Raw genomic sequence first — 258,846 nt, 5'->3', positions numbered from 1 at the left:
GACTATATACGTCGGCAGAATGGCACGGGCAGGCAAAAGGACTTACAGGTACGTCCTTGCCTGCCCGCGGGTGGGGGGTCCGATCGGACCCCCCCCCGGTGCCAGCGGCGGTCGGATCGAGGTCAGGGTCGATCGGAGGTGAGGGGGAGGCCACTCATTCGTGGCTCCCCCCTCGCGATCGCTCCTGGCCAATGATGTGCTTCCTCGGCTTCTGTGAATGTAAACAGAAGCCGAGGAAGTGATGTCATCTCTCCTCTAGTCGGTCTTTTCGTCCGGCGCCGAGGAGAGAAGACATCCAAGTAAGTGCACCAACACTACACATTCAGTAGAACACGCAGGCACACTTGTCACCCCCCTGTCACCCCCCGATCACCCCCCTGTACCCCCACACATACTGACACCAATAGCAGGTTTTTTTTTTTTTCTGATTATTGCATTGGTGTCAGTTTGTGTCAGTTATAAGTGTTAGGGCAGTTAGGTTAGCCCCCTTTAGGTCTAGGGTACCCCCCTTAGGTCCAGGGTACCCCCCTAACCCCCCCTAATAAAGTTTTAACCCCGTGATCACCCCCCGTCGCCAGTGTCACTAAGCGATCGTTTTTCTGATCGCTGTATTAGTGACACAGGTGACGCTAGTTAGGGAGGTAAGTATATAGGTTCGCTGTCAGTGTTTTATAGCGACAGGGACCCCCATATACTACCTTCTAAAGGTTTTAACCCCTTGATTGCCCCCTAGTTAACCCTTTCACCAGTGATCACCATATAATTGTTACGGGTGACGCTGGTTAGTTGGTTTGTTTTTTGTAGTTTATTATAGTTTATTACAGTTTATTATAGTTTTAGGGCACCCGCCGTTTATTACCTTATAAAGGTTTAACCCCCTAATTGCCCGGCGGTGATATAACTTAAGTTTTTAGGGTCAGCTTAGGTCTGCGTCGCCCCAGGCAGCGTCAGGTTAGCGCCAGTACCGCTAACACCCACGCACGCAGCATACACCTCCCTTAGTGCTATAGTATCTGAGCGGATCGATATCTGATCCGATCAGATCTATACTCCCCAGCAGTTTAGGGTCCCCCAAAAAAACGCAGTGTTAGCGGGATCAGCCCAGATACCTGCTAGCACCTGCGTTTTGCTCCTCGGCCCAGCCCAGCCCACCCCACCCAAGTGCAGTATCAATCGATAACTGTCACAAAACACTAAGCACACATAACTGCAGCGGTCGCAGAGTCAGGTCTGATCCCTGCGATCGCTAACAGTTTTTTGGTAGCTTTTTGAATCAGTCGCTGACGGTCAGGAGCTTTTTTGCCTGTGAGTCTCACTAGTGTACCCCTAAATTTAGAGGCCAAAATGGCAAATCGAAGGTACACTAGTGAAGAGGCCTACACGTTTCTGAGTATGACAGATAGTGAAGAGGAAGTCACTCATCTGTCAAGTTCAGGCTCAGAATACGAACCTGTAGAGGACAGCGGCTCCATGACAGATAGCTCTGACGACGGAGTTGTGGTCCCTGCTAGGGTCAGGCGTACCAGACCCCGAACTTCTTCTTCTGTCCTTGAAGTGCAAGAACCGCAGGTCCCTCGTATGGAGCAGAGCAGTACTAGTGCCGCTACTCCTTCTGGTGAACTGGCAAGCACCAGCGGCCTAGTACACCCTGGTCGTACATCCAGCACTGCAGTATCACGTGGTGACGTGGCGAGTCCCATAAGTGCAGTTCAAGCTGGTGAGGTGGCAAGCACAAGTAATGTCCCGCTGCCACCAAGAAGACAAAGACAGGCCCGTCGTGCCCATAGTGCCCTTCCTGCTGCATTGGCCAATCCGAATTGGGTACCCACCACTTCTGCAGCACCCGTATTGCCCCCATTCACTGGCCAACCCGGAATTCAGGTGGAAACAGTTGATTTTACGCCACTGGATTTTTATTCACTGTTTTTCACCGAAGATCTCTATAGATCTATTGTGGACCAAAGCAATTTGTACGCTGGTCAACACATCGCCACTATTCCCCAGTCCTCCCTTGCCAGAGATTGGAGACCAATTACGGTCTCCGAATTTAAGGTCTTTCTGGGCCTTTCCCTCAACATGGGCATAACCAAAAAGAGTGAGTTGCGGTCATATTGGTCCACTGACCCAATTCACCATATGCCCGTGTTCTCTGCCTCCATGGCCAGGGCACGATACGAGCAGATTTTGCGGTTCATGCACTTCAACGACAATGAACTCTGTCGTCCTCGTGGAGACCCTGGATACGATCGGCTCTACAAAATTCGGCCCCTCGTAAACCACTTCAACCAACGTTTTGCAGACTTGTTTACCCCCCATCAAGTTGTCTGCGTTGATGAGTCCCTGATTAAATTTTCTGGCCGCTTGTCATTCAAACAGTACCTTCCCAGCAAGCGTGCCAGATACGGGGTCAAGATGTATAAGCTCTGTGACAGGGCCACAGGCTATACATGTAGATTTATGGTTTACGAGGGCAAAGATAGTCACGTAGAGCCGATCAACTGCCCTGACTACATAGGAAGCGCTGGCAAGATAGTGTGGGACTTGGTGTCACCCTTATTCGGAAAGGGGTACCACTTGTACGTGGACAATTATTACACGAGCGTGCCACTTTTTAGTCACCTTTTTGATCATCAAATTGGAGCATGTGGCACCGTGCGACCTAATCGCCGGGGCTTTCCTCAGCGGCTTGTAGATTCCCGTCTTAGGCTGGGGGAGAGAGCCTGCTTGCAGTGTAATAATTTGCTCGCTATGAAGTGGAGGGACAATAAGAATGTTTTCGTTCTTACCTCCCTTCATGCAGACACGACGACCCAAATTACTACGGCGACTGGTGTTGTGGAGAAACCCCTCTGTGTCCACGAATATAACCAAAATATGGGAGGGGTGGACCTCAACGACCAGTTGTTGGCGCCGTACCTAATTGCCCGTAAGGCCAGACGCTGGTACAAAAAAGTGTCTGTATACTTATTTCAATTGGCTTTGCTGAACGCTCATGTGCTATACAGAGCTTCAGGACGGACTGGATCCTTCCTTAAATTCCAGGAAGAGATCGTCAGAGCCCTTCTGTTTCCAGACGGTGCTCCACCTCACCTTCCCCAACCAAATGCAGTAGGCCGGCTGCATGAGAGGCATTTTCCTTATGTCCTCGAGAGTACCCCTACCCAACGAGCCCCCCAAAGAAAATGTCGTGTCTGCAGCAAGCGCGGATTTAGGCGTGACACCCGGTATTATTGTCCCTCCTGTCCTGGCAATCCTGGTCTTTGCATTGGTGAATGTTTTGAACGCTACCATACACTAGTTGAGTTTTAGCGTAGGGTACAGCACTGCACAGACTAGGACACACTTTCACAGGGTCTCCCAAGATGCCATCGCATTTTGAGAGACCCAAACCTGGAACCGTTACAGTTTTAAAAGTTACAGTTATAAAAAAAAAAAATGTAAAAAAAAAAAAAAAAAAGTAAAAAAAAAAAAATACACAAAAAAAATATAAAATAAAAAAACCAAAAATAGTTGTCGTTTTTATTGTTCTCTCTCTCTCTATTTTCTCTCTATTGTTCTTCTCTTTTTTACTGTATTCTATTCTGCAATGTTTTATTGTTATGTTTTATCATGTTTGCTTTCCAGGTATGTAATTTTTTTATAGTTTAATGTGTTTTAACCATTTTTTTGTTTTCAGGTACGCCATTCAGCTGCAGCGCGGATTTATTTATCTTGACAGCAACAGCGTTTGCTCCCACGATACATAAAGCCGTGACTCCAGCGCTGTCGGAGGTGATTTCACCACCACAGTTACATACTTCAGCATATATGCCGAAGCGTGGGGGCAGCAGTGGGTGGAGGAGCGATTTGCTCCTGCCTTTTGTGGGAGGATGCCCCCATGCTTCGGCATATATATATTTTAGGTAGGCACAGGTTGCGTTAAATGTTTTATTTTTTACTATGTTTTTTTTTTTTTTTGTATTTGCTTTGCAGGTATGGTAAGTATTACTGTTATACTGTAATGTTACTTTGTTTTTTGTTAACCATCATTTGCTTAGCAGGTACGCCATTCAGTTGCAGCGCGGATTTATTTATCTTGACAGCAACAGCGTTTGCTCCCACGATACATAAAGCCGTGACTCCAGCGCTGTCGGAGGTGATTTCACCACCACAGTTACATACTTCAGCATATATGCCGAAGCGTGGGGGCAGCAGTGGGTGGAGGAGCGATTTGCTCCTGCCTTTTGTGGGAGGATGCCCCCATGCTTCGGCATATATATATTTTAGGTAGGCACAGGTTGCGTTAAATGTTTTATTTTTTACTATGTTTTTTTTTTTTTGTATTTGCTTTGCAGGTATGGTAAGTATTACTGTTATACTGTAATGTTACTTTGTTTTTTGTTAACCATCATTTGCTTAGCAGGTACGCCATTCAGTTGCAGCGCGGATTTATTTATCTTGACAGCAACAGCGTTTGCTCCCACGATACATAAAGCCGTGACTCCAGCGCTGTCGGAGGTGATTTCACCACCACAGTTACATACTTCAGCATATATGCCGAAGCGTGGGGGCAGTGGGTGGAGGAGCAATTTGCTCCTGCCTTTTGCGGGAGGATGCCCCCATGCTTCGGCATATATAAATGGTGCATGTATGCCCATCATTAGAAGTGGGTGGATGAAGGGAGGTATTCTAATGGTGGGCATACCCACCGATCAATATCTTTTTTTCGTTCAGCCCACAGGCTGCATGAAAAAAAAGTTTACAATATATGCCCAACAAGGACCAGCAACGTACTGGTATGTTGCTGGACTTTGAGTGGTTATACCAGAATGATGCCTGCAGGTTTAGGTATCATCTTGGTATCATTCTTTTCAGCCAGCGGTCGGCTTTCATGTAAAAGCAATCCTAGCGGCTAATTAGCCTCTAGACTGCTTTTACAAGCAGTGGGAGGGAATGCCCCCCCCCCCCCCACCGTCTTCCATGTTTTTCTCTGGCTCTCCTGTACCAACAGGGAACCTGAGAATGCAGCCGGTGATTCAGCCAGCTGACCATAGAGCTGATCAGAGACCAGAATGGCTCCAAACATCTCTATGGCCTAAGAATCCGGAAGCTACGAGCATTTCATGACTTAGATTTCGCCGGATGTAAACAGCGCCATTGGGAAATTGGGAAAGCATTTTATCACACCGATCTTGGTGTGGTCAGATGCTTTGAGGGCAGAGGAGAGATCTAGGGTCTAATAGACCCCAATTTTTTCAAAAAAGAGTACCCGTCACTACCTATTGCTATCATAGGGGATATTTACATTCCCTGAGATAACAATAAAAATGATTAAAAAAAAAAAAAAAAAATGAAAGGAACAGTTTAAAAATAAGATAAAAAAGCAAAAAAATAATAAGGAAAAAAAAAAAAAAAAAAAAAAAAAGCACCCCTGTCCCCCCCTGCTCTCGCACAAAGGCGAACGCAAGCGTCGGTCTGGCGTCAAATGTAAACAGCAATTGCACCATGCATGTGAGGTATCACCGCGAAGGTCAGATCGAGGGCAGTAATTTTAGCAGTAGACCTCCTCTGTAAATCTAAAGTGGTAACCTGTAAAGGCTTTTAAAGACTTTTAAAAATGTATTTAGTTTGTCGCCACTGCACGTTTGTGCGCAATTTTAAAGCATGTCATGTTTGGTATCCATGTACTCGGCCTAAGATCATCTTTTTTATTTCATCAAACATTTGGGCAATATAGTGTGTTTTAGTGCATTAAAATGTTAAAAAGTGTGTTTTTTCCCCAAAAAATGCGTTTGAAAAATCGCTGCGCAAATACTGTGTGAAAAAAAAAAATGAAACACCCACCATTTTAATCTGTAGGGCATTTGCTTTAAAAAAATATATAATGTTTGGGGGTTCAAAGTAATTTTCTTGCAAAAAAAATAATTTTTTCATGTAAACAAAAAGTGTCAGAAAGGGCTTTGTCTTCAAGTGGTTAGAAGAGTGGGTGATGTGTGACATAAGCTTCTAAATGTTGTGCATAAAATGCCAGGACAGTTCAAAACCCCCCCAAATGACCCCATTTTGGAAAGTAGACACCCCAAGCTATTTGGTGAGAGGCATGTCGAGTCCATGGAATATTTTATATTGTGACACAAGTTGCGGGAAAAAGACAAATTTTTTTTTTTTTTTTTTGCACAAAGTTGTCACTAAATGATATATTGCTCAAACATGCCATGGGAATATGTGAAATTACACCCCAAAATACATTCTGTTGCTTCTCCTGAATACGGGGATACCCCATGTGTGAGACTTTTTGGGAGCCTAGCCGCGTACGGGACCCCGAAAACCAAGCACCGCCTTCAGGCTTTCTAAGGGCGTAAATTTTTGATTTCACTCTTCACTGCCTATCACAGTTTCGGAGGCCATGGAATGCCCAGATGGCATAACCCCCCCCAAATGACTCCATTTTGGAAAATAGACACCCCAAGCTATTTGCTGAGAGGTATAGTGAGTATTTTGCAGACCTCACTTTTTGTCACAAACTTTTGAAAATTGAAAAAAGAAAAAAAAAATACGTTTTTCTTGTCTTTCTTCATTTTCAAAAACAAACGAGAGCTGCAAAATACTCGCCATGCCTCTCAGCAAATAGCTTGGGGTGTCTACTTTCCAAAATGGGGTCATTTTGGGGGGTTTTGTGCTATCTTGGCATTTTATGGCCTTCGAAACTGTGATGGGTAGTGAGGAGTGAAATCAAAAATTAACGCCCTTAGAAATCCTGAAGGCGGTGATTGGATTTCGGGGCCCCGTATGAAGCTAGGCTCCCAAAAAGTGCCACTCATGTGGTATCCCCATACTCAGGAGAAGCAGCAGAATGTATTTTGGGGTGTAATTCCACATATGCCCATGGCCTGTGTGAGCAATATATCATTTAGTGACAACTTTGTGCAAAAAAAAAAAAAAAAAAAAAAAAAATTGTCACTTTCCCGCAACTTGTGTCAAAATATAAAATATTCCATGGACTCAACATGCCTCTCAGCAAATAGCTTGGGGTGTCTACTTTCCAAAATGGGGTCATTTGGGGGGGTTTGTGCCATCTTGGCATTTTATGGCCTTCAAAACTGTGATAGGTAGTGAGGAGTGAAATCAAAAATTTATGCCCTTAGAAATCCTGAAGGCGGTGCTTGGTTTTCGGGGCACCGTACGCGGCTAGGCTCCCAAAAAGTCCCACACATGTGGTATCCCCGTACTCAGGAGAAGCAGCAGAATGTATTTTGGGGTGTAATTCCACATATGCCCATGGCATGTTTGAGCAATATATCATTTAGTGACAACTTTGTGCAAAAAAAAAAAAAAAAAATTGTCACTTTCCCGCAACTTGTGTCAAAATATAAAATATTCCATGGACTCACCATGCCTCTCAGCAAATAGCTTGGGGTGTCTACTTTCCAAAATGGGGTCATTTGGGGGGGTTTTGTGCCATCTTGGCATTTTATGGCCTTCAAAACTGTGATAGGTAGTGAGGAGTGAAATCAAAAATGTATGCCCTTAGAAATCCTGAAGGCGGTGCTTGGTTTTCGGGGCCCCGTACGCGGCTAGGCTCCCAAAAAGTCCCACACATGTGGTATCCCCGTACTCAGGAGAAGCAGCAGAATGTATTTTGTGGTGTAATTCCACATATGCCCATGGCATGTTTGAGCAATATATCATTTAGTGACAACTCTGTGCAAAAAAAAAAAAAATTGTCACTTTCCCGCAACTTGTGTCAAAAAATAAAATATTCCATGGACTCAACATGCCTCTCAGCAAATAGCTTGGGGTGTCTACTTTCCAAAATGGGGTCATTTGGGGGGGTTTTGTGCCATCTTGGCATTTTATGGCCTTCAAAACTGTGATAGGTAGTGAGGAGTGAAATCAAAAATTTATGCCCTTTGAAATCCTGAAGGCGGTGCTTGGTTTTCGGGGCCCCGTACGCGGCTAGGCTCCCAAAAAGTCCCACACATGTGGTATCCCCATACTCAGGAGAAGCAGCTGAATGTATTTTGGGGTGCAATTCCACATATGCCCATGGCTTGTGTGAGCAATATATCATTTAGTGACAACTTTTTGTAATTTTTTTTTTATTTTATTTATTTTTTATTTTTTTGTCATTATTCAATCACTTGGGACAAAAAAAATAAATATTCAATGAGTTCAACATGCCTCTCAGCAATTTCCTTGGGGTGTCTACTTTCCAAAATGGGGTCATTTGGGGGGGTTTTGTACTGCCCTGCCATTTTAGCACCTCATGAAATGACATAAACTAAAAGCTGTGTAAATTCCAGAAAATGTACCCTAGTTTGTAGACGGTATAACTTTTGCGCAAATCAATAAATATACGCTTATTGACATTTTTTTTACCAAAGACATGTGGCCGAATACATTTTGGCCTAAATGTATGACTAAAATTGAGTTTATTGGATTTTTTTTATAACAAAAAGTAGAAAATATCATTTTTTTTCAAAATTTTCGGTCTTTTTCCGTTTATAGCGCAAAAAATAAAAACAGCAGAGGTGATCAAATACCATCAAAAGAAAGCTCTATTTGTGGGAAGAAAAGGACGCAAATTTCGTTTGGTTACAGCATTGCATGACCGCGCAATTAGCAGTTAAAGCGACGCAGTGCCAAATTGTAAAAAGTGCTCTGGTCAGGAAGGGGGTAAATCCTTCCGGGGCTGAAGTGGTTAATGTTTGGATTTTTTCCAAGGCTGATCTTTGTTCAATGTTATTTTTATTTTTACTCCAGAATATTTTTGTGTGTGTTTTGTGTGTCAAGTTACCCCAACACCATTGATATCTTTTATTATTTAATCTCAAGGAGATTGTTTGTTGTTGGTGACCCTTGTTCATTTCACATTGTATATTTGAAATGTACCTGAATCCTCACAAACCAACTGTCCTTTTTGAAGTAAAACACATAGGAGAGTATAATTCAAAACAAAAATCCTTTATTAAGGGATCAGAACCAAACAAAGAGGAAGGCAACACTGGATCAACAGCAGAAATTAGTGAAGCCTGGGACCCCCACGGCAGACATCAATTCTTAAACATCAAAATTGGTGGCCTGAGGAGTCCATATGTAAGGGAGGGCAGTCTGGTCCGGGATTCACAGAGACTCGGATAGCAGCAGATGACATCTGTGTCCCCAGGCTGTGGTACCACAAGAGGCTGCATCTTTTGGCCGACCAGACTGGATCCAGGGCAATCACTCTCTGGTCTTCCTTTCACACTTCCTTCCGGGCTGTGGCTGTGCAGTTGGAGATGTGGCAGGAGAAGGAGTAGGACCTGGAGGAGGAGGAGGACCTGCAGGAGGAGGAGGAGGACCATCCCAAAGCTGTGTGTGAGGTGTAATTTGGCCCCTCACACCTTTTGCCAGAGCCTCAGATATGAGGGCCTCACACATGGCTTTTTGGCCCTCCTCCATCCTCTGCATTTTATATGCTATGAATGCAGCAATGTTCTCCTGCCTGGTGTGTGGTGCTCCCAGGACCTCTGTAGCCCTACAAAAGAATCTGATAGCCGCCTCCTCTAGGCCACTCCTCCTACTGCCACTTTCTCTTTCCAGGGGGGGTGGAGGGACCTGCAGATCAGCCAGCCGGCTCGGCCCGGCCACCTCCTGGCTGAGACTTCCCTGTGTATGAAAAAGGGACATAGCTGTAATGTTTTGCATCATCAATCACAATCCTTAATTAGTACTCCCAACTAACATATAGTTCACATCATTGATTGGACAAGCAGAAATATTTAGAGGAATGCTATACCTGGCTCAATCTGGGCTCCTCTACATGTGGCCTGGAAGGCCCAGGTTGGGCGTCAGAAGCCTCAGCCAGGGGGGAAGGAAGCGTGGAAGGAAGACTGGAGAGGGATGGCCTGGGTTCAGTCTGGCCTGCCAGAAAGTGCAGCCTGTCGTAGTACAACATCCTGGGGACATAGATGTCACCTGCTGCTCCGGATCTCTGTGAATCCAGGACTTTATTGCGCTCCCTCAGATATGTGCTCCTCAGGCCAATGAAAATCTTTAAAAAAGTGATGTCTGCCGTGGGGATCACCTGCTTCACAATTTCACACAATTGCTCCAGTGCTGCCTTCCTCTTTGTTTGGTTCTTGTAATGGGGGTGTTTAATCTCCCACAGACAGGGCAGCTCCCTTAGCATCTCTATAAAGACTGAAATGAAGTCCTTATCTTTCAGGACCATATCCATGTTCACTGCAAGACACAACACAAGACAAAGCCTAATGTCACACCAAACTCTCCTAATCTTGTTACAATATAGGCCTCAATCTATAGAAGCAGTATAGGCCCAAGTTTGTCTCTTACCTTCGTTCTTATGATCGCCGCGTCCAATGCTTCTTCCTCCGCTCACAGATCAAACGTAATACGCACGCGTGTTACGCTTTATATACACTGCGCATGCGTGTAACTCCGCCCGCCCCTGACGTTCTTTCTAGTGTATTCCCCGCCCCTTTTCGTTCGGCGCAGTGGGGGAAGAGCATGATGGCGGACATACAGCAGGTGCGGGCTAATTGTAGCAACGAGGAGGAGGAGGAGGAAAGGGCGGATCCAGGCATGTCCCGATCCAGAAGGAGACGTTTTAAGGCCACAAATATGTCGTTTGGGGAGATGTTGGAGATGGTCGACATCATGAGGAAGTCCGACTATGACGGAAAATATGGGCCTTACCCCAACCCGAACATCCGAAAGGCAAGGATCATGGGGAAAGTGGTCAGGAGTCTTGAGCGGAATTTCGGGGTACGAAGGTCTAAAGATCAGCTCAGGAAGCGGTGGTCGGACCTGAAGTTGAGAGAGCCAGAGCAGTACCGAAAGATCCGGAGAGTGCTGCAAAAAAGTAAGTAGTTGTGCTGTGTTCCTATTCTTTCTGTCTTTATTACGTTCATTCTGCTCCATATGCTTTTATTAGTTGTAACGTTTCAAAAGGTCAACTTTAATGTTCATGGGCACATTATTCGTTCGTATCAAACATTTTTCTTTCGGCCTCTAGAACACCATTGTTTAGGCCATATGCATTTTCACACATTTTTGGGGGCCTACTTGGATGCCAAATATTTGTTTGTGTAGATGGGTTTGTTACTAGAATGAAATGCAAACTAGATTGTGTGTAAGGAGAGGACACTGAGCAGCTGTTTTCACATCTGGACACTGGAGCACTAGTGTGGGACACAAGAACAGCATTTTTATTAGGGGGGGCCACACAGGTGCTCCAGTGTATACTATAGGGGGGGCTACATCTGTGAAGCTTGTACCAAACAGGTAAAGTATTGCAGCTTGACAAAGGGCAATAAAAAATATATATCTTGGAACTCTGCTAAAATAGACAATTGTACCCCACTTCCAAGCAATGTTTCCTATTTCTATAGTTCTGCCATCAAATATCTGTGTGCTAAGTATACCATTTTTGTTTTACATAGGGGATAAAAGACTCGGAGGACACCCCTCATCCCAGGAGACCAGAGACCCCCCCCTCTGGAAGAAGGGGAAATACCCCCAACCCAAGAAGCTGAGCAGGAGGAAGAAGAAGACGTGGTGGAGATTGGCACCACAACAGGTGAGTGTCTGCGACCACAGGCTCAGGTAAAAGAGATGGATGGTGGCAGATTTTTGAGACCTTTTTTTTTGTTCTTTATCTCTTTTTAGGTGATCGTGATCCAGAACGCTTTACATCTGAAAGTGCCCAGATACTGATCGGGGAGATCATGGGGTGTAATCTCCAATTGCAAAACATCCAGCAACAAATCAGTGATGTTATTAAAAAAAATAATAACATCATTGATGTTTTGGGGCGAATTTAAACCCCACAAAATCACCTGTTTTATCGTACCAAACTTTTTAAAATGTTTAGAAAAGCCAAATTTGGAGGATGCACACAGTGTGCCAACATGTGCTATCTGCCATCACGGTAGATCAATGGACGCGTTTTGGGGGTGCAACCCCTTCCTCAATTATAAAGTAGCGTTGAGGAAGGGCTTGCTCCCCCCAAACACGTCCCTTGATCCCCCCTGATGGCAGATAGCACATGTTGACATTCGTAAATTGGTGTGCATCTTCCAAATTTGGCTTTTCCAGGGGTGATTTCCCCCCATCTGAACGCTATATCAAACCCAGTTCCTAAATACTGATGTCTGATATAGCCTTTAGGTTTTACCTAATGTGAACTTTGTAAGTTCAAGTTTTTTGGCTTTCTTGTTGGTTTTACACAGGCCTGTTTTATCTGAAATGGATATTTTGATTTTTCATAATGCTACTGCAAACATTGTTATACAACAAACATGTTGGTTTGTTTTAAAAACCTTTGGGAAATGCACATGTGATTGTGCAGGTATAAAAAAGTGCCTTACTCAAGAATGTGTGGATTATTGTCTCAACACTACAACACTTTTGGGGTGATGTAATTGTTGTTTTATGCAAAAATGGGGGTTATTTCCTAAGGGCAAATCCTCTTTGCACTACAAGTGCAGTTGCAAGTGCACTTGTAGTGAAATGTGTTTTTGCATTTAGGAAGTACCAGCCAACACTGTTTTTTATAAGGTTACCCAATCACGACATTTTCTGCACTCAACACATTTCTGTCAGGGTCAGCTAAAACAAACACAAGCAGTAAATGTCCACCAAGAATTTCTTTTGGTTGTTTTTTATTTGAAAAAGGTGTCACAGATTGTCTGGCATATTGATAGCCCCCCTACCCGCAAAGAACTCCAGGTAGCGTAACCGGACATCACGGGCATTCAGGGAGGGCAAGCCAGGACGGCCACTTTCAAGCGCCGTCAGTGTTGATGGATTAGGGATTCCAGCCTCAGGCCCAACTGAGCCAGCATAGTTGGCTGAATGTTTTCTTAAAAAATTATGGAGAACACAGCAGGCAAGTATTATATGGTTCAGTTTATACTCCGCCATATGGATGGGTGTCATAAATAATCGGAACCGGCTGGCCAGGATTCCAAATGTGTTCTCCACCACTCTTCGGGCTCTGGCCAGCCGGTAATTAAAAACCCTCTGTTCCGGGGTGAGGGTCCTCATCGGGAATGGCCGCATCAGGTGGTCCCCCAGCGCAAATGCTTCATCAGCAACGAACACAAATGGGAGACCTTCAACATTGTCCTCTGGAGGTGGCAAGTCCAAGCTGCCATTCTGGAGACGCCTGTAGAACTCCGTCTGGGCGATCACTCCACCATCGGACATCCGGCCATTCTTCCCCACGTCCACATACAAGAACTCGTAATTAGCCGACACCACCGCCAACATCACTATATTATTAAACCCCTTGTAATTATAATAGTACGACCCCGAGTTGGGTGGTGGGACGATGTGGACGTGTTTCCCATCAATTGCCCCTCCGCAGTTAGGAAAGTCCCACCGCTGGGCAAAGTGGGAGGCCACAGTCTGCCATTCCTGTGGCGTTGAAGGAAACTGTTGAGGAAAAAAAAATAAACCTTACTATTTTTTCACAGAAACATGGCAAGCAGATTAGACACAAACATTATGGGGCAACCTCCAGATAGCATTTACTAAGGGGAATTTAACAAGGCCAAAGTATAAGGTACACCTATCATATTCCCCCTCCCCCCCTCTCATGGGCCATTTCTAACATTATAGGGGGGGGTAACTCTTGGACAGGTAACCCTCTTCACTTCATTGAGAGATGAATGCCTAAATACAGGGTATTACTTGGAACAGCCCCTCCTTAGTTACACTATTGGCAGACCACTGGACAGGTAAGAAGTGTCATAATACAAAGATATAAATACACATTGTACACATTTGAACATTCTGCTATTACCTATCAAGATAATAATAGTGAAAGAAATGTATAAATATCTAATACTATAGATATTATCAATTCTTATTCTCAGGGGCGTTTCTGGATGTATAGCAATGTCTTTGTGTTATATGTTATATAAATATCAGTGTCCTCTCTCCTAGAGGGTAGGGTGTATAGGAGATATGTTTCTGTACTTTGTCCAAGGCCGCATTTCCAACTTACTTTTAGGAATTAGTTTCTTAGTAGAAATTGAAGAATCCTTCGTTCATACGATGCTTCCAGAAAGGTTGTTTATTTGTTCAGAAAGATAAGCAAAGACCAGACTTACATCGATAACATGTGGCATGGTGATGGTCTCAGAAGGAGGAGGAGGAGGAGACATCTTGATGTTACATTCTCCAAAGTGTTGGGTTACTTTTCTCTTGTTAACCCTACTCCATTCCTATTCTACCATGAATCTGATCCATTCTTATACTGTTTCAAAATGTTATGTCAGCATATCCTAGTAACACCCATATTTGCATATATACTTTAAATGGCTATAGTCTAAAGATAAGCAACATTACTCCACCCATTGTCCTGACATAGCAACTCAAAATAGAAATATCTACCCAGCTAAACCACTCCTCTGTCCTCTGTCCTCCATCCTGTTAACCTTCAGAAACCATCACAAATTACATATAACATTTATGTGTTTCATATATTTTTTCAGAAACTTTTATCACTTAAAATAATAATGAACTTAAAATCTTCTAACAAATAGGATACAAAAACTTTAAACAGTACCATTGGAAAGTATACAGGCAGGCCCTTGCACTACATGCTTTGGGGAATTCATCCATAAATCTGACCAGTAAAGAGATGGGTATAGTGTGGTTGGGTTTGGCAAAGTCAGCAGATGATTGAGGATAGAGAATTGTGATCAGCTGACTTAGCAGTTGGGGGAGGGAGGGTTACCAAAAATTTGGGGACACCACAAAAAAAGCCTCTGGCACTTTGCCTGAATTTAAATCAAAAATAACATTTCCAAACATTTTAGGGGGTGTTTGGGGTAAAGCACTACTATGGAGCTGATAAAATACATTGTTAAGTGACTACATGAGGTGAATATAGGGCAGGAGACACCATGCTGGGGAGGTTATTGAAGGGCAAATATGTATGAAGGACCTAAAATAATAATTACATAAAAATCCAGCATGCATGAGGACAAAGGGGACATTCACAGCATATTACAATCATGGTAATTAGGGAATGAGGAAAGAAATACAAGATATTATCAAACATTCAATACAATAAAATGTGATATTAAAGGATAAAAATCTTACCTTCATATACTCCTTCTGCAGGACCTGGATGATGGCAGAACAGGTCTCTGGGATGATGATACCCAGAGCCTGGGGGGAGATGCCTGTCGAGAACTTCAAGTCCTGCAGACTTCTCCCTGTGGCCAAATACCGCAAGGTAGCGACCAACCTCTGCTCCGGAGTGATGGCTTGCCTCATGCAGGTATCCTGCCTGCTGATATAGGGGGTCAGCGAAGCCAACAAACGGTGAAATACGGGGTCCGTCATCCTGAGAAAGTTCCTGAAATCATCAGGATTATTCTCACGGATCTCACGGAGCAAAGGCATATGACAGAACTGGTCACGCTGAAGCAACCAATTCTTGGTCCATGAACTCCTCCCCACCCTGTTCATGGACTGGACTTGTATCAAGGTCAGGACCCCAACACCAAGCCCCCGCACAGCACGAACTCTACGAGGAGTATGCATACGAAACATGGCTAGAAAACGGTCGGCTGCTCAGAACGAAGTAACAGAATGCACTGAAGAACAGCAAGGCCTGTGAAGAGCGACCTGAAAAACAGCAACGAGCAGGCAAGATCACACAGAAAACTCCGATACGAACTGACTGCACGCACTGAAGAGCAGATACAAACCCACAAGCACAAACTGAACGTCAGAAAACGATCTGAAAGCCACGAGTCTGAAAAAGCACGAATCGTCTCTCACCAAACTTTTACTAACATGAGATTAGCAAAAGGAGCCCAAAGGGTGCCGCGCTTGGTTCTGAACCGGCCTTTTCTAGTCTCGTCATACGTGGTGTACGTCACCGCGTTGTTGGCGATCGGAAATTCCGACAACTTTGTGCGACAGTGTGTAGGCAAAACAAGTTTGAGCCAACATCCGTCGGAAAAAATCCTAGGATTTTGTTGTCGGAATGTCCGAACAAAGTCCGACCGTGTCTTCAGCCTTGAATTAGACACCGTCTTAGAAAGAACGGCAGATAAAAAGAAAACTTTCCCCACTAAAAAGAAAAACTTTCAAAGGAGATCTTTTCGTCCTTCAAAAGAACCCTCAAAAACAGAGAAGTTCAAACCCAAAAAGCACTGGACAGGGCAAAAAGGGAAAGGAAAGGGGGGTATACTATTTAACCGCCCAATTCAGAACCCCAAACCCCAGTGACATCAGGGTCCCTGTGGGGGGAAGACTAAAAAATTCGGAATACATTGTATATGTTTTACGGTGCCCATGTAATTTGTTGTACATGGGCTGTACCATACATACACTGTGTAAACACGTGGGGGAACACCGGAGGTTTATCCAGAAAGGATGTGATGAACATAGCATGCCCCGACATTTTCTTTTGTACCACAATAAAGGCATAAGGTGTTTGGAGGTTCTTGCTATTGAATGTATCTCGGACACAACTCTGATAATGAGAGATACTCACTACTGTGTAAAAGAGAATCCTTTTGGATCTTCAAGCTCAATACATTATTTCCCAATGGTTTGATTGAGGAATTGGAGACCCATTGTCTAATATAAATATTCATTGCCCATCATACTGTGATGTGCCAGTGATGTGACTGCCATGCACCAATCATGTAAAGTCTATGAGCCAATCATATGTCTACCAGGAACCAGCCATAGAACTGCCACACGCTATCCATATGACTGCCAGGCACCAATCATATGAATCCAATGAGCCTGCTGTTAGAAATCACTGGGCCCCGTACAGCCTACCTGACATCTGCCCCCAAATCACAATTTTTTAAAATTATTTTTCCAAATTTTTAAAATATTTTTCTTAAATTTAAAAAAAAATTTTTTTACAATTTGTTTTTAAAAATTTTTAAATGATTTTTTTAAATGTTATTATTTTTTTTTTTTTCACAACGCTGTTGAGTGGGGGGGGGGGGCTTGAATGGAACATCGGGGGTCCAAACAGACCCCTGACATCTCACCTTTGGGACAGAGAAAGGAATTGAGGACACAGATTCTTCAGTTCCTTTCTCTGTAGCCTCAGCTGCACAGAAGATGAATGAACAGGAAGCAGAGGCTTCTGTTCATTAATAAACTTATTAGTAATAAACTGTGTTTACTATGCTCAGCTATCAATGGATACAGAAGCGATCGGTCCAGGGGTGTGGTCTGAAAATGGCAGAGTGAAGACACAGTTACCAGAGCTCCAATCATCCCTCCAGCAAATTAGCCTCTAATGCAGCCTCTCTCCCTGGCATGAGCACTGCAAAGAAGAGGAAGGAGAAGCATACTCATAGAGTCTCCCCTCGGTCAGAGATGCAGCATTTGATCCCAGGCACGCGGTCCTTTACATCATGGACTCGCACAACAGAAACACAAAGTGTGTCTTACCAAGAGCCTTCAATGGTGGCCCCTCCAGCCTCTCCTGTCTCTTTGGCGGCTTTAGATGTCCCCTCAAAATAACTCAACACACAGCCATTAATGTCTAAACCGCTGGCAACAAAAGTGAGTACACCCCTACATGAAAATGCCCAAATAGCCATTTTCCCTCCCGAGTGTCATGTGGCTCTTTAGTGGTACAAGGTCTCAGGTGTAAATGGGGAGCAGGTGTGTTAAATTTGTTGGTATCACTCTCACTCTCTCATACTGGTCACTGGAAGTTCAACATGGCACCTCATGGCAAAGAAATCTCTGAGGATCTGAAAAAAAGAATTGTGGCTCTACATGAAGTTGGCCTAGGCTATAAGAAGATTGCCAAGACCCTGAAACTGTGCTGCAGCACGGTGGCCAAGACCATACAGCGGTTTTATAGGACAGGTTCCACTCAGAACAGGCCTCGCCATGGTCGACCAAAGAAGTTGAGTGCACGTGCTCAGCATCATAGCCAGAGGTTGTCTTTGGGAAATAGGCGTATGAGTGCTGCCAGCATTGCTGCAGAGGTTGAAGGGGTGGGGGGTCAGCCTGTCAGTGCTTAGACCATGCGCTGCACACTGCATCAAATTAGTCTGCATGGCTGTCGTCCCAGAAGGAAGCCTCTTTTAAAGATGATGCACAAGAAGGCCAGCAAACAGTTTGCTGAAGAAAAGCAGACTAAGGACATGGATTACTGGAACCATGTCCTTTGGTCTGATGAGACCAAGATAAACGTATTTGGTTCAGATGGTGTCAAGTGTGTGTGGCAGCAACCAGGTGAGGAGTACAAAGACAAGTGTGTCTTGCCTACAGTCGGCACTGGGGAGCTACAGTTCATTGAGGGAACCGTGAATGCCAATATGTACTGTGACATATTAAAGCAGAACATGATCCCCTCCCTTCGGAGACTGGGCTAAAGAAGCTGAGGGTGTCTCCAGACATAAACCCTATTGAGCATCTGTGGGGCATCCTTAAATGAAAGGTGGAGGAGCGCAAGGTCTCTAACAGAGGACTCCAGAGGCAAACTGTGAAGCTCTGGTGAACTCCATGCCTAAAAGGTTTAAGGCAATATTTTGTGTGTTGTCACACAAAACATTGACATTTTGGGCCCAATTTGGACATTTTCACTTAGGGGTGTACTCACTTTTGTTGCCAGCAGTTTAGACATTAATGGCTGTGTGTTGAGTTATTTTGAGGGGACAGCAAATATACACTGTTATACAAGCTGTGCACTCATGACTTTACATTGTAGCAAAGTGTAATTTCTTCAGTGTTGTCACATGAAAAGATATAATGAAATATTTACAAAAATGTGAGGGGTGTACTCACTTTTGTGATATACTGTATGTATACTATGAAAAGGACGGGCTGCTGTGCGGAAACATAGGTTCCTGGGGGGTCCTTTTACATGGAGCCAGGACAGTAAGCCTCGGTCCAAATGATTAGTCCTCCCTTTATAGGGTACTGTTGTTGTCCTGCTTCCTCCCTCATCCCCATTGCCGTTCATTTATGTCTGCACATTTGATGCAGATTTGATTTATTTCAGTGGTGGTGGGGGAGGAATGAGAGGATGATGGTAGTAGCTGGGAGTTCTGGGATGGAGATCCCCCTGGTAGGAGATTTAATTTTGGAAGGTTTTGTAACCCATTTTTTCCTCTCTCTCTTTACCCATGGAATGACATCCTAGTCCCAGAACCCCCTTTAGTATTTTCGTTTTAAGGCTGGTCCTTGGTTCATGGTTTATATGGACCTTATATGCACTATTCACTATTACAAGAACTAGACATGTGCTACAGATATTATATGCTAGACATGTGCATTCGTTTTCGTCCGAATGCATTTTCGTCCGAATTTCAGGTATTTTCGTTATCGGTTTAACAACCGATAACGAAAGTGCAGAATCCGAAAACGAAAGATCCAACATAAATAAATGCTTTATTTTCATTTTTGTTGCTACAACAGTTCGATATAGATAGGAGATTCGACATGATGATGACAATAACAATCTGTGTCCATCAAACCTGTGGTCGAATGTGCCTAATCTTAACTCTATTAGTCCAAGATTATTCTACATAGAGAGAATAGATTTGACATAGAGAGAAAAGATTCGACATAGGGGAGAAACGATTCGACGTAGGGGAGAAAAGATAAATAAAAATAATGATGATGATGAATGTTATTGGCTGATTGTAACCAAAGAGGAGGAGCAGTAAAATAGCTAGAACTAAGTACACACGTACTTTGGCTTATGGTGTCTGTTGAAAGTTCTAAGAAGATTCGACGGAGCAGGTAAACTATACGGCGTCGTACAGTTTAGCTGCTCCGTTGAATCTTCTTTGAACATTTGACAGACACCATAAGCCTTCAATGACAGATTCGACCTTAATTTGGATTTTTGGGCGAATGCAATTTTTAACGAAAAACGAAATAAATAAAAACGAATTTCGGGAGTAACTAAATTTATTTCTTAGACGAAAATGAAACAAAATATTTAAATGTGCACATGTCTATTATATGCACTTATGGATTATAGATATGTCTTATATGCACTTCTCACATACAAGATGTTTTACACTTTTGATTTTTGGGTTAGGACTTGGGTTTAAGGCTTTAATGTTTAAATGCCTAATGAGGGAGGGTTTTTTTTTGGCACCATATACACATATGTAATTGTTTATGTGCACTGAGGGGGTGGTGGGTCCTCGTTTGGAAATGTGGGTTCCTGGGAGGTCTTTTCTAGGGAGCCCGGGCAGTAAGTCCTAGGTCCTTGTGACTGGTCCCCCTCAAGGGGAAAGGGGGAAGGGAAAGGAAGAAAAAAAGGGAAAGCGAAGAGGGTTTTTTTTAAGCCTCCATATATGGTTGTTATTGCTGCATTATAAAAAAAAAAAAATTCTCTTTATGATATTACAAATGCTGGAGGGATAGGGTTTGGAGCTTTGCTATCTGGCTGTTTCCAACCACTTCCCCATATAGGCCTGCACTCACATGAGCCAGAGGGTTCAGTAGTGAGTGCTTTCCTTAGGGTAAATTATTTATTTTTCTTTCCTTTTTTTTTTTTGTTAGGCTTTTGGATACTCTCTCCTTTCTATATATATTTTTTTGTTTTCTCTATTTTCTTGAGGAAAAAGAAAGGGAAAGAGAAACACTTTTTCCCTTTTTTTTTTCCTTCCCCAGAGGAGATGGATACTGTGTGTGTCACTTCTCTAAACGCCAAGGGGCTTAATGTCCCTAAGAAGCGAAGGCTGCTTCTTAATGATTTGAAATTAACTCGGACTGATGTGGCGTTTGTGCAAGAAACTCATTTTAAGGTGGGTGGACTTCCTTTTCTTCAAAAAGTAATTTTTTCCCTGGTGTATGCCATGCCTCCAATCAGGAGGCAAAATCTAAAGATGTTTCTGTTCTGATCTCTAGTGGTGTACCCTGGTCTCTCATTGATAGATGACGTTAGCCACTATATATGCACCAAATGTTCATCAAGACTCTTCTTTCTAAAGTTCTCTTGAAACTGATGGAGTTCGCGAAGGGTAAATTGATCCTTGGGGGGGATTTTAATATTCCCCTAGATCCCATGGTAGACACTTCCTCTGTTCCTCTTGGCCCCAAGAAACGTGTTCTGCAAACGTTACATGATCTGCAGCTGGTTAATGCCTGGCATACGTTGCATGCCGGGGAAAGAGATTATATTTTTTTTTCTATCCCTTACCAACTATACTCACATATTGATCTTTTTTTTGGTCCCCCATAATTTACTCCCCTCAGTTCTAGATAACTCTATAGGATATATAACCTGGTCTGATTGTGCCCCTGTCATGCTGCGACTTTCAATGTCTGGCTCGTCTTACTCCCCAGATTGGCGTTGGTGCCTGAATGAAAGCCTACAGATTCATGAGGTCTTAACTGATGTGATTGAAGAACTTACAGCGTACTTTAGGACGAACGACATCCCGGGAAGTGACCCAGGTATAATGTGGGAAGTCCATAAAGCGGTTATCTGGGGGGTCTTGATTAAACATGGATCCCGAGTTAAGAAGGCCTGAGAGGCACAACTAACAAAACTGCTTGCTGACATTCAGGCCATTGAATCGCAACACAAATGGACACCTGTCCCTTCTTTGTGGAATGATCTTGCTCATCTTCGGAGACAGGTGTCATATCTTCTCTGTTTCAAAGCTAAAGCAGCATTGCAATCCTATAGGACGATATCATATGAATCAGGTGATAAATGTGGTTAATCACTGGTCAGGACCCTCAAGGATCAACGTACGGCCTCGTATATACCTCATATAAAGGGGAGCAATGGACAGATACTTTCTCAGCCAAAAGATATTGCTCGAGCATTTGGGGAATTTTATTCCTCTTTATACAACCTTTCACCATCTTTTACATCTTCTTCTTCTCTTGAGGAGTATCTTTCCTCCGCACAGCTTTCTTGTTTACCCTCCCAGGTCTGTCGTGAGTTAGAAATTCCAATTCGATTGAAGAACTACATAAAGCAGTGAAGACTGTTAAATATGGGAAGGCACCCGGTCCTGATGGATTTACCATACAGTACTATAAGACTCTCCTGCCCCTGCTAGGCCCACATATGATTAAAGTGTTTAATACATTGGGATAGTCTACTAAGTATCCCCTGGCCGCACTTTTGGCACATGCAGTATATCAGTCATCCCAAAAGAGGGGAAAAACCTGTCTGACTGTGGTAACTATCGGCCGATCTCCTTACTCAATGTGGATCTGAAGCTTTTCACCAAACTACTTGCCTCTCGTCTTCAATCTCGGCTTTCCCAGTTGGTACATTTGGACCAAGTGTGCTTTATTCCTTCTTGTGAAATGAGAGACAATAGTATTAAAGTTCTTAATCTAGTACGCTATGCCAATCGTACTGGCATCCCTTGTGTTTTTCTGAGTACCAATGCAGAGAAAGCCTTTGATAGGGTGAATTGGACCTTTATGTTCGCAGTCTTGAAACACATGAGTTTTGGGGATCAGATGCTTCAATGGATTACTAGTGTGTACTTAGCTCCACAGGCCTTGGTTAAGGTCAACGAGGTGTTCTCAGATCCTTTTTTTATATCAAATGGTACCCGACAGGGCTGCCTTTTTTCACCCTTGTTGTTTGTCTTTTTCGAATAAAACTTGGTTGAACCCTGATATTTCGGGAGTTACAAATAGGAGATTTTAACTACAGGGTTTCAGCTTATGCAGATGATTTACTCTTTTCAGTGTCTAACTTTTTTTTCAATACTAAATCTGAGGGTATGGGAATTGCTCTACCTCCCCCTCTGGGTCGTACCTTAATTTAACTTAAAGTGGGGTTCCACCCAAAAAAACAAAAATACTTGAAAAATCCTAAAAAAAAAACCCCAAAAAATTTGGATATATTTTTTTTTTTAACTTACCTCTAAATGCCTGTTGCTAGGGGGTCCCTCGTAGTCTGCCCCTTCCAGTGCCTGGGCTGGTGACATCACTTCCCCCTCGGCACAGGAAGGGCTCCGCTCTGCTCCCTCGCCGCTGTCAATCATCTGGGACCCATTACAGGTCCCAGGTGACTGAGCTGCCAATCACGGCGCGCGCCGCTCGCGCATGCGCAGTGGGTGCCAGGCTGTGAAGCCGCAGCCTGGCGCCCACAGTTGCAATGCCGGCGCCGCTGAACGGAGGGGGAGACGAGCGGGGCTTCGAACCCCCGCATCACTGGACCCAGGGACAGGTAAGTGTCCAATTAAAAGTCAGCAGCTGCAGTATTTGTAGCTGCTGACTTTTAATTTTTTTTTTTTACCCGACCCCCTGGGTGGAACTCCTCTTTAACTTAATTTAAACTTTAAATGGGTGTCCTCTGCGTTGAAGTATCTGGGTACATACATTCCTTCAAACTTAGTCAACATTTTTGCACTGAAAACTTTTTAACTTTGTCTAGTTCAGTTCGCTCTCTTTTAGATAAATGGCACCGAGGTCTGCATTCTTGGTTTGGCCAATGTAACATTATCAAAATGAGTATCTTACCAAAATTTTTGTATCTTTTTCAGACATTACCCATTTCTATTTCTGAAGTTTTTTTTCGCCAAATCAGTGCCCTTTTTACTAAGTTCATATGGGCTTATAACAACCCAGGCACTGCAGACGCCTTTTGACGCTGCCCAAATGTCAAGGCGGAATAGCTGTCCCGGATGCATTTAAATACTATCAAGCTGCCCATCATGGCAGAGTGATTGACAGGTGCAGACATAGAGAGCTTAACCTTTGGAAGGCCATTGAGCAACAGTTTAGCTCTGCATAGGGCACTGCTGTGTTATGCAGATTTACCAGCTTCTCTTAAGAGGCACCCCATTATAGGTCCTACACTTCAAGTAGGATCTATGGCGTGTCGGACTCCTAGACTTTCTTCCATACAATCACCGCTGTTCCCTATATTGGAAAATCCTGGCTTTACCCCAGGTATAGCTACTGGCCCATTTCGTAATCTATCAGAAAGGGATGCTTTCAAGCCTCTCATTTTTTGATTTCCGATATCTGGCCCACGGTCTCTACATTGATGTAATTAGGGGGCCGATACGTATTAAAGTTCTGGCAGGCACTGCAGCTATGCCATTATTTTCGATCATTAGGACCCCCAGCGAATTTCCGATAGCGGACACCGTTTGAATTGTATTGTGAGGATCCTCTCCCTAATACTCTTTCTAAGATGTATACCTTGCTAATAGCCCCTCCAGATGAATTTTTGATGCCGGGCCTTAGCAAATGGGAAAGAGATTTGAAGAACATTTACATCTGCCCAGCGTCAGAACATTATTTATCTTTCTCTGAAATCATCTATTTGTACACGTATTCAGGAAACCAATTATAAATTACTAAGGCAATGGTATCGTACTCTGTCCGCTCTTCGTAGGTTTTTTCCAGAGGCCTCAGACCGTTGCTGGCGATGCCATGAGGAACAGGGTTTTATTTGCAGCTGAGGTATGCCATATTTGGTGTGGTAACCTTTTTACCTTATATAGCTACTTTTTGATTGCTACTTACTTGAGGTAACTCTTTATCTTATATTGCCATTTCTCTTGCACTTTATTACATGAGGAATTTTTGTTCTAATTTTTCTATTAACACTTATTAGAATCATTTTTTGTTTTTTGGTATCCCTCCCCCCCCTTCCCTGTCTATGGCTAGGGTGTTATTAACCTATTAGTCTTTTTGTTTTTACACCTGTTGTGATTTTTTCTTTTGTATTCTAAGTGTATCACTTATCTCTTAACCTGTATATTTTTGGCAGTATTTAATTCCGCCACTAGATGGCATAGGTTGGATCGCAATCCATTTATGTATATTGCTCGGTTATCTCCTTAATAGGTTAAAGAGTAATTCTTTGTAAGCCAACAGAATGGGAGCCCCACCTTCAGGCTCTATTAACCAATCACTATGTGTTTGCGCTATAAACTAATTAAGCGTTAGTTACGTTTTTAGTTAGCTAATGGTGGCGCTTCACAGCGCATCGTTTGGGCTTATAAGGCGCATGCGCGTGCGTGGTTGCGTACCCCTGATGACGTCAGTTGTGTAGAAACGGCCGTAGGGTCACAACACTAGCACGCATCGCGCATGTGCAATTCTATTTTAAAACAGCAGAGGAGTCTATGTGCTGTCCCTGCTGGGTTTTTATGCTATACATATATATTTTTTTATTTATTTGTATTTTATACAATAAACGCAGTTGTGGTTTATCTGCTCTACTGGAGTCCCCCCTCTTTTTCGGATATGTGGCTCATCTCTGCCTGGTCTCTCTGGGAATAAACATCGATCGCCATACAAGAAGCGTCCTTGGGACTACATCTTCTGGATTGGCGCCCTGTTGTTGCTGTGGAGCTGCCCAGGAAGGAAGCTGATGAGATTCCCTACAGAGTCTCCTATGGAACATCCTTTGAAGTCCATCTCACATCTCTCTCTACTAAGCCTGTTTTGACCCCCCTGAATAAGGGCGGTCGCAGGCTCTCTAGTAAGCCTTTACTACTTTATCACCAGGTGGTGGGCAGCATTGGCGGTGGATTATGGATCCAGATCTCCATATGGAATAATCTCTGGATTTCACCTACACCGTATTTAGAACTTTTTGCTTTTATTGCATTTGTTTCTCATCACCTATGGACTTTGATTGGATGCCTATTTTTTAGTCACGATTATTTATTGTCATTTATTATTGTTTTTTATTTTATATTTAATTTTTTGAACCAATTTTTTCACAATTCTTTTTCACTTGCCATACTTATCCAGCGCTGCACTGTTTTTTCTTTACATCCATGAGGAACAGGGTACCTTATTTCATATCTTCTAGCTTTGCCTGAAGATCAAACAGTATTGGTCAGAGGTACAGAAGATCTCACAAAAATTTAGATTTCTTTATACCGGAGGAACCTGCCTTCTTCTTGCCCCACTGTTCACAAATGCCACTTCAGACATATAGGAAATTGGTGCTTTGCCCAGTGGTGTATTTTGGTTTTGTGCTGCCCTAGGCAAGACTAAAATCGCCCCCCCCCCCCCATGTACATTTGCCCCACCGCTTTCTGTTTAATGAATGTGACTCCTTCCAAAATTGAAGGACTACAAGTTCCAGTATGAACCGCTGAACCCCTCACGGGTTCATGCTCAGACCTGTAGTCCTTCACTAATTTTGGGGGGTGTCAAATCCTCAGCTCTGAGGGGTTCATGCTGGGACCTGCAGTCCTTCACTTTTGGGGGTCGCATCCCTAGATCTCACAGGTTCATGCTGGAACCTGTAGTCCTTCACTGGTTGGGGGGGGGTGTCGCATCCTCAGCTCTGGGGGGCTCATGCTGGGGGGGTCACATCCCCCAAAAGTGAAGAACTACAAGTTCCAACATGAGCTCCTTAGATCTAAGGATGTGTCTCCCTCTTGAAGGACTACAAGTCCTGGCATGAACCCCTAAGATCTAGGGATGTAACCCTTTAGCTCTCACGAGTTCATGCTGGGACCTGTAATCCTTCGTTAGAAGGATGGAATCAGATGTGGTGGTGGTGCTTGGGGGAGGGGTGGGAGAGAGAGAGAGAGAGAGGAGGGGGCAGAGAGAGAGAGAGAGGGTGTGTGTGTGGGGGGGGTGTGAGAGAGAGAGAGGGGGGGGTGTGAGAGAGAGGAAGAGTGGGTGTGTGGGGGTGGGAGAGAGAGAGGGGCGTGTGGGGATGGGAGAGAGAGAGAGAGGACGGTGGGAGAGAGAGAGGGGTGGGTGTTGGAGAGCGAGGGGGGTGGATGTATGGGGGTGGGAGAGAGAGGGGAGTGGGTGGGGGGTGTGGGAGAGAGAGGAGGGTGGGTGTTTGGGGGTGGGAGAGAGGGGGTGGGTGTGTGGGGGTGGGAGAGAGAGAGAGGGGGTGGGGGTGTGGGAAAGAGAGACGGGGTGGGAGAGAGAGGGGGTGGGTGGGTGTGTGGGGGTGGGAAAGAGAGAGGGGGTGGGTGTGTGGGGGTGAGAGAGAGAGGGGGTGGGTGTGTGAGGGTGGGAGAGAGAGGGGGTGTGTGTGTGGGGTGGGAGAGAGAGAGAGTGGCGGTGGGAGAGAGAGAGGGGGGAGTGGGAGAGAGGGGGGGTGGGTGTGGGAGAGAGAGGGGGTTGGGAGAAAGAGAGAGGGATGGGTGTTAGAGAGTGAGGGGGGTGGATGTATGGGGGTGGGAGAGAGAGGGGAGTGGGTGGGGGGGTGTGGGAGAGAGAGGAGGGTGGGTGTTTGGGGGTGGGAGAGAGGGGGTGGGTGTGTGGGGGTGGGAGAGAGAGAGAGGGGGTGGGGGTGTGGGAAAGAGAGACGGGGTGGGAAAGAGAGAGGGGGTGGGTGTGTGGGGGTGGGAGAGAGAGGGGGTGGGTGTGTGGGGGTGGGAGAGAGAGGGGGTGGGTGTGTGAGGGTGGGAGAGAGAGGGGGTGGGTGTGTGGGGTGGGAGAGAGAGAGTGGCGGTGGGAGAGAGAGAGGGGGGAGTGGGAGAGAGGGGGGGTGGGTGTGGGAGAGAGAGGGGGTTGGGAGAAAGAGAGAGGGGTGGGTGTAAGAGGGTGTGTGGGAGAGAGAGACCCCCTATCCCTGCCTGCAATCCCTACTATCCCCCCCGTGACTGTCCCAGGCAGCCCCTGACTGTGTTGGTAGGCGTGTGTGATGCACTTACTTCAGGTCCGTCCTCGGTCAGCCTGTCTTCCTGTTCCAGGACAGTCACAGCTGGGAGAGGAGCTGGAAAAGGAGTGCAGGCTCTGCCACTCTGGGAGGCGCCGGGTATGCTGCTCAAGTCAGGGTGGCGGTGAGGCATAGTCTTCTCTCACTCCCTCCCGGACTCTTGGTTATGACAAGCTGTCAGCCTCTTCCTAGCTGCCGGGGCCTCCCTCTTGCTATTTGAAAATGCTGCTGCCCTGCACCCCACCACCACTGGACCAACGGTGGACTCCCCACGACCATGACAAAGGGGCGGGGCTCAGCTCAAGGGGTCGGGCAGCTGCTTTGAGCCCCTCCGCGCTGGAGGAGGAAGTTAAGTCCTCCTCTGCTTTGATTGCTGGGCAGGGAGGGAGTCGCGGCTGTGACATCACTGGTTGCTAGACACCAGGTGGCTCTAGCAACCAGTGGCCAGGAGTCAGGTGGAGGCGGAGCTGAGCCAGCACTCCCGTGGCTCAGTCCGCCCCTGTCCCCTGCATTCCGGACTGCTCCCAGTGTCACTTTTATTCCGTGTGGGAGCCGGCACGTGGGAGGATGGATCAGGGAGGGGGCCTTTTTTGCGTGAGCCATGGCTTTTTTTGCGCTCCCTGCAAAGTGGCGCCCTAGGCCTGGGCCTTGTTGGCTTAGGCCAAGAGACAGCACTGGCTTTGCCACTTGATTAACGCAGCCAAAGCATGTAGTACTCTGCACTGGAAGGAAACCAATCCTCCTTCCATTGCTATGTGGCTTAATAAGGTCAGGAGTATTAATGCAATGGAAGACAGAAAGGAACAAGACAGAAAGGAACAATACACCAAAACATTGTCACACTGGGCAGTGGCGGAACTACCGCCATAGCGTCCCACGTGGGCAATATGGGGCCTGCAGCCGAGTGGAGCCTGGTGAGTGGCGTTGCTAGGCGGGTGCAGGCCGTACCGGGTGACACCAGCCAGAGGGGTGACACTCCTGGGTAGTGGCACCACTAACACCGCTCACTGCCCTGATTAGCTGTGCCTTGCGCCGCTGTGTCCCTCAGCGGAGCGGACCGAAGCCGCCTCCCCTCCTCTCTGTTTACATCCACAGAGGAGGAGGAGCCTGCGCTTGAGGGACACACACTTCTGTGTGTATCTGGAGACTGTCAGCGTTGTTCTGAGGTATGTAAGGGGGGGCATCTATGCTGCTGGGGGGGTCTGTACTACTGAGGGGGGGTCTGCACTGAGGGGGTCTGTACTACTGAGGGGGGTCTGCCCTGAATGGGGTCTGTACTACTGAGGGGGGTCTGTACTACTGAGGGGGATCTGCACTGAGGGGGGGTCTGCACTGGGGGGGTCTGTACTACTGAGGGGGTTCTGCACTGAGGGGGGTCTGTACTACTGAAGGGGGTCTGCACTGAGGGGGGGTGTCTGCATTGGGGGATCTATAATGCTGGGGGGTCTGCACTGGGGGGTGTCTGTACTGAGGGGGGTGGTCTGCACTGAGGGGGGTGGTCTGCACTGAGGGGGGGTCTGTAATGCTGGGGGGTGTCTGTACTGGGGGGCGTCTGCACTGGGGGGGGTGTCTGTACTGCTGGGGGGTCCTGCATTGAGGGGGGTCTGTAATGCTGGGGGGTTTGCACTAGAGGGGTGTCTGCACTGCTGGACTGCTGGGGGGGTGTCTGCACTGCTGGGGGGTGTCTGTACTGAGGTAGGGGGTGTCTGTACTGATGGGGGGGTCTGCACTTGGGTGGGGGGTCTGTACTGATGGGGGGTGTGTGTACTGCTGGGGGGGTCTGCACTGAGGTGGGGGGTGTCTGTACTGATGGGGGGTCTGCAATGCTGGGGGGTCTGCACTAGGAGGGGTATCTGTACTAAGGGGGGTATCTGCACTTCTGGGGGGTGTCTGTACTGAGGTAGGGGGTGTCTGTACTGATGGGGGTCTGCACTGAGGTGGGGGGTGTCTGTACTGATGGGGGGTCAGCACTTGAGTGGGGGGTCTGTACTGATGGGGGGTGTCTGTACTGAGGGGGGTCTGCACTGAGGGGGGTGTCTGTATTGCTGTGGGGGTCTGCACTGAGGTGGGGGGTGTCTGTACTGATGGGGGGTCTGCACTGAGGTGGGTGGTGTCTGTACTGATGGAGGGGAGTCTGCACTGAGGTGGGGGGTCTGCACTGAGGGGGTTCTGTACTGCTGGGGGTCTGCACTGAGGGGGGTCCTGCACTGGGGGATCTGTAATGCTGGGGGGGTCTGCACTGGGGGGGTCTGTAATGCTGAGGGGGTCTGTAATGCTGGGGGGTGTCTGTACTGAGGGGGGTGTCTGCACTGGGAGGTGTCTGTACGGCTGGGGGGGTCCTGCATTGAGAGGGTGTCTACACTGAGGGGGGGTCTGTAATGCTGGGGGGGTCTGCACTGATGGGGTCTGCAATGCTGGGGGGTCTGCACTAGGAGGGGTGTCTGTACTAAGGGGGTATCTGCACTTCTGGGGGGTGTCTATACTGATGGGGGTCTGCACTGAGGTGGGGGGTGTCTGTACTGATGGGGGTCAGCACTTGAGTGGGGGGTCTGTACTGATGGGGGGTGTCTGTACTGAGGGGGGTCTGCACTGAGGGGGGGTGTCTGTACTGATGGGGGTCTGCACTGAGGTGGGGTGTGTCTGTACTGATGAGGGGGTCTGCACTGAGGTGGGGGTGTCTGTACTGATGGGGGGTCTGCACTGAGGTGGGGGGTGTCTGTATTGATGGGGGGGTCTGCACTGAGGTGGGGGGTGTCTGTACTGATGGAGGGGGGGTCTGCACTGAGGTGGGGGGTGTCTGTACTGATGGGGAGGTCTGCACTGAGGGGGAGGTCTATACTGAGGGAGGGGGGTCTATATTGATGGAGGGGGTCTGTACTTAGTAGGGGGGGTCTCTATTGAGGGATGGGGATCTATACTGCGGGAGGGGGGTCTGTAGTTAGTGGAGGAGGGTCTGTACTGAGGGGGGACTATAGTTGGTGGGGGGGTGACACCATTTTTTTTTTTCACACCGGGTGACACCAACCCTAGTGACGCCACTGCCGGTGAGAATGAGGAATGTAAGTTTACTTTTAATCCTCCCGGGCCCCGCGAGTCCGGCCATGTCCCGACACACGCAGCTGCATACAGCAGGAGGCAGTAGCAGAGAGCAGAGTGGGCGGCAGCAGAGTGGGCGGGGCAGAACGCTCGAGAGCGCCTGTGAAGTGACATCATTTTCGGCACATGAGGAGGCTCTGGAGTCTGGACAGGTGGTAGGAAGGGAGTGGGAGACTGTCATCTGTTTTGCACTGTTTTGCTATTTTTGTGAAAAAAAAGGTTTGCCATATTTTTACATTAGGATAATTTCAGCACAAAGAGAGGGGGAGTAATGCCAGGTTCAAGAGTGCAGATGTTCCTAAGACCTTAAGAATAAACTTGATCAAACTACCATTAGGGCCACTGTTCATCATTGCTATCTTATTTCTCCAATATTTGTCTTGTATTTACACATAAGTTTAATCAGAACAGAAATCGGTTAGAAGGCATGGAGGTCAGCAATGTGTGTCCTTCAGGGGCTGCATACAGTATACTGCATATTTTGTTGTTCAAAATTAATATAAGCTGTTGCCTGGGTACTGTGAACATGGGTGTGGTAATCTGTTGTTCAATGGCATCGCATTAGTCCATTTTTTTGTGTGTGTGTGGGGGGGCTGTTTGCAGGGGGGGGGGGGGGGGAATACAACATTTTGCTATGGGACCCTGTGATTTCTAGTTACGCCCCTGACACTGGAATAAGTTTGTATATTCAGATGAGGGGAAGTTACTCCTGGAAAGTTGTTCTGGAGATTGAGATCTCCCTCTCTTTACTGCTAATACATACACACAGTCCATAACCCTGTTTTTTTGTTTTGGGTTTTTCTTACTTTAAAAAGAAGAGGGAACTGAGGTATCCATCTGAGTAAACCTTGGCGCACTATTTTTTCATCTCCTTAGTTCTCGAAAGGAGAAAATTGTGTAGGCCTTAACGATATTTAGTATTTTGGTTACTTGCTCTATAATACCGTGTTGCTTTGAAACTTTTTGTATTAGGGTTGGTTCACACTGGGGCAACACGACTTACAGCGCGACTTAGCAAGGCGACTTGGAGGCAACTTCAGCGCAACTTCAACGCGACTTTGAGCGACTTACAACGTGAGTTCAAGTCGCCCCCAGGACAGGCGACTTTGCCTGTGGCCAATCAGAGCTAATCAGCTCTTGTGACATACAGTACCTGCCCGCCCGCAGACCCCGACAACCAACCGCCAGGTTGTCGGGAAGAGGCCCTTGTCCTCATCAACATGGGGACAAGGTGCTTTGGGGTGGGGGGGCCGCAGGGCGCCCCCCTTCCTCAAAGCACCTACCCCCCCCATGTTGAGGGCATGTAGCCTGGTACGGTTCGGGGGGGGGGGGCGCTCGCTCGTCCCCAACCCCTTTCCTGACCGGCCGGGCTGCATGCTCAGATTTTGGGGGGACCCAGACGCCCTTTTCTCGGCATAGGGGGTTCCCCTTAAAATCCATACCAAACCTAAGGGCCTGGTATGCTCTTGAAGGGGAACCCATGCCGTTTTTTTATTTAAAATTTGGCGTGGAGTTCCCCCTCATGATTTTTTTCTTTTTCCTGTAAAGTCGCTTCACTATAGATGAGGATCCGACTTGGAGTCGACTTCCATTGAATTCTATGGGTACAGGTCGCCTAGAAGTCGCCTTAAAGTAGTACAGGAACCTTTTCTGAAGTTGGAGCGACTTCAGTAGTGTACATTAAGACGGCTCTCATTGACTATAATGTAATTCCCAATGTCAAACGACTTGGGGCGACTTGAGGGCTGACAAGTCTGATCCCAAGTCACGGCAGTGTGAACCGACACTTAGGTGAATGTGAAACTTATTTTGCGGTATATTGTATTTGATGGATACTTGGTTATTTTTCAATAAATAAAGAATTTGAAAAAAAAAAGAAGCGATTGGTCCCTCCGCACCCATCCCACTGTTTCAGCTAGTACCGTGCTTCTGTGAAATGTGCAGCTCTCATACAGGGAAACTATGTTGTCATTTATCCGCCTTCCTCTTCCCTTGTCCAATCACAGAACGCCTTGTATTTTGTGAATGGCTCATGGAATTCACAGCGGTCTGAGAATTGCCAAGGGGACAGGAAGTAAGATAAAAAACAGGATTGCTTATCCATATGTGTACTGCACTTTTCATGTCCACAAGGCAGAAATACAGCACTAGCTGTAGTGTACGGCATATACTAATACAATGACTGGTACAGTAACCACCTCCAGACCAGCGACCTACCAGTTTGTCGCTGGACTTCGGTTGTTTATACCGGGATGATGCCTGCAGCTGCAGGCATCACCCTGGTACTGTTTTTTAGAGCTGGTGGTTGGCTCTCATGTATAAGCAGTCCTAGCAGCTTACTAGCTTCTGGATTGCTTTTACAAGCAGTGGGGAGGGACATCCCCTGTCGCCTTCTGTGGTTTGCTCGGCCTCTCCCATCAAAATGGGAGACCCGAGCGACCAGCCAGTGGTTGAACTGGCTGGTTGTAAGGCGAACAAAGCTTTGATCTTCTCTCCGCTATGGAAACCTGGAAGTGATGACCAGGCAGCACTTCTGGATTACCTGGATGTCAACGGTGGCATTAAAAAAAACACCAAAAGCATTCTTAAACACTGAACTTTGTGTTTTGAATGCTTTTAAGGGCAGAGGAGAGATTTGGGGTCTTATAGACCCCAGATCTCTCCATAAAGACTACCTGTCACCTGCCTATTGCTGTCACAAGGCTGTTTACATTGTGATTAAAAAAAGAAATTAAAGCAACAGCGTTAAATTAAAATTTATAAAAACATTTTTTTTTAAGTGTCCCCTTCCCCTTTTGCAAACAGCAATAGTCTCACACGTGAGGTATTACCTTGAATGTCCGATCATGGGTAGTAAATCTAGCACTAGACCTCCTCTGTAAATCTAAAGCGGTAACCAGTAAAGGCTCTTAAATCGTCCCCTTCACATCGCTTGTCACCATTGCAGGGGCGTGCACAGTTTTAAAGCGTGACATGTTTGGTATCTTTTATATTTTCACAAAAAAATTGGATTATGTATTTTTTTTTTTTTGCATTAAAATACAAATGTCTTCCAAAAAAATTGTGTTTGAAAAACCGCTGTGCAAATACTGTGTGACATAAAAAAAACTTGCAAAACCCACCAATTTATTCTCTAGGGCCTCTGTGTATATAATGTTTGGGGGTTCTAAGTAATTTTCTAGCATGAAACATATAGATCCCTTTTACACTGAGGCAGTTTTCAGGCATGTTAGCACTAAAAATAGCTGTAAACTGCCTCTCATGCCTCCCTGGTGTGAAATCCTGAGTACTTTTACATTGGAGCGGTGCTCTTCGGGGATTGGAAAAAAGTCCTGCAAGCAGCATCTTTGGGGCGGTGCGGGATCGGTGTACACAGCGCTCCTACACCGCCCCTGCCCATTGAAATGAATGGGCGGCGATTCAGAAGCGCCTGAAAAGATGCAACACGGGTGCTTTTAACCCCTTCTTTGTCCGCTAGCGGGGGTTAAAAGCACCCCCATGAGGCCAAAAAGCGCTGCTTAAACAGCGGTAAAGTGCCGCTAAAACTAACGGCGCTTTACCACTAACGGACCCGTAATGTGAAAGCAGGCTTAGTTACATGTAAATAAGAAGTGCCAGAAAAGGCCTGGAAGTGGGTAAACATACCAGTACTGAGGTAACATTCTTTTGAAGGTAAGAAATAATGAAAACGTCGGTGCCTGGAGCTCCGCTTTAAGACGAAAACGTCCAAAAAAACTGCCTTACCACTATGTAGGACACAGTCCCCTCCCCTCCATAAATAGCCCAGGATCCTCTCCAACCCAGAAAAGGTGAGTCAACCGGTCAACCATAAACACGGGTGACGTCATCCCCTTGGCAACAGGGGCGCGCCCAGAGGAACGTCACTTCCGTCTTGACCGAACGGGACGAGTGTGAACCTGCTTTAACGTTGAGATGGTCAATAATCGCCTTATAGAGTGTGAGGGAGCACTGGAGATCGACAGCCCTCGGTGAGCTGGCGGCGGGGCTGTGACAGGAGAGCATACTGGGAGAGGGAAGAGGAGACGGCTGGAGGGGAGGGGGTGGGCGTTCCTAAATGTCCTTTCTGTACTCCTAAATGTCTCTTCTGTGCTATGTGTCACTGACTGGCCTCCCAGATAAGGGCTGTGTGTTTGTCATTACTGCACAGAGGACTGCTAGTCTGTGGACCATAGTGTAGCTTTATCTCACTATAATGCGGTGTCTGCTCGGGTTTTTCTCTTTCTGACGTTATACACACCAGAATTTTTCTAAGTGCATATCAGCTGAGTAATATGCCAGCTGGCTGGGTTTGTCCTTCCAAAGAGAAATAATGCCACTGTGCTTCTAAAGTTATAGATATATATATCTATCTCTGCCATCTGTGTAATGATATTTACCTTAACTTCCTGTCCAAGAGGCAAAACAGGAAGTGAGGAAATCACACCAATTAGAACACTACTCAAATCTCCCCCCCCCCCCCATAACAAAGTCAGTGTTGATAGGGGAATCCCTCCTCCTGCGCTTATGTTTTCTGCTGGCGTGGAGCCTGGCAGAACATAATGATTCCCACTGGCTGCTATAGCCGTCTGCAGTGATCACATGCAAAAATCCGACAGGCTGGTTGTACTGAGGTCGATCGATTGACAACTAGCCTACCCATAGACGAATCAAATCTTGGCTGGTCCCTGCTGAACTGGGCAAGGTTCAATTTATCTATGGCCAGCCTAAAGTGGAACTTCACCCAAAAGGGGAAGTTTTGCTTCTTGCGTTGCAGCCTTACACCCGCAGTCTTCTGTGGCGTGTCCCAGAATGCTGTAGGGGAAGCAGGGGGGGTCGTAACCTCTGCTCAATCAACGCAGAAAGGAAGTGGGAACCTGTCAAAACCCACTCCCCCCCCCCCCCGCCTCCCAAAAAAGTGGCAATAATTAAAAGGGGGGGGCCTTTTAATTGCCACTGGGAGATGGGGAGAGTAGGTTTTGACAGGTTCCCACTTCCTTTCTGCAGTGATTGAGCAGAGGTTATGACCTCCCCTCCTTCCCCTACAGCGTTGTGGGACCATTCACAAAGTGCAGTGGGAAACAGGCTGTGAACTTGCAAGGCTTCGCTGCCGGTTCCACCTAAAAGTGGAACCTCCTGCTTAACTGATTCCTCTCCCCCCTCCGGTGCCACATTTGGCACCTTTCGGGGGGGGGGGGGGGAGGCGACGCGACAGGTCCCCACTTCCAGGAGACGGTGCCGTCCATCGGAAGTTTGGCCCCCCCTCCTTCCTCCACTGCATGGCCAATTAGAAAGCGCTTTGTGCATGCGCAGTAGGGAATTGGCTGTGAAGCCAAAAGGCTTCTCTTACTATGAATGGCGATGGCAGCACCCGAGAGCCGATCCGAAAATCAGTCGTGTTGCCAACATTGTGGGAACCCTGGACTGTTAAGTACCCTAATATTAAAAGTCAGCAGCTGCAGTATTTGTAGCTGCTGACCTTTTAATTTGTCTGGGGGAGACAGGAATGCTTTAAGCTTCCCTCTCTTCTTGGTCTCACAGGAGAAACTGGACAGCGGAGCAATAGGCTCCTTCTGCGGACAGTCAAACCCCTGTGAGGAGGGAGTGGGGGCTTGGCTTATTGGCACTGTGTGTGTGTCTAGAGATGCAAAATTACAGCCAATATTACTTTTATATGTTAAGGTGGCGACGCGTATTGCCCTACTTGCAACGCAGCAGTGGCATTGTCACCCTCGCATTAGCACTACAGCATCAAGATTAAAGGAGAAGTATGGGTTTGTTTTTTTTTCCCTTATTATACTTGCCTAGGTGGATGCAGCATCGGAACAATGCTGCATCTGTCCCCCGGTGTCTCTGCACTGAGAACCGAGCCATTGAACACCGCCGATGGCTTAGCTCTCCTCTTTGCTCCTCCACGCTCATTGGAGTGCTGAGCTGTGGAGGGGCAGGGAGTGGCCGTCTCAGCGGCTCGCTGGGAGGCTGAGACAGTCATCAGTCCAGGCACCTGGCAGATCCAAACTTCCAGAGTCATGATGACGTGGTGCCTGGACTGATTTCTGTGATGTCAGCAGAGAGCGTACTTCAGCCCGCTCTCTGCTGGAAACGGGTCACAGGAGTGCGAAACAAATTGCACTCCCGTGACCCATAGGAGAAGCCCAGCCAAATGAGCTCAGGCTGGTCTTCTCCTTTAAAGGTTTCTGCTAGCCTGCATGTGTGAGGTAGTCACTGTGTCAGCAGGGGGCAGTACAAATTTTTTTATTTTATTTTTTTCTACTTGATTCGACATGTAATGACACTTCATGTTCTTGCGAAGCAGCGCTGTGTGGTTCCGTGCACGGGTTTTGCATTGTACCGCAGCTCACTGCAAATCACACTAGTGTTGTGATGTGAATGGGGCACATGGGCAACAATTTTTTTTTTTTTTTTTTATGAGCACAAGCAGTGACCTGCGTTTTATCCAATATCCAAAAAAACGCAGGTCACCGCTGGTAGTGTAAGTGAGGCTTATAATCCTTCTCAGCATTGTTCTCTAGCTGGAAGTAATGCTGTTCTTGAATTGGGGCTGTGTTAACCACTTGCTGACTGCCCTATAGCACTTTTACTGCTACGGGGCGGCAGCTATGCGCAGGATCGTGTGTGTGTACACATGCATACATACAGGTGCATTGCCTAAAATTAGAATATCATCAAAAAGTTAATTTATTTCAGTAATTCAATTCAAAAAGTGAAACTCCTATATTTTATATAGATGCAGTACACACAGAGTGATATATTTCAAGGATTTCTTTCTTTCCATGTCATCTACTGGTGTTGGTCCACTGTGTTTTACCAAGCCCAAAGACAGTGCAGCCCTCTACCAGGAAATTCTAGAGCACTTCATGCTTCCCTCTGCTGACCAGCTTTATGGAAATGCTGATTTCATTTTCCAGCAGGATTTGGCACCTGCCCACACTGACAAATGTATCAATACCTGGTTTAATGATCATGGTATCCCTGTGCTTGATTGGCCTAACTGGCCTTACCTAAACCCCATAGAGAATCTGTGGGGTATTGTTAAGAGAAAGATGTGACACTAGACCCAACAATGCAGATGAGCCGAAGGCTACTATCAAAGCAACCTGGGCTTCCATAACACCTCTGCATTGGCACAGGCTGATCGCCTCCATGCCACGCTGCATTGATGCAGCAATTTGTTCAAAAGGAGCCCCAATCAAGTATTGAGTGCATTAGGGATCGACTGATTATTGGTAAGGCTGATTATTGCGGGCCGATATCAGCATTTTCAAAACATTGGTATCGGTCACAAACTAGACCGATAGTGGTCTCTGCGGGCTGCGGCCATCTTTTTGGGGCCCAGAAGCCTATAGACCCAGTGCGCAGCACACGCACACAACGTCATTACACCTCCGTGCACTGGGCCTAACGTTCTGAGTCTGACAGATTTCCCTCTTCTTCGCCTCGGCACTCGGGCGGACACGCCAGCCAGCCAGCCAGCAGCCACCTACCCACGGCAGGGTGCTAGCCAGCACACCCACAGAAGGGTCTCTGCCATTTTTAACATCAACCAAAAAAAATCTCTCCTGCGCTGTGCAGAAACCTAGGTAAAAATGTTGTACTTCTGTTAGATGCTTAATCAATGCATTCTGCACACCCCGCTGCCTTAGCCAACTAGTGAGAGTTCAAAGAACTAAAGCAAGGAAAAAAAAGGCACGTGACCTAGTGCATTATCTTTGGTAAAAATTTTAATTACAAAGCAGAAGTAAGTGGAGTACACACATTTTGGTATCTGGAATAACATCACACCTCTAAGAGGTCATAAAACAATACCCATATCTCTTGGAATAGTAAGATGGAGTAATCGTCTGATGTGTTTCGAGAATTTTTCCTCTTCCTCAGAGCCTTATGGAACCTGAGTCTGGTCTGCAAATTTATATGTAGTGGACTGGATGGATGGTATAGCCTTTGGGGAATAGTCCTCCCTGTCAGATCACCTGAGGCCAGGTGACAGATGCACACTGTTGGGGTCAGGAGTGCACTACTAAGGTAGTGGATCCTATGGCTGACTGCTGCAGATGGAACTCTGGGTGGTTCAGAAAAGCAGGTCCACTGGAGCACCAACACGGATCCCACTGGGAGCTAGAGCATAAGATTCCCCAGGGTGCGGAGTCTAAGAGCCAGCAGGTGTTCACCAGAGCTTCTAGAGGTGAGGATGTACTGTGCTGCAACTAACTCCAGGTCGTGGCCCCCAGGGTCTCCCAGCTCACGCTCACGGTAGGCTACAGGAGGATAGAGAGGGAGCAGCAGCCCAGGACAACAAGGGATAGTCAGGAGATAAGCCAAAGGTCGGGGCACCTAGCAGACAAGAATAAACGGAGATCACGCCAAAGGTCAGGGTAACAAGCAGGCAGGGATAGTCAAAGAACAAGCCAGGATCGGTAACAGAAACAGACATAGAGCACACGGCAAGCAGGAGACAGGAAACAAAACGCACAATATTGCTCGGGTAAGGCAGGCTTGGACAGCACAGTGTTAAATGTATCCTGTAGAGGCTAGGGTGGAGCCATGCTGAGGGAAGATTACTTAACTATGCAGGTATGAGAGTGCAGGCCCAAGGCTGACACACAGACCAGGTAAGCAGACAGACAGGGCATGAAGGTATTACTGGTGATTCATGACACTCCTTTGCTGATGGAATAGTCTTTACTCGTCACAGCGCACCAATAAATGGTGATAGTATGGCCCTTCTACCAGATCCTGGCCCGTGCAGTGCCTTGGGGTCCCCTGGGCGGGTGTTGCACGGTATGCACAGAGATGTTCAAGTGGTAAGGTTTCCTGAGGTCCCAGTCCCGCAGACAATGTACATAAAGACTGCACACAGTGCCAGGGCGCCGTGTGTGACAGTCTGGTGGAGAGAGCACACACGGCGCCCTAGCACTGTGTGCAGCCTTTATGTACGTTGTCTGCGTGACCCGAACCTCTGGGAACCTTACCACTTGAACATCTCTGTGCATACCGTGCAACACCTGCCCAGGGGACCCCAAGGCACGTTCAGTTCAGCCCACATCTGGATGCCTATCCCCCCCCCCCATACCATCCATCGAGTCCATCTACATATAATGTGCAAACCAGACTCTGTTCCATAAGGCTCTGAGGAAGAGGAAAAATCCTCGAAACGCGCCAGACGATTACTCCATCTTACTATCCCATGGGATATGGGTATTGTTTTTTGACCTCTTAGAAGAATGATGAGATGTTATTCCAGATACCAAATGTGAGTACTCCACTCACTTCTGCTTTGTAATAAAACTTTATACCAAGGATAATGCACTAGGCCACGTGCCTTTTTTTTTTTTTTTTTTTTTTTTTCTTTCCCTGCCTGCCATTTTTTTTTTTTTAAATAATTTATTGAATTTTTCACAATAACAAAGTTATTAATAACAGGGATACAGAGTCACAGTTTAAAGGAAATGAGTTTAAACAGAAAAGTAATGTTATGAATTACTCATATACTATAAGAACGTGACCTCATAACTTTTGTACTTAAACACAATGAGCATAGTTAATTGCGTCCAGATAATAAACTGTAATTGTGTGGGGGATGTAATGTAGGCGGGTGAGAGCCCAGTTAATCACTGCTGCTATGCTGTCAGGAATAACTGGTATACTATTGATTAGTGGGTTAAAAACAAGTTTTGTAGCGACAAGCCAGAATAGGCCACTCCATTACCCGTTAACCCCAAATGGGAGCTATCAGTGAACGGGTGGTTGCCCATGGATTACAAATACCATTGGTTCAAACAAGGCTTGTTTGTAGACAGGAAGTGGCCCCTATGTGTTGTGGTTACCTTCCAAGACAGGGTAGGTGTTGGCCTGGGGGGGGGGGGGGGGGTTATAGGGATAGTAATGATGGATTGTCTGTGTGATCCAGCTTGGGGCTAACTATCCTTCCAAGAAGAAGGTTTCAGATATTTATATGGGGGGTGTTAGAGCCTGTGGGAGGTCGATACTGTATCCAGCATGCCCATGTGTTTTGGAATTTGGTCGGGTTTTCTTTGGCTTGGTGGATGAGTCTCTCCAGTTCGGCTATTTTGTCTACCTGGTTTATCCATTTGGAGACCGTGGGTGGGTCAGGTCTTCTCCAATGTACTGGTATACATTGGGTGGCGGCGTTGATAAGAAGTAAGGTGAGGGATTTTCTGTATGACGACAGCGGTAGGGTCGTATGGTGGAGTAAATATTGTGCCGGGGTGAAGTCAGGGGTGTAAGTTGTGATTTTAATGATCAGTTCGTGGATTTCCTTCCAGAAAGGTTGTATTAGTGGGCATTCCCACCAGATATGGAGTAATGAGCCGTGGGCGGCATTGCATCTCCAGCAGAGTGGAGGTATGCTAGGGAAGTGTTTGTATTTTATCGGGTGTCCTATACCATCTGGAGTAGAGTTTGTATCTGTTTTCTAGGGTTGTCCCTATACCACTTTTTTAGGACCAAGTACAAGTACCGATACTTTTTTTTTCAAATACTCGCCGATACCGATTACCGATACTTTTTAATGTCACTTGACAGTTTTGTTTTTTTTTTTTTTTACAATTTTTATTTTTTACAATAATAATTTTTTTATTCTTTATTGCAATATGTGTGGTGGTTTTTTTTTTTTGTTTTTTTTTTATCAGCCCTGTTGGGGGGCTTTGGTGAGTTATCAGGGGTCTTGACAGACGTCTGATATCTCCCCCTTGAGACAGAGGAAGAGACCGAGGCTAGAGATTCCCAAGTCCCTTTGCAGCCTCAGCTGCACTGAGAATGAATGGAGAGAAGACAGCGGCTCCTCTCCATTCATAAACTGACACATTGTAATCACAGGAGATTACAATGTTTAAGTTATGTGAATGAACAGAGTCAGCTGACTCTGTCCATTCACAAAGAAAGGAGGAGGGGGACAGCGGAGGGGGACAGAAGGAGAGGGGAACAGAGGGGGACAGAAAAGGAGGGGGACAGAAGGAGAGGGGGATAGCAGAGCAGAGGGGACAGCGGAGGGGACAGAGAAGGAGAGAGGGACAGCGGAGGGGGACAGAGGAACGGAGGGGGCATGGAGGAGGATGCAGTGACAGTCAGCGGTGACCGATCACCGCTGTATGTCACTAAAGCCACTGGGGAGAATCTTGTAACTCCCCCACGCGCCGATCACAGCTGACTTCCAGGTATCGGCGGAAGCATCGGGAGCATTTGCACGAGTACAAGTACTTGGGCAAATGCTCGGTATCGGTGCCGATACCGATACTAGTATCTGTATCGGGACAACCCTACTGTTTTCCTGTGCCGAGATGTTAATGGTCCCTTTATGTGTGTGTTCATATATGCGTTCCCAGTCTTCTGTGGAGAGGTTGCCTGCCATTTTTTTTAACCTTTTTAATTCCAATGCAGATGGATGCAGAGAGAAAAAGTTAAAGTGTGGTCTGGGACTATTTCTCGTCTCTGCCATCTCCAGGAAAAGCAGCAGTGTGCAACACATGCAAAAAACAACGTGAGCATGGGATCAACATCTGCAAAAACCAAAAATATGTCAAATCTTTGGGCCCATCTAAGAGTTCATCATGTTGAATTATATAATGAAGCACAGGGAAAACAAACTGAATCACAAAGTGAATTACCACAATCCCACCAAACAGCGATAAAAGATATGTTTCAGAAAAAAGCTAATGCCGTGTACACACGGGCGGACTTTTCGGCCGGACTGGTCGGGCGGACTTTCCTACACACGAAAAGGGGGGGATGATTAATGCGCTACCCAAAAGGACAGTAATAAACAAGTTGCTACAAACCATGTGACAAAAATGTGAACCAGAATTAAATAAATTGTAGCGCTAAAAAACACATATGCAAATTATCTCTGTGCACATAAACGTAGTGTCCCAATAATGACGTGTTGTCAAAGCAAAAAACAGTCCACAGTGAATGTATGTGATCCGTGTGGCAGTTCTTTCAGCTTCTCAACGGTCAGCTCAGGTGTCATCAAGATAAACGGATAGATGGAATACGCTTACCAGTTGGATTCTACTGCCGTGAGCATAGAATCGATAAGGCTTTGTGCTACTAAGGGCAAAATTGTGGAATGATGGAGGCAAGGGTAGAGCCTCTGCCAGGCCTGGATGTCCCTCTCGGTCCACTGGAACAGGATCGGAGTGGTTCCCAAAAAACAGGTAGTTTCTCAATTCACCAGAACATGTGGGAAAAAAGAGGGCTGCTTCCACATAGTGTAACTCAGGGTGTTTTATTACTAAAAAACCGCAATACATAAAACATAAAACGTGATCACGGGTAAAAAAAAGCAGTGTATGGGGTATGTAAAAACGCCCTGTTTTTTGCTTTGACAACACGTCATTATTGGGACACTACGTTTATGTGCACAGAGATAATTTGCATATGTGTTTTCCTACACACGATCACACCAAAGTCTGACTGATTTGTACGTGATGACGTACACCGGACTAAAATAAGGAAGTTGATAGCCAGTAGCCGATAGCTGCCCTAGTGTCAGTTTTTGTCCGTCGGACTAGCATACAGACGAGCGGATTTCTGGGTCCGGTGGAGTTACGACGTAAAGATTTGAAGCATGTTCCAAATCTAAAGTCTGTCAGATTTTCGACTGGAAAAGTACGCTGAAGGTCCGATGAAGCCCACACACAATCGGATTGTCCGCCGGACTCGGTCCGTCAGACCAGTCCGGTCAAAGTCCACCCGTGTGTACGCTGCATTAGTGGCTAAATTCGGATGGAAGATCGCCACAGCTGAACAAAGTAATCACAGAGATGATGATTACGGATAACCAGCCATTTACAATGGTGTCTGACTCTGGATTTCAGCAGTTGATGTCCATAGCTGAGCCAAGGTACCCACTGAAGAGTAAAGAGTATAATCGAACCGAAATGCTAGAAAACATTTACCAAAAGGTAGTTGAGAATGTAAAGGCTATGCTGCAACCAGAGCATGCTGGCAACTCACTCTCATTCACGACTGACTGCTGGTCTGGACCAACAGAGTCACTAATGAGTCTTGCATGCCACTTTATTGACAGCGGATGGACAAAAAGGCAATTAGTGTTGAATACAAAGGTGATACAAGGATCCCACTCTGGGGAGTACATTAGAGAAATGTTTCTAGGCATGCTTCAAGACTGGGGAATAAACAAAGACCGAGTGATGCTTGTACTTTATGACCACGGTGGAAACATGGTGAAAGGAATGAGGCATGCTGAAGTGTCTGACCTCAGTTGCATGGCACACACCCTGCAACTTTTGGTAAATGATGGTCTGTCAAGCCAGAGAGTATATATGTGTGTGTATGTGTATATATATATTTGGCATGCTGGAGAGGTGGGCAGGCCATTTCTGCCAGTCAGTCTTTGCCAAGCAGCTACTGAGGTGCATTCAGGCAGGTCCTGGCCTACCCAAAAACAGGCTAATTCAGGCTGTTCCAACACGTAGGAATTCAACACTTCACATGCTGCAAAGAATGCTGGAAAAGAAGCAAGCTCTAAGCATCTATTCAGGCGAACATGGAGGATATGATTTTCCTACTGCTGATCAGTGGGACATTGTAGGCAATGTCATTGAGACCTTCCTCCCCATAGAGGAAGTGACACTAGAGGTGAGTCATTACGACTCATCTATCATCCCATGTGTGAGAGTACTGAAGATGCTTCAAGAGAATGATTGACCCAAAACACTAACAGGCAGGTCATGAGGGACAGCCTCGCCAAACACTTTGAGAAGCATGAAGAGACTAAAAGTGTTGTTGTACTGGCATGTCGTTTGGCTCCTCTATACAAGAATCATGCTTTCTCTTCTGATGCTGTATTGGTCAAGGCAAAACAATGGCTGACAGAAGATCAATACGAGCTGCTGGAGGTTCCTGCAGAAAGGTCAAGTTTGGAAGAGCATGTTACTAATCTGGAAGGGCAGGATGCTACAAAAACAGACAAACGTCAGACAACGAGCAGAAGAGCATCTTCATCGTGATTGAATTGATGCCATGTTCAGCGTGTTATTGGGGCCTCATGCGGAGCATTCTTCTGAATAAATTCTTCTGAACATCAATAATCACCCTGGATGATGAACTTCATCTCTGTTTTTGAAGGAACCAGTAATTGACAGAAGAAGTGGTGGAAAGAAAATGAGTCGCGCTACAAAAGACTTGCCTCTCATGCTAGAAAATACCTCTCTGCTCCTCCTTCATCTGTACCAAATGAGCATGTTTTCAGTGAAGTGGCAGCAATTTATGGGAAAAAAAACCCAAAACCCATTTAACCGCTTGCTGCCAGCCCACTGTCAAATGATGCCTGGGATGTGCAGCTCTCGTTCTGGGACACCGTCATGACGGCGTCCCAGAACGGCCACTCTCTCGCGCCCACGGGGGCGTGGTGATCGCGGCCGCACCGCGTTGCTTTGACACGGCGGGGCCCCGATCTGTGTAAAGAGCCGCGTCTGCGGCTCTTTAACCATGTGATCGGCTGTGTCCAATCACAGCCGGTCACATGTAAACAAGAAGATGCCGGTAATTGGCTCTCCCTGCCTCACACTGACAGTGTGAGGCGAGGAGAGCCGATCAGCGGCATCTCCTCACAGGGGGACACCTAGGGATGTAATCAGGGCACTGATTACAATAAATAAATACAGTTTCACAAACAATGCCCACCAGTGGCAGCAATCAGTGCCCATTAGCAATGCCAGTCAGTGCTGGCAATCAGTGCTGCCCATCAATGCTCATCACTGCTGTCGATCAGTGTCTATCTGTGCCGCCTATCCGTGCTGCCTATTAGTGCCCATCAGTGCCACCCAACAGTGCCTATCAGTGCCCATAAGTGTGGCAGATCAGTGCCACCTCATCAAGGCGAAAAACTACTTGGTTACAAAATTTACTGACAGAAAAAAAGTAAACTTTTTTTTTTTTTTTTTTATGGCAGGAAGGGGGTGTAAGTGCACGGTAGGCAAGTGGTTAACAGGTGAACTTGCTGAAATGTTATGCTTTATGCACTATAATATCGTTCTTCTTAACTGGGAGTATTGAAGAAAGTGTCAGTGTGTCCTGTCCACTGTCTAGCTTTTTGCACTACAGTTCTGATTTAAATTTTTTTAATCAATTTTCTATGTTTTGGGAAGCCATTTAGGCTGGGTTCACACCGTTGTGAATTGGATGTGGGATATCCGCATCCAATTCGCAATAGCAGGAGATGGTTCACATATCTCCGGTGCGTTTTGCAGAAAACTCTGTGCGTCTTTTGGTCCGTTTCAGGTGCGAATTCAGGCTAAAATCTGACCTGAAACGGCGAACCAGTATGCACTGGACCCCTGCTGTGAGACGGATCCATCTTGGGTGTGAACCAAGCCTTAAGAAATTATTGTTTTTCAAGCACTTTTTTTTTTTTTTTCTCCAGTTTACTTTTATACTTCGTTCATCATACCATGGTGCACTGCAGACAGAGATGTCAGTTTTGAAATTTGTGTGTGGGTTTTTTTTTTTTTTTCTCTCCCATCAGGTTTCATGTGAAGAAGGATTCCTTAATGATTAATTTTAATAAACATTAACATGTTCAGTTTATACCAGATTTGTGCATAAAATTGGTGTTATTTTTGAAAAGTTTAAATGTACAAAATATTGGCAAATAATATCGTCCGGAGTGGTGGCCGAAATTTCAGTATCGTATCGGCACTGAAAAAAACAATATTGGTCGATTCCCTAGAGTGCATACTATACTATATTGTACATGGACATACTTTTCAGTAACCCAACATTTCTGTATTACAAATCTTTCCTTCTTTTTTTTTTTTTTTTTTTTTTGGTCTTATGTTATAATCTAATTTTCTGAGATACTGAATTTTGGGTTTTCACTAGCTGTAAGCCATAATCATCAAAATTTAAAAGAAAGCAATGCTTTAAATATATCACTCTGTGTACAACGCATCTATATAAAATGAGTTTCACCTTTTTGAATTATTGAAATTAACTTTTTTGATGATATTCTAATTTTATGAGATGCACCTGTATATTTGATTCTGCATTGCTGCCGGTGGGCCGCTTCTGCTGTGATAATTCATAGCAAAAGCCGATCTGCGTGTGCAAGGCATATCTCAGTTCTGACAGGGGGGAAGGGATGTATTCTGTGTCTCTGCAAAGCAGGGACTAGAATTGATCTCTTCTCCTAGTGAAAGCAGCACACTGTGTACACAAAAAACACTGGCTAGGCACACAGTTAACCCTTTGATCGCCCTAGATGTTTAACTTCCCAGCCAGTGTCGTTAGTACCGTGACAGTGCATATTTTTAGCAGTCATAACTGTATTAGTGTCACTGGTTCCCGCAAAGTGTCAGTTGGTGTCTGATTGGCTGCCACAATATCGCAGTCCCGCTATAATTCACTGATCTCTGCCTTTTCTAGTATGGGAAAAAAATTCCATAAATATAGCTCATAACTTGTAGATGCTAAAAAGTTTGTGTAAACCAGGGACCCCCAAACTACGGCCCCCCCAGCTGTTGCGGAACTACACATCCCATGAGGCATTGTAAAACTGACATTCACAGACATGACTAGGCATGATGGGAATTGTAGTTCCTGAACAACTTAAGGGCCATAGTTTTGAGACCTCTGGCGTAAACCAATCAATGTACACTTATTGTAGCAGAATGCATATTGGCCTAAATTTTATGAAGAAATTTTCATTCTTTTAAATGTTCTCATTGGATGGTTGGTGGGGTGTTTTTTTTTTTTTTTTTTAATGAAATACCACCAAAAGAGAGCTCTGTGTGTGTGTGTGTGTGTGTGTGTGTGTGTGTGTGTGTGGGGGGGGGGGGGGGGGGGGTGCGATGCGTCAAACGCTTTAAATTCGCATGTCATCCCTAAAGTCATTGTTTTCAATGACGGTCGTTCACATACATGCGTTGCGATTCCTCTACGAATGCGATGCAGTTAAAAAAAGGGTCTTGCGCGAGTTTACTGCGTTGCAAATTTAGTCTCCATAGACATCAATGTAAATCGTTCTTGAATCGCATTGATGGTTCACATATGTGCGAATTCCACCACACTACTCTCCACAAAAACCAGGAAGTACACAGGAAGTTAAGACTTTTTTTTTTTACATTATGATTCCATTGGCTAGACTATCAATCGCAGCTATATACAACTCCTGCAATTCGCGGTAAATTCGCACCTCAAAAAAAGCCAAAAAACGGAACAAAATCACAACGCATCAGTGTGAACTGGGCCTAAAACAGAATTGGAGAAGACGGTGTACAGATCTGTCACAGCATAATACTGTTGATTCCGCCTAAAACAAGAAGACCATTGCACATGCATTAAAACCATGGAAAACCTGGCTTTCCTCTTGCATAACCACTGGCCCTGGTTGCTGCATTTTCCCTCCTCCATGTGGCTTTGTACAACAGCCCTATCTGTTGTTCTATTTTTTAATCTCAGGAAGATCTATGATTAAGCCCATGGGGTGAAAACTAGTCAGGAGGAGAAACAAGTCAAGGAGTATTTACTTCTCATTTCTGTCCTAATCTGGCATCAATAAAGCCTTTTGTAGTTCAGTAAAGCCTGCCACGTTGTACAGATTTACTTTTGTGAATTCTGTGAGCGTATTCACTATGCTCTGTGAATAGGCACTGCTGTGTCACACATTTCAGAGCCTGCCTTCTGAACTACAGGTGTTGAGAGGAGTATCTGGAGGAGGGAGTCCTTATAGGAATCATTGTTTGCAGTCAGTAGGGTGGAAAAAGATGGCTAGCAGACAGGCTGTGTTTAAGAGCTCGCTCCTGTGAAGGTGAACAGTAAAAGCTAGGAGTCTCTTAATGTCCTAACAAGGCAGGAGGGAATGTTGCAACCTCTTGGAGGGCTTCAGGTGGTACGTAAATGGCCTACACCTAAAGCAAGAGCATTCAACTTTAGTGAAAGCTGCACAGTTTGTTTTTTCTCTACAGGCTCCTCTTGCATGCTTGTTAATGGTGAACTATGCCCTTTTTTTTTTTTTGAGCTTTTTATTCTAATCTGAATTGAACATGCAAAAGCATCCCTCTGCACATATTAGAAGTGTCCATGAAAGTACATAAACCACCGCATTGGAAATTTTGGTTGTAAGCCACGACTATTAGTGGTCATCAGTTGTTAGAAAAGATTAGAAAACCTCTGTTTGTTGTACTCTATGCCAGTGCTGCTCGTCTTTTTCCGCCTACACTTTCTATAGCTACAAATGTCATGCTATGACAAACTGCGCTATTTATGTTTGAGCTTAGTAGTTGTTGCATAGCCATGCTCATTAAAACTACACTCAAATACAGTCACCTTTTGATTACCACTATTAAAGTGGAAGGCCATTCTAAAATCCCTGCATCTATAGCCACCAACATTCTAACCCTAACCTATCTAGCCCTGTAAAGAAAAAATCAAAATACATTTTCTGCAGGAGATCCAACCCGATCTCCAGCGGCGGAAGCTCTGCTGAGTACACATCTGACAACGGCTGTGAAATTATTGGGAAATGACGTCACCCATAGACTTATTATGGGGCTTCTGTTGTCGGACGTGTCCTCTGCACCCTCCCACACAGTGAAGCCACGGCTGACAGCTCAGCGTGGGATCAGAGCTTCCGCTGCTGGAGATCGGGTCGGATCGCCTGCAGAAAAGGCATTGTATACTGAATTTTTTTTTTTCTCTTTACAGGGCTAGATAGAATACTATTCTATCTATTGGTGTCTATAGATGCAGGGATTTTAGTTTCAGCATGGACTTCCACTTTAAGTGCCAAATGCTTGGTGCAAGTAAACAAAAAATGTGGCATTTAGAGATTTTTTGTTGTTGTGTTTGACCATTATTTAGTTTGTAAACTCAGTTGTGAAAACTAAGTACTTCATTCAAATGACATTGTGTGACACATTTCTAGAGCCTATATTTTATTGCCTTGTATGTTTCTAACTGTGTAGAAACCTTTAAGCCTGTGTCTCTATAGTGATTTAATTAGGTATATTGGTATCTGCAGTTCCTGTTGATAGGAGTACATTTTATGTTGGTGTGGGTGGGCGTCAGTATCAGATCTGCAGAATACCTGGTGGTCGAAATCTGAAAATCTAATTTCCCAGGGAGGGAGATACAGATGTAGGCAATTCATTGTGTTATACAGGCAGGTGACAGTTCTCAGTTTTCTTGTTGAATATGTGTACCTATAAATGTTTGGGGGGGGGGGGGCATATAGAAGAAAGTGTTCCTCCCTGCTGCTTATTAATAATATTAGGGCTGCAACTAAAGATTATTTTCATAATTGATTCGTTGGCCGATTTCATTGTTTCGATTAATCAGATAATAACCTTTAAAAGTTTGGTATTTAATATATAAAGTTTACAAAAAAAGGAAATTCATTCTTAAATATGCAGTGGTAAATATAAATAACCAACTATATGGTTAGGGAGCAAAATCTCTAATCCACTCTGAGAATAACAGACAGATATATACTGTATATACTATTAGAAGTTGAATCTGGTAAATATCATCAGACTCAGAGATCACTTTTTTTTTAATTTAGACCCCCCTTTCACACTGGGGCGCATGTAATGTGCCCTGTCTCCTTGTAATGTGCCCTGCCCCCACGTAATGTGGCTTGCCTCCATGTAAAAGTTTACTGTAATTGTAATGCCTTCTATTACCTCCAGTCTATCAGCCTCCACCTTCTCTGGGTTCACATGCTGATCTTCCCTGCAGAGTCTTTTAAAGTAATTCTTTATAAAAATTTTTTTTTTTTTTTTTACTTACCTGCTCTATGTAATGGTTTTGCACAGAGCAGCCCCAATTCTTCTCTTCTGGGGTCCCCCACTGACTCTTCTGGCTCCTCCTGCCTTCAGAGTGCCCCACTAGCAAGCTGAAAATTTATAGTATAGCGTGCCCCTATAGCAAGGTAAAAAAACTTCTGCCTTTAGACCCACTCACTTCCTGCCCAGGACTAAATGTCCCATGAGGCAATGCTCCTCACTCATTCACATTCACAAGCACTTACTGACATGTATGGACAGTGTACTGAGCTGTATGTGTGCTGCACTGTATTTCCTCATATGTAAACAAATAATGCCTTCTGTATGCAGGCCAACTAATCGGCTGGCCGATTAATCGATTATGAAAATAGTTGACAACTATTTTCATAATCGATTAGTAGTTTCAGCCCTAGGGCAGATAGATTCAAGAAAGTAAATGCTACATAGGTTTGCTCTTGCTTAAGATGACCATGGCCAAAAATGCTGGGGGGGGTTGCTGTTTTTAAAAGCGATTTCTCAGCAAGTTTAAAACATGGATGGGGGAGTTTGTTTTTGAATATTAAAATTGAATAGCATTCATTTTTCGAGGTGCTCAGATGCAGTGTAGTTCAGCTTTAGGCCCCTTTCACGTGATTTTGAGGCCACGATTTCAGGGAATGCCTTTGTAAATTTGAGATCTATGGAAGTCAACTCGCATCAAAGTAGTACAGGGACTACTTTGAAGTTGGTGCGACTTGAAGGTCGCACAGATATGAATGGTTATCATTGGGAATCATGGGGTACGACTTGTCATGCGACTTTGATGTCCAAAGTCGCAGGTAAAGTCGCACAAGTGTGAAGGGGACCTTAACCACTTCAGTCCCGGAAGGTTTTACCTACTTCCTGAGCAGGCCATTTTTTGCGATACAGCACTGCGCCGCTTTAACTGAGCAGTCGTGCGACGCTGTACCCAAATAAAATTGATATCAATTTTTTTTTTTTTTTTTTTCTTTTTTCCACAAATCAAGCTTTCTTTTGGTGGGGAAAAAAATAAATTCTCCATCAATTTAGGCCAATATATATTCTGCTACATATTTTTGGTAAAAAAAAAAATCCCAATAAGCGTATATTGATTGGTTTTGCGCAAAACCAATCGTGTCTACAAACTACGGGATAGATTCATGGAATTTTTATTTATTTACTAGTAATGGTGGTGATCTGCGATTTTTAGCGGGACTGCCACAATGCAGCGCACAAATCTGACCCTAAGTGACACTTTTTGGTGACCAGTGACACCAATACAGTGATCGATCGGTGCTATGAAAATGCACTGATCAATGTATAAATGGCACCGGCAGGGAAGGGGTTAACACTAGGGGGTGTTCAAGGGGGTACACTGGAGGAATAGAGATCGAAACGTGATCTCTCACTTTTCCTCCCTGAAAGATCAGCGGTGTGCTTTGTTTACCTCGGCACACCACTGATGCCTCTCTCCTGTGAACGATCGGTGGATCGTGCTGATTGGCTCCCGATGTGTCTATTCACAGGGTGATCTTGAGCACCCGGGCCACCCAGTAAATGTACGTGGGGTCGTTCGGAAGTGGTTAAGCTGTAAGGTGGACTGAAGAAAAGTACTTTATTATTAAAAAAAAAAAAAAAAAATTGTATGGAGAGATTAACCTTGATTTGAATACTTTGTTTAGTCATTTTATGAATTTGTAAAAGTAGTGAGGTTTGATTAGGTCTCCCGGGAATGCTTTTCACCTAGAATGATTTTTGTAATCATGGAAGCAGGAAAGCCTGCTTCCATAATGGCAACTAACGCCTCTAAGGGAGATTTTCCTGACAATCTATGTTGAATTCTGGCCAGTTACTACTGCTTAATACTCTGCTCACTCGTTTTTAGATTTGAATTGTTGATCCTTGGTAATCATATTGCATGTGATTACCTGAAAGAATTAGTAGGTACTTGGTTTTAGAAGTGGGTAATTGTATGGTAGTTATCCCCCTTGCTGTGGGGTGTTTGGTTTTTTTTTTTTTTTTTTTTTTTTTTTTTTTTTTTTTTTTTTACCTGCTTTGTGCAGATGGTTTTGCACAGAGCAGCCCGGATCCTCCTCTTCTCGTGTTCCTCTTCGCTGCTCCTGGCAGTTTTTTCTATGGGGGCACCCAAGCTGAGTCACTGCTCCCTGTGTCTATTCAGACACGGAGCCCCGACCCAGCCCTGCCCCCTCTCTCCCCTGATTGGCTAACTGACTTTGACAGCCACAGGAGCTATTGGTGCCACTGATATGTTTCAGTCAATCAGCAGGAGAGTCCCTGAGCGGCTAAGACACTCGTGGACATCGCTGGGGAGAGATGGTCAACAGGTAAGTAATTTGGGGGGGCTGCTGCACACAGGTTTTTTTTTTTTATCTTAATGCATGGAATGCATTAAGATAAAAACCTTCTGCCTTTACTAGTAAATAAATCTATCCCATAGTTTGTTTCTATAATGTTTGCGCAAACCACTCAATAGGTGTTTATTGGGATTTTTTTTTTTTTTTTTGCCAAAAATATGTAGCAGGAGACATATTGGCCTAAACTGAAATTAACTAATATTTAAAATTTTTTTTTTTTTTTTTTTATCGCACCAATAGCCCTATTTGTGGGAAAAAAAAGGACATGCATTTTCTTTTGGTACAGTGTCACACGACTGCGCATTTGTCAGTTAAAGTAACACTGTGCAATATCGCAAAAAATGGCCTGGTCAGGAAGATGGGTAAATTTTCCGGAGGTCTAGTGGTAAGGCAGCGTTATCTGTGTGCATCTTAAGATCTAATTCTCAGATTGGACTGAAAATGTCTTTTTAATAGAGCTTTTGAGTTTGCAAATGTATTGGCTAATAAAATTGAATGTCTGATAAAGCATGAGAATAGTCAAATGCATTGCCAGTGTCATTGTCTGGGAAAAATTAAAACCCACGTTCAGGACATCTCTCCAGTACATACACATTTTACCATGCTTTACATTAAGTACAGAAATACCTATTGATCCTGTCAAAAACCTAGTTGGATCATAACTTTTTGTACTGTGCTGACAAAGTTGCCTCTGCTGCATTTGAATCTCAAGCAGTTTTGTCAGATCTGAGTTTTCCTCCGCTTTTTTTTATATTTTTGGTTTCCTATAAAATATTTGCTGTATGAATGTGACAAATATCCACACAGAACAAAAATTTGCCCTATGTTTTTGTAATAGGTGTTCCTAAGTTTCTATTGCCCACACCATCTACTGCCTATAATTTTCATTCTGACAGTGCAGATGTTTGTCACATTAGTACAGCAAACGTTTTATTCATAGACCCCCTACTGTGGTAAGAAATCAGTTTCTACACAGCAGTCTTGAGGTTGACATAAAGGAGCAGAACATTAATAGATGAGCCTGATCCACATGCTAGCCATTGTTTATCCTGCTCATTTACTGCTGTATTGTTTTTTGTTCTCCCTTTTTTTTCTCTGTTTTGTATTTTATGTGCCCTCTAATTTGGGCATCTGTCTTAAATACAGTATGCCATTCATATTTGTAACAGCTCTATGGGAAAACCGTTGCATGAATTTTAGTTTGCCTGCACTCATTGTAGGAAAATTTAGGTGGGAACTCACAACTTTGCTTGCAACATTAGATAAGCAGTTACTGGGAAAATGAGCTTGCGTTGGCTTGAAACATCATAATTGTTCTTAAAGCTATTTAAACCACAGAGAGCTTGACAGAAAACATAAAATAAGGATACTCATTGCTGAGTCAGTTGCCCACACAAGTGGTCACCATGGTACTCCTTGAGAAACGGTCAGTAGTTATTAGTCATTAAAGCGTAGGTTTGCCTTTGTAGTGCGAAAAAAGGACCTACAATGTGCAGAACTTTTGAGCGGATATATTCTGAAATGCCGATTTTATATTTTGTCCCCCCTTTTACTAAAAGATGGCTTTTGTTCAATTACCATGTGGTTGGCAAATAGAAGAAAGCTTCCCTGTGTGCACTGTTTCCCTTCTGGTGTTTTTTTTTGTTTTTTTGTTGTGTTTTTTTTTATAGCTTGCGCTATAGTATGTACTAAGAGGTAGGTATATGCCTCCAGGATGGTTATATTTATATAGAGTAGAGGGGTATCATCAGCCTATTAGTAACAGTATTGATGTAGCTAGGGGTTATCCCCATTAAAACCTTTAGCATGTGGAAAATGGACTCTCTCGGTGCCCAGAGAATCACACAGATTAATATATAAACTTTTTTTTTTTTTTTTTTACATATTAATTTGTGTGATTCTCTGGGTACTGAGAGTCCATTTTCCACATGCTGAGGGCTTTAGTGGGGATAGCCCCTAGCTACATCAATAGTATGTACTAGAGCTGCACGATTAATCGCTAAGAATCGAGATCGCAATTTTTTTCCCCCTGGCGATCTTGACAAAGCATTTTCCCAATTCTATGCAGCGTTCTCTGCTGAAGCCGATGGCCGCTGAGCTAACTATAAACCTTAGAGGTCGACCGATATGGGGTTTTTCTCTGGCTGCTGCCGATATTTTAGAAATCGCGGAGGCCGATGGCCGATATATGATTATGATGCCGATTTTATTTATTTTATTTTTTGGGGGGGCCAATATGTTTATTTTTAATTTTTATTTTTTTCCCTTCATCTCATAAAATCTAACAGTTAGACCCCTTTTTACAATGGGGCGTTTTTCAGGAGCTTTTGAGCTAAAAATAGCGCCTGTAAAGTGCCTGCAAAACAACTCCCCTGCAGTCTGTGTGAGCCCAAGTGCTTTCACACTGAGGCGATGCACTGGCAGGATGTTAAAGTCCTGCAATCAGCATCTTTGGAGTGGCGTATACCGCTCCTCCACCACTCCTGCCCATTGAAATGAATGCGTGCCACTGCCGAAGCGCCTGCAAAGCGATTAGGCAGCGGGGCTTCACTGCGCATTTAACCCCTTCCTCGGACGCTAGCTGGGTTATAAGCGCGCCGCTAGCAGCCGAATAGCGCTGCTAAAATGACGGTAAAGCGCCACTAAATCTAGCAGCGTTTTACCATCAACGCCTGCCTACTCCAGTGTGAAAGCAACCTTAAGTGATACAGAAAATTTCTTCCATTTAAACATTTATTAAACAAAACAAACCTCCAATCAGTTCACTTGTATGTATAATTTAGATGTAAAAAAAAAAAAAAAAAAACTATATCTTTAATATTAAATACACAAAAATAGGTAATCAAAACTTTTGGACGCAAAAAAAATGGGCTAACTTTACTGCTTAGGTGTTTTTTTTTTTTTTATTCATTTAGTGTATTTTTTAACAAAAAAATGCGTTTGAAAGACCGCTGTGCAAATACCGTGTGACATAAAATATTGCAGCAACCACTATTATTCCCTAGGGTCTCTGTTAAAAAAAAAAATAAGTGTGTGTGTGTGTGTGTGTGTGTGTGTGTGTGTGTGTGTGTGTGTGTGTGTGTGTGTGTGTGTGTGTGTGTGTGTGTGTGTGTGTGTGTGTGTGTGTGTGTGTGTGTGTGTGTGTGTGTATATATATATATATATATATATATATATATATATATATATATATATATTTTTTGGGGGGTTCTAAGTGATTTTCTAGCAGAAAATACAGGATTTTTACTTGTAAGCAACAAATGTCAGAAAATATTTTGTCTTTAAATGGTTAAACTGAGATCTCCTACACACGGAGTTCATTGATAAGTAGAAACCTTGTATCTTTTTAGCTTCTTTTATCAGACTTGGCAGGCTGCCCAGAGAGGAGAGACGTAGCTCCACCGAAGACTTCAGGCAACTTGCATTGACTTCTATTAGAGCCCTCTCTCACGTGGGTGGCGTCGGCGGCAAAACGCCGCCATTAGCGGCGTTTTACCGTCGGTATGCACCCGCTAGCGGGGCAGTTTTACCCCCCGCTAGCGGCCGAGAAAGGGTTAAATACCACCGCAAAGCGCCTCTGCAGAGGCGCTTTGCCGGCGGTATAGCCGCGCCATCCCATTGATTTCAATGGGCAGGAGCGGTGAAGGAGCAGTATACACTCCGCTCCTTCACCGCTCCGAAGTTGCTGCTGGCAGGACTTTTTTTTTTTACCGTCTTGCCAGCGCATCGCTCCAGTGTGAAAGCCCTCGGGGCTTTTACACTGGAATGAAAGCAGCGGCACTTTTGGGTCGGTTTGCAGGCGCTATTATTAGCGCAATAGCGCCTGCAAACCGCCCCAGTGTGAAAGGGCTCTTACAGAAGTCATTTGCAAGTCGTGCTGAAGTTTTATAATCTGCTTTTTTTTTTTATCAGCACAATCGGCCGATGCCGATTAAACGCCAAATATCGGCCGGCCGATATATCGGTCGACCTCTAATAAACATTGTAATATTTTGTTCTTTAGATGAAAGGAATGAACTTCAGTCTGTAAAGGAGGCAAGTTTAACCACTTAAAGACTAAACCTTTTTCGACACTTATTGGTTTCAAGTTAAAATCAATATTTCTTTATCGTACATCATGGGACACAGAGGCTAAGTAATAACTTAATGAGTATATAGGCACCTTCAGGTGATGGACACTGGTATACCCAATACAGGAAGTTCACTCCCCTATATAACCTCTCCTCCTTCCAGGAGTACCTCAGTTTTTTTCGCCAGTGTCTAAGGTGTTGGTCACGAGTGAAGATGTGCTCTGAAGAGCTCCAGGAGGGATCCTTTGTTGGTTTTAAACAGCCTCCATAAGACCAGATCCATCCAAAGTGCCACTGAGGCCAAGGTGTGTATGGTACCCTGGCCTCGTATATGAAGCACAAGGTTTTTGCCTGTAACGCCTCTTTTACAGGGCTGGACCCCGGAACCCAGAACTTTTTGGTCATGCTACATTACCTAAAGTTTTTCTGGTGGGTGCTAATACAGGTCCAAGGGAGTGGAACCCCTATATTAGGGACCCGGTCCTTGAAGGTTTAACACAGCCCGCCGTGATGGGTGAAGTTTGGATCTGTCTGTTACAGCAGTATCCTGCAGCAAGGATAAGGTAAGGGAAAACCTAGGAACTGTAAAAAGTCCACCTATGGTTTTTTTCTTCTTTGAGTATAATGCATGCCTGAAAGTCTCCACTAGAGGGAGTAAATGAACATTCCTTGCTACGTTGCTGTGGTTAAAACATTGGTCAGCCGAAGCACCTTGCAAAAGGCTTCTGACTAGTTAACCTTTTCACGGGGATCGACTATTTGGGGATGATTTAGACAAATACATCCAAATGATTTCTAGTGGGAACAGTACTCCTTCTTCCTTTTTTTTTTTTTTTTTTTGCCAGTGAAAGGAAAGTATAAACGTCCTTCATTTAAGCGGACTCTTTCCCCTGTGCCAGGGGCATCCGCCTCTAGGCAGTGACGACGGCCTCCACCGTCAGACTCTAGAGGAAAACCTCAGGGTCGGGCCCAGGCACAAAAGAAGACCCGGGGCCGGAAATCTGCAAAGCAGAATTCAAAAGCCTCATTATGAAGAGGTGCCCCCCTCGCCAGAGTGGGGGGAAGACTTCTGCAATACTCAGTCTCTAGGATACAAACTAGAATTTCGGGAATTTCCACCATTTCGTTTTCTGAGATCAAACGTTCCCAAAGATCCAGAGAAGAGGCAATCTCTGTTTCAGGCATTAGACCGATTATTGGCTCAAGGGGTGATCCTACAGATCCCAACAGAAGAACAAGGTTTGGGGTTTTATTCAAACCTCTTTATGGTACCAAATCCAAATGGAGATGTCAGACCCATTCTAAATCAGTTCCTGAAGATCCGCTCTTTTTGCATGGAGTCTATCAGGTCAGTAGTTTCCATCCTACAAGGAGGAGAACTTCTGGCATCTATCGACCATCAGGGATGCATGTCCCTATATTTCCTGCTCACCAAAAGTTTCTGCGGTTCGAAAGAGAACAGCAGCACTTTCAGTTTGTAGCCTTGCCCTTAGGGCTAGCTACAGCACCCTGGGTGTTCACAAAGGTGCTGGCCCCACCTCTAGCCAGGTTAAGGGCACAAGGCATAACAGTCTTGGCGTACCTAGACGATCTGTTGCTAATAGACCAGTCGGTGGCTCATTTAGAGCAAAAGGTACGCATTACAACCAGTTACATGGAAAGTCTGGGTTGGATTCTCAACCTAGAGAAATCTTCCTTAAATCCGCTAAAAAGGCTGTAATATTTGGGTCTTATCAGACACAGCCCAGAAAAAGGTATTCTTGCCTCAGGCAAAAATTAACTCCATAAGAGAGCTAGTGCAGATGGTCAGGTCGAAAGGAGATCCCTCCATTCGCCTTTGCATGAGATTGTTAGGAAAGATGGTGGCTTCATTCGAAGCGATTCCCTATGCCCAGTTCCATTCAAGAATGTTGCAAAACAGTATCCTGTCTGCTTGGAACAAAACAATTCAAGCGTTAGATTTGCCAATGCGACTGTCCCCAAGGATGTCCCAAAGTCTCAGTTGATGGTTACTAACCCAGAATCTGCTAAAGGGAAAATCCTTCAGACCAGTTATCTGGAAACTGGTAACGACAGATGCCAGCCTTTCAGGCTGGGGAGCAGTACTAGAGAAGATAACTGTCCAAGGACAGTGGTCAAGAACTGAAAGACCCTTGCCCATCAACATCCTAGAGATTCGGCATTGTGCCTGGCTCTAAAGACCTTGACTTTCAGGTTACGGGATTCTCCTGTCAGGATCCAATCTGATATAGGTCACAGCTGTGGCATTGTCGATCACCAAGGGGGCACCAAGAGTCTTGCAGCGCAGACAGAGGTGAACCATATTCTAACTTGGGCAGAAAGGAATGTTCCGTGCCTATTGGCAGTCTTCATTCCGGGAATAGAGTATTGGCAGGCAGACTACTTGAGTCGCCGGAAGTTATTCCCAGGGGAATGGTCTCTTCACCCTGAAATTTCGAGCGGTTTGTCAAAGATGAGGTACTCCGTACGTAGATCTTCTAACGTCCAGATTCAACACGAAGTTAGTCAACTTTGTGTCCAGAACAAGGGATCCATTCAAATGCGAAACAGATGATTTGGTGACCCCGTGGGATCAGTTCTCACTGGTTTTATGCATTCCCCCTATTCAGTTGCTGCCACAACTTCTTTGCAGGATTAAGCTGGAAAGAATGCCGGTAATTCTGGTAGCCCCAGCGTGGCCCAGAAGGTCCTGGTATGCAGAAATCGTAAAGATGGCAGTGGGGGATCCATGGTCCCTTCCACTATGGCCAGACCTACTCTCACAGGGGCCGATATTCCATCCTACCTTATGAACGCTAAATTTAACGGCTTGGCTATTGAAGGCCACATTCTGAAGAAACGTGGGCTTTCTGGGTCAGTTATCTCGACTATGATTAATGCAAGGAAGCCAGCTTCCAGAACTATATATTATAGAGTCTGGAGGCCTTACGTTTCCTGGTGTGAATCCAAGGGTTGGCACCCTCGGAGATATATCATAGGCAGAATTCTTGCCTTTCTACAATTAGGGATAGAGATGAGGTTGGCCTTGAGTACTATTAAGGGCCAAGTCTCAGCTTTATCGGTCTTATTTCAAAGACCGCTTGCTACATATTTAGTTCGGGGTTTTATGCAAGGGATGATGCGGATTAATCCTCCAGTTAAATCACCTTTGAGCCCTTGGACTTGAACTTAGTTTTGTCAGTGTAAAGGCCCATACACACGATCTGACTTTTTGACAACAAACATGCAAATTACCTGTTTTAATGCAACATCTGACCATGTGTATGCTCCATCGGACAAACTTTTTCGGTTTTCATCGGACAAATGTTGGCTGTGCGAAAAGACAAACCTACCTGCAACAAAAGTCCTACGTTGGCTAGTCTGATCGTGTGTACACAAATCCATCGGACTTTACTCCAAAGTACAAACACGCATGCTCAGAACCAATGCAAAAGATCAGACAACAATACAGAAGTTGTCCTAAGGGTGGTGGTAATGAGCTGAAAAACCACGTGATTTGGTGAAAGGTGGCTGAAAAAGTCCTGCCTTGTGTATGCATACCAAGTTCACGGCCAACTCCCTTTTGGACAGAAATCCACGGAAAAGTTTGTTTGAAGTCCGATCGTGTGTACAAGGCTTTACAAAAACGGCCATTTGAACCGATACAGCATATTCCCTTAGTCCTTCTGACAAGGAAGCTGGTGGTGTTGGTTGCTATATCCTCTGGAAGGAGGGTTTTGGAATTGGCTGCTCTTTCTTGTAAAGAGCCATACTTGATTATTCATGAGGACAGAGTGGTGTTACTCCCTCGTCCAGATTTTTTGCCAAAAGTGGTCTCAGGTTTTCACCTGAACCAAGATGTTGTCCTTCCATCGTTTTTTTCCAAAACCATGTTCCAGGGAAGAAAAGTCACTACATTGTCTTGATGTGGTGAGAGCGGTCAAAGTCTATTTTAAAGACGACTGCTCAGATCCAGAAGACTGATGTCTTATTTATTCTGCCAGAGGGTCCTAAGAAAGGACAGGCAGTGTCAAAATACACTGTCACTAAGTGGATTCTGCAAGCTATAATTCAGACTTATGATTTAAGGGGTAAAATCCCCCTCTTTTCAAGTCAAAGCGCACTCTACCAGGTCGGCTAGTGCTTCTTGGGCAGTGCATCACCAGGCCTCCATGACTCAGATCTGCAAGGCAGCAACTTGGTTTTCTGTACATACATTCACCAAATTTTATCAGGTTGATGTAAGGAGGTATGAGGATATCGCCTTCGGGCGCAGTGTGCTGCAGGCAGCAGCATAAGTCCTCAAGTCTGGGGGTACCCTTCAGGTTGTCTCTCCCTCCCCTCAAATAGCATTGCTATGGGACGTCCCATTAAGTTATTGCTTAGGCTCTGTGTCCCATCATGTATGATATAAAAATCCTATTTTCTTTAACAGCTTACCTGTAAAATCCTTTTCTTGGAGTACATCATGGGACACCAGAGGTCCCGCCCCTCTTTTTGGGGTTTAGATATATTGCTTTGCTACAAAAACTGAGGAACGGTTTCATGAATTAAAAAACAAAACGGTAAAGTTAGCCCAATTTTTATTTATTTATTTTTTTGGTATAAAGTGAATGTTACACCGAGTAAATGGATACCCAACATGTCATGCTTTAAAATTGCGCACTCTCGTGTAATGGCGCCAAACTTCGGTACTTAAAAATCCTCCATAGGCCGCGCTTTATTTTTTTTTACAGGTTACCAGTTTGGAGTTAGAGGAGGTCTAGTGCTAGAATTGTGCTAGAATTGTTGCTCTCGCTCTAATGCACGTGGCGATACTTCACATGTGTGGTTTGAACCGTGTTTACATATGTGGGCGGGACTTGCGTGTGCGTTCGCTTCTCTACGCGAGCACACGGGCGCTTTTACGTTTTTTGTTTTTGCTGTGTGGTTTTTTTTATTTTACTTGCCAAAAAAATGAACGATCCCATGCTTTCCAGCCACGATCACGGCTTTGTTTACAGTCGCGGCCCGGACATGACGTCATAACATCGCGCCTGGTCAAAGAGATGACTGGTGACCATCTGGTCAACGGAAATCTTCTATGTTCATGCGGTGGCGGAATCTTTCTCCGGGTCCCCGATGGCCACGGGACAGCCTGGAGAAGCACCAGAGGGCGTGGGGGGGCGAGATGTTCCCTCCCATCGCCTGTAAGAACGATCAAGTGGTGGAACTGCCACTGTGCTCGTTCTTACGGTGCACAGAATTGCTGGCACTAAAAGATGATATCTGGATGATGCCTGTAGCTGCAGGAGGCATTCAGATATCCCCACGAAAAGTCATGGACGTCATATGATGTCCTTGGGCTGGAATTGGTTAACCAGGGGCGGAACTGCCACCAAAGCATACCACGCTGCTACTGTGGGGCTCGGGCAGGACGGGAGTCTGGATGGGGCCCCAGGCATCCAGGCAGATTGGGCAAAGCAGCAGATGCAGCCAGCTTTCCAGTAGTTTGCTGGGTCTTGCTGTCCATCCAGCCTCTACTGTCCAACATGCTGATTCCTATAACCCCATTCCAGGTGCTGGAAAACTAGTTCCAGACCAGTGTGGCTATAGCACAGGAGAGTATAAGGATCTAAATCCACTTCCTGTTTCTGGTCATGTGCAAAAGCATCACATGTCAGTCGCAACAAAACCCTGTGATAGACTTGGTGTGCTCTGTAGTTCCCTGGGCAGAGGTTTTGAAGAAATTGTAGAGGAGGTAGGGAGAAATGGAGTCTAATCTAAGGTCGCAAGGGGTTAAGTGGAAAAGGGTTGGGGACTGGTCTGAACACGTTAAGAGAAGGGGGTGACCTTCTCGGTCTGAGGTCTGAAGTGCTTAAAAAGGAGGTCTGCCCACCCCTGCAAAAATTAAAAGCCAGCAGCTACAATTACTGCAGCTGCTGACCTTTTAATAATAGGACACTTGCCTGTCCTGGAGTCCAGCGATTTCAGCCCCGCAGCTGATGTTTTGTTCAGCTGTCAGGTGCTGCCGCCGCCATTGCCGGTAAGGGAACCCAGCAGTGCACCATTACGGCTTCACGCTGGGTCCCTACAGCGCATGTGCAAGGCACAGCTGCGCTCTCCTACTGGCCCGGCGGAGGGAGGAGGAGGGAGCTGAGCTGTTGATGTAATTTGCCGTGGGCCAGACTCCCAGGAGTGGGGGCAGGTATCTGCTCTCCCCCCCAAATGTGGCATCGGAGGGGGGGGGGGAAAAGGAGACAAATGAGTGGAAGTTACACTTTTATGTGGAACTCTGCTTTTAAGGAGCAACTATTCCAGTGCAGTTTTTACCGCACGGACAAGGCAAAATATCTGGTCTCCTATGTGCCTGGTTCACACCAGTATGCTGGTGTACTGTCGTGGTGCGCTGAGAAAAAAGTACTGCGTACTGTAATTTTTTTTCACAGCACAGAGCGAGGCCTTCCACTGCCTCGCACCACGCAGCCAGCAATTGAGCTTTATGAGATGTCAGTGTGACATCTCCATAAAGTTTGAAACCGTGCGATGGTGCATGATCACTGAGCCTATCCCTGGCTGGATCGCACCGCACACCAGCTGCTGCTTTGCAATGACCAGCTTCTGTGGAACAGGGAGATCTACATACAGATGGGAATTGATTCATGCTGAACCACAATAATTTCAATTCATGTATGGCCAGCTCAGACTATACATTGTAGCAAGTCACAATATAAGTGTAGGCAACAGATGGCTGTCAGACATTGGTAAACACTGCCAAGAACTGCAGAGGCACCAGGATTTACATGATTTTGCCATCCCTGCCTGCATCTCAGTCCTGGAAATGCTTAAAAAAAAAAAAAAAAATTCGTGCCTGTAATGCCCTGTACACATGGTCGGACTTTGTTTGGACATTCTGACAAAATCCTAGGATTTTTTCCGACGGATGTTGGCTCAAACTTGTCTTGCATACACACAGTCACACAAAGTTGTCGGAAAATCCGATCGTTCTAAACGCGGTGACGTAAAACATGTACGTCGGGACTATAAACGGGGCAGTGGCCAATAGCTTTCATCTCTTTATTTATTCTGAGCACGCGTGGCACTTTGTCCGTCGGATTTGTGTACACACGATCGGAATTTCCGACAACGGATTTTGTTGTCGGAAAATTTTATATCCTGCTCTCAAACTTTGTGTGTCGGAAAATCCGACCGTGTGTACGGGGCATAAGTGTTGCGCTTGATAAATCTATTAGTATATATGCACCTGACATAAAAAAAAATGTAATTTAAAGATCCACTTTAATATGGTATATTGTCTGTGTTATTTACAGCCAGCCCTGATTTCCAAGATAGGATTCATGGTAATTAGGTCTGCACCATGATAATATATTTAGAAAACAAAAACTCTCAATGTGTAATGCAGCTGAACACAAATATCAGGCCAGAAGCTGTGCAATTAGTGAGTAAATTACTCAAAGCAAGTAATGCTTTGGCATTCATCTTTAGGACATTTAAATTACAATTTTATATATAAAATGGCACAATTTTCAAGCTCATTATTAGGCCAGCTATATACTGAAATAAAGAAAAAGGGTACCCTAATAAATAGGACTGTTCATTTCCCAAGGTTAATGCTTCATGACATTTTGAAAGCCTACACTAGAGCCCTTTCACACTGGGGCGGTTTGTAGGCACTTTTTGCGCTAATAATAGTGCCTGCAAACCGACCCGAAAGTGCCACTGCTTTGTATCCAGTGTGAAAGCCCCGAGGGAGCGGTGCGCTGGCAGGACGGTAAAAAAAAGTCCTGCCAGCAGCATCTTCGGAGCGGTGAAGGAGCGGAGTGTATACCGCTCCTGCCCATTGAAATCAATGGGACGGCGCGGCTATACCGTCGGCAAAGCGCCTCTGCAGAGGCGTTTGCGGTGGTTTTTAACCCTTTCTCGGCTGCTAGCGGGGGTAAAACCGCCCCACTAACGGCCGAATAACAACGGTAAGACGCCGCTAATAATAGCGGCGTTTTACCGCCGCCCCCACCCCAGTGTGAAAGGGCCCTTAAGGCTATAGCTATGAAAATGTTTCACATGGGGTATATTATTTTAGGCTTGCAGTCTAGAATCTCTAACACTTATAACTGCTTTAGATTTTGGGAAACTAAGGCAAATTTATGTTGTCTTGAATGTGCTAAAATCTTTACTCTGTGAAAATTGTATGCACACAGACCACATCCCAAATACAATTTACTTAGTGTACGCAATTAGTGTTATGATATTGAAATACTTGGGCTTATAGGGATACACCAATAAAATGTTTTTATATTTTTAGGTGACAGCCACAAGAAAAAAAATACTTAATGGTTCTGGACAAACCATACCTCCCTTTTTTAAAAAAAAACAAAAAAAAAAAAACCTGGACTCTAATACAAAATTTTTTATGAATAACTGTTGTTCAATGACTGTTGACTTGGAGTTGTCATTTATGATTGATAGTTGAGACAAGAATTGAATACGAAGAAAAAAAATAATTGTTTTGTTAAGGTGTATATACCACTATCTTGTTTTGGGGGAGAGAGAAAAATATGAGGGAGGACAGGGAAATGGGATTAAATACAGATGCACTTTTAAATAAATTCCTTTTGCCTCAATTTACAAAGCATTAAAGTGGAACTATAGGCAAAATTGACATCCTGGTATACATTGCAGTCCGTGACTACTATTTAACACAAGTTTTTTTGCATTTGACTTCCCCCTGTGAAGTAGGTTTGTTAACCTGTTTGCCACCCCCATCAAATCGTTCTTTCAGCTATTACCTTTTGTACCACCACCCCCTCCCTTTAGAATGTAAGCTCTACAAGCAGGGCCCTCCTGTACCTTTTGTATTGAACTATACTGTAATTGTGTTGTCCCCCCTATACATTGTAAAGCGCTGTGTAAACTGTTGGCGCTATATAAATCGTGTATTATTATAATAATAATAATAATAACCTGTTTCTCCTACCAGTAGATCTGTTGATTTTGTGCTTCCTTTACAAAGTTGGCAACACTGTTCATTCTTTCATTAAGCCCTGGTTCACACAGGGGCGGCACGACTTGCAGGTCGCCTCAGCGAGCCGACCTGCAAACGACTTCCGCGGCGACTTGCAAAACGACTTCTGTATAGAAGTCTATGCAAGTCGCCCCAAGTCGCCTCCGAAGTAGTACAGGAACCTTTTTCTAAATCGGAGCGACTTGCGTGGCTCCTATTAGAACGATTCCATTGTACAGGACGGGAGGCGACTTGTCAGGCGGCTAGGTTGCCTGACAAGTCGCCCCTGTGTGAACCGGCTCTTACACTGCACAGTAGTTTTATCACCCCGTGGACAAATGAAGTCTTAAAGTATAACTAAAGGCAAAAGGGTTTTTTATTTTTTTTTTTTTTTTTTTTTTTTTTCCGTTTTGGATAGATTGGAGTTTGTGCCCCTGTTAAAGAAATTCGCCCTCTCTATTTGTCCTGTTTACCATTATCAAGTAAAAGAAAATCTCACATTTTGGGTTGTCCCCAGAAAAGTAATAGAGGGGAAATCTTCCAATGGAGACACTAGTGCTGGTGACCTGGGGGTCCCCAAGGAATTCCCAGGGATTTCTTCCTGTTTTGGCTATGGGAGAGGAAGTGAGGGAGATCTCTGCAATGGGACACAGATGGCTAAAAAAAAAAAAAAAATCTGATGGGTTATAATACTCCCTTGCTCTATCCAAAACGGGGTGGTGGTGGGGGGGGGGGGGGGGGGCAGTTTTGCCTATAGTTCTACTTCAGTGCAGCCATGAATAGATTAAAATCGTCCAAATCAGCAGGGACTGGCTGAATTTTGGTCAATCTGTGACCACTGCAGTTGAACAAAAGTTGATCGACTTCTGTTCAACCTCCATGTCTGATAAAAGCCACTCAATTGGCAGCTGAAGCTCTGATCAATGTATTCTGACAGTGGGGGAGTCTCCCTGCTGTCAGAAAACAAAAGGACATTAGGGAGGATTCCCCCATCCACCTTGACTGTTTGGATGGAGGGAAATTGGTTCAGGTTTTTTCATTCAGCCCACTGGCTGAATGAAAAAAAACTGAACCTTGTATGACCAGCTTTAGATAGACATGTGGTTTTAAATAATAGACAAGCAGATTAAAGCTTATAGAATCGTACCCGCAGATGAAGAGAGGAACAAATGAGCTCTAGCTTTAAAAAATGTATCTAGCGATTAAAGACAGGATCTTTTTAGTTTAGTCTTGCGACTGTAATGTTTGAAAATATCTGTCACTTTTCTTCAATTTCAATAGTGAGTTTTTATTAAAAAAAAAAAAAAAAAAGACACAATATTAGATAGGGAGAACATCAATGTACATTTGAAATGGATGCTATGGGTCAGTGCTTGTTCGTTCTTGTTCGTTCTTTCTTCTTCTTTCTTCCTCATCTACATGCCGGAGTTTGTGTTGTAATAAAACTTGGCAGGCTGCCCAGATTTTTTTTTTTTTTTTTTTTTTTTTTTTTTTTTTCTCCAACAGTGAGAACTTTCTGCACTAGTTAGAAAGATCGTGACATGCTGTTTTGAAGATCGCAATTTCAATTCTTAACGATTAATCGTGCAGCTCTACTCCCCAGCATGTTATTTTATGGGGTTTATTTACTAAATGCAAATAGACTGTGCACTTTGCAAAGTGCAGTTTTACTCCGCAAGAGCAGTTGCTCCACAGCTTAATAAATGAGGGGAAGCTCTGCTGACTTCCAACATCCAATCATGTGCAAACAAAAATGCTTTTTTTTTTTTTTTTTCCTTGCATGTGATTGGGTATTCCTTGCAAAGTGAGGCTTTACCTCATTTACTAAGCTCTAGAGCAACTGCACTTGCAGAGTACAACTGCACTTTGCCAAGTGTACAGTCTATTTGCCCTTTGTAAATCAACACTATGGGGTTGATTTACTAAAGGCAAATCCACTGTGCACTTGGAAGTGCAGTCGCTGTAGATCTGAGAGGCACATGCAAGAAAAATAAACAGCATTTTTGCTTGTACATGATTGGATGAAACAAATCAGCAGAGCTTCCTCTCGTTTCGATCTTCCCACTCTCCTCCCTCCTCCCTCCTCGTTTCGATCTTCCCTCTTCCCTCTTCCCTCCTCGTTTCGATCTTCCTTCTTCCCTCCTCGTTTCCCTCTGCCCTTCTTCCCTCCTCGTTTCCCTCTGCCCTTCTTCCTTCTCCTCGTTTCCCTCTGCCCTTCTTCCTTCTCCTCGTTTCCCTCTGCCCTTCTTCCTTCTCCTCGTTTCCCTCTGCCCTTCTTCCTTCTCCTCGTTTCCCTCTGCCCTTCTTCCTTCTCCTCGTTTCCCTCTGCCCTTCTTCCTTCTCCTCGTTTCCCTCTGCCCTTCTTCCTTCTCCTCGTTTCCCTCTGCCCTTCTTCCTTCTCCTCGTTTCCCTCTGCCCTTCTTCCTTCTCCTCGTTTCCCTCTGCCCTTCTTCCTTCTCCTCGTTTCCCTCTGCCCTTCTTCCTTCTCCTCGTTTCCCTCTGCCCTTCTTCCTTCTCCTTACACTTGCCTGTCCCAGATGACTGCGGGGGGTAGGAGAGGGGCCGAACTTCCGGCTCAGATCACGGGGTGCCTCTGACTGGAAGCCTGCTCTATCTGTTGTTGAGGGAGAGAGTAGTCTCCTCCCAACAGCAGACGCCGCAGAATGAGAAGGGTAGAGGACCCAGGGCTTTGCGGCCACATGGTTGCACGTACAAAACGCTGATAAAAGATGCTGTATTTAAACAGCAATTTGTGACCAAGGGCATTAAAGGACCATGAGAAGATAATAATAGTCTGTTTAGTAGTTAGTTTTTCCTTCTACTTTAACATTGGCTTTATATCCATCGTTTTTTTGTATTTTACATTTAGGACATGTGATCCTAGATCCCAGCTAATTCTCTGTATTTTATTTTCCACAGGTTAATAGAGGACTGCCTCCCACCACTGCCAAATTCTCCTACTAAGAAAGTCTGTGCTGCTAAACGGAAGCAGTACTATATAAATCGTGCCATCCGCAACTCTGACCTTACTCCAAAGGCTAAAGGGAGGAAGAATCTACGCCGCCTAGAAAACAGTGAGACAAATTAAGGGGAGAGGACACTCATAGATATGGAATCTGAGGCACCTCTTCTCTTCAAAATTGCTTGCAGCATGTGGCACTTTAACAGTGTTCTGCTGCATATTCCATAATATTGCCATTGTTGAATATTTTTTTCTAGCAGTATGCTTATACCATGCAGTAGCACTGTCAAATTTTGACAGTTCTAGCAAATAGATATGTAACACAGTGGTTCCAGCTGGTTACTATATACTCGTGATTTACTTTGACTAAAGATCTTGCTAATACTGTGATAGTATGGGGTCTATGAGGGTAAATGCACATAAGAGTAAGCCATCTTGAATAAACAGTAGCTCAGAATGCCAACATACTATGTTCTGTGTCAGGTGCTCACCCACAAGCATGTACTCTTTGTGCAGGTGTAGATCAGATGACCAACGGGCTTAAAGTGGTTGTAACCCAAAAAAAAAAAAAAAAAAAGCCCCTATCCCTTTAAGGCATGAGATATAGCACAGTGCTTTTGCCATGTCATTTCTCCCTCTCTATGTTGTACAATACCTAGTTGATCCTTCCTGTGTTCCCTTATGTGTGTACTGACCACGCTTATCATGGCTGCTGATCCCTAATAGCATGGTCAGATTATGTGCGTCCATCATCCTGCTCTTTCCTCAGGATCTCTGCATCTCCCTCTCTCTGTCATTTCTGAAGATGATCTGCTCTCCACCCCTGCCCTCTCCTCTCCTCCTGCCTTTGAGTATTCTGCTGCAGCTACTGCTTTCCTTTGGTAAAGTGGTTGTAAAGTAACCTCTTTTATCCTCTGTTTCAGAAACCTATTAAGGAGGAGGTCCAGCCCCCCCCCCCCCCCCACCACCACCAAAAATGAAGTCAGCAGCTACAAATGCTGACTTTTAACCACTTCCAGCCCAAGGACGTCATATGACGTCCTTGACTTTCAGTGGGAATAGCTGAATGAGGCCTGCAGTTACAGGTATCATCCAGATATCATCTTCTAGAGCCGGCGATTCTGTGCACCTGTAAGAACGATCATGGCGGCAGGCTGCTTTATCGTTCTTACAGGCGATGGAAGGAGACAAACCCCCCCCCTCCAGTCCCCTCCAGTGCTTCTCCGGGCTCTCTAGTGCCATCGGGGACCCGAAGAAAGAATCCACCACCGCCTGATGACTAGCATAGAGATTTCCGGTGACCAGATGGTCACCAGTTATCTCTGACCGTTGGAGGCCCGGGCCACGGTTCTAAACAAAGCCGCCATCGCGTCCGGAAAGCATGGGATTTTTTTTTTTTCTCATGCTTTCCATCCTGGAGGAGAGATGCGGGGTCTTATAGACCCCACGTCTCTGCATAAAGAGGACCTGTCGCGCACCATTCCTATTGCAAGGGATGTTTACATTCCTTTGAAATAGGAATAAAATTGATTAAAAAAAAAAATTCAAGAGAAAGTGTAAAAATAAACAAAATAAAGTAAAATAAACACATTTTTTTTTTTTTGAAAAGCGTCCCTGTCCCCATGTGCCCGCGAACAGAAGCGAACACGCACGCAAGTCCCGACCACATATGTAAACGCCGTTGAAACCACACGTGAGGTATCGCTGCGTGCATTAGAGCGAGAGCAACAATTCTAGCACTAGACCTCCTCTGTAACTCTAAACATGTAACCTGTAAAAAATGTTAAAGCGTCGCCTTTGGAGATTTTTAAGTGCCGAAGTTTGGGGCCATTCCATGAGTGTGCGCAATTTTAAAGCTTGACATGTTGGGTATCTACTCGGCATAACATCATTTTCTCTTAGTCATCTTCCAGGACGGCACAGCTGAGAGATGAGAGGCTCCTCCCTACAGGAAACAGAATCAATCGACAGCTGTTTTAAGTCCCCACCCTTCCCCTTGATCCTCAGTTTTTGATTGTGTTTCTCCCTACACAGCGAAACCGTTTGTTTTTTTCCAAATGACCTGAAGCCTGGGGCTGGTGGTCCCCCCTGGGAGCCGGACCAAATGCCTGGGAAGGCCTACGGCCACATCACCCTGAAAGTGAAAGAGGGCGCCGCCTGCCCGATCTCGGAGGCTAAGCAGGGTCGGGCCTGGTTAGTACCTGATGAGCCTCTGGGTCTGGCCGGATAAATGTATCCTTCCTGGGGGGTTCCCTATCCTTTCCTCAGGGGGGGGCAGCAGAAACTGGAAGAGCCCCCCCCCTGAGAGCTGAAGGCCCCTGGCTACAGTGGTGTCCCCAGAACTTCAGGGGCCTTTTTCCTGTCTCCCCCCCCCTTACCTGTCCGGGCGTCCATTCAGACAGGGGTGCTGGCTGTCAGTTCTTTCCAGGGCCCCCGACTCCTGGGCCCCTGGTAGCTCGCGTGGGCTGCTGGGGAGGGTGCCACCTGAACGACCCGTGTTCTTACCCAGGAGGGAAGGCTGAGAGTCAGCAGGAGCAGGCGCCCACATCCTCCTTTCGAGGAGGCACCAGTTCACTACGGTGGATGTCTGCCTAAACCACCTCAGAATGGAATGAGGAACGTACGGCATTGCCCCCCCATGTGTATATACTGACTGGCAGGACACAGCCTAACCTTGCAGCTCCCTACAGGGACAGCAGTTGGGGGGGCACTTTGGCGGCTATTCTCCTTGCGTGTGGACCATAAGGATGGAAAAGCAAGCCCGGTGGCTGTGGCAAAAGGGGAAGACGACAACGGTGAGTACTTTACCTTGGGAATTTAGCTGCAAAATCCCCAATCCCAGCCAGATGGTTTCTGGGCATTTGAGATAATCTCCCCTGGGGTCTGGATTCAAATAGCCCAAAAGCTTCTGCTAAAAACACCAGCTACAGCTCCCTCTTACATCAGATGCTGTATGGTGGAAAAGTGGTGCAGAGGAGCGAGTGTGCCTAAACCACCTCAGATGGGAAAGAGGTAGGTAAGGCATTTCTTCCCCTTCCCCTTGTATTTACTGAGTGGTACCGTGCAGGACCTGGGGTCTGCATAACAAAATAGCCCAGAAGCTACTGCTAAAACCACCAGCCACAGCTCCCTCTTACAGCAGAGACACTGTGGTTATCACAACAGTAGGTTGCCAGCCTCTCCCTACATGTCCAGTTGTGGGACATTAGCAGGGATGAATAGAGCGAAGGGGGGGGGGGGGGGACCTGGTAGATACAAAGAGTTCCTTACAGGCCAGGTATACCACTGAACAATTTATGGATTGTGCAATGGTTGAAGGATTCAGGAGTAAGCTCTCCTGGTCAGCAGGTGCACTAGGTTATATGGCCCTATTAGCCCAGCTGCTAGGAATCTGAAGTTATAAGTTCCAACCTCCCACTCCACCTTTACATTGTGGTTATATTATAGTGCAGGAGGTAAGAAAAACCTTTTTGTTGGTTTGGGCTACAGTCAACTCAGTGACAGATCTAAAGGCGATTTACCATAAATCGCTTCCTATATCTTTTAATTAAGGATTTTCTGTGCAAACATATGCAAGAGCTAGATAGATACATGATTGCTTGATTAAGGCCTGCAGGTGGCTATTATCCTCCAGGCTAAATTGGTGACCACCTTTTCTAGAGGCTGTCCTAAATTAGTCTCTAGGGCTGGGCTCATTGAGACTTTAGTTTCTGATCAGCCCCACCTGTGTGTGAGCTGCCCAGCGTTTGCTCAGTCTATGGAGGTAAGGTAGGACAACAGCTACTATAGTAAGGTGTCTAACCATTTTAGGATTTGTTCCTTCACTGGGGGTGAAGTGTTAGTATCTACAGCCCAGGCTATGCCTAGGGATCAAATTGCTTTGTTTGGTTATTTCATAAAGGGATACACCATGACTCCTCCTTGGTTGCACACCAGTAGACCTCAGTAGTGAAGGTTTGTCCTTGCTGGGATGTTTTGTGGCACAGCAGAAATACACATTGAGATATGTGACATTTCTGCTCATAAGGGGTATATTGCTGTACATCAGAAATGCACTGCACTGAAGCTTGGTTGTTGTCTTATATCCTAAAGGTACTGCCTTATTTGGCTACAGATCAGAAAAATACAACAGGGAAGGTGGTCTGTACTTTCTGGTCTTGTGACGCATGGCGGAAATGCACATCATTGAGTCTTGTGACACCTCTGCTCATATTTGTTATATTGCTGCACATCAGACATACTCAAAATTGAGTTCTGTCTGGGGTTTTTTGTGTCCTGTATTACTGCCTTATTGGTTGCTTTTTAGAAAGGCAGTAGTGAAGATTGATGGTCCTGAATTGTTGGGAAATACAAATTGAACCTGTGCCAGGGGTAGTACTGGTACTGCCTTTGGTAATCGGTGCAGCCCCGCAAAGTGGCATCGGGCTGACTGTGCTATTAACGGCAAAGGCTGACGATTTTAGGCATGCGATTTGACATGTTGAGTCGCATGCCAAATCCCTTCAATATGGATGTGCTATCTCTATTCAGATTGTTATATTGTTGCACATCAGATATATACAAGATTGAAGGTTGTCTGTCCTTTTTATGTCTTACATTTACTGCCTTATTGGCTGCATATCAGAAGGGACACAGCAGTGAGGTTGCTTGTCCTTTTCTGATTTGTTTTTGCTGCCTCAGCAGGGAGACACATTGAGGGTGGTGGCGTCTCTGCTCAGTATTGGTATATTACTACACATCAGACATACACAAAGATTGAAGATTGTTTGTTTGTGTCCTGTATGTCCTAAATTTACTGCCTTATCGGCTGCATATCAGAAAGGCACAGCAGTGAGGGGTGTCTTTTCTGTTTCTCATTGTTCTATCTTGCTGCTTCTTAAGGATATACAGCAGGGGGTTGTTGGCTGCACGCCTCCAGGGAGATACAACATTGGGGACCCCTCGCTTGTTCAACCTGAAAATTGCAAGTTACCTGCGACCTGTGTAATCTTGAGGTCTGTGGATCCAGAAAGCAGGGTCTCCTTGGTGGCGCTGCGACCTGGAGTTGCACAGACACGAATGGTTCCCATTGGAAGCCATAGTGTATGACTTTTCTCTTGCGTTTTTGCGGTTGCAGGTTGGGTCGCACAGGTGTGGGAGCCCTAAGTTTTATCTGTCCCTTCTGGTTGAGGTTTTGCTACACAACAAGAATAGACATCATGGAGTTATTGCCTTACTTTGCAATACACCAGAAAGATCGCAGCTAAGAAGGCTGTCTGTTTTTATGTGTCTGCACAGCAGAAATACTCAACATCGAAGCTTGTTGGTGCTTTCTGTTTCAGATTCCCTTACCTTACTGCACTTCAGAAAAACACAATGCTGCAGGTTGCTTGGGTCCTTTCTGTGTTGGTTCTATGTGACTGCACTACAGAACTGCATAACAGAAAAGATATTGTCTTGTGTGCCATATTGATCTTATAACTGTATTTGGTGGTTCGTCAGAAATACGCAACATAGAAGTTTGGGTCTTTCTGTCTTATATTTATGGCTGTTTTGCTGTACATCAGTAAAACTTCACCGTAAAACAGGACTCCCGTCCTTTATGTATATATATATCAGTTATGACCTAGCTAGCTGCGCTTCATAAACACGAAGCAATTAGGGTCGGTTCACACTGAGGCAGCACGACTTACAGCGCGACTGCCTCAGGCGACCCAGGACATGACTCAGCAGCGACTTGCGAAACTACTTCTGTATAGAAGTCAATGCAAGTCGCCCCCAAAGTCGTACAGGAACCTTTTTCTAAGTCGGAGCGACTTGCATCGCAACGATTAGACTGGTTCCATTGCACAGAACAGGACGCTACTTGTCAGGTGACTAGGTCGCCTGACAAGTCGTCCCAGTGTGAACCAAGGCTGAGGGTTTGCGTGTGTCTTAATGTTTTTACATATTGGCTGCACGTCAGAAAACCAGACTGTGAGGACTGTTTGTCTACATTGAAGTTCAGATTTGGGTCTCTCCCATATTTGATATGTTGGTTTAGCTAGCCACACTCGGATACACATTATTGTCTATGCTTGTGTCCTTTCTGTCTAAATCTATTGTGCTGGGCCACAATCTATGATCTTTTTTAATTTGTGATATTAATGCATGTATCACCTTTTGTATTTCAGCCCTCTTTTCCGTGGAGGGGCCTGGAGTTCTGGCTGCAGACGTCACATGTCAGAAAGCCTCAGCCCCTTACATTCAGGAATGCTGGAACCATTTCCTAGGGTTGAAGCCCAGTAGGGTTATAGGACACTGGAGGAAGGCGATAAAGAATCACCCTGCTTAGTAAGAACTTGGGAAGTTCTGTTCAGAGGAGTATTATGACCTGAAGATGAAGTATAAAGATGTATAACCGACTGAATAGGTTACGGCTCGGTGCATGGCCTTCATCTCACCCTTCTAGCAGAACTAGATGTAGCAGTATAAGTGTTATACTCCTGCTATGAACTTTATTCTCCTGAAGTAGGCACTCAGGCGTAAATAAAGCCACAGAGTGGGCATGCCTTAAACCCAGGGATCAAGCCTCGGTTAATCTATTACCCTTAAGTAGGCTTCCCTTTAGTCTTTGCTGATGTAAAGATAAAAATGAACAAAAAAGGTTGTCTGTTAGGGGCCCACCTTTTTTTGCAGTTTTAATTCCCTGAACAGGGTAGTGTTAAGACAGGCCCTCTTAGTGATCAATGAGTGTCCTTGTCTTACAACACAGGTCTCTGATTAATCTTTAGGGGTTCTAAGTAGCACCTACAGGCACAATAGGCCATGGTTGTTAGATGTGTGAGACAGGCAACATTGCTAACCTACAAGTTTAACATGGTTTCTGATTCCATCTTTAAGAGTCCACTCCACCTAGGTCCTGCATCCGAAGCGGAGAAGGCAGGGACATCGGTGGAGTAGACCTGCAGACCAGCCGCATGATCCAGCTATAATACCTTCATCAAGCATATGGAGTGGAGGTAAAACTCACTGCAGAACCAAGGTCCGCCAAGAGGGTCTTGCAGTGGTCCCAGCCTAATGTAGGCCTGAGGTACTTGATTATCCTCTCAGGTGTGCCGTCCTGGAAGATGACTAAGAGAAAATTGACAGTTACTTACCGGTAACTGTTTTTCTAGGATATCTTCCAGGACGGCAGGCCTACTTCCCGCCCGTTGGAGGAGGGAAAATGATAGAACACTAGAAGGTGAGTACCTATAAGGAATGATTTCCCTTGTGAACCAGGTTCAGGAGTTACTTCTCTACAAACTGAGGATCAAGGGGAAGGGTGGGAACTTAAAACAGCTGTCGATTGATTGTGTTTCCTGTAGGGAGGAGCCTCTCATCTCTCAGGTGTGCCGTCCTGGAAGATATCCTAGAAAAACAGTTACCGATAAGTAACTGTCAATTTTTCACTTTGTACAAAAAAATTGGGCTAACTCTACTGTTTTGTTATTTTTTTAATTCATGAAACTGTTTTGTTTCCCAAAAAAAGGCGTTTGAAAAACTGTTGCGCAAATACCATGCGGTATAAAAAGTTGCAATGACAGCCATTTTATTCCCTAGGTTGTCTGCTAAAAAACATATATAATGTTTGAGGGTTCTGAGTAATCTTCTAGCAAAAAAGTGATGATTTTTACATGTAGGAGAGGAGTGCCAAAAAAGGCCCCGTATGGAAGTGGTTAATATATGGACACTTACCTGTCCAGGAAGCCCGCGATGTCGGCACCCCAGCCGATCTTCGGATTGGCTGTCGGGTGCAGCCACCGCCATTTCTGGCTGCGCTGTGCCTTCTAAATGGTCTGGCAGCAGAGGAAGGCGGAGGGGGCTGAACTTCCGGGAGATGAGGCGCCCCCCCAAAGGTGCCAAATGTAGCACCGGTGGGGGACAGGAGACAGATTAAGCGTAAGTTCCACTTTTGAGTGGAACTCCGCTTTAAGCACTGTATGTGGTGTGTGTTTTGTTTTTTTTGTTTTTTATTATGCTAAATACCTTCTTTGCCCAGCTCTGCTATGTGGTCACATGTTCTCCCTCTGCTAGCTTGCATACGTCAGAGGGGAATCTCAGCCCCTCCCCTTGTACTCCTTAGATTGAGAAGGAGAGCAGAGGGAGGACATGTGACCAAACAGCAGAGCTGGGAAAAGAAGGTATTTAGCTTTATAGTTTAAAAAAACCACACACTGTAATGTGTTCCTAAAACAGAGGATAAAAGAATATAATAGATATGACTTTACAACCATTTTAATCGTAAGCCCATAAGGGTGAAATGCATCAGTGCAGGGTAGTCTTAAGGCATGACTTTTACAACATGTTTGTGTGACTGCAATAAAGTTGATATAACACCAGTGATGTCATCACTGTGCAGCCCATTCTTTAGGTTTTGTTTTGTACTTTCTTTATATTCTGAGCTAAAAGTAACTTTTTTAAACCTTTTTAGTTGAGTAAGTATCTTCTCTAATGGATTCAATGCTTCCCAAGTCACTAACCTGGAACAAGTATTAAAACAAAAATTTCTAAAGTCAATCTGACTTTGAGGTAACATTCATGTTACAAGTAAGTGACTTCTTTAAAGAGGAAATTGCAGTCTGCTCACATAATTTGTAATAAAAACATCTTTGCCATTCTGAAGCTTCCCTCCAACCACTTTGCATATTATTTTATATATACTGTGATTCTGTACGTGCCAAATATGCTGCATAAATATCCCTCCGCTGAGTCTGGCTGCAACCATTTAAACTGAGGGCAGTTGAAGCTGCTGCTTGTTAAGTTCCTGGATACACACAGTCACACCTCTGCAGCTTTCATTGGCCCTCTTATGTCTCACCTGCCCCCTCCCTTCCTGGCAAACTCTCACGAGAGTGAGAGAGGGCTGTGCATGATGTCATAAGCATAGGCTTCTTACCAGACAAGAAACAGGAAGTAAATAGGAGTAAAGGCTAATTCGCCAAAAAAGAGGGGAGGAGGGGGTTTCGCCCCCGGGACTTTTAAGGTGCTATTTAAATAAACAATATAATCAAAAATCAACCAATCTGTACAATCAATATTAAATCTGGGCTCTGCTACCGGCGCTTCTCTATAGAGGGGGCATGGAGTATTCTCAAGCCCACTTGCTGAATTGATGTCCTACAAATAGTTTTGCTGGAAAGGGATCGCTCCCTCTGCACAATCAACCATAGTGTTTACCAGTGATTAGCTCACTACACTATCGAAGTATCCTGGTCTTTATGGTCTGCATGTGCTGTGAAACTTTTATGTTTTAAGCCAGTATCCAATTGGTTCTATTTGAGGACTAAATAATTAATGATATTTGAAGCGCTTCACAATGTGCATGAAAATGAATATATAAATATAAATAGTCAAATAAATCCAGCGGTGAGTAAAAATTCCTAAAAAATCCAGCAATCAAAATAGTGTAAAATTATAAAAAATTAGTGACACCAAATGTGTAAAAAAAATTCACATAAAAAATCCACATAAAAATAAATATATAGGGATGTATTCAGAAGGTTCAATTATACAGGTGTAGAATCCTGATTGGTATAGAGCTTTTGATCACTAGCAAAGCTGTTTAAAAACACTTGCTTAATCAAGGTGCTCATTGACCTTCATAGTAACAATGTGCTTTTTGCTTCTATTCACAACCAATGTGAGAATCATAAACAGGCAGATAAGAGAAAAAACCAATCATTGTGCAATAGTTAGGATACCAAGGTACACAGGCAAACTTCAATCCACTCACGTGTGCCTTATAATGATAAGGCATATGCAGGTTTTACTATAGCAGTCAGCCGCCTTAGACAGGAGCAGATTTAGTGCAGTACACTGTGTGATACTGCTGATCTGCACAGAGCGTCCTTGGCTCTGTGGAGGAGCCAAGGACGCTCTGTGCAGATCAGCAGTATCACACAGTGTACTGCACTGAATCTGCTCCTGTCTAAGGCGGCTGACTGCTATAGTAAAACCTGCATATGCCTTATTATAAGGCACACGTGAGTGGATTGAAGTTTGCCTGTGTACCTTGGTATCCTAACTATTGCACAATGATTGTTTTTTTCTCTTATCTGCCTGTTTATGATTCTCACATTGGTTGTGAATAGAAGCAAAAAGCACATTGTTACTATGAAGGTCAATGAGCACCTTGATTAAGCAAGTGTTTTTAAACAGCTTTGCTAGTGATCAAAAGCTCTATACCAATCAGGATTCTACACCTGTATAATTGAACCTTCTGAATACATCCCTATATATTTATTTTTATGTGAATTTTTTTACACATTTGGTGTCACTAATTTTTTATAATTTTACACTATTTTGATTGCTGGATTTTTTAGGAATTTTTACTCACCGCTGGATTTATTTGACTATTTATATTTATTCTTATATATTCATTTTCATGCACATTGTGAAGCGCTTCAAATATCATTATTTATTCTTTTTAAGTGACTCTGAAAACACTCTCTTTTGATAGCAGCCTCACTTGGTTTTATGTGTAATTATCAGCTATTTAGCATCACAGCGCTTTGTTTTATATATATTTTTTTCTATTTGAGGACTACTTTAAGACTTTATATTCCGCTGTGGTCACATCAAGACAAGGAAACCTTTTACGTATGAGAGCCCCTAAGTTGAAAATTGGTAGCAGGTGATCAGTTAATTCAATCGCTTATGCAGCGTTGGTGTATTACAGCCTTTAAACTCCTGAAGAAGCTCGTATTAGAGCGAAACATGTCGAGCGGCAGATTGTCATGGAATCATTTAAGTAGTTTCTTCCTGTTGCATCTTGTAATGTGATTTTTAGGCTGACATATATTCATGTTCAAGCTTTTTTATGATGATGTCTCATCCTTTTGGGGCATAGATATTTTAATCTATGATTTCAATAAAAATTTAGATTTTATATAATATTGATTGTACAGATTGGTTGATTTTTGATTCTTTTGTTTATTTAAATAGCACCTTAAAAGTCCCGGGGGCGAAACCCCCTCCTCCCCTCTTTTTTGGCGAATTAGCCTTTACTCCTATTTACATTCAATCGTGGGATGTGGTGCTTTCTGATGACTATCTCCGCCCTTTTCAGTTCAAGAAACAGGAAGTGGGCTGTATAAGGTATTTACTGGCAGAAAAAAAAATGTTTTACTATCCAAAGTTAAAACAACAAGCAGAATATTTAATAGATGGAAAGTTGAAAAAATGACTGCCCCTTCCCGCTCACAATCTGCATGCTATCCATCCTCATAATACCTCGCATTAAGAATATACCCCTCCCACTGCCTGTAAAAGCAATCTAGCTAATTAGACGCTAGGATTGCTTTTACATGAAAGCCAACCATCAGCTGAAAAAAAAAAACTATAACAAGAGGATGCCTGCACTAGCAGGCATCATCCTTGTATAACCGCTCAGTCCAGTGACTTACCAGTACATTGCTGGTCCTTGTTGGGCATATATAGTGAGGGGGGAAAAGTATTTGATCCCCTGCTGATTTTGTATGTTTCCCCATTGACAAACGATCAGTCTATAATTTGAATGGTAGGTTTATTTTAACAGTGAGAGACAGAATAATAACAAAAATCCAGAAAAATGCATTTCAAAAAAGTTATAAATTGATTTGCATTGTAATGAGTGAAATAAGCATTTGATCCCCTATCAATCAGCAAGATTTCTGGATCCCAGGTGTCTTCTATACAGGTAATGAGCTGAGATTTAGGAGCACTCTCTCAAAGAGAGTGCTCCTAATCTCAGCTTGTTAGCTGTATAAAAGACACCTGTCCACAGAAGCAAACAATCCGATTCTAATCTCTTCACCATGGCCAAGACCAAAGAGCTGTTCAAGGATGTTGTAGACCTACACAAGGCTGGAATTCGCTACAAGACTATCACCAAGCAGCTTGGTGGGAGGGTGACAACAGTTGGTGCGATTTTTCGCAAATGGAAGAAACACAAAATAACTGTCAATCTCCCTTGGTCTGGGGCTCTATGCAAGATCTCACCTCGTGTAGTTTCAGTGATCATTTTCAAGATTCTCCCGTGCAGCTCTGGACTGATTCTCATGATCTCAAGGCAGCTGGGACCATAGTCACCAAGAAAACAGTTGGTAACAAACTACGCCGTGAAGGACTGAAATCCTGCAGCGCCCACAAGGTCCCCCTGCTCAAGAAAGCACATGTACAGGCCCGTCTGAAGTTTGCTAATGAACATCTGAATGATTCAGAGGAGAACTAGATGAAAGTGTTGTAGTCAGATGTGACCACAATCAAGCTCTTTGGCATCAACTCAACTCACCATGTTTGGAGGAGGAGGAATGCTGTCTATGACCCCCAAGAACACCTTCCCCATCGTCAAACATGGAGGTGGAAACATCATGCTTTGGGGGTGTTTTTCTGCTAAGGGGACAGGATAACTTCACGTCAAAGGGACAATGGACGGGGCCACGTACCTCCAAATCTTGGGTGAGAAACTCCTTCCCTCAGCCAGGGCATTGAAAATGGGTCATGGATGGGTATTCCAGCATGACAATGACCCAAAACACAAGGCCAAGGCAACAAAGGAGTGGCGAAGCACATTTAAGATCCTGGAGTGGCCTAGCCAGTCTCCAGACCTTAATCCCATAGAAAATATGTGGAGGGAGCTTAAGGTTCAAATTTCTAAATGTCAGCCTTGAAACCTTAATGACTTGGACAGGATCTGCAAATGTCTAAACCGCTGGCAACAAAAGTGAGTACACCCCAAAGTGAAAATGTCCAAATTGGGCCCAATTAGCCATTTTCCCTCCCTGGTGTCATGTGACTCGTTAGTGTTACAAGGTCTCAAGTGTGAATGGGGAGCAGGTGTGTTGAATTTGGTGTTATCGCTCTCACTGGTCACTGGAAGTTCAACATTGCACCTCATGGCAAAGAACGCTCTGAGGATCTGAAAAAAAGAATTGTTGCTCTAAATAAAGATGGCCTAGGCAGTAAGAAGATTAAGACCCTGAAAATGATCTGCAGCACAGTGGCCAAGACCATACAGCAGTTCCACTGAGAACAGGCCTCGCCATGGTTGACCAAAGAAGTTGAGTGCATGTGCTCAGCGTCATATTCAGAGGTTGTCTTTGGGAAATAGATGTAATGGTGCTGCCAGCATTGCTGCAGTGGTTGAAAGGGTGGGGGGGTCAGCCTGTCAGTGCTCAGACCATACGCCGCACACTGCATCAAATAGGTCGTCCCAGAAGAAAGCCTCTTCTAAAGATGATGCACAAGAAAGCCCGTACACAGTTTGTTGAAGACAAGCAGACTAAGGACATGGATTACTGGCACTATGTCCTGTGGTCTGATGAAACCAAGCTAAATTTATTTGGTTCAGGTGATGTCAAGTGTGTGTGGCGGCAACCAGGTAAGGAGTACAAAGACAAATGTGTCTTGCCTACAGTCAAGCATGGTGGTGGGAGTGTCATGGTCTGGGGGCCTACAGTTCATTGAAGGAACCATGAATGCCAACATGTACTGTGACATACTGAAGCAGAGCATGATCCCCCCCCCCCCCCCCCCTTCGAGGACTGGGCCGCAGGGCAGTAGTCCAACATAACGACCCCAAACATACCTCCAAGACGACCACTGCCTTGCCAAATAAGCTGTGGGTAAAGATGGTCTGGCCAAGCATGTCTCTAGACCTAAACCCTGCTGAACATCTGTGGGGCATCCTCAAATGGAAAGTGGAGGAGCGCAAGGTTTCTAACATCCACCAGCTCTGCGATGTCGTCATGGAGGAGTGGAAGAGGATCCCAGTGGCAACCTGTGAAGCTCTGGTGAACTCCATGCCCAAGAGGGTTAAGGCAGTACTAGAAAATAATGGTGGCCACACAAAATATTGACACTTTGGGCCCAATTTGGATATTTTCACTTAGGGGTGAACTCACTTTTGTTGTCAGCGGTTTAAACATTAATGGCTGTGTGAGTTATTTTGAGGGGACAGCAAATTTACGCTGTAAAGCTAGCCATACACCATACAGTTTTCTTATTCAATTTTATTTAGATTTACCTTCAATTATCTAGTACAAGGGCCTACCTGATTGCATACAAATTGAAAGTGTTTTGGTTTGCCCTACTATTCTTATATGGTTTTGGTAAATCTAAAGGAAAGTTGTACAAGAAAATTGTATAGTGTATGGCCAGCCTTAAACAAGCTGTACACTTACTACTTTACATTGTAGCAAAGTGTCCACTTCTTCAGTGTTGTCACATGAAAGATATAATAAAATATTTTTAAAAATGTGGGTGGTGTACTCTTTTGAGAGTTACTGTATATATGAAAAGTTCAAAGCATTGCTGCCCAAAGCCTTTATTCAAATCAAAAGAGTAAAAAACAGAGATCCATTAAAGGTATTCCATCATTAGTTTGGGCCTATATATAGCGCCCTTCCTCAGACAGGAAGACCTCAACATTTGAAAAACATATAACCATATTTATATATACATATCGTGTGCACCTGGAATCAATTAGGTTAAATAAATGACCATCCACAGTTGTATCTGCATAAATGTCTTCAATCAAAAGCAGTGAAATGACTGAAAGCTGGATACAATCCCCAACATTACTTTCCAAGAATCTTACAACCTAATATAGAAAATAATAATGACCACATAATCCATTTCCACCAATGTATCTATGCAGGGTGGATTTGATTTAAATCGCTAATAAAAAGGCTTGATTTAAATCGAATCGATTTTTAAATCGTATTTATTAAAGAGCCTCTTTCATCTCTGTCCTGCAGTGGCTCCTCCTCTGACACGCTGTTGACAGCCAATAGTCCCATTCACTTTAATGGGACGGCTGGTGATGCAGCAGCGACACAACAAAGTGAGGGATGTGGCGGCAGCAGGTGAGTGGATGCCCACTAACGGGCACCGCCATGATGAATCTGAAATGACAGGCGCTCGTTAAATGTAAGGACTTTTTCTTGCTGGTAGTTAGAATCTTTAATATTTGCAAACATAATGAAGGTTTCCTATTTAGAATGATAAGCTGTCAGGTTAGTAAAACAGCGATATCCAAACCGATTCAATCATTAGTTTGTAGTGTACATTGAGGAATATTCCTGAACTTTGTTTTATCTCATGATTACTGTGTGAATGCATCAACGCAGTGCATTTTATGTAAGTTTGCAGAGCTTAGATTCATTGAATGAGTTTATCAAAAAATGTAAATATTGCAGAATATACAGCCTCATTCTACATAACTAAGCTCCATTTCATGCTGAAAAACTAAATTATTAAATTATTAGATATTATATATATATTAATGTATCTTTTAGATAGATTTTTACTCAAAGTATTTTATTAAAATAAATTTGATCAAAATCATATACATCCGATTTAAATTAAAAAAAAAAAAAAAGATTTTTATCCACCTTGTAAGTATATCATATGTATCAAATTGTGTTATAAAATCCTCATAAACTACACATGATTAACTCCTCCTACATGGGTAAAAAGAGAAATCGAGAAATTTACACACAAAGGTATAAATCCACATCTGAGTTTAACCCTTTGGGATGTAATGTACCCACTGTACGTGTGTGTGTGTGTGTGTATGTATGTGTGTATGTGTGTATGTGTATATATATATATATATATATATATATATATATATATATATATATATATATATATATATATATATATATATATATATATTGTGTATATATATATATATATATATATATATAAATAAATATTATTATATATTTTTTTTCCTCTTAACCACTTCCTGCCCTTAGGCCGTCATATGACATCCTGGACTTTGAGTGGATACATCTGAATGATGCCTGCAGCTACACTTATCATCCAGATATCATGTATTTCAGTCGGCGATTCTGTGCACCATAAGAACAATCATAGCGGCAGTTCAGCCGCTGGATCATTCTTGCAGTGTGGCGGGTGGGGACGTCTGGTGCTTCTCCCAGGTCGCCCCTGCAATCGGCGAGCCGGAGAACAAATCGGTTGCCCCTGGAAGTTGAGCATAGAGATTTCCAGGTGACCAGATGGTCCCCAGTCATCTTTATGACCCTAGGAGGCCCAGGCGTGACATGACGCCCCGTCCGGGCCGGCGGAAGTAAACTAAGCAAGGGACGCAGCTGGAAAGGCCAAGGTAGGTGTGTGTGGTTGTTTGTTTTTTTTTTTTTTTTTTTTATCTCAGCCTTTCCAGCCTGAAGGAGAGATGTTGGGGTCTTATAGACCCCACATCTCTCCATAAAGAGGACCTGTCACGCACTATTCTGTTTACAAGGGATACTTGCATAACTTGTAATAGGAATACAAGTGATCAAAAAGTGTGTAAAATTTAAAAAATAAAAGTGAAATAAAAAAAAAAAAAAACGCCAGTAAAATAGTTAGCCCAATTTTTTTGTATAATGTGAAAGATGTTACACCGAGTAAATAGATGCCCAACATGTCACGCTTTTAAAATTGAGCACACTCGTGGAATGGCGCCAAACTTTGGTACTTAAAAATCTCCATAGGTGACGCTTTAAAATTTTTACAGGTTACCTGCTTAGTTACAGAGGGAGGTCTTGGGCTAGAATTTTTGCTTTTGCTCTAACGCACATGGCAATACCTCACATGTGTGATTTGAATGCCGTTTACATATGTGGGTGTGATTTACGTACGAGCGGGACGCTTAATAAATATATATAATTTTTTTTTTTTTTTTAATTAAGCTCCCCACTCGTGCACATAAGCAAACAAGTAACATCCGCTCCACTAGCAGCTGAAAAGCGGTGCAAAACAGCGCTAAAGCGCTGCTAGTTTTTGCGGCGCTTTAGCGCTAACGGCCGGCGCTGCCAGTGTGAAAAGTACTCTTATTGAGTATTTATGGCATGCAATGTGTGTAGTCTCTACCACATGGAGGATCCCACATAGGCATTTGATCACATAGATTACAAAAGAAGATTGACAAATATAGAATCCTTTAATGTTAAGGACCCAGCCTCTTTGAGATTTGATGTCTACAAGTTAAAAACAGGTTTACTTGCTAGAAAATTACTCGGAACCCCCAAATATTATATTATATATTATACTTTTTTTTTTTTTTTTTTTTTTCCCCCAACACCCTAGAGAATAAAATGGCGGTGTTACTTTCACACCGTATTTGCACAGCGGTCTTACAAGCGCACTTTTTTGGGAAAAAATACACTTTTTTTTAATTTAAAAAAAATAAGACCACAGTAAAGTTAGCCCAATATTTTTTATTTTTTTTTAAATTGTGAAAGATAATGTTACGCCGAGTAAATTGATACCCGACGTGTCACGGTTCAAAATTGCGCCCGCTTGTGGAATGGCGACAAACTTTTACTCTTAATCTCCATAGGAGAGGTTTAAAAAATTCTACAGGTTGCATGTTTTGAGTTGCAGAGGTGGTCTAGGGCTAGAATTATTGCTCTCGCTCGAATGATTGCGGCGATACCTCCCCTCACGTGTGCTTTGAACACCGTTTACATATACGAGCGCTACGCACGTGTGCGTTCGTTTCTGCACGCGAGCTCGGCAGGATGGGGCGCATTTTAAACTTCTTTTTTTTTTTTTTTTTTTTTTACCTTTTTATCTTTTACACTGTTCTTTAAAAAAAAAAAATTAAAAAATTGGCACTTTTATTCCTATTACAAGGAATGTAAACATCCCTTGTAATAGAAAAAAAAGCATGACAGGACCTCTTAAATATGAGACCTTCGATCTCATATTTACACTAAAATGCAGTGTAAAAAAAAAAAAAGCTCCTTTTTTAAGAGCTATGGGCGTAAGTGACGTTTTGACGTCGCTTCTGCCCTGCAATTATATGGAGATGGGTGGCCATCTTCCCCTCACTCATCTCCATGCCTAACGGAGAAGAACCCGATCGCCTCCACCGCTACCGACGGCTCCGGAGCTCGGCGAGAGGGGGTGCCCCTCTCCCGCCGCCGATTTAAAATTGATCTCGTGGTGAATCTGCCACAGAGACCACTTTTTTATCTGAAAGCAGACTGCCCGCTAAAGAGGATACAGGGGTTATGGCAGCTAGCTGTGGGGCGGCGGGGACTCTATACCAGCGTATGATAATCTTAACGTTGGCTTCCATCAGGGAAGTGTTCATGATGCCCTTGAATGATCTGTGACAGCAGTAATACCACCTATCTAGGTCCCACTTGTCCGCCAGGTCTTGTTTGAGACCCTGGCTAGTGAGGAGTAGACGATAAAGATACCCCCCCCCCCGATACTTCATGTTGGAGCACCATGTCTCCTATGTTGTCAGTGTGGTGGGTTTGGGTTTATTCTGCCATATGGACTGCAAGAAGTGTGTAATTTGGGTCAGTCTATATCTCTCCGAGTCGGGCATTTCTAATTTGCTGATGCAGTATCCGACGGATAGTGGCCCCATTGAGTTGAGAAAGTGTCCTATTCTATATAGGCCTTTTATCGAGCCACCATTTGAAGGCTGGGGGGGGGGGGGAGTGAGTCTGGATTGTGGAATAAGTGAGCAAGTGGACGGTAGGGGGATGTCAGAGAGGAATGTTTCTGGTGTCTTTCTCATAGTGCCATTGAGTGGGAAAGGGTTGGAGCTAGTATCACTGGTCTAAGGCGGGGGGAGTGGTGGGCAACCAGAGCAGGTAGTCTATTGTGTATCGCGATATCGCTTGTCTCTCCATTAGTAGCCAATCTGGTTTAGGGCCGCGTGAGTAGTCAATGGAGATCTGAGCTATTTGTGCCGCCTGGTAATACCACCAAATATTTGGAAGTGATAGGCCTCCCTGGGATTTGAGTCTAAAGAGCATATTGTTGGAGCAGCATCTACCCTTAGATCCCCATATGAACTTCCGGATGGAGGATTGGTATCGTAGGAGTTGCGATTTCCTAATCAGGATTTGGAAGGGATTGAAAGAGGTACAGGAGGCGTGGTAGGAGGGTCATTTTGATGGAGTTCGCCCTACCTAGCCAGGATAGATCGTGTTTAGACCATGTGGATATGTCTGCTTCTAGTTTTTTGAACAATGGGGGGGTAATTGTTGGAGTTTAACATGTCAGATTTGGGGGTTAAGTTAATACCCAAGCAGGGGATAGAAATCGGGCTCCAGGTGAATGGGAATTGCGCCTGCATATGTTCCAATAAGTCAGGGGGAATTGATATGTTCAGAGCCAAAGATTTGGATACATTGACCTGAAGACCCGAGGCTGCCCCAAATTGTTTAAGGAGCTTAATGTTTGGGGTGGAGATGAGGGGTGATGCGACGAAGAGGAGCAGGTCATCCGCGAAAAGGGCACATTTATGTTCTTGAGTAGGGATGAGCTTCGTGTTCGAGTCGAACCCATGTTCGACTCGAACATCGGCTGTTCGATCGTTCGTCGAATTGCGAACGATATTGGCCGTTTGCGCCAAATTCATGTGGCGCGTCACGGCCCATAATTCACTGTGGCATCGCAGTGCATTGCTGGCTGATGATTGGCCAAGCATGCACTATGACCCGCATGCTGGGCCAATCACGGCGCCGTCAGTAGAGAGAGCTGTAATTGGCCAAAGCCAGGGTGGCTTTGGCCAATTATGGCTCAGGGGGTTTAGAACACGCCCCACACTATATAAGGCCGCCTGCGCGGCTAGATTAGGCAGGACAGTCAGTGAGTTATCTGCACTTACAGTGTATTGTGTGTGTATGTGTGTGTGTGTGTGTGTGTATGTATGTATGTGTGTGTACGTGTGTGTGTGTGTGTGTGTATATATATATATATATATATATATATATATATATATATATATATATATATATATACATCCCAGGTGGTGTGTGTATATACTGTATTCAGTTTAGCTAGATCCGTTCCTGTTATCTTCCTACTGGCAGGCTTGTCTTGTTACAGTATTTACAGCTACCTGAAGAAAATTGCTGGCGTTCTTTTGATCCTATTAGTACCACAGTCAGGCAGCTAGACTATTTACAGTTAGTGTAGTGCGTCCGCCTCACAGTGTTCAGTTAAAGCTACAAGTTAGTGTAGTGCACAGTGTTCAGTTAAAGCTACAAGTTAGGGTAGTGCGTTCTCCTCAGTGTTCAGCTAAAACTACAAGTTAGTGTAGTGAGACCTCTGCACAGTGTTCAGCTAAAGCTACAAGTTAGTGCGTCCTCCTCAGTGTTCAGCTAAAACTACAAGTTGGTGTAGTGTGTCCTCCTCACAGTGTTCAGCGAAAACTGCAAGTTAGTGTAGTGCGACCTCTGCACAGTGTTCAGCTAAAGCTACCTGTAGAAGGTTGGTGGTGTTCTCATACTACCGGCAGGCAGTTGATTTGTTGATCAGAATGTATGTGTATATATATATATGTGTGTATGTATGTATATATATATATATATATATATATATATATATATATATATATATATATATATATATATATATATATATATATATATATAATATAATATTTTATACACACACAGCTACAGGCCGTTAGTATGTCTGGAAGGCCAACAAGGAGAGGCAGTCGCAGTCACAAGCCAATAAAAGAGGGCAAGCAGGCTCTGTGTCTAGAGGCAACAGTGCTGGTCGTGGAGACGGTGCATCCTCGTCAGCACATGGCCGTGGGACACGCTTGGCCTTTTTTTCGGCAGCTGGCCGCGTTGAGCTGCAACATGCGGAGACTTGGTCGAGTGGATGACCAAGCCATCCTCCTCATCCTCTCTCACCCATGCTCAGGGTACTTTGGAAAAGCAGCGACCTCTTCCCTCGGCTCAATGTCATCAGTGACTCCTTCCCTAGCCCCACCATGTCCTCCTGACGAGTCCCTCGAACTGTTTGACCACAGTGTTGGGTACATGCTCCAGGAGAATGCCCAGCGTTTGGAAGGCTCTGATGATGATACTGAGCTAGATGAAGGCAGTAACATGAGCACGGACAGAGGGGGTGCCCAAGAAGGACAGCAATCTGGCAGTCATGCTCCCCCTGCTGCAGCATACTGCCAGGTTTGCTCCAGTGATGAGGAGGGAGGTGATGATGAGGTCACTGACTCAATGTGGGTGCCTGATAGAGAGGAGGAGGAGGCACATCACCAAAGAGGCAGGATGCCCTCCAGGGGCCAGCCTAAGGGCAGCACACTGACTGCATCACACCCCAAATTTCCGCATGTGCAGGGCGCTGCAGTCTCTGCACGTTATTCAAAAAGTTCTTTGATGTGGGCCTTTTTTGAGACGAGTGCATCAGATCGCACCGCTGCTATTTGCAACATATGTCTCAAGCGTATCTCGCATGGCCAAAACATCTCCCGCTTGGGTATCACATGCTTGACCAGACATATGTTGACCTGCCATGCAGTTCGTTGGCAAGCGTATCTAAAGGACCTACACCAAAGAACAAAGAGGACCTCTCCTTGCTCCTCATCAGCTGAGATCTCCAACCCCACTATACCTTCAGTCCTCTCTGAGACCTGCACTGAGAGGAATGAAAGTGTAGAATTAGGTGTGTCTCACAGCCAAGTACTTGTGGGCAATCTGCTTTCGGTACACCGACGTCAGATTGTACCAGGCAAATTTCCCTGCCCCAACTGCTGCACCGCCGGAAGAAGTTGGCTCCCAGCCATCCACATGCCCAGCGGTTGAATGCTAACTTGGCAAAATTGCTAGCACTTCAACTGCTGCCTTTTCAGTTGGTAGACTCTGCCCCCTTCCGTGAGTTTGTGGAATGTGCGGTTCCTCAGTGGCAGGTACCCAAACGCCACTTTTTTCTCACGGAAGGCGATTCCGACTCTCTACCGGCATGTGGAAGGCAATGTCCATGCCTCGCTGGACAGGGCGGTCAGCGGTAAGGTGCATATTACCGCTGACTCATGGTCCAGCAGGCATGGACAGGGACGTTACCTAAGTTTCACGGCGCATCGGGTGACTCTGCTGGCAGCTGGGAAGGATGCAGGACAAGGTGCAGTAGTGTTGGAGATTGTTCCGCCACCACGCCTCCAAAATGCCACTACTGATTGTGACACACCTCTCTCCTCCTCCACCTCCTCTTCTTCCTCCATGGCCTCTTCCTGTGCTTTGTCCTCGGAAACAGCGGTGCTCCGTAGGCGTTCAAGGGGCTACGCCTGTACGCAGGTCAAAAGATGCCATGCGGTGCTTGAGCTGGTGTGCTTGGGGGACAGGAGCTACACTGGGGCAGAGGTTCTGTCAGCTCTGCAGGGGCAGGTTCAGAGGTGGTTGACGCCACGCCAACTTAAGGCAGGAATGGTGGTTTGCGACAATAGCACCAACCTCCTCTCTGCCCTCCGACAGGGACAAATGACCCATGTGCCTTGTTTGGCTCACGTCCTTAACTTGGTGGTTCAGCGGTTCTTGGGCAGGTACCCGGGCTTACAGGATGTCTTGAGGCAGGCCAGGAAAGTCTGTGTGCATTTCCGCTGGTCATATAATGCCAGTGCTCGGCTGGCGGACCTCCAAAAGGAGTTTAACCTGCCCAAGAACCGCCTAATCTGTGACATGCCCACCAGGTGGAACTCAACGTTGGCCATGCTGCAGCGGCTGCACATGCAGCAGAGGGCCATCAATGAGTACCTGTGCGACTATGGCACCAGGACAGGGTCAGGGGAGCTTGTTTTTTTTCCCCACGCCAGTGGGCCATGATCAGGGATGCATGCACTGTCCTGTCACCATTTGAGGAGGCCACGAGGATGGTGAGCAGTGACAGTGCATGCATCAGTGACACTGTCCCCCTTGTCCACCTGTTGGAGCACACGCTGCGTGGAATAATGGACAGGGCACTTGAGGCAGAACAGAGGCAGGAAGAGGAGGATTTCCTTAGCTCTCAAGGCCCCCTTTATCCAGACAGTGTTCCTGCATGCCCGCCGATCACATAGGAAGAGGAGGAGGAGGAGGATTGTGTCAGTATGGAGGTGGAGCCTGGCACTTAGCATCAGCAGCAGTCTTTAAGGGATCAGTCCCAAGAAACACATGGACTTGTACGTGGCTGCGGACTATGTCAACCTTAGTGACCCAGAGGACTCCGGACCGAATGCCTCAGCAATCCTACACTGCATGGCCTCCCTGATCCTGCAAAGCCTGCGTAAGGATCCTCGTATTCGTGGTATCAAGGAGAAGGACCAATACTGGCTGGCAACCCTTCTTGATCCACGTTACAAGGGTAAGGTTGCGGACCTTCTCTTGCCGTCGCAGAGGATGAAACCTCTTCGGGAGGCCTTGCAGAAAGGTTTGTGCAACGCGTTCCCAGAGACTGGGAGGTTACAAACTCCTGTTTCTGGACAACGTGTTGCTGAGGCTTCGGTCAGTCAAAGAAGGAGCGGTGGAGAAGGTGGCCGTCTGACCGATGCGTTCAGACAATTTTTTAGTCCGCAGCCCCAGGTATGATCGGTTCCAGCAACCATCGCCAGCGTCTGTTTTACATGGTGCAGGAATATCTAGGGGCAAGATATGACTTGGACACCTTTCCCACCGAAAATCCTCTGGGTTACTGGGTCTTGAGGATGGATCACTGGCCAGAGCTTGCACAGTATGCAATTGAGCTACTGGCCTGTCCTGCATCCAGCGTTCGGAACGCACATTCAGTGCTGGTGGAGGCTTTGTAACCGATCACGGGGTGCGTCTGTCCACCGACTCGGTCGATCGACTGACCTTCATAAAAATGAATCAGTCTTGGATCACCACCAGCTACCAAGCACCTGATGCTGATGTAACCGAATAATTTTTTTTGAAATCTCAGATCCCTTCAAAGACTGCCTATGCTGATGCTGAGTGACTATCCTGAGTAATTATCCTCTTCCTCAATGATCACGCTTATAGCTTGTAAGAACATTTTTGGTTCTGGGCGCCGTCACCAGTGCCTAATGCCCAATTTTTCAGCCCCTGTTTAACAGGGGCATGTCATTACAATTTTTGATGCAATACTTTGCAGCAGGGCTCATTCCTGCGTTCCAACTAGAGTATCTGTGAGGGGTTGCAGTGTTGTGGCACCAGTGCCTAAGGCCCAATTCTTCAGCCCCTGTTCAACAGGGGCATGTAATTACAATTCTTGATCTAATGTTTCACAGCAGGGCCCTGTGAGGGCTTACAATGTTGTGGCTACAACAACACCTAAGGCCCAAATTTCTGCTGAGTATATAGGGCAGGCCCCTACTTTCAAACATCTAACTTACAAACGACTCCTACTTGCAAACGGAAGGAGACAACAGGAAGTGAGATGAAATCTACCCCTAGGAAGGGAAATTCTCTCCTGTAAGAGTTAATATGGGAAAAACATTTCTCCTTTCCACTGATGCTTTATCACCAATCCTTGTTTCACAAAAAAACCCACATTTTCAAAAAACATTTGTCATTGGGACAAAAAGTGAGGTGAAATCTTCTGAATAGGAGCACAGACAGCAAAACAAATGTCACAGGGGTGATAACCCTTCCCTATGTTTTCCAAAAAGCTTAGATTTTTTGGCTGGAGCTAAACACGTTTATAATGTACCCGTTCAAAATTACAAACAGATTCTACTTAACAACAAACCTACAGTCCCTGTCTTGTTTGCACTGCCTGTATACTGCTGTTCAGAGTATATAGGGCCTGTGACAGACCTAGCCGGGACAGAGGCTGTTGGAGAGGACTGAATGCAAACCTGTTGCCTTTTGATTATGGGCCCTAGCATTTGGGGGAATGGTGCTCTCTGTGAGCTGTATCCCTGGGGTTAGTGTTACTTAGATTCAGCTCCATGTCCCCCCAAAACACACAGACTCTGGGAACCCTTTATATGCCATATTAGAATAAGACTGAATTATACTGTTGGGACACATCCTGTGAGGAGATGCTGGTGTCATCGACTCCAACTACCTGTGTTTGTTAATTGAATGAGCTGATCACATTGTCCCCTATACAATGTAGGAGACGGGACGACTCCTATTGGAGCTGCTGCTATTGTGAGAAGGTGTCCTGTGATAATTAACTCAGTCTGGGCAATAGGTCATGTCTCAGTCACCTAGGCTGTATAAAGGATTAGTTAATCAGCTCATGTTAATTAGGTTACGTTTGTATTGTTAGAGTAATATTTTCTCCTGTATATAAGACTGTATTCTGGTTCTGAATAAAGTGAGTTCATGTTAGCAACAAGCAAGTGTCGCCTTGTTTTATGCTCAGAGAGGTTGGAATATCTGATATCTGTATACAGATTGGGAGGAAGTGGTATATGACGGAAGAACTCAAGCGGAGTGTGGGACGTTCTGTGACATTGGTGGCAAGCAGCGGGAAAGCTTCCTGCAGTCTGGGACATCCAAACTTCCATCTGGATCCAAGGTCCAGATAGCAGGAGAGGAGAGGTACAGATACCAGCCGCCATGGATGAGGAATTCAGAAGGAGGTTGCGAGAGATGCAGATACAGCACAGAGAACAAGTATCAAAGCAGGTCCTGCTGGGATGGTGTGATTCTATTCGCTGCAAACTCTGGAAGGAAGCGCTAGCCCGTGAGCAACGACACCAGGGAAAAGTACTCCCCTCCATCGAGGAAAGGTACTGGTCGCAGTACGGACTGTGGGTGCAGTTTTTGGGAGAAAAACCACACAAGAAGCAGACAGCTGAATTAAGCAGGCTGGTCTGGGCAGAGATAAAGCTGGATGAGAGCTACAGAGCCCTCCGGTGGCATGTATCCCAAGCATGTCCCTGGATAGCGGATGACAGCCCAACGGAAGGCTTAAGCTACGGCGGCTTGGGACTGTTGTATGTGAAGCTGACAGGGGACTCTAACTTTGGGAGTGATTTGGAGTGGCGGGTGGACGAAATCATGGATTTCAGAGAAGGGCTACTGAACATTTCGGAAGTGCACTGGGCACAGGAAGATTTGGAGTTTCTGGCCGTTCAGGAATGGGAGCTAGAGATCGCCTACAGACGGCTGCTAGGCATTGCTCAGTGCCCGGGCTGGGCTCCCTTTGCCTGGGACTATCAGGAAATACCAGCTGACAACCCTGAAATCCTGGCTGAAGAGTCGGCAATGTGGCAGAGCAATAGTCTGCTTTGCCAACCTGCCCCCGCAGCTATGGAGGCGGAGGTCTTATGGCGGATGCAGCAAGTGCTGACTGACCTTGATGATCCTGTTTCTGCATGGGATGATCTTGGATGGAGGGATGTGCCTGTCCAGCAGCATGCCAGAGAATCTGCAGTGGAAAATCTGGAGATTGCCATCCCCAAACCTGAAGTGCTGACAACAGGGCAGAGCTCTGCTAACCTCTGCCCAGCACTGATAGCATCTTCTGGATTCCATGGACAGGAGATGGTGAACCTCCATCCCCAGACACCAGTTGCAGAGACAGGGGATTTGATAGACTTTTCTGCTGAGGAAGAATCATCGGGTGAGCCGCCAGCAGAAGTGTTGGGATTAGGGCCAAACTTCATTGCGCTCTGCTCAGCACTGATGGCATCTTCTGAGTTCCACGGACAGGAGATGGTGAACCTCTATCCCCAGACATCAGTTGCAGAGACATGGGATTTGATAGACTTTTCTGCTGAGGAAGAACAACCTGATGAGCCTCCAGCAGAAGAGCTGCTATCAGGGCCAAAGTTCACTGTGCTCTGCCCAGCACCAACAGTGGCTTCGGCCTTCTTGAGAGAAGAGGTATTCGGCCTTTCTCCCACAACACTGACAGGGACATGTGATTTTCTGCCAGCAGCATCTATGGAGTTACAACAAACTTCTCCAGCTGAAGATCGGGTAACTGAACAGAGGGTCCAAGACCTTTGTCCCACACTTCAGCAATTCCAGAGACTGAGGATTTGATAGACGTTTCTGTAGAGGAGGAACCACCTAGCAAATCCCCAGCAGAAGTGCTGGCAACCGGACAGAGGGTCCAAGACCTCTGCCCCACACCTGCAGCAATTGTGGAGGCCCAAGTTGAGGAGGTGGCAGTCTATCGCGATCTGCAGATCAGGATCCAAGGAGAAAATGCAGTCATCACCTCACAACTGCAGCTTGATCTGGTGTCGGTGGATGGGGCTTCAGTTCCCACCTGTATACCCCAGGGATGCTGGGCAGTCAGCCCAGATCCCCAACAGCAGGATGGAGTGAGCTCAGTCCCCCTGTCTTCTCTCCAGCGGCAGAAAGGACTCCAGGGAGAAGGGCCAGTCCAGGCCTCTCCCCAGCGGCAGATATGTTCTCTGAGAGAGGCAGAGGTTGGCTGGGTGAGTAATGCTCTGTTTGTAATAATTTATTTGGGGTACTGTGTGGGTACAGGCAGTAGAGGACTGGAACTACTGACTAACTTTGGAGTCAAACCGTCTGGGGTCTCCTCCTGTGTTAGTCTCCTGCCGAAAGGGGAGAAATGTGACAGACCTAGCCGGGACAGAGGCTGTTGGAGAGGACTGAATGCAAGCCTGTTGCCTTTTGATTATGGGCCCTAGCATTTGGGGGGAATGATGCTCTCTGTGAGCTGTATGCCTGGGGTTGGTGTTACTTGGATTCAGCTCCATGTCCCCCCAAAACACACAGACTCTGGGAACCCTTTATATGCCATATTAGAATAAGACTGAATTATACTGTTGGGACACATCCTGTGAGGAGATGCTGGTGTCATCAACTCCAACTACCTGTGTTTATGTTAATTGAATGAGCTGATCACATTGTCCTCTATACAATGTAGGAGACGGGACGACTCCTATTGGAGCTGCTGCTATTGTGAGAAGGTGTCCTGTGATAATTAACTCAGTCTGGGCAATAGGTCATGTCTCAGTCACCTAGGCTGTATAAAGGATTAGTTAATTAGCTCATGTTAATTATGTTAATTAGGTTACGTTTGTATTGTTAGAGTAATATTTTCTCCTGTATATAAGACTGTATTCTGGTTCTGAATAAAGTGAGTTCATGTTAGCAACAAGCAAGTGTCACCTTGTTTTGTGCTCAGAGAGGTTGGAATATCTGATATCTGTACACAGACTGGGAGGAAGTGGTATATGACGGAAGCACTCAAGCGGAGTGTGGGACATTCCGTGACAGGGCCTGGTGGCCCCACACCTTTCCTTTTTTTAATTTGGGTGCGGGGTTCCCCTTAATATCCATACAAGACCCAAAGCGCCTGGTAATGGACTGGGGGGTACCCATGCCGTTTGTCTCACTGATTTTTCATCCATTTTGCCAGGACCCGACATTACATTAAACCCGCAAGCAGTTTTAAATGACTTTTTTTCCTTTTAAAAATTACATTTTGTGCAGGGACTGTTCTAAGCACGGGAAACACGTCACTTTACAGGCATACTATATAGGTACGATATTTATTTAAAGGAATATTTCACTTTTTTTTTTTTTTTTTTTTTGCATTGATACATGTCCCCTGGGGCAGGACCCGGGTCCCCAAACCCTTTTTTGGACAATACCGTGCAAATTAGCCTTTGATCGCTTTTGATTTCGAACGTTCGAGTCCCATAGACGTCAATGGGGTTCTAACGTTCGTGCGAATTTTCGGTCCGTTCGCAGGTTCTGGTGCGAACCGAACCGGGGGGTGTTCGGCTCTTCCCTATTCTTGAGGACCACACATGACTCTCTTAATGTCATGGTGGCTTAGAATGGCAATCGCCAGTGATTCTATGGCGATAGCGAAGATCAGGAGCGATAATGGGCAGCCCTGTCTGGTGCCTTTCTCTATGTCAAACAGGTCTGAATATCTGCCCTGCATTTTAACTTGAGCACTCGGGTTGGACTAGAAGGAATGTAGTACACCTAGGAAATTGGGACCTAGTCCCCCATCTTTCCAGAACTTCAAATATATGGCCATGTGATTTGTGTCGAAAGCTTTCTGAAGGTCAATGAACAGCAAAAACCCCTCCTGAGGGGCTCCCCTATCCCAATGATAACCCAGTAGGGTTATTCTGTCTATAGCCCTTCTCACCTGGTCCGGTCCCTGTCTCCCCGGTGTAAACCTAGCTTGATCCTTGTGGACATACTGGGCTATGAATGAGGAGAGTCGATTTGCTAGTATTTTTGTTAAACGCTTAAGATCATTGTTGATTAGGGAGATCGGGCGATAGCTGCCAGTCACAGTAGGGTCTTTTCCTGGTTTAGGTATTACCGATATATATGCCAGGTTCAAGGATTTTTCTAGGGAATATCCCAGCTGTAGGGAGTTAAAGAACCGGACCAGGTAAGGTGTCAGGGTATTGGAAATGTTTTTGTAGTATCCCACTAAAAAACCCATCTGGGCCAGGGGCGGAGCCTTGAGTGTCTTGATGGTCTCGATGACCTCCAATGAGGTAATAGGCTGTTCTAGGAGAGCTGTGTGATTGGCCGAGAGTTTGTGGAGAGATCGGGTATCGAGGAATTCTTCAAGGCGGCGGGGGAGCAGGAGTTATTGCCTTTATATAGGGAGGCATAGAATTTGTGGAAGCATTCCATAATACCATAATACGTTGGGGGTTCTGTGTTAGTGTGCCAGAGGGCATGCGGATTTTGAGGAAAGCCAGGGAGCGAGGTTTGGGGGTCAGTTTAGCGGCTAGTTTGGAGCCAATTTTATCCTTTTTTGAGCGTAAAACCTCGTGCCAGACCAACAAAGATGCTTTTCGGCTTCGGTGGTAAGAGCCAGGTTTAGGTTTAAACGGGCTGCTTCTAGTTTTTGCAGGGATATACGTTTTTGTTATGTTTACATAACTCATGAAATTCTTTGGTGAGGTTATCTATCTCAGTTCGGTGTTCCCTTTTTTAGATGGGAGCATGGCTGGATGATCTTGCCTCTTATTACCGCCTTGTGGGCTTCCCATAGAGTAGCTAGGGAGATTGCTTCAGTGTCAGTTGTGTGGAAGTAATCCTTGAGGTCTTTCTCTATGAGAGTGCAATGGACCGGGTTACTCAGAAGCGTCTCCATTGAGTCGCCACTTGAATTCCCCTTGTGAGTTATTGGAATAGCGGATGAAAAGGGTCACCATGGAGTAATCTGAGATAGGGGAGTCCCTGATGGTTGACTTTACTGCAAATGGTATGTGTGCAGCTTGAAGGAATACATGATCTATCCTGGTATAGGTCTGGTGGGAAGCAGAGTAATGGGTGTAGTCTTTGGCACGGGAATTGAGTTCTCTCCAAATGTCAACCAATCCTGAGTCATAGAGAAGTTTGGCTATTTTTAGGCTTTGTTTGTCGGGTGATAGCTCAAATGCTACGTTTGAATCTCCCCCGAGAATAATGATGCCTTCTAGGTGCTGTTCAAGAGTGCAGCATAGAGGCAAAAAAATTTGTTGAGCACTATTCAGGGTGTAAAACGAAAAAACAAACTAGTATAGCGTCCCATCTATCGTGCCTTTTACCAAAATATATCTGCCTGAGGAGTCTCTGGTTATGTGTGACATAGAGAAGGTTAAATGTTTAGAAAAACAGATGGCTACTCCTTTTTGTTTTATTCTCCGCATTGGAGAGGTAAAACTGGGGGTAGTGTTGTTGGATAAAGGGTGGGTTGTAAGACTTAGGAAAGTGGGTCTTTTGGAGCAAGAGGATATCCGATTTTTGGGATTGGAATAGTTTGAACAGTTTTCTCATTTTGAGTGCAGAGTTAAGGCCCTGTACATTATGTGAGACTATTTGCAGTTGAGAAGGTGGGGTGTTATTTACGTGCATGGATCAGAGGGGGAGTTGGCTACCGCATCTTTGCGGGTCTTACCCTGTGTGGAGCAGGAGAATACCTCCCGATTTGGAGAAAACTTGACGTCTAGGTGACCAGAGAGAGAGAAGAGGTGATTGAAGGAGGAAGAGGTGGACCTTCTGGAAGGAAAACGAGAAACAAAGCATGTTAACTTAAAAAAACAAGAGGAAAATAAATCCCAAATCCCCGATGGTGTGTGGGAGCCTGTTCCCACACACCCTAAACCCCTTCCCCAGAAACTACAATGGAAGATTCCCCCCCTGGGGTCAGGGGAGAAGTAGCAGTCACTGACGGGGAGTAGAAAATATACTCAGTCAGCGACAGGTGGAGCAGGGCATCCACTCCGACCACCTCAATTTACTGTAGCATCAATGTGTGTGAGGGCAGAGCCCCTAAATAATTCTAGGATATATATATATATATATATATATATATATATATATATATATATATATATATATATATATATATATATATTATAATATATTTTCATTTTTTTGTGAGAGACTTTTGGAGAGGACTGAATGCTAGCCTCTTGCCGATCGATCGTGGGCCCTGGCATTTGGGGGAACGGTGCTCTTTTTGAGCTGTATGCCTGGGGACCCTTGAGGTGGTATTACTGTGGATTCGGGTCCTGGTCCCCCAGGATACAGACTCTGGGGACCCTGGATTTGCCATATTAGGAATAGTGACTGATTCATAATGCTGGGACAAATACTGTTAGGAGATGCTGATGTCAATTCCAGCCACCTGTCTGTCTGTTGCCTGCTAGAATGTGTATTGTAAATATACTAGTATGGGATCTAAGAGTCATTAGATCCCCATTGTTTGTGTTAATTAACTCTGCTATTGTATGAAGAAGAGTCTGTGTTGATTTGTGATAATGTTGATTAGGTTTTCTGAGCTACAAGGCGGCCAGTCTGGCCTAAAGGTCATGTCTGAGTCATCTAGGCTTTCTAAAGGGATTAGTTAATTAGCCCATGTTAATTAGGTTTCTGGTCACAGCGTATTATGAGCAGGAGGTATGCACCTCCTCTTTTACTGTATAAAAGAGCCTGTATTTTTCAATAAAAGAGATTTCTGGTTGAACTTACATACAGCCTGCCTGGTGTTTGTTCTGAGCTACACAACTGGATTAGAACGTAGCCGTAGTTCTAGTCTAGGCTTAACAATAATGTGTCTGGGGAGGCCATCTTGGCGGGGTGATTGCAAGGCTCTATGGGCCTGGTCCATCTCTAGGCGGTGGTCTGGGATGTTGGGCATAAGTTCGTTTTTATAAAGGAGTGTACTATTTGATCAGCGTCTTTGAAGGATTCAGGGACCCCCCTAATGCGGAAATTATAGCTCCTCGATCTATTTTCGAGATTGTTAATTTTGGGAAAGTGTTTTCAAGCTGGACGTGTAAATCCTGAATTCGGGCAGTATTCTGGTTCACTCAATTTACTGTTTGGTCTGCTTTAGTTTCGATTGCTTCAATTCTTGCACCTGAATGCTGTAAATCTGCCTGGATGGTGGTGGTGATTTGGAGTAGCGGTTTGAGAGAGACCCCTGGATAGCATTGTGGCAAACATTGTCATCATGGAGAAGTACTGGGGCGTAGAGGGGAGGCCCCATGTGGAGGCCCTGGCGCCCTCTGGGGTGGCAGTGAAATCCTTGATAGGAGCATGTCCTTCAGGGTTCTGCTAATGAGAGATTCTGTGGAGGTGGGAGACCAAAGCCCTGTCCTGCAGCCTTTCGAGTTGCAAGCAGCGTTACCCAGTGTGCTGTGAACGAAATATATCATCCCTGCCCATGCTTGCTGGACCACGTGTCAGCAGTAAGGTGGATTTTATGGCTGACTGCCTTGCCCAACGATGCCAGAACATTCCCCTCCACGTGATGTTAGCTTTTTAGTTAGATGGAACGGCCTTACTTGAAAAGTAGTATCGACTGGGGACCTGCCATTGTGGTACAGCACATTGTGGGAATTCAAGGAAGGGGGCAGAATCCACCAGGCTGAAAGGCAGAAGTTGCAGAGCCAATAGCTTTGACAAGCTTGCATTTAGATGCTGGGCATGTGGGTGTCAGGGACTGTAAGTTAGTATAGCAGGGAGAGACTGAAGTGGGTAAGGAGGAGGAGGGACAGATTTTTGCCCCTTTTGTGTGGCTTTTAGGTGCTCTTGCCAACGGGCTGAGTGGTTGGACATTAAATGCCTTGTTAGGCATGTCGTAACCGAATGGTGTTTTTGCCACGTTTGATGTGCCTGAGACACAGTTTGCAGATAGCAACGGTGCGATCTGCTCCAGATGTGCTGAAAAAGGCCCAGACAGCTGAGCTTTGGAGAGTGGGCCAGCAGATAACAGCTGCAGAATGTGATGGAATAGGGTGGCTGCTCTCTACTCTTGATGTCTGCCTCCTTGGGGTTGTGCAGCCTCGCCTTTAGATTCCTCCTCTGCTCTGGCACATCTTCATCCTTCATCATCATCGTAATACGCTGCGGCTTGGGGAACATGAATGCCAATTTGTCTACCAGTGTTCCTTCCTCTCTCTAGGCTCGTGTTCCTGTCATCCTCAACCTCAGAACCAACATCTGAATCCAGTAATGGCTGGGCATCATTAAGGCGCAAGTGGCTGATGCTGTGGTCAAATAACTCAGCTGACTCCTCAATGGCTGATGTTTGGGTTATGGCAGGAATAGATGTAGACAAGGAGGCAGGTTTATCCACTCTGGCAACTGCAGGGGACTGCACACTTGTCTCTGCTTGCGTGACAGAGGATGAGGAAGGTTTAGTAAGCTAGTCCACCACCTCCTCTGCATGCTGTGGCTGGATAGCACAGGCAAACTCACTAAACAGAGGAAATGATGCCCTGCCTGAGGAGTGACCACCACGTCCACCTTTGCCTGTGGACACATTTGTTGTTGGCCCCTCTTACAGTGCCAAGGGAACGCCTGCCTCTCCTTGTTGTCCTCCCAGACATTATTGTGATGGAGGAGGTGGTGCTTATAAGCAAATGTACAGAAGAAGTTGAAATCTGTACGTTGATGCACTTTAATCAATGTAAAGAGATTTTTGGTGCACTTTAATTTGAGTACTCTACTGGACACACTGAGCGGAGTACACACCTTATGTTCATGTATAACATCACATTTGGGCTGCTCTACGCCACTTATTTTAATGACTTTTCCCAGTAGACCCCTACCTCTACATCCACAACACACATGATTGAAGAAAATGCTTGTGAAGCGTTTACAGTTTGTCACCATTTAGGGTGTCTATCAGGTATTGAAAATTGCCTTAAAATTCTATATATCCCTAAGGCCCCTTTCACACTGGGGCGGTTTGCAGGCGTTATTGTGCTAAAAATACTGCCTGCAAACCGCCCCAAAACAGCCTCCGCTGTTTGTTCAGTGTGAAAGCCTCCCGCTGTTTCATGCAGTCTGTTGGGCGGTCATCCATTGTAACAATGCTGGGAAACTGTGTCTGTGTTCCGTCTATCACGGATGAGGAGGAGGCGGGGGCTTTGTTACAATGGACGGTCGCTGAGCAGAATGCATGACACAGCGGTGAGGCACCCGCTGTTTTAGTTATCAAAGGTGAGGCTGCAGATGGGCACAGTGAGGCTGCAGATGGGCACTGATGATACAGATGGGCACAGTGAGGCAGCGGATGGGCATTGTTTACCCAGTAGCTGCTGCATTTCCCACACTTGGCTTATACTTCAGTTAATGTTTTCCCAGTTTTTTTGTGGTAAAATTAGGTGCCTCGGCTTATATTTATATTTAGGTCGGCCTATACTGGAGTATATACGGTAAGTATTTTACTCTCTTCTTTTACATTGATATATTTCTGACCAATTTTATTTTCCCGACATGATGGCTTTAGATAATAAACAAAAATGCAACTTGGCTACTGCCATCTGCATAAGTGTTTGCCTATTTGGTGTCAGGGACTGATGTGAATGTGCATTATATGTGTAAATAGCTGCGTAAATTGACAACGCTATACAAGTACCTGTAGGAAATAAATACAGGGCCAGTCATATGAACAGATTACTTGGTGATAGGTGTCTCAGTGTTTTCTTTTCATTGTAGATCGCTATTTGATGACTTTGCTGGAGAAGGATGAATATGTGACAGAAGAATGTGAAACCTGCCCTTGTTCCTCCCCCAGCATATTTACAGAGGCCTGTAATAATGAGACCTACATTGAGGTAAACGTATATGAAATTGTAATTATGGAGTCTTATTGATTTGCATTCATTAACCACTTAAGGACCAAGCCCCTTTCTGAGATTTGTTTACACGTTAACTTTTTTTTGCTAGAAAATTACTTAGAACCCCCAAACATTTTTTTTTTTTTTCGAACACCCTAGAGAATAAAATGGTGGTCGTTGCAATACTTTCTGTCACACAGTATTTGCGCAGCGGTCTTACAAGAGCACTTTTTTTTTTTTTTTTTTGAAAAAATACACTTTTTTGTATTAAATAAGACAACAGTAAGTTAGCCCTGTGAAAGATAATGTTACGCCGAGTAAATTGATTCCCAACATGTCACGCTTCAAAAGTGCGCCCGCTCGTGGAATGGTGACAAACTTTTATTCTTAATCTCCATAGGCGACGTTTAAAAAAATTCTACAGGTTGCATGTTTTGAGTTAGAGGAGGTCTAGGGCTAGAATTATTGCTCTCGCTCTACCAATCGTGGTGATGCCTCACGTGTGTGGTTTGAACACCATTTTCATATGCGGGCACTGCTCATGTTTTTTATTTTTGTTTCTTATTTATTTTACCTTTTTTATTTTTATACTGTTCTTTTAAAAAAAAAAAAAAAAAAGTCACTTTTATTCCTATTACAAGGAATGTAAACATCCCTTGTAATAGAAAAAAAGCATGACAGGACCTCTTAAATATGAGATCTGGGGTCAAAAAGACCTCAGATCTCATATTTACACTAATATGCAATAATAAAAAAAAAATTTTAAATGTAATTTAATAAAAAATGTTGCTTTAAGAGCTATGGGCAGTAGTGACGTTTTGACGCTGCTTCCACCCTGCAATTGTATAGAGTAGAGGTCGACCGATATATCGGCCGGCTGATATATCTGCCGATATTTGGCTTTTTTTACTTAATCGGCATCGGCCGATTGTGCTGATAAAAAAAGCCGATTATACCTTCAGCGGGACTTGCAAATGACTTCTGTAATAGAAGTCAATGCAAGTTTTCTGAAGTTTTCTTCTCTCCTCCTCTGGGCAGCCTGCCAAGTCTGATAAGAAGATACATTGTATCTCTTTCAGGTTCTTTTATCAATAGACTGAACTCTGTGGAGAAGTTCTCAGTTTAACCATTCAAAGACTAAATCTTTTCTAACACTTATTGCTTACAAGTAAAAATCCTGTATTTTCTGCTAGAAAATCACTTAGAACCCCCAAACATTATATATATTTTTTCTAGCAGAGACCCTAGGGAATAAAATAGCGGTTGTTGCAATATTTTATGTCACACGGTATTTGCGCAGCGGTCTTTCAAACGCAATTTTTTTTGAAAAAATACACTAATGAAATAAAAAAAAAAAGCAGTAAAGTTAGCCCATTTTTTTTTCGTCCAAAAGTTTTGATTACCTGTTTTTGTGTATTTAATATTTAAGATAGTTATTTTTTTTTAATCTAAATTATACATACAAGTGAACTGATTGGAGGTTTGTTTTGTTCAATAAATGTTTAAATATAAAAAATTTTCTGTATCACTTATTACTTAAGGCTGCTTTCACACTGGAGCGGGCATGCGTTGACGGTAAAACGCTGTTAGTTTTAGCGGCGCTTTACCGTCATTTTAGCGGCGCTATTCGGCTACTAGCGGGGAGCTTATAACCCAGCTAGCAGCCGAGGAAGGGGTTAAATGCGCCCCTGAAGCGCCGCTGCCGAAACGCTTTGCAGGCGCTTTGGCAGCGGTGCGCATTCATTTCAATGGGCAGGAGTGGTGGAGCAGCGGTATACACCGCTCCAAAGATGCTGCTTGCAGGACTTTTTTTTAACATCCTGCCAGCACATCGCCTCAGTGTGAAAGCACTCGGGCTTTCACACTGAGACTGCAGGGGAGCCGTTTTACAGGCGCTATTTTTAGCCCAAAAACGCCCCAGTGTGAAAGGGGTCTAACTGTTAAATTTTATGAGATGAAGGAGAAAAAAAAAAAAAAAATCGGCCTAATCTATCGGCCCAAAAAAATCGGCATCACATATCGGCCATCGGCCACCGAGATTTCTAAATATCGGCATCGGCCAGAGAAAAACCCATATCGGTCGACCTCTAGACTGCATCTAATTAGCTATACAGAGCCCGGGGGTGGCTCCACAGCGTGGTTTGACACAGCTAATCACTGTGTCACACGCTCTAAGGTGAGCGCAATCACTTTGGTGGGTCACCGAGGCACACCTTGGTATGGTTTTGCGATACTTGGATCAAGCACGCTGGATAACACTTAATTTGGACATTTAATGTTATTTTTGGACGCTAATATATGTACAACCTTTCTGGATATTTTTTGGACACTGGTATATGCACTTTTTTGGGCGATGTTTTGCACAGGTACTTCTATAGATTTATTTAATTTATATATGGTTCACTTGGCACTTTAATGTATTTTACCTTTTGCTTACAATATAGTATATGCATGTTGCACTTTATAAGAATTATTACACGTTTTTTATGAATTTATATATACATTATGTGCACAGTACATTTATTTGTGATTTCATGATTGCATGTTGGAAGATTTATATTTAATTTATGTGCACATTGCACTTTTGTGCAATTGTGTGTAAATACTTTTTATAATCCTTTAGTTAATATAATTTTTTTGGTATTATAGTCACGTTGGGTAGTTTACATGATAATACTCTAGCGCAGCGCAACCTTGATCTATATTGATTTGCACGGTTATGAAACGTGATCTGCGTTTGCTGCTGGGTATCTACATCTGCAGTTTTTCTTGGGTACTGGATTATTGTGGCTCGCAAGACTGTTTTATTTCTCAATTTAATATTTGGTAGCACGCCCCTTGGAAAAAATACCGTATTTATCGGCGTATAACACGCACCCCAAGTTTAGGAGGGAATTTTAAGGAAAAAAAACTTACATTAAATTGCCCATCAATGCAGCCTTATCGTGTCCATCTGCAGCCTTTTCAGTGTCCAGTGCAGCTTTGCCCCAGTGCAGCTTTGCCCCAGTGCAGCCTTGTCAGTGCAGCTTTGTGCACTCGCCAACCACATTCACAGCCGTGTGTAGATTCAAATATGGCGCCGAGACTGCAGTGATTCGTCGGAGCCGAGATACACATACCCGAGTGGTGTTGGCTTTTTTCGGCGCCGTTCACAGTCACGCCCAGACCTATGATGGACATAAAACAGGTCCAATGGTGGGACTGGGCGTGACTGTGAGTGGCGTTGAAAAAAGCCAAGAACACTCGGGTATGTGTATCTCGGCTCCGACGAATCCCTGCAGTCTCTGCGCCATATTTGAATCTACACACGACTGTGTATGTTGGCGGCAATTGCCGCGATCGCTCCAATCACACAAAATCGGTGGGGATCGGCCTATAACACGCACCCACGATTTTCCCCTGATTTTAAGGAGAAAAAAGTGCGTGTTATATGCCGATTAAATACCGAAATCAATCCCTTCCTGTAACCATCATTAAGTTTCTTATGCCTCTCTACTGGTATTTTGGACCATTCTCCTTTTTCCCAATTGCAGTTTTGAGATCCTCTCCACAGGTGCTCTATAGGCTTTAAATCTGGACTCATTGCTGGCCAGTTCAGTACTCTCCAGCGCTTTGTCTTAAGCCATTTCTGAATTGCTATTTGAGGTGTGCTTTGGTTCATTTTCCTGCTGGAAGACACATAACCTCTGATAGAGACCCAACTTTGACACTGGGGTCTACATTACACCCAAGAATTCTTTGGTAGTCTTTAGATTTCATAATGCCATGCACACAGTCAAGACAACCAGTGCCTGAAGCAGCAAAGCAACCCCAAAACATCAGTGAACCGCCACTATGTTTGACTGTAGGGAGTGTATTCTTTTCTTTAAGGCTGGGTTCACATCTAAGCCGCATGCGGCTCGCAGCAGGGGTTCCGGTGCGTCCCTGTTCTCCGTTTCAAGGACAAATCGGGGACAAATATTTGCCTGAATTCGACCCTAAAACGGAGCCAAAGACACACAGGACCTCTCTGCATCCAATTCACACTAGTGTGAACCTAGCCTTAAGGCCTCATTTCTTTTTCTGAAAACAGAACCAGACCAAACAGAAAATCTTACCAAAAAGCTGTAATTTTGTTTCATCTGTCCACAGCACATTCTCCCAAAAATTATTTATTCTTCCTAAGACCCTTTTTCACACTGGGGTGGTGCCTGCGTCTGCGTTAGCGGTAAAGCACCGCTAGTTTTAGCGGTGCTATACCACTGTTAACCCCAGAGGGGGTTAAAAGCACCCGCTTAGCGCTGCTTTCAAAGCACTGCCCATTCATTTCCATGGGCAGGGGTGGTGGAGGAGCAGTGTATGCACCGCTCCTCCACCGCCCCAAAGATGCTGCCTGCAGGACTTTTTCCTGTCCTGCAAGCGCACTGCCCCAGTGTGAAAGCAATCGTTGCAATCTTTGATAAATGTTTCTCTTTTGTCCATGTCCAGGGAGATTAGCTACAGTGTCATGGGCTGTAAACTTCTTGACAATGTTGCTCATAGTGGACACGGGAACATTAAGATCTCCTGGAGATGGATTTGTAACCTTGAGATTGTCCATGCTTTTCCACAATTTTTGTTCTCAAATCCTCAGACAATTTTTTGCCGCTCTTTCTCTGTTTGGCACACCACAGAAAGGTTGTCAATTTTTCACCATATTAACTGGTTGCCGGTGTGATTTCTATATGGTCAGCACCTGTTAATTGATATAGGTGATTACAAATTACAGGAACATCACAAACTTGGAATGCAATTATCTCTTATAATTTTGAGACGGTGCCAATTTTTGGCCAGTCCATTGTTGGAATTTTGCGTGAAATTAGTCAAATTTGGCTTTTTGTGTTTCCAATTTTTTGTGTCATACCAATACAAACAAACATGAGAATGCCTAAACATTTCTAATTGCAACCATTTTCTGGGTGAAGTGGTGAATTATCTGACAAATGCAGGGGTGCCAATATTTTTGTCCACGACTGTGTGTGTGTCCTATCTATCTATCTATCTATCTATCTATCTATCTATCTATCTATCTATCTATCCATCGATGCAGTGCTCAGCATAAATGTGTTCACCCCCTTTGAAAAGTAAGATTTTAATCGATATCTCAATGAACACAAGAACAGTTTCCAAAATTTTGCCAAAACTGATTTGTTTTAGCTCCATTACATGAAAGTAAGGTTAATAATATAACTTACAAAATCAAATTAGTTGATGCAAAAATGAATACACCCCACAACAAAAACTACATCTAGTATTTTGTATGACTTCAATGATCTGTAAGGACAGCACCAAGTCTTTTAGGCATTGAATGAACAAGTTGGCGACCTCTATCCTTTTTCCATTCTTCAAGAGAGACTTTTTTTTTTTTTTTTTTTTGGAGGCTGGGCGGAGGAGACTAATGCTCAACTTGTCTCTTCAGAATTCCCCATAGGTGTTCGATTGGGTTCGGATCAGGAGACATACTTGGCCACTGAATCACTTTCACCCTGTTCTTTAGAAATGCAACAGTGGTGTGTGTTTTGGATCATTTTCATTTTGGAAAAGGGCACGGAGTGATGGTAGCATCTTCTCTTTAAATATAGAGCAGTACATCTGTGAATTCATGTTACCATCAGTGAAATGCAGCTCCCTGACACCAGCAGCACTCATGCAGCCCCACAGAAGGACATTGCCACCACCATGTTTCACTGTAGGCACCATGCATTTTTCTTTGTACTCCTCGCCTTTGCGACGCCATACAGTTTTAAAGCCATTTTTTTTTTGGTCTCATCGCCCCAGAGTACAGAGTCCCAGTAGTCTTTCTTTATCATGCATCATGGGACATAGAGCCTTAAGTATTTACTTAGTGGGTTATAGCTACCTTCAGGTGTTGACACTGTCACATCCAATACAGGAAGTTGACTCCCGTATATAACCCCCTCCTCCTTCCAGGAGTATCTCAGTTTTTTTGCCAGTGTCTAAAGGTGTTGGCACGAGTGAAAATGTGCTCCGCGGAGCTCCAGGAGGGATCCATGCTGGATTTAAAAAGCCTCCACAACCGGATCCATCCCGCCACTGCAGCTCCAGGATGGTACCCGAGCCTCGCATAGAAGAACAAGGTTTTGCCTGTAACGCTCCTCTTTGAGGGCTGGACCCTAGGAACCAGGACTCTTTTTGGTCTTGCTACATTACCTAAAGCTGTCCTGAGGGGTGCTATACATGGTCCAAAGGAGTGGAACCCTGATTAAAAGGGCCCCAGTCTTTAAACACGCTGCCCGCCGTGATGGGTGACATTTGGATCTGTCTGTTTACAGCAGTATCCTGCAGCGAGGAAAAGGTAAGAGCAAAGCATAGGAACTGCAAAGTCCACCTATAATTTTTCTTTCAATTTATATTGTAAAATGCCTTAAACTCCTCTAGAGGGAGTAATAGTGTATAGACCCTGTTTAAATCTGTGCTAATACAGCGTGTGTCTCAGCAGCTGGGGGGGTGGGTGTCTCCTCTCCCCCTAAATGGGGAAACTGAGTGGATAGGGATACATGTTATGTTTAAACAAGCATAAATCTGAAAGGCTGATAAGGCTGTGTAAATCCCTTTAAACCCCCCCCCTACGAGGTGACTCTTGCTAAAGCACAGGAAAGGGTGTGGCGCATAGACAATCAGGCTCACACCTGAAAACCTGAAAAAGCTTAAAGCTGATACTCTGGGAAACAGACAGTGTCTATCAGAGCAGCTGAAGCAAGGCTGCCACAGGACACAGAAGCGCTGGTGCACGTTAAGGGTTTACACAGGCATTTGCAGTACAGGAAAAAACATATTGTTTAGCATTAGATGATTCTATGCTACCGCTGTTTTTTCCTACTATTGTTCAAGTAAATAGAACAGTTCTTAGAGTACCTTTTTGCTTTTTGTGCTTTGCACTATGGCTTCAAGGCTTACTACTAAGGCACCAAAACCACCCCCAGGCGCTGGGAACTCCTGACATGCCTCCACATTGTCATCCTCTCCAGAGATACCTGACGTGGCAAGCCAGGGAGAGTCATTGGAAGCAATTGGTGGTGCAACTGCTTCTCACACTTCAGCCCCTGTATACGTGACTGAAGATGCATTTTCCTCTGCCCTGCAGGGATTAGAAGGAAGATTAGCGGCTTTAATCGCATCCTCCATTAAAGGGGATAAGAAGCGGGCTAGATCCCTCTCTCCCACTCCAAACCCCTTACCAGGGGAACAGTGGGAACAGGATGAGGTATTACGATCGGGAAAAACAAACCAATTACTCCTCTGCGGAGGAAATAACAGTTGAAGTTTCAGCTTCACAATCTGAGGTACAAATCCTTACGGACGTGGTTCGCTCCACCTTCATGCTACCCCTAACAGAGTCAGCTGAAAGTCTGGTTTCTTATTTGGGTTCCTTGAAACCTTCACAACCAGTACATGCGTTTCCAGTCCACACATTACTAGAGAAGCTTATTTATACTGAATGGGATCATCTGCATTTTCTCCCTCCAAAGAGATTCTCAGTTCTCTATCCTATGGAGGAAAAATTCACCAAAAAATGGAAGGTTCCAGCAGTATTTACTGCGATTTCCAGTGTGAATAAAAGTTTAACTTGTCCAGTGGACAATGCAAAAATGCTAAAGGATCCAACAGATAAAAAGTTGGAATTCCTGTTAAAATCCCCTTTTTCTTTAGCAGGTACTGTTGCTCAGCCTGCAATTGCAGCTATAGGCATCTGTCAGTCCTTTAAAAGACCAGTTCACAGAGGCCCTTAACGAGCTCCCTGCACAACAGGCCAGTGAGTTGGCCGATTTACCAAAAGCATTATGTTTTGCCATAGATGCTATAAAGGATTCTATTCACCAGGCGTCTCGCCTTGCACTTGTGCTAGTACACATGCATAGGACCCTTTGGCTAAAGGGTTGGTTTGCCGAAGCACCCTGCAAAAACCTACTGACTAGTTTCCCATTTCATGGGGAGCGACTATTTGGCGATGATTTGGATAAATACATCCAGACAATTTCCAGTGGAAAAAGTACTCTTTTGCCAGTCAAAAGAAAGTATAAACGTTCTTCATTTAAACGGACACTCTCTCCTGCGCCAATCGCATCGGCCTCTAGGCAGTGGCGACGGCTTCCACCGTCAGATTCCAGAGGAAAATTGCAGGGTCAGGCCCAGGCTCAAAGGAAGACCTGGAGCTGCAAGATTACTAAGACCTCTTCATGAAGAGGCGTCACCCCTCACCAAGGTGGGGGAAGACTTCTGCATTTCCCAGAAGTATGGCAGAGGGAAACTCCAGGACAGATGGGCTCTCTCCAGTGACTCTAGGATACAAGTTTCGGGAGTTTCCACCATCTCACTTTCTGAGCTCAAACGTACCCAAGGAAAAGACAATCTCTGTTTCAAGCATTAGACCGATTATTGACTCAAGGGGTAATCATACAGATCCCCACAGAAGAACAAGGTTTAGGTTTCTATTCAAACCTGTTTACGGTACCAAAACCGAATGGAGATGTCAGGCCCATTCTGGATCTAAAAAATCTAAATCGGTTCCTAAAAATTCGCCCATTTCGAATGGATTCGATCAGGTCAGTGGTCTCCATCCTACAGGGCCGAGAACTTCTGGCGTCCATCGACATCAGGGACCCATATCTGCATGTCCCTAGATTTCCCGCTCACCAAAGGTTTCTGCGATTTTGAAGTGGAACAATGGTACTTTCAGTTCACGGCTTTACCCTTCGGGCTAGCCACAGCACCACGGGTATTCACAAAAATAATGGCCCCACCTCTAGCCAGGTTGAAGGCACAGGGCATAACAGTGTTGGTGTACCTAGACGATCTATTGTTAATAGACCAGTCAGTGACTCGCTTAAGGCAAAGCGTACGCATTACAACCAGTTACCTAGGGAAGTCTTCCTTAAAACCAGTAAGAAGGCTGTATTACTTAGGCCTGATCATAGATACAGCCCAGAAAAGGGTGTTCTTGCCTCCCAGCAAAGATCAGCTCCATACAAGAGCTGGTACGGATGGTCAGGTCAAAAGCAAATCCTTCAATTCGCCTTTGCATGAGGTTGTTAGGAAAGATGGTAGCTTCATTCGAAACAGTCCCTTATGCCCAGTTCCATTCAAGACTGTTGCAAAACAGAATCCTCTCTGCTTGGAACAAGACGATCCAAGCTTTGGACTTGTCAATGTGGCTGTCCAAGAGTGTCTCAAAGCCTCAATTGGTGGTTACGAAGCCAGAATTTGCTGAAGGGGAAATCCTTCAGACCAATAATCTGGAAAGTAGTAACGACAGATGCCAGCCTCTCAGGCTGGGGAGCGGTACTAGAAGAGATGACTGTCCAGGGACAGTGATCAAAGCTCGAAAGAGCCCTGCCCATCAACATCCTAAAGATTCGGGCAGTATATCTGGCTCTGAAAACCTGGACCTCCAGGTTAAAGCATTGTCCAGTCCGCATTTAATCCGACAATGCCACGGCTGTGGCTTATATCAGTCACCAAGGGGGCACCAAAGTCTCTCAGCTCATAGAGAGGTGAACCGAATCCTAACTTGGGCAGAAAGGAATGTCCCATCCCTATAGGCAGTTTTCTAAGTTATTCCTAGGGGAATGGTCTCTTCACCCCGAAGTGTTTCGGCAGTTTGCCAAAGATGGGGGACTCCGGACATAGATCTTCTAGCGTCCAGGTTCAGCATGACGTTAGTCAACTTTGTGTCCAGAAGAAGGGATCCACTCGCATAGGGAACAGATGTGCTGGTAACTCCGTGGGATCAGTTTTCACTTTTCTACGCTTTTCCCCACCGATTCAGTTGCTGCCTCGACTTCTTTGCAAGATCAAGCTGGAAAGGAAGCCAGTCATTCTGGTAGCACCAGCATGGCCCAGAAGGTCATGGTACGCAGAGATCGTAAAGATGGCAGTGGAGGATCTTTGGCCTCTCCCACTAAGGCCAGACCTGCTATCGCAGGGGCCGATATTCCATCCTACTTTACGAATGCTAAATTTAATGGCTTGGCTATTGAAACCCACATTCTGAAGAAACGTGGCCTTTCCAGGTCAGTTATCTCAACTTTAATCAAGGCAAGGAAACCAGTTTCCAGAGCTGTATATTATAGAGTTTGGAAAGCTTACGTTTCCTGGTGTGAATCCAAGGGTTGGCACCCTCGGAGATATATTATAGGCAGAATTCTTGCCTTTCTACAATTGGGCGTAGAGATGAAGTTGGCCCTAAGTACTATTAAGGGCCAAGTCTCAGCCTTATCGGTTTTATTTCAAAGACCGCTTGCTACGCATTCTTTAGTCCGGGGTTTTATGCAAGGGGTGATGCGGATTAATCCGCCAGTTAAATCACCTTTAACCCCTTGGGACTTTAATTTAGTTTTGTCAGTGTTAGAAAAACTGCCTTTTGAATTACAGCATGTTCCCTTAGTCCTTCTGACTAGGAAGCTGATATTTTTGGTTGCTATATCCTCAGCAAGGAGGGTTACAGAATTTGGCTGCTTTTTCTTGTAAAGAGCCATATTTGATTATTCATGAGGACAGAGTGGTGTTATGCCCTCGTCCAGGCTTTTTTGCCAAAAGTGGTTTCAGGCTTTCATCTGAATGAAGATATTGTCCTGCCATCGTTTTTCCCAAAACCATGTTCCAGGGAAGAAAAGTCACTACATGGTCTTGATATAGTGAGAGCAGTGAAAATCTATTTAAAGAAAATTGTTCGGATTCGTAAGACTGATGTCTTATTTATTCTGCCAGATGGTCCTAAAAAAGCAACAGTGGATTCGGCAAGTTATAATTCAAACTTATGATTTAAAGGGGTAAGATTCCTCCTTTTTCAAGTTTAAGGCGCACTCTACCAGAGCGGTTAGTGCTTCTTGGGCAGTGCGTCACCAGGCCTCCTTTGCTCAGATCTGCAAGTCCGCAACTTGGTCTTCGGTCCATACATTCACAAAATTTTACCAAGTGTATGTAAGAAGGAATGAGGATATTGCCTTCGGGCGCAGTATGCTGCAGGCAGCCGTATAAGTCCTCAAGGTCTGAGGGTGCCCTATGGGTTGTGTCCCCCTCCCCTCAAGTAGCATTGCTATGGGACGTCCAACTAAGTAAATACTTAAGGCTCTGTGTCCTATGATGTACGATAAAGAAAATAGGATTTTTTAAACCGCTTACCTATAAAATCCTTTTCTTGGAGTACATCATAGGACACAGAGGTCCCGCCCCTCTTTTTATGGGTGCAAGTGTATTGCTTATATTGCTTGGCTACAAAAACTGAGATACTTCCTGTAGTGGGTGTACCAGTGTCAACACCTGAAGGTAGCTATAACCCACTAAGTAAATACTTAAGGTTCTGTGTCCTATGATGTACTCCAAGAAAAGGATTTTACAGGTAAGCTGTTTTAAAAATCCTATTTCTTCTTTTTCAGCATGGGCCCTGGCAAATTCTAGGTGGGCTTTTTTTGTTCATGGGCTTTAGGAGAGGCTTCCTTTGTGGACGACACCCATGCATGCCATTCCTCTGCAGTGTACGCTGTATTGTTGTCACGGGAAATAATCACCCCAGTTTGGCTTTCTACTTCTTTAGCTAAATGCAGTGAACTTGCATTGCGATTTTCTTCAACCCTTCTCATCAGAAGACGCTCCTGTGAGATGGTTGCAGTTCCATCACTGTTAAATTTTTATATCCATTTTGTTACAGTATTCTAACTGATAAGTAAAGCTTTGCTGATCTTCTTGCAGCCTTAACCTTTCTTGTGTAAAGAAATTCACTTTCTCAGGCCTTGTGACATTTCTCTTCCATGTGGTACCATTGCTGACAGCTTGAAATGGGAAAGGGTTTTTAAGTAATGCCCTTTTATAATCAACTGTCTGCTGGACACCTGTTTAATGAATAATTAGACTCACCTGTAGTTGAATTCTTGTTAATTAGAATTTTGTTATCTAAAATGTAGCTTTGCTCCTCAGACTTTCATTGAGGTGTACAGTGGAACCTTGGATTACGAGCATAATCCGTTCCAGGAGGATGCTTGTAATCCAAAGCACTCGCATATCAATGCGAGTTTCCACATAGAAGTCAATGGAAACGAAGATAATTTGTTCCACAGTGACTTCTATTGTATGCAGTACCACATGTGGCCAGAGGTCTGGGGGGCGCTGGAGAGACTCGGAAATACTCAGACGGCTCAGATGCATTCGGAAAGGCTCGGGAACTAAGTGTTTCCGAGTGCATCCGAACAGCTCCGAGTGTCACCGGCGCCCCCCCCCACCTCTGGCCAAATGCAGTACTGCACACCGCAGAGGCTTGAATTCTGCTCGTTTTGCAAAACAACACTCGCAAACCGAGTCAGGATTTTAAAAAAATAGCTCGTATTGCGAAACGCTTGTTAACCGCATTAACTCGCAATCCTAAGGTATTACTGTATTCATTTTTGCAACATGGTCTTGAATGAATTTGTCAGGAAAAATACTTTTTTGTGTGTGCAAGTTAACGAATCTTGGTTGCAATCAATGGCCCGCATTTGTGGAAGTATTTTGTAGTAGAGTGTCCCATAGAAAATGTTGATTCTGAAAGGAAAGTAAAGGCTTTCTGACAAATCTGTTGGGGTGTACTCATTTATGCTGAGCACTGTGTATGTATGTATATATGTGTGTGTATGTATGTATGTGTGTATATATGTATGTGTGTATATATGTATGTATGTATGTATATATATATATTCTTTTTACTGTCCTTTAAAAAAAAAAATGAAATCACTTTTATTGCTGTCACAAGGAATGTAAACATCCCTTATGACAGTAATGGGCAGCGACAGTTACTCTTTATTACACATTCACACAGTGCTGTACATGAATTTTATTTTTATATATATATTGCCAGCGGTTTAGACATTAATGGCTGTGTTGAATTATTTTGAGGGGACAGCAAATTGACACCGTTATACAAGCTGTACACTCGCTACTTTACATTGTAGCAAAGTGTAATTTCTTCAGTGTTGTCACATGAAAAAATATAAAATATTTACAAAAATGTGAGGGGTGTACTCACTTTTGTTATAATAAATAAATATAATTATATAATATTATATTATAAGTGAGTACACCCCTCACATTTTTGTAAATATTTTATATTTTTTCATGTGACAACACTGAAGAAATTACACTTTGCTACAATGTAAAGTAGCGAGTGTAAAACACACAGCCATTAATGTCTAAACCACTGGCAACAAAAGTGAGTACACCCCTAAGTGTAAATGTCTAAATTGGGCCCAAAGTGTCAACATTTTGTGTCGCCACCATTATTTTCCAGAACTGCCTTTACCCTTTTGGGCACAGAGTTCACCAGAGCTTCACAGGTTGCCACTGGAGTCCTCTTCCACTCCTCCATGACAAAATCACGGAGCTGGTGGATGTTGGAGACCTTGCACTCCTCTACCTACCTCTTTTGAGGATGCCTCACAGATGCTCAATAGAGTTTAGGTTTGGAGACATGCTGGGCCAGTCCATCACCTTTACCCTCAGCTTCTTTAGCAAGGCAATGGTCGTCTTGGAGGTGTGTTTGGGGTCGTTATCATGTTGGAATACTGCCCTGTGGCCCAGTCTCTGTATGTCACAGTACATGTTGGCATTCATGGTTCCCTCAATGAACTGTACCTCCCCAGACCATGACACTCCCACCACCATGCTTGACTGTAGGCAAGACATACTTGTCTTTGTACTCCTCACCTGGTTGCCGCCACATATGCTTGACACCATCTGAACCAAATAGGTTTATCTTGGTCTCATCAGACCACAGGACGTGGTTCCAGTAATCCATGTCCTTAGTCTGCCTGTCTTTGACAAGCTGTTTGCCGGCTTTCTTGTGCATCATCTTTAAAAGAGGTTTCCTTCTGGGATGACAGCCATTCAGACCAATTTGATGCAGTGTGCAGCGTATGGTCTGAGCACTGACAGGCTGATCCCCCACCCCTTCAACCTCTGCGGCAATGCTGGCAGCACTCATACGTCTATTTCCCAGACAACCTCTGGATATGATGCTGAGCATGTGCACTCAACTTTTTTGGTCAACCATGGCGAGGCCTATTCTGAGTGGAACCTGTCCTGTTAAACCGCTGTATGGTCTTGGCCACCGTGCTGCAGCTCAGTTTCAGGGTCTTGGCAATCTTCTTGTAGCCTAGGCCATCTTTATGTAGAGGAACAATTATTTTTTTCAGATCCTCAGAGTTCTTTGCAATGAGGTGCCATGTTAACCTTCCAGTGACCAGTATGAGAGAGTGAGCGCGATAACACCAAATTTTACACACCTGCTTCCCATTCATACCTGAGACCTTGTAACACTGTCAGGGCTGGGCTCAGCCCTTCCTTCTCTGAGTTGGCCGCTCAGCTGTCGGCTAATTGCCAGCTCCTATCTCTCCAGAGTGACTCACCTGTTGATATCCTGCTCGTCAGTCCTGCCTACTTAAGCCATCCAGCCCAGATGATCTCTGCCTTCGCCTTGGTCACATCTCTAGAGACGCTCTCCTGTGTTCCTGTTAGACTTGCTTGGCTGACATTCCTTCTGGCTCCAGATTAGGGATGTCCCGATACCGATACTAGTATCGGTATCGGCACCGATACCGAGCATTTGCCCAAGTACTTGTACTCAGGCAAATGCTCCCGATGCTTCCACCGATACCTGGAAGTCAGCTGTGATCGGCGCATGGGGGAGATACAAAGATTCTCCCCCAGCGGCTTTCAGCTGCTTTAGTGACATACAGCTGTGATCGGTCACAGCTGTATGTCACTGCATCCTCCTCCGTGCCCCCTCCGTTCCTCTGTGCCTCTCCGCTGTCCCCTGCATTCCTCTCTCCTTATCTGTCCCTCTCAGCTGTCCCCTCCGTAGTGCTCTTCTTATCTGTCCCCTCCGTTCTCCCCCTCAGTTCCTCCGTCCTCCCCCTCCTCCTTCCTTTGTGTATGGATAGAGTCAGCTGACTCTGTCTATTCACATAACTGAAACATTGTAATCTCCTGTGATTACAATGTGTCAGTTTATGAATGGAGAGAAGCCGCTGTCTCCTCTCCATTCATTCTCAGTGCAGCTGACGCTGCAGAGAAAGGAACTGGGGAATCTCTATCCTCTGTCTCTTTCTCTGTCTCAAGGGGGAGATATCAGAGGTCTGTTAAGACCCCTGATATCTCACCAAAGCCCCCCAAAAGGGCTGATTAAAAAAAAAAAAAAAAAACAATAAAGAATAAAAAAAATATTATTGTAAAAAAAAAAATTGTAAAAAAAAAAAAATAACACACACATACAACGTTCACCCCCCCCCCCCCCAAAAAAAGCAAGCACTGTTAAAAAAAAAAAAAAAAAAAAACTGTCACGTGACATTAAAAAAAAAGTATCGGTAATCGGTATCGGCGAGTACTTGAAAAAAAGTATCGGTACTTGTACTCGGTCCTAAAAAAGTGGTATCGGGACAACCCTACTCCAGATCCTGCTTGCTGTTCTACTACGCTCATCTGTCTCCCTGATGTTTTGGCTTGTCTGACTATCCGTTCCCGTTCCTGAATTCCTGGCTATGTTTTGACTACGTTTACTCTGTTTACCTTTTTTTTTTTTTATTATTAAACAAGTGAGATTTAACTGTACTTCTGTCTCAGTCTGATTCATGGTTTCTGACAGTCGCATGACATGGGGAGGGAAAATGGACGTGTGTGTGTGTATATAGAGATAGATAGATAGATATATATATAGAGAGAGAGAGAGAGCGAGAGAGAGAGAGAGCGAGAGAGATCTATCACTCTTTGTTATATTGCAGCCATTTGCTAAAATCATTTAAGTTATTTTTTCCTCAATGTACACACAGCACCCCATATTGACAGAAAAACACAGAATTGTTGACATTTTTGCAGATTTATTAAAAAAGAAAAACTGAAATATCACATGGTCCTAAGTATTCAGACCCTTTGCTCAGTATTTAGTAGAAGCACACTTTTGATCTAATACAGCCATGAGTCTTTTTGGGAAAGATGCAACAAGTTTTTCACACCTGGATTTGGGGATCCTCTGCCATTCCTCCTTGCAGATACTCTCCCGTTCTGTCAGGTTGGATGGTAAACGTTGGTGGACAGCCATTTTTATGTCTCTCCAGAGACAATTGGGTTTAAGTCAGGGCTTTGGCTGGGCCATTCAAGAACAGTCACGGAGTTGTTGTGAAGCCACTCCTTCGTTATTTTAGCTGTGTGCTTAAGGTCATTGTCTTGTTGGAAGGTAAACCTTCGGCCCAGTCTGAGGTCCTGAGAACTCTGGAGATTTTCGTCCAGGATATCCCTATACTTGGCCGCATTCATCTTTCCCTCGATTGCAACCTGTCGTCCTGTCCCTGCAGCTGAAAAACACCCCCACAGCATGATGCTGCCACCACCATGCTTCACTGTTGGGACTGTATTGGACAGGTGATGAGCAGTGCCTGGTTTTCTCCACACATACCGCTTAGAATTAAGGCCAAAACGTTCTATCTTGGTCTCAGACCAGAGAATCTTATTTCTCACCATCTTGGAGTCCTTCAGGGTTTTTTTTAGCAAATTCCATGCAGCCTTTCGTGTGTCTTGCACTGAGGAGGGGCTTCCGTCGGCCACTCTGCCATAAAGCCCCGACTGGTGGAAGGCTGCAGTAACGGTTGACTTTCTACAACTTTCTCCCACCTCCCCACTGCATCTCTGGAGCTCAGCCACAGTGATCTTTGGGTTCTTCTTTACCTCTCTCGCCAAGGCTCTTCTCCCTCGATAGCTGTTTGGCCGGACGGCCAGCTCTAGGGAGGGTTCTGTTCTTCCCAAACCTCTTCCATTTAAGGATTATGGAGGCCACTGTGCTCTTAGGAACCTTAAGTGCAGCAGAAATTTTGTAACCTTGGCCAGATCTGTGCCTTGCTACAACTCTCTGAGCTCTTCAGGCAGTTCCTTTGACCTCATGATTCTCATTTGCTCTGACATGCATTGTGAGCTGTAAGGTCTTATATAGACAGGTGTGTGGCTTTCCTAATCAAGTATAATCAAACACAGCTGGACTCAAAAGAAGGTGTAGAACCATCTCAAGGATGATCAGAAGAAATGGACAGCACCTGCGTTAAATATGCGTGTCACTTGATTTCCCGATCTCCTGCCTTTTCTATATTTCCTCTTCTCGCTGTATTCTTCCTTTGTTTTCTTCTAACCAAGTTGTGACTTCGGTGGGAGTATTAAAAAATTGAGTTTCCCCCAGTGCCGCGATGCGCAAGCGTGCTGGATATAATAAGGCATAGTTAATTTTTAACTGCTGCAGCTTACGCTTGCATTCCAAAAATTTGGCTCTCTGCCTTTGAAGCTCAGGAGAGAAGTCCGGGTATATTGAGACCCTTGCACCTCTATATTGAATGTTCTTCATCTCCCTTGCCTTCCGAAGGATGGTGGTTTTATCCCTGAAGCATAATAGCTTAAAAATCAGTGGTCTTGGGTGACCTCCTGGAGCCCATGACCTAGTGGCCACTCTATGCGCACGCTCAATGGAAAAAAATTCTGAGAGTGACTCCCTCCCGAATCTCTCCTTTAACCAATCTTCCATAAATTTAACAGGGTTATTGCCCTCACAGCCTTCTGGGAGGCCCAACACCCTCAAATTCTCTCTACGTAGTCTGTTTTCCATACTGTCCATTTTTTGCATGCATTCATTAAGTGAGACTTCCTGTCTTAAAGGGGAGACATCATCCTCCATTTGACTGATCCTGTCTTCCAAAGCTGCTGTCCGAGTGCACACTACTTGCACATCACTTTTTACTGACAATAAGTCACTTTTAAAACTTTCCATTTGTGCTGACAGGGCAGAAATAGATACCTTACAACTATTTACTGCTAGAAAGATGTCTCTCAGTGATGGCTCCTTCTCAGCCATTGACGCCTCTCCGCCATCCCCCACCTCCGTGGCCAAGCCAAAACCCCCCCTCCACCATACCGTTCACCCCCAACTCCAATGGGGCGTTTGCTACTGCACCCCCCGTCGGGGCAAGACTTCTCCTTCCCAGCTGGCTGGTTTGATGCTGAGTCCCCCCTATATGGTTGCTCTTTTTAGGTGTCGTGCTTGCATGCTGGTTTGGTGTGTGAGCAAATCGCTCCAGTTTGGCAGCTACTTGACTTCCCTTTTCTTTGGGGTTACGCTGTGCTGGGGCCCCTGCACCCTCCTGTGCTGATGTCTCCTCCAGCCCCTTTTTTCTGGTCATAGCGAATCCGTTATGCACTGTGTGCGCCCACAAATATATATATCCCTCAGCAAGGACCACTGCAGCCTCTCTCCTCCAATGGATATGCAATTCCAATGTCCTGCGCCCACACAGGGGCTCCTGCTGCCACCCAGACCGTCTCACAAGGTTGCAACAGTCCTCCCACACATCTCAACACTCGCCACTGCGAGTCACTCACCCCTCCAGTCCAAGTCTTGTCACAGTGTGAGTCGGGTCGGCTCCGCACACGGCTACCCCCGCAACTCCCGCTTGATTTCCGGTGGACGCGCTCCCCTCTCTCTCACACAGGCGGCGCGCCACTGACAGTCCTCCCGGGGGAGCTCCGAGTGCAAGTTTCCTCTGGCAGCTGGCGGTCCTGTGATTCTCCTTCCCTCCTTGCGCGGCATCCGTCTCTCAAAGAGACTGGCTGGCACCACGAGGACAGGCTAGCAACTTCTCCCTCTCTGCTTTACTGCGAGGCACACAGCATAGGAGCGGGGATAGAGTAGGACTGGGTCCGGCTGTGTCTCTCTCCCTCACCTCAACATCCGTGTTTTTTTTTTTTTTTTTTTTTTTTTTTTTTATGTTTTTGAAGGGGGAGTGGGGAGGGAGGGGGGAACACGTAAAATTTGTTGGTTTATAAGCACAATGGAAATAACGGGGATAGCTCCCCTCTTGCTGGGTCCGGGGGGCTAGGTTTGTTTTTCTCACCTTGAAAAAATGTGTCCGGTCACTATAGAAGCCTCAGGGGTAGGCCCAAAATTGGGCAACAGGGGTAAAAATAGTGGGGGGGTAGGGGGAGGGGGGAGGTGGGGTGGGGGGAGGAAGGGGAGGAATACGTGTGTGAGTGTGTGTGGGAGGGGGGGGGTTGACTTTGGAGTAAGGGGAAATTCATTTTATAAATATTATAGAAGTCACATAAAGAGGTGGTTTAACTTTGCTAAGGGACACAAAGAGATAGGACCCACAGATGTATGGTAGTGGTGGTTTAGATAGCACTTGGAAATTAAAAAAAAAAGTTTACTATATGTTCCTGGAACGTTCGGGGGGTTAAAGATGATTTGAAAAGGCAGACGATCCTCTCTATGGTCGATAAGGGGAAGGTTCAGATACTATGTCTGCAGGAGACGCACCTGGATAAGGAATCAATTAGGATAATGGATCATAAAAAATTTCAGATGCAATTTCATTCCACTCACACTCCGTATTCAAGGGGTGTGAGTGTTTTGATAAAATCAGGGATAGCTTTCTCCTGCAGCCATAGTAAGGTGGACACAGAAGGCCGGTACATTTTTCTCTATTGTACAATTGAGAACAGGAAATGTGTATTGGCTAACATCTATATTCCTCCCCCTTTTGGGAGGGAGGTTCTGGATGATCTAACTGAATTTATGGCGAACCTCCCAGGGGTTCCGGTAGTGGCGGTCGGGGACTTCAACATGACCATAAATAATGAGGTAGATAGGCTCCCTTTAAAAAATCTGGGTAGGGGGAAACCTAAGAGTCCGCTTCTACAGTATTGTGAGGAAGTAGGATTGGTGGACATCTGGAGAGAGAGGCACCCTGGGGTGAGACAATATTCCTGTCATTCCAGGACACATACCACCCTGTCCAGGATAGACCTGGTTTTGGGTAATGAGGAATCGCTGGGCATGGTGGGAGAAATAGTCTACGAGCCAAGGGGGATTTCGGACCACTCACCAGTGATAGTTGACTTAAAGGGTGAGAGAGGCATAAATAGGGGTGACTGGAAAGTAAACCCCTTTTGGCTTGAGATTATTGAGGACGCGGGCACTGTGATGGAGAGGTTGGTGGAATTTGTTGATTTGAATATAGGTACAGCTCCATTAGGGATAGTTTGGGATACCCTGAAAGCTTTCCTCCGGGGGATCCTAATTCAAAAAATATCCCACACTAAGAAAAAAATCACAGATAGAAGAACTAAAAGTTAAAGAGAGTGTTATAAGAGCGGAAGAACGGTACGTTGAGGACCCAACCCCATCCAGATATAAGACGTGGGTAGAGAGACAAAACGAGTACAGTAGAACAATCCTGGAAAAGACAGAGAGGAAAAGGTTATTTCAAAAACGAACGTTTGCCTGTGAGGGGGAGTGTGTCGGGAGGACCCTAGCCCTGATCATAAAGGCCAATGGCCTTCCGAATTCCATACCAGCGATAGAAGGAAGAGAGGGAATAATAAAAAATTCTAACCCAGAAATATTAGAAGAGTTTAGGGAGTACTTTAAAAATTTATATAGCTCGGCTCAGGAAGATGTGGCGGGGGAAATGACAGCTTTCTTTGATCAGATTAAGTTAACCCCGCTCACGAGAGAGGATAGGGAGATGTTGGATGCCCCGCTGACACTTGGGGAATTACAAAGGGCTGTGGCAGACATGGCGAACCAGAAGGCCCCTGGTCCCGATGGTTTACCCGTAGAAATTTTCAAAAAGTATGGGGAGCTTTTGCTCCCCATGCTTTTGGAAGTACTAAACGGCACTGGGAAGGATGGTAATTTGCCAGTCTCAATGACAGAAGCCATTATAATTGTATTGCTGAAGGAGGGGAAAAACCCGTTAGAGATGGCATCATATAGACCGATATCACTGTTATGTTCGGACGTGAAGATTCTGGCAAAGGCCCTGGCAACAAGGCTAAAGAAAATAATTTCTAGAGTAATTCATATAGATCAAACCGGGTTTATCCCGGACAGAGCTACAAGTACGAACATAAGACGAGTATATTTAAATATGCAGATCCCCACGGCGAATAGCGGTAAGAGGGCACTCCTTTCGTTAGATGCCACCAAGGCATTTGACTGCCTGGAGTGGCATTATATCTGGAAGGTGTTGGCGGAATTCCAGTTTGGCCCTGGCTTTGTTCATTGGCTAAGCCTCTTATATGACAGGCCAAGAGCAAAGGTCAGAGTCAATGGAGAATGCTCAGAGTGGTTTCAATTAAGAAGGGGCACCAGGCAGGGGTGCCCTTTGTCGCCCCTCCTGTTTGCTCTGGCAATAGAGCCGCTGGCTGTGGCTATAAGGGAGTCTCAGGGGGTTCAGGGGTTTAAAAGAAGGAGGGGAGAGGAGAAAATAGCAATGTACGCAGATGACATTCTGTTATTCCTAGGGGATACGCAGGAGTCATTAAGGACGGCCATGAGGATGGTCGAAGACTTTGGCCATTTCTCCGGGTTAAAAATTAATTGGGAAAAGTCAGCAATATTACCTATAGACCCCCTGACGGAGCCCCTTCCGTATCAAACCACACAAATTAAGGTAGTCAATCAGATGAAATACCTGGGGATTAATATCTCAAGGGAGCCGGAACAATATATTGCAGAAAATCTAGTCCCATTAATGAAAAAACTTAAACAGAAATGTCGGGTGTGGGGACGGTTGCCCCTGTCGGTCGCCGGGCGCTGTAACCTGATAAAAATGGTTTGGATGCCGCAAATTTGATATATTCTGCATAATTCACCTGTTTTTGGATTGCTAAACGATGGTTCAATAAAATGGACAGCTTATTTAGAGAGCTGATTTGGAAAGGCGGCGCAGCAAGGATCGGCCTGCAGACGCTCCGGCGAACGACAGAGGAGGGAGGACTGGGAGTGCCGGATCCGGGATGTTACTTTTTGGCATCACAGGTCCAGCATATGGGAGGGTGTAATAGGCCCGGGAAAGAGGTAACGGGGAATAAAGTACTCCTAGGCGATACTAACCACGACACCATAGTAGAAGCGTTGGAGGCGGACTCCTTTATCACCAGATGTCCCACTACCCAGTTGATGGTCAAGAGCTGGACCAAGGTCAAAAAAATAATGGGCTATGTAGATTTCTCGGAGTTCTCCCCATTGTGGGATAATAGCAAGCTTAACGAAGTGAAAATAATGGGGAGGATTGAAGAGTGGGATCGGCGGGGCATCCATTATCTCTCACAGCTTTATAAAGCCGGGAGATTAAAAACATTCCAGGAACTAGCGATTGAATTCGCGATCCCTAACCGTTCATTCTACAAATACTTGCAGGTTAGGCACGCTCTAGACGCACAATTTAACGGTAAGGAGCCACTATGGAGCGACATGATCTCTGTGAGAAAACTGGTCGACTCAGATTCTACGAAAGGTCTGATATCTGATATGTACAGCAGTTTAAGAATCTCGATACAGGGGGTTAGAGCGGAGGACAAAAATAGGAAGAAATGGGAGGATGAGATTGGGAAAATGTCGGACAGTCAATGGGAGTATGTGCTGTCATTAGGGCCCAGGCATTTATATCTGATATACAGGGCGTATTTTACACCATTAAAGCTGTTTAGGATGGGGAGGAGGGAAGACTCGGGGTGCCAGAGGTGCGGAGGAGAGAGGGGAGATCTATTACACATGTTCTGGCGTTGCCCAAAACTGTATAGATACTGGAAAAGTATTGTGGACAGGATAAATTGCATTTTTAAGACATCACTAAGTATGGGTGCCAAGATCTGCCTACTAGGTCTAATGGAGGAGCAACAGCCTGCGAGAGATACACAGACTGCAATAGTCAGGTGCCTGTTTCAAGGGAAAAAGCTTATAGCCAAGAACTGGCAGAGAAAAGATCCCCCGACGTTCGAAGAATGGGTGAAAGAAGTGAAGGAGGAAGTTAGTAGAGAGAAACTTATATATAAGAAAAGAAGTAATCACAAAAAATTTGAGAAAATATGGAAGGATTGGGTGATGTGGGAGAAGCACGGGGCGAATGGGGAGGGAGAATGAGGTTTAAGGGGGTTGGGGGGGGGGGGGGGTGAAGGCGGGGGGAGGGGGAGGGAAAGGGAGTAAAAAGGGGAAAAATTTTGTATGTCCCTCAGGTAGAGGAGGGTATTTTACCGATGTTCATGTGCCCTGCTTTTTCTTTTTGTGGACTGCTGTACAAATACGGTAAAAGTTGAGGACTATGCAAATACTGGTTATGTCAGTCTCCAGAATGCGATTTTATCTGCTTTTTCTTTTTTGTGAACTGTTGTGTTTCAATAAAGAGGATTTAAAGTAAAAAAAAAAAATATGCGTGTCACAGCAAAGGGTCTGAATACTTCGGACCATATGATAATTCAGTTTTTCTTTTTTAATAAATCTGCAAAAATGTCAACAATTCTGTGTTTTTCTGTCAATATGGGGTACTGTGTGTACATTATTGAGGAAAAAATAACTTAAATGATTTTAGCAAATGGCTGCAATATAACAAAGAGTGATAGATCTCTCTCTCTCTCGCTCTCTCTCTCTCTATATATATTAAGACTGGGATGCCATCAAAGTTCATGTGCGTGTAAAGACAGGCCTCCCAATGCTTTTGACATACAGTAAGGGAAAAAGTATGTGATACCCTGCTGATTTTGTACGTTTGCCTGCTGATGAAGAAATGATCAGTCTATAATTTTAATGGTAGGTTTGTTTTAAAAGTGAGAGACAGAATAACAAAAAATCCAGAAGAACACATTTCAAAAAAGTTATAAATTGATTGGCATTTTAATGAGTGAAATAGGCATTTGACCCCTTCGCAAAACATAACTTAGTACTTGGTGGCAAAACATTTGTTTCGCATTCAGAGGTCTACCGGGCGCTCGGGTTCGGCACATCACGGATCTTGTGGACAGATTACTGGGAGGGGCTGGGGAAGACCCGGCTGCCATGGTGCACGTTGGCACCAATGACAAAGTCAGAGGCAGATGGAGTGTCCTAAAGAACAATTTTAGGGACTTAGGAGCTAAATTGAGGAAAAGGACCTCCAAGGTAGTATTTTCAGGAATACTACCGGTACATTGAGCCACACCAGAAAGGCAGAGGGAGATTAGGGAAGTAAACAAGTGGCTGAAGAGCTGGTGTAGTAAGAAGGGGTTTGGGTTCCTGGAGGACTGGGCCGACTTCTCAGTCGGTAACCGGTACTATAGAAGGGACGGACTGCACCTAAATTAGGAGGGTGCAGATCTGCTGGGAATGAAGATGGCCAAAAAGTTAGAGGGGTTTTTAAACTAGGCGATGGGGGGGAGGGTCCAGAGACGGAGATAACCAGCGCGGAAGATATTCCAGAGGGTAGTATTGGGGGCATTAGTGGTAGGTTAACCAAAGCACAAAAACACAAGGTGAGTATAGTAGCAAGTCCTAGTTGCAATCTCAAAACACCCAATACGAGGACAATATGCGACCGGTCTAAACTATGTGGCATGTTCATCAATGCCAGGAGCATGGTGGACAAGATGGGTGAACTAGAGATACTGTTGTGCAAGGAGGATTTGGATTTTGTGGGAATTTCAGAGACCTGGTTCAACAGCTCTCACGATTGGCTGGCAAACATTCAAGGGTATACCCTATACTGCAAGGATAGAGAGGGTAAAAAAGGGGGAGGGGTATGCCTATATATCAAGAATAATGTATAAGTGAATGTGAGAGATGACATCACTGAGGGAGCTAGAGAGGAGGTGGAATCCTTATGGGTAGAGCTCCAAAAGGATGAAGCTAAGGGGAAAATAATACTGGGAGTATGCTATAGGCCCCCTAACCTGAGGGAGGAAGTGGAGACGGATCTTCTATCACAAATTGGATTAGCAGCAAGGATGGGAAGTGTTATAATGGGGGATTTTAATTATCCAGACATAGACTGGGCGGAGGGAACTGCGCATTCATTTAAGGCTCGCCAGTTCCTTAATGTCTTGCAGGACAATTTTATGGGTCAGATGGTAGACGCACCAACTAGAAATAAAACATTACTGGATCTACTGATTACCAACAATACAGACCTGATCACGGATGTGGAAATATGGGGCAATTTAGGTAACAGCGATCACAGGTCAATTAGTTTCAGTATAAATCACACAAATAGGAAACATAAAGGGAATACAAAGACACTGAATTTCAAAAAACCAACTTCCCTAAACTACAAACCTTGCTAAAAGGCATAAATTGGGATAAAATATTAGGAACAAAGAATACGGAGGAGAGATGGGTTTTCTTTAAGAGCATATTAAATAAGGGCATTAGCCAATGTATCCCATTGGGTAATATATTTAAAAGAGCGAACAAAAATCCTGGATGTCTTAACTCCAGTGTAAAAATGCATCTAAAAGCAAAGGAGAAGGCCTTCAAAAAATACTAGGTTGAGGGATCATCCTCAGCATTCAGACTTTATAAAGAATGCAAAAAAAAATCCCAAGAAATTCTTTAAGTATGTAAACAGTAAAAAAGGGAGGACAGACCATATTGGCCCCATAAAGAATGAGGAAGGACATCTGGTTACAAAGGATGGGGAGATGGTGAAGGTATTGAATTTATTCTTCTCCTCAGTCTTCACGAGTGAATCGGGGAGCTTCAGTAACCAAAACTGCAGTGTTTATCCTCATGAATCAACACAGGAAGCACCTTCATGGTTAACAGAGGATAGAATTAAAATTAGACTTGAGGAACTTAACATTAATAAATCACCGGGACCAGATGGCTTGCATCCGAGGGTACTTGGGGAACTTAATCAAGTGATTGCCAGACCGTTGTTCCTAATTTTTACAGATAGTCTACTGACTGGAGTGGTACCAGCTGATTGGAGAAAAGCCAATGTAGCACCAATATTTAAAAAGGGCCCAAAATACATCCCTGGGAATTACAGACCAGTTAGCCTAACATCAATAGTATGTAAACTCTTGGAGGGGATGATAAGGGACTATATACAAGATTTTAGTAATAAGAACGGTATCATTAGCAGTAATCGGCATGGATTCATTAAGAATCATTCTTGCCAAACCAATCTATTAACCTTGTATGAGGAGGGGAATTGCCATCTAGATAAAGGAAGACGTAGACGTGGTATATCTGGATTTAGCAAAAGCATTTGACACAGTTCCCCATAAACGTTTACTGTACAAAATAAGGTCCGTTGGCATGGACCATAGGGTGAGTACATGGATTGAAAACTGGCTACAAGGGCGAGTTCAGAGGGTGGTGATAAATGGGGAGTACTCAGAATGGTCAGGGGTGGGTAATGGGGTTCCCCAGGGTTCTGTGCTGGGACCAATCCTATTTAATTTGTTCATAAACGACCTGGAGGATGGGATAAACAGTTCAATCTCTGTATTTGCAGACGATACTAAGCTAAGCCGGGCAATAACTTCTCCGCAGCATGTGAAAACCTTGCAAAAAGACCTGAACAAATTAATGGGGTGGGCGACTACATGGCAAATGAGGTTCAATGTAGAAAAATGTAAAATTCTGGGCACCAGTCCTCAGGAAGGATTTACTGGAAATGGAGCGAGTACAAAGAAGGGCAACAAAGCTAATAAAGGGTCTGGAGGATATTGGTTATGAGGAAAGGTTGCGAGCACTGAACTTATTCACTCTGGAGAAGAGATGCTTGAGAGGGGATATGATTTCAATTTACAAATACTGTACTGGTGACCCCACAATAGGGATAAAACTTTTTCGCAGAAGAGAGTTTAATAAGACTTGTGGCCACTCATTACAATTAGAAGAAAAGAGGTTTAACCTTAAACTACGTAGAGGGTTCTTTACTGTAAGAGCGGCAAGGATGTGGAATTCCCTTCCACGGGCGGTGGTCTCAGCGGGGAGCATTGATAGCTTCAAGAAACTATTAGATAATCACCTGAATGACCACAACATACAGGGATATACAATGTAATACTGACACAATCACACACATAGGTTGGACTTGTGTCTTTTTTCAATCTCACCTACTATGTAAGAGGTCAGATGTTTCTTGTAGTTTGCACACCTCTCAGGAGGGATTTTGTTGCACTCCTCTTTGCAGATCCTCTCCAAGTCATTAAGGTTTCGAGGCTGACGTTTGGTAATTCGAACCTTCAGCTCCCTTCACATATTTTCTATTGGATTAAAGTCTGGCGACTGGCTAGGCCACTCTAGGACCGGACCTTAATCTGCTTTATTGAGCCACTCCTTTGTTGCCTTGGCCATGTGTTTTCCTGGCTGAGGGAAGGAGGTTCTCACTCAAGATTTGACAGTATGTAGCCCCGTCCGTTATCCCTTTTGATGCAGTGAAGTTGTCCTGTCCCCTTAGCAAAAAAACACCCCCAAAGCATAATGCTTTCACCTCCATGTTTGATGGTGGGGATGGTTTTCATGGGGTCATAGGCAGAATTTCTCCTCCTCAAAACCCGGCGAGTCGAGTTGATGCCAAAGAGCTCGATTTTGATCTCATCTGACCACAACACTTTCACCCAGTTCTCCTCCTCTGAATCCTTCAGATGTTCATTAGCAAACTTCACATGGGCCTGTACATGCTTTCTTGAGCAGGGGGACCTTGCTGGCACCTTCAAGGCGTAGTGCGTTACCAATTGTTTTCCTGGTGACTATGCTCCCAGCTGCCTTGAGATCATTGACCAGATTCTCCCATATAGTTTTGGGCTGATTCCTCACCGTTCTCATGATCAATGAAACTTCACGAGGTGAGATCTTGCATGGAGCCCCAGACTGAGGGAGATTGACGGTTATTTTGTGTTTCTTCCATTTGTGAATAATCGCACCAACTGTTATAACCCTCTAACCCAAGCTGCTTGGCGATAGTCTTGTAGCCCATTCCAGCCTTGTGTAGGTCTACAATCTTGTCCCTGACATCCTTGGACAGCTATTTGGTCTTGGCCATGGTGGAAAGATTGGAATCTGATTGCTTTGTGTCTTTTTATACAAGTAACAAGCTGCGTTTAGGAGCACTCCCTTTTGAGAGTGCTCCTAATCTCAGCACGTTGCCTGTATAGAAGACACCTGGGAGCCAGAAATCTTAGTGATTTGATGGGGAATTTCACTCATTAAAAGGCAAATCAATTTATTACTTTTTTTAAATGCATTTTTCTGGATTCTTTTGTTCTGTCTCTTAATGTTAAAATCTACCATTATTTATTGTAGACTGATCATTTCTTTATCAGTGGGCAAAGGTACAAAATCAGCAGGGGATCAAATACTTTTTTCCTCACTGTATCTGAGGGGTGTTCTGTATACAGAACTCTTCCAGGTAGCCATATTGCATTGCGTTTTACAGAAAATGACAGCGCTGCAGATTGAAAAGGAAAGGTGTGTTTTGGGTTTTTTTGGGTTGTTTTTGTTTTTGTTTTGTTTTTTTTTTTGTTTTTGTTTTTTGTTTTAACAGTCAATTTACAATTTCACTTGTGTCACAATTGTATACACTATAATTTTTTTTTAATTTGCTATTTTTTCCCCCACAAAAGTGGAGTTGCCCTATAAATATTTTATTAAATGTAGAGCTTAAGCAGGAAATATTTTTTGTTTTTTGTAGAGTGGAAAATGATCTTCCCTCTCAGGTCTTCAGCCTTTAAGCCGAAGTCTGGAACAAACTTTTGTTGGAAGACATGATATTTTTAATCCAGCTAAGTCTGGCTACAAGACCTCTTCCCAATGAATGGGCTCCCCATTTGTCAAAGTAGGGAGACATCTGTCAGCCTTCTGGTCACAGGAAATCTCAGATGTCTGGGTCCTGACCGTCAGTTCTAGGGGCTCCAAACTGGAGTTGCAGACCCTGCCTCTACCCCACTTCATGCTCTCAAATTTACCATTCTCCTTGCCATGATCTTCTTGCTGCTGTTAAGCAGCTTCTCAAAATTGTGATTACCCCAGTCTTTGGTTCGGCTTCAATTTGTTAGTGTATTTAAATCTGATAGTACATTTAACAATCCCCTCCCACCCAGGCTGACTAAGTTGCTGTCTGCTGTGCCCTCTCTGATCATTTATGCAGAGTGGAGGCATTCCAATACAGGAGGTGTGTTACTGGCCGGATCACCAGTTGAAAACTTAAAAAAGAAAACTAATGCAGCCACCGCATCTAATGATTGGTAAGCAGCAATATATTACATATTTTGGTTTTGGGCTTAATACGGTTTTAAGCAGTCCAGTGCTTCCATTGCGATGAGAACAAAAACTTTTCTCTTTAGATTCAACCATTAGGAGTGTGGCTTTTCCCAAATGATTCAGTTTTACGTAAAGTGTATTTTAGCCACTTCCGCAAACCCTTCCAATCCATTTAGCAGTAGTTAGGCACTTTAACTTACCTGTCTGTCTGTGTTTTTATGACAGTGACTTGAGTCGTACAAAGTGATATTTTTTTTTTTTTTTTAAATGCTGTAACAATAGGCACCGTTTTGTCATATCTATCTCTGCTTCATGAAGTGCTTCAGATGAAAAAGTATATGGATTGTAAAGTATTATTTGAATTCTGAACCTGCACACTACACTACATTGTGCAAAAGCACTTACCTTCTGAAGATTGCATCTAACCATCTTATGCAAAGTTTTTGAGTTGTGCTTTTATGTTTTGAAGTAGTGTATTGCTACATAGCTCCTCTAAAAAAAAAATCATGTTTTTTTTGCAGATATGGAATGAGTTTATGAACCGCTCTGGGGAAGAGCAAGAGAAGGTTCTTCTGTACTTGGAGCAGGAAGTGAGGAGACCTAGGGAAAGGATGAATAAAGGAAAGGATAAGAGGACAGGTACCTTACTAAACCATTTTGCTGCAATGTGTGGTACTTTTGGAGATTTATTTTCATATCATGATTTGTTATAGCAAGCAAATACGGAGAAGTTCCTCACTTACAAGAATATGGTTGATTCTAAAACCGTTGTCAAATTGAGTGTCTTTTTTTTCAGTTTAATAGAGCAGGCAACCACTTCTAGATCATTCAGCTTCCTACGGGTAAAGACACAGCTTGGAAATGCATTTCTAATTGGTTAAGCACTGGTAATGATTTCTGTACCAGCCATGGCGTAGCAGGGAAGGTGATGGGGCTTAATGATGAAGGGACAGATTTTTGTCATTTTATTTGTGCTTTTGTCTAGCCACTCCAAAGCAGCCACAGGCTTCCATAAAGTAGATGCACATTGGTATCTGATGTAATGTGATTCTTGTTATATTAAAAGTCTATCTGTCCAGACTACAAGGATTTCATATAGTACACAGGACAATGTGAAACGGAAGCAAAATGACCTACTTTTACTACTCCGAAGAGACAGAATAAAAGCTTTGCTTTACTATTAGGCCCCTTTCACACATACGGGACCGTTCATTTCATCAGTTCAGTCACGTCAAAACAGATGAAGTATTCATCCGTTTGTCATCCAAAATAAGTGACTGAACTGAACTTCAAACACTGTATATAGCTGGTTGCTAAGGAGGGTGCCGGGAACCCGGCCGCCACGCGTCCCTAACAACTGATGAGTGATGGCTCATGAACACGCCGGCAGTTTTTTTTTTATTTTAACATTTAGATGTCGGCTGTCGGGGGTTCCCCGCTGACAGCTAAATGTTAAAATAGGAAAAATTACTGGCGAAACAACGGCATGAGGCCCTTCAGGTCTAGTATGGATTCAGAGGCGAAAAATGGTGTACGCCCTCCTGAACCATACCAGGCCACATGCCCTCAACATGGGTGGATGGGTTTTTTGGGGGGTTAAACCCCCCCAAAAGAACCTTGCTCCTAAGTTGATAAGGATAAGGGCTTCTACCTGACCACCCTGGCCGGTGGTTGTTTGGGTCTGCGGGCGGGGGGCTTATCGGAATCTGGAAGCCCCCTTTAACAAGGGGGGGCCCCCAGATCCCACCCCCCACCCCCACGTGAATGGGTAATTGTACCCCTACCCATTCACCCCAAAAAGCAGTGAAAAGTAAAAAAAAAAGACAGTTTTTGACAAGTCCTTTATTAAAAAAAAAAAAATAGCTGAGCCGTCTTCTCCCTTACAAAATATCATCAAAAAATTCAGAGAACCTGGAAAAATATCTGTATGCCAGGCCGAAACGGGAGTGACCAGGCCGAAACGCAATATTGGATGCCTGTGTACTCCATTAAAAACAGGCATGATTCTGTGATGGACCTCCAATGCATGGGCTCAGGAATACGTTAAAAAAATCACTGTCTGTGAGTACAGTGGATATAAAATGTCCACACACCCCTGTTAAAAAGTCAGGTTTCTGTGATGTAAAAAAAAAGACAAAGATGAATCATTTCAAAACCTTTTCCACCTTTTTAATGTGACCTATAAACTGTACAAATCAATTGACAAACAAATTGAAATCTTTTAAGGGGTGGGGATTAAAAATAAGAAAATTAATGTGGTTGCAGAAGTGTGCACACCTTCTTTTATAACTGGGGATGTAGCTGTGTTCAAAATTAAGCAATCCCATTCAAACTCATGTTGAATAGGAGTCGATACACACTTGCCATAAGTTTAAAGTGCCTCTGATTAACCCCAAATAAAGTTCAGCTGTTCTAGAAGGTCTTTCCTGATATTTTCTTAGTCTCATCCTACAGCAAAAGCCATGGGATCTCATTGTTAAAAGGTAGCCTTCCCCTGACTGATACAAAAGAATTTCCAAGGCATTAGATATAAAATGGAACACAGTGAAGACAATCAAGTGGAGAAAATATGGCACAACAGTGACCTTACTAAGAACTGGACGTTCCTACCAAAATTGATGAAAAGACTAGAAGAAAACTCGTCAGGGAGGCTACAAAGAGGCCTACAGCAACATTAAAGGAGCTGCAGGAATATTTGGCAAGTACTGGCTGTGTGGTACATGTGACAACAATCTCCCAAATGTTTCATATGTCTGGGCTATGGGGTAGCGTGGCAAGACGGAAGCCTTTTCTTACCAAGAAAAACATCCAGGCCCAGCTACATTTAGCAAAAACACATCTGAGGTCTCCCAAAAGCAGGGAAAATGTGTTTTGGTCTGATGAAACCAAGGTTGAACTTTTTGGGCAGAATTCCAAAAGATATGTTTGGCGCAAAAACAATGCACAACACCATACCACAGTATAGCATGGTAGTGGCAGCATCATGCTTCGGGGCTGTTTTTCTTCAGCTGGAACAGGGGCCTTAGTCAAGGTAGAGGGCATTATGAAAGTTCCAAATACCAGTCAATATTGGCACAAAACCTTCCGGCTTCTGCTAGAAAGCTGAACATGAAGAGGAACTTCATCTTTCAGCATTACAACGACCCAAAGCATACATCCAAATCAACAAAGGAATGGCTTCACCCGAAGATTCAAGTTTTGGAATGGCCCAGTCCTGAATCCGATTGAAAATCTGTGGGGTGATCTGAAGAGGACTGTGCACAGGAGTTACCCTCGCAATCTGACAGATTTGGAGTGTTTTTGCAAAGAGTAGGCAAATATTGCCAAGTCAAGATGTGCCATGCTGATAGACTCATACCCAAAAAGACTGAGCGCTGTAATAAAATCAAAGGTGCTTCAAGGTATTAGTTTAAGGGTGTGCACACTTATGCAACCATATTATTTTAGTTTATTTTTACTTTCCTCCACCTAAAAGATTTCAGTTTGTTGAACTGAGTTGTACAGTTTATAGGTCACATTAAAGGTGGGGAAAGTTCTGAAATATTTTATCTTTCTCTCATATATAATGTTTTTTTTTACACAGAAACCTGACGTTTTAACGGGTGTGTAGACTTTTTATATCCACTGTACATTTCGCCATACTATCCATAAATGCAAGGTAAAGCTCTATCATGCAAAGAAGCCATATCTGAATATGATTCAGAAATGCCGCCGCCCTCAAACTCCAGAAACTGGTCTCCTCAGTTCCCAGATGTTTAAACATTTACATGGCCCTGTTCCAACTTTGAGTGCTGCCATCAATTTTAAACTTTAACTTTTTTTAATCTTTTTTTTCCTAACCACTTGCTTACTGGGCACTTAAACCCCCCCTCCTGCCCAGACCAATTTTTAGCTTTCAGTGCTGTCACACTTTGAATGACAATTGCGCGGTCATGCAACACTGTACTCAAATGAAGTTTTTTGCACACAAATAGAGATTTCTTTTGGTGGTATTTAATCACCTCTTGGGTTTTTATTTTTTGCTAAACACAAAAAAAGACATTTAAAAAAAAAAAAAAAAAATTTCATAGTTTGTTATAAAATTTTGCAAACAGGTTATTTTTCTCCTTCATTGATATTCGCTGATGAGGCTGCACTGATAAGACGGCACTGATGGGCACTGGTAGGCACTGTTGTCCACTGGTAGGTGGCATAGGTGGGCACAGATGACTCTACAGAGCCTCGCCACGATCGTGACTAATGTCCCTCACACAGCCTCCGGTGATCGGCTTTTTTTTTTTTTTTTCTTCTCGCACTATCAGTGTGAGGAGAAAAAAATAGCCGACTACCGGCTCTGTTTACATCACATGATCAGCTGTCATTGGCTGACAGCTGATCACGTGGTAAGGGGTTGGGATCGACCCCTTACTCCGATCTGTGATCAGCCGAGTCTCAGACTCGCTGGTCATAGAGCGCACTTTGCAGGAGACACGCAGGCCGCTCGAGCACGGGAGGACGTGTATTGACGCCCTCCCAGCAAAGTAGGTCCGCGCTGTAGCCGTCATTCGGCTATAGCGTGGACATGAAGAGGTTATAATTGTTCATTTTCTCAGTTTAAAACATTTTAATATTTTTATTTTCTGTCGTTCGTTATGGGTTTGAGAGGTGCAAATCATTGCATTCTGTTTTTATGATTTTAAACAGCGTCCCAACTTTTTTGGGGCATTGGAGTTGTATTGCAGGTCAGTTATGTGACTAAAGCTGTAACCAAATTTTTTAGTTTTTTTGTTTTTTCTAGACTTCAGTTTTAAAGTGGAACTATACTGCATCTGAGCTCCACAAAATGAAAATGCTATTTAATTCATTTTTAATATTCAAAGAAAAGTCTTCCATCCATCCATACACATCTCCATGCTTATTTTGCTGAGAAATCACTTTAAAAAAAACACGCCCCTAGTATTTCTGGCCATGGCCATCTTGAGTAGGGGCAGATGATTCATGTTGCATTTACTTCCTGCTCTTAGCTCAACCATGTAGGTGTTTCATCAGATTAGGCGACCCGTCAGAATGTGTAATGGAAGTGACATTTCGGCGCTGCCAAAAAGGTGTGAAATTCAAAACTCCACAAGATGTCCGTTTGCCCCCTTCTCATTGTATCCTTACTATGGAGGAGTGCAGGTTGTAGCAAGATGGCGGCGACTGAGCGTTACATCCGTTACATATTCTGACGGGTTGCCTAATCTGACGAAACACAGGCAGGAGGGTGTGCTTAGCTGAAAAAAACCCTCCTGAAGACTACTGGGATGTATAATATGATTTGTCTGGGCATGGTAACCAGGAAGTAACTGAAGAAATGTGAAAAAACGGTTCAGAACATGTAAATATAATATACTTTCCTTTCTATTTACTAATGCTAACAGCATAAGGATTAAACATAATCAATGAGTGAAGTTCCACTTTAAGCAATCATTCTCAAAACTCATAGCAAAAGCACCGACAATTGTTTCTCAGCAGCTCAGGTCCCCCTCTAAAAGCATGTGATCCGTGTTTACATTTAAAATTAGAAGGCTGGAAAGTCATTGCTGGAAGGAAGCCAGGCAGGTTGAGCTGAGCTACTGATGAACAATATGAAGGACTTCTGCTGTGGGCTTTGAGGAAGAATTGCTTTAGTCCATGTAGCTATAGAGGTCAGCAAGGGCTTGTTACTGGCTTAAGACATACATACCCCCTTTATAGCCTGCTGCAGATTCACTTTAAAAGAGGGGGAAAAAAAATTAACAATCATACTCGTCTATGTAGAAGCAGCATTGATCTACTAATCCTGCATCAATTCCCAGCCTCCTCTACTCCTCTACACCGAGAACTGAGTGATCAAAGATCTCTGGGTCTACTCGGAGCACAGAGCGGTGACTGTCATTCATCGCTCTGCCCCTCCAGTGCTCCCTAGAGGGTCAGACTATAAAGGGGGTAGTGACTGGCTCAGGCTCTAAGCTGCATGCTGAGAAGCTGAGCTAGCTGCCGGTCAGGCATCTGGGGCTGATCCCGATAATATTGTCGGGATCCCTGCAGAGCCTGATGACTTTACCCTGCTGCCAGCTGAATCTGGATTACAGGAGTACAAAACTAAGTGCACTCCTGTGATCTACAGGAGAAGTATGGCCAAACCAGCCTTTTTTTTTTTTTTTTTTTTTTTTGTGGGAATGCAAAAGAGCAATACAAAACTGGCAAAAGGTCGAAGCCCTTACCCACAGAAAATAAAAACATTTTAAATGTATGTGTGCCTAATTGGCGAGAGCTTTTTTTCAGTAGAAGTGATAAATCACTTTTAATAAAATGCAGAAATTAAAATAAAAAATGAATGAGTCCATTTTTCATCCTATCCAAAAGAAAGTTGTGGGCGGGGCAGGGGGAGTTTTGATTGGCATTACACTAGATTTTAAACAGTGCTAGAACATTGTGCAGAAAGATGAATAATAAGGAACCATATTAATTCAGAACAGCGTAAGTGTACGATCAGATTTTGGATGCTATTTTCATTTTAAAGACATCCATTCACTGTATCCAAAGTCCAGCGTTAACGCCCACTAAAAATGTGATGTGAAAACACTTACAATGTGATGTTTAATCCGCTTGTTAAGTGGAAGGATCATCATTTTCTGTTGATGCTTTGCTAAATTTCATTATGTGTATTTGTTTTTGTTTTTGCTCAAGAGCACCCTGCTTACACCGCCGAGGAGCGCTACCAGAGGATTAACCGTAGTCTACGTTGTACCCTTAAAAGACGTCAAATTCCAATGGTTAAGTACTGTTTATTAACATACTAAATAGCTTGCTGCAAACCCACATCCTTAACACTATGATTCATCCAAAGTATATTGTTAAAGCAGTATTAAACCAAAACATTTGTTCATTTTGTCATGTTAAAAATGTAAATGTAATTGTGATGCGATAAACCAATAAAAAGTAGCACATTATTGTGAATGGAAGGAAAATGATGAATGGTTTTCAATTTTTTTACAAATATCTGCAAAGTGTGGTGTGCATTTGTGTTCAGACCCCTTTACTCAGATACCCCCCAACTAAAATCTAGCGGACCCAATTGCCTTCAGAAGTCACCTAATTAGTAAATAGAGTCCACCTGTGTGTAATTTAATCTCTGTGTAAATACAGCTGTTCTGTGAAGTCCTCAGAGGTTTCTTAGAGAACCTTAGTGAACAAATGGCATCATGAAGGCCAAGGAACACACCAGACAGGTCAGGGATAAAGTTGTGGATAAAGTTGTGGAGAAGTTTAAAGCAGGGTTAGTTATAAAAAAAAATATCCCAAGCTTTGAACTTCTCATGGAGCACTGTTAAATCAATCATCCGAAAATGGAAAGAGTATGGCACAACTGCAAACCTACCAAGATATGGCCGTCCACCCAAACTTGGGTTAATGGTGTATGTCACGGAACGTCCCTCACTCCGCTTGAGTGCTTCCGTCAGTATACCACTTCCTCCCAGTCTGGATATAGATATCAGATATTCCAACCGCTCACAACGCACAAAGCAAGGCGAGACTTGCTTAGATGCTAACATGGACTCATTTACATTAAACACATTATAGCTGACATCAGACAGGTGAATGGAGTTGATATTAGCATCTCCTCACAGTATGAGTCCCAACAGTATGACTCAGTCACTATTGCTAATATGGCAAATACAGGGTCCCCACAGTCTGTGTCCCCTGGGGGACAAGGACCCAAAGCCAAAGTAACAACACCTCAAGGGTACCCCAAATGCCAGGGCCCATAATCTGTTGGCAAGAGGCTTGCATTCAGTCCTCTCCAAAAGCCTCTGTCCCGGCTAGGTCTGTCGGTGTAGTCCAAGGTTGTACTTAGCCAATCAAAGTATCGGGACTGCTGCACCAGAAAAATCCTTGAATACCAGGATAAGTAGTAGTGATAAAGTTAAAAAGATGCGCTGTCTCCATAAATACACAGTGATAATAGCTAATCACAGCTTTTTATTAAATGTGACACTTGGGGTGGTGCATGCCTATTTAACCACTTCAGCCCCGGAAGGATTTACCCCCTTCCTGACCAGAGCACTTTTTGCGATTCGGCACTGCGTCGCTTTAACTGACAATTGCGCGGTCGTGTGACGTGGCTCCAAAACAAAATTGACGTCCTTTTTTTTTTTTTTTCCCACAAATAGAGCTTTCTTTTGGTGGTATTTGATCATCTCTGCAATTTTTATTTTTTGCGCTATAAACAAAAAAATAGCGACAATTTAGAAAAAAAAACGCATTTTTTACATTTTGCTATAATATCCCAAAAAAATAAACATTTTTTTTCCTCAGTTTAGGCTGATACGTATTCTTCTACATATTTTTGGTTAAAAAAAAAAATCGTTTTATGGCATTTTTATTAATTTTTTTTTTTTTTTTTTACTAGTAGTGGCGGCGATCAGCGATTTTTTTTTTTTTTTTTTTTTTTTTTTATTGTGACTGCAATGTTATGTCGGACATTTTTGGGACCATTGTCATTTATACAGCAATCGGTGATATAAAAATGCATTGATTCCTGTGTAAATGACACTGGCAGTGAAGGGGTTAACAGCTAGGGGGCGGGGAGGGGTTAAATCAGTACTGGGAGTGATTACTAACTGTAGGGGGGATGGGCTGTGTATGTGACGTCACTGATCTCTGCTCCGATGACAGGGAGCAGAGATCCAGTGACACTTGTCACTAGGCAGAACGGGGAGATGCTGTTTACATTAGCATCTCCCCGCGGCGATCGAGTCCACAGGACCCGCGACCCGACTCGCGGAGCTCGCAGCAGGGCGGCGCGCACACGGCGGCAAATTTAAAGTAACGTACGGGTACGTTACTTTGCGCAGCCATGCCATTCTGCCGACGTAAATGTACAGGAGCCGGTCGGGAACCAGTCAAAGATGCACACACTCCCAAAAACTCATATAAAAGTGCAAATGAATTCATTATGAACCATAATGTAGTAAATTGACAAAGTCCATTTAGAAAAATTATTGCATGTAAAAATGAAAAAATAGAAGTGGAAATACACAAAAATACACATAAAAGTGAAAGAATGAAAATAGATAGTGGAGCCAATCATATGCCCCAATTCCTCTGTGTTAGTGCCTTGTTGTAAGATGAGGTAGCCTTCGAAGTGCTAGGTGCATCACCGCCGTGCTCTTGGGTGAAAAAATGGCCGCTTACCAGACCCAAAGGATCAAATGCACATTATAGGTAATCACAGATGAAAAGGACACTGTTCTCTATAGCCACCTCTCGAACTTCAGACGACCTCAGGCTCCTGGCTGATAAAAATTGAAAGGGCGGGCTCCTAGTGCATTCTCTTTTAAAACAGAAGCTTTTAATGTAAAAGTTGGCACAGAGATGTTTCTTGAATATTAGCACACAGTATCGTGTCCTGCAGTACGGTCTGTGCGTCGTGAGCTCACCGCTGACTCTGCTCGATGCTTTTCCCCTCAGAAGGCGTCAACTGGGGCCGCCTGTAATACAGTCCATGCATCGTGACGTCACCGCTGACTCCGCCCGACACGTTTCCCCTCAGAAGGCGTCAACTAGTTGATGCCTTCTGAGGGGAAACTCGTCAGACGGAGTCAGCGGTGACGTCACGACGCACAGACCGTACTGCAGGTGGCCTTGCTGACACGATACTGTGTGCTGTTATTCAAGAGACATCTCCTATAGTGCATTATTTAAAAACAAAAGCTTTTAATGTAAAAGAATGCACTTATAAGTCCTCCCTTTCAATTTCCCTCACCCTGTGAGCCGGGAGCCTGAGGCCGTCTGGACTTCCAGAGAGGTTGAGTATTAGTGTCAGGAAGCTAGTTGTTAATTTGGACAGGGTATAATCCCCAATCCTCATTAAATTAGTAGGTACTAATACTAGGTGCCTGGCGGTTGTGGAGATGCGTCTCGGTGTACATCTTGCAGCATGTATGCATTCCTTGATCATCCGAGGGCGAATACTGCTGTGCAAAATGTAAGCACATTGTTTCCCTGGAAGCCCACGTTCTGAATCTAGGGAAGCAACTGTCAGCACTGACTAGACCATCCATACTAAAGGAGATCTGGGAACGTACCCGGCAGGGGCCAGCACAGAGGCGTGTGGAGGCAAAGAGGTGCAGGCACTAGAAAAGAGTAGATGGGTGACAGTCAGGAATGGTAGAGTGGAAAGTGCCAGGAAGGCCGATACTGGGCTGGAACATCCCAATAAGTACTCCTCGTTGAGTAACATTGGTGAAATCAGTCAAGGACCAGCACTGCTGGCGCTGGGGGACTCCCCTAGCTGCCAAGGGAAGAACTCCTCCAGTGAGAGTGGGGGGGAGCGAAAGGAAAGACAGATTCTAGTGGTAGGGGACTCAATTCTTAGAAGGACAGAGAGGGCAATCTGTGACAAAGACCTGAAGCATCGAACTGTATGCTGTCTACCGGGCGCTCTGGTTCGGCACATCACGGATCTGGTGGACAGATTACTGGGAGGTGCTGGGGAAGACCTGGCTGTCATGGTGCATGTTGGCACTAATGACAAAGTCAGAGGCAGATGGAGTGTCCTAAAGAACGATTTTAGGGACTTAGGAGCTAAATTGAGGAAAAGGGCCTCCAAGGAAGTATTCTCAGAAATACTACCGATACCTCGAGCCATAACCGAAAGGCAAGGGGAGATTAGGGAAGTAAACAAGTGGCTGGGGAGCTGGTGTAGAAAGGAGGGATTTGGAGAACTGGGCCGACTTCTCAGGTGGTCTCCAGTTCTATAGAAGGGACAGACTGCACCTAAATGAGGAGGGTGCAGATCTGCTGGGAGTGAAGATGGCCGAAGAGTTAGAGGGGCTTTTAAACTAAGCTATTGGGGGGGGGGGGGGTGCAGAGGTAGAGATGGTCAGCATGGAACATATTTCAGAGGGTAGTATTGGGGGCATTAGTGGTAGGTTGACTAAAGCACATAAACCCAAGGTAAGTGTAGTAACAAGTTCTATTTGCAACCTCGGAACACCCAATAAGAAGACAGTATGTGACTGGTCTAAACTACGTGGCATGTTCGCCAATGCCAGGATCATGGCGGATAAGATGGGAGAACTAGAGATATTATTGTACGAGGAGGATTTAGATTTTGTGGGAATTTCAGAGACTTGGTTCAACAGCCCTCATGATTGGCTGGCAACCATTCAAGGGTATTCGCTTTATCGCAGGGATAGAGGGTAAAAAAGGGTGAGGGGTATGCCTTTATATCAAGAATAATGTACAAGTGAATGTGAGAGATGACATCACTAAGGGAGCAAGGGAGGAGGTGGAATCCTTATGGGTAGAGCTCCAAAGGGAGGAAATTAAGTGGAAAGTAATACTCGGAGTATGCTATAGGCCCCCTAACCTGGGGGAGGAGGGGGAGACAAACCTCCTATCACAATTTGGATTAGCGGCAAGGATGGGAAGTGTCATCATAGTTAAAAAGTTAGTCAGGTCCATAAATATTTTTGACATCAACACAATTCTAATCTTTTACACCACCACAATGGATGTGCTTTAACTGCAGACTTTCAGCTTTAATATGAGGGTATTTACATCCAATTTAGGTGAACGGTGTAGGAATTACAACAGTTTGTATATGTGCCTCCCACTTTTTAAGGGACCAAAAGTAATGGGACAATTAGCTGCTCAGCTGTTCTATGGCCAGGTGTGTGTTATTCCCTCATTATCCCATTTACAAGGAGCAGATAAAAGGTCCAGAGTTCATTTCAAGTGTGCTATTTGCATTTGGAATGTGTTGCTGTCAACTCTCAATATGGGATCCAAAGAGCTGTCACTATAAGTGAAGCAAGCCATCATTAGGCTGAAAAAAACAAAACAAACCCATCAGAGAGATAGCAAAAACATTAGGTGTGGCCAAATCAACTGTTTGGAACATCCTTAAAAAGAAAGAATGCACTGGTGAGCTCAGCAACACCAAAAGACCCAGAAGACCACGGAAAACAACTGGTGGATGACCAGAGAATTCTTTCCCTGGTGAAGAAATCACCCTTCACAACAGTTGGCCAGATCAAGAACACTCTACAGGAGGTAAGTGTATGTGTGTCAAAGTCAACAATCAAGAGAAGACTTCACCAGAGTGAATACAGAGGGTTCACCACAAGATGTAAACCAATGGTGAGCCTCAAAAACAGGAAGGCCAGATTAGAATTTGCCAAACATCTAAAAAAGCCTTCACAGTTCTGGAACAACATCCTATGGACAGATGAGACCAAGATCAACTTGTACTAGAGTGATGGGAAGAGAAGAGTATGGAGAAGGCAAGGAACTGCTCATGATCCAAAGCATACCACCTCATCAGTGAAGCATGGTGGTGGTAGTGTCATGGCTTGGGCATGTATGGCTGCCAATGAAACTGGTTCTCTTGTATTTATTGATGATGTGACTGCTGACAAAAGCAGCAGGATGAATTTTAAAGTGTTTCGGGCAATATTATCTGCTAATATTCAGCAAAATGCTTCAGAACTCATTGGACGGCGCTTCGCCTTGCAGATGGACAATGACCCGAAGCATACTGCGAAAGCAACCAAAGAGTTTAAGGGAAAGAAGTGGAATGTTATGCAATGGCCAAGTCAATCACCTGGCCTGAATCCGATTGAGCATGCATTTCACTTGCTGAAGACAAAACTGAAGGGAAAATGCCCCAAGGACAAGCAGGAACTGAAGACAGTTGCAGTAGAGGCCTGGCAGAGCATCTGCGTTCTATGCATTCCATACTTCAGGCTGTAATTGACTACAAAGGATTTGCAACCAAGTATTAAAAAGTGAAAGTTTGATGGATGATTGTTAATCTGTCCCATTACTTTTGGTCCCTTAAAAAGTAGGAGGCACATATACAAACTGTTGTAATTCCTACACCATTCACCTGATTTGGATGTAAATACCCTCAAATTAAAGCTGAAAGTCTGCAGTTAAAGCACATCTTGTTCGTTTAATTTAAAATCCATTGTGGTGGAGTATAGAGCCAAAAAGATTAGAATTGTGTCGATGTCCCAATATTTATGGACCTGACTGTACATAGTAGGTGAGGTTGAAAAAAGACACAAGTCCAACCTATGTGTGTGATTATATGTCAGTATTACATTGTATATCTCTGTATGTTGCGGTTGTTCTGGTGCTTATCTAATAGTTTTTTTGAAACTATCGATGCCCCCAGCTGAGACCACCGCCTGTGGAAGGGAATTCCACATCCTTGCCGCTCTTACAGTAAATAAACCTCTTTTCTTCTAATTTTTATGAGTGGCACGTGTCTTTTTAAACTCCCTTCCGCAAAAAAGTTTTATCCCTATTGTGGGATCACCAGTATGGTATTTGTAAATTGAAATCGTATCCCCTCTCAAGCGTCTCTTCTACAGAGAGAATACGTTCAGTGCTCGCAACCTTTTTTCATAACTAAGGTCTTCCAGACCCTTTATTAGCTTTGTTGCCCTTCTTTGTACTCGCTCCATTTCCAGTACATCCTTCCTGAGGACTGGTGCCCAGAATTGGACAGCATACTCCAGGTTAGAGGTCGACCGATATATCGGCTGGCCGATATATCGGACGATATTTGATGTTTTTTTCTTAATCGGCATTGGCCGATTGTGCTGATAAAAAAGGCCGATATAACTCAGCGCGACTTGCAAATGACTTCTGAAGTCAATACAAGTTGCCTGTATTCTTCTGTGAAGCGCTTCTCTCCCCTCTCTGGGCAGCCTGCCAAATCTGATAAAAAGAACCTGAATTGATACAATGTTTACACTTCTGAATGAGCTGAATTCTGTGTGTAGAAGCTCTCAGTTTAACCATTTAAAGACTAAATCTTTTCTGACATTTGTTGCTTACAAGTAAAAATCCTGTATTTTCTGCTAGAAAATCACTTAGAACCCCCAAACATTATATATTTTTTTTTTTAGCAGAGACCCTAGGGAATAAAATAGCGGTTGTTGCAATATTTTATGTCACACGGTATTTGCGCAGCGGTCTTTCAAACGCAATTTAAAAAAAAAAAAAAAAATACACTAATAAATTAAAAAAAAAACTAAGCAGTAAAGTTAGCCCATTTTTTTTCGTCCAAAAGTTTTGATTACCTGTTTTTGTGTATTTATTTTTAAGATATAGTTTTTTTTTTCTATTTTTATTTTATCTAAATTCTACATACAAGTGAACTGATTGGAGGTTTGTTTTGTTTAATAAATGTTTAAATGTAAAAAATTTTCTGTATCACTTTAGGTTGCTTACACACTAGAGCGGGCATGCGCTGACGGTAAAACGCTGCTAGTTTTAGTGGCGCTTTACCGTAATTTTAGCGGCGCTATTCGGCTGCTAGCGGGGAGCTTATAACCCAGCTAGCAGCCGAGGAAGGGGTTAAATGCGCCCCTGAAGCGCCGCTGCCGAAACGCTTTGCAGGCGCTTTGGCAGCGGTGCGCATTCATTTCAATGGGCAGGAGTGGTGGAGCAGCGGTATACACCGCTCCAAAGATGCTGCTTGCAGGACTTTTTTTTAACATCCTGCCAGCACATCGCCTCAGTGTGAAAGCACTCGGGCTTTCACACTGAGACTGCAGGGGAGCCGTTTTACAGGCGCTATTTTTAGCCCAAAAACGCCCCAGTGTGAAAGGGGTCTAACTGTTAAATTTTATGAGATGAAGGAAAAAAAAAAAAAGAAAAAAAAAAAAATCGGCCTAATATATCGGCCCAAAAAAATCGGCATCACATATTGGCCATCGGCCACCGAGATTTCTAAATATCGTCATCGGCCAGAGAAAAACCCATATCGGTCGACCTCTACTCCAGGTGCGGCCGGACCAGAGTCTTGTAGAGCGTGAGAATTATTGTTCTATCTCTGGAGCTGATCCCCTTTTTAATGCATGCCAATATTCTGTTTGCTTTGTTAGCAGCAGCTTGGCATTGCATGCCATTGCTGAGCCTATCATCTACTAGGACCCCCCAGGTCATTTTCCATCCTAGATTCCCCCAGAGGTTCTCCCCCCAGTGTATAGATTACATTCATATTTTTGCTACCCAAATGCATTATTTTACATTTTTCTACATTGAACCTCATTTGCCATGTAGTTGCCCACCCCATTAATTTGTTCAGATCTTTTTGCAAGGTTTCCACATCCTGCGGAGAAGTTATTGCCCTGCTTAGCTTAGTATCGTCCGCAAATACAGAGATTGAATGGTTTACGCCATCCTCCAGGCCTTTTATGAACAAATTAAATAGGATTGGTCCCAGCACAGAACCCTGGGGGACCCCACTACCCACACCTGACCATTCCGAGTACTCCCCATTTATCACCGCCCTCTGAACTCGCCCTTGTAGCCAGTTTTCAATCCATGTACTCACCCTATGGTCCATGCCAACGGACCCTATTTTGTACAGTAAAGGTTTATGGGCAACTGTGCCAAATGCTTTTGCAAAATCCAGATACACCACGTCTACGGGCCTGCCGTTATCTAGATGGCAACTCACCTCCTCATAGAAGATAAATAGATTGGTTTGGCAAGAACGATTCTTCATGAATCCATGCTGATTACTGCTAATGATACTGTTCTCATTACTAAAATCTTGTATATAGTCCCTTATCATCCCCTCTAAGAGTTTACATACTATTGATGTTAGGCTAACTGGTCTGTAATTCCCAGGGATGTATTTTGGGCCATTTTTAAATATTGGTGCTACATTGGCTTTTCTCCAATCAGCTGGTACCATTCCAGTCAGTAGATTGTCAGTAAAAATTATGAACGCATGGTCTGGCAATTACTTGACTGAGTTCCCTAAGTACCCTCGGGTGCAAGCCATCTGCCCCCGGTGATTTATTAATGTTAAGTTTCCCAAGTCTAATTTTAATTCTGTCCTCTGTTAACCATGGAGGTGCTTCCTGTGATGTCATGAGGATAAACACTGCAGTTTTGGTTACTGAAGCCCCCCCGATTCCCTCATGAAGACTGAGGAGAAGAATAAATTCAATACCTTCTCCCCATCCTTTGTAACCAGATTTCCTTCCTCATTTTATATGGGGCCAATATGGTCTGTCCTCCCTTTTTTTACTGTTTACATACTTAAAGAATTTCTTGGGATTTTTTTTTGCTCTCCTCCGCTATGTGTCTTTCATGTTCTATCTTAGCCGTCCTTATTGCACCCTTACATTTCTTGTTGCATTCTTTATAAAGTCTGAATGCTGATGATGATCCCTCAACCTTGTATTTTTTGAAGGCCTTCTCCTTTGCTTTTATATGCATTTTTACATTGGAGTTAAGCCATCCAGGACTTTTCATCGCTCTATTAAATTTATTACCCAATGGGATGCATTGGCTAATGCCCTTATTTAATATGCTCTTAAAGCAAACCCATCTCTCCTCCGTGTTCTTCGTTCCTAATATTTTATCCTAATTTATGCCTTCTAGCAAGGTTCGTAGTTTAGGGAAGTTGGCTCTTTTGAAATTCAGTGTCTTTGCATTCCCCTTATGTTTCCGATTTGTGTGATTTATACTGAAGACAATTGACCTGTGATCGCTGTTGCCTAAATTGCCCCGTAGTTTCCACATCCGTGATCAGGTCTGTATTGTTGGTAATCAGTAGATCCAGTAACGCTTTATTTCTAGTTGGTGCGTCCACCATCTGACCCATAAAATTGTCCTGCAAGACATTTTGGAACTGGCGTGCCTTAGATGAATGCGTGGTTCCCTCCGCCCAGTCTGTCTGGATAGTTAAAATCCCCCATTATGATAACACTTCCCATCCTTGCTGCTAATCCAAATTGTGATAGATCTGTCTCCCCTTCCTCCCTCAGGTTAGGGGGCCTATAGCATACTCCCAGTATTATTTTCCCCTTAGCTTCATCCCTTTGGAGCTCTACCTATAAGGATTCCACCTCTTCCTTAGCTCCCTTAGTGATGTCATCTCTCACATTCACTTGTACATTATTCTTGATATATAGGCATACCCCTCCCCCTTTTTTACCCTCTCTATCCTTGCGATAAAGAGTATGGCCTTGAATGTTTGCCAGCCAATCATGAGAGCTGTTGAATCAGGTCTCTGAAATTCCCACAAAATCCAAATCCTCCTCGTACAACAGTATCTCTAGTTTACCCATCTTGTCCGCCAGGCTCCTGGCATTGGTGAACATGCCACGTAGTTTAGACCGGTTGCATATTATCCTCTTATTGGGTGTTCCAACTAGGACTTGCTACTATACTTACCTTGGGTTTATGTGCTTTTGTCAACCTACCACTAATGCTCCCAATACTATCCTCTGGAATATGTTCCGTGCTGACTATCTCTACCTCTGGACCCTCCCCCCCCATCGCCTAGTTTAAAAACCCCTCTAACTTTTTGGCCATCTTCATTCCCAGCTGATCTGCACCCTCCTCATCAGGTGCAGTCCGTCCCATCTATAGTACCGGTTATCCACTGAGAAGTCGGCCCAGTCCTCCAGGAACCCAAACACCTCCTTACTACACCAGCTCTTCAGCCACTTGTTTACTTCCCTAATCTCCCTCTGCCTTTTTGGTGTGGCTCGATTTACCGGTAGTATTCCTGAGAATACTACCTTGGAGGTCCTTTTCCTCAATTTAGCTCCTAAGTCCCTAAAATCGTTCTATAGGTCACTCCATCTGCCTCTGCACGTTGGCACCAATGACAGCTGGGTTTTCCCCAGCCCCTCCCAGTAATCTGTCCACAAGATCCGTGATGTGCTGAACCCGAGCACCCGGTAGACAACATGCTGTTCAGCGCTTCAGGTCTTTGTTACAGATTGGCATTTCTGTCCTAAGAATTTAGTCCCCTACCACCAGAATCTGTCTTTCCTTTGCCTTTGCTTCCCCCCCACTCCCCACTCTCACTGGAGTTCTTCCCCCGGCATCTAGGAGAGTCCCTCAGCTCCAGCAGTGCTGGTCCCTGACTGGTTTCACCAATGTCACTCAATATAGCGTGCTTATTGGGATGCTCCAGCCCTGGATCAGCCTCCCTGGCACTTCCCCCTCTACCCTTCCTGTCACCCACTTGTACATTATTCTTGACATATATGCATACCCCTCCCCCTTTTTTACCCTCTATCCCTGCAATAAAGGGTATACCCTTGAATGATTGCCAGCCAATCATGAGAGCTGTTGAACCAGGTCTCTGAAACTCCCACAAAATCCAAATCCTCCTCGTACAACAGTATCCTTAGTTCACCCATCTAGTCTGCCAGGCTCCTGGCATTGGTGTACATGCCATGTAGTTTAGACCAGTCGCATACTATGCTCTTATTGGATGTTCCGAGATTGCAACTAGGACTTGTTACTATACTTACCTTGGGTTTATTTTTTTACCTTGGGCACAGTGTGGCTGCAATGGTGGGCACAGGTGAGGCTGCATTGAGGGGTGCAGGTAAGGCTGCACTGATAAACTTGTTGTTAATAATTATATTTATAATATTTTTGTAACTTATTTTTGCATAAAACATTTAAGTGTCGTTTCATGAGATAATTTGAGGACGTGTCTAGGGGCAGGGTTGGGCAAGGTAGGGATTGAATGGGGCACTGGTGGCGAGTAACCTTTGAGGCCTGGCTAGTAGCTCAGGACTTGAAATTTTGAGCCCTGCTTTAGTCAACCTACCACTAATGCCCCCAATACTACCCTCTGGAATATGTTAATTGCTGACTATCTCTACCTCTGGACCATCCCCCCCCCCCCCTTCGCCTAGTTTAAAAACCCCTCTAACATTTTGGCCAACTTCACTTCCAGCAGATCTGCACCCTCCTCATTTAGGTGCAGTCCGTCCCTTCTATAGAACTGCTGACCGACTCAGAAGTCAGCCCAGTCCTCTAGGAACCCAAACTCCTCCCTACTACACCAGCTCCTCAGCCACTTGTTTACTTCCCTAATCTCCCTCTGCCTTTCTGGTGTGGCTCGATGTACCGGTAGTATTCCTGAGAATACTACCTTGGAGGTCCTTTTCCTCAATTTAGCTCCCAAATCCCTAAAATCGTTCTTTAGGACACTCCTTCTGCCTCTGACTTTGTCATTGGTGCCAACTTGCACCTTGACAGCCGGGTCTCTCCCTGCCCCTCCCAGTAATCTGTCCACCAGATCCATGATGTGCCGAACCCGTGCGCCCGGTAGACAGCATACAGTTCGGCGCTTCAGGTCTTTGTGACAGATTGCCCTCTCTGTCCTTCTAAGAATTGAATCCCCTACCACCAGAATCTGTCTGTCCTTTCCCTTCACACCCCCCCCCCCCCTCACTGGAGGAGCTCTTCCCCTGGCAGCTAGGAGAGTCCCTCAGCTCTGGCAGTGCTGGTCCCTGACCGGTTTCACCAATGTCACTCAATGGAGCATACTTATTGGAATGCTCCAGCCCAGGATCGGCCTCCCTGGCACTTCCCCCTCTAGCCTTCCTGACTATCACCCATCTACTCATTTTCTAGTGCCTTCACCTTTGTCTCTACCCACCTCTGTGCTGGCCCCTGCCGGGTACGTTCCCGGCTCTCCTTTAGTATGGAGGGTCTTCTCAGAGCTGGATTGAAAACTGGCTACAAGGGGAATTCAGAGGGTAGTAATAAATGGGGAGTACCTCGGAATGGTCAGGGGTGGAAAGTGGGGTCCCTCAGGGTTCTGTCCTGGGACCAATCCTCTTTTTAATTTGTTCATAAGCGACCTGGAGGATGGGGTAAACAGTTCAATCTCTGTATTTGCGGATGTTACTAGGCTGAGCAGGGTAATAACTTCTCCACAGGATGTGGAAACCTTGCAAGGAGATCTGAACAAATTAATGGGGTGGGCAACTACATGGCAAATGAGGTTTAAAGTGATTGTAAAGGCTATTTTTTTTTTTTTTTTTAATGACAAACATCTCATACTTACCTGCACTGTGCAGCTCGTTTTGCACAGAGTGGCCCCGAACCTAGTCTTCTGGAGTCCCCGGCGGCTCTTGCGGCTCCTCCCTGCATCAGATAACCCTCTAGGGTCCTGTCCCGGGGGGGGTCACCTTGCGGGCGCGCTCCCTATTTCAGCATATGCGTCCATAGACACGAATGCTGGACTTGGGTCATTGGATTTGATTGACAGCAGCGGAAGCCAATGGCTGCGCTACTATCAATCTATCCAGGACCCCGTGGAGAGAGGGAGGGCGTGCCTCTGGCAAGGAATCAAAGTGGGTCAGGTAAGTAAAACGGGGGGCTGGGGAGGCCGGTCACTGCTAGGTGTTTTTTCACCTTAATACATAGGATGCATTAAGATGAAAAAACACGAGGGTTTACAGCCCCTTTTTAATGTGGAAAATTGTAAAATAATGCATTTGGGTGGCAAAAATATGAATGCAATCTATACACTGTGGAGGGGAACCTCTGGGGGAATCTAGGATGGAAAAGGACCTGGAGGTCCTAGTAGATGATAGGCTCAGCAATGGCATGCAATGCCAAGCTGCTGCGAACAAAGCAAACAGAATATTGGCATGAATTAAAAAGAGGATTAACTCCAGAGATAAAACAATAATTCTCCCACTCTAGAAGACTGTGGTCCGGCCTTATCTAGAGTATGCTGTCCAGTTCTGGGCACTAGTCCGTAGGAAGGATGTGCTGGAAATGGAGCGAGTACAGAGTAGAGAAACAAAGCTAATAAAGGGACTGGAGTATCTTGGTTGTGAGAAAAGGTTACAAGCACTGAACTCTCTGGAGAAGAGACGCTTGAGAGGGGATATGATTTCAATTTACAAATACCATACTGGTGACCCCACAATAGGGATAAAACTTTCCTCAGAAGGGAGTTTAATAAGACACTTGGCCACTCATTAAAATTAGAAGACGAGGTTTAACCTTAAACTGAGTTTAGGGTTCTTTACTGTAAGAGTGGCAAGGATGTGGAATTCCCTTCCACAGGCGGTGGTTTTAGCAGGGGGCATCGATGGTTTCAAAAAACTATTAGATAAGCACCTCAACGACCACAACACACAGGGTTATACAATGTAATACTGACATAAAAACACACACATAGGTTGGACTTGTCTTTTTTTTTTCAACCTCACCTACTATGTAACTATGTGGCTATAGGGAACGGTGTCCTTTTCTTTTGTGATTACCTATAATGCGCATTTGATCCTTTTGGGTCTAGTAAATGGCCGTTTTTTGCATGGCGGTGATGTACCTAGCAACTTTGAAGGCTACCTTATCTCGTAACAAGGCACTAACACAATGGAATTGGGACCGGCTCCACTATCTATTTTCATTTTTTTATTTTTTCACTTTTATGTGTATTTCCACTTCTATTTTTTCATTTTTACATGCAATATTTTTTTAAATGGACTTTTATGTCAACTTACTACATTATGGTTCATAATTCATTCATTTGCACTTTTATACACATTTATGAGGTTTTGGGGAGTGTGTGCATCTTTAACCACTTCAATACAGGGCTTTTATATACCCTTCTTTCCCAGACCAATTTTTAGCTTTCAGCGCTCACACTTTGAATGAAAATTAATCAGTCATGCTACACTGTACCCAAACCAAATTTTTATCATTTTTTTTCTCACAAACAGAGCTTTCTTTTGATGGTATTTAATCACCGCTGTTTTTTATTTTTTTTTTTTTGTTTTTTTTTGGGTTTTTTTTGCAATATAAGTGGAAAAAGAGAAATTTGAGAAACTTTTTTTTAGTTTCTATTGTAATATTTTGCAAATATGTCATTTTTCTTCATACATTTGGGCCAAATGTATACTGCTACACATAGGCGTCGCCAGGGGGTGGCTATCGAGGCTGAAGCCCCGAATGTGGAGCCCATAGCCCCGAGTCTTAGCAGGTGTGGAGGAGAGACGAGCGGGCGGGTCGCAGCGGGCGGCATTGTCGGTGGAGGAGAGACTAGCAGGCATGTACTGGCACTGAGCCATCGGACCGCCACCCCCCCTCCGCTCCTCTGACTCCCCCCCCCCCGCGCAACGCTCACCTCTTCTCCCTGCTTAGTTACGCAGTGCGGCTGCATACAGACATGATTCTTAGGCGTGGACCCTGAGAAGCTCATCATACGATCCAGAAGACATGCAGCCGCACACAGCTGTGACATAAACTTCCTCGGCACTTGTTCTTTTGTTCTTTCCTTCCCCCCCCTCTCCATCCTGTCTGCTGCCGCGGAGAATCTAGATGAGAGCGGGGGAGGGAAAGAACAAGAGAACGAGTGCCGAGGAAGTTCATGTCACAGCTGTGTGTGGCTGCATGTCTTCTGGATCGTACGATGAGCTTCTCAGTGTCCACTCCTAAGGATCATGTCTGTATGCCTGTCTGTATGCCTGTCTGTATGCCTGTCTGTGTACTGTCATGTCTGTATGCCGCGCTGCATATCTAAGCAGGGAGAGGAGGTGAGCGCTGGGGGGGGGGGGGGATAAAGCAGCATGGGGGATAGAGGAGCGGGGGGGACCAGCAGAGCACATGAGCAAAACAGCATGCGGGGGACCAGTGCAGCACATGGGGAACCAGCGCAGCACGCGGGGGACCAGAGGAGCACAGGGGGACCACAGAAGCAAGGGGGACCAGAAGATCAGGAGAGGAATGCAGAAGCATGTGGGGGAACAGAGAAGCAGGGGGGACCAGAGGAGCATGGGGGGAACAAAGGAGCAGGAGAGGAACGCATAAGCATGGGGGGGGGGGACAGAGGAGCATGGAAGGGACCAGAAGGAGCACGGGGGAGGGGACAGACAGCTGACTCAACAGCTATGTCCTGGGAGTTCTCACTTCTGCATAGACTTCTTGTCCCATTACAGGGAGGGCACCGAACTGATTCTTTGCCCTGAGTGAAATAATGTCTTGCTGATTCTTTGCCCCGAGTGCCTATAAGAGTACCAGTACCAGCCGTTCTACGCTAATAAAGTAGAACGGCTCATGGCTAGTGAAGGGGGGGGCGTAGGTGGCCATCGGGGTTGGCCGGCGGGGGGGGGGGGGGAGGGGTCAGGTTTGGCCAGCATGGGTGAGACGTGTCAAAGTTGGCCGGTCTGGATGAAGTCCAGGGCCAAATTTTTGTCCCAGTCCAGCTCTGGAGACGAGTGGGTGGACAAGCAGAGATGACATCTCTCTCCGCCCTCCCGTCACCACTCTTCCACCCTCACAGCCGGGACTTCAACGTGGGAGCCATACATCAGCGCTCTTCTGCCCTCACAGCGCGGGCCTTTTAAATGTCGGAGGTGTGGCGGGGAGCAGAGAGATTACATCATCTCTCACTGCCCGCCTCGCATCTCCGCTCTCCTGCCCTCACTAAATGGGCCAGTGCTGCCAGTCTGCCACCAATGCAGCGAGAATGCACATTTGGTGGCACTGGCTTGGCATGGCAAGTGACAATCTGCTAATAGTGGCAAGTGACACGCCCAGGGCTCCCACTGATTCTGCATTATGGCGAGTTGAACCACTTCATTATATATATTACGATATAACAATAGAAACTATGCGCTTCGATCACCCTGACGCCATATCAGCCATGGTTCCATGATGATTGAAATGCCAACACCAGCCTTCCTTTGCCCGTAAAAAAATTGCTTACCACCGGAGTGCCCCCCCCAGGTTGGTGACCGCTGCTATGGGCTCTAGCCGCAGATCTTTTGCAGACCTAGCAAAGCCCCTGCTGCTACATATCTTTAGTAAAAATAACCCAAATTAGTGTATATTATTTGGTCTCTGTGAAAGTTATAGCGTCTACAAGCTATGGTGCAAATCATTGAAAAATTATCACATTTGGTCACACCTGATGTATCTCATTTTCTGAGACCCTAACAAGCCAGAAAAGTACAAATACCCCCCCCCCCAAATTACCCCTTTTTTTTTTTTTTTTTTTTGAAGGAGTAATTTTTTCCCACAATTCTTGAGAATTTTTTTTCTTTCACACAGCACATGCATACTTGCAATGACACCCCAAAATACATTCTGCTACTCCTCCTGAGTATAGTGATACCACGTGTGTGACACAGCCTGGCCACATACAGAGGTCTAACATCCAAGTAGCACCGTCCGGGCGTTCTACGAGCATAAATTGCACATCTCATTTGATGACAACCTATCACACTTTTAACCACTTCAATACCAAGGGCGTCATATGACGTCCTGGGCTTTGAGCGGGTATATCTGAATGATGCCTGTAGTTACAGACATCATTCAGATATTGCCGGTTTCAGCCGGCGAATCTCTACACCATAGGAACGATCATAGTGGCCGTTCCGCTGCTTCATCGTTCCTATGGGAGGCGAAAGGGGACGTCCCCTCCCGCCGCCCTCCGATGCTTGCTCCGACTCACCGTTACGATCGGTGAGGCGGAGAGTGGATCCGCCGGCGCCGGATGTAGATCATAGAGATTTCCGGCGGACCAGATGGTCCCCGGAGTCTCTATGATCGTCGGAGGCCGGGCGCGATGTTATGACGTCACGCCCGGCCTCTCCATTCAAAAAAACGGCGCCGCTTCGGCTGGGAAGCGGCGATCGTTTTATTTTTTATTTTTTTATTTCAGGCTTCACAGCCTAGTGCTGAGGTATGGGGTCTTATTGACCCCATATCTCACTATTAAGAGCACCTGACATGTCATATTGCTATTACTTGTAATAGGAATAAAAGTGATCCATTTTTTTTTTTTTTCAAAAAAGTGTCAAAAGAAAAAAAAATAAAATATAATTAACAATAAAAAAAAAAAAAAAAATTTTTTAAAGCGACGCTGTCCCCGTGTGCTCGCACGCAGAAGCGAACGCATACGTAAGTCCCGCCCACATATGAAAACGGTGTTCAAACCATACATGTGAGGTATCGCCGCGAAGGTTGGAGCGAGAGCAATAATTTTGGCCCTAGACCTCCTCTGTAACTCAAAACATGTAACTAGTAAATGCTATGGGGATTTTTAAGTACCGAACATTGGCGCCATTCCACGAGCGTGTGCAATTTTGAAGCGTGACATGTTAGGTATCTATTGCTTTCGGTGGGGGGATACTTGTTGGTAGATCAGGGCAGTGACAATGTCTTCAATAAACTTTATGAAGGTGGTGGGTGTTTCTGTTGATTTTTGGTAGATGATGAAAGAATTTAAAAGGGCCAAATGAAAAGAGTAAATTGCAACTTTTTTGTACCAGAAGAGGGATTTTCTTATTGAAAGATAGGGCTGCAACATTTGATCATTTAATTCCAACCCCCCCCCCCATGTATTTATTGTACTCGTTGATACAGAAAGGCTTGCGAACGGGACCGCGTCTTCTGCGAAGTTCCACCGAGGTGTCATCGTGGATGGTGGACATGATGTACACATCTCTCCTATCCCTCCACTTCACAGCCAACACTTCCTTGTTCTTCAAGCTTGTCGATTCCCCCCCCCCCCCTTCGAATGGTTGTGCTGACAATACCCTGTGGGAAGCCCTTTCGGTTTTTTCTTTTTTTTTTAGGTATAGGTGGTGAAGTGGCAAACTGGTGTAATAGTTGTCCATGTAAATCTGATACCCCTTTTGGAGGAGTGGGAATGCCAACTCCCAAACAATTTTTCCACTTATTCCCATGTACGACGGACACTCGGGGCTGGAGCTGGGAATATTTGCCTTCGTACACGCGGAATGAGTGCACATAACCAGTGGCGCTTTCACAGAGCTTGTTGAGCTTCAAGCTGTACCTCACCCTCTTACTGGGGATATATTGCTTGATTCCCAGCCGGCCTGTGAAATGCACCAGGGATTAGTCCAAGATATGTTTTTGTCAGGGACATAAAGTTCGGCAAACTTTCTGGGAAAAAGAATTAATTGGGGGGGCAAATTTGATATAGTTTATCAAAGTTTGGGTGATTTGGGGGGGGGGGGGGGGGGGGAGTTGTCACTGAAATGCAGGAAGTGCGTTATAATTTTGTATCGGGACCTGGACATGGCCGATGAAAAAATTGGCATATGGTGGATGGGTTTGGTCGACCAATACTTATGCATTTAATTTTTTTTTTTTTTTTTTTTAAGCCCCATGTTGAGCGTTAAGCCTAAAAACAATAAAACAATTTAAGCTCCACCACTGTTAGGGGTCTCCATTCAAAAGGACGGGCATAGCTGGAGCTTGGGTTGGTTGCAATGAATTGTTGGGCAAAGAGATTGGTTTGGTCCACGATGCTTTGAACTAATTCGTCAGGGAGAAATACATTTAAAAAATCCATTTGGGAAAAACCTGCAGTGTTGACCTGCACACCTGGCTGTGCTGTAAAAGGGGGAGTCTTGGCTGACCCTGTGGTAGAAGGCAGCCACAATGGGTTTGCCAAGGCATCTGGAAGCTGGGTTTGGGCCCTAATTCTTTGGCGTGCACTTGTATAGGGCCTTTCCTCCTGGGGTCTAGCAGCGCTTGTACTGGGCCTCTACTCCTGGGGTCTACTGCCGTTGGCACTGCTGGTAGCTGCCTGGTGTTCAGACCATTGTCTTTTTGGATGGACTGCTTCCTCGTTTGATTCGGATCCTGATGTGCTGCCTTCGTGAGGGCTCATATTCCGAACCGGAATCAGAACTGAGCGGTGAGAGCTCCCCGTTGCTCTCATTGGTCAGACTGAGTATTTGGTATGCCTCTTCTGGGGTGTACACCTTTCTGGACATAGTGGCTGTATGTGCTCTGGTGGCAGGTACTCTGGTGAGGTAGGTGGTGGGTACTCTGGTGGCAGGTACTCTGGTGGCAGATGGTGAGGTAGCGGGTACTCTGGTGGCGGGTACTCTGGTGGTGGGTACTCTGGTGAGGTGATGGGTACTCCTGATGGACAGGTACTAGATGACAGGTCCTCTTTATTTAGGGGGGGCAATCTGGGCACAGTAGTTCAGTATAGGGTACTGTAATATGTTGTAACTCATGGTTAGCTGATCTCCTCACACTGGATCGGTGTGTGAAGAGGAGAACCCAGCAACAGCGGTTACTCACTGTTTTGTTTACATTTAATGACCGGCTGTGATTGGACACAGCCAGTCTTGTGGTAAAGAGCCAATTTCATTTTCATTGGCTCTTTAAACTGATCGGGGCTGGGCTGCATCCAAAGGAAAAGCCTCAGCCCCGATCACTGCTCTGCGTGCCACCGGGGGCACGCGCAGGCATCGTGCACGCCGCTTCCCAATGCCGCTCTGCATAGTGACCAATCACAGCTCACGCTGCTCCCGAAGCTCCACCGCCTGCTGCCGCCACTCTAATACCCCCATCGGGGAACGGCTGTGTCCCGAGGGACACGCCGAATCCCCGATCGCCTCTCTGCGGGGGCACGCAGTAGTGGCGGAAAGCCGAGGACATCATATGACGCCCACCCAGGATGGGAGATTCCATCTGTGGGTGTCATTTGACTATGGCTGGGTATTGAAGTGGTTAAATAGGCATGCACCACCCCAAGTTTCACATTTGATTTAAAGCTGTGATTGGCTATTATCACTGTGTATTTATTGAGACAGCGCATCTTTTTCACCTCATCACGTCCACCTAAACTGACAGGCCAGGCAAGTAAAAGCATTATTCAGAGAAGCAGCCAAGAGGCTCATGGTAACTCTACAGGAGCTGCGGAGATCCACAGCTCAGGTGGAAGAATCTGTGCACTCCACAAATCTGGCCTTTATGGAAGAGCGGCAAGAATAAAGCCACTGTTAAAAGAAAGCAGTAAGAAGTCCGTTTATGTTTTGCGAGAAGCCATGTAGCAAACGCGTGGAAGATGGTGCTCTGGTCAGATGAGACCAAAATGGAACTTTTTGGCCTTAAAGCAAAACGCTATGTGTGGCGGAAAACTAACACTGCACATCACCATGAACACACCATCCCCACTGTGAAACGTGGTGGTGGCAGCATCATGATGTGGGGATTCTTTTCTTCAGCAGGGACAGGGAAGCTGGTCAGAGTTGATGGGAAGATGGAGCCAAATATGGGGCAATTTTAGAAGAAAACCTGTAATGCCGCATACACACGAGCGGACTTTTCGACGGACTGAACTCCAAAGGACTCTTCGATAGTTCCGCCGAAACGGACTTGCCTACACACGATCACGCCAAAGTCCGACTGATTCGAACGTGATGACGTACGACTGGACTAGAATAAGGACGTTCATAGCCAGTAGCCAATAGCTGCCCTAGCGTCATTTTTGGTCTGTCGGGCTAGCGTACAAACAAATTTTTCGATAGGACTCGAGTCCGTTGGAAAGATTTGAAGCATGTTCTATTTCTAAAGTCCGTCAGATTTTCCGACAGAAAAGATCCGATGAAGCCCACACACGATCGAATTGTCCGACGGATTAGTTCCGTCGGACCTTTGCTGTCAAAGTCCGGTCGTGTGTACACGACATTAGTCTGCAAAAGATTTAAGACTGAGGCAGAGGTTTACCTTCCAGCAGGACAACAACCCTTCACAATACAGCCAGAGCTACAATGGATTGGTTTGGATCAGGGCATATTCATGTGTTTAGAATGGCCCAGTCAAAGTCCAGACCTAAATCCAATTGAGAATCTGTGGCAAGACTTGAAAATTGCTGTTTACAGATGCTCTCCATCCAATCTGACAGAGCTTGAGCTATTTTGCAAAGAAGAATTGGCAAAAAATGTCGCTCTAGATGTGCAAAGCTGGTAGAGACATACCCAAAAAGACTCGCAGCTGTAATTGCAGCGAAAGGTGGTTCTCCAAAGTATTTACTCAGGGGGACTGAATACAAATGCACGCCACCCTTTTTCACATATTTATTTGTAAAAAAAAATGTAATAACCATTTATCATTTTCCTTCCACTTCACAATTACGTGCAACTTTGTGTTGGTCTAACATAAAATCCCAATAAAATTTAAGTTTTTGGTTGTAACATGACAATGTGGAAAATTTCAAGGGGTATGAATACTTTTTCAAGGCACTGTAGATGCTAGTGCGTCTAACACAATCTCCCCATGTATACAATGCTGCTGTCCAAGGGTGCTTTGGTTGCTCATCCATCAAGAGTGAAGACACCCTAGAAGAGGAAATGTGTTACTGGCTAAATCACAGGTGAAAATAAAGGAAAAAAGCCTACAAAAAAAATGTAGCTGCCACATTTAAAGATTGGTAAGCTGTAATATATTAAACATTTGGGTTGAATTCTGCTTTAAATTGGGCTGCATGCCTAATTCTGAACTCCAGATATGCATATGCCGTACCTGGGAGTGCTGTGGAAGCAGAAAATCACTGTAGTAGATGCCACTACTACAGTGATCGCCGTCATCTTCCAAGTCATGTGCCGAGCAGTTGCCCTGCTGCATTGTAACCACAGTGGATTGTTTGCTCGGCACAGGCACCATTCATACAATGGCTTGCATTTTTCTCAATGGATGCAGAGTGTTCACTGATTGAATGAGGTGGAGATTTTGACATCACTGCTACTGTCTACCATGTTCAGTCAGAATGGGGACCAAGAAGATGGAGTAGAGTCGGCTACTACACTGATTTTCTGCTTTCACAGCAGTCCCACAGGTATGGCATATATATAGCTAGACCAAATTAACTATGCAATAAAACCCATACATGGAATTCCGCTTTAATGTTTATACACTGATCTCCTCAGAAAAGATTCTGAATGGGGGATGAGAGGCAAAGGGGAGTAGGATGTGACCGAATAACAACTGTTCAAGGATAATTTGTGGGTAGAATAGACTGAAAAAACTGTCCTTGGCAGTGGTGGTGAGAGAGGGGGTTGTGGAGAAGAGTGTGGCGCATTGGTAGGAGTAGGAGAGTTGATGAGCATTAACTGGGAGGATGAGGTTAGAAGCAAAGCTGGCTATGTTACTATTGGAAGAATAGGCAGTGTGAAAACTGATCAAGGGGAATAGGGGGGAATACAGAACAGGACCTAGCTGTGGTCCAGAGGTGGAGGAGAAAAGGCAGAAGGAGATGATCACGGCCAGGGGGAAAATACCTGACTGTGAGCATTCTAGAATTAGAGTGAGAGCTGATTGTGAGCAGGGGATAGAGAGGGCAGCATAAGACCTGACTGCTTGAGTGGTGTCCGGGGGGGAAAAGGAGACAAAGTGGGAGCTAAATGTGACTAGAAGGGATGGCTGATTATAAACCATGGGTTTGGATTTTTGTTTTCAGCATTTTTGATAGGTTTGTAGTGTGAGGTATGATCAAAAATTGTTTTCAGTTTGGATATTAGAGCTTCTAAAAAGCAGCAAGTACATTTTGCACCGAGTAAAAATTTTGAATTCCAGTCAAATCTTGGGATTCATATGGATGATTTATGCCACAATTAGTAATTGTAATCAATCACTATAGTAAGTCTGTGTGTTGCCTTCTGTTAGGTTCTATCTGTTTTAATAATTATTTAATTGCAGCATAATACAGTTGCCATTTATCCTCCTGCTTAAGCCTTAATTCAGGTTGTGTTCTTCATTTTTTTTCTGCTTATTGGTGGATTCGTTTTTGTTTTTTTGTTTTTTTGTTTTTTTAGTCTAGTCAGGTGAGAAGCATTCCTTTCTGAAATAATTCATCAGAAGATCACCAATATGTTTAAAACTGATAACTACTCCCTTGTGAGTCAGCATTAGTTACTATGACTCGCAAAGAAATAGTTATCAATCTAAAACCACAGCCTGCTGGTGAAATTTTGTTCCATGCAAAATCTTTTACAGATTCCGATCCTAAAAATAAAATCCTGAAAAGGTAGATTTATCTGTGTCATTATATAGGGGTGTACCAAGTAGTATATATATTTTTTATTTTTTTTAAATGCTCATTTTCTATATTCATGCTAGTCATCAGCAATCTAATGTTCTCCTCTAGCTGCTCAATTTATGTGCCAAAAGATTTCCCATAGTTTTATGTGAAGATTTTTATTCTATCCTGTCACATGCAGACCAAGCAGCAGGAACACTGGATGTGGATGGCAGATTGGGTTGTGTGAGGCTACCCATGTCTCCTCTACCCATCCAAAGTGGCATTTTAGTGGTTACCCTCACCTTTTAAAGTTATTTGCAGATATAAAACAATTATCAGAAAATCTGAGCTGCTTATTCATTCCATAGGACTGGTGTGGTATAAACATGGACATTTACATAATTGTTAATTTAATATGTAGCCCACTCATGGGTCTGGTCTTACCTTAAAGGGGTTGTAAACCCCTCCCGGTTTTTCACCTCAATGCATTCTATGCATTGAGGTGAAAAACCTGTTGTAGTGCACCAGCCCCCCGGTTTTACTCACCTATGTCGTTCATTCCCACGTGCACACCCTCTCTGTCTCCGCTCTTGATTGGATTGATAGCAGCGCAGCCATTGGCTCCCGCTGCTGTCAATCAAATCCAATGACGCAGGCGCCAGGGGGCAGTGCCGAGTCCTGCGGTCTGTGTCTATAGACGCAGCAGTAGGACACGGGAACACGCCCGCACGGGTGCTCCGAAGGAGAGCGCTTCTCCGGGTCACTCAATGCGGGGAGGAGCCAGGAGCGCCACGGAGGGACCCCAGAAGAGGAGGATTGGGGCCACTCTGTGCAAAACAAACTGCACAGAGCAGGTACAGTACCTGACCACGAGATTGTATTTCCAGCGCGATCCCATCGCGCTGGTTCTCGGCGACAGGATACTGTGCATGTCGCGCTGGCTCACTCATCGGGAAAGGAAAACTTTTTTTCCTTTCGCGATGAGCGACAGGCAGTGTTGACAGCTGTCTGGTATGAATCCTGAGGGGGAACGCTGCGCCAAATTTTAAATGAAAAAAACGGCGTGGGTTCCCCCCCAGGAGCATACCAGGCCCCTAGGTCTGGTATGGATTGTAAGGGGAACCCCCTACGCCTAAATATCGGCGTGGGGGTCCCCCCAAAATCCATTCCAGACCCTTATCCGAAGCACGCAGCCCGGCCGGTCAGGAAAGGAGGTGGGGACGATCGAGCGCCCCCCTAAACCGTACCAGGCCGCATGCCCTCAACATGGGGGGTTGGTGCCTTGGGGAGGGGGGGTCCTGTGGGCCCCCCCCACCCCAGAGCACCTTGCCCCCATGTTGATGAGGACAAGGGCCTCTTCCCGACAACCCTGGCCATTGGTTGTCGGGGTCTGCGGGCGCAGGGCTTATCGGAATCCGGGAGCCCCCTTTAATAAGGAGGCCCCCAGATCCCGGCCCCCCCACCCTATTTGAATAAGTATGGGGTACATGGTACCCCTACCCATTCACCTAGGAAAATATAGTGTTAATAAAAAAAACACACCACACGGGTTTTAAAAGAAATTTTATTAGGCAGCTCGGGGGGGGGGGGGGGGTGTCTCTTCCGACTTCTTCTCCCAGGCCCCTCCGCTATCATCTTCCAGCTCTCTTGCTAGCGGGGGGCCCGGTCTGCTGCCGCTGTCCGGTTCTTCTCCCGTATATCCTGCCGGACTCCCCCGCTATCTTCTTCCAGCTCTATTGCTAGCGGGGGGCCGGTCTGCTGCGCTGTCTTGTCTCCTCTTCTCTTCTTCTGATGTTGACACGACGCTCTCTCCTGCTGGAATGGTGTTTCCGAGCTGCAGGGCCATTTATATAGGCGGTGACCACGACCCCTTGTGACTTCACAGTCCCAGCATGCGCAGGGACTCTGGGGTCACGCCCCCTTATGACGCCAGAGTCCCTGCGCATGCTGGGACTGTGACGTCACAAGGGGGCGGGGTCACCACCTATATAAATGGCTCCGCAGCTCGGATACACCATTCCAGCAGGAGAGAGCGTCGTATCAACATCAGAAGAAGAGAAGAGGGGACAAGACAGCGCAGCAGACTGGCCCCCCGCTAGCAATAGAGCTGGAAGAAGATAGCGGGGGGAGTCCGGCAGAAGATACGGGAGAGGAACTGGACAGCGACAGCAGACCGGCCCCCCCGCTAGCAAGAGAGCTGGAAGAAGATAGCGGAGGGGCCCGGGAGAAGAGGCGGACACCGGGAGAAGACCCCCGAAGTCGGAAGAGACACCCCCCCACCCCCCCCCCGCAGCTGCCTAATAAATTTCTTTTAAAACCTGTGTGGTGTGTTTTTTTTATTAACACTTTATTTTCCTAGGTGAATGGGTAGGGGTACCATGTAGCCCATACTCATTCACATAGGGTGGGGGGCCGGGATCTGGGGGCCCCCTTATTAAAGGGGGCTCCCGGATTCCGATAAGCCCCCCGCCCGCAGACCCCGACAACCAACGGCCAGGGTTGTCGGGAAGAGGCCCTTGTCCTCATCAACATGGGGGCAAGGTGCTTTGGGGTGGGGGGGCCCGCAGGGCCCCCCCCTCCCCCAAAGCGCCAACCTCCCATGTTGAGGGCATGCGGCCTGGTTCGGTTCGGGGGGTGGGGGCGCTCGCTCGTCCCCACTACCCTTTCCTGACCGGCCAGGCTGTGTGCTTCTAATAAGGGTCTGGTAAGGATTTTGGGGGGACCCCACGACGATTTTTCGGCGTAGGGGGTTCCCCTTACAATCCAATCCATACCAGACCTAAGGGCCTGGTATGCCCCTGGGGGGGAAACCACGCCGTTTTTTTTTTCATTTAAAATTTGGCGCTGCGTTCCCCCTCAGCATTCATACCAGACAGCTGTCAGCACTGCCTGTCTCTCATCACGAAAGGAAAAAAGTTTTCCTTTCCCGATGAGTGAGCCATCTCGGCGCTGGCTCCCGCGACGGGGCTCGTAGGTGTCAAATCTCACTGAGAAAAGTGGCGAGATTGAAACAATATTGCGGTCACCTACTGTACGTATAACATGTTTGTTATTTTAAAAGGGGGAAAAAAGTGAACCTAAAGCTCGGTTCACACAGGGGCAACCCGACTTACAGCGTGACTTTGCAAGGAGATTTGGAGACGACTTCAGCGCGACTTTGCGCAACTTACAACACAACTTGGAGTTGCCTCCAGGACAAGCGACTTTGGCTGTGGCCAATCACAGAATAATCAGCTCTGTGGGAGCGAGGGGGTTGTCTGGGTAAACGTGGGAAATACCTGTGTAAATTATTTTCTTTTTCCTGTAAAGTTGGTTCAATATAGATGGAGAACTGAACTTGGAGGCAACTTCCATTGAAATCTATGGGTACGTGTTGCCTAGAAGTTGCCTTGAAGTAGTACAGGAACCTTTTCTAAAGTCTGAGCAACTTCAGTAGTGTACATTAAGATGGCTCTCATTCACTTCAATGGAATTTCTTATCTCCAGCGACTTGGGGCAACTTGAGGTCTGACAAGTCGGATCCCAAGTCGTTGTAGTGTGAACTGGCACTTGGTGTCCCTTTTTTAAAGTGATTGTAAACCCAAACACAAAACAAACAAAAAAAAAAAACCTGCTAGACAAACGCATAATGAGCTAGTATGCACAGAATACTAGCTCATTATGTATTACTTACTTTAGATCAAAGCCTCGCAGCGGTCCTTGTTCACCGCTCTGAACACAGAATTGTTGACCTTTTTGCAGATTTATTAAAAAAGAAAAACTGAAATATCACATGGTCCTAAGTATTCAGACCCTTTGCTCAGTATTTAGTAGAAGCACCCTTTTGATCTAATACAGCCATGAGTCTTTTTGGGAAAGATGCAACGAGTTTTTCACACCTGGATTTGGAGATCCTCTCCAGTTCTGTCAGGTTGGATGGTAAACGTTGGTGGACAGCCATTTTTAGGTCTCTCCAGAGATGCTCAATTGGGTTTAAGTCAGGGCTCTGGCTGGGGCATTCAAGAACAGTCACGGAGTTGTTGCGAAGCCACTCCTTCGTTATTTTAGCTGTGTGCTTAGGGTCATTGTCTTGTTGGAAGGTAAACCTTCGGCCCAGTCTGCGGTCCTGAGCACTCTGGAGAAGGTTTTCGTCCAGGATATCCCTGTACTTGGCCACATTCATCTTTCCCTCGATTGCAACCAGTCGTCCTGTCCCTGCAGCTGAAAAACACCCCCACAGCATGATGCTGCCACCACCATGCTTCACTGTTGGGACTGTATTGGACAGGTGATGAGCAGTGCCTGGTTTTCTCCACACATGCCGCTTAGAATTGAGGCCAAAAAGTTCTATCTTGGTCTCATCAGACCAGAGAATCCTATTTCTCACCATCTTGGAGTCCTTCAGGTGTTTTTTTTTTTTTTTTTTTTTTTTTTTAAGCAAACTCCATGCAGGCTTTCATGTGTCTTGCACGGAGGAGAGGCTTCCGTTGGGCCACTCTGCCATAAAGCCCCGACTCGTGGAGGGCTGTGGTGATGGTTGACTTTCTACAACATTCTCCCATTTCCCGACTGCATCTCTGGAGCTCAGCCACAGTGATCTTTGGGTTCTTCTTTACCTCTCTCACCAAGGCTCTTCTCCCCCGATAGCTCAGTTTGGCCAGACGGCCAGCTCTAGGAAGGTTTCTGGTCTTCCCAAACGTCTTCCATTTAAGGATTACGGAGGCCACTGTGCTCTTAGGAACCTTAAGTGCATCAGAATTTTTTTTGTAACCTTGGCCAGATTTGTGCCTTACAATTCTGTCTCTGAGCTCTTCAAGCAGTTCCTTTGACCTCATGATTCTCATTTGCTCTGACATGCACTGTGAGCTGTAAGGTCTTATATAGACAGGTGTGTGGCTTACCTAATCAAGTCCAATCAGTATAATCAAACACTGCTGGACTCAAATGAAGGTGTAGAACCATCTCAAGGATGATCAGAAGAAATGGACAGCATCTGAGTTAAATATATGAGTGTCACAGCAAAGGGTCTGAATACTTAGGACCATGCGATATTTCAGTTTTTCTTTTTTAATAAATCTGCAAAAATGTCAACAATTCTGCGTTTTTCTGTCAATATGGGGTGCTGTGTGTACATGAATGACAAAAAAATGAACTTAAATGCTTTTAGCAAATGGCTGCAATATAACAAAAAGTGAAAAATGTAAGGGGGTCTGAATACTTTCCGTTCCCACTGTATATACTAAATCAGAAATGCATGTTTTGATAATCCATAAATGCTTGATAGGGTAAATGGCATAGACCCCCCCCATTAGCTGAATTTGGCAACGTTCCAGTAATGTGTTTGTGTATTTTTTAATTTTTTTTTTTAAAGCACAGCTACATCTATAAAAGTTGGTCCAGCCGTCTTTAAGTGCCATTAAGCTTTTGATGCAAGTTAAATGCAAAAAAATTATTTGCAAAGCAGCACAATTCATGGTAAAAGCAACAATACACGTGCAAATCAATTTTGCTCCATAAGGGCTTATTGAAAATGTAAATGCTTCATTTCACATCTGGAAATAAAAATCTTAAGCTCCTGTCGGAAGTAAAACACAAAGGCCCTTATATATGTGGTAAAGCTGTTGCTGAGATTGCTATGTAACAGCTTGCCTTTTATTTTTATTTTTCATTTCCTCCCTCCAGGGTACCCTTGAATGCTTGGAGGAAGAGATGCTCTCATTCTTCTCCGTCAGTCCAGAGTCCGTGTATACTGCCATGATGGAAAACAGGTACTGATTCTATATTTTCCCTTACTGCTTTTTTAGTAGCATTTAATGAACAAATCCGCAATAAAGTAAAAAAAAAAAAAAAAAAAACCTGTCTTTGTTTCTATCTGTTTGTTTAGTAATTATAATAATGTCCAGGGTATTTATGGTGTTAAACTTGTGACAACATTGGCCTCTTCCAACATAAAACTATAGAGCTGATGCACTTTGCATCAAATGGATTTTCTTTCTTGTCCATTGAGGGTCACAGGAATTTTGAGACTGTTGGATTACACTGCTGCCTACAGAAGGATTTTGATAGCCGTTTCTTGCTTTGCCAAGAAAAAAACACTAACCTTTTTTTTTTTTGCTAGCTACTATTTTTTTTTTTCTTCGTCAATCAAGACTCCATTACATCACTTCTTTAGCTGGTCTTTAACCCTTTCCCACCCACCCTGGCTTCCCTTTAAAAAGTTCTGAATGCTGGGGGACAGAAAAGATCGGCCGATCTCGTAAACGGTGTGATTGGCTGTCGCAGTGCTAACATGATCAGGATCCAGTCCCGGCGTCTGCTGATCATTAGGGACCAAAAGCTGACTTTCATACGGCTTATTCCTGGGAGCCCACTCCACACAGGAATATTGGCTGCCCAAAGAGACACATGTGCATTGTGTGGTTGTTAAAGCACACCCTTTTGCTACTGCACTTATGTTAGTCTTAAAGGGATTAAACATGGCTTTATGCACAGCTATTCAGATCTGTTTCCTCAGCACTAGCATTGGGGGCTGTACTCATACCCTGCTGGACTGTACTTCAGGTTCTAGGCTCTGCTTTCTGGTGCTTTCCAGACCTGAGCATACTGTGTTAGCTAGCCATGGAATGCCCTCCAGGTCCAGAGTGTGGCACAGCCCCAGATGTGACCCTGCCTCTGAAAACTCACTCTGAGAGTAGGCTCTGTGGGCTGAGTACAAAGAGCTATCTCATTATTTGGGCCATTGGGCGCCATTTAAAAATCCTTCTTTCCATTGGTTTATCATGTAAAAAGGGTTAAAGCGTTTATTAACCCCCCAAAAAAATGATCCTGTTCCCTTTAAAGTGGTTATAATCCCTTACACACCACTTTTACCTACAGGTAAGCCTATAATAAAGCTTACCTGTAGGTACTGGAAATCTCTCCTAAACCTGCACAGTTTACGAGATATTTACCATATACGCTTGCGCCGATGTCATCAGCGCATGTGCACTACAGAAAGGGCCCATGCTGTTTCTAGAGGGCCCATTCCGTGACCGGCGGCTCCCGCACAGGAGTGACGTCATGGGACTCTGGCCAGTCACAGTGCCGGAGTCCGCGGCCCAGGAAGGTAGAGGGTGAAGATGTACGCGGCCACCAGCGGGGACATCGCAGGCTTCGTTTGCGGGTAAGTGCAGCATAATGGGCAAGTATGCAATTCATACTAGCCCATTATGCTTTTACTTTGCAGGGGAAAAAAGAGGAAGTAAAACTCATCAGGGTTTACTGCATGTTAAAACCCTGCCAGATCCTTCCTGGCTATACCCTACCCCTCTAAACTGACAAAGGTGCATCATGGCTGAGCCCTCACACCGTGGTCAGTTTACGTGCCTCCATCATCCGCAGCTCTCCGCTGTCCTCCCCTCCCTGTCTGTCGGCATCGTGTCCGTAAATAACTGTTCCTCTTTTTCACCATCCTCTCTGTGTAATTATGTAAGGTGCTCCTGTGTCTGTGCTTTGTAAAAATAAGCAGCTACAGTGGAAATAAAAAGTCTACAGTTAAAATGTCAGGTTTCTGTGATGTAAAATAATTACACACAGAAATAATTTCAGAACTTTTTCCGCCTTTTTTAATGTGACCTATAAACTGCACAGCTCAGTTGAACAACAAACTGAAATCTTTTAGGTGGAGAGAAGTAAAAATAAAATTAATATGATTGCATAAGTATGCACACCCTAAACTAATACTTTGTTGAAGCACCTTTTGATTTTATTACATTACTCAGTCTTTTTGGGTACGAGTCTATCAGCACGGCACATCTTGACTTGGCAATATTTGACCACTCTTCTTTTCAAAAACACTCCAAATCTGTCAGATTGCGAGAGGGTCTCCTGTGCACAGCCCTCTTCAGATCACCCCACAGATTTTCAATTCGGATTCAGGTCTGGGCTCTGGCAGGGGCTTTCCAAAACTTTCATCTTATTCTGGTGAGGCAGTTCCTTTGTTGATTTGGATATATGTTTTGGGTCGTTGTCATGCTGAAAGAAGTTCCTCTTCATGTTCAGCATTCTAGCAGAAGCCTGAAGGTTTTGTGCCAATATTGACTGGTATTTGGAACTGTTCATAATTCCCTCCACCTCGACTAAGTTCCAGCTGAAGAAAAACAGCCCCATAGCATGATGCTCCCACCACGTTTCACTGTGGGTATGGGTTTTTTTTTTGTTTTTTTGTTTTTTTTGTGATGTGCAGTGTTGTTTTTGCACCAAACTTTTTTGCTATATCCCCAGTTATAAAAGGGTGTGCAAACTTATGCAACCATTATTTTAGTTTTTTAGTTTTACTTACCCTCCGTAAAAGATTTCAGTTTGTTTTTCAATTGAGTTGTACAGTTCATAGGTCACATTAAAGGGGGAAAAAGTTCTGAAATTATTTCTTTGGCTCATGTTTTTTACATTTCAGAAACCTGACATTTTAACAGGGGTTTGTAGACATTTCTTTATCCACTGTATATACAGTGGGGACGGAAAGTATTCAGATCCCCTTAAATTTTCACTTTGTTATATTGCAGCCATTTGCTAAAAGCATTTAAGTTCATTTTTTTGTCATTAATGTACACACAGCACCCCATATTGACAGAAAAACGCAGAATTGTTGACATTTTTGCACATTTATTAAAAAAGAAAAACTGAAATATCACATGATCCTAAGTATTCAGACCCTTTGTTGTGACACTCATATATTTAACTCAGGTGCTGTCAATTTCTTCTGATCATCCTTGAGATGGTTCTACACCTTCATTTGAGTCCAGCTGTGTTTGATTATACTGATTGGACTTGATTAGGAAAGCCACACACTTGTCTATATAAGACCTTATAGCTCACAGTGCATGTCAGAGCAAATGAGAATCATGAGGTTAAAGAAAGAGCTCAGACAGAATTGTAAGGCACATATCTGGCCAAGGTTACAAAAAAAATTCTGCTGCACTTAAGGTTCCTGAGAGCACAGTGACCTCCATAATCCTTAAATGGAAGACGTTTGGGACGACCAGAACCCTTTCTAGAGCTGGCCGTCCGGCCAAACTGAGCTATCGGGGGAGAAGAGCCCTGGTGGGAGAGGTAAAGAAGAACCCAAAGATTACTGTGGCTGAGCTCCAGAGTTGCAGTCGGGAGATGGGAGAAAGTTGTAGAAAGTCAACCATCACTGCAGCCCTCCACCAGTCGGGGCTTTATGGCAGAGTGGCCCGACGGAAGCCTCTCCTCAGTGCAAGACAAATGAAAGCCCGCATGGAATTTGCTAAAAAAAAAAACCTGAAGGACTCCTCCAAGATGGTGAGAAATAAGATTCTCTGGTCTGATGAGACCAAGATGGAACTTTTTGGCCTTAATTCTAAGCGGTATGTGTGGAGAAAACCAGGCACTGCTCATCACCTGTCCAATACAGTCCCAACAGTGAAGCATGGTGGTGGCAGCATCATGCTGTGGGGGTGTTTTTCAGCTGCAGGGACAGGACGACTGGTTGCAATCAAGGGAAAGATGAATGTGGCCAAGTACAGGGATATCCTGGACGAAAACCACCTCGAGTGCTCAGGACCTCATACTGAGCCGAAGGTTTACCTTCCAACAAGACAATGACCCTAAGCACACAGCTAAAATAACGAAGGAGTGGCTTCACAACAACTCTGTGACTGTTCTTGAATGGCCCAGCCAGAGCCCTGACTTAAACCCAATTGAGCATCTCTGGAGAGACCTAAAAATGGCTGACCACCAATGTTTACCATCCAACCTGACAGAACTGGAGAGGATCTGCAAGGAGGGATGACAGAGGATCTCCAAATCCGGGTGTGAAAAACTTGTTGCATCTTTCCCAAAAAAGACTCATGGCTATATTAGACCAAAAGGGTGCTTCTACTAAATACTGAGCAAAGGGTCTGAATACTTAGGACCATGTGATATTTCAGTTTTTCTTTTTTAATAAATCTGCAAAAATGTCAACAATTCTGTGTTTTTCTGTCAATATGGGGTGCTGTGTGTACGTTAATGAGGAAAAAAAATGAACTTAAATTATTTTAGCAAATGGCTGCAATATAACAAAGCGTGAAAAATTTAAGGGGGTCTGAATATTTTCCGTCCCCACTGTACGTGTTGCGAGCGATGGTCGGTGATCACGTGACCCACCATCTCTCTCCTCTTGCATAACCGCTGCAGCGGGTGGGGCCGCTTCCCTCCTCTTCCCCTCCTGACGTCAGCGGGGGATCCTCGGCCCCGCCCACTCAGGCTGTCAGAGCGAGGAGAGAGGCACAGATCATGTGATCGCCAATCAGCATTCACAAAACGAGTATATAGCTGCGCGTTTTTACAAAGCACAGACACAGAAGCGCGTTACATAATTACACCGAGAGGATGATGTAAAGTACATATAGTGGCTTAACCACTTTAACACTCAAGGACTGAGCACAGACATCGGCTGTCTGGGTCGAGTGGCTTGCACTCTGCACTCTTTCCCACCATTTAGCATTGAGGTAGCACCTTTCCGCTGCTGATCCTGACTGCAAGTGACACATGGCACTATCTTCGGTTTGGCCCTCTTGTCTGCCTACAGTGATTTAGTCACCTTCAGTCACCTGACCCTTTAATAATAACAGCACCTGGGATTGTGAAGATTCAAGGCTTGGCTTGTCCCCTAAACTACATTGCTTTGGCATTATTGTGTAGCATGCCAGGTCCTAGACACATGGGTAACAGCCCTGCTGTCCCGGGTGTCTAAAGTTCTGGATCCACTAACTGTTTCAGTGCGGACATCCTGAAATGTTGTCCTCTAAGTGAATGCCATCCTTAATCTTCCTTAGCAAAGTTTGAGTGTAGTTCCTTGCTAGGCTGTGTGCCAGGAGGATTTCACCGAAGTCATGCAGGATTTTATGAGCCAGATAGCAACCTTGGCCGATCTGATCAGAGGTCACAAGCAGGCTTCCACACCTTTTCCCTGCAGAATTCTCATATAATCTTCCCTCGTCATTAGCAGCCCCTGAGTCTTTTAACCGCCAGGACTCTGATGTCTCTTAAGTCCTTAGCAGACAGTGATACACCTGAGGAGCTTCTGCTACTTCTCCCAAACTTGGAGACGGTCTCCACTCTTATTGACATGGTATGCACCACTTTGAAACCTGATAATCCGCCTGTAGTGTCTACCTTTGCTGTCCCCAGTCTAGACTGATTTTGCTTCCTCAAGATTGCTAAGACCTACTCCAACAGACCAAGCTATTCACTAATCCCGCATGACTAGCAACCCTATACCCATTTGAGAAGGACTTTGTTAAAAAGTGGGTTGCCCCTCTGTGGATCCTGCAGTATCCCATCTTAAAGGATATCTCCAAGTTTCTCCCATCACCCCCAGCATTTATCACTCTTGAATTTTGCAAGTCATAGTCCATTGACACTTGTTCCAGCATTGCATCTGCAGAATGTGGACTTCGCCTTTAACAAAGCCTTAGCCATTCTAATGCGTGATGCGCCTGTGTTTGAGTACCCCATTGATTAGCATTTGTAGGCCCTTTTCTCAAACCTTGTTTCTTCTGGCAGACAGGTAAACCTTCAGCATGCGTGATCAAACCCACTTTACAAGGTGGGGGTACATTTGTTAGCCTTTGCTGACATTTGGACAAAGAGCATCCCAGAAGCTTGGGTGCAGATGGAGGTTTTCAAGGACTCCAAGCTAGCCCCCTCTTCGATGCATGTCTTCAAAACTGGTTGTGTCACTGCACAGATTTCCCTACAGTCCTAGCAGGTGTTTCGGAGCAGGATGTCGATGTCCCAGTCCCTGTGCCAGTTCTGCTCCAACCTGTTGGTGCACAGTTCCCAAACCAAAAGGGGCATCCACCCCATCTTCGATCAAAAGGCCCTAAATGTCTTCATTTGAGCCCAGAAATTCTACATGGAATCTGCCAGGTTTATCATAGGCCCTCTCCATCAGGTATTTTATGGACATAAAGGATGCTTACTTTTATGTCCCAATTTGGCCTGTCTTCTGCAGCAGTCCCCAGTTCTGTTCTGTTTTTGTTTTTTGTGTTTTGTTGCTGTTTGAATACTTCCTTGTTATACTTTTGGACGTCTCTGACAGTCTCTGAATTCCGTGTCCCTCAATGAAAGAAAATAGTATTTTTTTACCTAATGTAAAATTTATTTCTTGGAGTTCCTTGAGGGACACAGGTCCCACCCCTTCTGTCTATTATCTTCTTGGTACTGCTTTTCCACAAAATTTAACGTATACTGGGTTGGTCAGAATTTTTGTGTTTCAGTGTTGAAATCCAACTGTATATTTGGACAGTGTCTGAATGCTTGGGTCCCTCAATGAACTTCAAGAAATTGATTTCTACAGAAAGTACATCCCATTTTGCATTCCAATTCAAGTATATTGAACTGTAAATGCTGCTTGATGTAGGTCAAAAGAAGGTCTGCTGCAAGTTGCATGCAGCAACCACAGAATTCTGAATGATTATGGAAGTATCTCAAACTGATGCCATTGACTAAACCCAAAGCCTGTTGACCCAGGCCTTTTGTGTTTTGTGTTGTTTTTGTTTTTTGGGGGTTTTTTTGCCTCTGTTTACAGAAACGGAAGCAGACCTAAATGGATGTCAGGGGACAAATGGTCCGTTTTTGCATCGGTTGTTAGGAGCCGATCCATCAGCTGTCAGTGGGGTTCCCCGCTGACAGCTGATTGTAAAAACTATTGCCAGCTGCATTTCAGTGTGAGCAGGACACCTAGAAAACAATTGTTTTCATGTGCCATAGCTGTGACTGGAGTTAATCCAGTGTGGGAAAATGCCAGTCACCGCAATATATGTGAACAAGCCCTTAAAGCACCCACAGTGTAAGCAGAAAAGCCTGACCCCTGATGGCAAAGTGGAACACCCTTGCTCTCTCTGGAGAAGAATTGGCCTCGTTGCAATGGTCTGACATGGTCCTTTACTGAGTCATAACTCTGATTGGAGAGCTCTGACTCAGCAGGGGGCATTGTCAGACCACTGCAACGAGATCACTGCTTCCCCACAGAGAGCAAGGGTCCCACTCTGCAGCATGCAGGCTGGACACAGGCATGTCTTCTCAGGCTATGGCTGATTATACAATACTTTGCATACATTTTTGTTTTGATGATCCTAGAATGTATTTAGCTCATTTAAACAGTAAGTTCGTTTGGGCTTCAAAGATTTTGGATGATTGGCAGTGTTTAATAATTGCATATATGTTCGCCCCCTAATTGATGTCTATAGTTTCTGATTGTTTCTGGTTAAACCCTTTGTTTTATACTGGATGCAATGCCTCGTAGGGTTTTATATTTAACCACTTAAGGACCAGCCACCGCAGTTGTACTGCGGCAGGTCGGCTCCCCTGCGTGAATCGCCATCATTGTACGTTGGCTCGCGCAGTGGCGGGCGCGTGCTCTCGCGCCCGCTGCGATCGCCTAATACAGAGGCAGAATGGGGATCTGCCTTTGTAAACAAGGCAGATCCCCATTCTGACAGATATGACAGAGATCTACGGTTCCCAGTCATTGGGAACCATGATCTGTCATGTCCCTGGCAGCCCATCCCCCCTACAGTTTGAACACACCTAGGGAACACGGTTAACCCAGTGGCGGCTGGTGCTCAAAATTTTTGGGGGGGCATAAACTGAAAAATGCTGAGAAAAAAACCCATAGATTGCAGCCTCACTGTGCCCTATCAATTGCAGCCTCACTGTGCCCTATCAATTGCAGCCTCACTGTGCCCTATCAATTGCAGCCTCACTGTGCCCTATCAATTGCAGCCTCACTGTGCCCCATCAGACGCAGCCTCACTGTGCCCCATCAGACGCAGCCTCACTGTGCCCCATCAGACGCAGCCTCACTGTGCCATATGAAATGCTGCCATTGTGCCCCCTGCCCGCCGCCTGTACTTGCCCTGTCTCGGTGGTGGTGGGACAGCTGCTCGATGTCTTCTCCCGTCCCCTCTTCCCATCCTCTGCTATGATTGGATGCCTGATATGCGTCTAATCACAGCGCCTGTTTTAGCCAACAGATCCGAATACCTGATTGGCGGAGAGGCGGTTTAGTGTTAAAGTGCATATTCATTCGCTTTTCTAACACAGCTGAGTGACCTGCGAGCGCCCAGCATGGCGCTCGCAGGTCACCTTTTTTGACACCTATTAGAGCCTCTGGCTCTAACCAGGTGCTTTAAAAAAAAAAAAAAAACCTGCTGTAATTCAGGCGCCCGTCACCTGAATAGGGTGTGGCAGCGGCTATGCATGAATCTATCTATTGGTGCTAGAGGAGTGGCTGGAGAGAGGGGGCGGTGCCCGTGCGCCCTTATGGACGCACCACCACTGAGTTAACCTCTAGATCGCCCCCTAGTGTTAACTCTGCCAGTGTCATTTTTACATTGATCTGTACATTTTTATAGCACTGATCAACGTAATAATTTCACTGGTCCCCAAAAAGTGTAATTTGGGGTCAGATTTGTCTGCCGCAATGTTGCAGTCCCACTAAAGGATACAGATGACCGCCATTACCAGTAAAAATATTGAAAAAAAAAAAAAGTCCCTAAATCTATCACATAGTTTGTAAACTTTTGCGCAAACCAATCCATATACAACTATTTCGTTATTTTTGGTAAAAAAAAAAAAGTAGAAGAAGAATATATATCGGCCTAAACTGATGACTAAATTTAGGTTTTTTTTTAAATATTTTTTTGGAATATGTATTATAGCAAAAAGTAAAGAAAAGTTTTTTTGTTTTTGTTTTTTTTTTTGTTTTGTTTTTTTCAAAATTGTCGTTCTGTATATAGCGCAAAAAATAAAAACTGCAGAGGTGATCAAATACTACCAAAAGAAAGCTCTATTTGTGGGGAAAAAAGGACATAAATTTTGTTTGTGTACAGTGTTGCACGACCGCACAATTAGTTAAAGCGACGCAGTGCCGTATCGCAAAAAATGGCCTGGTCATTAGGGGGGAAAATTCTTCTGGTCCTTAAGTGGTTAAAGGGGCTTTTTGCAGTTATGATTTTATGTATACAATCTAAAACCTGGCACCCATAGCAATTAATATTTATATTTAAATTGTCTGATATCTGCAATTTAGTTGAGCAATCACTTCTTCTTTTTTTAAGTTTTTGCTTCTTTCCCTTTTTAACCAAAGATATTTAGGGCACACGTAAATTCAAATTTATATGAAATGTATGCTCTGTGAAATGGGAAACTGGTTTCATTGTATAATTTTAAATCTTTTTCCTTTTTTGTGTTTTTTTTTTTTTTTTTTTGTCATAATTGTTATCCTGTTATAAATGCCATTCAATAATTAAACTGGTCATAAATTGTAGATAACCTGTACATTTCAAATATATAATTTCATCTGGTTTTCTCGCAGTTACCAGCGCCTCCTGCTGCACGCTGTGTGTCAGTACATGGATCTGGCCTCTGCTAGTAAGAATTATGGGATTTGTATTGGGATGGGGCAGTGCAGGAAGGTCTATTGTATGTTATATGATTGTTGAAGTGCTTGGAGGGCTTTTTTTTAGCTTTTTCACGTATGTATATGTATAAAACTATAGGTGTTTGTCTATTTACTATATCAATTTAGCTTCTTTCTATGCTACATGGAAATATTGAATAACTCTTGGATAATCAGTGGAGATGAAGCACAGTTCTATTTAAGCGTTAACTACTTTTGCAGTCACTTAATCATAGTGTGTGTTTCAACATAGCTGATTATACAACGCATCAGTTCTTCATCGTTATAAAGACAGCTAATAATTTTATTTGCTTTAGTAAAGCAAAATCTTCTTTCTTTCCTGTCCATTAAGAGATGCAAGAAGTCTTATATTGTTGGGTTAAACTACAACCTACAGGAGGTTTAGACACTGGCAAAAAAAAAAAAAAAAACTCGACCAGCCCAGGATATCCCCTCTAATCCCAGCATGCCTCACTACTGTCCCAAGGAGGATTGACATCTTTTCTTCAGCTCTGCTGAGTAACATTTTTACCATCATAAAGGATACAGGCTAAGTTGTCATACACCCTGAGTTATTGGCTTGTGTTTTTTTTTCGAGTATCCTAAGGTGATGGATCGCCTCTCTCTTAGAGAAATTGCTCTTCACTTAATTTTTTTTTTAATCTTAGGCTTATTCAGTTAACTCCTTCGTGGTCTTCTAATAACACTATAGAAGCAGTGCATACGGATGAGCGCAACCTTGGTAAAACCTTTGAAGCCATACCCAGACTGCACATTGTGGGCTGGCCTGTAATGTTGCTGCAGGCACTGGATCCGACATGGGCATTCCCCTTGACACTTGATGCAACAAATGTAGTTAGCCACAGGGTGCTATGCAGGTCAAGGGCTGTGGTCCATCCCTATGGAATCCAGACTCTGAGGACCTCTTCTGGTGTTTTCCCACCATGATGAGCAAAGCCTGGACTCTGTATACGGTCCAGTGTCGTGGACAGGTAAGACAGGGTCACCCTGTATCTCTGACTGTTACTGGGATGTAGTAACTTTTTATAGTGTAAATATTTTAAACTTGTTACTAAAATTCAACCACTCAGAGCTTAGTCTTAAGTGCATGTCAAGGAGTTATAGCACACCACTGGTTGCACACTTTACTGCCACTGTTGCCTAGAGCCCTTTAAAGGAACTCGGGTGCTTCCTCCTTCCAGGACTTCAATACAGGATGGTCTACACCTGGGTTGCTGCATTCTATTTCTGGACATGCTTACCCTACTCCGTAAATACCCCACAGAAGAATGCCCATAGCTATGGTGGAAACCAGGCGAAAGAGAGCCATGACAAAATCTCAGGTTAATATTCAATCTGCCGAAGGCCCGTACAACACTCAGACTCAGAGTGATGATGCTTCCCTTGCACCAGAGCAGGACCCGATATTAACACTGGTCTCTACATCAGACTCTAGTTCGATGTTCGGCGCACAAAGAGTGGCCTACCTGACAAAAGCAGTGTTTTCTGCATCTGTCACAATTCCTCAGACAATGGGTATAACACAGCCATCTCTCTCCAGGGCTTTTCCAGCTTCTCTGTCTCTAACTGAGTCGGATTTTGACATGCCTAAGCTAGAAGATGCGGACATAGAAAGGAATAAAGAGAATATGGAGGCAGTGTTAGAAGAGAGTATGGAGGATTTCTCACCCCCACACTCTTATGTTGCAAGAAGCTGCAGCTTCATGTGTATGATTGCTAACTTTTAACATAACCAAAATCCCTTGGCATTGTTGCACTTGATTCTCCTCCATCTCGCCATGCCCCGTTTGGGTTTAGATCAAATGTGCTATCTATGACGATTGATCACTCCAGAAGAGATTTTCACTCTTCCAGAAATCTTTGCCGAACTCTATCCAGTAGAAAAGGAGTTCACTAAAAATTGGTCTGTTCCGGTAGTTGATCTTGCCGTCTCAGTCTTAAAGCCTAATTCCAGGTTTCATTTAACTTTAAATAGTTTGATTGGACCAAGCTGGTCCAAATGAACTGATGCCCTCACTAATACTGTATAAATGGTTTGTAGTATCAGCTGCATACAGTATACAGCGCTGTGTTCCGACAGCAGTGTGGGGACTTTCTATCTTTCCCAGAACAAAATCAAGTTGGGCTAGGTACTGCTTAGCCATTCACAGCCATGCAAATCTTGCTAGCGTTTGAATCCTGTTGCCAGCACCCAGAGGTGTGCCAGGACTTATGCCCTCTGGATGTGAACCTCCTGGACATCAGGTTCACCAACAAACTAGACAGGTTTGTCTCCAGTTACAGGGATCCCTTGGCAGAAGCAGTGGCTGCTCTGTAGGATCAATACACCCTAATCTACGCTATTTCACCCCTAAAACTCCTTTGTCTAATGTTTCTCCAGACTGGTCCAGCTGGATGTGGTAGTCCAACCTCAGAAGGCTGGTGGCAGATGCTCTGTGGGCTCTTCAACGTCATCGGGATTGTCTGTCTCAAAGATAGTTTTACCACCCTGCTTTACAGTCTGGATTTAATGACATGGCTGTTGAAGCCCAGTTTCTAAGGGACAGAGGTATTTTTGAATACGTGATTTCCACAATGTTGAAAGGCTTGGAAGTCTACTTCTTAGAGGGTCTATCCCCGCACATGGAAGGCATAATTCACTTGGGGAGTGCAAAGGTTTTTTTCACACCGGAAATTCTCAAAGGGACAAGTCCCTGCCTTTTTACAGATGGACCTGTACCAGCATTTGGCCCTCAGCACCATCAAGGGTGGGGTCTCTATTCTTGCAGTCATGTTCCAGGCACTACCGGCCTCCCATTATTTGATCTAGACCTTTGTGCAGGGCGTCTCCCCTGTGGCTTCCCCTGTTTGCCCCCCCACCCCCGTGACTCTGTGGGATTTGAATTTGGTTCCCTTGGCCTTTTAGAAGCTATCAGGGATAGTCCTCTTTCCACTCTGTCACAAGGTTGCAATTCTTGTTATCCCTCAACTCTGCAAGGCAAGTGTTTGAGTTTGTGACCTTATCCTGTTTAGGCTACATTACAACAAAATGGCGCCCATCCTCACACTGCCTTAGCATATATAGTGAGCTCCTCTTTGTAAAAAAATGGTGGCTTCAACTTGGTCTCCTACCCATGGGAGAACTCTCTTGAACATGTTTTGCCCAGTAGAAGCTGAATTGTGAAGCCAAGTTTTGCTAATAGGGGCTTGCTATATGTTGAGGCAATGTGTGGACAGATGCCATTTTTTTGTAATCCTTAATGTGTCTGACAAACTAGTGTTTAACCCGACTAGCACCTGCAAACATCGTGGCCAGTTGCCTGTATCAACAGATTGTGGCATTTGAGCTGTATACATTTTGTTTTGTTTTTTTACACAAGAACAAGATGGTATTTTGGACAAGGTGGTGGTGGTTGTCCTTGCACAAGGACAACCAGGACACTGTCCTTTCATCCCTCTGACTCCAGTTGAGCAAAAGGAGATCTCCTTCCATTGTCTGGTTGTAGTTTGGGCTGTGAGTTTATCTCGCAGACGGTATTTTTATCAGACTGACTTTCTTTTTGTCATTCCTGATGGTCCGAGTAAGGGTTAACCTGCTTCTCATTCAACCATTTCCTGGTGGATCAGACAGACCATCATTCACACTTAAAGATCAGGTGCCATTCCTGTCAAGGCACCCTCTACTATAACTAAGTGCCTCTTTGGATCTTCAGCATCCGGCTACTATCAGATTTGTTAGGCTGCCACCTGGTCCTTTGTTCACATATTCTCCAAGTTTTACTAGGTGGATTTTCAGGGCTCATCTAATGTTAAAGTAAAGTTCTTCAGGTGTCTGTGCTGCAGGCAGTCCCCAGTTCTGTGTTTTTTTTTTTTTTTTTTTTGTTTGTTTTTTGTGGGCCTCTTACTGATTTATTTGTTGTTGCCCACCCCTCAGTTGGACTCCATTTGGACATCCCAACAATAACACAATATACTTTGTGTCCCTCAATGAACAAGAAAGATAACAGGCTTTTGTACTTCCTGTAAAATCCTTTTCTTGGGATCTATTGAGAAACATAGGGTCCCAGTCCCACGCTTCTGTGTTTAAAAACATGGTCTTTGTACTGCTTTGCCACAAAGCTGAGTCATGCTCCTGGACTGGCCTTGGGCCCCTTTCACACGAGGCGGACTCCGCTTCCACGGAGTCCGCCTCGGTCCGCCGGCTCAGCGGGAGATCAGTCCGTTGATCTCCGCTGAGCCGGCGGATGGCAGGTCCCTCTCTGCTCACTGAGCGAGGAGGGGCTTGTCAGGTGCCGCTGCCGCCTATGGAGGGATGGGATAAAAAACGAACAGCATGTCCGTTTTCATCAGATCTCACCCGATCCGATCCGCCAGCAAAGGACCTGGACGTAGGGCCATCCGTCTGCTTTTAGCAGATCGGACCAGGTCGGATGTCAGCGGACATATCTCCGCTGACATCTGTCGCTCCATAGGCTAACATGGAGCGCCCGTTCAGGTCCGCCGTCAAAACTGACAGGCAGACCTGAACGGTCCGATCGTGTGAAAGGGGTCTTACAGTTTTTCTGTTTGCCAGTGTTAAATTCTCATGTAGAGAAAAGGGATATGGGTGGTTCTGTGCAAATGGCTGAATGATTTAGGAACTGCTGCCCCTACAGATACAACCACCTAGGTGGAGTGCAAGATATAATTGCAAAAGGGTGTAGGTGTGGCGCTTTTCACGTGTTTTATAATGTGTGTGTGTGTGTGTGTGTGTGTTCCCAACTCACCTGCTATTCTGCTTTAAATAAATTTGTGCGCACTGTGCTGCATGTGCAAATGCTGCTCATATAAAAAAAAATGTGACTAATAAAGAAATAAAGTAGGAATTCAAACTGATAAGTGCTATTCATTCATATGTGACTTCAATCCTTGAATTTAGCCAAATGATGCAGTCCTTGAAAATATATATTCTACAGTTGTATGTAAAAGTTTAGGAACCCCTGACAATTTCCATGATTGTCATTTATAAATATTTGGGTGTTTGGATCAGCAATTTCATTTTGATCTATCAAATAACTGAAGGACATAGTAATATTTCAGTAGTGAAATTAGGTTTATTGGATTAACAGAAAATGCACAATATGCATCAAAATGAAATTAGGTGCATAAATTTGGGCACCCTTGTCATTTTGTTGATTTGAATACCTGTAACTACTTAGTACTGATTAATTGGAACACACAATTGGTTTGGTGAGCTCATTAAGCCTTGAACTTCATAGACAGATGCATCCAATCGTGAGAAAAAGGTATTTAAGGTGGCCAATTGCAAGTTGTTGTTCTCTTTGACTCTCCTCTGAAGAGTGGCAACATGGGGGCCTCAAAACAACTCTCAAATGACCTGAAAACAAAGATTGTTCTACATTATGATTTAGAGGAAGGCTACAAAAAGTTATCGCAGAGATATAAGCTGTCAGTGTCCACTGTGAGGAACATAGTGAGGAAATGGAAGACCACAGGCACAGTTCTTGTTAAGGCCAGAATTGGCAGGCCACATAAAATATTGGAGAGGCAAAGGATGGTGAGCATGGTCAAAAACAGTCCACGGACCACCTCCAAAGACCTACAACATCAACTTGCTGCAGATGGTGTCACTGTGCATCCTTCAACAATTCAGCGCACTTTGCACATGGAGAAGCTGTATGGGAGAGTGATGCGAAAGAAGCCTTTTCTGCACACACGCCACAAACTGAGTCGCTTGAGGTATGCAAATGCACATATGGACAAGCCAGCTTCATTTTGGAATAAGGTGATGTGTACTGATGAAACAAAGATTGAGTTATTTGGTCATTACAAGGGGCGTTATGCATGGTGGCAAAAGAACACAGCATTCCAAGAAAAACACTTGCAACCCACAGTAAAATTTGGTGGAGGTTCCATCATGCTGCCGGGCTGTGTGGCCGGTGCCGGTACTGGGAATCTGGTTAAAGTTGAGGGTCGCATGGATTCCTCTCAATATCAGCAGATTCTTGAGAATAATGTTGAGGAATCGGTCACAAAGTTGAAGTTACGCTGGGGCTGGATATTTCACCAAGACAACGACCCAAAACACTGCTCAGAAATCTACTCGGGCATTTATGCAGAGGAACAAGTACAATGTTCTGGAATGGCCATCCCAGTCCCCAGACCTAAATATCATTGAACATCTGTGGGGTGATTTGAAGCGGGCTGTCCGTGCTCGGCAACCATCAAACCTAACTAAACTGAAGATGTTTTGTAAGGAGGAATGGTCCAAAATACATTCATCCAGAATCCAGACACTCATTACAGGCTATAGGAAGCGTCTAGAGGCTGTTATTTCTGCTAAAGGAGGCTCTACTAAATATTGATGCGATTTTTCAGTTGGGGTGCCCAAATTTATGCACCTGTCTAATTTCGTTTTGATGTATATTGCGCATTTTCTGTTAATCCAATAAACCTCATTTCACTACTGAAATATTACTGCGTCCTTCAGTTATTTGATAGATTAAAATGAAATTGCTGATCCAAACACCCAAATAGTTATAAATGACAATCATGGAAATTCTCAGGGGTTCCTAAACTTTTGCATTCAACTGTATAATATATATATATATATATATATATATATATATATATATATATATATATATATATATATATATATATATATATATATATATATATATATACACACACTCCTTCAATAAATGAAATTCAAGAAGTGACAACTGCTCTTCAAAAAGTGACTAGTGTTCTTCAATCATTTGTGCTGCTGCTCCTTACAGTGCCCCTATAGGAAATGCACTCACCGGAAATCCTACCCCTCACAGGGGTATTGTGCTTTCACAGTATCTGCCACTGTGCAGCAATATGAAGATCCGCGACTTGCTACGTTCCTAATGCACGTTTCTTTATGCTCCCATAGTGTATTACCATTTTTAAAAAGTTTTATTGTGCCAAACAGTGGAGATATACTCACATTTACACGGTGTATTAAAAGCTAGTAACAAAACAGGAAGATGGGATATTCCACGATCCGCTGCTTTGACCGGAAGTGACGCAAAGACATTCAGAAACTCCTCTCTACGCGTTTCGTCATCAAAAATCATCTGGAGCGGCCATCTTGCTACACTTCCTTTCCTTTTATAGTAGGTGGTGACCCAGCGAACCCGATCACGTGATGGTGGCCATTTTTGGTTAGCCTGGAAAAGGAAAAGGCTGTTGCCAAGTCCTTTTCCAGGCTAACCAAAAATGGCCACCATCACGTGATCAGGTTCACTGGGTCGCTACCTGCTATAAAAGGATAGGAAATGTAGCAAGATGGCTGCTCCAGATGACGTCTTGATGAAACGCGTAGGAAGGAGTTTCTGAGCGTCTTTGCGTCACTTCCGGTCAAAGCCGCAGATCATCGAAATATTCCAGCTTCCTGTTTTTGTTACTAGCTTTTAATACACCATGTAAATGTCAGTATATCTCCACTGTTAGGCACAATAAAACTATTTAAAAACAGTAATACACTCTGGGAGCTTTCTTCTACATGTGAGAGGCATAAAGGATCGTGCACTAGGAATGTAGCAAGCCGTGGATCTCCATATTGCTGCACAGTGACAGATACTGTGAAATCGCAATACCCCTGTGAGGGGTGAGGATTTCCAGTGAGTGCATTTCATTTAGGGGCACTGTAAGGAGCACCAGCACATACGATTTGAAGAACACTAGTCACTTTTTGAAGAGCACCTTTCACTTTTTGGATTATTCGTTGAAGGACTGATCTCTATCTCTGAGAGAGAGATATTTATTAATTTTTATTTTATTTTTTTTCCCCCAAGGACTGCATCATTTGGCTAAATTCAAGGATTGAAGTCACATATGAATGAATAGCAGTTGTCACTTTGAATTCCTATATAAAGTTCTTTATTACAGTCACTATTGAATATTACAGTTAAATTCTCATGTATGTGGCAGTATAACCTGACCGCATAAGACTTCTTGTGCGCCTCAGTGGAGTCAAAGAAAATAATTTTATGGAGTACAAAATCCAAAATAATGGAGTACAAAAATCATTTTAGGTCTAACTTTGGTTTAGTCATGGCATTCCCAAACTCCCTGTTCATCTAGTCCCCAAAGCCTATAGTATGTTTTACATTGAAAATTGAATTTGTTTTATCAGGTCGTGTCACATTTGCTATAAAAAAAAAATAATTTTTGTTCTGTTTTTTTTTTTACTAAGTGCCAATTGTTGCTGTATAAATAGTGGAACAAATTGCACTCTTAAAGCTGAGCTGCAGACATACTGCTAAATATGCAGTTGTTATACCTATATGTGACTTGTTTCATTAAGACCCCTTTTCACACTGCTCTGAAGCAAAATCGTGGTAAAAAATGCATATACATTTTTATTGGCTCACAGTCGATTTAATGAATACATTAAATGGTGATCTTTTATAAATGCTTGAATTTCAACTTTAAAGAGGAACTCCACTTTTGTGGGAAAAAAAATAGCAAAAAAAAAAAATGATCTAGCATATATAATTGTGACTCAAGCCCTGTTGTAATTGAATGCTATTAAAATTCACCTTTCCTTTTCAATCTGCAACTCTGTCATTTTCTATAAATGCAATGTGGCTACCTGGAGGAGTTCTGTACCCAGAATGTGTACAGAACGCCCCCCAGAAACATAATTTCCTGCTTGTGTGATTGGCTTACTGATTTTCTACACTAAAATGAAAGTCAGATTTCAGGCATCCCCTGCAATAAAATTGTCATTTTTGGTGAGATACTCCTAATAGGAAATCACCACTGAAGGGATGCAGACCCTGCAATTCTCCTCATTTAAAGCCCTGCATGTGTAGCAGCTGATTGCAATTTATGAAACCACTCCCATACAGATTCACTTGCCACATAGACACAGAAAAACAGTGATTTCTTCAGAATAACAAAAGGTAGGAAATTGCATCAAAGTTTGAGGGGAATTCTTCTTTTTTTTTTTTTTTTTTTTTCTCAACAAAAGTGGGGAGTTACTCCTTAAATATGAACAATTATAATTTTTAGTAGCATGTTTGCTTGTACAGCTAATGTTCAAATGATTTTGTAAACAGTATTTGTGTCACTTGTAATTTTAGAATAAATGCTGTCAGTACTGTCATCCTCATTTCCATTCTACTTCTAATTTTTCTTATTATAGGTTCCGACTTCCAAGGCAAACGTCAGATGCGTGTGGTGAACAGGAACAGAGATTTTTGCCCCCCAGAATTACTTCTCTCCGCTTATCTGCAAATGAAATTCTGACCCATAAATAAAGTGATGGCTGCTCGACAATGTGTTTTAAACTAAAGGACCCTAATAACAGGGTACAAAGAACAGCTCCGTGCAATAATTCACAGTAACTTTAGCACAAAAGCTGACACCTCAGAAGCTACTGTTTGGTTTCTATGAGTTATTGCACACTAGTGCTCTTTCTACTGCTTATAAATCCCTCCAGGGGTTTAAGCAGACAAGGATGATTCAGTTTTTGTCCCGATTCCCTAGCCACACATTCAAGGTGTGGATAGGGAATCCCTCCCGCTGAGCGATTGTGTTCAGAATACAGCGAGCAGCATTTATCTGGCAGGCTGGTTGTATAGCAGTCGATTGGTAGATCGACTTCTGTACAATCACTGTCCCCATAGACTGATTGAAATTCAGCTAATTCCTGCTGAAATTTGTTCCATCTATGGTCGGCTTTATTTACAAATATTGCATTTACTTGTAAATTTGTTTACAAACCAGATAAGATGTACTAGTTACATAAGAACCATTGACTGGTTGCTATGATTAAGGGTCTGTTCACACTAGTCCAGTCCGCTGCAATGCATTAAACGTATGTACGTTTAAGATTTGTTGGTTTGCGTGTTGGTGTTCGGTCATCCCATTCAGTTGAAAGGGCTTCCCAAACATGTCACAACAGACGGAAAATCATCCATGAAGTGTTTTGGCAGTGCACTGAGAAGGTGTATAGGGATGCTATTCAGAATAAATGGCATTGTATCAATGCACATAATGCGTTTTATTGTGCATGTTACCACATTGAAATGGTGTGAAAAGGCCCTAAGTCAAATTTGAGGCCAAATGCACTATTTGTAAATAACACTCCTGGCAACTTTTTTGCTATTACTTTGCACATAGTGGGCTTATCTTTCTTTGTATTGCTTTTGTTTCATTCTGAGTCTTAAGCTGCTTTCTATTTATTCTTAATGCTCTTTCAGAACTTGGTATAGTCAAATTTATTTATATCATGTTCAGAATTCTTTGACAAATGGGCCTAAAGAGGAATGTATTAATGTAAAACTGTACATATTTATTTGTATAGATGGCTACACAAACAGGCCAAAATCTCATAGTCCAGAAGATTGCATATGCTGAGGCATACCAGATTAGTAACCATGTCACTGCCTAGGCTTTTTTCTATGGTTTACATGATTATGCTTTTTCATGCCTTTTTAAAGCAGGGTTTGCAATCTGTAAAATGGCATACTTGGCTCTTGATGCAGAATATGGTGCTATTTTGTAATATAAATAAAAGTAGGGAGACACTGTCATGTATTTCCTGTTATCCTTACCACATTGTGGTATCTTAATCAAACTAATATTTTTTTTGTAAATCTAGGCTATATTTTCAGATGTTAGGACTGAATCTGTTCCCTTTTTCACAGTGCCATAACATGTTAGGATGTGAATGCAGCTTTGAGACCTTTTTCATATGATTTTGTTGAAACCTTTCAGACTTTGTAAGGATTGCTTGCAGCCACTTGTTTTTAAATTACTTCTGTGGGTCGTGAAAATGGAGTGAAATCTGTGCTTATGTCACGAATCAGTGTAATACATATGCCAAGACAATATGAACTGGTGTTTCTTGTGTCTGTGTCTTATTTATCATAACAATAGCTATTCTATCTTGCTGTGCTCTCTACTTTTATCCCCCCCCCCCCCCATTTGATATTTCTTATGTATTTGCCTGGTACAGAACTTAGTGTTACGAAGGGCAATTTTTTAAAATTAAAATAATTAACATGTTATACTCGCCTGCTCTGTGCAATGGTATTGCACAGAGCAGCCCCGAACCTCCTTTTCTGGGATCCCTTGCCAGGGATCTTGGGTCCCCCTCTTCATGTGCCCCCATAGCAAGTTGCTATGGGGGCACATGTTCCTGCTCATTCCCGAGCTGTGTCTGTGGAGCTGCGCTCCAGAGGCATACAAAGCACAACTTGGCCCCACCACTGCTACCAATGGCTCCTGCTGCTGCCCGAGTCCCTGTGTGAAGAGGAAGAGAGTACAGTGCTGGATCGGATCGATTGAGGACTTGTAAGTATTTAGGGAGGTGGGGGAGGACAGCAAGTTGTAAAAAATGTTGGTTGGTTTTTTTTTTTGTTTTTTTGTTTTTTTTTGTTTTTTACTTCAATGCTGGGAAAGTATAGGTGGGGTGCAGCGAAATACCACACTCGGTCCCAGTGCAATGAAAGAACTTCTATTGAAAGAATGCAGAAATCACAAATAACCCAGTGGGATGGCAGCCCAGCTGGGAACACTCAGTTCCAACAGCGTGTAGAGAGCAGAGTGTAGCCGGATTGTCAGCGTCTGTAGAGAGGGGAAGGATGCGGCCTGGCCTTGTGCCCAACAGGCAGGTGTTTGGAGAAGCTGCAAGCCCTACACTTTCACTTCTCGTCAGGAACCTTTCCTTGCCACTAGTACTTTGTCCCTAGCAAATTCCCTCCCTTTGACAGATGCCATCCTCTGCATCTCAACAACATGGAAACAACAACATTGGAGTAAAAACAGAGTATGATTATGGCAGAACAATAAACAATTAAACATAGTCTGAATATCTTCCAGGGAGCTGCCCGTGGTTGGTCCGCAAAGGGCAATGGCTCTCTTGATTGTTGGTAGAGTCATTTGGTAAAGGTTCAGTTGCAGACAGTGACTCGGGGGGCCTCAGGTAGCAGGGGATCAGGTATGTCTTCCACCCCATCCCCCCTCACCTGAGCCCAAGTGGTACTCAATGGGCCTCCTGAGGTCTCGACTTCAATGTCACCAGGCTCAGGAATATAATGGGCAGGTACCTGTCAGTTGGAGCTTCACACACTGGGGGAAGATCTGCAGCTTCAAATGCCATTGATGGGTTTCCTGGTGCAGTTCTCATCTAGCACACAGGGGCTCAGCATATTTCAATGTAGTCGCTTCTTCACAGGATCAACCCCTCTGAGACAAGATTATAGACAGAAGTATGTGGGTAGGGCTGCCCCATCACCCAATATGGGGTGCTTTCCCACTTGGGATCTAGCTTGCTCCCTTGGGTGTGCTTGGCTTTCTTTACCAACTCCCAGTCCAGATGTTTTTATGTGTTCTTGAAATGTCTTGGGAACTTTTTTTTTACAGCAAAAGGTTTTTATTTTCAAAAACAAATCAGCATTACAAAAGCGTCAGTGTACGACATTGAATATCTGAATCCTTACAGCGTTATAATAAAACATCTGTTCAATAATGCAGCATCTTACAAGTACATCTTTGCAAGTTCCCTGTATACCCCTTAGGATATAAGAGGGGTAATGAGTTAGCTACTCAACAGTGGTGTGTGGTTCAAATACTACATATAGTCTCATATTTACATCTACTTCAGAGTATTTAGCCTTGTTCATAATCTCCCTCTAGTCCTTTACCGCCCGCTCCCTTTCCTTAACCCGATGAGGTCTGAGGATGCTCCTGTCTACGTTTACCCCTAAAAAATCAGCAGATCGCATAATCCCTACCGCCCATGGGTCCAGCAAGTGTATAAATTCGTCAGATCGAAATCAATCATCCATCAGTATGACCCGACAGCACCCCGTGACCGAGGGGGGGCATCGCCCCTGACCGCAAGGGGGGAATCCATCAGTAGGTCCCCCACTCCCGGTCCCTCAACCACGCGCCGCCATCCAGGCCAACCAGACCTTGTCAAATTGAGCCGGACACTGCCTGCTTTCATACGTGAGTTTGTACAGTGGCAGCACAGAGTTTACCGCTTTCTACCAAGAACTAATAGTGGGTGGCTCAGCTGACTTCCAATGTAGCATTATCTCCCTCCTAGCATAGAATAACAGGAATGTAACAGAGAGTTTGGTGTATCTGTCCCCTTCTACATCTCCCATATAGCTCAGCAAAAGCAGCATAGGGTCAAGCGATAGTTTGAGGTCCCATATGTCATTAAGCACCCCCGTTACCCCATCCCAATACGGCCTGAGCTTCGGGCATGCCCATACCATGTGCCAGAATGTCCCCTCTCCGGTCCTGCACCGGGGGCATAGGGGGTCAATATGGGGATAAATTCTGGCCATCCTGTGTGGAGTGAAGTATGCCCTATGGAGAAATTTCAGTTGTATAAATCTGTCCTCAGCTGCTATTACAGTCGGGATGTAGGTTGAGACAATGTCCTCCCATTCGTCATCCCCCAATGCCTGAATGTCCACCCTCCATTTATCAAATGTCCGAGTGGGCTTGATGTCATGCGCTACCGTCAAATACATGTACAATGTGGATAGGGGCTTCCCCATCACGCTCGAAGTCAGAAGTCGCTCAACCGAGTCCGGTTCCAGAATGAGTCTATCCGGGAACTATGCCCTCGTTGCGTGTCTCAATTGCCAATATCTGAATTCAAAAGATCGGGGAAGGGAGTACTGCCGTTTGATGTCCTGAAAGGACATGAGTTTCCCATTAGCTATAATATGTTTTAGGGTGGTTATTCCCCATGCGGCCCACTGGGAGGGATCTGGCATGTCATAAAGGTGTGGGAGGGCGGGATTGCACCAAAGCGGCGTGTGTGGGGATACTTGATTCGGCTCGGCATAAATAGCCCTAGCCTCCCTCCATGCTCTAATGGTGGTTTTCATCAGTATTGTCAGATAAGGTGCTTTAGGACCCCTATAAACTAGGTTTGACAAAGCTGCATAAGAGCCAACGATAGCAGCCTCCAACCTGACTGCAGGGTTTTGTCTGGGCTGGGAGAACCACCAGCGCACCGTGACCAGCACGGCAGCCCAGTAGTATATCAAAAAGTTTGGAAGGGCAAGTCCCCCCCCCCCCCCCGAAAGAGGAAGATAGAGTACCCTCTTTGCCACTCTAGGTGTCCTCCCAGCCCAGATGAAAGAGGTCAGAATCCCATCCAGACGTCTAAAAAAGGACCTAGGTATATGGGAGGGTGTGTTGCGGAAGAAGTAGAGAAATTTTGGAAGAAACACCATTTTAAGCAAATTTATTCTACCCACAGGGGTAAGTGGTAGGGAACGCCGTGCCATACATTTCTCTGTAAGCTGAGAGAGGAGAGGCTGCACGTTTTTTTCCATGAATTCATGGGTGGTGTTGCTAATTTTGATGCCCAGATAGGTAAACTCACCCACCCACTGAAGTGGGGTGGCCGTATCCACCCTGGGAAGCGAGGGGTGGAGTGGGAACAGGACAGACTTATCCCAGTTTATGCGAACCCCTGAAAACCGAGCAAAGTCCTCAAATAAGCCCAAAGCCTTCTGCAGTGACTGGTGAGGTTCAGCGAGGTAATGTCTTGGGAACTTTAAAGGGGTTGTAAAGGTAAAAATTTTTTCACCTCAATGCATTATATGCATTAAGGTGAAAACTTTTGACAATACCGCCGCCCCCAGCCCCCCCATTTTACTTACCTGACGCCTCGAATCTCCGCTGCTCGTTCTTGTCATCTCCATTGCAGCTCAGCCTGGTCGCTGATTGGCTGCAGTGGATGGATTGAAAGCAGCGCAGCCATTGGCTCGCGCTGCTGTCAATCACATCCGATGACGCGGCGCGCCGGGGGGCGGGGCCGAGTGATACAGCGAGCGGCTATAGCCGCCGGCTGTATCACGGGAGCGCGCCCGCAAGCACTCACCACCATGCGAGGGAGCTCGCATTAAGGTGGTTAATGCTTGCGGGGAGGAGCTGAAACAGCCGCCGAGGGACCCCAGAAGACCAGGTTCGGGGCCACTCTGTGCAGAACGAGCTGCACAGTGAAGGTAAGTATAACATGTTTGTTATTTTTAAAAAAAAAAAAAAATTACCTTTACAACCCCTTTAATTTCAAAACTGTATTTGTTTATCTCAGTGACCTCGTTTTTTCCAAGACCTCTCCATTAAGCGCTGGAAGGTACAAGGAGCATTACTGGGTAGACATGGAGGAAAAGATATCACTATATGCGGATGATCTTCTCTTTTTCATGTCTAATGTCTGTTCATCATGTCTGTTTTCCGGTCTAGGTATAAACTGAGAGAAATCAATGTTGATGCCTTTAGACCCCTTTCTGGATCCACTACCACCTAAACTTTCTCATTTTAAGGTTGTATCATCTATAAAATACTTGGGTATAACTATGTCGGACTACCCACAGTCATATATTGTAGATAATATATTTCCATTACTTATTAATTTCAAAATCAGAGTAAAACCTGGACTAAGCTCCCTTTATCGCTAATAGGTCGTATCAATTTAATAAAAATGATATGGATGCCTCAGCTTCTCTATTTTTTACATAATGCCCCGATTTGGATACCTATCCGCATCTTTATGAAGATAAACACTATATTTAGGCCTATTTGTATGTTAATCTGTAAAGTATGGGATACAGTTAAAAAAATGTTGGGTGTCTCATATCCCCCTAGATACACTCCCATGTGGGAAATGATAGACTTTCTCAAATTTCGGCTCATAGAGGCATTCAGAGATCGGCAAAACTAGGAATAACTACTTTAGCTCTGCTATATCAGAATGGTATACTTAAATCCTTTGAAGATCTGAGGGGAGAGTTCTCTGTAGAATCCAACTGGTTTTACCAATTTCTTCAATTAAGACAATGCTCTACATGCCCAGTTTTTTCTTCTGCTAAGATATTTTTCCCCTCTATCCCTGTCTTAGATAAAATAGTATGGGCAGGGTCAACAAAGGGTCTTGCCTCCGGTTACTTATAGGGTATTGTCAGATTTTTTTCTATTGAACTTCCCCATCCATTCTCGGGTTGGCTGGGAGAAAGATATTGATCCCATCTCTGAGGAGATTTGGGACGATGTCCTCCGGTCCCCGTGCAGGGTGTCTCTTTCTCCATCACACAGACTGACACAGATTTTTATTCTCCATGGGGTCTATAGAACTCTGCAGTTTCTCTGTGCAATTGGACTGAAATCTGAGCCAGCCTGTGCTAGATGCGATAACACAGGTACATTAATACATCTTTTGTGGCGATGTCCAAAACTTCAAAGATACTGGGTGGAGGTGATTGATACCTTAAATGGGGTATTGGATATTAATATTCTGGTTGAACTGCTTATATGTATATTGGGTTACTGTGACACCTATATCTACACCTCCCCTACTGGTAATACTATAAGGCATGCACTTTTTGTTGCCTGTAGATAGATTGCTCTTAAGTGGACCTCTCCACATCCACCGACTGTGTCTGATTGGATTGTAATTCTCAATAGGATCATTCTTTTTGAAAAGCATACATATTCCCTAAGGAACTCCCTGAATAAGTTTGATATCTGGTCTAGATGGCTTCAATCTAGGACTTGAGTATCATGTCAACCAATGTGTACTGTGCACTTTGTAATGCTGGATATTGTTATTCCTTTTTCTTTGTGTGTCATATATACTCAGAGTGAGGAGTGGGGGGGGGGGGGTTGGCGGGGTTTGTTGAAGGGGTTTGGGGTTTGTTTTGGGGATTTTTTATTTTTTTTTTTTTTTCTGGGGGGTTTTGGTTTGATGTGATTTCTAGTGGTTTTTGTCTCTGTTGTGTCAATGTCGTCCTCATATAAAATAATAAAAAGGATTTGATTAAAAAAAGGAGCATTACTGAGGCTGAAGGGCATATAGTTAAATTTGAATAGTCTCAATGCCGTGATAAAGGCTGTTTTTTTCTCTTGGCCCTGGTCCCACACCGGGACCTGCTAGTAGCCATTGGCCAGGTTCAGGATGGAGAAGAACTTGGCTTGTCTGAGGGCCATCAGAGATTCCTCGACCCAAGGAAGTGGGTAGGCATCCCTGTGGGTGTATGCGCTTAGTGTCAGAAACCATGAATCAGACGGAGACAGAAAATGCAGTTAAAACACACTTTTAATAAAATGGTACAAATGGTAAACTTGGCCAAAGCGGGTAGGCAGAACAAGCCAGTAAATTGGGAAGCTAGAGATCAGCGTAGTCGGAGGCAGTAGACAGAATCAGGAACCAGAAGCGATGTCAGCCAGGCAAGTCTTCAACAGGAACACAGCAGAGAGTCTCAATGCAAAGGCACGGCAGAAATGAACCAGGCAGTTAAAATAGCCAGAAAGGGCTGGCTGTAAGCTGGACTGATGAGCAGGAAATGATCACCAGGTGAGCCACTGTGGAACGATGAGTGCTGGCAATTAACAGACAGACAGACAGCTGACCACTGAGAAGGGAGGGCTGAGAGCCCAGCCCTGACAGTACCCCCTCCTCAACAAACCCCCCCCCCCCCCCAAAGGACCACCAGGTTTGAGGGGAAAAACGTCTATGGAAAGCACGGAGGACAACAGGAGCACGTACGTCCCAGGATGAGACCCAAGAGCATTCCTCTGGACCGTACCCTTTCCAATGATTTAGGTACTGTATGCGCCTACGGGAGTCAATAATCGATTGTATCTCATACTCATGGTTCTCCACCTAAACAGGGTTAGGACGTGGTACCGAGGTGGTGAAGCGTTTGCAGACCAAAGCTTTTAATAAGGAGATGTGGAATACACATGTTAGAATGAAGATCGAAAGCTTAAGCCACTGGGTTGATCCTACGAAGAATACAGACAGGCCCAATTACCGTGGTGCCAGTTTCAGTGAGGGAACACTGAGTCGGAGGTTATAAGATGACAGTGAGACCCTCTCCGCAACCTGGTAGGAAGGCGCAGGTAGGCATCTGCGGTCAGCATGGAGTCTGTACCTATCACTGGCACATCGCAAGGACTCTTGGACCTGCACCCAAGTGGAACAGAGATGCTCCTCTAATGCAGGAATTCTTTAAGGAACAAATGAGTCAGGCAACATGGATGGTTGGAAACCATAATTTGCCATAAACTGAGACAATCAGGAAGCAATATTGACGGCACTATTATGAGCAAACTCTGCCCAAGACAAGAGGTCTGACCAGTTATGGTCAGAAATATAGCAATATGGAAACTGCTCAAAGGCTTGGTTAGTTCGTTCTGCGGCCCCATTGGAATGTGGGTGATACACAGAGGCAAAGGAAAGCTGCATTCCCAACTGTGCACAAAAGGCTAAGATGATAACCTTGGGTAGCCCATGTAACCGAAAGATCTCTCGAGCAAAAATTGATGCCAGTTCTTTGGATGTGAGCAATTTGTTTAGTGGAATACAATGGGACATTTTCGAGAACCAGTCAACCACCATAAGAATAACTGTGTTGCCCTGGGAGTTGGGTAACTCCATAATAAAATCCATAGACAGGTGGGTCCAAGGCCTCTCTCCATTGGGGATAAGTTGTAGGAGGCCCACTGGAAGGTGTTGTGGTGTCTTACTCTGAGCACTCACGGAACAGGCAGCTACGAAGGCAGTTACATCAGAGCGGAGACTAGGCCACCAGATTTGCTGAGAAATAGCCCAAATTAGTTGATTCTTCCATGGGTGACCAGCTGCCTTGGGAGAATAGTAGTCTAGAGCAAAGCCGTGCAGAGATTCTCAGGGACAAAGCAGCGGTCACCAGGTTTCTCGGGAGGAGAATGGATCTGAGCGGCAAGAATTCTGTCACCCAACGGTGAAGTGAGACTAGTACGAACAGTGGCCAGAATATGATCGGGAGGTATCACAGGAGCAGGAACCGACTCCATCTTGGAAGCAGAGGAAAACTGTTGCGACAATGCATCAGCCCTTACATTCTTGGTACTGGGTAAGAACGAGACTATGTAATTGAAGCTCGACAGAAAAAGAGCCCATCGCACCCTTCTGAGAGATAATCATTTTGCCTCAGACAAGAATGTGAATTTCTTGTGGTCCATTAAAATGAGAACCGACACAGTAGTACCTTCGAGGAGAAGCCTCCATTCTTTAAGAGCTATAATTATCTCTAACAGCTCCTCTCTGTCCCCAGTCTCATAATTGCATTCTGCAGGAGATGATTTTCTTTTAGAAAAGTAGCCACAAGGATGCATAGCGCTCTGAGGTAGGACGTTGAGAAAGAAGGGCGCCTACTCCAGTGTCTGCATCAACCTCAAGAATAAAGGGTAACATAAGATCAGGATGTGCCAACACAGGAGCTGGAACAAAGGCAGCCTTGAGAGACTCAAATTCTTTAATGGAATCTGGAGACCAATTCTGTGGGTTACCGTGCTTTCTGGTCATATTAGTCAGGTATGTTACCAGAGAAGAGAAGAGAAGTTACGGATACATTTTCGATAATTGGAGAAGCCAAGAAAACGTAGCAGCTGTGGAACTGCAGATAGTTTCTCTGGGTCCATTGAAAAAAACAGGCAGTAGAAATGTCCTAGTCCAGAAATTTAACTTGTTCACAATGAAACTCGCACTTTTCCAACTTACAATACAGGTTATTGTCTCTCAGCCTCTGTAGGACACGGGAGACATTGGTGTGGTGGCTCTCTAGGGAGTTTGAATACATGAGAATATCATCGAGATAAACCACCACACATTGCTGCAACATATCTCGGAGGACATGGTTGATGAATTCCTGAAAAACTCTCAGATCGAGCTTTTGGGAAAACCGTTGCTCCCTTGAGGCGGTCAAATAACTCCATAATGGAATCGGATAGGTGTTCAAGGTCTCAGTTCACCACTCTTTTTCACGAAGAGGCAAGCACCAGCCGGAGACAAGGATTTGCGGATGAACCCTTGAGAAAGTACGTTGGCAACATAGTCCTCCAAGGCTTTATCCTCAGACGGATAAAGGGTGAATCCCAGCCACGAGGGGCCTGGCTTGACCTTTGTCAAAGGAGGAGAGTGAAGAGGTGCACAAGACCTTAGCCACTTTCTCAAAACTTGTTTTACTGCATTGTGGCGACCAGGTAAGAGCCTCAGCACAATGCCAATCGAATGAAGGGGTTGTGCCTCTGAAACAAAGGACAACCAATGACCACTGGTTAACGAGGTGAGGAAATGACTTGGAACTGGATTATCTCATGGTGAAGAGCCCCTACGGCCATGGTCAACGGAGCAGTCTCATGAGTCATATGGGCAGGCTGTAGAGGTCTCCCAGCAATAGCCTCAATGGCAAGTGGAGTGGTACGAAGTTGCAGTGGAATTAAGTGCTTAAAGGCACTATCTATGAATAGGCCTGCAGCCCCAGGGTCGATTAGAGCCTGTGTCTCGATAGATGACTCAGACCAAGAAAGGGTGGCTGGAACTAGAGGCTTATCCTTCAGGATAACTGGGGATGTAACACCACCTAAGGTCTGTCCCCTACCGCAGGGTTCCTCAACCCGTGGTATGCTGCCCAGAGACAGCGTCACCATTAGCAGGGCTCGGGTTCTGCAGGAACGCCGTTCCTGAATCCGATCCTGAGCAGGTGCACCACGCCGAAGCTCATGTGCATTCCTCCCCTTCCTCCTTCTCTGTGTGTGTGTGTGTGTGTGTGTGTGTGTGTGTGTGTGAGACACACAGCGGCGATCTCCCGCTGTGTCACGGAGCTCTGCTCTCAAAGTCCTGCCTCCTAGACAGGTGCTCCTGTGATAGACGTAACACTGATCCAATTGAATCAGTATGACGTATATCATAGGAGGCGGGACTTTGTTACAGCAGCCGCCCGGGTGGCTAATTAAAATCCAAGCTCCGTGACACAGCGGGAGATTGTGATCCAGGCACTGGTAGGCTGAATACGTGGGCACTGGTAGGCTGCATTTGGTGGGCATTGGTAAGCTGCATTTGGTGTGCACTGGTAAGCTGCATTGGGTGGGCACTGATGAAGGCTGCATTTGGTGGGCACTGCACTGGTAGTTTGCATTTGGTGGGCACTAGTGTGCTGCATTTGGCGGGCACTGCATTGGTAGGCTGCATGTGCATGCATGTATCTACCTGTGTGCATTTCGGATTATATGCGTGGGTCTGTAAGCGTGTTAATTTGGCAATGTGTGTGTCTGCCACTTGGTTCATTTGGGATTTTGTGGGTATTTGTGTGTCTGCGTCATTGCAGCATGCACACATATGATATTGCACACAAACAAAAACCATCACACACGCACAGAAACAATGACACCCAAACAATAGAAATTACTCGAGACGGGTACTAAGTGAATTTTTTTCAGACCTGCAGTGGTACTTCACCGTAAAAAGTTGAGAAACGCTGCCCTACAGGACCTCAAGTGTAAGCATTTCCCAGACGGGTAGGACAAGACTTCAAAAAGTGACTTGTCTGGCCACAATATCTCCATCCTCTTAAAGGCCCTCTCCTCCGCAGTGAGACGTGTGAAGCCCAACTGCATGGGTTCTACTTCACTGGCAGACTTGGTACCAGGAGGCATGGGAGGTGAAGGAGGCAAGGGTGGAACTGCAAAGCTCCGAGCCAAATGTACAGGAGGCTTCCGCAAGCCCTCCTTAAAGGAAGGTCTCTCTCAGAGACTGGAGTCAACGAGAATGGCAAACGTGATCAACTTCTCCAGATCAGTAGGTTTGTTTTGTGCTGCTATCTCATCTTTAATGTTATCCGAGAGACCATGAGAAAAAGCAGCCACGGGGGCCTCATTGTTCCAAGCGACCTCTGCTGCCAGAGTACAGAATTTAATGGCGTAATCGGGAACAGTTCTGGTACCCTGTTTGATGGACATGAGGCTCTTGGCAGCAGAAGTGGTGCGTGCGGGAATGTCAAATACCCTTTTAAAGGAAGCCACAAACTCAGGGTAACTCAGGACAATGGGTTTGTGCATCTCCCAAAAAGGGTTTGCCCCTGGGCCTGCCAAGGCTCTATCAGAAAGCAAAGAAATAATGAAGCATGGGGTGGCACAGTGGTGTAGTGCATAGCACTTTCGCCTAGCAGTAAGAAGGGTTGCTGGTTCGAATCCCAACCATGGCACTACCTGCCTGAAGCTTGCATGTTCTCCCTGTGCCTGCGTGAGTTTTCTTCCGGGTCCTCCGGTTTCCTCCCACATTCCAAAGACATGTAGGTTAATTGGATCCTGTCTAAATTGTCCCTAGTATGTATGAATGGGAGTTAGGGACCTTAGAGTGTAAGCTCCTTGAGGGTAGGGACTGATGTGAGTACAATATATATGTAAAGCACTGCATAAATTGACTGCGCTATATAAATACTTGAAATAAATAAATAAAAATAAATACTTTGCTTCTGTCCATTGGGAACACCTGGGGCAGCATCTCAAAGTATATACATAGTTACATAGTAGGTGAGGTTGAAAAAAGACACAAGTCCTTCAAGTCCAACATATGTGTGTGTGATTATATGTCAGTGTTACATTGTATATCCCTGTATGTTGTGGTCGTTCAGGTGCTTATTTAATAGTTTCTTGAAACTATCGATGCTCCCCGCTGAGACCACCGCCTGTGGAAGGGAATTCCACATCCTTGCCGCTCTTACAGTAAAGAACCCTCTACGTAGTTTAAGGTTAAACCTCTTTTCTTCTCGTTTTAATGAGTGGACACGAGTCTTGTTAAACTCCCTTCTGCAAAAAAGTTTTATCCCTATTGTGGGGTCACCAGTACGGTATTTGTAAATTGAAATCATATCCCCTCTCAATCGTCTCTTCTCCAGAGAGAATAAGTTCAGTGCTCGCAACCTTTCCTCATAACTAATATTTTTTTATTTATTATTTTTTTGCCCTTCTTTGTACTTGCTCCATTTCCCGTACATCCTTCCTGAGGACTGGTGCCCATAACTGGACAGCATACTCTAGGTGCGGCCGGACCAGAGTCTTGTAGAGTGGGAGAATTATCGTTTTATCTCTGGAATTAATCCCCTTTTTATTGCATGCCAATATTGTTTGCTTTGTTAGCAGCATCTTGGCATTGCATGCCATTGCTGAGCCTATCATCTACTAGGACCCCCAGGTCCTTTTCCATCCTAGATTCCCCCAGAGGTTCTCCACCCAGTGTATAGATTGCATTCATTTTTGCCACCCAAATGCATTATTTTACAATTTTTTTACATTGAACCTCATTTGCCATGTAGTTGCCCACCCCATTAATTTGTTCAGATCTTTTTGCGAGGTTTCCACATCCTGCTGAGAAGTTATTGCCCTGCTTAGCTTAGTATAGTTCGCAAATACAGAGATTGAACTGTTTACCCCATCCTCCAGGTCGTTTATGAACAAATTAAACAGGATTGGTCCCAGGACAGAACTCTGGGGGACCCCACTACCCACCCCTGACCATTCCGAGTACTCGCCATTTATCACCAGCCTCTGAAATCGCCCTTGAAGCCAGTTTTCAATCCATGTACTCACCCTATGGTCCATGCCAACGGACCTCATTTTGTACAGTAAACGTTTATGGGGAACTGTGTCAAATGCTTTTACAAAATCCAGATACACCACGTCTACGGGTCTTCCTTTTTCTATATGGCAACTCACCTCCTCATAGAAGGTTAATAGATTGGTTTGGCAAGAACGATTCTTCATGAATCCATGCTGCTGATTACTGCTAATGATACCGTTCTCATTACTAAAATCTTGTATATAGTCCCTTTATCATCCCCTCCAAGAGTTTACATACTATTGATGTTAGGCTGACTGGTCTGTAATTCCCAGGGATGTATTTTGGGCCCTTTTTTAAATATTGGTGCTACATTGGCTTTTCTCCAATCAGCTGGTACCATTCCAGTCAGTAAACTGTCGGTAAAAATTAGGAACAATGGTCTGGCAATTACTTGACTAAGTTCCCTAAGTACACTCGGGTGCAAGCCATCTGGTCCCGGTGATTTATTAATGTTAAGTTTCCCAAGTCTAATTTTAATTCTGTCCTCTGTTAACCATAGAGGTGCTTCCTGTGATGTGTCATGAGGATAAACACTGCAGTTTTGGTTACTGAAGCCCCCCGATTCCCTCGTGAAGACTGAGGAGAAGACTAAATTTAATACCTTCGCCATCTCCCCATCCTTTGTAACCAGATGTCCTTCCTCATTCTTTATGGGGCCAATATGGTCTGTCCTCCCTTTTTTTTTACTGTTTACATACTTTAAAGAATTTCTTGGGATTTTTTTTTTTGCATTCTTTATAAAGTCTGAATGCTGAGGATGATCCCTCAACCTTGTATTTTTTGAAGGCCTTCTCCTTTGCTTTTATATGCATTTTTACATTGGAGTTACGCCATCCAGGAGTTTTGTTTGCTCTTTTAAATTTATTACCCAATGGTATGCATTGGCTAATGCCCTTATTTAATATGCTCTTAAAGCAAACCCATCTCTCCTCCATGTTCTTTGTTCCTAAGATTTTATCCCAATTTTTTCCTTCTAGCAAGGTTCATAGTTTAGGGAAGTTGGCTCTTTTGAAATTCAGTGTCTTTGTTTCCCTTATGTTTCCTATTTGTGTGATTTATACTGAAGCCAATTGACCTGTGATCGCTGTTACTTAAATTGCCCCGTATATTCATATCCGTGATCAGGTCCGTATTGTTGGTAATCGGTAGATCCAGTAACGCTTTATTTCTAGTTGGTGTGTCTACCATCTGACCCATAAAATTGTCCTGCGAGACATTTAGGAACTGGCGAGCCTTAGATGAATGCGTGGTTCCCTCCGCCCAGTCTATGTCTGGATAATTAAAATCCCCCATTATGATAACGCTTCCCATCCTTGCTGCTAATCCAATTTGTGATGGGAGATCTGTCTCCCCTTCCTCCCTCAGGCTAGGGGGCCTATAGCATACTCCCAGTATTATTTTCCGCTTAGCTTCATCCCTTTGGAGCTCTACCCATAAGGATTCCACCTCCTCCCTAGCTCCCTTAGTGATGTCATCTCTCACATTCACTTGTACATTATTCTTGATGTATAGGCATTCCCCTCCCCCTTTTTTACCCTCTGTCAGGAAAGGGTCCATCCGCTGGTAAGATATATCGTTTGGCATGCAGTACTGGGGTCCACCAGCAGGTGTCTCCTGGCAGTGTTGAACTGTCAGGAGAATATTTCCCTGCTGGTGTCATTTCATCTTTTGGCCGCAGTACTGACGTCCACCAGCGGATGGATCCTGGCAGTATGGAGCAGACAACACTCCCTGCGCTCAGGTGTGACTTGAAGTCAATTATAGTCAGTCCTATAAATACCCGGCAAGCCCTCACATGCTCGCCTTGGTATCTTTCTTCCTTGCGCCCTGATCTGTTATCCTGTAAACCTGTATCTCCTGTATCTGAACCTGAACCTGAACCTGCTCCTGAGCCTGTTTCCTATTCCATCCATTATCTCCCTTTCCCAACCTGCCCTTGTTCAGTTGCTTATCTCCTGTGTATGACCTTGGCTTGGCTAAACGTTTATGTTTCTGGTATATCCCTTGTTCCTGCTGACCTGCTGTGTATGACCCTGGCCTGGCCGACATCTGTGATTCCGGTATTGCGCTTTTGCTGTATATATTGTTTGTAGTGGGTTTGTTGTGTTGGTTTTGCAGTTTGTATTTTCTGAATTATCACCTATTTTAATAAATATTATTTATTCACTTACATGCGTTTTGGGTTATCTCTGTGCAGTCCACACAGTCTGATTTACTAGTCTCCTGACAGTATACCAAGGCCATCCCTGACCAGACGTGGCTGCACTGAGAAACCGTCCTGGTATGGTGGGCGCGCAAAAGATGGACTTTGATGAAATTGTCTATTATTCTCTGCTGGCGGCAGAGGATAATGAATATTGCCGTCAGACTCTTAAAGATTGGACCCGTGACCAACTGCTGGAAACAATCCAATCAGCCCATTTACTAGTAGATCAGGGTCATGCGTTATTTGAGGATGTTCAGCCTTTGATCCAATTATGTACAAAGTCAGCCTTGTCATGCGTTCCCGAAGGTAGTGACGATTTCTCCCCTCCTTTCAGTTGTGACCAGGTTGAATCCCTGGTATGGTTGCTAGAGGATGATCCGGCTTTCTTTGATGAACATTATTCCGCTTGTTCCCAGCAGGTGTTATCCGATTGCATTTATTCAGTACAATCTCTGGTTAGTCAGGCTGTGTGTGAATCAGCGTTTGTTCAACCTGTGCTGCAGGCATGGTCAGATCTCCTGTCTTTAGCTAAGCCACAATATTCCAGCCCTGCCATTAATCATCTACCTTCCCAAAAATCTATCTCCCCGTCGCCTATGGCAACCTCAGCTACAGCCCAGTTTAATCAGCCCCCTACCAAATACTACTACCCAGTCTCCCAGTGTAGAACCTATCCTGCCTTCAATCCACCTGTCTCTTCTCCTCCACCTGTAACAGTCCCACAAAACCCTCCTCCAGCTACAGTTCCTTGGTCTTCCTTCTGCCCAGCTACTTTCTTTTCTTACAGCCCTGCACCTACATACAAAACTGCACGGGCTAAACTAAAAAAGAAACAAAAGTTCTTTCCTATCCACACGATCCTGCCAGTAACCCAACTTGCTTCCACACCAACCAACCCACTCCAGTCTGCTTGCGGGCCAGCTAAACCTGATTCTGCCAAACCTCTGCCTGCTATCCAGCCAGTGTCTCCGCCTAAAGTCCCTGTGCCCCAATCTGATGTTCTCATCTTCCACTCTGATGTGCCTACCTTCCAGCCGGATGTCTCGGTGCCTGCTACCCAGCCTGACGTCCCAGTGCCTGCTACCCAGCCTGACGTCCCGGTGCCTGCTACCCAGCCTGACGTCCCGGTGCCTGCTACCCAGCCTGACGTCCCGGTGCCTGCTACCCAGCCTGACGTCCCGGTGCCTGCTACCCAGCCTGACGTCCCGGTGCCTGCTACCCAGCCTGACGTCCCGGTGCCTGCTACCCAGCCTGACGTCCCGGTGCCTGCTACCCAGCCTGACGTCCCGGTGCCTGCTACCCAGCCTGTCGTCCCGGTGCCTGCTACCCAGCCTGTCGTCCCGGTGCCTGCTACCCAGCCTGACGTCCCGGTGCCTGCTACCCAGCCTGACGTTCCGGTGCCTGCTACCCAGCCTGACGTCCCGGTGCCTGCTACCCAGCCTGACGTCCCAGTGCCTGCTACCCAGCCTGACGTCCCAGTGCCTGCTACCCAGCCTGACGTCCCAGTGCCTGCTACCCAGTCTGACGTTCCAGTGCCTGCTACCCAGTCTATTTTAATAAATATTATTTATTCACTTACATGCGTTTTGGGTTATCTCTGTGCAGTCCACACAGTCTGATCTACTAGTCTCCTGACAGTATACCAAGGCCATCCCTGACCAGACGTGGCTGCACTGAGAAACCGTCCTGGTATGGTGGGCGCGCAAAAGATGGACTTTGATGAAATTGTCTATTATTCTCTGCTGGCGGCAGAGGATAATGAATATTGCCGTCAGACTCTTAAAGATTGGACCCGTGACCAACTGCTGGAAACAATCCAATCAGCCCATTTACTAGTAGATCAGGGTCATGCGTTATTTGAGGATGTTCAGCCTTTGATCCAATTATGTATCCAGTGCCTGCTGCTCAGCCTGACGTCCCGGTGCCTGCTACCCAGCCTGACGTCCCGGTGCCTGCTACCCAGCCTGACGTCCCGGTGCCTGCTACCCAGCCTGACGTTCCGGTGCCTGCTACCCAGCCTGACGTTCCGGTGCCTGCTACCCAGTCTGACGTTCCGGTGCCTGCTACCCAGTCTGACGTTCCGGTGCCTGCTACCCAGTCTGACGTTCCGGTGCCTGCTACCCAGTCTGACGTTCCGGTGCCTGCTACCCAGTCTGACGTTCCGGTGCCTGCTACCCAGTCTGACGTTCCAGTGCCTGCTACCCAGTCTGACGTTCCAGTGCCTGCTACCCAGTCTGACGTTCCAGTGCCTGCTACCCAGTCTGACGTTCCAGTGCCTGCTACCCAGTCTGACGTTCCAGTGCCTGCTACCCAGTCTGACGTTCCAGTGCCTGCTACCCAGTCTGACGTTCCAGTGCCTGCTACCCAGTCTGACGTTCCAGTGCCTGCTACCCAGTCTGACGTTCCAGTGCCTGCTACCCAGTCTGACGTTCCAGTGCCTGCTACCCAGTCCGACGTTCCAGTGCCTGCTGACCGGTCTGATGACCTTGTGTCCATTTTCCAGCCTAAAGTTTTGCTACCAGTGTTCCAGTCTGATGTGCCCGCTTCCCAGTTTGACGATCTTCTGTCTGCTGTCCAGCCTGATGCGCCAGTGTCTTCTACTCAGCCTGTTGTGCCAATGCCTGTGCCCGCTGTCCAGTTTGAGGTCCCAGTGCCTGCTGCTCAGCCTGACATCTCAGTGCCCATGTTCCAGTCTAAAGCTTCAGTGACTACTGTCCAGTCCGATGTACCTATTGTTCAGCCTGGTATGCCAGCACCTGCTGTTCTGCCCGATGTGCCAGCGCCTGTGTCTGCTGCCCAGTCTAAAGTTCCAGTAGCTGCTGCCTGGTCTGATGTCTCGGTGTCGGCTTTCCAGTCCGCTTTCCGGCCTGATGTGCCAGTGTCTGCTACTCAGCCAGTTGTGCTAATGCCTGTGCCCGCTGCCCAGTTTGAGGTCCCAGTGCCTGCTGGTCAGCCTGAAATCCCAGTGTCCACGTTCCAGTCTGATGCTTCAGTGACTACTGACCAGTCCGATGTACCTGTTGTTCAGCCTGTTGTGCCAGTACCTGCTGTTCTGCCTGATGTGCCAGCGCCTGTCTTTGCTGTCCAGCCTGAAGTTCCAGCACCTGCTGCCCGGTCTGATGTTTCGGTACCCACTTTCTGGTCTGATGTGCCCATCCTCCAGCTTGATATCCTGGTACCTGTCTTCCAGCCTGATGTCGTGATGTTGGTATCTCAGCCTGAGGTTTCGGTGCCCGTGTTTCAGCCTGGAGTTTCGGTGCCCGTGTCTCAGCCTGTTGAATCGGTGCCCGTTACCCGGTCTGCTGAACCGGTGCCCATTACCCAGTCTGCTAAACCGAACTCCGTCACTTTGCCTGTCAAGCCAGTACCCGTTATCCGGTTTGCCGAACCAGTGCACGGTGTCCAGCTGGCTGAGTCGGGGCCTGTTACCCAGCCCACTGGGTCGGTGTCCATTACCCAGCTTGCTGAGCCGGTGCCTGTAATCCGGCCTGCCCTTACGGTACTCGCTGTTCGGCCTAATGCTCCAGAGACTGCTGCCCAGCTCGATGACCCGGAGCCTGCTGCCCAGCTCGATGACCCGGAGCCTGCTGCCCAGCTCGATGACCCGGAGCCTGCTGTCCAGCTCGATGACCCGGAGCCTGCTGCCCAGCTCGGTTTGTTCCTGTCTGCTGCCCAGCTCGGTTTGTTCCTGTCTGCTGCCCAGCTCAATGACTCTGACATGCAAGCTGTCTGCCCGGATGTGCCTGACCAGCCTGAAATGCCTTTTTCCACCATTCTGCCTGATGCCATAGACTATGGACAATTAAGACTAGTTGGAGCGTCCGCAGGCCGCTCCTTTAGGGAGGGGTACTGTCAGGAAAGGGTCCATCCGCTGGTAAGATATATCGTTTGGCATGCAGTACTGGGGTCCACCAGCAGGTGTCTCCTGGCAGTGTTGAACTGTCAGGAGAATATTTCCCTGCTGGTGTAATTTCATCTTTTGGGTTATCTCTGTGCAGTCCACACAGTCTGGTCTACTAGTCTCCTGACACCCTCTCTATCCTTGCAATAACGGTTACACCAGGTATACCAGGGTTGCCAGCCAATCATGAGAGCTGTTGAACCAGGTCTCTGAAATTCCCACAAAATCCAAATCCTCCTTGTGCAACAGTATGTCTAGTTCACCCATCTTGTCCGCCAGGCTCCTGGCATTGGTGAACATGCCATGTAGTTAAGACGGGTCGCATGTTATCCTTTTATTGGGTGTTCCGTGATTGCAACTAGGACTTGCTACTATACTTACCTTGGGTTTATGTGCTTTGGTCAACCTATCACTAATGCCCCCAATACTACCCTCTAGAATATGTTCCGCACTGACTATCTTTCTCTGGACCCTCCCCCTGTCGCCTAGTTTAAAAACCCCTCTAACTTTTTGGCCATCTTCATTCCCAGCTGATCTGCACCCTCCTCATTTAGGTGCAGTCTATCCCTTCTATAGTACTGGTTATCGACTGAGAAGTCAGCCCAGTCCTCCAGGAACCCAAACCCCTCCTTACTACACCAGCTCTTCAGCCACTTGTTTACTTCCCTAATCTCCCTCTGCCTTTCTGGTGTGGCTCGATGTACCGGTAGTATTCCTGAGCTCCCAAGTCCCTAAAATTGTTCTTTAGGACACTCCCTCTGCCTCTGACTTTGTCATTGGTGCCAACGTGCACCATGACAGCCCGGTCTTCCCCATCCCCTCCCAGTAATCTGTCCACAAGATCCGTGATGTGCTGAACCCGCGCGCCCGGTAGACAACATACAGTTCGGCGCTTCGGGTCTTTGTTACAGATTATCCTCTCTGTTCATCTAAGAATTGAGTCCCCCAATTAACCGACAGCTGAGCACTGAGAAGTGAGGACTGAGAGCCCAGCCCTGACACTTGGCTTACGGTAGTCCACACAGAACGGTAGGCTTCCATCTTTTCATTACACCAGGACAACAGGAGTGGCCCATGAACTGTGGCTCTTTAATCACCCCACTCTCAAGCATATTGCGGAGTAACTCTTTAACCTCTTTGCACAATGCTGGGGAAATATGACGGTACCGCTCGCGGATGGGCAGTGCATCCGCCATGTGAATGGGGTGGTCGAAGGCTTTGGTGAACCTGTAATCCTCTGGACTGGTGGCGAACACCAGCAGGTGTTTTTCCAGCAACTGATGAGGCAGTCCCTGTTAGGGAAAAATCTTTTAAGGGAATGTCCTGCTGCTCTAGCAGAGACCTGTACTGGGTTTTGTCCCAGGAAGCCATAGCTGCCTGCAGAGGGGAACAGTTCGTTTTACTGCTGGTTGGGCCTCAGAGATAGTGACAAGACACCACATAGAGGTCAGGAGGGTATTGGTGTCATCTCCATGTTGACAAGTTGCAGCAAGACTCTTCCTTGTTGGACTTTTGGATAGGGTTCGGCCCACCAGCCATTCTCCTGACATCAGCGGATCCTTGTAGGGTTGTACCATAATGGTGGCCCCCTGTAATTTTTTGTTGGCCACAACAGGGAGCGACCAGACCATTTCTTGTAAGGGTGCCAAGAGCAGCTTCAGCTTTGGGGGGGGGGGTGTACGGTCTACCCCTACTTGCTCTAGATGCTTCTTTGTGGCTCTGCACTGGACCCTCTAGGACTGCAGTACTCGGAGGGGTTCAGATTGGCCACTCTGAGGGATAGCCAGCAGGGGTCTAACTGTTCTTGTGCTCCAAATCTCTGTGTATAGAAGTCATACTCCATAACCGTGACCTCTGCCCTGGTGTCAATCAGGCATTGAACTTCTTGTCCGTTACGGCAGCAGCTTTGGGTTGTTGATCCAGGGGGTTGTCCATCTGCCCCGGGATTCAGTCATTTAAAGACAGACTGTAGAGGTTTCTAAATCCAGACTCCACTGTTCTTGGATATGTGTCCAGCATTTTTGGTCCTCTTCCGGGGTCCCTGCGCAGTGGGTTTCTTGCCCCCATGGGATTGGGGTAAGTCCTTAGAGGAAGCCAGATCCTGAGCTGGTATCGTCAGCACAGTTTGCGTGGCTGACGAGTGAAGGAGCCGGGGCCTGCTCTTTTAAGAAAGCAGGGTCAAATTTCTTGGTTGGTGCTACCGTCACATTCGTTTTGTCATGTTCTGTGCAACCATGTCCACCACCACCACATTGTGGAAGGAGGTGGCGAGTTGCACCTTAACTTTCTCCTGCAAGGCCTTTCGGAGGCGCCAGCCTTCAGGCCCACTATGAACTGGTCCGTTAATATGTGGTCGTGTCAGTGATCCCGCCTTCGCTAGGCACCTCCACAGGTTCTGCATGGCTACTGCATACTGGGTACGATTCTCATCGTTCTGCTGTTTCCTTAAGAAGAACCTTTGCCTCAGCTTCGGAAGCAGTATCTTCTCCCCAAACAGGGAGAATGGATTGTGATTCAATTGGTTCCAAGGTAGCTCGCTTGTATTTTGGCAGTGCCATGACCGCCTGGCGGGCATCATCCTGTAGGGCAATGTTTCTCAACTCCAATCCTCAAGTACCCCCAACAGGTCACGTTTTCAAGATTTCCCTCAGATGAAACGGCTGTGGTAATTATTAAGGCAGTGAAACTGATCAAATCGCCTGTGCAAAATAAATAATTAACAGCCTGAAAACAGGACCTGTTGAGGGTACATGAGGACTGGAGTTGAGAAACCTTGCTCTAGGGCGTTAATAGCCAGCTCCGCCCCCAGATGGATCAGAACCCAATACAGGCGCACGTCACTTTTCAGTCTCACCTCCCACTTTGCCAAGGGGATGTTAAAGCCATTGAACTTCGGTATTAAAGCTAAGGCCAATCCTCACAGAGCCTTGCTAGAGCCTTATCCTCCTCCTGCGCCCGCTGCAAGGGACATATCTTGCTGACTGCCACCAAGTGCCGATGTGGTGCAGCGAAAGAACACACAATCCCAGTGCAATAAAAGAACTTGTATTGAAATAAATAGTTCACAAATAACCCAGTGGGAAGGCAGCCCAACTGAGAACACTCACAGTTCCAACAGTGTGTAGAGAGCAGAGTGTAGCTGGATTGTCTGAGTCTGTAGAGAGGGGAAGAATGCAAGCTGGCACTCTTCTGCCCAACAGGCAGTTGTCCATAGAAGTTGCGAGCCCTACGCTTTCCCTCCTCATCAAGAACCTTTCCTTGCCACTAGTACTGTCCCTACCAGGCGCGGTATCTGTCCTTACTCTACCAACTCACAAAATGCATGTCAAATCTGGGAGCCAGAGCCTTTTAAAAAGGCTCTGCTTGACCCAAGGTGGCTGCCAGAGTCACATGGGATGGCAGCATCCAATTGGATGCTTCCCCAGTGACCCTGAGTTCCTCTTGACTTCCTCTCCAGCTGCAGAAGAGCGCCACCTGCAGTGGAGAAAGTAAACTGCACCTACCTACAAATGTATTAGGGTAAAAAAAAATGTTTTGCCTTTAGAACCATTATAAGAACACAGATTTAAGGGAGCTTGTATGCACATTGGTAAACCACTAGTTAAGGAACTGAAAACCAGAGTGTTTTAAAACTGATGGACTGAAATTGGCAACCCTATGCCATGAGGATTGGTAGCGCTCTTTTAAGTTTTTGTTTTTTTTTCCTATTGACTGACAAATGTACATGTACAGCTAGTCTGCTTCCCTAGTATTCCTGGAGGATGTACTGGTATGCCCTGTGGAAGCTGAGCTCATGTGCGTGTACACAGTCCTGTGATTGTGCTGTGTCACTGAAGACAGCGGATCACAAGTAAGATACCAAGCCAATAGGAGTGGCTTTGTACCACGTGTCGCTGTGACCCATCAAATCATCATAGAATGTGAATAGTAGCCATGTAACGCATACTGTGTGGTGACCTGGAAGTACAGTTTGCATCAGTGTGTGAGAGTTAAGAAAGCCTCCTGACCAGCCAGCACCAGTGTCATACAGTACAGTGGCAACAATAGTAAAATATACCGCTCTAATGTAATTTACTCCTCAATAAATTATCAGCCCCATCCTGTCTCTGATCTGTGTATTAATCCTTCCCTTCTCCTGCCCATTTGTTCATTAACCCCATCTTGTATACCATATGTACATGAACCTCTTCCTCCTGATGCCTCGATGTATGACCTGTACATTTACTGTATTATTGTATCTAGTGCACCATTACCATCCGCCTGCCTCTCCACCTTGGCCAATCAGAGGAAACTTTATATTCATTCATATGAGAAGTTCTCATCCCACGGCTGGAACACCGTGCTGCCGTGTATGTATTGCTGCTACATGCACTTTCTGGGCAAGCTGTATTGTATCTTGTAAAAAAAAAAACACAAAAAAAAAAGGGTGCTTTATTGCAATCTTTCTTCAATACAGTATAACTGTACACAAAAACAGTCTAGTTCAGTACACAGCAAAAGGATGGACATACAGAAAACACAGAGTACCCTTAAGCAAAGCCGTAATATTTAAAGACAGTGATAGACTCAGCTTACTTAAAGGAGTTGTAAAGGCAGGTTTTTTTTATCTTAATGCATTAGGATAAAAAGCCTTCTGTGTGTAGCAGCCGCCCCAGCAACCCTTAATACCTGAGGTCCCTCTCTGTCCGCTGATGCCCACGCATCCCTTGGCCGTCCGAGACTCTCCATCCTGATTGGCTAAACCACGGTAGCGGAGCCATTGGCTCCAGCAGCTGTCAAAGTCAGTTAGCCAATCAAGGGAGAGGGGCCGGGGGCTGAACGGCAGCTCCGTGTCTGAATGGACACATGGAGCTACAGCTTGGCTCTGGCTGCTTGCTGTTTGGCACTCGACAGGAGGGAGGGGCCAGGAGCAGCAAAGAGACACCCGAGAAAAGGAGAGCCTAGGCTGCTCTTTGCAAAGCCAACTGCACAGAGGAGGTAAGTATAACATTAGGGTTGCACTGATACTAGTATTGGTATTGGTGCCAATACAAGCATTTGCACGAGTATCGGTACTCGTGCAAATGCTCCGATGCTTGATCTGTTGTATCGGGCCAGGCGCCCTCAGTGTAGCAGGGGGTGCTGAGCAGTCTCACAGATGATCATGCAGTGGTGGGGGCAGTTACAAGCACCAATCTCCCTGTATAGCTTTTCTGACAGCCACTTCTCCTCCTCTCCCTCCCATGGCTGTCAGCTGCTTTATTGAAAGGCTATACAGGGGGATCGCTGCTTATAACTGCCCCCACCGCTGCACCCATCACCCCCGACTATCCCCTCTGTGCTTGTCCGTCTCCCCAGATATTCCTCTAGCTTCCAGTGTCCTGCTCCCTCTCTCCAGTGTCTTCCGGCTCCCCGGGTCCTCCTCCAGTCCCCCCCTGTCCCAGATCTGTCAGGATAGAGAGCGGAGGAAGAAGCCGGTAAATATGTAATTTACACAGACTCTGTTCATTCATAACTGAGCATTGTAAACTGTCTCAGTTTATGAATGAACAGGAGCCAGTCTGTATGATGAGGCCACAATTTAGTGCACTCGGAACAAGGGTAGAAATTTCTTTGGATAAATTCTGGTGTTGGTTTTGCAGACTTTGGATAAAAGTAACCGTGTGGAAAAATTGGGCTTTGGGTGTTGGTGCCTTCACACCGTAACCCTATAGAGGTACTCTTGATGAAAGCAAGAATTGGCCTTTCTGTAAAAAATTTAAATTATGTGCACCTGTCAAACAGGTGTGGAAAATTTGGTCCTTGGGTGATAGGGTCCTTTCACACGGCTTGTCCATAATACAGATTCTGCTTGCTCTGCGGGGGATCGATTAGCTGATCCCTACTGAGCAGGCGGATGACAGGTCCATCTCCACTCACTGTACGGAGACGAACCTGTCAGAGCCCTGCTCTCCTCTATGGGAGATCGAATGAAAACAGGCCCCCTGTCGATTTTCATCTGATCCTCCAGATGGATGGAAAATCCGTCTGAATTTCACGGACAGGATCGAATCGTAAATAGGTGGATGTCAGCAGACATGTCACTGCTGACATCCGCCCCTCCATAGAGGTGAATGGAGCGTCTGATCAGGTCCGCCTGTAAAACTGACAGGAGCGCCCGCGTGAAAGGGGCCTTAATTGTGCCCATGAAACCTATACCAAGTAATGTATTCTAGATAAAATCAACACCCACAAAGCTAGGCAACCTAAACAGTCTTGCAGAGATTCCACATCCCAAAAACATTTAATCGGTGACATCGGCATCAGGGGCTGTAAGGAAAGCAGTGGTAATCATCATGCATGCACACACGGGCGACTGCGAACGCCTGTGCGTGCTTATGTGCATGCACGGTGACCAGCGTGCACGCACAGGAGCGTGTACCTGGTACCAATTGGCGCCAGACAGCCTATTTAAGGAGTGCTCTAACCACTGTTCTGTGCTGACTGGTCTTTCAGCTGTGCTCCTGATACCCTGAACTTGTGATTTCCTGTCTGAATACCCGTTGCTGACCTTGGCTCCCATTTGACCCTGCTTCTGGATCCTGCTTATCTGATCTCTGGCTTGACCTCGGCTCTCCATTTGACCCTGCTTCTGGACTGTGTTTACTTGATCCCGGCTTTTCATCTGACCTTGCTTTTGCCTGATGTCCTGGTACCGTGCTGCCTGTCTGTTAACGAACCCGGCTTCCCTTGTGACCTCGCTCCTGTATCCAGTTTCGTTCTGCACTTCTGCAACTACAGTCCTGCGACTAGCTGCGACTTCCTGCAACAGGTCTCCGGGTCTTCATCTACAGGCACTCATGTTCCTCCTGAACCTTGGCTTCTTCTGTTCCATCCTCAGCGGGACCTGGGCTGGAGCTACAAGAGAGGCCGACCTTGTCAATTCAGTCTCCCTTCAGGTACGTGACAGTACCAGTCAGCCAGGGATGGAGTCTGAAAGGGAGGTCTCTCTATCAACCCTTTGTCAGACTCTTACCACACTCTCCCATGTAGTGCAAGGGTTGCATATGGACTTAGCCCGCATCCATGACCAACTACTGAGTGCATCCAGCTTGACCTGCAACCAAGCAGTCCTGCCTTATCTTCCTGAGTCCAGGGTACCATTGCCCGAACATTTTTCTGGAAACCGTAGGAAGTTCAGGACTTTTCAGAATTCCTGTGAGCTGTATTTCTCCTTGCTTCCTCGCACATTTCCTACTGAGGTAATGAAGGTGGGATTCCTCATTTCCCTGTTTCTAGAAGAACCCCAGGCCTGGGCATATCCGCTTTGGGAACAGCATGACCCTGTCTTGGCTTCAGTCAACTATTTTTTTGCTGCCATGGCTCAACTATATGCTGACCCTTTCTGTCATCAGACTGCTGAAACCTCATTAAGCCATCTGCAACAGGGCCCCAGGCCTGTGGAGGACTACGTCTCTGACTTTCACCTGTGGAGTGCTGATACTGAATGGAACAACACAGCCCTACATTTCCAATTTCGTCTTGGCCTATCTGAAGCCATCAAGGATGAGCTCGCCAGGGTGAAAATCCCAGCCTCTCTGAATGACTTAAGGAAAAAATATTTGCAACAAAGTGCATATAGTGGACGCCCCTTTGGACTTTACAGGGCAAGAAAGTATGGAGAGTAGATATTTACTATAAAAGGCACAAGATGCCAACTTTATTAAATGTACAAAAAAATTGAGTTTTAAAAGACAAAATACAGTTCACTTATAGGAGACAATAATCAAATGAGTTTGGTATAGAATATTTAGAACATACAGTCAATATCACCCAAAGCTAGCAATCCCAGAAGACCATCCCAAATTGAATTGGGTACGGTTAGGGGTTGGTAACTATAGTGCACATCCCGACATGTTTCGGAAAGACCGTAATTGGACGTGTATATTCCTTCTTCAGGGGAGTTTACACAATTGGGTAGAGATATTCGTTTATCTGAAACATAGATACATATTCACATGGTAGCATAGTGATATAACAGAAACATCAAAAGAGGGTCTGTCATGCAGATATAAAAATAAAAATGCCTCACAGCTTCTGGGCATCTAGAACTCTTACGGTTGGATGCCATCACTTCCCCCCTATTTCCTGTCATCCTTGGGCAGCCCTAGTTAAAGGCGCACAATCCCCTCATCAACTGGTCCACGGGGAGGTGACCTTTCCTTCCCACTACTGCAGAGAATTTTGCTTTCCTCCTATACCCAGTCCTGGAGTTTCCTTCCTCTGCATTGATATGGAAATAATGAAAATTGTGCCTTCTGTTTATCATGATTTCCTGGACGTTTTCAATAAAAAGAATGCTGACACTCTTCCTCCCCACAGACCTTACGACTGTCTCATCAAACTCTTACCTGGTGCAGAAATTCCCTTTGGCAGGATCTACCCACTCTCGGAACTAGAACTAGAGGAGCTGCAGAAATATATTATTGAAAACCTCGACAAGGGGTTTATCCGGTCATCTTCATCCCTTGCTGGTGCGGGAATATTCTTCGTTGAGAAGAAAGATCACTCTCTCTGACCATGTATCGACTATCAGGACTTAAATAAGGTGAGCATTAAGAACCGGTACCCCTTACCTCTTATCCCTGAGTTGTTCCAGAGACTTCGGGAAGCCCGTGTATTTTCCAAGCTTGATCTAAGGCCCCTTTCACACTGGGGCGGTTTGCAGGCGCTATTGCGCTAAAAATAGCGCCTGCAAACCGACCTGAAACTTCCGCTGCTATGTCTCCAGTGTGAAAGCCCGAGGGCTTTCACACTGGAGCGGTGCACTGGCAGGAGGGAAAAAAAACTCCTGCAAACAGCATCTTTGGAGCGGTGAAGGAGCGGTGTATACACCTCTCCTGCCCATTGAAATCAATGGGGCAGCGCGGCTATACCACCGGCATATCGCCGCTGTAGCGGCACTTTGCGGGCGGTTTTAACCCTTTTTCGGCCGCTAGGAGGTTAAAACTGCCCCGCTAGCAGCCAAATACCGCTGCTAAAATGATGGTAAAGCACCGCTAAAAATAGCAGCGTTTTACCGCCGACGTCCCTACCGCCCCAATGTGAAAGGGGCCTAAGGGGAGCTTACAACTTGATCAGAATAAGGGAAGGTGACGAGGGGAAGACGGCTTTTAGGTCTCGTTTTGGGCACTTTGAGTACCTGGTGATGCCCTTTGGACTTTGTAATGCGCCAGCCACCTTCCAGCATTTTGTAAACCATGTGTTTCGGGACTTTCTTGATCTGTTTACTATTGTTTATTTGGATGACATCCTGATCTTTTCCACTTCTCTAGAATCCCATCGGGTCCATGTAAAGAAGGTATTAAGCAGACTTAGGAAACACCACCTTTATGCCAAGGCAGAAAAATGTGAGTTCGAGAAAAGCACCATCCAGTTCTTGGGCCTCATTATCTCTGCAGATGGGATTTCCATGGATCCACAAAAGGTATCGGCAGTACTTGATTGGCCTGCCCCCACTGATAAAAAAAATCTGTGCAGCAATTTGTGGGGTTCGCCAATTTTTACAGGAAGTTCATTAAAGACTTTTCCAGCATTATATCCCCTATCACTCAATTGACTAAACACCTGACCTTCTCATGGACCTCAAAAACTCAAACAGCATTTGAGAAACTGAAGGGCCTGTTTACAACAGCTCCCATTCTGAAGCGCCCAGATCCCGCTCTACCCTATGTCCTTGAGGTTGATGCTTCGGAAATTGCTGTAGGAGCCATATTGTCCCAGCGACAAGGGACAAAATCTTTGTTTCACCCTGTTGCCTTCTTCTCCAGGAAATTAACTACCCCTGAAAGGAACTACGGTGCGGTGATCAGGAATTACTCGCCATCAAGTCAGCCCCTGAAGAGTGGCGTTGCCTGCTTGAAGGGGCTGCACACCCTATTCTTGTATTCACTGATCACAAAAATCTTGAATACTTGAGAATGGCCAAGAGATTAAGACCCTGCCAGGCCAGATGGGCCCTTCTTTTTTGCAAGATTCTGCTTCCACATTACCTACTGGCCCGGATCCAAGAATGGGAAGCCGGATGCTCTCTCACGCATGTTCCAAGATACCCAAGTATTCTCTGAACCTGATACCATCTTACCTGCTAAAAATTTTCTTTTGTTACAGACCGATCTCATCTAGTCAAGACCGCAGTCCTGGATCATCCTCCTCCTCTTGAACTTCACCTCCAGCTTAAAGAGGGTCTCTACTTCCGTGGTGAGCAGATCTTTATTCTAGAACAATTACAGACAGCAGTACTCTACATGTGCCATGATCATCCCCTGGCAGGGCATTTCGGAGCACATAAAACCTCTAAGTTAGCCCTTTGTTCTTTCTGGTGGCCAAATTTGATACAAGATTGCAGGGACTACGTGACTTCTTGCACAACATGTCTACGGAATAAGTCTTCTAAAACTAAGAATTGGGGCCTGTTGGAGCCCCTTCCTGTACCAGAGAAGTTATGGAGCATGATCTCCATGGACTTTATTGTCGAATTACCTCCATCCGAGGGATTTACCACCATCTTTGTTATAGTAGACCGCTTGTCCAAGATGGCCCACTTTGTGCCCCTAAAGGGTACCCTTTCTGCTGCTGAGACTGCCTCTTCCTTTGTCAAGGAAGTAGTGCGTCTACATGGTATTCCTGCCGACATTACTTCTGATCGCGGAATACAGCTTACCTCCAGATTTTGGAAGTCCCTTTGGGAAGTCCTGGGCATTAAACACTGCTTATCTTCTGCTTATCACCCTCAGACCAACGGTCAAACTGAAAGAACAAACCAGACCTTGGAACAATATCTCCGTTGTTCCTCTTCATTTGCACAAGACGACTGGGTTTCTCTTTTACCATTAGCAGAATTTGCGTACAATAACGCTATACATTCTTCCATCAAACAAACACCCGTCTTTGCTAACTATGGTTTTCACCCATCCTTTTTGCCTGATGTTCCCCAAGAATCTCCGGTACCAGCAGTACAGGATCGTCTTGAGTTCTGGGGGGCTAACAAACGGCTCCTGCAATAGACTATCACCAAATCCCAAGTAAGCTACAAAAGGTTCTATGATAAAAGAAGGAAAGGCAATCTAGATCTGAAACCTGGAGATATGGTGTGGCTATCTACTGCAAACCTTAAGCTAGCTTGCCCTTCTAAGAAATCAGGGCCAAGATAATTGGTCCTTTTCCTGTCAAGAAGAGGATTAATGCCGTGGCCTTTGAGTTAAGTTTACCAGGAAGTCTAAAGAATCATCCAGTATTTCACGTGTCCCTCTTGAAACGATCTCTGGCCAATCCGTTTCCTCATCATGAACCCGAGACCCCTGCCCCGTTGATGGTAATGAGGAATTTGAGGTGGAAGCTGTCCTGGATTGCAGAAGAAGAGGCCAAACTCAGTTCCTCATTAAGTGGAGGGGCTATGGCCCTGAAGATAATTCTTGGGAACCCTCCTCTAATGTGCACGCTCCACGACTGATTCAAGCCTACCTTCACCTCCACCCTGAGAAGAGTTCCTTAGTGGGCATCCGGAGGCTGCCATTAAGGGGGGGGCAATGTAAGGAAACCAGTGGTAATCGTCTGGCGCGCGCATGCGTGCACACACGGGTGACTGCGAATGCCCGTGCGTGCTTATGCGCATGCGCGGTGACCAGCGTGCACGCACAGGAGCGCGTCCCTGGTACCAATTGGCGCCAGACAGCCTATTTAAGGATTGCTCTAACCACTGTTCTGTGCTGACTGGTCTTTCAGCTGTGCTCCTAACACCCTGAACTTGTGATTTCCTGTCTGAATACCTGTTTCTGACCTTGGCTCCCATTTGACCCTGCTTCTGGATTCTGCTTATCTGATCTTTGGCTTGACCTCGGCTCTCCATTTGACCCTGCTTCTGGACTGTGTTTACTTGATCCCTGGCTCCTGATCCCGGCTTCTCATCTGACCTTGCTTTTGCCTGATGTCCTGGTACTGTGCTGCCTGTCTGTTAACGAACCCGGCTTCCCTTGTAACCTCGCTCCTGTGTCTTGTAGTTGCAGAAGTGCTGAACCAAACAGTCCTGCGACTAGCTGCGACTTCCTGCAACAGGTCTCCGGGTCTTCATCTACAGGCACTCGTGTTCCTCCTGACCCTTGGCTCCTTCTGTTCCATCCTCAGCGGGACCTGGGCTGGAGATACAAGCGACTCCGACCTTGTCAATTCAGTCTCCCTTCAGGTACGTGACAGGGGCTTAATAGCTGCTGCTAATCCAGGAATAATTAATTTTGATAAATGTCAGACGTTCAACGGAGTCTGTGGACAGACATGCTCCTTTTTTTTTATCTGTCACAAAACCTCCGGCAGAACTGAATGCTCATTCGGAAAGCACGCTGGATGCAGGGCAGCTCAATTGCATACTGGGAAAGTTCTGGCCATTGGTCTATTCTCATGACCTAGTGGACAATCAAATGGAAAGCTCTCCATGTCTGTTTTAGCCCCTAAACAATCTCCCACCATATGATGCAGATGCTGCTGATAGGATGTGGAAGCTGACAGCCCTGGGTGCTAAGGACTAAAAAAATTTTGAACTGCATCACTGAGGGGGCCCCATTCTCCACCGCTCCTCCTCCTCCACAGAAGCCCCAAAGCTAGCTTTTCCATGAGACTGTAACCTACCAGAGTCTGGAAAGGTGTTACATAAACTTCTCTTTAAAGTGCCCTCAAGATATTTCATCCTCTGCTCCCTCTGTGAGGACGGGATGAGTTCCGAGACTTTCCCCTTGTAACGGTGGTCAAGGAGGGTTGCCAACCAATAATGATCCTTCTTGATGCCACAAATTATCTGGTCCTTTTGCAGGCTTTGAAGAAAAAGGGAGGCCATGCACCGCAAGTTTGCTGAGGCATGAGAACCCGAGTCCTTGTGGTCATTGAGGATTAGAGTATCTGGAACTACTCCCAAGGGTTCTGGGGATAGAAAACTATCTCTTATTATTATTATTATTATTATACAGGATTTATATAGCGCCGACAGTTTACGCAGCGCTTTACAACATTAGGGCAGACAGTACAATTACAATACAATTCAATACAGGAGGAATCGGAGAGCCCTGCTCATTAGAGCTTACAATCTAGGAGGGAGGGTCAAGTTATACAAAAGGGTAATAGCTGTGGGGGATGAGCTAATGGAGAAAATAGTACAGTTGTTAGATGGAGGCAGGATAGGCTTCTCTGAAGAGGAAAGTTTTCAGGGATCGCCTAAAAGTGGATACATTTGGAGACAGTCTGACAGATTGGGTTAGGGAATTCCAGAGGATAGCGAGGCTCGGGAGAAGTCCTGGAGGCGGATATGGGAGGAGGTGATGAGGGAGCTAGAGAGCAGGGGGTCTTGGGAGGAACGGAGAGGGCGATTAGGTTGGTATTTTGAAAATAGGCTAGTGATGTAGCTGGGGGCAGAGTTGTGGATGGTTTTGTAACTTATTGTTAGTATTTTGAATTTAATTTGTTGGGCGAGTGGCAGCCAATGGAGGGATTGGCAGAGAGGGGTAGCAGACACTGAACGGTTTGTAAGGTGGATGAGTCTGGCAGCAGCGTTCATGATGGACTGAAGGGGGAATAGTCTAAAGGTAAGCCAATGAGGGGGGAGTTGCAGTAGTCGAGGCGAGAGATAACCAGGGAGTGAATCAGGAGCTTTGTGGTTTCATTGGTTGGAAAGGGACTAGTTTAGAGATGTTGCGGAGGTCGAGGCAGTACGTTTTGGAAAGTGATTGGATGAGGGGCCGAAAGGAGAGTTCAGAATCCAGGATAACACCTAGCACCCTGACATGTGGGGATGGGTGGATGGTTGTGCCATTGCTCTTGACAGACAAGTCAGGGGAAAATACACGTGGGGGAGGAAATATTATAAGCTTGGTTTTGGACAAGTTGAGTTTGAAGAAGTGGTGTGACATCTATACAGATATCAGTAAGTTAGTGATGCGTGAGGAGACTGATGGAGTGAGTTGAGGGGTGGAGAGATAGATTTGTGTGTCATCAGCGTTGAAATGATATTGAAAGCCGTGAGAGGCTATCAGCTGACCCAGGGAAGAGGTGTAGATTGAAAATAAAAGAGATCCAAGAACAGAACCTTGGGGGACCCCGATGGAGAAGGCAAGAGGAGTGGAGGAAGTAGAATTGTAAATGACACTGAAGGTGCGTTGGGATAGGTAGGATGAGAGCCACTGAAGAGCACAGTCACGGAGACCGAGGGAGTAAAGTTTTTGAGGAGGAGGGGGTGGTCAACCGTGTCAAAGGCAGCTGAAAGGTCCAGAAGTAGGAGTACAGAATAGTGTCCATTGTTTTTTGCAGTTAGGTCATTTGTGAGTTTTAAAAGAGCAGTTTCTGTGGAGTGTTGAGGGCGGAATCCAGATTGAAGGGGATCAAGAAGGTTGTGCTTAATGAGGTGGTCACTCAAGGAGTTTAGAGGAAAAGGGGAGCATGGAGATAGGGCGTAGGTTGTTAAGATTGGTAGGGTCCAAGGACGCCTTTTTAAGTATGGGGGTGACAAGTGCATGTTTTAGAGCATTGGGAAAAATGCCAGAGGTGAGGGAGAGATTGAAGATGTGGGTTAGAGAGTGTAGGATGGAGTCAGAGGGAGACTGTAGCATTTGAGAGGGAATAGGGGACAGCTGGTTAGGTGGGCAATTAGAAAGGAGTTTAGCAACTTCGTCTGTAGTAGCAGATTTGAATAAGGGGAGTGTCAGTTGTATCTGTTGACATGGGGTCTTAACTGGGGAAGATACCTGTAGAGTGGAGATTTCATCACGGATTGTATCAATCTTGTTTTTGAAGTGATTAGCGATCTCCTGGGCAGTGAGTGAGTCAGTGGGTGGAGGCGGTGGAGGACGAAGTAGAGAATTGAAGGTAGAGAAGAGTTTATGGGGACTAGATGAGAAGGTGTTAATAAGAGTTTGTAAAATAGGTTTGCTTGGCAGTGTGGAGGAAAGAATAGTATTTTTGGAGGGCAGATTTGTATTGTCTTGTGCCACAGACGCTCAAGAGCACGACTACATTTTTTGAGGATTTTAGTGTCATCTGTTTGCCAGGGTTGTAGGGGTTGAGGCCTGATTCTGCGTGTAGTGAGGGGAGCGAGCTTGTCCAGTGTGGAGGACAGGGATTTATTGTAGATGGACGTGGCTTGGTTGGGGCAGAACAGGGGAGAGATTTTGTCATAGAGGTGGTCAGTAGCAGAAGAGAGGAGTTGAAGTTGCGAAAGTTTCTACAGGTGATGGTTAGGCGATTGGAGGGAAAGGTGGTGGAAGACAGGGGGAGAGAGAGAGGAAAAGGATTGTTTGAGAAGTTGCATGGAGTGCATAGGTAGGAGTATACAAGGTCAAGGGTGTTGCCATCAGAGTGAGTAGAAGCCTGTACCCATTGCTTCGGGTCAAATGAAGAGGTTAGACTAAGAAGTTTAGAAGTAGCAGGAGTGTTTGTATTAGCAGGGATGTTGAAATCACCGAGAAGGATTGTAGGGATTTCCGAAGAGAGAAAGTAGGGTAGCCAAGCAGAAAACTCATCAAGGAAAGTCGATAATGGTACAGGGGGCCGGTAAATCACAGCAATTCTTAGGGAAGTTGGAGAGAATAGACATATACAGTGGGCTTCAAATGATGAGAGGGAAAAAGAGGGAGGAGAGTGAGTGACCTGGAAGGCGCTCTGGGGGGATAGGAAGAATCCCACTCCACCTCCCTTGCGTCCATTAGGCCTAGGGGAGTGAGTCCAGTGAAGGCCACCCCGGGATAGGGAAGCAGGAGAAGGGGAGTCAGATTCGTGGAGCCAGGTTTCAGTGAGAGCAAGTAGATTAAAGAAATTGGTGACAAAGAGGTCATAAACAGCGGTGAGTTTGTTGCAGACAGAGCGAGCTTTCCAGAGGGCACAGGAGAAGGGAAGGCTGGCGTTGGAAAGAAGAGGAATAGAGAGTAAATTGCATAGATTGCGACTACTGCCAGAGGGTGTAGGGTGATGTTGATGGGTGTGTTGGGTACAGTTAAATAAGGGAGGCCCAGGGTTTGGGGAAATATCTCCAGCGGTTAGGAGAAGCAGAAGAGTAATGGAGGTAGTATGAGAATACGATTTGTATGAGGGGACATGCTTCAGTATCCTGAGGGGTTTGTTAGCAAGTGGGCTTAGAGTTAAAAAGAGGTGATGAGGGCAGTAATAGGGAGAGGAGAGAAGTGAGGGTGATATGTACAGATTTTGGGGTGGAGCAGAGGGGCGAAGAAAAGCGAGGTTGAGGAGAGAGGCTGCAATTGTGAAAAGGAAGAGAGGTAAAGAGTGCATGTTTCAGAGAGGAAGGTGAGATAATTTGGAAATGAGGTCACCTGCAGTCTGCTGTGGTTTGCTTTGTGCAAATCGCTGAGCGGTGCAAGTGCAAGAGCGGAAGTGCCACTTATTTAAAGAACCCCACTTCTTTGGAAGAACCCCCTGTATGTGCAGCCCCCTGTATGTGTTCCCCTATAAAGAAGGCCTTGTTTTTATACTGTGTTGGGTGTGGATAGAATCTGGCAATTAATCAATCAGGAGGTGATATTAGGCACGCAAACTTTCACACCACAATCAAACTGCAAGGGGACTAAAAGGCCAAAATTGTAACGATAAGGGAACCCGTAATTTAACTAAGACTTAATAGCTAAATAAACATTAAAATAATGTGAGCATGGCTACAGATGGAGTTGAAACAGTGGTGACAAGCAGATTTACCAAATATGCATGTGAGCAGTCAGTCAATGCTCAATTTAAGGTATATGGAAGTATAAACGCAGATTTACCAAATATGCATGAGAGCAGTCAGTCAATGTTCAGTTTAAGGTATTTGGAAGTATAAACGCAGATTTACCTGTGAAGAGAGAAGAAAATGTTCAGATGGATGGTGCAAGAGGGGAAGTGCCACTTATTTAAAGAACCCCACTTCTTTGGAAGAACCCCCTGTATGTGCCCTCTTATGGTTTGACGTATGTCTTCCTCTGCTTCAATGCCTCCAAAACTGCCAGAATCCTCCTCTTCCGCTTCCCTCTCTTGTGTGTTCAGTGGCATTGCAAGAATGGTGTCTGCAAGCGGGCCTTGAGAGGAAAGGAAGTCCTCCTCGCTGTTCTGCCTCAAGTGCCCTGTTCATAATGCCACAGAGTATGCTCCAGCAGGAACACAAGAGGGATTTTATCACTGATACATGCATTGTCATGGCTCACCATCCTTGTCGCCTTCTCAAATGGTGACAGTACAGTGCTTGCATCCTTTATCAGCAGGCATTGGTGTAGGGAAAAAAAGCAGAGCCACCCTGAGCCTGTCGTCGTGCCATACTCACACAGGTACTCATTGACAGCCCTCTGCTGCATGTGCAGCCGCTGCAACATTGCCAAAGTTGAGTTCCACCTGGTGGGCATGTCACAAATCAGAAGGTTTACAGGTAGGTGGAATTCCAGCCAACCAAACACTGGCTGTGTATGACCGCCTGAAATGGCTACAAACTCTTCTGGCCTGCTTCAGAAGATCTTGCAACCCTGGGTACCTGTTTAAGAAATGTTGCACCACCAAATTGAGGACATGTGGCAGGCATGGTACATGTGTCAACTTTCGTACAGAGCTGAAATGGCCTTGCATGCAAAGATATAGTGACTGGGAACCTGCCATTGTGGTACAGCACATTCTGCAAATAAATACGGAAGGGGGCAGAATACACCAGACGGAAAGGCATGAGTTCTAAAGCCAGCAGATTGGACAAGCTGGAATTTAGACACTGGACATATGGGTGGCAGTTACTATTATTTTTTTTTTGCTGCAGCAGCTGGGACTCCTATACTCAGCTGGCGGTGGGCTGCTGGCAGACATGCTGCAAGGACCTGTGACACCCTTTGCTATACCATCATTCCTATCAATGGAGGCTGCTGAGAGGCCATTAGATATAGTGGGTAGACCTGAAAGGTGAGGAGCAGAATTCTGTCCCTTTTGTGTGGATTTCAGGTGCTATTGCCAACAGGCAGTGGAAGGTTAAATTCCTTATCAAGCATGTGGTACCCAAGTGGCTGGTGTTTTTGCCATGCTTGATCTGCTTGAGGCAAAGTTTGCAAATTGAAACAGTGCGATCGGCTGCATGTGTGCTAAAAAAAGGCCCAGACAGCTGAGCTGTGGGAAGTGGGCCAGGAGATAACAGCTCCACAATCTGATGGAACAGGGTGGCTGCTCTCTACTCTTCTATGATGGCTGCCTCTGGAGCAGTGGTCATCAACCATCAGAAACTATTAGATAATCACCTGAATGACCGCAACATACAGGGATATACAATGTAATACTGACACATAATCACACACATAGGTTGGACTTGATGGACTTTGTGTCTTTTTTCAACCTCACCTACTATGTAACTATATGTAACTATGTAACCCTGTCCTCAGGGCCCACTAACAGGCCAGGTTTGCAAGATAACTGAAATACATCACAGATGATATAATTTGCTGCTCAGTGATTGCAGTATTCTAGTCTGCATCTCCCCAAGGTAGTACATAAAACCTGGCTTGTTAGTGGGCCCTGAGGACAGGGTTGATGACCACTGCTCTGGAGGACATCCTTCCTTGGGGTTGTGCCTCACTCTCACTTCCCTCCTCTGCTCTATCCGACACCCAAGTTGCATCAGCGAACTTATTATCATCATCATCACTGGAGCCAACTTGGCAATATGCTGCGGCTGGAGGAACATGACTACCAATTTGTTGTTCATCAGTGTTCTCTCCTCTCTGTAGGCTCATGTTCCTACCTTCCTCAACCTCAGAATCAAGATCCAACATCCTAATCAGGTAATGCATGTGCATCGTCGAGGGGCAAGTGGCTGATGCTGTGTTTAAATAACTCGGAGGACACCGTGACCGACCATGAGGCCTCCATTAGAGCGCTCCAGACCAAGGTGAAGGTTTTGGAATATCGGGCAGAGGATGCCGAAAATCGGAGCAGAAGGAATAACCTTCGTATTGTTGGGCTCCCGGAGGGGGTTGAGGGGCGCAATCCCTTTACTGAGGACCTGCTACGGTCGGTTCTTCCTGCGGCGCACCTATCCTCCTACTTCACGGTGGAGAGGGCTAATCGAGTACCGCCGAGGCCAGAAGGAGCCCCTCCATGTACACTAATCCTACGACTACTAAATTTCAGAGACAGGGACGAGCTCCTGAAAGCAGCCCGCGCAGCAGGTGACATCCCCTATCGTAATGTGAAGCTCATGCTGTTCCCTGACTACACGATGGAGACACAGAGACAGCGCCGGTCTTTCGACGCTGTGAAAGCGGCTCTCAGAATCAAGGGAATTCGCTATAGTATTCTATTCCTCGCCAAGCTACGTGTGGTCGATGGAGAAACGGTAAGGATCTTCACCAATCCTAAAGAAGCCGGTGCGTGGCTGGAAACATTGCCTCCTTAAAGTTCCTCGGACTTCTGACCTGAGCCTTTCCCTTTATTTTTTTTTTTTTTTGTTGTTCATTTGTTTGGGACTGCTGTAGCCATGGACAGGGACCCTGCACTGAGGAGGTAAAAGATGCTGTCCTGTATAGTGTGAACCCAGATGTTGGTCCCTGAACGCATTGGGATACAGTTTGACCTGAACTTGCGCCCTCCAAGTTACTCCCTATGCTAACTGTGGTCCTCCCTGTATTGTACCCTGAGACGAAGTCCCAATGTAACTGGCACAAACGCCTTGTCATAACCCTATTGCTGGTCTGGAACGTATTATGGATGTCTTCATAAGTCTCCCTTCCTTTGTTAACTCTCCAGCAACTCACTCCAGTGAGGAATTTTCCTTTTTCTTTTTCCTTTTTGTTTTTTCCCTTTTCTTATTGACTGCAAAGTACGAACTTTGGAATGTTCTAAATCGGGCCCACGCTTCCCGATGCCAAATCTTTTTTTTTTTAATTATCTAAGTTTTGTTTGGGGTCGTGTGTCCCTTGATGTTTGAGGGTGCACGGGGTGGGGGTGGGGGGGGGCTTGAGTTGGATGGCCGTTGCCATCGATAAGTTGGCTGTTTTGTTTCTTATATGGTTACAGATATACATGGTTGGTCTATGTGTTCTCATTGCTATGTGCATCAAGTGGCCGTCCGGGGATGTGCAGTCACCGTGCCCCAACAGTTTGCCAGGCTCCGGGCACATGGGGGGGTGGGGAACTGCGCACCTGCGGATGAGGTCAGCATACTTCAGTATCGTGATATCCTTCATTCATGGCTACGTAGGAAGTATGGCTAATTTTACAGTGCTGTCTTGGAATGTTAGGGGTCTTAACTCAGCAATTAAGCAGTCCCTAGTGCATAAATACATACAGCAGCATAACCCCAAAATATGCATTTTGCAAGAAACCCACTTGATAGGTACCAGGATAATGGGGTTAAAGTGAACCTGGGTCTCTGCCCATTACCATGCCTCCTATTCCAACTACGCCAGAGGAGTAAGTGTTCTGGTGCATAGGTCCCTATCTTTCCAACTAGTGGCAGTTAAGACTGATCCAGGGGGCAGGTATGTTCTTGTGCATGCACTGATTGCTGGTTCTCTATATATAATTGTAGGAGTATACCTGCCTCCTCCTTCTGATATTACTCTACTTCATACCCTGATGCAAACTATTATACAATATGATGTCAGTAGAGTACTAGTGGTGGGAGATTTTAATCTGGTCATGTCTAATGAACTAGATAGGCTTCGGCCCTCTCTGTCTACTGGTACTGGCCTATCGCAATGGGTGTCCTCCTTTCATATGATGGATCTCTGGCACCATTTCCACCCCTCGGACGCTCAGTTCACTTGCTTATCCACTGCCTTTTGGACACTGTCCCGTATAGACATGGCTTTTGCCTCATCTGACCTACTGCGGGAGACGGTGTCCACAGAGATTCTCTCCCGCGGCATCTCAGATCATGCTCCATTGCTGGTTACGGTCCAGGCGGTTCCACCTGGGGTCTGAGGTTGTGGAGATTATCCAAATATTGGATTATGGACACAGAGATCCAAGAGGAGATGCCAGAGGCACTGTGCACTTTTTGGCTGGGCAATGCAGACTCATCTGGACCGCTTATAACATGGCATGCATTTAAGGCATGGTTGAGAGGCGAATATATCAGGAAAATTGCAAATAGGAAAAGGGTATCTGTGCAGTCTCTTGGGCAACTAGAAGAACAGGCCCGGGATAAAGCGCAACTGTATGTTAGCACCCCGAATTCAGATAATTACATCTCCCGGCAATACACCCTTAGGGAACTATCGCTGCTAAGAGTTTACCTCACTAAGAAGTCTATGTGTATGCTTGCGCCCAAAGGGTGTTTGAGTACGGGGACAAAGACGGCAGGCTTTTAGCCTGGTTGGCAAAAGGACAATATGCAACGACTCATGTGGGTAGGCTGCGGGATACGGACGGTACGCTCTTAACCACCCCTGGAACAATTAGTAATAGATTCTTACAATATTACCAAGAGTTGTACTCTACTAGGGCAGACTACACAGCCACTGACCTGTCTGAATATTTAGACCTCATACCCTTACCCACACTTGACTCAGATCAAAGTAAAGCCCTGAATGAGGACATAACCTTAGAGGAGGTTCAGAAGGCCATGAGTTGCATGCAAGCGGGGAAAGCCCCTGGTCCGGATGGTATCCCCATAGAATTCTACTCACTGTACCAGGAGCTCTTGGCCCCCAGACTAACCTCTCTCCTTTCGCAGTTTTATACCCTTTGCTCCCTTCCAGACTCTATGTTTGAGGCGGTGGTGGTGTTGGTGCCCAAACCCGGTAAGGACCCTGAAGAATGTGCCTCCTATAAGCCCATATCTCTCATAAACGCAGATGCCAAACTACTGGCCAAAATCCTGGCTCTCAGATTGGCCACAGTGATTGAGGTACTGGTTCATCAGGATCAGACGGGGTTCATGCCGGGGAAAGGTACCGATATCAATATACGCAGACTTTTTCTTAATCTTGATACGGCCCATTACAATGGAGGTACTAGAGTCATAGCTTCCCTAGACGCGGAGAAAGCCTTTGACTCCGTGGAATGGGGATAACTGTGGGAGATATTAAAGCGGTTTGGATTCGGCCCTAAATTTCTTAATTGGATAGGCCTACTGTATAAATCCCCTGGGCTAGGATCCGTACAAATGACACCCTTTCTGATTATTTTCTCCTCCAGAGGGGCACGAGGCAGGGTTTCCCACTATCGCCTAGCCTATTTGCGCTGGCTCTTGAACCGCTAGCTATCCTGATACGGGAGTCGGGTGATGTGCAGGGTCTCAGGGTTGGCCCTCTGGAGGAGAAAATCTCCTTGTATGCGGATGACGCATTGCTGTATCTACACGACGCCGACGCCTCATTGCAAGCAGCACTGGAGACCTTTGATAGGTTCGGGAGGTTTTTAGGGGTCAAAATGAATTGGTCCAAATTGGTCATTTTCCCAATAGATTCTCAGGCCCGTGCTGCGGTGCCATCGACTCCGCAGATGTGGGTAGAGGAGTTTAAGTACCTGGGGATTGTAGTGACCAAGGACCTCCAGGCCTTTCGTCGCCTCAATATTCACCCTTTTGTCACAAGACTAAAAGAGCATTGCTCTAAATGGAAGGAATTACCACTCAATCTGTTAGGACGCATTAATATATTGAAAATGCTATATTTACCTAGACTTAATTATGTGTTTTTCAAAATTGCCCTGTGTGGCTTCCTGGCTCCCTATTTAAAGCATTGGATGTGTGCATTGGTTCATTTTTATGGAGAGGGTCCTCCCCCAGATTAGCTAGATCGACTCTACAGCTTCCGGTCCATTGTGGGGGTCTTGCACTACCTAACCTTCTGTTTACTATTGGGCAGCAGTACTAGTTACTGTGAGATGGTGGTTTGAACAATCCAGGTCAAATGCTGCAACATGTTTAGAAGCTGCTATTTTAGGCTCCCTCACAGAACTAGGTAATATAGTGTATAGAGGTCCCTTGGCCTACCCCTCGCTTCCAAGCCCCACCAAAGCAACCCTCAAGGTGTGGGCAATGGCCAGGAAGAGATTCCTACGTCCTTGCCAGTACTCCCCCTTTTCTCCACTATGGGGGAATCCTTCCCTCCCTCATTTCAGAACTATACCGGACCCGCAGTTGTGGGCCCGATTTGGGATTAAGGTCCTTCAAGATGTTATCCACTCAGGGACATTGCTTTCATTTCAGGATTTAGCAGAGAAATATGGGCTCCCTGGGAGAATGTTATTCAGATATCATCAGCTGAGGCATGCGGCTAGGGCCCAATTCCCCAACCCTATAAGCTAAAAAATGGATCCCATTGAGGGAATTTTGGCACAGGAGACTCTTAAGAACACCCTTGCCACCCTATATCTTGCTCTCCTAGAAACGGATTCACCTAAAATGCACGCCCTATGGGCAAAGTGGCAGGCTGACATTCCCAGCCTGGACAGGGCAAGAAAATTAAAATATATATTTCTTTTTCCCCTTAACCACTTGCCTACCGTGCACTTACACCCCCTTCCTGCCCAAGCCATTTTTCAGCTTTCAGCGCTGTCGCAATTTGAATGACAATTGCGCGGTCGTGCTACACTGTACCCAAACAAATTTTTTTATCATTTTCTTCACACAAATAGAGCTTTCTTTTGGTGGTATTTAATCACTGCTGGGTTTTTTATTTTTTACAAAAAAAAGACCAAAAATTTTGACAAAAAAATGTTTTTCACTTTTTTTCTGTCAGTAAATTTTGTAACCAAGTAATTTTTTGCCTTCACTGATGTTCGCTGATGAGGTGGCACTGATAGGCTGAACTGGTGGGCATTGATGAGGTGGCACTTATTGGCACTGACTAGGTTGCACTAATGAGGAGGCACTAATATGCCGCACTTATGGGCACTCATAGTTGCCAACATTGGAAAAAAAAATATGTGGGACACTTTTTTGGCTGTAGGCGGAGCCATACAATAATTAGGGGGTGGGGCATTCGTTTGTAGGCATGGCTTAGAAAAAATTACAAGTGCGGCGCGCGAAGCGCGGTGCGGCGAAAAATGGGTGTGGCTTACGTGAAGAAGTGGGCGTGGCTTAAATGGGCTTGGCCCAAGAGGGTGTGGTTAGAGTCTGAGATGAATGAGGGATGGAGAGGGAAAGGGGGAGAAGGAAAGGGGGAGAGGGGAATGACGGAACAGCAGCCCCAGATCCTACACAATAGAAATATGTGTATTCTAGAAAGTTTAACAATCAACAGATTAAGATACTCCAAACACCTGGTGTTAACGCTTCAATCATCCCGGCACCATTATTGTTATGGTGTCAGGATGATTGAAGCGCATTATTTCTATTATTACATTGTAATATAAAATTAAATCATTCAACTCACCATAATGCCGAATCAGTGGGATCCCTGAGAGTGTCACTAGTCACGTCGCCTGCCACCAGCAGAGTCTGTCCTTGCATCAGGTGCCCCCGGCAGAGTCTGTCCTTGCATCAGGTGTTCTGCCGAGAAAGTTCCCCTCGGCAAGTAAGGACCCCCTGTACTGCGCAGGCGCAGCGCTTGCGCAGTACGAGCTGGGGAACTTTTCGGCAAGACGCGGCGACGGTGCTTCAGTGGAGAGGGGAGGGGCCGTGCAGCTAAAGAAGCCGATTCATTGGTTGCACGGATCGAGCCCCCTTCCTCTCTCCACTTAGTCAACACTAGGGGGAAGATCGAGCGGCGGCGCCGGCCGCCATTTTGCTGGAGCCAGCTGCTCCAAAAATAAAAAAAACAACATTCCCGATTTTCCTTATGAAAAATCCCGATTCGGGACAGCCTCCAATCGGGACGAGGATCCCAAAATCGGGATTGTCCCGGGAAAATCGGGACTGTTGGCAACTATGGGCACTGATTGCTGGCATTGGTGGGCACTGATTTATGACACTGTTTTTCACCATTGTAATCAGGGCACTGATGATCAGTGCCCTGATTACATTCCTAAATGTCCCCCTGCATGGAGATGCCGCTGATCGGCTCTCCTTGTCACACACTCTGTCAGTGTGAGGCGTGGAGCGGCGATCACCGACACTTCCTTGTTTACATGTGACCGGCTAGATCGGGGTCGCACAGCGTCCTAGCAACATGGCGCGGCTGTTCTGGGACGTCGTCATATGACGTCATCCCAGAACAAGAGCCGCACTGCCCCGCCGTCATTTGACGCTGGGTGGACGGCAACCAGTTAACCACCTCAATACAGTGCACTTACACCCCCTTCCTGCCCAGACCAATTTTCAGCTTTCAGCGCTCTCACAGTTTGAATGACAATTACTCAGTCATGCAACACTGTACCCATATGAAACTTGCGTCCTTTTTTTCACACAAATAGAGCTTTCTTTTGGTGGTATTTAATCACTAGTGGGTTTTTATTTTTTGTGCTATAAATAAAAGACCGTAAATTTTGTGAAAAAAATGCATTTTTCTTTGTTTCTGTCATAAAGTTTTGCTAATTTAGTAATTTTTCCTTATAAATGTTGGCCAAAATGTATACTGCTACATATCTTTGGTAAAAATAACCCAAATTAGTGTATATTATTTGGTCTTTGTGAAAGTTATAGAGTCTACAAACTATGGTGCCAATCACTGAAAATTGATCACATCTAATCAGGCCTTCAGTATATCAGGTGAATCTCATTTCTTGAGACACTAACAAGTCAGGAAAGTACAAATACCCCCCAAATTACCCCCTTTTAGAAAGTAGACGTTTCAAGGTATTAGGTAGCATGGTGAGTTTTTTTAAGTTGTAATTTTTTCCCACAATTCTTTGCAAAATGAAGATTTTGTTTTTTATTTTTTTTACAAAATTGTCAAATTATCAGGTTATTTCTCACACACAGCATATGCATACAACAAATTACACCCCATAATACATTCTGTCACTCTTGCCGAGTATGGCGATACCATGTGTGAGACTTTTACACAGCCTGGCCACATACAGAGGACCAACATTAAAGTAGCACCTTTAGGCGTTCTACAAGCATAAATGACACATCTCATTTCTCAACCACCTATTACACTTTTGAAGGCCCTGGAGCACCAGGACAATATAATTGCCCACAAAATGACCCCATTTTGAAAAGCAAACCCCCAATGTATAATCTGTGAGGCATAATTAGTCTTTTGAACGTTTTTTCCAGAAGTTTTTGGAAAATGTGGGAAAAAAAATGAAAACGCATTTTTTTTTTTTTACACAAAGTTGTCAATTTATAAGATATTTCTAACATATAACATGTATATAGCAAAAATTACACCCCAAAATACATTCTGCTACTCTTCCCGAGTATGGCGATACCACATGTGTGAGACTTTTACACAGCCTGGTCACATACAGAGGCCCAATATTGAAGTAGTACCTTCAGGCGTTCTAGGAGCATAAATTACACATCTCATTTCATTCCTACCTATCACACTTTTGAAGGTCCTTGATCACCAGGACAGTGGAATTACCCACAAAATGACCCCATTTTGGAAAGCAAACACCCCAACGTATATTCTATGAGGCATGGGCTGCAAATAGATACTTGGGTACTCTGATGGGCTGGAGACAGGTACTCGGGTAACTTGATGAGCTGCAGACAGGTACTCGGGGTACTCTGATGGGCTGATGACAGGTACTCGGTTACTCTGATGAGCTGCAGACAGGTACTCGGGCTACTCTGATGGGCTGGTGACAGGTACTCGGGTACTCTGATGGGCTGGTGACAGGTACTCGGGTACTCTGATGGCCTGGTGACAGGTACTCGGGTACTCTGATGGGCTACAGATAGGTACTCGGGTACTCTGATGGGCTACAGATAGGTACTCGGGTACTCTGATGGGCTGATGACAGGTACTCAGGGTACTCTGATGGGCTGGTGACAGGTACTCAGGTACTCTGATGGGCTGGTGACAGGTACTCGGGTACTCTGATGGCCTGGTGACAGGTACTCGGGTACTCTGATGGGCTACAGATAGGTACTCGGGTACTCTGATGGGCTGGTGACTGGTATTCGGGTACTCTGAAGGGCGGTGACAGGTACTCAGGTACTCGGTACTCAAATGGACTGTGACAGGTACTCGGGTACTCATATGGACTGTGACAGGTACTCAGATGGACTGTGACAGGTACTCGGGTACTCAGATGAACTGGGACAGGTACTCGGGTACTCAGATGGACTGTGACAGGTACTCGGGTACTCTGATGGACTGTGACAGGTACTCATATGGATTGACAGGTACTCAGATGAACTGTGACAGGTACTTTGATGACAGGTCCTCTTTATCGGGGGGGACAATCAGTGTGATTGATGTACACTGTAAGCGGTAACAAGATCTTACCGCAATCTTCTTCTCACATACGATCGGTGTGTGTGAGGAGGAGAACCCGGTAACATCTCGTTACCCCGGTTTGTTGACATTTAGTGAGCGGCTGTGAAAGGATCACAGCTGATTACGTGGTAAACAGCCGCCGGCCAATGGCTGTTTACCAGCGTCGGTGATGAGCAGTGTTCCTGGGAACACGCCGCCACCGACGTGCACGCGCAGCGTGCTCAAGATCGTGCGCATGCACCGTGCAAAGTGGGGCGGTACCATCTGTGATCGGCCGTGACTTCATCACGGCCGATCACGTGATAAACAGCCATGCCCAATGGCTGTTCACCCCCCCTTGGTGGCGAGCAGTGTCTCCATGACACGCCACCACCCAAGGAACAGGGATGCGCGCACACGATCGCGCGCATTCCCTGTTTAAATGGAGGGCCGTCATGTGACGCCCTTCCAGAACGAGAGCCGTGCCGCCTGACCGTCATATGACGGACGGCGGGCGGCAAACGGTTAAAGACTGTTCACCCCATACAGTGAGGAAAAAAAGTATTTGATCCCCTGCTGATTTGGTACATTTGCCCACTAACAAAGAAATGATCAGTCTATAATTTTAATGGTAGGTTTATTTTAACAGTGAGAGAGAATAACAACAAAAAAAATTCAGAAAAACTCATTAAAAAAAGTTATAAATTGATTTGCATTTTAACCGGTTCAATACCGGGCATTTTCACCCCCTTCCTTCCCAGACCAATTTTTAGTTTTCAGCGCTGTCGCACTTTAAACGACAATTGCGAGGTCGTGCGATGTTGTACCCAAACAAAATTGACGTCCTTTTTTCCCCACAAATAGAGCTTTCTTTTGGTGGTGTTTGATCACCTCTGCGGTTTTTATTTTTTGCGCTATAAACAAAAGAAGAGCGACAATTTTGAAAAAAAACACAATATTTTTTACTTTTTGCTATAATAAATATCCCAATTTTTTAAAAAAAAAAAACAAATTTTTTCCTCAGTTTCAGCCGATACGTATTCTTCTACATATTTTTGGTAAAAAAAATTGCAATACGCGTATATTGATTGGTTTGCGCAAAAGTTATAGCGTCTATAATATAACGGGATAGATTTATGGCATTTTTTTTTTAATTATTTATTTATTTATTTATTTTTTACTAGTAATAGCGGCGATCGCAATTTTTTTTTGTGACTGCGACATTATGGCGGACACATCGGACACTTTTGACACATTTTTGGGACCATTCACATTTATACAGCGATCAATGCTATAAAATTGCATTGATTACTGTGTAAATGTGACAGGCAGTGAAGGGGTTAACCACTAGGGGGCGGGGAGGGGTTAAATGTGTTTCCTAGGGAATGCTTCTAACTGTAGGGGGAGGGGATGCACAAGGGGAGGAGACCGATCAGTGTTCCTATGTTCTGGGAACACAGATCGCTCTCCTCTGAACTGACAGGACGTGGATCTGTGTGTTTACACACACAGATCCACGGTCCGGCCCGGTTAACGGGCAATTGCGGGTGCCCGGCGGACATCGCGGCCGCCGGGCACACGCACCGGGTCCCGAGCAACGCGGCGGGTGCGCGCACCCTCTAGGCGGCCGGGAACCTGAGGCCGTCATATGACGTCCACCCAGGATGGGAGATCCCATCTGTGGACGTCATTTGACTATAGGCTGGTAGGGAAGTGGTTAATGAGTATTTGACCCCTTCGCAAAACATGACTTAAATCCTTAAATGACTTAAACACACGATCGGATTTTCCGACGGGCATTGTGTGATGACAGGCTGTTGGCGGAAAGTCCGACCGCTTGTACGCTGCATTGGACAATTGTTATCGAATTTTCCGCTGACAAATGTTGGATGGCTTTAAAATTTTCCGTGGACAACGGTCTGTTGTCGGATTTCCGAGCGTGTGTACACAAGTCCGTCGGACAAAAGCCCAAAGTACAAACACGCATTCTCGGAATCAATGTTCACCAAACAAAATTAGCAGAGGGTGCCCAAAGGGTGGCGCTAAAGAGCTTAAACAACACGTAGTACGTCACTACGTTCATGTTTGTTGGCCGACAATTGTGTGCCATTTGTATGCAAAGACAAGTTCCTGGCCGAAACCCTTCGGACAAAAGTCTGACGCTTTGTCTGCGGAAAATCCGATCGTGTGTACGAGGCTTTAGTACTTGGTGGCAAAACCCTTGTTGGCAGTCACAGAGGTCAGATGTTTCTTGTAGTTGGCCACTATGTTTGCACGCATCTCGGGAGGGATTATGTCCAAGTCTTTAAAGTTTCAAGGCTGACGTTTGGTAACTTGAACCTTCAGCTCCCTCCACATATTTTCTATGGGATTAAGGTCTGGAGACTGACTAGGCTACTCCAGGACCTTAATGTGCTTTTTTCTTGAGCCTCTCTTTTGTTGCCTTGGCCATGTGTTTTGGGTCATTGTCATGCTGGAATACCCATTCTATTTTCAATGCCCTGGCTGAGGGAAGGAGGTTCTCACCCAAGATTTGACGGTACATGAACCCGTCCATCGTCCCCTTGATGCGGTGAAGTTGTCCTGTCCCCTTAGCAGAAAAACACTCTAAAGCATAATGTTTCCACCTCCATGTTTGATAGTGGGGATGGTGTTCTAGGGGTAATGGGCAGCATTCCTCCTCCTCCAAATACAGCGAGTTGAGTTGATGCCAAAGAGCTTGATTTTGGTCTCATCTGACCACAACACTTTCACCTAGTTCTCCTCTGAATCATACAGATGTTCATTAGCAAACTTCAGACGTGCCTGTACATGTAATAGTGGCGATTATCCCCAGGTGGGGAGATGCCAGACACTCTTATCCAGCCAGTGAGCTGAATACAGACATGACTAGAGAAAAAGTGAAAAAACATATATTGCTAAATATCCCAAAAAGTAAAAATTAATAAATAAAATAAATTATTCAATAAATTCAATATGAGCTAATATAAATTATAACACTCAGTGAAAGTGATATACAAATATATAAATCCAAGAAAAAATATATAATGAAAATTGAACACAGTAAATATCTATAAAGTCCAGAAACCAATCAATCGTGAAAAATAATCGTGAAAATATTTGAAGAAAGTCCAAAAAAAGAGTGAGGGTGACCCCAAAACTGCTCAGCTGTGTTTTCAAACATCCACCACACCTCTGTGACGTGAATCCACTCCCTGCTGAGATTCAAACTCACCAGCTGTTAAGGCCTCTCACTCTTGTGTTTGGCCTGACAGAGCCTCTAACCCACTTACATGGGGGTTAACATGAGCATACACCTCCACTGCTCCATAGGAACACCGCTTTTCTCAGGTTGGTAGTATGACATAAAAATAAAAGAAGCTCCAATAGTGTAATCTCGTTTAAAAGATTTAATCACATATAAAACAACTTATAATGAACTCACATTTAAAATAAAATAACAGGCAAGTCACTTCACGGCAAATGGAGAACTCCCACAGCACAGCAAGCAATAGCAACTGAAATAACAACAGGCAGGCCACGGCGGACCCAGGAGGTGTGTGTGCTCACATTCGTCTCACCCGTCCGCAGCACTCCTCCCTTCACTGGAGCTCCGCTCTGTCCCCCTTCACTCCCTCCTCTAGTACTCGTGTGAGTACACGGCGATCCCATTATTTCATCTATAATTTTCCTTTGGTGAATTCGGTTTATATACATTTTATTGTTAAGTGGCAGCTTTGGTAGGGTTTCGACATTTATTAACATAGCGCGGAGGTGATAATACAGGTCAGGGGTAGTGTAATTTGCACCTGGTTATCTCCAGTTTTCAACAGGGCCTGTACATGTGCTTTCTTGAGCAGGGGGACCTTGCGAGCGCTGCAGGATTTCAGTCCTTCACAGTGTAGTGTGTTACCAATTTTTTTCTTGGTGTCTATGGTCCCAGCTGCCTTGAGATCATTGACAAGCTTCTCCTGTGTAGTTCTGGGCTGATTCTTCACCGTTCTCATGATCAATGAAACTTAACGAGGTGAGATCTTGCATGGAGCCCCAGACTGAGGGAGATTGACAGTTATTTTGTGTTTTTTTCATTTGTACACGGGACTCTTGTGAATATTTAAGGAAAGGTAATGAAAGGAAACTAAAAAAGTGACCTGGGGTGTGCCGTGGTCACAAGGTCACTATGCTTAAAAGGGGGCATACCTAAGAAGTAGTTAGAAATAAAAATGAAGAATTAAAGGGAATGGATGGGAGGGCTAACAGAAGAAGAACGCTGATGGAAAAGGAGGATTACGGGCTGGTCTTTTAAAGCCGAGACTCCTCCTACAAATTCAGGCTGGCCTGCAGCCTGCAGCCCACCTTCCTATTTGTACTCGGAGACTCTTGTGAATATTTAAGGAAAGATAATGGAAGGAAAGCGGGAAAGTGACCTGGGGTGTGCTGTGGTCACGGGGTCAGTATGGGGTCAAAAAGCAAAGACAGTAGGATGAGCATGAAAAGGAGGTTTATTGAAACAAATGCATAACAGATTAATCAGTCAAATGTACAAATGCCTGCGATATTTTGATGAGTGGCTCTGGAATGTACCAGGAGTAGCATGAAGATTTCCACCTGCCTAACCTCTTGATAATGTGAACAGGAACCCCCTGGCGAGAGGCCGTAAAAGCAGCCCCTATCCTGAAGGAATGACCCGAGTTTGACTTGGGGTCCAACCCCAGATTCAAAAAAGGGTGCGGCAATGCTTGACACAAAGCGCTAAGGTGAGAGGGGTCCTGCGGAATGGCAAAAGTGGACTGTCCCTGAGTTTATCCGCTATCTGGGCCAAGAGCTGATCCAAAACTGTAACTGGGCACCAACTAGTGCCGATCTCAAAAAAACTAACGTCGGTACCAGCTCCTGTCTGCTGCATTTTACAAGCATCCAGGTGCAACCGGTAATGGTCGGGGTACCTGACTAACTGCATAATGGAAAGTGTTCAGGACTTTGCTCCAGTATGAGTGAATTCACCTGGTCTAAGGAACCTGTAGAAAGCGAAATACATGGCTGCCTTGAGCACCAGACTTGGTAGCTGCCCGAAAGGGGACCTGGTAAGCATGTCCTACATGCCACAGAAAATATGCCCAGTGATTGGAAGCCTGATAGTCGAGCTAGGGTGGTTGCTTTTCTGAATACCTTTTAGAACAGCCTTAATGGAAAGTGCCGAGAATATAGATGGCCTATCAGAATGCCGTAAGGAAGCGAAGTGTTGGATACCTGCCAAGTATCCCTTGATGGTGTTGTGAGACAATTTAAGCTGTGAGTGGCAGTAGGCCACAAAAGCCAAAAGGTATTGACTGTTGTAACAATCAAGCCTAGGGTACCGTGTTTGAAAAGTCTGAAAAGCCTTCCAGGCCATGTTATAAGCCTTCCTTGTGTTGACAGATAGTGACCTGTCGATCAACCCTACCGTGCCAGCCCAGTGTGTATCCAATCCATCCTTAGGAGCCAGAAATGCCGGGACAGGCACAGATGTCTGCGTCTGGAACCTGCTGGAAAAATAACGTATAATTAAACCGGGATAGAGCGTCCGCAGCTGAATTTTGTATACCATTGATAAACCTGCAGTGAATGTGGAAATTAAACTGAAGAGACAGCCAAATGAGTCTGCGTACGAAAGCCATGATGAGCAAAGAACAAGACCTACCTTTGTTAATAATCTCGGAGGTCACTTGATTGTCTGTGAAAAACACTACAGTGTTGCCCGTCCATATGTGACCCCACACCTGTGCTGCAGACACTATGGGGTAAATCTCAAACAAAACAGATCCCAGTACCTGGGAATCTCTCGACATTTGTCCAGCCATGGTCCCACCAGCCAATGAGTGCCACAAAATGCCGCATAGCCTCTGATGGCTGCAGCATCAGTAATGACCTACAGAGCCAACACCGAAACTGCAGGGATTAACGTGGAGATGCCGTTCCAGTGCTGGAGGAACTCATCCCACATGCGTAAATCGGACAAAACCGCAGAATCTAATTTGACCCTAGATTCGGAGCTGGGTTGCTGAGGGTAACAATGCCAACAACCGGGAAATAAAAGACCTGCCTTGGAGAATGATCCTCATGGCAAAGTTTAGCATGCCCAGCAGTGATTGCAAATCGTTCCTGGAAATGGTTTGAGAAATCGTAAACCCATGGATCCGATCCCTGATTCTAGCTAACTTATGCACAGGCAGATTAGCCTGCATGGACCGAGTATATAACACGATCCCCAAAAAAGTAAGTGTAGTAGCCGGGCCATTCCATTTTCTTGCCAGTGGAATGTCAAGTGCAGAAAACACAGCCACGAGCTTCTGCACATCAGCGGGTGCTTGGCTCGAACTCTCGTTCCGGAGGTAATCATCCAGATAGTGGATGACTTCCTGACAGAGTTATGTGTGAGAATCCAACTAAGAGCTTCAGCAAAAATATCAAAAAGCTAAGGGCTGCTTTTGAAGCCAAGGGTGAGCTTGGTAGCGAAATAATACACACCCCTCCACCTGATCCCATGCCACTGTCAGAGAGAAGGCAGAATAGGGAGAAGCTTGAAAGCATCCGATATGTCAGCTTTAGATAGCCAAGCATTCCTACCCATGCTGATGATGCACTGTGTTGCCTGATCTACAGATGCATATTTGAGTGAAAATTCCTCTGATAGAATCAAGGAATTCAGACTAGGCACATGAGAAGAATGAGAGGCTGACAAGTCGTAAATATAAACAAAGTTTCTTAGAAAATTTCCCTTTAACCAAACTAAAGAAGTCGACTCCAATTATGGAAAGGCAGGATGGAGAACACCCCTATGACAAAGCCCTTTTCTAGCTCGGTCTGGAGCAGCAAATCCACCGCTTCCATGTCTGTGACTGATGACGACAAATTTTTACATTCAAAAGTGCCCTGTGGAAGTGTAATGAAACCTGTGTGGAACCCTTCAGTGAAACCCTCTACCAAAAATTGACACATCCCCGGGGAAGGATGGGAAGCCAGACAGGCCTGCAAGAATGGGACGTTGATGCAGCTTAGTCATGTGGATTTAGCTTGCTTCAGTGAATAAGCAGACTTGGGGTGAGCTCTGTAGCAGCTGGCATAAACATGCAGAAGGTGACACTGGATATAATTGCATGAGCCATGATTAAAATTGTTGCAAATTTGTGATTTGCCTAAAAACTGAATCGGACAGCCAAGCTTATCAAAAGTAGCCAAATGAGCTGGTACAATAGGGGTTCCGTTATGGGGCACCAGTAAGTAGTATGCGTAGAAGACTGACATGTTGCACAAACTGGCGACCTTAACCCAGCAAAATGGCGACAAAACTGTTCTGTATCCACGTTGCTCCAGTCAGTCACCACCTGTAGGACCCCAGCTACTGCGGTGGCCGTGCTGATTTCTTCCCCCTTTCTGTGTGGTGATGACATCTGACCAGATATAATACCCAGACCTGTTGGTCATCAAGCCCGTTTAACCTGTATGGCATACACCATTTCAGGCCACTATTTCTGGTAAGCCTCCGAGATTTCTGGTGATGGTCCCGGCACTGATTTCAATCTTCTTCCAGTCTCCCTACGGTCCATCTACCTGCCAGGTTGCCGGGTCTAAACAACCCCTCTGCATGCTCAGGAGACATCTGTTTATCATCGCTCATGCACTACTACCACAGACTTTTTGCTTTTGTATTTTCACTTATTGAGATATGGACTTTATACCTAATACCATTTTCTTATTTTTTTTTATTTTGAATTGGTGATTGTAAATATTAATACTTTGTTCACTAGTCACATTTATTTACGTGGCACTTTTTGGTTTACACTAAATTGCTTGCTTTGAAGTCATTTTTTATCATTTTGATATATTATATTCATCACCTATTTACGGAGCTTATAGCGCCACACTTTTGAATTTTCTATTGCTATTTTTATCCTGAGTCTATGGGTGTGTTGGCTGCTGTTTCAGTTTACTTTCAGCGCAGCGCTGTACTTAAGCTTTGTACACCACCTGGTGTTGACCAAAAATAGCTGCGGCCTTAGCAGAAAAAAAACAATGATAATCGTAAAAAGCTGTTTCCCTGTATTTTTGCCCCAATTCCACCACTGCATAAAGGTAGAGATCAAGCTCCTCCATCCTCTGAGGACTAACAGAACAAATAACAACATCCCTGAAAATACTAAAGGCAAGGACAAAATCTGGAATGGAGAGCTTGTGGTTAAGCCTGTGATCCCTGGTCTTGTCTACCACGGAGACCTCACCACAAGCATGTGACTTATTGTCAGCTATATCATGAGCCGCTATCAACAAGGAAGCTAAATTGACATCTTTACCATCTAGAATGTCCTTCTTGATATTTATTAAAGCCATTATTAAGAAATCTCAATAGAGCTTATATTTTTTGCGACTCCTTAGGAAGAATGGCTTGGGAAGGAAGGAGCTAGAGACCTTCTATCGCTCTGCCATTGAGAGTACATTAACATATTGTATTTTAGTTTGGTATCCTAGTTGTACGCAGGCAGATAAAAATGCTCTAAGGAGAGTGGTTCGAACAGCGCAGAAAATTGTAGGGTATGAACTTGTTTCTCTATGAGACTTGTTGCCTTTGTAGAGCAGGAAAAATAGTTAGAGACCCGACTCATCCTGGTTGTCTTTGAATTATTGCCATGTGGGAGACATTTTAGGATGATAAAAACAAGGGCAAATTGATTTAAAGAGAGCTTCTTCCCCAGTGCTGTTAAGGATATCAATGCAGGAATGAAATGAAAGAGGTTTATTTCATTGACTTGTTTTTTTTTTGTTTGTTTAATATGAGGGCACTTTTTATACTTTTTATAATATGGGGACACTTTTATATATTTATATATATTACACACTTTTTGGTATAATTAAATCCTATGTGGTAAATGTATGGTTGGAGATTGTGATATATGAATAATGTGTGGAGTAGAAATGTAATTTCATTGTGATTTGTTTTACAATGACAATAAATCTTATCTATCTATATTTGCTGGGATGAAATGAGCCGGAGTAACTGAAAGCGACTTAGCGCCTTTACCTGAGGCCAACGGTACAACCAAGGGGGTCATGGAAACCGCTGACGCGCTGGGAATGGCGGTTGCCTTCGGGGCCGGGCATGGATGGCTTTATAAGACCTTGGCCCTGGCCCGTAACTCCTGACAGGATGTTGCCAATAAGCTCAGGGTGGCGTGAATCTGTGAAAGAGATAACCCGACTGAACCAACGGTAACTTGCTCAGGAACGGAACCTGACGCACTGGGAAATTAAAGTCTGAAAAGTTCCGCCTTGCGCGCCGAAGCCGTGTATGAGATACCCCTGTGCTGTAGTTCAGCCATCAACCTGGGGATGGTCCAGGATCTCAGATGGGGCATGCTGCCATGTTCAGAACCACTGGCCAGAGAGGGAGGGATGGAGGCAAACTCTTCGATATCCGCCACCTGAGACATGACCTAATTGAGCAAAAATAAACTTGTAGTTAACAAATAATTTAATTCACGAAAACGATATACCCCCCCCCCTTTTTTTTTCTCGAGAGTATACCATATGGTGAAAGTGGGTTAGTCAAGTGAAATTCCTGTAGAAGAAAGACTGAAAACATGTCAGTTTGTGAAATGGATAGAAGCTGAGTTATCCGAGGTGTAGCAGGCAAATTAAAAACGTACACTCAGGCCATGAATACCTGAAAACGTGTCAGAGTAGTGAAATGTCAAAAGGTATGATGTGTGTGTGTGTGTGTGTGTGTAATGGATGAGGGGACTTGCCACTACACAAGTGAATTAAAAACGATTATCTCAATCCGTTCATACCCATAAACGTGACAGGTAACAATGTGACGGTGTAACGCTATGAAACCTAATGAGTGAAGACTAACCTACCCATGTTGTGATGAAATTAAAAGTTAGGTGAACAATATTATACCTACCTGTAACAGGCTGAAACCGAGGAAAAAATATGAACCCCCTGGGTCCTGATGGTCATGCAGAAAATCCTTGCTGATATGCAGAAACAAAACAATGAAACAAAAGGAATATAAACATACCAAAGCTACCCTTCGGAACAACACATGGATATGTAGAAATCAGGTGTAAAAATGAAAAAAGCAATGTAACTGAACTATAGCCAGACTTGTGGAATAGTGAACACGGTGAGTGACCTCTGGCTGGAGGAGGTCTGGACCGTGCACTATGTGACTCCTGCCAAGCTAAACCTGGGGTGCCCAGGTGCAAACTGGTAGGTACCCTTGTCAGCCACTCCCAAGTGATGGGCAGGATGCAAGCTTTGCAGACAGTTGAACAAAGATGGTAAGCAGCACTGGCCCGTGATACAACACAAGCCAAGGATGAGGCCCAAGCAGCTGAACAAACAATGTGGCAACAACCCTGGGTAAATGATCTGATAAGGTGTAGGAAAAACACACCCAGCTGAACCAACACCCACCCCATGTGGCCATGGACACTGTGCGACCCCACATGGATCCAGCAAGCATCACCCCTACAACAACCTCCAAACTACTCATCCCATGTGTCAGTTACCATGGGGAAAAGCATGCGCTCTACGTGAACATATTGCATGTGAAACCTGTAATCTGGACCGTGTGGCTACATACATGTAATCAGTTCGTACCTAGGGTTTAAAAAGAAAGTGCAGGCACTTACTGCGCTTACTGATAATTGAAACACTGATTTGCTGATCACATACATACTCCAACCAGCTCCCAGGGGTAAAGAGAATATGCATGAAATGCGGCATTCAGAAAAGCTTGTGAAAACATATGCCCAGAATCCACATAGTGCTGTGAAATGCGGTAAGGTACCAGAGACTGGGGGATATGTGGTGAAACACAGTATATGACCAGTTTGCATGACCCCTCTGACCCAAACCATCTGCTGCTAAATGACACACCCCCCTGCCTCAACCTCCACCAGCCTCCCACCTAAAAGCTACCACTGTGGCTTGAACAGACCAGAAGCGGGTGGCCCCCTCCATCCGTTATTCCCCCAACTGATACCTGTGCTTGCAATAGAGAGCAGGGATAAAAGAAACCCAACTGCAGCTGCACGTTCACCTCAGCCGAAAACCCGGAAATGACGTCAGACCGTCACCTGGAAATGATGTGTAACGAGCGCCTAACACGAGAAGAATGCTGATGGAAAAGGAGGATTAGGGGCTGGCCTTTTAAAGGCGAGACTCCTCCTACAAATTCAGGCAGGCCTGCGGCCCTCCTTCTTATTTGCAAATAATGTCACCCTCTCACCAAGCTGCTTGGCGATGGTCTTGTAGCCCATTCCTCCCTTTAAGAGAGTGCGCCTAATCTCAGCTTGTTACCTGTATAGAAGATATCTTGGAGCCAGAAATCTTGCTGATTGATAGGGGATCAAATACCTATTTAATTTATTAAAATGCAAATCAATTTATAACTTTTTTTTAAATTCATTTTTCTGGATATTTGTTGTTATTCTGTCTCTCACTGTTAAAATAAAACTACCATTAACATTATAGACTGATCAATTCTTTGACAGTGGGCAAATGTACAAAATCAGCAGGGGATCAAATACTTTTTTCCCCTCACTGTATATACTGCTGCAAGGCAGCTATATTGCGTAAGGCAACGTACATGTACGTCATTAACTGCAATAGATACTGTGGGCGCGGGTCCCCGCTGCACAGAGGGGGAGCCCATCAGCGGGTCCAGCAGACTCGATGTCAGCCGGCTACCCGTGATCGTTCCCCAGAGGCAGAACGGTGATCTGCCTAGGTAAACAAGGCAGATCCCCGTTCTAAAATGGAAGTACACAGAGATCTTCTGTTCCTTGTAAGCAGGAACAGGGATCTCTGTGTTCTTCCTGTCAGTCCATCCCCTACACCATTGGTCTCAAACTGGCGGCCCTCCAGCTGTTGCGAAACTACAAGTCCCATGAGGCATTGCAAGGCTGATAGTTACAAGCATGACTCCCACAGGCAGAGGCATGATGGGACTTGTAGTTTCGCAACAGCTGGAGGGCCGCCAGTTTGAGACTCCTGCCCTACACAGTCAGAAATCACTCCCAGGGAACACACTTAACTCCCTTGATCGCCCCTGATGTTAACCCCTTCCCTGCTAGTGTCATTTAAACAGTAATCTTGCATATTTTTTTTAGCACCGATCACTGTATTGGTGTCACTGGTCTCCAAAAAGTGTCACTTAGTGTCAGATTTGTCCACCGCAATGTCACAGTCTCGCTAAAAATTGCTGATCCCGCCATTACCAGTAAAAACAATTTTAAAAAATTAAATGTCCATAAATCTGTTGAATAGCTTGTAGACTCTATAACGTTTGCGCAAACCAATCAATATGCGATTATTGGGATTTTTTTACCAAAATATGTAGCAGAATACATATTGGCCTAAATTGATGAAGAAATTAGATTTTTTAAATTTTTTTTTATTGGATATGTATTATAGCAGAATGTAAAATTTTTTTTTTTTTTTTTTTAATTTTCAGTCTTTTTTTGTTTATAGAGAAAAAAATAAAAACCGCAGAGGTGATCAAATAATACCAAAAGAAAGTTCTATTTGTGGGGAAAAAAAGGACATCGATTTTATTTGTGTACAGCGTTGCACAACTGCGCAATTATCAGTTAAAGTAACGCAGTGCTGATATCGCAAAAAATGGCCTGGTCATTAAGGGTATAAAACCTTCTGGGGCTGGTTAGAGTTGTCAGTTAATAAGATAATTCTAACACACAGCATGGGCATACTTGGCATTACACTTCAAATTGCACTCTGCTACTCCTCAGTATGTAGATACCACATGAGTAAGACTTTTTCAGTGTTTGGGTTGATTTATGTACCCATTATCGCATCTTGTGTATCACAGAAACCAACCAACACTATAAAAATCAATGTGCCATATTGGTCAACTCTGAACAAATGGTCAGGGAATATAGCTTAGTGTAGCTTCACCTACAAGACTCACCATTCCAAGGAGACCTAACCTGCTGGTACGTGGCTGCCCCCATAGCACATCGTTATGTTCACTGGCCAGGAAGTAAAGGAGGCTGAACAAAGGGTGAATAAAAGACTACCTGTGGTTCCAGTAGTGCAGAGTGCAGTTGTCTGCAGAGAATGGGTGGGGCATGCAGATGGATCACTAAAGGCAAAGGCATGGCCATGAAACAGTCAAAGGATTGGTCCAGGCAGAAACATGGTGAAAAAGCAGGCCAGAGTTAGTACAGGCAGCAGGTAGAGGCATAGTCTGCAAATAACTAAAGGATTGATCCAGGTGGCAGGCAAAAATGTGGTCAATTCAGGCAGCAGGCAGACATGTGGTCAGGATGCAAAGGATCGGTCCAGGAAGCAACCAGAATTGTGGCCAATAAAAAATGGAGGGGTGAGTTCAGGCAGAAGGCAGAGATGTGGTTGATCTGTAGGTAAAGGACCAGTCCAGACAGCAGACAGAAACATGGTCAGGCAACAAGCAGACACATGATCAGTATGCAGGCAAAAGATCAGTCCAGGTGGCAGCAAAACATGGTCAATAATTACACCAGGGTCATTGCAGGCAGAGACATGGTCAGCAAATAGTCATATGACCAGTCCAGCCGACAGGCAAAAATGTAAATGACCAGGACAGGGTCAATTCAGGTGGCAGGCAGACACATCAGTATTCAAGAAAAGGATCGGTCCAGGCACCAGCCAGAAATGTCAATAAAACAGGCTTGGGACATGTGTGTCGGTATGCAAGTAAAGGATGGGTCCAGATGGCAGGCAGACACATGGTCAATTAACAGACCAGGGTCAGTTAAGGCAGCAAGCAGAGATGTCGTCAGTATGTAGGAAAAAAATCAGGCAACAGGCAGAAACTTGGTTGAGAAAACAGAAAAATGGTCGGTACACAGACATCAGATCAGAGGAAAAATGTAGGTAGTCAGATGTAAGAGAGATGTCTAATATAACAGAATATGTGTATTGATACATATGATATGTAAAAAGAAATCAAGGCTGCAAAAGCTCAAAACAAAAGACAGATTGCAAAAGACAGTAGAATAAACCCCCTAAAAAATCTTCAAATGTATGAATAGTAAAAAGGTCAGGTCTGAACATGTAGGCCCTTTACAAAATAATCTAGGGGTGGGTGATGACAAAGAGAAGGCAAATGTAATGTAGTGAATACCTTCTTCAGCTCTGTGTATACAGGGGAGCATGAGAGAGTTCAATTCCATAATGAGGATGTTATTGACATCCCCAAATTAACAACTTTAGCCCTAAATGAATATGGTCCAGAAATATTTAGACAGAATAAAGGTGAATAAAGCACCTGGACCAGGTGGCATACACCGACATGTCCAAAAACTACCCAAAGTTGGGCGGGCTCCAGGTACCATGTACCATGTGGCTCTCTCCCAAAGTTTATAAAACTTCACTCCATATCTGGCACATTTACTGATTATTAGAGGGAATTCATAAAGCTGCTGCGCCTCTTTTCTGCCGTTAATCCCTCTTGTTAATGTATTGTACCAAATTTGTGAAGCATTCTTAGTTCTGACTGTAACTTGTGTGCCAAATTCCGGTAGTTCCAAAATGTGCCACTTTTACATTGCGTCGCATTGAATGCACCAAATGCAAAAGTGGAGCTAATTAAGACCAACTAATTAACACCAACTCTCTTTTGGTGTACAGAGAGTGTCAGGGACGTGCTGGTGCCCGTCGGGCGAACATGCGTGCGCGCGTGCGCACGAGGGGCTTTTCCAGGGCAGTTCAGCTGAATTCCCCCCCCGGGGGGCTCCGGCGCGCTCCCGCGCGTCCATGCGCGCTAGCGCTGTTTGGCGCCAAGGACTCTTTAAAAGGTTGTCAGATGCTTCCATCAGGTGCTGTTCGTCTGCAGCTCTGCACCTGAGTTCCTGTATCCTGCCTGTTGTTGTTATTTGCTATTGATCCGGCTACGTCTGACTATTCTACTATCTCCAACCCGACCTGGCTTGCCTGACTCTGCTTATATGTGGTGACCTGTTGCCGAACCTCTGCCTGTCTGCCTGACCATTCTGTGATCATCCCTCCTGCCATATACCTGCCAGATCTCCTGCCAAACGGACTGTCTGACTCTGCTTGCCTGTGTCCTGTGACGCTGCTTTCAGCCTGCTCTTCCAGCTCCAGGTTCTGCTGCGTCCATATCATCTACCTGCCTGCTTACTGATCAGCTTCTACCTGCCTGCATCCGCAGCTCAGCCATCCCGGAGGGATGTCTTCCCAGCTCCTGTGTCGGCCACTGCAAGGACCCGCACCAGGCACTCCTACCCACTGTGCTCAAGAGACCATTGTTCCCACTCCAGTGGCTCCTGAACCAGCGCTTAGGAGAGGTCTTCTTCTACCAGTCGGGCTCAACTACCAGGAACCTAACAGTACGAACAGCCATGACTGAGCCTGCAGGAGAGACCTCTCCCATCAAGGAGATCTGTACACACTTAGCGGCACTCACCCAGGCCGTGAAGACCTTGCAAGAAAGCTACACCAGACTGGAGGGTCAAGTCCTGAACTTCAGTGGCCCTGGATGTGTGGCTTCTGCTTCAGCAGCTGCCCCAGCGCAGGCTGTTTCTTCTCCCTCTGTGGTCATGCTTCCACCCGAACCAAGGGTCCCCATCCCAGAAAGGTTTTCTGGTGACCGAACCAAGTTCCAGGCCTTCCGCAGCGCATGTCAACTCTACTTTGCCCTACAGACACTGACTTTTTCCTTAGAGGCTACCAAAGTGGGATTTGTTATATCCCTCCTATAAGGAGAACCTCAGACCTGGGCCCACCGCCTGCTTGAAACTGACTCTGTACAGATCCAGTCCTTGCCCTCTTTCTTCGAAGCCATGGCCCAGTTGTACGAGGATCCTCAGCAGACTGCCACAGCTGAGTCAGCTCTGTTCGCGCTCCAGCAAGGCCGCAGACCGGCCGAGGACTATGTCACAGACTTTCGACGCTGGAGCGCGGACACTCAATGGAACAATGCAGCTTTACGCCATCAATTCCGCATGGGGTTATCCGAGAGTCTAAAGGATGAGCTTGCTCGGGTTGGGAAGCCCAATACCCTTGAGGAACTTATTGCCCTAACAATCCAGATTGACCGACGCCTTCGTGAACGCCGGTCTGAACGTTCCTCCCAGCAAACACGCCCAATGTGGATGACTGCAAGAGTTCCGGCTCCTGCCTCCCGATACCTACCTCCCGCCTGCACAAACCCAGCCACCCCAACACCTGATGCTCCTGAACCAATGCAGCTAGGACTAATACGTTCTACTCTGCCTCCAGAAGAACGGGCACGCAGACGGCAGCTAAACCTCTGCCTCTACTGTGGTGGAGCAGGCCACTATGTGAACAACTGCCCGGTCAAGATCCGTAAGTGTTTTTCTTCTACCCCGGCTAGTCTATCCGCTTTGACCGCCAATGCAACTCAACTTGCTCTCCCTCTCTCGTTACAGCTCCAGGGAAGAACGATTCAAGTCAACGCCATCATTGATTCTGGGGCATGTAGCTGCTTTATTGACTCTGCCTTTGCTATTCAACAAGATCTTCCCCTGAAAGACAAGACTCATAAACTCTCAGTTTTTCTGGCCGATGGGTCCCACATAAGGTCGGGACAAGTCTCTCAAGAAACCCTTCCTCTGTCTGCCACCTGTTTATCCCAGCATAAAGAAATCCTAACTCTGGACGTTATCTCCTTTCCATTATTCCCGATCATTTTGGGCATGCCCATGCCCATAACCCCCACGTTAATTGGACTACCGGTGAAGTCAAGTTTTTGTCACCCTATTGCCAAAGACATTGTTTACCTGAACCCTCCAAATCTGCTACCACCTTACTTTGCATGGACGTTGACCAAGATCTGCTTCAAACCATACCAGAGGTCTACTGGGAGTTTGCGGATGTATTCAGTAAGAAGGGAGCGGACTCCCTGCCACTCCATCGTCCTTATGATTGCCCAATTGAGCTGCTCCCTGGGGCCGAGATCCCTTTCGGGCGCATCTTCCCGTTATCTGAAAAAGAGCAAGAAGCATTCAAGCTATACATTGATGAGAATCTCAAAAAGGGGCTTTATTCGACCTTCCACCTCTCCAGCTTAGTTACATAGTTACATAGTAGGTGAGGTTGAAAAAAGACACAAGTCCATCAAGTCCAACCTATGTGTGTGATTATGTGTCAGTATTACATTACATATCCCTGTATATTGCGGTCATTCAGGTGATTATCTAATAGTTTCTTGAAGCTATCAATGCTCCCCGCTGAGACCACCGCCTGTGGAAGGGAATTCCACATCTTGCCGCTCTTACAGTAAAGAACCCTCTACGTAGTTTAAGGTTAAACCTCTTTTCTTCTAATTGTAATGAGTGGCCATGAGTCTTATTAAACTCTCTTCTGCGAAAAAGTTTTATCCCTATTGTGGGGTCACCAGTACAGTATTTGTAAATTGAAATCATATCCCCCTCTCAAGCGTCTCTTCTCCAGAGAGAATAAGTTCAGTGCTCGCAACCTTTCCTCATAACTAAGATCCTCCAGACCCTTTATTAGCTTTGTTGCCCTTCTTTGTACTCGCTCCATTTCCAGTACGTCCCTCCTGAGGACTGGTGCCCAGAACTGGACAGCATACTCCAGGTGCGGGCGGACCAGAGTCTTGTAGAGCGGGAGAATTATCGTTTTATCCCTGCAGTTGATCCCCCTTTTAATGCATGCCAATATTCTGTTTGCTTTATTAGCAGCAGCTTGGCATTGCATGCCATTGCTGAGCCTATCATCTACTAGGACCCCAAGGTCCTTTTCCATCCTAGATTCCCCCAGAGGTTCTCCCCCCAGTGTATAGTTTGCATTCATATTTTTGGTGCCAGAATATTTTTCGTCTCCAAGAAAGATCAGACTCTTCGTCCATGTGTGGACTATCGGGAGTTAAACAAAGTCACAGTTAAAAAACGCTACCCGTTGCCCCTGATACCTGAATTGTTTCAGAAGTTGAGGCCTGTCATCATCTTCACCAAGCTGGATTTAAGAGGAGCCTACAACCTGGTCCGCATCCGGGCTGGGGATGAATGGAAGACGGCTTTCCGGACCCGGTTTGGGCACTACGAGTATTTAGTCATGCCCTTCGGCCTATGCAATGCCCCTGCCACATTCCAGCATCTGGTCAACGATGTATTCAGAGACTTCCTGGACATCTTTGTAATCGTCTACTTGGATGACATTTTAATTTTTTCCAGTTCACTTAATCAACATCGGGAACATGTACGCAGAGTCTTGGGCCGCCTTCATCTGCATGGACTGTATGCTAAAGCGGAGAAGTGCGAATTCGAACAAGAGGACATTCAGTTTTTGGGGTTAGTGATCTCCCCAACTGGCATCAAAATGGACCCTCAGAAGGTGTCCACCGTGCTAGATTGGCCAGCCCCTCTGGACAAGAAGGGCGTGCAGCACTTCATTGGATTCGCAAATTTCTATAGGAAGTTCATTAAGGGATTTTCTGCCATCATTTCACCCATCACGCAGCTAACCAAGCAGAACTGTCGTTTTCACTGGAGTCCGGAGGCTCAGGAGGCCTTTGAAGAATTGAAAAGGCGCTTCACTTCAGCTCCGATCCTCAGCCACCCTGACCCATCTTTACCCTTCATTCTGGAGGTTGATGCTTCCGAAGTGGCCGTGGGTGCAGTCATCTCTCAACGGCAGGGCAACAAGGACCTGATGCATCCCGTGGGATTCTTCTCTAGGAAACTCTCGCTGGCTGAGCGGAATTATGACGTGGGTGATTGGGAACTACTCGCTATCAAGACAGCATTGGAGGAGTGGAGGTATCTGTTAGAGGATGCAGTTCACCCGGTTCTAATATATACCGATCACAAAAGTCTAGAATACTTGAGATCTGCTAAGAGACTGAAACCCAGACTCGATGGGCCTTATTCTTTACACGTTTCTGTTTCCACATCACTTACCGGCCAGGAACTAAGAACATAAAACCAGACGCGCTATCGCGCATGTTCGATAGCCCTAAAGACCTTTCCGTACCTGACACCATTCTGCCTGCAAATAATTTCTTACTTCTTCAGACGGATCTCCTGTCTTTGATCAGAGAAGCATCGCCAGAACCTTCAAGTCTCCAGGGAATCACTTTAACACCTCGAGATAGATTTATTGTGGAAAGGAAGTCAAATATTTGTACCGGAGAACTTCCGAGTCAAGGTGCTGACGTTGCTTCATGACCATCCACTTGCGGGACATTTTGGGGTTCGTAAAACCCTTGAACTCGTGCAACGCACGTTCTGGTGGCCTAATGTGAAAGAATTCTGCAGGAAGTACAACAGCTCTTGTCCTGTTTGCATCCAGAACAAAACCTCCAGGAACCGAGCCTGGGGACTGTTGAGGCCATTGCCCATACCAGATAGGCCTTGGAGGATGATAGCAATGGACTTTATAGTTGAGTTACCATGCTCTGAAGGATGTTCGGCAATCTTTGTGGTCGTCGATCGCCTGTCTAAGATGTCCCATTTCGTGCCCTTAAAGGGGACGCCTTCTGCTGTAGAGACGGCCCGTGTCTTCATCAAGGAGATCGTCAGGCTGCACGGAGTCCCTGCAAATATAGTATCTGATTGGGGGGTGCAGTTTACTTCACGCTTCTGGAAGGCCCTGTGTGAGATCTTGAAGATTGAACTAGCCCTGTCCTCAGCATACCATCCCCAAACTAACGGGCAAACAGAAAGGACAAATCAGATGTTGGAGCAATACATTAGGTGTTTTACATCTTTTGTAGAAGATGATTGGGTGTCCCTGCTGCCCCTAGCTGAATTCGCTTATAATAATGCCAGCCACTGTGCCACTGGTCAGTCTCCTTTCTGCCAATTATGGTTTTCATGTATCTTTTTTACCTGCTTTTCTTCCAGAATCCTCAGTTCCAGCGGTCCAGGACACATTACAGTTTCTCAGTCACAATAATCAGATGTTACAGGAAGCGGTATCCAAGCCACAAGCAAACAGTAAAAGGATCTTCGATCAAAAGAGAAGAGATCTAAACCTTCAGCTTGGTGATAAGGTATGGCTGTCTACCAATAACATTAAATTGTCTTGTCCTTCCAAAAAGTTTGCTCCTAAGTTTATTGGGCCCTTCCCGGTGAAAAGGAAGATTAATGAGGTATCTTATGAACTGTGTTTACCTGACTCACTTAAAATCCACCCTGTATTCCATGTGTCGCTATTGAAGCCTGCTGTGACCGATCCCTTTCCCGATAGGGGCACCAGGGTCCCTGAACCTGTCTTGGTGGACGGAGATGAGGAATACGAGGTGGAGGCCATTCTCGATTGCAGAAAGAGACTGGGGCAAGTACAGTTTTTGATTAAATGGAAAGGGTATGGTCCAGAGAATAATTCATGGGAACCTGACACCAATATTCACACGAAATGTTTGATCCATGCCTATTTCTCTGCTCATCCTGAAAAGAAGAGTTGCCTGGGCATCCGGAGGCTGCCCGTTGGGAGGGGGCAATGTCAGGGACGTGCCGGTGCCCGTCGGGCGAACATGCGTGCGCGCGTGCGCACGAGGGGCTTTTCCAGGGCAGTTCAGCTGAATTCCCCACTGGGGGGCGCCGGCGCGCTCGTGCGCCCCGTGCGCGCTAGCGCTGTTTGGCGCCAAGGACTCTTTAAAAGGTTGTCAGATGCTTCCATCAGGTGCTGTTCGTCTGCAGCTCTGCACCTGAGTTCCTGTATCCTGCCTGTTGTTGTTATTTGCTATTGACCCGGCTACGTCTGACTATTCTACTATCTCCAACCCGACCCGGCTTGCCTGACTCTGCTTATATGTGGTGACCTGTTGCCGAACCTCTGCCTGCCTGCCTGACCATTCTGTGATCATCCCTCCTGCCATATACCTGCCTGATCTCCTGTCAAACGGACTGTCTGACTCTGCTTGCCTGTGTCCTGTGACGCTGCTTCCAGCCTGCTCTTCCAGCTCCAGGTTCTGCTGCGGCCATATCATCTACCTGCCTGCTTACTGATCAGCTTCTACCTGCCTGCATCCGCAGCTCAGCCATCCCAGAGAGACGTCTTCCCAGCGCCTGTGTCGGCCACCGCAAGGACCCGCACCAGGCACTCCTACCCACTGTGCTCAAGAGACCACTGTTCCCACTCCAGTGGCTCCTGAACCAGCGCTTAGGAGAGGTCTTCTTCTACCAGTCGGGCTCAACTACCAGGTACCTAACAGAGAGAAAACCTGGCTAAAGCTGGATACACACTATACAATTTTCTGTAGATTTTTTCCTTTAGATTTACCAAAACCATATAATATGAGGTCAAACCTTAAAGTGATTGTATGCCCGACCAAAAAAACCCAAAAAACTGTAAGGCAAAGGCATAATGAGCCAGTATGCATCGCATACTAGCTTATTATGAAATACCTTAGAACGAAGCCCTTGTACCGCCTCCTGGTCACCGCTGGGGGAGCTGAGATGTTCCTTCTGCGTTTCTTACGGGCTCGCGGCTCCGGCGCTGTGAGTGGCTGGAGCCGAGGTTAATGTCACGCGGGAGCTCAGAAACAAAAGAATACATACAAAAATATTCAAGACATTATGTCACTTCTGACGTTGTATTCTGTCGTCTGAAAATGTTCGTATTGTGAGTAACCTCTTCACTTTCAACATGAGACTAGCATGCCACAAAAAAACGGACGTTCAGTCATCCGAAAATTTAAGCGTGTGTAGAGTGGTGAGGAATGGGCCAAATTTCATATACCTTTCTAGAACTCATACTTGAATTTGGCTCATGCTGCACCACTTTTAGATTGCATATGAGACTCTTTCGCAAAAACTGTCATATAATATGAGGTCAAACCTTAAGGCGGTTCTATCCTCGACCAAAAAAAAGAAACCTGTAAGGCAAAGGCATAATGAGCTGGTATGCATTGCATTGCAAGCCCCCGTACCACCTCCCAGTCACCGTTGAGGGAGCTGACATGTTCCCTCTGCATTTTTTCCGGGTTCCATGTAGTGCAAGGGCCTGCCTGATTGCATACACATTGAAACTCTTAAGCCTCGTACACGCGATGCAATTGTTGACAGGGGATTGTCTGTTGACAGACTGTTGTCCTAAAATCCTACCTTTAGTACGATTCTTTTGACAATTGTTGGCCAACTTTCAGCCAACAAATGTTGGATGGCAGGCTAGTAAATTTTCGGTGGACAACGGTTTGAGGTCAGATTTTCATATGGTCAGTACACAAATCCGTCACACAAAAGTCGAAAGTACAAACATGCATGCTCGGAATCAATGCTCACCAAACAGGAAATTAGCAGAAGGGGCCCAAAGGGTGGCTCTCAAGAGCTGAAATTCCTCGTAGTATGTCACTATGTTCGTGTTGTCGACTGACAATTGTGTACCATTAATATGCAAGACAAGATCCTGACACACGTCCTTTTGACAAAAATCAGACACTCGGTTGGCCAACATTCGTACCGTGTGTATGAGGCTTTAAGGTTTGACCTCATATATTATATGGTTTTGGTAAATCTGAAGACAAAATATGCAGAAAATCATGGGGCTTAAGCTGGATACACACACTTGAAAATGTTTGGGTTTGACCTCATATATGGTTTGGTAAATCTAAAGGAAAAAAATCTAAAGAAAGTTGTATATTATGTAACCAGCTTCCATACACACTATACAATTTTTGTTGTCTGATTTCCTTTAGATTTACCAAAACTATGTAGTGGAAGGGCCTGCCTGATTGCATACAAATTGACTTAACTCTTAACCCTCATACACACGCTTAGATTTTCGGACGACTGAACGTCCGATTTTTGTGGCATGCTAGTCTCATGTCGAAAGTAAAAAGGTTACTAACAATACGAACATTTTCGTACGACAGAATACAACGTAAGAAGTGATGTAATGTATTGAATAGTTTTGTAGGTATTCTTTCATTTCTGAGCATGCGTAGTCTTGCTCTTCCGATTTTCTTCGTACTAGAACCGTATTAATGAAACGAAAATCGGACGTTGAGTTCACATCCAACAAAAATTTTATATTCTGCACATCCAGCTTTTGTCTGACGAAAAAGTGAAATCGGCTTTTGAAAGCACCGTACTAACGATCCGAAAATTGTCAGACAGCTCGTCGTACAAATTTTCCCATCTGATTTTCGTATCATGAATAGGGGCCTTTAAAGCAGCTGTATACCCCGCTTTGTGATTTTTCCTTAAAGGTAAGCCTTATAATAAAGATTTCCTGTAGGTAAAATGAATATCCTAAACCTGTACCGATTAGGAGATATTCGCCTTGCATGCAGCTGTT

At 45.2% G+C, this 258,846-nt stretch overlaps 1 protein-coding gene across 2 annotated transcripts; it reads left to right on the top strand.

The window, feature by feature from the left end:
• The first annotated feature begins 34,513 nt into the window (after positions 1–34,513).
• R3HDM4 (R3H domain containing 4) lies at positions 34,514–189,606 on the top strand. Of its 2 annotated transcripts, XM_073594056.1 has the most exons (8): positions 34,514–34,668; positions 68,829–68,983; positions 103,512–103,630; positions 133,214–133,331; positions 139,383–139,468; positions 168,955–169,040; positions 178,640–178,695; positions 187,905–189,606. In XM_073594056.1, exons 1-8 carry the CDS (start codon positions 34,613–34,615, stop codon positions 188,006–188,008), a joined length of 780 nt encoding a protein of 259 aa, XP_073450157.1. In that variant the 5' UTR covers positions 34,514–34,612; the 3' UTR covers positions 188,009–189,606. The 2 variants fall into 2 exon arrangements, with proteins under 2 accessions (XP_073450157.1, XP_073450158.1); XM_073594057.1 differs by lacking the exon at positions 178,640–178,695.
• The last annotated feature ends 69,240 nt before the right edge of the window (positions 189,607–258,846 follow it).

The sequence above is a fragment of the Aquarana catesbeiana genome, linkage group LG01 (genome assembly GCF_042186555.1).
Source record: "Aquarana catesbeiana isolate 2022-GZ linkage group LG01, ASM4218655v1, whole genome shotgun sequence".
Classification (NCBI taxonomy): domain Eukaryota; kingdom Metazoa; phylum Chordata; class Amphibia; order Anura; family Ranidae; genus Aquarana; species Aquarana catesbeiana.
Note: the sequence above shows the minus strand (reverse complement) of the source record. Positions and strands in the feature narration are given on the sequence as shown.

What these genes read in the sequence shown, in the direction of transcription:
- R3HDM4 (XM_073594056.1), top strand. Translation starts at nt 34,613, where the DNA reads ATGGTCAATAATCGCCTTATAGAGTGTGAGGGAGCACTGGAGATCGAC. An exon ending in TCTACGCCGCCTAGAAAACA is followed by an intron (nt 68,984 to 103,511) that starts GTGAGACAAATT and finishes TTTTCATTGTAG; the next exon opens with ATCGCTATTTGATGACTTTG. An exon ending in AGGAAAGGATAAGAGGACAG is followed by an intron (nt 133,332 to 139,382) that starts GTACCTTACTAA and finishes TTTTTGCTCAAG; the next exon opens with AGCACCCTGCTTACACCGCC.